This window comes from Anabrus simplex, chromosome X (assembly GCF_040414725.1).
Source record: "Anabrus simplex isolate iqAnaSimp1 chromosome X, ASM4041472v1, whole genome shotgun sequence".
Lineage (NCBI taxonomy): Eukaryota > Metazoa > Arthropoda > Insecta > Orthoptera > Tettigoniidae > Anabrus > Anabrus simplex.
In genome coordinates this window covers 159407039-159695396 of record NC_090279.1, presented here as the reverse complement: position 1 = coordinate 159695396, position 288358 = coordinate 159407039, and the positions used below count along the sequence as shown (strand labels likewise).

The 288358-nt window shown below is 39.0% G+C and overlaps 3 protein-coding genes across 5 annotated transcripts; 2 read left to right on the top strand and 1 right to left on the bottom strand.

The window, feature by feature from the left end:
• The first annotated feature begins 33427 nt into the window (after window positions 1–33427).
• Window positions 33428–62606, top strand: LOC136886062 (zinc finger protein 728). 2 transcript variants are annotated; one of them, XM_067158790.2, is made up of 4 exons: window positions 33428–33558; window positions 35360–35464; window positions 54240–54301; window positions 60358–62606. In XM_067158790.2, exons 1-4 carry the CDS (start codon window positions 33487–33489, stop codon window positions 61385–61387), a joined length of 1269 nt encoding a protein of 422 aa, XP_067014891.2. In that variant the 5' UTR covers window positions 33428–33486; the 3' UTR covers window positions 61388–62606. The 2 variants fall into 2 exon arrangements, with proteins under 2 accessions (XP_067014891.2, XP_067014892.2); XM_067158791.2 differs by lacking the exons at window positions 33428–33558; window positions 35360–35464 and adding an exon at window positions 39776–39904.
• Window positions 62607–83189: 20583 nt separating this feature from the next.
• LOC136886061 (zinc finger protein 83) lies at window positions 83190–114467 on the top strand. The gene is made up of 5 exons (XM_067158789.2): window positions 83190–83449; window positions 99119–99198; window positions 100056–100160; window positions 111388–111449; window positions 113051–114467. Exons 2-5 carry the CDS (start codon window positions 99133–99135, stop codon window positions 114315–114317), a joined length of 1500 nt encoding a protein of 499 aa, XP_067014890.2. The 5' UTR covers window positions 83190–83449; window positions 99119–99132; the 3' UTR covers window positions 114318–114467.
• LOC136886738 (uncharacterized) lies at window positions 99194–243260 on the bottom strand. 2 transcript variants are annotated; one of them, XM_068230470.1, is made up of 9 exons: window positions 242876–243260; window positions 233399–233484; window positions 218755–218859; window positions 215037–215138; window positions 210387–210454; window positions 140878–140982; window positions 138046–138095; window positions 125768–125846; window positions 99194–99697 (listed from the first exon to the last, which is right to left on the bottom strand). In XM_068230470.1, exons 2-6 carry the CDS (start codon window positions 233468–233470, stop codon window positions 140913–140915), a joined length of 417 nt encoding a protein of 138 aa, XP_068086571.1. In that variant the 5' UTR covers window positions 233471–233484; window positions 242876–243260; the 3' UTR covers window positions 99194–99697; window positions 125768–125846; window positions 138046–138095; window positions 140878–140912. The 2 variants fall into 2 exon arrangements, with proteins under 2 accessions (XP_068086571.1, XP_068086572.1); XM_068230471.1 differs by lacking the exons at window positions 99194–99697; window positions 125768–125846 and adding an exon at window positions 135304–136403.
• Window positions 243261–288358: the final 45098 nt, after the last annotated feature.

The following is a 288358-nucleotide window of genomic DNA, read 5'->3' as shown; positions in this document are numbered from 1 at the left end:
CCAGCGACCTGGATTTTTTTGCCGGTGTGAAAGAGAGCTACTCCAGCACTTGAAGTCTCCTTGTCCTGGGGATGGGTGTGGTCTGTGGGCCACCCTTGAGATTCACAGCGTCTTACAGCGACAGGCCAGCTAGCTTGGGTAAGGTATGTTAGTTGTATTAATTAACACTCGAAGTATTCAGTCCCACACATCAGAAGCTACAAGAAAAATATTATTTTGTCAATAGTATAGCCACTTTGGACATCATCTTGCTGATAAAATTAGAGCTATATTATGAAATCAATTGTAATTAAGGAATATATATATATTACTTTTGAACTTTCAAATTTATAAAGTTTTTGAGATTATTCATTGATGAGGATATAGAGGATTTTTTTAAATACACTCAGGAAAATATTTAGGTTTTCCTGCACGAACACAGAGCCAAGTGCAAAGTACAAGAATTTTGTTGCTGTGCACCCATGGGTTTGCCTGTAATGGTGGTAGGGACTGTACATTTTTGTAGAGTTCTTGTACTATGGGTGAAGTTTTCGTGAGTTCTGTGGCATTCTTCGTGAATATAACAGTATTAGTCGTCATGAGGAATACTTTCCCACGTTTGTCGTCACTGTACCTACACTCAGTAAGCGAGTGAAACTGTAAAAATAGTTTGCTCACTAAGTTTAGGTTAGGATTTTTTAAGTTTTACAAAAGTTCCAGTACATTTCTGTGAAAATCATGACTACAATTATGATGCATCACCGGGTAAAACTGTAAGTACATTGTCTAAAATCTGCTGTAGCTCATGTTATGATGCTGGCGTGAATGCCAGGTTGGAAATGGTAATGTGGCGGGGCTGTAATTGATTTTCTTTTTCAGCTGGGGGTAACAAACGTGTTCACAGCACGCCACTGAATTTAAGAACCACATTTGAAACAGTGTCTACAGCCTGGTGTAAAATAAACAAAAACTCATAGAGTACTAGAATTTCACCAGTCACCATGGCTGAAACCATACATTGAACACAACAATGACTTGAGTATATAGATACCATACCTAACAAGTTTGAGAAAGATTTTTTTATTGTGTTAAGACTATGGAAGATTTTGACAAACGAGACTGTATGAAACAGATTACGAAGCAGGGAAAATGTTGGTAAAAGATAAGTTAAGAAGTAAGCCTGATTTCCATAGTTGTACAATTATACATGAAATTTTAATATGGCTCATGTTAAAGTTGATTACGACAAACCTAACCATGTTGGTTGTGTTGTACTTGAGCTGGCTAATTCTCTGATGTATGAACTCCATTATGATTATATGAAGGGGGGGGGGAAAAAAAACAACATGCCAGTAATGTGAAGTTACTTTACATCGACAAAATTTCATTTGTATGTTCAGTCCTCAGCCCAAAGGCTGGTTGGATCCTTAACAGCTCCACCATTAGCTGTCATAGGTGGCCTAGACATAACTGAAAATGCATACCAGAGAAATGTGGAGTGAGGTAGTTTCCTGTTGCTTTCCTCACTGAGCTAGACGTTGCTGTTACATATCAGTCTGGCAAGCCCACTGAAATGCATGCACCAACTGACCATATGAGCAACATTTTCATACCAATTACCAATCATAGCAGAGACTGGTTGCATAAGGAATGGCATTACTAACATACTCATACCTCAGTCACTTTTCTATTGTCAAAGAGAGAGACAGATCAACAAAATTGCTCTAGCCAATACCAGAAGACATAGTGCACTGTAAACGCTAGGCCTCACCAGCAAAAACATAGAAATTTACCAGATTAAGAGCACTGACTTTAAAATGATAATGTAAAATGAAATTTAGATAGGTTTGATACAAGTGACTACCGACAGGATAATGTTAATAATCTTTTATGAGTTAACAACAAAGTTCTTGGTATTTTATTTTATTATGCTAGTTTCCTGAAAATGATTAGGGCTGCTGCGGCCACCAGGCCAAAGCATAACAAAGCAAATAGGATGGTTATACAATTGCTGATAAAAGATAGGAAAATAGTACAGTAGAATTCCGCTGTAACGAACACCAGTATAACGAAATTTTCAGAATAACGAATAATTTTTTTGGTCCCTTCCTTTTTCCCTATTTGTTGTATGTTAAAATATTTCATTTTAACGAATTTCGTAGTTTCAGTTTAACGAATTAAAATTGAGTTCTTTTATTTACCAGTTTGACCATATTTTCTCATATTAAAACCAAAATTCATCCTGTTTTATGACCAACATTTTTCTTGTTACATTATTTCGTTATTCAGACGATATGATCGCCATTTTCCATACATGCACCGTACGCGATCGAGAAGGCAATCGCTTTTGTGTAACCAATACGCTTCGCCCAGTTCTCACATATGGTATGGAACTTATTTGGGAAAGACTAACGGTGTCCGACCTTCGAACTATTGAAAATGTAAAGGCCAGATTTCTGAAACGAATACTGGGCATCTCCACGATGTCACCATCACGACTTGCGTATGAATCATCCAAAGAAACTTTTTTTTACGGGAAGATTTGAAAATAAGAATGCAGCTTTCACATACGCAGCGAGTAGTTCTCCAAGAGATAAAGAGATAACAAGCAGAAATCAGCCTGGATTTTTATTCAGCTGATGCTATGATTGACCGCAGCTGGACCGGTCCAAATAATGACGTGAGAAGTGCTTTGAATAGGCGGGCGGTACATGAGTTTCACCATAGTCTATGCCGGCGATCAGACTTTTATGAACCGTCCCTACATTGTGTGATAAACATTGCGATCGCAATCATTTCAGCAAGTGCAACAAGAGAACGAAATCTTCACTAGAATATGCGAAAGATTAATGTATTTTTTTCTTTTAATGCACATTTGTACGCTATTAAATAAATAAATATGGTTCGCCCGTCATCCAATGTAAGACGTCACTCTATTAGCTGAGTACGAGCGCCAAGTTTGCAATCCACCAATGAACGTTACGCTTTGCGCAACCAATAGGCTTGGCCCATCAACGAATGTAAGACGTCACACTATTGGCTGAGTAGGATCGCGATGTTTGTAATCCACCAATGAACGCGACGGATGCATTGCATGTTTCTTCTTCGTATTTAATTCGCAAAGCCTATCCAAAGCACTTCTCATGTCATTATTTGGACCGGTCCAGCTGCGGTCAATCAGATGAATAAAAATCCAGGCTGATTTCTGCTTGTTTTCTCTTTCTCTCTTGGAGAACTACTACTTCTTGCTGTTAAGGTTATATCATTAAACTTGCAAATTTCGTGTGCATTTCGTTAAATAAATAAGTACCGTAGGCCTACATATCATCGCAAATGGATAGGCAGAAGCGACAGCAGTTTTCGTTGACTGAAAAACGTAAAATACTTGCGGAAGTAGAGAAAGGCGGAAAGAAAGGAGATGTAGCGAAGTAGTATGGCATTAGCCGTCAACACTTTCTGCGTTTTTAAAACAGAAAAGCAAGATAGAGGAAAACATTGATGCTGATGCCCTAGGTCCACAGCGTAAGAAGATCAGGACAGCCGACTACAAGGAGGTGGACCAAGCCGTCTATACGTGGTTTGTGGAAATGCGGAGTAAAAACATTCCAATAAATGGCCCACTGCTATGTGAGCGTGCGCGATCTTTCGCACGTTCGCTTGGATCACCTGAGTTTATGGGTACCGGTAGTGCTGGTTGGCTTCATAGGTTCCGGGAGAGATATGGCATATCCCACAAAATTATAAATGGTGAAGCTAACGATGCCCCGAAGGAAGTTGCGTCTTCATGGCGGCTGCAGACTCTAAAGGATGCCTTGAAAGAATATTCGCCGGCAGACATTTATAATGCAGACGAAACTGCTTTATTTTATAAACTAATGCCGAACAAAACCCTTGATTTTAAGGGAAATAAGTGTTTTGGGGGCAAACGTTCAAAAGAACGTATCACGGCTCTTTTGTGAACCAATTCCACAGGGACGGACAAACTGAAACCTCTCATAATTGGGAAATTTGGGAAGCCAAGGTGTTTCAAAGGAGTGCAACATCTGCCCTGTGAATACAGGCACAATTCTAAGGCATAGATGACATCTGTGCTATTCAAAGAGTGGTTGTTGGACTTGGAACGTCGGATGAAGGCCGAAAAGAGGAGAATTCTTCTATTATTGGACAATTGCTCTTCTCATAATTGTGTGCCTCGCCATTTGGAGCATGTAAAAGTTTTATTTTTGCCTCCAAATACAACTTCAATTCTGCAGCCGCTGGATCAGGGTATAATTCATGCAGTAAAGCGGCATTACCGAGCTCGTGTGGTCCGTCGAATGCTGTGCAACGTTGCCACGAATAGAGCCATTAACATCAATATATTGGGAGCAATGCAGATGTTTAATGCTGCATGGAAATCCCTGAATGCAGACATCATCACAAACTGCTTTAGAAAAGCTGGAGTGGTTTTTACAGAAGACGTCGCAGAAAGTGAAGTGTTGGATGATGTGGAAACCGAGGAGAATTGGAAGCGTTTGTGTACAACGTTGGATGTGCCATCTACGGTAAGTCTTACCGACTACCTCAATGTATATAGTGATGTAATAGTCCACAAAGAAATCACAAATGAGGAAATTGTGGAGGACATTATGAATGATAGAGATCCATGCGATGAGGAGGAAGAGGAAGACAACCCCCAAAATGATTGTGATCGACAGAGCTTGACTCTTCAGCAGGCAACGAACATGGCACGTAGCCTTCAAGATTTTCTTGTGTCACGAAGTGATGTGCCAGAATCTGTTTTAACTTCATGTGCAGTGGTTGGTGACTATTTGGAACGAGCTTTTGTGTCTGGATCTGTTCAGAAGAAAATCAGAGACTTTTTCAAAAAATGATGTTCTGGAACATTGCTGGTACAATGTAAAAATAGATTTTGTAACTCTTATAATTATAATGGTATTTTGAAGTTATACAGATCCTGCAGCTGATATAACAGGGCAGATGACCTCGTAGTTCCGCCCCTAAAAACAACAATAACTAACGGATATAATACTAGGTGAGTTCTTACGAATTGACTTATTTCAGTATAACAAAATTTCAGTATAACAAATTAATTTCAGAGGTCCCCAAAATTTTGTTATACTGGTATTTTACTGTAGAAGAGATTAAGTACAGTAAGACATCGTTACATAGCATATTAGTGATTTCTTAAAATCTTGACAGATCCCTTAACTGCTGAGATTGCAATTTCTTTTACAGTATTATTTGGGATTCCTAGCATTTTTCAGGTTTTTACAAATAGGCTTGGTGTTGTTCCACGAGCACCCACCATTAATCCAATCACCTCAATACGTTCAAGGTTGTGCTTATTTTCATAGGAGGCCACGGTATGTTCATAGATAGTCTTCTTCTGACTGTCAGCCTCCTGTGGGATGGACTGAACTCGGTTTCAACCTCACGGTTGTAGTAGTATATAGCCAGTGTTTGAGAGTCAGCTTTAAGGGTTATGATGTCTGTTCGCTTCATGCTCCCTTGTATAGCAAGTCCAGTAACTTCCTTATGAGTAGTACAGTATATCCTCTCCTTTGTAAATAGTCAGCTAGCATTTGATGGACGGTATGATAATGGGCATTGCAGAGTGTTTCACCGTACGGGCAAAAGCCAAGGACAGGTGGAAGGGAAATACTATAGACTTATTTGTAGTAACTAATTCTCTGTCATACACTGATGTGACTGTTAATGATTTCTTCATTATTATTATTATTATTATTATTATTATTATTATTATTATTATTATTATTATTATTTTTATCGTATGGCATTTACAAGCCAAAATATAGAGGTAATTAAACTAGAATGTCCAGCTTCGACAACCAGTCCACTGCACTTGGTGTCAATTCATGCAGAGTCCGTAAACCGTCCTTAAATGCTGGCAGTGGACAGCTCTCAACTACATGAAGCAATGTCTGCTGCTCAGCCCCACACTCACTCGCAGCACTTTCACAATATCCCCACTTTTTCATCATATATCGGCACCTGCCGTGGCCTGTTCTGAAACGGTTGAGTTTTGACCACTCATATCGAGGAAGATCGAAACCTGGGACTTTCTTCATTGGGTCTTTAATCAGAAAGGCGTTGGTGGGTGGACATTGTTCCCATCGCTGTCTCCATTTTGCTATTATACTGAATTTTTCATAGGAGTAGAGATCAGTCCAGAGTGAATTCCTGGATTTTAATCTCATCAAAGGTGGATCTCGTAAGGCATTGAACAAACGTGAGTTCCTGTGTGCAAAGGTCTTCTTAAGCAACTGTACTTTCGCTGCTTTTCTCCTCAGATCTGGAGGAGCAATGTTTGCTATAACATTTCTTAATAAAGAAGCTGGAAGGGATGTGAGAGAATATAGTTCAGGAGGAGCCGAGTATGGTACATTACAAGAATCGGACACCTTATAATCCTCACATTTTATGAAAGCAAATGATGGATTTTAGGAGTAAGAAGCATCAATTGTATACACATCATTAATAAGTACCTTTTAAAAATGAAGATTGTAAATGGTGTGTTATATCTATAACTCGAAAGGTACCCTTGCATGGGGTAATAGTTACATTGATGAGTACTATTTTATATAAGCATAGAGATATATCTTACATCTGACTGCTTTACCTTCCTCATGCTTCCAAACGCCCAGATCTTTTGGACAACGCCATAATCCTACACGATAACACAACAGCTCACACAGCAGCCATTGTTCAGCGTCGCTTACAGTGGTGGGGAATGGGAGGTTCTTCCACACCCACCTTATTTGCCTGATTGAGCCCATGTGACTATCATCTAATCCTCAAAGTCAGGAAGCCATTACGTGGACGACTAACAAAGAGGACATCGTAACAGCATTTCGGAGAGAGGTGTCATACTTTAGTGATACACATGCAGCGAGTGGTATTCAGCGCCTGCCCCACTGCTGGTAACACACAGTGGAAACCTTGGGTGATTATTTCGAAGTTCTGTAACCAGTGGAGACCTATCCTTTGTACGTAGTCTTGTGTATTTGCTGTCTATACCATAATAAAGCAATGTTTACCAATGGCCTGTGTTCTGTCACTTTCCTACGAGAAACTCCTGAAGTCAGAATTTGTCTTCAGGCACTGTGCATAAGTACATGCCCTATATTTCCAAATGCATATCTTAGATATTCCATGTTGTCTCCTGTTTGTGAGAAAAAAAATAGTTGCCATAACTTATGACTCGACCATCGTACAGTGATCATTAGACTGTAGGCCTATGCTGCAATCATCTGATGGCAGAAAGTAAGCCAAGGAAAAGTCATTAGTAGATTGGATAGCCTACAGAGAATGACATGCATAGCCATGACTGGGGCTATGAGAACTATGCAGACAGAAGCCTTGAATACTTTACTAGACCTCCCATCACTATGCGATTTCATAAAAGGACAAGCTAGAATGAGTTTGTATAGATTGGCACAATCAGAGTGCCAATCTAGGACACTGTAAAATTAACAGAGTAATAACAGAGGAAGTTCTACACATGCCTTCTGATCATATGATACCGAAGTACAGCTTTGAAAAACCGTTTGATACCCAGATAATACAAAAGGTAGGATATCAACAAATGGAATACTGAAAAAGAAGATATAGTGTGGTGAACTGATAGTTTAAAGACTGGGGATGGCACAGGAGGAGGGATCAACCGAGGAAGACCTGAGAGATCAATCCAGATGAGCCTGGGCAAACACACTACAGTCTATCAAGCGGAAATTATGGCTATCACAACATGTCTTGAAGAAAATCTGAAAACTGAACTATAGGAATAAGAACATTTTTATTTTTACGGACAGCCAAGCAGCCATTAAGGCATTAGAAGCAGTCGGGGTAATATCCAGAATTGTCTGGTATTGCCATTCACTTCTCCTAAAGCTCTCAAAGTACAACATTGTCAAAATAATATGGGTACTAGGGCATGCAGGTATAGAAGGAAATGAAAAGGCAGATGAACTGTCCAGGAGAAGAACAGAAACACATTTTGTAGGCCCAGAACCTGTATGCGGAATTTCCTGTGGACAAGCCCGATGACACTAGATAGGAAAATAGGTACAATCAATCAATAAATACTGATCTGCATTTAGGGCAGTCGCCCAGTGGCAGATTCCCTATCTGTTGTTTTCCTAGCCTTTTCCTAAATGATTTCAAAGAAATTGGAAATTTATTGAACATCTCCCTTGGTAAGTTATTCCAATCCCTAACTCCCCTTCCTATAAATGGATATTTGCCCCAGTTTGTCCACATGTGTGAAAAGCGGTAGTAAAAGAATAAGAAGATGACTCTGCCAGCGGTCGACAAGGCAATGCTCTGTTAAAAAAGCATGGAGGATTTCAACTTATTTGATTTGCTTTTACTCATTGTCAGAAGAGTTATAACGTAATGCGACTCATTTCAAAGACCCTACAGTCCAGCTGTGTGACCTACGAAGTTGTAAAATTAGTGAAGAACAGGACACTTGAAGTTTTATGATCTTTCAGAACTGAATAATTTTTTATTCAGCATTGTTCAATCACTGTGTGAAGGTAGCAGTGACGCCAAAAAAAAAGGCAAACGGCCGTTTTAGACGGGTTGAATCTTCCAGAAAGCTACATGGAAGATCAAGTGACTGTCACTGCGTGAAGGTAGCAGTGACGCCAAAAAAAAAAAGGCAAACGGCCGTTTTAGACGGGTTGAATCTTCCAGAAAGCTACATGGAAGATCAAGTGACTGTAAAGCCAATACCGCCTCCTGCTGAACTTCCGAGTGGCGAAAACCTCCAAAATACACCGAGGAGAAGGAAAAGAAAGCTGTCAAATTCCCCACGTCCTATCGCTAATAGTGAAGAAGATACCATGACAAAAAAACTGAGGCAGGAACTTCTCCGTGTGGAAATTTACCATAGGAAGTTGCAAACTCTGAAGTTGGAAAGTGAATTGGGGATACCACTTCAGAATTTACAAGTGGCATTGCAGCTTCTGTCTCGCAGGATTTTTTATATAGGTAGTACAGACGAATGCATATAATACATAGCCAACGAAAGTATTGAGTGATTCATTTGAACTAAAATTTCATAGCAACATGTTTATTATATGTAGATCACTAGAAATATAGCTTAGTAAATAAAAATGAATGTTATTAATATAGAAACAGATATTATTGTTCAGTTAGCGAAATATCTCGACAACGAATTGAGTTTAGCAACGGTGTCTAGATCGGGTGTCTCATCATTTCCAGGATTGGGGTCTTCATGTTCATCCATTAAGGTAAGTCTTTTTTTTTTCTCTTCCAACCTTATGTGCAATATTATGCAATGCAATACATGCTAAACATTTCCCGCTTTGGTTGGACATAATCGTAAGTGGTTTAAGCAGGGAAAACGTTCCTTTTAAAATTCCGATACTGTTCTCAACAATGCGCCTTGTTGGTTTATGTGCCTTGTTAAATCGTTGTTCAACAGCATTGTCAGGATTTCTATTAAGCGGGGATATTAGCCACTCTTTTAATCCATAGGCACTATCACCGAATATAACTGCTCCTGGGAACGGCCTCCAACCTGAGTCTAAACGTCTGCATACGGCAGTGTTTCTTAGGACCATGGAATCGTGTACACTACCCGGCCAACTAGCATTAGCACTGTAGAAAGTCAGCTCTGCACCACTAATCACCATAATATTGAGAGAATGATGCCCATGTCTAAAACCTCCTCGTGCTCAGCAGAATCACATTATTAACGAGAGTACCGTCAACACATCCACACACAGAAGGAAAGCCATCCTTCATTAGATATTCCGTCGCTATATTATGTGGATTATCAGGCCAACGTAATATGTTAGGAAATATTACATTTAGTATAGTATCTACGGTTTAAGTAACAGTTCTGCAAATAGTTGATTTTGATGTCCCATGCATTGCTGTTACACCGTGCAGCTGGGCACCATTTCGTAACCAATGTAAGTATATGAGAATTTGTTCTTTTTCTGAAACGGATTGACTTCTTTTTGTTGCAGGTTTCAATAAACGACCAATAATTTCAATAATATAGTCAGCCTGTATTGGGGAAGCACGAAAACACTCGCGACATTCCTTCGAAGTGAGGTTATGAAAACTAATCCTGTCTTTGTACGTGAACCTTTTCTTGAGCCCTGAGCTCCATAGTGCTGAATGGGAACTAGGGGTCAAGAAAACGTTTGCGTACTATACGTTCTCTTGTTTGATTCTTCATCACTGTCCTAACTTTATGATAACAAAAGCTCTCGTCATAACATGTTTATATCACTAAACAAAATTCTAGGCCGAGAAACTAGTGTACATACTTGTTAATTAACAGCTGAAAAGGGAAATAATCTCTTTGCAAAATTTCTGAAAACTTTTCACTTCATTTCTTTGCACTTTACAATTCTGTACCAATGGAGGAACATCAGGCTTGAAAAGTGAAAAGATTCCTCACTTTTCACTTTGCAAGCTAAATCTGAAAAGTGATGGCGGGACAAAATCTGAACTGAAAAAGTGCAAAGTGCAAAGCGGTAAAGTTCGTTTGTGGAACAGGCCCCAGGTTCGATTCCCAGCTCTGCCACGAAATTTAAAAAGTTGTACGAGGACTGGAACTTGGTCCACTCAGCCTCGGGAGGTCAACTGAGTAGAGGGGGTTAGATTCCTATCTTTGCAATCCTCGAAGTGGTTTTCTGTGGTTTCTCACTTGTTCTCCAGGCAAATGTCAGGATGGAATCTAGCTTAAGGCTTTGGCCGCTCTCTCCCTCTTCCTTGACTATTCCTTCCAATCTTCCCAATCCCCACAAGGCCTCTGTTCAGCATAGCAGGTGAGGCCGCCTGGCAAAATACTGGTCCTCGTCCCCACTTGTATCCCCTACCACATGTTCCACGCTCCAGGTGGTAGAGGTGGGATCCCTTGCTGAGCCTGGAGGAATAACAACCCAGGTGGGTAAACGGATTTAAAAAAAGTTAAATATGTGCCAGTTTGCGATGTTTATTATGACGTTTTAAGTCAAAATGTTATCTTAATGTAGAAACATTTTTCAGATTTGGCTAACACTATTAATTTACTTGTAAATAAATGGTTATTTAGTATTTGCCACATACTTTGAAGCCACTCCGTGAGGCCTTCGGTTCAGAGGGACCCGGGGATTGGGTGTTTGTGTTTGTTCCAACACTTTCCTCTTTGTATTCAGACCACACTACACTACCAACCACCACAGAAGCACACAATAGTGGCTACATCCCTCTATATAGGGTTGGCGTCAGGAAGGGCATCCGGTAGTAAAACAAGGCCCTATCCACATAAGCGACAGTTCGCATCCGCGACCGCACACGTGTGAAAAGCGGTAGTAGAAGAATAAGAAGATGACTCTGCCAGCGGTTGACAAGGCAATGCTCTGTTAAAAGCATGGAGAATTTCAACTTATTTGATTTGCTTTTACTCATGGTCAGAAGAGTTATAACGTAATGCGACTCATTTCAAAGACCCTACAGTCCAGCTGTGTGACCTACGAAGTTGTAAAATTAGTGAAGAACAGAAGGACACTTGGAAGTTTTACGATCTTTCAGAACTGAATAATTTTTTATTCAGAATTGTTCATCCACTGCATGAAGATAGCAGTGATGCAAAAAAAAAAAAAAAAAAAAAAAAAATTGTAAACGGCCGCGCGGTTTTGGGTCGTAGTTCGAACTCCACTGTCGGCAGTCCTGAAGATGTTTTACTGTGGCTTCCTTCCTTCCCACTCTTATCCCTAGTCTACACTCTCGTCGCCATATGACGTATCTGCGTCGGTGCTACCTAAAGCGATAGCAAAGTCATCTTCGTATAGGCCACGAAGGCCCTTGAAGGGGTGGAATATAAAGGCTTCTATTATCCGTAAGCTCGGTGTAGAGTGGTTAGCTCTACGCCCGGCCGCGTTTGCCCCCAGGAATTAACCTGGTACTCATTTTTGGTGTAAGCTAAGTGAACCTCAGGACCATATGCTCCGACGGAAGTGGAAGTCTCGTTTCTTAAATTTTTCGACTTCCTGACGGGGAATCGGACCCACGTCCTTCCAGGTGAACCGAGCACGTCTTTACCGCCTCGGCCAGGCAGCCCTTCACTACGTAAAAAAAAAAAAAGCCAGACTCGTTCGGGAATCGAACCCAGGACACTGTGGACCGAAGGACGCTGTGTTGAGCATGCAACCAAACGAGTCGAACAGCAAAATCTCAATTATGTTGAACATTTAATAAAAGCTATGTTGCTTATTTTTGTAATGCTTTAATTTCAAAGCTCGTTTCTTTCCTGGGATGTTCTTTCTTTAAAATCGCTGAAAAACTGTCGTTATCAATCAATCACCCCAGTAGCGGCGATTAGGGAGGGGGGCAGTTGATCCCCACTCTTTGGAGAATATATTACATTTTTATTCGCTTTTTAGTTCACCTCCCTAGCGTAACGGTTAGTGTAATTAGCTGCCGTCCTCGGGGGCCCGGGTTCGAGTCTCGGCACTTCCAGAAATTTAAAAATGTTAGAAGTGCTGGTCTTTGGTTGAAATGGTACATTCATTGGGGGTGTGCCTGAAAAGAGCTGCACCGCCTCAGGATGAAGACACGAGTTAATTACTTATTCGCATTTTTGCCGGCTGAAACTAGGAATTAATAAAAAAAAGATAATTTACAAGCCCTGTTGTCTTATCAGCTAATTCTTTCCTTGATTTTCTTAAATTATTAATAAGATTAATAGCGAAAATACGGACAAAATGTAGTTCGTCTCGGCTAACCGATTTGTATAGTGCCCCAGCAAGTAGAGACTTTGCATGTGCTGTGAGGAAGGGTAACAGGGGTGTGTTTATTTATTTAATAATTAATGCCAAGGTCGTGGACGCTGAGGTATGATTCACCCGCTTGCCGTGCACATTCCTCAGTCTGACATTCTCTTCAGTGTCTGTTAGTTTCTTATTAGTGTGTAGTCTAATACTAAATTATTTGAATTGTATAATCACCTCGTACTTCTGTTTAATTGTAATAAATGCGTAATATTTGAAAGTTTTATTGTGTAGTATTGGATCAAAATCTTTATTTAAAAAAAAAACCCTTATTACCGCACTTAAATTGGTAAACTCTCATCCTTTACCTTTCTGTCGAAATTCGCTCAGAGAGCATAAAAAATTTACCATTTTGTAGCTTGTTTCTTCAGTTTTGATGGATATAATCCCCCACCCCCATCAGCTATATACCACAAACTCGGCTACTGCTTGTTGTCTATATATTTTTTGTTCCCGCAATTTTAATCCCCAATCGCCGCTACTGATCAACTAATCAATACTGATCTGCATTTAGGACAGTCGCCCTGCTGGCAGATTTCCTATCTGTTCTTTTCCTAGCCTTTTCTTAAACGATTTCAAAGAAATTGGAAATTTATTGAACACCTCCTTTGGTAAGTAATTCCAATCCCTAATTGCCCTTCCTATAAATGAATATTTGCTCCAGTTTGTCCTCTTGAATTCCAACTGATAGATAGATATTTATTTCAATAATTAATTCCAATGAGCCAAAGTCTCATACAGAGGAACTGTACAATATATTCAATGGCGGATCTACCAATTCTGATACTTACAATGATATAATCAGGTGACTTAAACAGTAAAAGTAGATACATCAATACAGAAAGTGTTAAAAATAAAATACCATTATAAAGCTCCCTTAATTATACTAAGATACTTAAACTATTTAGTACTAAAAGTGAGTAACAATGCAACACGATGATTGACAAAGCGGGGCGGGTGGTTGTTTTAAACATTACCTATTTATAAACAATGACCTTGATGTATCTATTCCATAGATTTTCCTTTGTCTTTTGTTTGAAAGTTATTAAAGTAAGGGCTATTTTTACGTCATCGGGAATTTTGTTATATGCTCGAATTGCTGAGAATTTACAACTATTCTTCCCGTATCTTGAAGAGTGGATGTGAAACAAGGCCAAATCATCTGCACGTCTTTATCTTCATATTGTGATCTTTCCTACTTTTAAAGACGCCATTCAAACTTATTCGTCTACTAATATCATTCCATGCCATCTCTCCGCTGACAGCTCGGAACATACCACTAATCGAGCAACTCGTCTTCTTTCTCCCAATTCTTCCCAGCCCAAACTTTGCAACTTTTTTTTTTTTTTTTTTTTTTTTTTTTTTTTTTTTTTTGTAACGCTATTGTCGGAAATCACCCAGAACAAATCGAGCTGCTTTTCTTTGGATTGTTTTCGAGTTCTTGAATCAAGTAATACTGGTGAGGGTCCCATACACTGGAACCATAGCCTAGTTGGGGTCTTACCAGAGACTTATATGCCTTCTCCTTTACATCCTTACTACAACCACTAAATACCCTCATAACCATGTGCAGAGAACGGTACCCTTTATTTACAATATAATTTATGTGATTACCCCAATGAAGATCACTCCTTATATTAACACCTAGATACTTACAATGATCCCCAAAAGGAACTTTCACCCCATCAACGCAGTAATTAAAACTGACCGAGCTCGATAGCTGCAGTCGCTTAAGTGCGGCCAGTATCCAGTATTCGGGAGATAGTGGGTCGAACCCCACTGTTGGCAGCCCTGAAGATGGTTTTCCGTGGTTTCCTATTTTCACACCAGGTAAATGTTGGGGCTGTACCTTAATTAAGGCCACGGCCGCTTCCTTCCCACTCCTAGCCCTTCCCTGTCCCATCGTCGCCGTAAGACCTATCTGTGTCGATGCGACGAAAAGCAACTAGCAAAAAAATAAATTAAAAAAATAAAAACTGAGAGGACTTTTCCTATTTGTAAAACTCACAACCTGACTTATAACCCCGCCGTTTATCATCATACAATTGCTTGCTGTTCATCTCGTAATATTATCGAGGTCATGTTGCAGTTGCTAACAATTTTAATTTATTTTTTATTCTATACAGAATAACATCATCCGCAGAAAGCAGTGGCGTATACTGAGGGCTACCAAGGCTATCAGTGAAGCCTAAACCTCAATTGAGAATGATGGAAGTCTAAAGCAAATTATAATGTAAGCATCTGACACATTGTTCCATTTACAAAACTTGAAAGCAATGAGAAAAAACGTCGCACGTATTTCTGAGATCAAGGCATCGGATATTGATATTGCAGTCCAGACTCTAGTCCCTCTCCCCCCGACTCATCCCGCGTGGCTTGCTGCTGTATATCGGTTAGGAGCGCGGCCCGTTGGGGGGGGGGATAGGTGTGCTAGGCTTCGGTCCATCAGATCGCCACTCTTTGGCCACTGCTATCAACCATGCGTTCCTCATCGTATATACACTTCCTCACCTCATCCTTCTGACTTAATTATATAGATAACAGAGTGCTAGTATTTCACTCCCGTTTACTTCTACATCCTTGTAGGAAGACACTGCAGGGCTGCTGTTACAGGAGGAATATAGTTTTATTTTTATTGGTAGATCTGCTAAAATGAAATTCAATCTTTCAGGTTTAGTGTTCTCTTTTGTTGGTTGGAATCGAACCCGTGATCATGGGTCGGACACCACCACTGATCTCCCGAGGAAGGTAATTAACCTGTGAACGACGGGTACGACCGTTGTAAAATTCAACATTTTTGTACAATAATAATAATAATGGTGCATGGCGTCTGTATAAGCTTGGTGGTGACGTAATGAGGATAAAACGAATGACGAAGGCGTCACGAACACCCAGTCCCCAAGCCAGAAGAATGAAGAGTATGACGGGGTTGATTCTGAAAGTTGAACCGAGGCCAACGGACCAAATGCAAGCAGTCTGTCTATTTAGCCACAAAGCCGGACTTTAATTTGTTAAACCTTACACTACCATCTCCACTGATCAGGGGTTGAGTATTAGAGTAGCAGAGGCCAGGGCATAGCCTTGTCAACACAGCAGGCTTCTCCGTTGGCTGCTGGTTGCAGCTCAAAACGTTGGAGGTTGACGTTCACTAAACCAACCATTGATAAGGGGTAACCTATATATAGTGGTAGCCCACGTCTTGATCCCAGTATAGAGCCTACGCCACTTGATTCCACTTCTTTACTTATATCATTTATATATAAGAAAACATAAAATTCCAATAATACTGCCTTGAGGAATTCCCCTCTTAATTATTACAGGGTCAGATAAAGCTCCCCCTACTCTAATTTTCTGAGATATATTTTCTAGAAATATAGTAACCCATTCAGTCCTTCTTTTGTCTAGTCCAAGTGCCCTCATTTTTGCAATACTATGCATTTCTCTTCTCAACTTCACTCGTCACAATTTAAGTTCCGGATGGACACTGCACAGTTACATATAAATTATAAACATAAAAGTTTTCCACCTATTCAATATATAGTTTTATTTACACTGCGTGTATTTACATTACATGGGACTAGTTTCAACCCTACTCGGAGTCATCAGCAGCCATATTTAAACTATACACAATATTTGACGAAATCCTAAAACATGTTTCTAATGAGCAGTAAGAACAGTATGGAACAAATATATAATATAACATTATATAACATATATAATGTGTGGTTCAATTAGGCGAAGTGTGGTGCTAAAAATGTTGCATATGAAAGTGAAATATTACGTGTGACAATAGGTGAGCAATATATAATACAAGTACACAAATACCTACGTTAAAAAGTCTGGGTATAGAAGTACAAATGAGATGTTGTGAATCAACTTGAGTCGAATTGTTTAGATGGTATTTCAGATAACTAAGTCATTCATACCGAATGTAATATGTTTATTTAGTAGTTTATAATATTTTGAAACGGAATACGTAACGAGAAGGAACTTGAAATGACACTGACGGGGTGTTCTAAATGGAACGCAAACAGAACGACTAGCTGGGCTACAGAGTAGCCTAGTGTGAAGACTGATTCACTAGCTGTCGCCAGCACAGAACACCAACGCCAGCCGGGGTTGCGTAATCTGCCTTGGCGACCACTAGGGGGGGAGTGAGGAAGGCCAACTAGATAAGACAGGCCATATCCACTTCGGGCGCTACGTCACGCAAGTGGCCGGCCGCTTCTCTTCTCACCAGTGGCTTGTAGGTTGATCTGTACTTCGCAGCAGTGAGGCTATCAATGGTGTTGAATGATTATTAAACGTGTGTGAACATTGTTAATTATGCCCACGTCGTGTTGCGTACCTGGCTGTAAAAGCAACTATAGTTCAAAACAGCCTAATATTTCAGTGTTTAAATTTCCTACTGACTTGGTTCAGAAACAAAAGTGGATCTTAGCCATCCATCGAGCCGAATTTGTCCCTTCAGCAAGCTCAGTTGTGTGCATAAAACACTTCGACGAACGTTTCATAATTAGGGAGGATTGTGTTAAAAGACCTGATGGGTCTTTTTTAACTATAAAACGTAAGCATTTAAAACTCTCAAACGATGCTATTCCTACTAAGTTTGAAAATCTTCTAACACCGAGGAAAACTTTTATTCAAAGACAAGAGGAAATTGTGAAACGGGAAGAAGATAGAATGGAAGCTGAGGAAGAAGATGACAGGATCAAGGACTTCGATGACGTTAAGGGTAATTTCTGTATTAAATGCAAGTTAGATTTTGACAAAGTTTCTGTATTTTCAAAATTTATATGACTGAGGAAAATATTCCGAAAATTGGTACTTCTTTAACATTAAACGAGGCTCTTGATTTTAAAGCCATAAAACATGATATTTTCATGAATGAAAACCCTGATATACGTGCATTAGGTGACGGGGGGAAAGATATTAAAACGAACAAATTTGAAAAGTATCTGTAACTTCTTGTATAGTACTGCTTCTGACCCAAAGTGACTGTCCACGACAAAATAGAAACTGTGAACAAAATAATCGATGAAATTGGAAGTGCGGCCTTGGAGTGAGTTACTGCAAGGTCGGTCGCTGGGTTTCTTTCTGTAGCTCGGCTACTGATTAGCCCAGTGGGAAGGGCTCCATTCAAATCAATGTTTCACAAGCATGGGCGGCTCGTCGCCGATTCCAGTCGCCTAGTGTGAAGCGGCCCTAAGTTTTACACTTTGGACATGAAACTTTTTTTTGTATGAGCTACTGTGTTTTTTATTTACAAAATGGAACAATTAAAAACAAATATATCCAAGAAAGACCTGTCGTTTCGTTGGAGAAGTATTTGAAGAGTGTATTCACTGTCATTTTAAAAATGGTTCCATTATTTAAAAACATTTCCAATGAATTCAGCAATCTGTGAGAGGTGCTCTTTATGCTTGCTGGCGTTTAAATTCATACTGCATAAATACGATTGCCGAAGAGAGTTCTTGACTTTTTTGCTAACAAAAGTAGTACCGGTACTGAGTAATTAATGACTAATTCAAATCGAAATAGAAGACTTCATTTACACTCTTGAAGTATATCGAGTTTCGTTTTCTCTAGGAACATTTTCTGAACATTTCTAAAGTATTCGTAGCAATAGGAATTATTGTAAAACATAATATACATTTACCGAGTTTTTCGTCATAGTGAGTGATTTGTAGTTATTGTTTATGCCGTAACTAACAAAACAAGAATGATGCTTCGAGGGACATTCTAATGACAGGGCTCTTAGCTGCTATAATACTCGCAGCTTGTTGCAGAAATGCTTTGCTATTCATCATTGCTTTTGCTGAAAAAATGTACTTCAGCTATCTCTCCTTTCTTGGTCACTTCCAATATACGAACCTTTTCGTGATACCTGAGCTCTAGTAATGGATATATTCAAATAAAGTAGAGACAATATGCAACACTTCCTTTCTTTTTTTACCGGGGGCCCCCGTAGCCCGCTCCCCCGGGGTGGCAATCGACTTAATTTACATTGCCTCCAACATGCTATTAGTTTCTAAGTAGAAAGAGTTAGCAGGGAAGAGTGGGAAGTGAAGCATGGAGTATCTGCCGGTTTCCGAGTTAGACTCGCTACCACGGCAAGAGTTTGTGTTGGTAAGGTGGTGTTGCGGTGTGGTATTGAAGAGTCAGGGAAAACCACATAGGCAGAAAAGAGAAAGAGCCTACATGTAAAACTTGACAAATTTTGATAGCACATGCAAGGATGTGGGCTGGAAAAGTACAGAGGTTGGGTTAGTTAGGAATATGTGTCATGCAATCATAACCATTTCCTTGCCATTGTCTGTTATTATGGGGATCAGTCCTTGTCACTGCCGTGTCGGCTCGGGTCCACTACCGTCTAGGCTCTGGGCCACAGGTTCATTCCATTGCCCAGCAGCCAGTGGTCCCTGGTGCCAAGTCTCCGTTGTGAGAGGAAGCGTTACTTGGTGCAAGGGGCTGTCTTCTTTTGCCTGACGATGTCCCTCTGTGTGATGTTGTTGGAACACACTTGTCACTGCAGATCTGCAACTGAGCTAGGGTTATTAGTAACAGTTAATATATATATATACCGAGATCGATAGCTGCAGTCGCTTAAGTGCGGCCAGTATCCAGTATTCGGGAGATAGTAGGTTCGAATCCCACTGTCGGCAGCCCTGAAGATGGTTTTCCGTGGTTTCCCATTTTCACACCAGGCAAATGCTGTGGCTGTACCTTAATTAAGGCCACGGCCGCTTCGTTCCCAGTCCTAGCCCTTTCCTGTCTCATCGTCGCCATAAGACATATCTGTGTCGGTGCGACGTAAAGCCAATAGCAAAAAAAAAAAAAAATATATATATATATATATATATACACAGGTGCTCGTTGGAGTGCTGGCTTGCTTGTCTGCTCTCATGTCCAGTGATTTACCTAAATAAGAGTGAAATAACACAAATAACTATATTAGTACTGCTTTGTTCCGCTCCTGTGTCTCTTTTGGGGGGCGGAGGTGGATTGATTCGTCCTTGGCCGTCTGGCTGTGGTGTCGTCTTCTCGTGTTGTGTTTCTTACCAATCTTTCCTCGCCTGGTCCCTGGGATAATGGCAGCTGTAACCAAAGGAGCATATTTACATAGATACATGTTGTCTGCAGTGTGTGGGTTTATGTGATATCTAGGTGTCAACTTGGGGAGGGGGCTGGCTAACAGCCCCTCATCCCCCCCAACCCTGTGGCTGAACAGAATGTGTTTCGGTGTGGGGTACTTCGTGTAAAGATCAACGTTGTAGCATCCTATCCCACTTACTAGTGGGTTGATCTTGTTACCCCATGACTTTGTGTACATTCTTAATGTTTGTTTACGTATGTGGTGCCTTATTGAGCTGACTTTCGCAATAGCGCGTATGTGGCGTATTGGTGTTTCGAAGGGGAGTCTGGCCACTGCTCGAATGCATTTATTTTATTAGTTCCAGCTTATCCAAGTTCGTCATTGCAGTGAACTCCCATGCTGGGGCTGCGTACATGATTATTGGTCTAATTAAGGCCTTATACATGTTTATAGCTACGTTCGTGTTTATACTGGACTTTTGTTCAATATGGGGTATAGCTGGCTGAGTCTTATGTGTGCTTTTCTTTGAATATCTTTGAATATCTTCGATGTGGTGTAGCATGGTGAGCTTTCTGTCTAGGACTACCCCTAGGTATTTGGCTTTGTCATGCCATGCGATATCTTGATTGAAAAGCTTCAGTGGTTTTATGTTGACTGGTCTGTGAGTGCATCTGTTCTTCCTAGTGAACAGCACGGCTTGGCACTTGTCAACAGTGACCTTGATGCGCCATTTCGTTAGCCATGGCTCGAGAGTTCGCAACACTTCCGGATTTAGCCTTGTTAAAATGGAAAACAATTCGCTAGTGGCTTGTCCTGAAAATTCGCGCTAAATTCAAACATCAATGGAAATATATATACGGAAATGGATAAATAAATTACATCTAGAAAGAAAGTGTTGCTAAAATATTAACTTCAAAGTTGCTAAAGCAATTCTGGATACATGAATGAAGAATTATTTAACAGGTTATTATTTAAAAGACTGAAATTAGACATATAATCAAGATGTGAAATGGACTGCTGTGAAAGGGCTTGATCTTTCATTTATGCATTACTTTTTTAGCTTTAGCATACCTGCCTGAACTTTCATGGCTAGATTTGTCTTCTTTTTTTTTTCTCATTTAAAAGCATTGTACATCACATTAGCACACTTGTCAATAAAAATATCAGCACATTCCTTACACACATCATTCAATGAATTTACATTCAAGAGCTGGACATTTTTCTTTTAACTTGAAGCTGAAAATCTATAAATTTAGCAGCAAAAACATTCAAAATTTCTATTGCCATTACATTAAGGTAAAGCAAATTTGCACCATCATCACATTTCTTAAATCACCCATATTTTCTCAGTGCTTGACAATGCATTACGGCATTCCCAATGGGGTAACTTGGAACACAATCAGCCACACACATATGCATATGCATTTTTCTGAATTAAATCAAAACCCACAACTCACATCTACAACAACACATTGGTATTGAAGGTTAACAGCTGCACTAATACAATAAAATAAGCTTATTATATTTTAAGCAGGTTAAAATGTGGGTTGCACAGATCAGAAGTTTAGGAAGTAGGCCTTCTATAAAAATATCTTTGTAACTGGAAGAATATATATGCAAACACAGTATTTACTTACATTTTATTATTTTGAGGGAAATGGAGGAAAGACCGCGAATCCTTCTACACTTCAAACTTATTGCAGCCAAATGCAGCACATATCTTTCCACTCATATTGACAGGAGAAATAAAGGAATGACACATGCTACTATTTACTTATGTCAACTTAATGCAAACGCAGAAATAACCCCAAAAACTTCACAAGAAATATACGTGCTCGTATGACAGAATCAGTAACTCTCAGGTCACTCCGCTAGACAGAGCTCTAATTGTTGTCCCTCATTATCTCGCAGAGTGTCGCATTTTGTCTCTACTGTATTTGATATCTCGTGGGCAACGGATGGGCGAATGATACTCAAGTTCGAGCAGGCTCGAGCTGGCCTGATACCATACGTAGGCTCGATACGGTATCAAACCTGTTCAAACTCTCAGGTGACCCCACACATAGACTATGCGGAGCGCTGATGGAGCAGTCATGGTATTAGATTACTACACTCAGTATATTTATTACATTTTGTTCACTCTTCAGAAATGCTTTTCTTTATTACTTTGTTGTGTTTTGCAGGCTTAATGTTGTTAATCATCACTTTCAAGTACCGATAGTCAACATGTTTTCCGTATACTACTAGTTATTATTTTCTAATTAATAATACCGGCATGCGAACTTGTTATTACTTCAGATAGAGCAGACAATGACTGGCAGAAAAAGGTCAAGGACTTGGGACTACTTTGGAAAGCTTCCAGGCAAATGAGTAAAATGTACATGATGTGATAAAATATTTAAAAAACAACAGTAAAAATATATCAACGATGATAAGGCACTTAAAAATTCATTATGTTCGTCCTTCGTCGAATGAAACCATTCCAAATGAGGGAGAGACATCTCCACCTGAAACGACGTCGACATTTGCAGGTAAAATATCCTTAACAGGGTCCCTTTTTTTTCTTCATGAATATCACAGTTGATGGCCGCTTGCATTAAAATGGTGAAGGGCTCAGAATGTCTGCCTGGACTGGATCTGCAAAGTTACACTACTGTTGAGGTATACTGTTTACACCGATTTTACTTACATAAGTATTACGTCATGAAACAATAAATTTATTCATTGATTGACAATTAAAGAAAACTTCTCTGAAAACTGAAAAAGTACTTAGTGGGATGTAAATCCAATAACATTATTATTAAAGAAAATGAAAAATGGAGTTCTTCTACTGCTATGGCCATAGCCGCAAACAGGAAATAAACACTACTTACATCCTCGCTTTAAAAAAGCTGGGGATATCGGGCTGGAAAAAAACAATAGGGCCAAGAAAGAATAATATTCGCTTTACGTCCCACTAACTACTTTTACGGTTTTCAGAGACGCTGTCGCCGTAAGATATAACTGTGATACCTACGCAGATAGGTCTTATGGCGATGATGGGATAGGAAAGGGCTAGGAGTGGGAAGGAAGCGGCTGTGATCTTTTGAGGTACAGCACCAGCATTTGCCTGGTGTGAAAATGGGAAACCATGGAAAACCATCTTCAGGGCTGCCGACAGTGGGGTTCGAACCCACTATCTCCCGGATACAAGCTCACAGCTGCGCGCCCCTCTACGCATGGCCAACTCGCCCAGTTCAGAGGATCCAAACTAGGTTTGCTTTAGTAGAGGATATAAAACACATGGCGCTTGCAATGCTATTAGACTCACATTTCAAGAACTTAGAATTCAAGAGCAAAGATAAAAAAGGGGAAGAGCACGTAGGGCTTCTCAAAAAGAAACTTTGCACAACAATTTTGAAAGAAGAACACAGTCCTCAAATTGGCCTCTCATTTCGGCCACTGGAAGATCATCAGCGACCATCTACTAGTGTAAGTCCCGCACTCACTACTACGTCGTCCCTCTGGAAGTCATTCGATTGTGAATTCCATCAGCACAATGACAAGCATACTGCAACTTCTGATGCAATTATAGAGGTTCAGTGGTATATGGGTGAGGTACTTCTGCCGCATTTTGCGAACCCTCTGGACTATTGGAAGAAGAAGAATGAAGAAAGATACCCAAGCCTGGTGCTACTGGCAAAATGGTATCTCAGTGTGGCTATGTCTGTACCAGCAGATATAATATTTCCTAAGACGGGACTGACTATACAAACAAAGGAATAGACTGTCTGGGAGTATGGTAGACAAAATCACAAATTATTTGTATGATTGTATGATTTTGTTGCCTTATTTCACTAATTTTCTTATATATCTAATATATCTAATATCTAATCTTACTGTTACCATGGCTGCTTCTATTTCTTTTCTTTCATCCTGAAAGCTCAGCCTCACACTCCACTGTGCGTAGGATTGAGATCTTTAACACGCTTTTGGCAGTTCTTAGAGCTATGGTGTTCTAAATCAGGTCTATCACCCACCTGGCTGTGCGATAAGCAGATAACATATTAAATAAAAATTAGAAGTGTTTAGACAATAATAATAATAATAATAATAATACCCAGCTCAGTAGCTCCAATTGCTTAAGTGCGGCCAGAATCGAGTGTTCGAGAGATTTTGCGTTTAAACCCCACTGTTGGCAGCCCTGAAGATGGGTTCCCTAGTTTCCCATCTTCCTGCAATGTTACAAATTAATCGCATATATACAAATAATGTTGCCGCAGCATTGCATGAAGAACTTGTTGTGACCCATCGTCTTTGTACTGTGCATTCAAATGAAGTTCTGGGGGCAGTTTGTATATTCTGGGGAGGCATTTGCAATGAATCATCGCACATACACAGATTTTGGCTGTCTCCAAATTACAGATACATTTTATACACTCAAAGTATACAGAAGTGCACAGCAAACATAGGACGAGGCGATACCACCTACCTCAATAATCTAACACAGCCTTGTTGTGGTTTCTGGGAGATAACACAGGTTGACGCATGCACAAAAGCTCGAGCAAAGCTTGAACTTGTTTGAACTCTGACGTCATCTGTTCGAGCAGCTCGAGCCGTGCTCAAGCACATCATTACTGAGCTTCCTTGTGCTGCATCGGTAGACCTCGGTTATTTTTCGCATAGAGAAATGTTACATAATGTGTGTGTGACACAGTTGTTGGCTTAAGATAATAGAGGTTTAGAAACTTCCTGTCGATCGATCATACTATTGATTCAATTCAGATTTCATTTCCATTCAGTTGGCAGTATAATCGGAACCAGGAGAGCTCCCTCCTTACTCCTCACCCCCGTAAACCTGGTATCAAGGAAAGGTCCGTGTACTGTACTTGTTCTCTTTTGCCTCCCTGTTGGTGTTACGTTTGAGGTGCCTTGGGGATCCTTTATTTTCACGCCCTTAGTGACTCATTCCTCTCTTTTGCTGATCCTGAATTCTTCCATTTTCTTCTGTGGTTATAGTGAAAATGGGATGGCATTCTACTTGTACTTCCGCTTGAAAAAAGAGTTGCCAGACATTCTCTGTTTAATAGAAATATCCTCTTTTAGTTCACAGAACTACTGGTTGTCTATACTACTACTACCACCACTCACTTTCCTGCCATATCCCCATTGCATTTAATAATATATAACCTACTAAACACACCTTACCTCTTCATATTCATTTACTTAATTAAGATGGATTTACTTGTTTATCATATGGCTTTTTGTGCCCGGAGTGTCCAAGAAATATTCGCTCGCCTGGTGCAGGTCTTTCTCTTTGACGCCCAGGGGCAACCTGTACGTCTGGATGTGGGATGATGATAATGAAATTGGTAGAGGGTGAAACTGGTGTTGGCACGTAGCCTAACACCAAGGGTTCTGCTCAAAGCTTTATGTCGCCGTCCGACAGACGAATCACCGTCAGCAGCGTCATATGCCCTCACTCCATACCACCATCTTTCTTACCCTGCCGGCCAACATTCTGAAAGTGATTTTGGACTCGAACTGACTAACCACAGTGTCAGATCATTATAGACTTAATGGCTATCAGGTGGTCAGTACGTCATCGTATTTATCTTGAATGGGCTAATTTCATAAACAATTGTATTCTTTTTCTATAATATTCAGAAATAAGCAGTGGTAAACTGGGAAATTAACCCTTTGAAACTCACTAAAACTCCAGAGCTTTTACTGAATGCATACATACCTTCTCAAGATACAGTGGAACATTACTTAGCAAAACCAAACCCCATGGTGCAACAGCCCCAAGGGGCCATAGACTACCAAGTGATCACTGCTCATTCCAGAGGCCTACAGATTATGTGGTCATCACGATGAATCTTCTCAGCTGTTATTTTTCACTTTCTAGATTGGGGCCGGTAGCTCACTGTCAGATAGCTCCGCAGTTGTAATCATGTAGGCTGAGTAGACCTCGAACCAGTGCCCAGATCCAGCTAAAATTCCCTGACCTGACCAGGATTTGAACCTGGGGCCTCTGGGTAGGAGGCAGGCATGCTACCCCTACACCATGGGACCAGCCATTAATTAGCAAATGGTTGGAATATGGTTTCAAATGATGGATAACAATCTTAACTGGATATAAATTATGCTACATGGGAAGTCTTCTGTGTTGAACATCATAAAAGCAATGAACTGATCACACAGTGTGCTCACATGGTTTCAAAAGTGAAGTGAAATTGTCCTGTACTGATCCAGACCTCCCATAAATTTAATAATAATGTTATTGGCTTGATGTCCCACTAACTACTTTTTTTTTTTTACAGTTTTTGGAGCTGCCGAGGTGCCGGAATTTAGTCCTGCAGGATCTCGTTTACGTGCCAGTAAATTACTGACATAAGGCTGACTTATTTGAGCACCTTCAAATACCACCAGACTGAGCCAGGATTGAACCTGCCAAGTTGGTGTCACAGTCTGAGCCATTCAGCCCGGTCCCATAAATTTGAAAGTAAGAAATATATCCAATGGCACTTCCACACAACAACCGAACCATAATACCATATCTAGTTAGTTTGCCTGGCCAGTGTATTGAGATACGTAGTTATGGCTCGTTTAAGTTCTTCATCGCTGTCAAATCTTTTTCTTGCTGGAAAGTCTTTAAGCTTCGTAAAGAAATGAAAATCCGAAGGGACCAGGTCCGGGCTATACGGGGGATGGTCAAAGGTTTCCCACTTGAATTGCTGCAAAAGTAGTTGTGTTATCGCAGCTGCATGAGGCCTGGCATTGTCATGAAGGAGAATGACGCCTGTAGACAATAGACCTCGCCGTCGATTTTGTATTGCCCGCCGTAATTTCTTTAATGTTTCACAATACCATTAGCATTAATTGTGTCTCCACGGGCCATAAAATCAATGAGCAGTACACCTCAGCGATCCCAGAAAATGGTTGCCATGAGTTTCTTGGTGGACAGAACTGTCTCGAAGTTTTTTGGTTTGGTTGGTGAATGAGCATGATGCCACTCCATTGACTGTCGTTTACTCTCAGGTGATGTATAACAAACCCAAGTTTCATCCCCAGTAATGATGCGAGTAAGGAAAGAGTCTTCTTCATCGGAATAACATCCCAGAAACATCAGTGCTGCAGCCGTACACTTTGTTTTGTGCTCCTCTGTAAGCATGCGAGGGACCCACCTTGCAGAGATTTTTGAATAATGCAAATGGTCTTTGACAATTTCATGAACAATTGTTCGAGACACATTAGGAAAATGTTCACAGAGTTCATCAATTGTGGCGCGGCGATCGTTCCTCACACATTCATCTACTGCGCTCAGCAGTTGGTCTGTAATGACAGATGGTCTCCCTGAACGCTCCTCGTCGTGTGTATTCCCCCTCCCCAGGTTGAAGTTGCGACTCCAGCGCTCAACAAATGACTCGTCCATCACATTGTCTCCATACACCACCATTAATTGGCAATGAATATCACAAGGTCGAACGTTTTGTGCATTAAGAAATTCAATCACAGCCCGCACTTCACAACTGGCAGGGTTCTCAATTTGTTTAAAACTTTTTAGATGATCATAAACACAACACAGGCAATGCTAGCGCCACGTAACCTCGCACAGAACAGGCAGACAAGCCACTGATGAGGTCTGACCTTGCCCAGCGGCTACCTGAGTCGTCAGCGCTTCATGCGGCGCTAACGGGTACTACTTTCCGGATGGCCCTCGTAGATAATTGCAGGGGTTTTTTTTTTTTTTTACAATACCAGTGAGCGTCTACAGTCCTCTAAAACATTATTAATTTTGTCAGGTACTAATGGTTTCCATCGTAGACATCGTACATGTTTTATCATTTGCGTAGAAATGTTGCTTTCGTCACCATAAGACCTATCTGTGTCGGTGCAACGTAAAGCCACTTGCAGAAAAAATGTTGCTTAGGAATTGACCAGCATACAAGTTCATTTGTACACAAAGCATTGAAATAAAGTCATCTGTAATGAACGCCTTGAAATTTTCCATGCATGAGGATGTGTTTGAAAATGAGTATTTTATCCCACTATTTGCTGTCAGTTGTACATAGTTGGGCCTACCGTCAACATCTGAGCACTCACATTGTATTCCAGCTACTCTGATATTGTCAAAATAACTAACAGAGTTGTTGTTCCTTACAACACTGAACACATTTCCATCGGTTAACTCATTATCACTTGCTAATTTGTCTTATTCTGAATCACTTGCGATGTAAATTTCACGAAAAATATTTCTCTTGAACTTTTTACACGGAAAGCTGCCATTGAAGCATACTTCATGACAACTCCAATTCAGACATAAAATACTTTCAATCATCATCATCATCATCATCATCCTAAACCATCTCCAGTTTCCCGGGTGTGGTATATGAGCCTCCTCCATCTCATCCTGTCCTTGTACCATTCTTCCTCCACCAACTTGTCCCAATCATGACCTCTCAGCATTACATCGCTCTTAACTAAATCTATCCATTTCCTTCGTGGCCTTCCCATGGGTCGTCTTCCTTCTACCTTTCTGTCAAATTCCTTCCTTGCAGTTCTGTTTACTGGCATCCTCTTCATGTGACCAAACCACTTCAGTCTTGATATCTGAATCTTATTTAGGAGAGAATTGTCTATTCCTACTTCTTCTCTAATTTTCTCATTCCTAATCTTGTCTTTCCTGGTTTTCTGGATCATAGTGCGTAGGAATTTCATTTCAGCTGCCTGAAGTTTGGAATTATCTCTATTGGTCAGTGTTGTGGTTTCGAGACTGTATGTAAGAATTGGTGTATAATAGGACTTGTACAATGTCATTTTTGTTTTCATGGATATTTGCTCATCCCACAGCAGGTGTCTTACCTGGTGGTAGAATTGTGTTGCCTTATTGATTCGATTGTTCACCTCATGTTTTGCTAGGTTGTCATTTGATATAACGCTACCCAAGTATTTGAAAACTGGAACGCTGTCCAGTTGAGCTTCATTTAACATGACTATTGGTTCTGCTCCTTCCCCATACACTTTCATCACCACCGTCTTGGTCTTGCTGATGTTTAAACCATATTTCTTAAACTCCTCATTCCAGCTTTGTATTCTCTCTCCCAATTCATCTTCTGAGTCACTCCAGATCGCAACATCATCTGCAAATGTGAAGGCTTTGATATCTCCATGTTCTTTCCTTTTAATAGATTTCATTACTACATCCATTACAATAATAAATAGAAGTGGTGGCAATGAGCTGCCCTGCTGCACTCCTCTCTTTGTTTCAAACCAGTCCGACAAACCACATCCTACTTGAATACAGCTTCTGTTCCCACTATACAACATTTTCACTTTGTCTATGAGGCTATCTCGCACTTGAAGTTCTTTCATGCATTGCCAAATTCTTTCCCTTGGTACACTATCGTATGCTTTCTCAATGTCCAAAAATATTAGGAATAAAGGCTTGTTCTTCTCCCAGTATTTTTCCATTAGCATCCTAATTGCAAATATAAGGTCTGTAGTTGACCTTCCTGGTCTGAAACCATACTGCTCTTCTTCCAAAATTGGTTCAACAATATCTCTGATTCTGGTCTCTATTATTTTTTCCAATATTTTCAGGACATGAGACAGTAGTGTGATACCATGGTAATTAGTACATTTTCGTCGGCTTCCTTTCTTGAACAGAGGTACAATGATGCCCATCTTCCAGTCCTCAGGAATCGTATTTTCCTCCCATATCTTGTTGAGCAGTCTATAGAGCCATTGGATTCCTGGAACTCCCGCTGCTTTCAGCATATCTGCACTTAGTTCATCTACGCCCACTGCCTTTCCTTTCTTCATGCTCTTGAGCGCATTTTCAACCTCAAGCCATGTAATTGGTGGTTCAGTTGTGGTTCCTCGACTTGGCTCTCCTCTATCCGTTGTTACGTTTTCTGTATCTCCATTCAGCAGCTTTTCGAAATAGATCTTGAGTTCTTGTTTAATTTCTCCCTCTTCTTGTGCCAGAGTTCCATCATCACGTTCTATTGCTTTTATGGTCTCTTGATCCCTTCGCTTGTTTTTCACTACTCTGTATAGCAATTTCATATTTCCTCTACTGTCCTCTTCCAATTTGTCTGCAAACTCATTCCATTTCTTCTCTTTTTCTTCCCTTACAATGTTCTTTACAGCAAGTTTCTTGTTCCTGTATACTCCTTGAAGTCTTTGTATTTCTTGTTCATTTCGTTCTTGTCCCTGTTTTTGTTTCTCCTTGTCCAGTGCCTTCTTTATTTGGTTTCTTTCTTTCACCTCTGTTTTCACTCTATCATTCCACCATGGTGTCTCCTTTTTTCTTTTGATAGAACTTGTAACTCCACATAGGTTTTTGGCTTCTCCCACAAAGGTGTCTTTGAAGGCCTTCCATTCTTCATTAACGCTGGTTACTTCACACTTCGGCAAACTCTGTTGAATCCTTAGTTTGTATTCTTCCTTTATTTGGACTTCTTGCAACTTCCAAGTTTTAATCCTTGGTTTTTTCGTAATAAGTTTCTGCGTTTCATTTGTCTTATGTTTGAAGTCTACTACCAACAATCTGTGGTCACTGTCCATGCTTTCACTAGGGATGACCTTTACATCTGTGATGTACCTGCCACCATCTTTATTTGTGATTACGTAGTCAATCAATGTTCTATACTGGCCATCCCAACTGTACCTTGTTATTCTGTGACTGTCTCTTTTTTTGAAGAATGTATTTTTGATTATAAGATCATTTCTTCTGCACAGATCTAATAGTTGTTCTCCTTCTGGGTTCCTTTGTCCAAATCCATGTGGACCAATGATGTTCTCGTACCCAAGTCTGTCTACCCCAACTTGCGCATTTAGATCTCCAGTAATAATAACATTTTCCTCATTAACTGTATCTTCCAGGTCTTGCCGAAATTTCTCTTTGTCTTCCTCACTGCAGCCTGTCTGTGGGGCATACACTTTTATGATGGTGTACTTAGTGTTCTCCAGTTTCATGGACATTTTAATGATTCTATCACTTTTGCAGATAACTTCAGCTGTAGCATCAGTCCTTTCGTTAATTAAGAATCCAACACCATTTTTTGCTACCTTCTCCTGTCCACTCCAGTATAATTTATAACCTCCACGAAGTGTCGTACTTCCAATCCCTTTCCATTTGGTCTCACTTAATCCCAATATTGATATTTTTCTTCTATCCATCATGTCTAGGAGTTCTTCTAACTTTCCAGTTAATGATAGAATGTTCATAGTTCCAATTCGGTATTTGGGTCTCTTTTTTATTTGGGGTTTCCTTTCAGAACATTGTATATCATCAGCCTTACGGTCATCATACTTTACAATTGTCTGAGAGGACGTGTCAGTCCGGTCTATAATATTCTTTCTGAGGCTCATTTTCTTATTGAAAGCAACTATACTCAATACTCTCCTGCTGACTTGCTAGGCCTAACGCATAAGAGGATTTTCTTTCAGGGTTTACTCCCTTAGCCTTTGAGGATGCCTTCCTCGTCCTACAAGGCAGTAGGTTCCATCTGTACACCCCAGAAGGATGGGTTGCCTCTTCCGCCATCTCCGCCGTACCGAAGTCCATCTTCTCCGCCGTAGATGCCGTTGAGGTCTTCACCCTTAACCCAGGGCAAGGGCCCTCCATATTTATGACCCCTGGAGAGAGGGTGTCCCAGTATTTTAAAACCCCCAGGAATTGGGCTACCTGTTGGTCCGCGGGTTGTATTGGTTATTTCAACCAGCCCTACATACTGTAGGGGCCCCCTATCCGCCACCTGGGGACGCGCTCTGTAGGGGTCAGGTTCCCCTGGTTACTTATTGGAAGTTAACCCCACCCACAAGGAGTAAGGTTATTTGCACTTTCAATATCCTGAATATATTGCAACAAACAGACAGAAATTGTTTCCCCAAAGAATAGCTAACAGCTCGCGAATAGCAATTAGCCAGTGAGTGAGAAGGTATGTGTGCATTCAAACTTTAATGAATAACTCTGTAGAGGTTCTGTTTAACACTGTCCTACATGGCAAGCTGGAAGGGTTACAAGATGATGATGATGATGATGATGGAGTGACCTTTATGTCCTCTTCAACCCAATGATATCTAATTTTACAGTGATTTGCATGCTCAGAAGTGGTTTTTTTTGTTAGTGGCTTTGCGTCGCACTGACACAGATAGGTCTTATGGTGACAATGGGATAGGAAAGGCCTGGGAGTTGGAAGGAAGCAGCAGTGGCCTTAAGGCACAGCCCCAACATTTGCCTGGTGTGAAAATGGGAAATCATGGAAAACCATTTTCAGGGCTGCTGACAGTGGGATTCGAACCCACTATCTCCCGGATGCAAGCTCACAGCAGCGTGCCTCTAACAGCATGACCATCTTGCCCGGTAGTGGTATTTTTTACATGTGTCACTGCTATGTAGGTTCTCAGGTGAACGTCGTTAGTTACAGTTGTTCATGGGTTCTGATGTAAACTGTAATTTATGATATGGAAAAGAAAATATAATTTTATCTTTAGATTTTGGTATTTAAGTAGATTTTCATGATGTTGAATATATTCTGAGCAGTCAGGGATGTGCAAAGCCAGGAGACATTTCCCCCCATTTAATCTGCTAAATAAGGAGCTTTTATGGGCCATGGAGTTGTGAGAGTAATATTGAGCTATACCTCTAGTCCCAAAAAGTGAAGATCTTGTGGTTTTCTGCCTGAATCACCCTGCATTTCTGTTGCTGGATTTTTCATTTTTTTTAAATTTGAACCTAGCCATGTGACATTGCACCTGTCACTTCCAGAATTTTTTGATTTACTCGGAGTCACTGTTATTACTATCACTAAACAATTCTTCACAATGATATGCCCGACTTGCTTTCACTTGTGTTTCTGTACAGAATTTCAGAAATGTCACTGTTTCTTAACAGTTGTGTTCTACACGATGTTACTACTACTGACCTTGGGTTGGATGTAGAAAGACCTGATGGGGATTCACATCCAGTATTGAAATAGAATTTGACTTAGTGAGATAATCAAACCTTATGAGAAAGACCAGTTCTTTCTCTTTTGAATGGTACATACCATGTCATTTTTTTTTTTTTGCAGAACACCTGGAATACATGCTGAGATCTGAGGAAGGTGATGTGGATCTCTCACACAGTGAGATTCTTGCATGTACATTGTGTCTTGAACACTATGGCATAGCTAGGAGCTATGGGTATTGACTGATGAGTAATTACTTTCTTTACAGTTTGCTTTACGTCGCACCAGCTCAGGTAGGTCTTATGGCAACGATGGGAATAGGGAAGGGCTGGAAATTGGAGGGAAGGAAGTGACTGTGGCCTTAATTAAGGTACAGCCTGAGCATTTGCCTGAGGTGAAAGTGGGAAATCACAAAAAGACCATCTTCAAAGCTGCTGACGGTGGGGTTTGATCGCACTATCTCCCAAGGTGGAAGCTTTGTGACCCAAATTGCGAAGCCACTTGCTTGGTTCCAATGAGTTAACGTGTTATGTTACCTATGTTAACCAGTAATTGTTTACCTATAGTTAGTTAATATGTGTGGTGATTCATGTACTTTGATTTGAGAGTTCTTACACTTGATGCTTATTGTCTCTTTTCAGATTTCTTACCAGCCATGGAGCAACTACATGGACCAATCAAAATCGAATCAGTTTTCTTGAACGAAAATGAAGAATGTCCTCTTCAGGTAACTAATTTGTGAATATTATATATGTATTTAGAATCTCTGGATCTTTTTCAGTCATGAAATTATCGGCAATTTTCCTCATTTTACATCAGGCTCATCAGTTGCGTTGCCGTATCTCTCCAGTGAGTTCCGGACTTTGGATAGATAGACTAGGGTTCAGCCTAAGGTTGTACATCTCAAACAATAAAATGGTGTTATCTGGGTCATCAGTCCATAGACTGGTTTTATGCAGCACTCAATGGCAACCTATCCTGTGTTAAACTTTTAATTTCTATGTAACTACTACGTCTTACATCTACTCTAATTTTTTTTCTTATTCATACGTTGGTCTATCTCTGCCATTCTTAATACCGACACTTCCCTCACACTTGGGTGTCTTAAGATGTTTTTTGGGACCAAGCTCGATAGCTGCAGTCGCTTAAGTGCGGCCAGTGTCCAGTATTCGGGAGATAGTGGGTTTGAACCCCACTGTCGGCAGCCCTGAAGGTGGTTTTCTGTGGTTTCCCATTTTTACACCTGGCAAATGCTGGGGCTGTACCTTAATTAAGGCCACGGACACTTCCTTCCCACTTCTAGCCCTTTCCTGTCCCATCGTCGCCATAAGACCCCTCTGTGTCGGTGCGACGTAAAGCAACTTTAAAAAAAATATGTTTCTTCTCATTCTATCTCTTCTGGTCAAATTTTACTTAATTGTTCTCCCTTCACCAAATCAATTCAATATCTTTTCATTCATGATTTGATCTACTTAACTCACCTTCAGCATTTTTCTGTAACACAACATTTCAAGAGCTTCTAGTTTCTTTCTTTCTTTCTTTCTGAGCTAGTTATTGTTCCATGTTTCACTTTTATACAGTGCCATGCTCCAGACAAAAGTCTTCTAAAACATCTTTCTAATTCGTATATATATGTTCTCAGTGAGCAAATTTCTTTTCTTAAGAAAGACCTTCTGTGCTTGTACTAGTCTGTATTTTATGTCCTTACTTCTGCTACCCTTTATTTTTCTACTACCCAAGTAACAATATTCATCTACTTCCTCTAGGACTTCATTTCCTAATCTAATATTTCTGCTGGGCTTAGTGGCTCAGATGGTTGAGGGACTGACCTTCTGGCTCCAACTTGGCAGGTTTGATCATGGCTCAGTCCGGTGATATTTGAAGATGCTCAGATACACCAGCCTTGTGCGAGTATCTTTACTGGCATGTGGTAGAACTGCAAGACACAGTTTTGGCAACTCTGTGTCTCTGAAAACCTACAAAAGTAGTTAGTGAGACATAGAAACAATAACATTATTATCTAATATTTCCTGCTCACCTGAAAACATTCAGAGCTTAACGTACTGAAACTTATTAATGTTGAATATTGCGAATGTTGACCATCGACCTGGAACTTGTTGGGTTATCTTTGAGTGAAGCAGAATCCCCTGCAAAAAACCAACAGCAATGGAGAGATACCCTTGCTCAGTATGCACATTCTATGCATGCACCAAAACTGCATACCTCATGTGGCCATGCTCTGGGTTTTCCTGTAAGCTAGTGGAACACCTGGCGACAATATTAACCAATGACCTTAACCTTGCTGGCTTATCTTTAAATGAAGCAGAAACCCATACAAAAGACTGACAGTGGTTGAGAGATATTGTTGGCCAAAGTGCATGACTGCAAGGGAGGAATTGAGATAGAGATTGAGACCACTGATAATATCTACTTAGTAATTTCAAATCTTAGTGTTGTAACCCTTCATTATTTCCTTTAGTTACCATATATCTGTTAATTAAAATCAGTTATTATTCTGTTTATCATAGGTGGATCAGAAAGGTACCTTCATATCAGAAAGCAGGGAGTCGGAGCATGCACTTGAAGATCCACTCACAATCATCATGAAGACTGAGCCTTTATCGGGGGAAGAGGTAGGATAAGTGGACAGTCATCTTGAAAAATAGGGAGATTAACTTGTTCCTTATTAACAGTATCATATGTTTCACATGCAGGGTGTCTAAAACAGTTTGTCTAGCTTACACCATAGGTCATCGTCTCATCGCTGTAGGGAGCAGGCACTACTTGCTCTGCTTCTGATGAGTTTCTACTGAGGGAGAATGGAGCAGCAAAATTGCATTTGTTTGTACATGATATTATTATTATTATTATTATTATTATTATTATTATTATTATTATTATTATTTGAAGTATGAAAAATGAATAGGATAGAGATTATAGAACATATAATAGGATAGATTAATTAAATATTGGACAGAAGAAAAATATAATTTTGTACAGTATTTCCTGAATTATATTTAATTTACTTACAATGAAAAATTGAGGGGGCTTGATTCATTCTATTCCTGAACCGGATGAATGACTGGAAATAGGCTGTGGATTTTCCTTTCACATTTAAAAATTGAGATTTTGGATATTGGTCATGTACAGGGTGTCTGAAAATAAGTTACAGATAATTTATGAGCATAATGAACTCAATAATATAAGAGAGGATCCGTGATCCATTTTATCCTAAACCCTTGATTTGCAGCAGAATGTTAGTGGTAAAGAAAATATTAGTGTTCAAAATTCCCAATGAAGATGCATGAGGTGTGCAGAAATGATCAGAATCTCTTCTAGTGAACAGAGTACAGACATGAGCGCGCGACTAAGGAACACACGGTATTAGCTATTTACATGTGCTGTGCAGTTGGCAAGCAATACAGTGGTGTGCATTGTGTGACTCAACACATGTAGGGGAAGGGAATGGTCAAGTGGGGCATCTGGAAAGATAAATTTAAAGCATAATTTCCTGTATAAGTTTTCATGTTTGTGTCCTGCACCGCATAAAACACACTACAAAAATGAAATTAAAATATATTAATGTTCACAGTATATATGATACATAAACAGGTAACATAATTCAGTTATCACTAAACATATCTCCTCAATAGCAATAACATAAAGAAGAAATTTGGCCTTAATAGTGGTGTACATTTCTGATTAACACCTATTAAAACACAATAATAATGTACGGATCTACCTTGGGCTTAGTTTTATTAGCCTATATCCTAGGATACTCTGTGCTAAACAGACTTTAATACTTGTCAGTACCACAGGACATGCTTGCAATGTTTACTTTTATTACATAAGTTATGTTTCAGTAATTATTTTGTAGAGCAGAGCACTTTGACATGCACGAAGTGTACTGTGCTTGTCGATATGCTTTATAAAACCAATGCACTGTGCTCGCGTGAAACCGGCAAGACGTTTACTGCTAGTATTTCAGTTTTGTATGCGAGTCGGTTCAGGATATCTTGATGATATGTATGTTGATTCCCATAGGGAACCTGAAATATTTGTTCCAAATGAGTAAATTTATAATACCAATATAAATGGTCCGTTATTGGACATGATACATTTTCCAGCTAACTCATTCTTGGTTGCCAGCATTTCTCCCCAGTGTGCTAAGTTCGGCTCATCAGTTGTTAAGTAGCACACCCACCAAAACGCATGGCTAGTGCATATCGTGGAGGCCACTGTGTAGGCTACTTGGAGCCACCGGCAGTGACAGTGCACTATGAGAGACTTTGCCTCATTACCAAAAATTGATGCCTGCCTGGCCATCAGATGATATGGATGTTGATTCCCATAGGGAACCTGAAATATTTGTCCCGAATGAGTTAATTTATAATACCAAAAATGGTCCGTTATTGGACATTATAAATTTTCCAGCTAACTCATTCCTGATTGCCAGGAAAATTTATAATGTCCAATAATGGATCATTTGTGTTTGTATAATAAATGTACTTATTCGGGACAAATATTTCAGGTTCCCTATGGGAATCAACATCCATATCACCTGATGGCCAGGTAGGCATCAATTTTTGGTAATGAGACAAAGTCTCTCATAGTGCATTGGCACTGCCGGTGGCTCCAAGTAGCCTACGCAGTGGCCTCCATGGCAGGTCGTAGGAGTGGGACTTACACACACAACAGGGTGAACCTCTCTGTCAGCGGGCATCACTGATTTTTGCCGAAGAACCTCACCATTTTTGCTCGGCCAGGTGGCTCCACATCTCTACATTTGTTACCTCTTCGACCTCTACTAACAAGCGGCCGATACCAAAGTTCGAAGTCAGCCTCCCGTCATGCTTACCTGTGTACTTGTTGGCGTTGATACTGCCCTCTCCATATGAGACATCCTCACCCAACTCCACCTAGAAGGCGTCCCAGCTCGCACTGCATTAAGGATACATAACGAAGACGAGCCATCACCACTGATCCTTCTTCAACTACTCACTGAAGACTACGTAATTCACCTCCTCATCAACACCGCATATTTCTACCGACAATTCCACCACGTGGAAACTACTCCTGAGCACCTACTATCTCAGCTATCTGATGACACACTTGCCACGCCAGCAGCAGCTGCACCACCGCCCTGGACATCACAGCAAACGTCTTCGTCCTCTTTTTGCACTAACCTCACCAACACCATTACTTCTACTGCGACCACCATGACATCTGCCCATACCCTTTCCCATGTTCCTGTCACCACTGTTGCAACGTGTCATCCTTCCTCAATCATGACCTCCCTCCCTCTCTTTCCTGCCGGGCTGAGTGGCTCAGATGGTTGAGGCGCTGGCCTTCTGACCTCAACCTGGCAGGTTCGATCCTGGCTCAGTCCGGTGTTATTTGAAGGTGCTCAAATATGTCAGCCTCGTGTCGGTAGATTTACTGGCACTAAAAGAACTCCTAGGGGACAAAATTCTGGCACCTCGGCATCTCCAAAAACCAAAAAAGTAGTTAGTGGGACGTAAAGCCAAAAGCATTATTATTATTACCTCTCTTTCCAACCCCAGTACAACTTAGCCCCCAGTTCCTACCTGGCAATGCATCGGACTCTACAGCAGCAGCACCGCCATCACTACACCATTTTCTCAAGCCAATGACGCAACAGCCGCCGCATCCACGTCGATCACGCAGCCACCACCAACTGCCCATGCTATGTATAGCTGTGTAATCCGCAGCGTTAACCCTACTCTCTCGGAGCGAACCATCCTCAATGAACACTCCAAGCAGAAAGCGCCCCAGCCCATCGTGCTTTTACTATCAAGAACGCATCAGGTCCAACGTATATGGTTCGCATCCATCTCCCAACCGCCAAAGATGTACAGCGTTTCATTATCAACGGAGCCTATATCTACCGTCACCGATATAAAGTGGAGCCCTCTCATTCCCCACCCCACCCTATTTGCCATTCCCCTACCAACACCTATCTTTGCAGCCAGCCCCTCCTCCTTTTCAACCTTGCCAACCTGTTTGTCTACCCCTTCCCCCAACTAGTTTCTTCCTTGAACCACCTCTGATGCTCGATATCATCGGACTCCTCACCACTTCCCTCTGCAACATCACTGTAACTCTGCACCTCCTAACCCTTCATTTTCACCCTGGTACTCTCATCTAACCTTCCCTCCTCGCACACATTCCCTATCATTTTTCACTTTGTTTACCCACCTTCCTTCTCCATTACATCTCTTTGACCTGCCAGCATCTCTTGGCCAGAGAGAGGGCGTAACCCTGTAGGTGGCCCGCCCCTTCCCTTCAGGGTGGGGAATGAAAACTTAAAAAAAAAAAAAAAAAAAAACTCCATGGTATGCACTAGCCATGCGTCTTGGTAGGTGTGCTATTTTACCAACTGATGAGCCCAACTTAGTGCACTGGGGTGAAATGCTGGCAACCAGGAATTAGTTAGCTGGAAAATTTATAATGTCCAATAACGGACCATTTATATTGGTAACAGGATATCTTAGCGCATAATAAAAATAATGAGAATAAAAGACACTACATTATCTGGGCTTATCTGGGCATGATGACGAGATGTCTCTCAGTGGTACGCCACCAGTACTAGGAGCGAGTGACACGTCAGTATACTATGGTAGCGTACCACCCAATGTTATCAAGCAAGAAAGCTTGGCCGGCTACATGTTGCAAAGGCTGACACAGAAGTTGCTCATGATTGAACGTACATTTCGTTGTTGATTTTCCGGTGAGCTTTCACTAGGAGGAAATAAACACCACGGATCGATTTTTGTTCCAGAACACTATGTCCTCTTACAATTTCCGTAACTTATTTTCAGACACCCTTTTATATTTCTGTAATTATTCTTATTTTTCTTTACAGAAACTACATTTCAGGATATTTTTGGTGTTGAGGTCTATAAAAGCCAGCAGATGAACAAGCAAACTAAAATACGTCATTCATTTACATCTGCTCCACGAGACTTTTGGATTCTTTCAGATTGTATCTTATTAATATTTGATACCAATTTTCACATGTTGATTAGTCACGAAGCAAATTTTGGGTTAAGGTTGGTGAACCTACTCTACTTCTGTGCCTAGATTAACTAATGAAATCAGCCTTTTATACTAATAGTGCTGAGCATGCTTAACATATTTTAATTATGTTTATGCAATGCAAAGCTGGCCCCGTGGTGTAGGGGTAGCATGCTTGCCTCTTACCCGGAAGCCCCGGGTTCGATTTCTGGTCAGGTCCTGGACCTGAGTGCTGGTTCGAAGTCCACTCAGCCTACGTGATTAGAACTGAGGAGGTATCTGACAGTGAGATAGCAGCTCCGGTCTAGAATGCCAAGAATAACGGCCGAGAGGATTCATCATGCTGACCACATGACAACTCGTAATCTGCAGGCTTTCGGGCTGAGCAGCGGTTGCTTGCTAGGCTAAGGCCCTTCAAGGGCTGTAGTGTCATGGGGTTTGGTTTGTTTTGGTTTTTTATGCAGTGCAAGGAATCTCTCGTGGAAAAAGGAACATAAAACTCAATCAAACTATTTTGTCTGTTTCATTTTATATTTAATTTCAGTATCGTTCTATAACTTCAACAGGTCTAGATTTGGTAGACATGATTTCACTCACTTCCCCTTTGTTCCTCACTCGGCTCCTCCCGCCCTTCTATAGCACTGAGCTGGCTGGCTCCAAAGGCATTTCACTCTGAATTGATAATGCCTGGCTTACATTATGTAAATTTTGGCCAATTTTGAAAATGAAATGTGAATGCATACATGCATCTTCATTATAGACTATTATACCTATTTATGTTTAGTCTGCAAGACATTGTGGACCGATCACGTAGATGTTAGGCCCTTTTAAACAACTATGAAGCAAGACTTTGTGAATGAAGTAGGCATGTTTGCAATTGTTAGTTTGCAACTAGCTCTGTGACTTGTTGCAGTTTTACATTTCTTACATTTGAAGTAACAAACACTAGCTGTCTCCTTTTGCTTGTTTTACCCTCATGATTGAGTGTGTTATTCTTTCTCCCCTTCCATTGGACTAAGTTGACCCCACCACTGATGTTGGTTTACATGAATAGCTTGATCCATTACATTAATTCCTTATTTAGTCTCTGTCCTTTCATTCTAAGTACCCTCCTGCCATTATCCCACCTTTTGCCACCATCAGTCATTCTTAATAATTGCATGTCTGTTACTTTGAATTTATGAACAGATTCTCCTGAATCCATCCTAGTTGCTTGCTGTTACAGCAAAGTTGGTCTGGAAACAAACCTATTGAAAGATACGAGGGTTGGAACTTTCATAGTGGCAACTATTTAATTACAACTGATACAGAAGAGATACTTTACATGTTACCAAGTTTTAATGTCACTCAAAGTAGTCACCAACATTGTGTACAACCTGTTGCCAGCAATGTGGAAGTCATAGGATACCTTTTGCAGTGCCTGTTGTACTGATAGTTCAAATGGAACAGTTTTGAAGTGAATGCCACAAAGTGGTTCCTTCGTGTTAGGAATCAAGTCACAAGGCCTTAAATCCGGTGAGTATGGTGGATGGTACGGCAATTCCCAGCCCCATTTATTGAACAAATCAGCCACAGCTTGTGCTGTATGCAGCCAAGCATTATCGTACAAAATGATGGGTGGGTTCTTTAGAAAGTGTTGCTGCTTCTTTCTGAAAGCTTGTCGCAGGTTGTGTTTTAAAAAAAATGAACAGTAATACTGTGCATTGACGGTCTGCTGTGGAGGAACATGATGCGTTAGGATAACACAATTACAGTCGTTCATAACAATAACCATAACTTTCACATTGCTGAAGTTCTGATAAACTTTCAATCTTCTTTGTAACCTGTAATGACACCATTTGTTCAATTGCCATTGCAATTCTAGTTCATATGATTTGACCCATGTCTTATCCACCATAGTGATACAGTGTCAGAAAGCCTCTCTGTTGCGCTCATATCGCTCCAAGTTGTAGCGTCATAGTGTAACCATTTCTGAATTTCCATTAAATCATGCGGAACCTATCGTGATGCAATTTTTCTCATGCCCAGAATGTAAAGCACAGTTGTATTCAGAAATTCGGTGTCTCGGGCCAGCTCTCAAATCATACGGTGTCAGTCAGTTGCACTTCTTCACTGGCACCAGGACGACCTGGACAATGCACGTCTGCCACATTTTAACATTCCTTGTTAGAGGCTTTTGCTTACCGTGCTGCTATTCTGTCAGTCTCATTTGATATTAATTTCTATCTCCATATTGATGAGTCTACAATTCATGAGATATAAGTATGGGATGTTACCATTGTTTGCATTAGCTTTGCTAGATGTTGATTCTATTAGAATCTTGGCAGAATATACATGCTAAGTACTTGAAATGATCCAGCTACTCCAGTTTTTTTCTTCCTTTCCTCTCATTGAATGCTCTTACAATATTTTTTCCCTAATTGACATCATTTTAATCTTGGTAATGTTAATTTTCACTGCACATCTTGTCATGATCTGTGTGCTGGGTATTCAGCCCAAAGGCTGGTTAGATACTCCACAGCTCTGCCAACAGCTGTCATAGATAGCCTACACATCTCTGAAGAGGCATGCCAAGGAAATGAGGAGCGAGGCAGTTTCCCATTGCTTTCCTCACCGAACCAGGATCCGCTGTTACACATCAGTTTGCCAAGCCCAATGAAATGCGAGCACCAACCGACCCTATAAGCAATATTTTCACACCATTCATAACAAGAACTGGCTGTATAAGGAATAGTATTACTAGCATTGCTCATACCTCTTTCATATTGTCAAAGCCGAGTATAAGATTGAGACAGGTCAATGAAAGTAATAAATTTATTCCAGCTCATACCAGAAGATATGTGGGAGGTGGGCAACAGCATGAAGTAAGGGATTGCCTGCAGGGATGATGTACAGCGGGGACTGTGTGTGCCCCATGACCGCTACGGTAGCTGTGAAGGCCCTTCAGGAACCCTGAAAAGTGGCGGCTAACAGGGCTCTGGTAAAGTCCTCAATGGCAGATGCGGCGGAAAAAGAGACTTTTGGAACGGCAAATCTGACAGGCAACCCTCTTCCCATGGGGTTTAAAGAAACAAGGGGAACCACTGCCTTGTCGTGAAGAGGGATCTCCAAAGGCTAAGGAAGACAACCCCTACAGAAAACTACTTTTGGCATGAAACGGAAAATGAGAATATGTTTTTGGAATGGCAGAACCCTGAGAGAGAGCAGTAAATTGAAGCAGGTGGCTAAAGTGATGGAGGAATACAGACTGGATATCCTTGGATTAAGTGAAGTATGGTGGCCAGACTTCGGTGAAATACAGACTCTTAATAAGTGCATATTCCTGTATTCTGGGCAAATGGGGGAGGATGCAGAACATAGAGAAGGTGTAGGATTGCTATTGAATGAAACTGCAAAGAGGAGCCTTCTTGATTGGAAACCCATCTCAGAAAGACTGATGACAGCTCGATTCAAGACCCGGGTTCACAATGTGACTGTGATCCAGTGTTATGCTCCCACAGAAATGTCAGAGATTGGAAAAAAGGAAGAATTCTACTGCCAGTTAAATTGAGACTATTAAGAAAGTGGGAAAGAGAGATATTATTGTGATGGGGGATTTAAATGCAAAGGTTGGTTCTAACAATGAGGGACTGGAACAAATTATGGGAGTGCATGAAGTTGGTGACTGTAACGAAAATGGGGAGCTTTTCATTGATTTCTGTGCTAACCATGATTTGGTAGTAGGTGGCACTTTATTCCCTCATAAATGATGCCATAAGATTACATGGGTATCGCCAGATCAGGTTACAGAAAACCAGATAGACCACATCGCCATAAGTACAAAGTTTAGATGAACAAACATGAATGGCAGAAGAGGCATCAGCAAGGGGAGATGCTAAGGAATTGTATAGTATCACAAAGAAACTGTCAAGGAGTGGATTTATCAGGAATAAACCCGTTAAAAAACAAGAGAGGTGAACTACTGACCACCCGGTAAGAACAGCTACAGAGATGGAAGGAACATTTCTCAGAGTTGCTAAATAGAGATACAGAACAGAATGGTAACCAACAAATGGAACCAGTAGATAGTGACCCAAGAATAAATTTAAATCCTCCAACCTGTTCAGAAATAGAGAAGGCCTTGAAACAGATAAGAACGAGAAAAACACCCGGTATGGATAATATCGCGCCAGAAATACTTAAAGCAGATATTGAGACCTCGGTAAAATTATTGCACCCCCTGTTGGAAAGGATCTGGAATGAAGAAAAGCTACCAGCTGAATGGAAGAAAGGCCTGACTGTTAAGATACCAAGTGTGATAATTGGAGGGGAATTACATTGTTGTCGGTACCAAGTAAGGTGCTTTCAAGGATCATTTTAGAGCAGGTGAAGGATGTTGTGCCTTAGAAGGTAACAGGCTGGTTTTTGTAAACACCGTAGCTGTGTTGATCTCATAAACACTCTGAGAATCATCTTGGAACAAAGTGCAGAATGGCAGAATACCCTCTACTTGACTTTCATTGATTTTGAGAAGGCCTTCGACTCTGTAAATAGAAGAGTTATGTGGCAAACACTTGAAGAATATGGTATACCACAAAATACCACTGAACCAATAGATGTTACCTCAGGAGTTCGACAGGGCTGTATTCTTTCTCCGACGCTTTTCCTACTTGTATTGGATAGTGTGCTCAGGAGAGTGTATCGAGGTTGGAAAAGGGGGATCTAGTGGGGCTTACAAGATAGTTTAGAAGACCTTGTTTTTGCAGATGACATCCGCCTACTGGCTCAATGGTTCAGAGATATGGAAGAGAAGATTAAGCGATTGAAGAAGGAGGCAGAGGGTGCTGGACTTAAAATAAATATTAATAAGACCAAGGAGATGAGGATCAATTCCAAAATTGATGATAAACTGTCTATAGATGATAAAGAGGTAGAACAAGTAGACTCCTTCATATATATATTGGGAGTATGGTTACTACGACTGGAGGAACAGAAGAAGACATTAAGAGTTGTATCAGGAAAGCAAATGGTGCTTTTGTTCAATTGTATCCTATATGGAGAAACAAGAACATTTCTAGAAAAACAAAGTTATGACTTTATAACACAAATGTTAAGTCCGTTCTGCTTTACAGCTGTGAACTGCAAGTCTTCGTGAATCGCTGTCTAAGACGTATCATCAACAAAAGATGGCCGGATGTTATTTCAAACGAAGATCTATGGGAAGAAACTAACCAGCAGCCAATTGAAATGCAGATAAGGGAGAGAAAATGGCGTTGGATAGGACATACTTTAAAGAAGCCTGCTGGAGCCATTGAAAAGACAGCGCTCGACTGGAACCCCCAAGGTGCTAGAAAGCGCGGACGTCCGAAGAAGACCTGGAAAAAGACAATCGAAGAGGAATGTCTAACAGTGGGAAAAACTTGGAATGAAGTGAAGAGGTTAGCCAACAATAGGAACAGATGGAAGTGTTTCACGGAAGCCCTATGCTCCAGGAGGAGCAACAGGAAATAAGTAAGTCAAGTCGTACTAGAAGCTATACCAAAAAAAGGCAAACCCCACGGCACTAACCACCCTTGAAAGGGCTTTTGCCTGCCCAGCGACTGCTGCTCAGCCTGAAGGCCTGCAGATTATGAGGGGCTGTGTGGTCAGCACGATGCATCCTCTCAGCCGTTATTTTGGGCTTTTGAGACCGGGGCGACCATCTCACCATCAGATAGCTGCTCAATTCTAATCACCTATGAATTTGAGACTTTCACATCAGTCCTCCAATAAGAATAACATAGACCAAACTGCTTACTGTATCTCTATGCAATTAACCTTTTAAGTGCTGAGTTACCAGTTGACTGTTTGGTACCTCAGTGCTGAGTTTTTAAATTCGTATGTAAATATCTTTGTAGAAGCCTCAATTTTTAAATTATCAGTGGGGTGATTAGCTTAAAATGTTTATAAAAGTTGGTTGTTTATAAATCTAAATGCAAATTGGAAATCCTACACTTATATTCAATATTATTTTTAGAGAAAACAAAATTACGCTTTTGTGCCCAGGCATGCATTATCTGTATACAAAGTAAAGAGCCCAAAATAATAATATTTCCTAAAATCTGTAGGCAACTAATACATGTAACTTCTTAGAAGTATGTAAGTTGATATTTTAAAATACTTTCCAAACTGGAATGTGGTGATAGTTAAATGTTTTCTACTGGTTTTTGTGATGCCGATATGTTCAACTACCTGCACCAACTCCACTGGCACATAAGTCTCTAAAACATCAATGATTTTCGGGTTGTCATCAAACACTACTTGGCCCTCAGAGCCTGTCACAGTTGCTTGAAACCCTGGTGAAGAAAAGTGATCCGTCCAGCATGAAAATAGTGATATAATAGTCTTTGTACTCACCGTGTTTTTCTTCTTTTGTTTAGAAGGAGGCTCTGTTTCTCTCTCTCATACAATATTTTTGGCAATCTGTCTATCATTCTCACTTTCAAAATCGCTTAACAATTCATTAAAATGATCATCTCCATCATCAATTTCTGCTGTGGTTAATAATTGAAAGTTTCTGTGAATTGAAATAACATCGCTGCAAGAGCAAATAGATTGTTGTTCTGCCTGTTTGTTTACATCACAGTTGAACTCCACAGATGTGTACAGAAAGCTCTGTAAGTTACTTCCGGAAGCTATAATCTCTGATCAGTTAGTTTTACGTAATGCCCAACAGATGGCAGAATATGTTAGAGATCAAATTTGCACTCGAAAGTGAACCGGGAAACTCAAAAAATTAAAATTCTCGCGCACCGTCTATAGACGGTCATAGCAGTGGTGGACCGGCCGCATCAGCCCGTCTATAGGCAGGCGTAGCATTCATCTGGTTAAATCATAATAGTGTTTTGACCATGAGATCATGAGGATTGTTTGGCAGCCTGTATGCAGAATTTCAGTTCAGTGCTGAAAATTCTATTAAAATTGCCAATGCAGGATAAAAGTGTAGATAAATAGAAAATCATAATTAATATGGTGAGCAGTACTGTCATTTATTTACATTCTCAATGTTTGTGCCTATATAGTACTGGCGTTTCATGTTGAATGTTTGAAATTGTAGCCTGACTTCTCATTGGCAGCCAGTTCGAGCCATGTTGGAAGATGTTTGTTGTGTTCAACAAATTCTGTTCTTTGTTTTATGATAGCCCATATGGTCTGAGATAATGTTTTCTCCCAGTATCTTCAGTCATGTAACAGAACTTTGTACAGGATTGTTTCTGAATTTTTGCAGCACCCAAGAACTATTATTCTATTTTTGTTTCCTGTGAGTACACTGTGCAACTATTCCTTGACAATACATGTTATAGTAGAACCCCTTTTTAATGAATCTCAGGGTGTTTTGATATTTCTTTCTGTTAAAGAGGGTTTCCTTAAAAGGGTGTTCAAAGAAAATAGGCTATATATCACAAGAAACAATAATACATTTATGTCTTTAATTAATGTAATGTCAAGAAATAATAAATTAACATATTAATACTGAAAACTCAAATTAACACAAGAATAACAGAAAATATTTACAAAACTGCAGATGGAACAAATTCCTTAGTGGACCATAGGGAGCACACAACCTGCAGCAAGAAAAAGAGAAATAGGTATTACTGACTTGCAATTTTTAATTGAAGGAACCGAGGCCTAACATGATTTTAAAGAGATTTATGAAAAAATAGACTATGAGAACGAGCATTTTAACCTACACTTTTTGAAATAGCCCAGTACAGTAGTTTGCTTCCTCTTGCCCAGATGTCTCAGGGAAAGAAGTTTTCTCTCAATTTGGATGAGACTGTTGACGAGGTTTTAATCAATGTTGAAGGAGGAGAAGTACCGGCGGAGAGTATCCAGTCCCTCAACTGCTGCCCCAAAAGTTGGTTCTGCTGGACTCTCTACTTCTTCTTCCTCTTCAGTACTTTGTCTTTTTGCATCGTCACAAAGGTCTCCAACATCCATCAGTGGTGCTGAGGTTAGGATATTATCGTTACAAGTAACAAATTCTTCGAATGTTGTGGCACTCGAGAACCCCCGAATCTTCCCAGATGTCATCAGTAGTGTCATCTTCATTAAAAACTTCTGAAATTGCACCAAAACCTGCATGGCCAAAGCAGTTTTTAATAGTGTCTGTTGTGACTAGTTGCCATGCTGCTACAAACATGTAGGATATGAAATTTCATTCCCTCATTTCTTTCGAAGAAATAAAAGCTCTTTGAACCAGGGCCTTCCTGTATTTCACTTTCACAGAATAAATAATGCCAAGGTCCAAAGTTTGCAGGTGACTGGTGCAATTAGGAGAAACAAAAAACCACTTTGATATTCTGCAGGAAAGATATATCTGAAGGATGAGCTAGACATCTATCACCAGCACTATCTTCCTTCCTGCCGATCCCATCCAAGCTACATAAAATTTTATGAAATATCCCCGATGTCATCCATGCACTTTTGTTAAAATCATATTTACACGGGAGTGTACGGGTGTTCTTGAAGCATCTTGGATCCTTAAATTTTCCAATTGTTAGTGGCGATAATTTTTCACTTCCGTCGCTGTTAACAAGGCTGTCAGTCTTTCTTTACTTTTTTGCCTCTGTGGCTTTTTTCTCCATGAACAGCATACGTCTTGGATGGGAGCAAATTGTTAAACACTCCCATTTCATTGGCGCTAAAAATATCCTTCAAGAAGTTGAGGTAACATAATCTTCTTCCAGTACACAACTGTATCATCAAAAACTTCTGCTCTCTCCCTTCAAATGTTTTGGAATGAAAGATTGTGCTATTTTTTAAAACGATCAAATCAGCCATTTGAGGTATGGAATTTGACCAAACCCAGCTTAAGTGCGACTTCTTGAACTTTTTGTTTAAGTATGTTCCCATCATTCGGAGCGTTCTCACTCCTTTTTCCCCTCAGACCATTTCATTAAAATGTTTTCAAGTTCCTCATATGGAGAAGAACAAATATTCTTCTATATTTTTGCTCCAGAGCCGCACTTCACTTCAGCGGTCAGATTTGCTTCCTTCTGTTTCATGATGCCAAACAGTGTAGAGGGTACCAAGTCATATTATTTTGCCATCTGTAACAAAGGTATTTGGTTATCCCTTTCAACATCATTAATGATGTCGATCTTTTATTGAAGAGTCAGCTTCTTACATTTAGCAGCCATAATGAATGTAGTCCACCGTAACTTGCAGTACAACTCTCTTCACAGACACAAATGTAACTTGTAGAACAACTTGCAACACAGGAACAAAAACAGCAAATGAACTGGAGATATTCTTTGGTCTGCTCCCTCTGCATGATTCCTAAGCAGCGATTGGTGCCGTGACGTAGAAATACCTAGACAGTGTAACAGCATTGTGGCTATCATTAGTGAGGATTCTCCTTTTTCAGATAATTACTGGACATAGGATATTTAATTTCATTATGGGATTATTTATACATTTTAAAATTTATTATTGTTGATTGCCATTATTATGGATGCTGTAAAATATGATGGTAGAAATGTCACAGGCTTGATGTACGATTATAGACAATGTATCTCATGTTGATGTACGATATGAAACTAATCATTTTTATGGATATTTTGAGGTTTACTAGCAACCCACCCCGACTAAAATGGTCCTAACTCCTGAACTGTTCATGAAAATTATATATTTTAAAGATTATTTTAATCCTTAATGAGTCCTAGAGAAGGTTAAACACTTTATTTGGATGTAAACTTTGGGGAAAATCTCTATTTATTTATTTATTTATTTATTTATTTATTTATTTGAAAAGTTATTTTCTTACCACTGACTTATGAACTAAAATTGCTCTAAAGGGCAAATAATTGGAGATAAGTATATGCCCTTGCAGATTTTTTTTTGTAGAGCTTGAACAGCTCTGTATTTCATACGCTTACACTTGGGGTCTATCGATGACAGTTCAGGCCGTGCAAGCTGTGGAAGGCATGACTTTGTACTTATTTTGTAATTTTTTATAAAATACATTTTCATTTTGTTCAATATCCTTACCCTTTTCAGTTTCTAATTGGCTTTAATCTTCTGAAAAATATCTTTCACTGTAAATCACTTGATGTTTGCAAGAGACCTTCCACCTAATCATTTATATTTTGTGAAGTTACTTGTGTCTTGCAGCATATACACACGTCAGTCATGCCTGTAGGCCGTACAGCTAGTCTCACCGGAAGCCGCACTTTGCTCCCATACAGCCATCATTCCAGTACTACCTACAGTTCAATGGACATAACTAACCAACAGCATCTAGCATGTCAGTGACTGCTGCTTGCTGGTAACCATGATTTCCAGAGGCCGTGCCAATTTATCACAGTTGTGCACATCGCTAAAGGAGCACTTCCATTTAACACGTTAACTTCGGAGTGAGATTTTGTGAAAACAGAAGTTAATCATCATTTAAAACAAGTTTTGAAAGAAGTATGTTATCGCAAATTTTCATTACAACGGGATGTGTGATCGTAATTTATATGAAATATATTCCTTAAAAGCGGACCTTTCCTTGTGTCGGGGTTCATTAGAAGGGGGTTTAAATAACATTGTTCGTATGGCGATTTGGCTGGGCCTTACAAGAATCTTCGTTAAAAGTGGGAATTCCTTAAAAGCGGGCACGTTAAAACAAGGTTGTACTGTATTTTTCTTTTCTCTCATCTGTGGTTTCCACGGAAACAAAAACTTTCCCATAATCAATGAATACACTAGCTGCCTCTGTGGATCCGTGGTAGAGTGTCGGCCTCCGGATCCCAAGTTAGCGGGTTCAAACCCGGCAGAAGTAGTCGGATTTTTGAAGGGCGGAAAAAAGTCCAATCGACACTCCATGTCGTACGATGTCGGCATGTAAAAGATCTCTGGTGATACATTTGGTATTTACCCGACAAAATTAAATCTCAGCCATAGACGCCCAAGAGAGATCTGGTTTACTCTAGGTCCGCTAGATCGCAGACAGAGTAAACCGGAACGTCGAAATTGACGAGCAGACAGCCAGATGGCGTCAAATCGAAATGTCTGCGAACGGTAGCTGAGGCCATACGATTATTATTATTTTAATGAATACACTCTATAGATGAGGGGATCATATTAATAGTATGCGTGTTTGCTTTGCAAGATATATGTAATAATTTGGTTAAAGAGGTGTCTGACAATGAAACTGATATTTATCATGGTGATAGTGATTGTGTCCAGTGAGTGTGAAATTTATTTTTCTTTCTAAGACAATGGCTGAGAAGTTGAGGATGAAGTGTGGCCTGCTGTTACAAAGAAGGCTTAGCGGTCTGTTGGTCAAACTGAAAGGAAAAAGAGGGCTATAGCCAGGTTTCTTACTATGCTTTCTTCTCATTTTGATTCATCAAATTCTGGTGTCAGTGGCGATTTTCATTTGAATGAGGATGATGATTCAAAACTTGAAGTAACATTTTTCAAGGAAGTTGTTGATCATAATTTTATAAACTTGATTGTGTCAGAAATGAAGGTCTACTTATTGGTTGTGGATGTAAAAGGAAAGTTGAGGTTACATAAGTGACAAGGTGTAACCATGTGGGCTCTTTATATTTTCCTAGCAACTGTTTTATTAATGTGCGATGTGAAGGAAAACAGGTTGAACATTCAAAATGATTGAAACACGCATGTTTGGTAAAGTGATATATATATATATGGACAACTTTTCCCTCATTCTAAGATTGCTTCGCTCTTCTCCGAATAACCTACAACACGTCAAAGTGATAAACTTTACAAATTTAGGCCTATAGTAAAATATTTCAGAGAATGATTTTGGTATACATTCTTCACCTCCATGATATGTGCACTGATAAGAGTCTAGTGGCTTGGACAAATGGTCAATAAATGAAACAGTATATCTCATAAAAAAAAATGGAGGTTTGTTTAAACTGGAAAAGATACAGAAATACAGCACAGTGAAAAACTTGGAGTGTCCAGGTCAGTTTCAGAACACTAGTAGGACAATTGGTACACATGCTCAGATCTTTTCTTTTGACGATCTACACAGAGAAAGTTTTTTGTTGTGCTTGCTTGTTGTTTTAAGGGGCCTAACATCGAAGGTCATCCGCCCGAGAAAGTTTTTTTAGGTGTGGTACAGTCAAGAAAAATGATTGCTAGACTTCTTAAAGAAAATGTAAAAGGGAAAAATGTCTGATAGCACACCAGTGATATGCAGGTGCAAGATGGCTTGGCAAAAGGGAAGTTACTATGCTTACTACCATTCACGAGATGTGATGCCTTAAATTGTTAAGAAGAATCACACCACAGGGCAGAATAAAAAGAAATCCTTTTGTGTGATAGAATACAGTGAAAACATGGGTGCAGTTGACAGAGCTTAAATGCAAGTAAACTTACTGCCAGTGTCAGAGGAAGACTGAAATTACACGTGAAGTTTTTCTTTTAGCTGATTGCCATAGCAGTGCTCAATTCTTATATCATTTGCAGACTGAGGCTGCTAGACTGAATGTTGAAAGGTATACCAGTTTATAATGAAGGTGTATGCATGTATGTTTCATACCTTAAATCATACATACATACATACATACATACATACATACATACATAATCATTATAGACTGTTATACCTTTCAGCATTCAGTCTGCAAGCCTCTGTGAATTTACTAAACGCCACCACAATCCTCGATTTGCAACTAGTGTTGCGGCCTTGTTTAGTTCTATAACTCTTATCTTTAAATCATTAGAAACCAAGACTAACTATAGTCGTCTTGGTCTACCTCTACTTCTCTTACCCTCCATAACAGAGTCCATTATTCTCCTAGGTAACCTATCCTCCTCCATTCGCCTCACATGACCCCACCACCGAAGCCGGTTTATGCGTACAGCTTCATCCATCGAGTTCATTCCTAAATTATCCTTTATCTCCTCATTTTGAGTACCCTCCTGCCATTATTCCCACCTGTTTGTACCAGCAATCATTATTGCTACTTTCATGTCTGTTACTTCTAACTTATGAATAAGATATCCTGAGTCCACCCAGCTTTCACTCCCGTAAAGCAAAGTTGGTCTGAAAACAGACCGATGTAAAGATAGTTTCGTCTGGGAGCTGACTTCCTTCTTACAGAATACTGTTGATTGCAACTGCGAGCTCACTGCATTAGCTTTATGACACCTTGATTCAATCTCACTTACTATATTACCATCCTGGGAGAATACACAGCCTAAATACTTGAAATTATCGACCTGTCCTAGCTTTGTGTCACCATCTGACATTCAATTCTGTTGAATTTCTTACCTACTGACATCAATTTAGTCTTTGAGGGGCTAATTTTCATACCATACTTATTGCACCTCTTTTGAAGTTCCATGATATTAGACTGAAGGCTTTCGGCACAATCTGCACATTAAGACCAAGTTGTCAGCATAGGCCAGACTGCTTACTACATTTCCACCTAACTGAATCCCTCCCTGCCACTTTATACCTTTCAGCAGATGATCCTTGTAAACTATGAACAACAAAGGTGAAAGATTGCAGCCTTGTCTAATCCCTGTAAGTACCCTGAACCAAGAACTCATTCTACCATCAATTCTCACTGAAGCCCAATTGTGAACATAAATGCCTTTGATTGCTTTTAATAATCTACCTTTAATTCCATGATTCCCCAGTATAGCAAACATCTTTTCCCTTGATACCCTGTCATATGCTTTCTCTAGATCTATGAAACAAACACAACTGCCTATTCCTTTTGTAGCATTTTTCAATTACCTGGCGCATACTGAAATCTGATCCTGACAGCCTCTCTGTGGTCTGAAACCACACTGGTTTTCAGCCAACTTCCTCTCAACGACTGATCGCACCCTCCCTTCCAAGATGCCAGTGAATACTTTGCCTGGTATACTAATCAATGAGATACCTCAATAGTTGTTGCAATACTTCCTGTTCCCTTGCTTATAGATAGGTGCAGTTACGGTACTGCTTTTGTCCAATCTGAAGGTACCTTCCTAACACTCATGCTAATTTTACTACTCTGTGAAGCCATTTCATCCCTACCTTCCCACTATACTTCACCATTTCAGGTCTAATTTCATCTATTCCTTCTGCTTTATGACAATGGAGTTTATTTACCATCCTTTCCACTTCCTCAAGCATAATTTTACCAACATCGTTTTCCTCCTCGCCATGAGCTTGGCTGTTTGCAACACCACCAGGATGATTTCCTTTTACATCATGTTAATCATTAATCATTAAGTCATATTAATAGAAAATTTGGAATAATTTTAAACTCCAGAACTAACGACGTTCCCTACTTAGTCTTGGAAATGATTTATGTATAATGTGCAGCACAGTTGGTATGATTGAGAATATTATAGTTGTTTCAACCATGTGAATTTGTTGCTTACTTGCAGGCTCTGGACCTGGTAAAGGAGGAGGTTATTGATCCTATGGAGTGCTCTGCAGAAGAAGAATGGTATGTATTATCAGTCAGTATCATGGGTTTGAGAACTTGTGTTTTACTTTATGAGGTAATATTAACAAGAAATTGTTTTTGAATATTATTTTCACATCTCATAATTAACTTCTTGAATGGACTTAATGCCCAAAGGTGTCAACTGCGCTTACACACAAACTATTGTACCATTTCATTGCCCAGTTTGCGTCATGAACGGCAGTTACATCGCTGACAGTTGCCATGCATCGCGATGGAATGATGAAAATTGTATGATAAAAGAATATATTACTAGGGAAATACACCGACATAAAGAATCAAATAAGGCACGGAATACAGTTGTGACTATCGCACTTCAAAAGTCCATGCGGCCGTGAACACGTCGAGAAGAACTGTAGACATGTCAAGTCGAGTAGGCCGTGAATAAATCTTGAGACGGACAGACCTAACGAATCCATGTGGCCGTGAAAAAAATTGTATTGTTATCCCGAGCTAAGAAAAACAATCACTTAAAAAAACTTAAAGAAGTCAATTTTGGAACGAAGTATCGAAGGAGATTCTATACAAGAAGAGAAGGGATTGAAGCTGGAGAAGAGAATTGTTAGTAATACAGTTACGACCATATGCGAAACGTAAAGAAAATTTCACCAAAATTTCAAATACTAATTAGTAATATCTGGCGTGGAAGAAGAGTAAGGAAGGAAGATTTGATCTCGTAGAAGAAGTCGCCAAGTTAAACTCAAAGCAGATAATTGGAAGCCCTTATATATATAAAAGTTAGAAGTCGCCAGTTTACATTTTAAAGTCAGCGTCAAGCAGAAAACATTTTGACTACCATATAAAATATTACACCTTCAAAATTGTTTGCTAAAAAGATAGAGAATATACCCAGGATTGATCAGTTCATAATTGAAATATGCATCTAATGACGACCTTCAATATGTTTTTCTTATTGCATGTAATCGACGGAGATATCATGGCTGACTAATTCAAGGATATGGGGTCACAATCAGGAGGAACCCTAGCCAACCGTTCTGTATGCCCGAAGCCCGAGTCCAGTTACCGGCAATGACGAGCACATGAACGCAAGATGCTGTCCAAAGAAGACCCAGGATGAAATCCAGCCCAGCGGAATAGCGGAAGCAAGATAAGTGGAGTTCCTTGTAGTAATTTTACGTAGTTAAATTATTAGACTTGTGTGAATAATAGTGTGTGTTTAAGTTGAAATATTTGTACAGCAAGGTTAATATCTGGTTCATCGAGATATAAACTCCATGAGTAGTGTCTTTGAAAAATAATCCATGTAATCGTTTGAGAACTCGGATCTAGGTAGTCTTTGACAAACCAAAAATTTATACTCCATGTATAGGAATGTTTGTTTACTTGAGGAAAGCTTTGAAAATCAGTATTACAACATTGTGACAGGATTATACGTCTTTCATAATGCAAATCAAGCTTAATACAATGTTGAACGAAATGAGATCATATTCTAAGACAGAAGGAAATGACATAATGTTTAATCGTCACAAAAATGTGAGTAACATAGCCTGAATTATTAACACATGCCTTTAATTGCAGGAGGAATGTAGTTACTTGTGTTATTTAATATCGTAAACTTATGACATGTTATGATATTGTGTTTAGTGGAATATACGTACATCGTGACACTCGTAGAGCAACAAATGATGTAATTGAATGAGATTGTTGTTATGTACAATGAAATGAGGATATTGTGCGCAAGAATATAGGTTGGATTTATGGTAGAATGTATGATTTATGAGGAATTATGATACGTAAGCTGCGTACATGGCGAAAATACGAGCATATATTAATAATTGGTGATATTTATGCAGCGTAACGCCGATATTAGGTTAATGTTGTTGTTATTGTCATGTGATATATACGGTAGCATGTCATATGGGGTTAAATGGAATATGAATACGACCATATGAGGTTTTTAAACTTACAGGCTGTTTATGGCGTACGATCATCGAGAGTATATCCTAGAAATAACGTATTTACGAGAGAAACTTAGTATTTTTCTAGAAATATTTCACATGCTAGGCTATCTTCAAGTTGATTGATTTCCTGTCAAAGACATGATTGGAACTAGGAAATGTTTTCATGATCTATAAAACTATCATCCGTGAATAGATGACCTTCATTTACGATTGTATTCGAAATCTTTCACAGATAGATGATTTTTTTTTTTGAATCATGGTATGACACTATCAGTTGAATAACTTGCTTGTTGACACATGAATGTTGTATCAGGTTACTCCTACACACTTTTCAAGAAAAATTATGGATTTTTAAGTTTATTTAATAGACATAATATTTATTTTTGAGGTGATTTACGACAGTATGATAATGAATGGCAATTTTTAAGCCATGATTTCTGGAACTCGCTTATGTTGCTTACGCTATGTCAGAAACTCTTGAGGAAAGATATTTAATTCATTTGAGAAAATTGAGGACACTTAATTGGGATTTAAATAATATTTTGAAAATATTTTAGTTTTTTTTCTCAATGTGTTATAATGATTCTAAAGGGCAATTGAACGATATGTAAACATCATTCTTGATATTTAACCTAAATTTGAATAATACTTAGATGTTATTTCTACAGTAATACAAGATGTTACAGCATCAATAATTGATATTTGAAAGATATTAAAATGGTAATTAATATTATTAACCCTTTCAAGGTCGGGTTTTCTAAATGCTCACATACCCCACAATTTAGGTTTTTACAGGCACATAAATAAATCTCTCTATAAATAGCAAAACACACTCATTGGACATTATATTCACAAAAATGGATAAAATACAGATGAATGAAATGAAAAACAACAATATCACACAATTTATCTGCTTAAAAGTTTTTTTGTATGATATTCCTCAAAGCACTGGGCTGAGCACAAACCAATATTCTTCCAAGGTATGTTTGTTTACATGACCCATTAATACTTATTGCTAAAACAAATACTTTTCTTCGACAGTAACATCAGTCCATTTTGACGCTCGGGATGTGGGAGAAATGACCTAATTATTCTCTACATATTGCGAGTGATACAAGTTCATTCCTATGACTATTTTTTCCACTAAGGTATGCGGAAAAATTATTTTTAAAATGTCTAGTTCTGGAGAGTTTTCATTCAAAGATTGATCCTGGATTCCGGCAAGATCAGGCTTATAGCCGAAATCAGTAGGTAAAAATTTATTTATACCCGTTTCTTTTTCCCAGACCCGATGATCAGTTGATACATTTCGTTTCTGCCTCTTTGCGGTAGCTGGTTATAATTCTTCATCATTGTCACTTACACCTTCATCGTCACCAGTTGAAACTTCGGGCACAATATCGTCAACACTTTCTAAGTCAATTTCACACAAATCTGAACCCTCACTTTCATCATTCATTAATATTTCAAACACTTTTTCATCACCTTTCAAAAACTTCCACTTGCCTGCGAGCAGCCATGTTTATCAGATCGCATTGACTCGCAAGTGTGGTAAACATTCACATAAAAAATTTAAGTTAACAGCGTTCCCAAAGAGAATACAAATTAGCGTAAGCTTCCATAATATTGCCGATAGATGGCAGATACGACAAATTCTTCAATCATTGCTGAAATTCAAAGAGAAGCGAAGATATGATGCTTGGAAGTTCGACACGCAATATATTGCGCCGTAACTGCTGGGGCACTTCCCGCGAGGCGCAATATATTGCGCCGTGACCTGGAAAGGGTTAATGATATTCAGATAATATTTTAAAGGAATATTTACAGTATTTTGTTTAGGGATCAGAATTCAGTGAATACAAATGAGCCTGTAGATGATTTTCTTTACTAATTTCCAAGTACTATCATTTTATTTTTCAATAAACTAGGTGATAAGAACTTTGATTGGAATTCTTACTATTTATTTATTTATTTATTTATTTATTTATTTCATAATTTGAAGAGGTATTTGGAGGTATATGAACTAGTTGATTGGTAAATGAAACTAGGGTTTTTCTTAGTTATGGATTACAATTGAGCTGTGATGGTTTACGAATGAACTTAAGAGTGAGGCTGTGCATTACCTTCAGTTGAGTCCACGTAAAAAAATGGAAATATGTATATATATTTTTATCACAATTTTTATCCCTGAGAGGTATCGTGCAGCGAATATATATATGTAATTGATATCATAATATGAAAAGTAAGTGATATTTCAAAGAATAAGTAAAAATTGATGGAGGCGAAGGAGTATTTATATTGGACGGGATGAAATATTCAAATATTAGGACAAGACTGGATACTTACATTCATATAAGGTCACAGAGTTAGGATGATATACTCATGTCTCATTCCCTTCCGCATGATAACTTGATGTGTGCGGGAATTCATTATATTTATTTGGCCGCCTAACATTAGATATTGGATTGTTGGCAGGAGTTTATGATAAAGTATTGGAAAAAGGCACGATACGAATAATGTACCCCCGTTAGGAGCATTAATTGTCACCCATGCGTGTGGCAAATAGAGAAAGTCATCACGGGAAATGTCGGTCGACAAGGTGCACTATGTTTGATGCCATAAGAATATTTTGAAATTCAAAATATATTTGTAAGTTTGCTTAGCTGCCTAGAAGTGTCTGGTTATTTTAAATATCTGTTGCTATCAATTGGTCTGTTTTTGAAACTCCTTCCTGAATATTACAGTATATTTGAGTATTGCTTGTAATTTTGTTGACTCTGACTCATATCAGGTGAGTATTGTGTATCAAAGCGATAACCATTTGTTGCATATTACAGTGACTTGTTAGATGTTTTGATATGTTTTGTTCACTCTCAGTGTATCTTGTTTGTGAAATTGGTCATTTCTTGTACCATATTTTCTTCTCTCTTGTAAGCTATTTATTATAGTATAATAAGGAGAATGAAAACCATAACATAGAAAGAACAAATGTTATTCTGCTACAGTTTCAATATGAAGATCTACATAAGTATTTATAAAAATGAAACTGATATCTTAGGAATTGAAGGTACATACCAGGTGCATATTAGAATATTTAACCTTAAAAAGAGTTTAAACAAATCATCCAACATGTACAGAATTCAAAAGAATATCATGAAGACGAAAGACAGAATCAACAATTCTTTGGACATTCTCGTAATAAGAAATATTCTGGGCTGATTTTGAAACTGTAGTAACTATATTTTCTGTACAACACTCTTAATAACAAATTATTCTGAATTACAAGCCACTTCCACATCACCCATATGGGAAGTGCAGAGGTACTTACTGCTTTTATAATCCCAACAGACACTCGGAAAGAGAACTTATACACCAGTGCTAGTGGCTCAGCAACCACGGGTTCAAAGAGAACACGTAACCCGCTGAAAAGCAAATTAGATTTACAATAACAGAATGATAACCACAAGCCGGATGAAGCCAGACAGAAGAACTCTGTTTAAGAAGGAACAGTAATAAATGGGTGAGGTAAGGACCAATAGGAATACAGATGTCATAAAAAGCATTTAAATGACAAATTATTTGTCTTTGATTCACACAAGCAGTCTTAGTCGCAATAGTATCTTGCATCGAGATGTTGATTTCTTTAAATGATTCTGTATTCATCATAAGTCTTAAAATGAATCTGAAAAAAATATTCATCTGTGACACTGCATCCAGTTTTGCATCAATGGATGCTGAAAAACTTTTGAGGGTACCACAAACATGGTTTAATTTGAAGTACAGTAAATTCTATCATTGAAAATGAAAAGGTAAAACTTTTAATAGAATATACGTGACAGTGTTTTGTAGGTGAGTCTGGAATGGTCGAACACATGAAAAGATATTCCTAGGAGACCACATACTGTGAATTTTGCCTTGTTTTGTTTGTTTGTTTGTTTGTTTGTTTGTTTGTTTGTTTGTTTGTTTGTGGATTGGTGTTTTTTTTTCAGTCGTATCCCTCTAATATCTCAGTAGTTTGTCGATATTTTACATGTACATTTTACTAAATTAATCATGCTATAATTTCATCACAATGCCACTTATTAAAATGCTTATATATATTATTTAATTTTTCAGTGAGGAAGTAACTGAAGTGGAAGAAAGCAAGACTGCATGTGTTATATGTGGTAGTGCTGGGCACGGCCCTGTTTGTGAACAGTGCCAGCTACCTACTCCTGAAGATCTGCATATTCCTCAGGAAAAATTGATGGAGGAAGTGCACAAATGCACCCTGTGTGAAAGGACATACCAGACTGCTAAATCCCTTGAAAGACACACTAGCAATGCACATTCTGGGCAGAAGAAATTTGAATGCAACAGTTGCAAGAAGTGCTTTCCACTGGAGAGTAATTTGAAATTACATGTGCTTGCTCATGTGAATGATTATCCATTTTTATGTAAGATTTGTGGTCAAGGTTTTCGCTTGGAAAGAATGCTACTAAAACACAAAATTTTGCATGAAGAGGGAGGGGAACATACTTGCGAAGTGTGCGGAATCTCGTTTTTAAAGCGAAACCTACTTAGTAAACATTTACGATTACATACTAAGGATAATCCTTTCAAGTGCCATATATGTATGAAAGAGCTTACCAGGAAGTCTTCATTGATTAAACATCTTTGTATACACTCGGGAGAACGACGTTTTAAATGTAACTTATGTGAAAAGGCATTTATCGAGAAAGCAAAGCTAAAGATCCATATCAGGACTCATACAGGAGATCGGCAGTTTAAGTGTGAAACATGCGGCAAGGAATTTGTTGACCCTAGTTCGCTTAGGACTCATCTTAATATCCACACTGGTATTAAAAGTTACAAATGTACAATTTGTGAAAAGGTGTTTGGCAGGAGATATAATTACAATGTTCATATGTTAAGTCATACACGTCAACGAAACTTTCAGTGTGAAGTATGTTCCATGTCCTTCACGGATAGGAGTCGACTTTCAAAGCATATGCGGACGCATTCAAACATAACGTTTGATTGCGATATTTGTGGAGAGACATATCGCAGTAAAAAGTCGCTAGACGGTCATTTGCTCATCCATAAGAATATGGCTTCCACTTCATCTCGTTTATACACTGGCATACAAAAAAGTGGATCAAATTAATTTAAAAAACAAAAAGTATTTATCTTAAGCCTTGCTCTTTGTTCATTTTTACAACATATCCTTATAAAATGAAGTTTACCAGGGCTCTGCATATTTCATATTGATTTTTGAAGTTCTTTTTTTTTAAGTTTATTCAAATGTTTTTAAATGCTGTTATTTATGAAACTATCAATACCATAAATTAACATTCCATTACACTGAGGTAACTTATGAACATACTACTGAGTATTTTGCTGATGACACACTTATTCATTTTGGCAATCAATGATTTACTACAAAATATGTCACAGCTCATGCTCTTATATCATATACGGATGATACAACGTTAATTACAAACACTGGGACATATCAGGTTTGCATCAGATGTTGGAGGAAGCTTTTGCAACTGCAAGGTATTGGTTTTCATCTAATAGGCTGTTGTGCAATCAGGAGAAAACTCAATTTCTCACACTAGGTTTATCCAAATATATTGAAAATCAGTCAGTCAAACTTTGGGTTTTTTATATTGATGCCAAATTGAACTGGAAACACACATTGATCATGTTTGTAAAAAAATATCACGAGTGGCCTATTTGATATGGATATTGAGGGATTTAGTTAGCAGCGACTACCTAAGGATGGCATATTTTTTTCTCTTCCGGTCACACATTACTTATGGACTGATATTATGGGGCATTCTTCTTAGGTATGTGATATTCTTCTAATACAGAGAAAGATTGACCACACAATGTGTAGGGTTGGTGTAATTGACCATTCTTGACCTCTCTTCATTAAGCTTAAAATACTGACAATTTTAAATTTGTATATTTATATATTTTTGACATATGTTAAAAACAACATAAATGAATTCAGTACTAGGGAAAACATTCACCTTCATGATACTCGGGGCAAAGCAGACATTGACATCCCAATTTACAGGCTGTCAAAGGTGCTCACTCACATCAAATCAGTTGTTTAAGATTATTTAATAAATTACCACATTCTGCACGGTCCACTCCTTTAGGTAATTTTAAAAGGAAAATGTGTGACTGGTTAATAGAAAGTCCATTTTATAATACCTCTGAATTCTTAGAAATGCATAATGGTATTAAGTTTTAATAAAAGATGTATGTTCATTTAGCCTTAGTAATATTAAGTACTGAATTATTATCAGTTGACAAAACTTATTTCATTGTATATGGTCAATGACAAATAAAGATTCTTGATTCACTTGCCTTAATATTGTGTTAGCACCTCTGGCGATGATTATGGCCTCCATCCTTCGCCGCATGCTAGCTAGAAGGTTGTGGATTGTTTCATGATGGATGAGCGCCCACTTTTCCAGTAGTATTAGCTGCATTTTTTGAGGGTTTTGAAATGGCAAAACTGGACATTTAGGCCAAGTATATCCCACATGTTCTGTGGTACTGGTCTGAACTGCAAGCTGGCCAATCAAGGGTTCGTATCCTGACATCGCGTAGATATTTTGTCGGGCTGCGAGCAACATGGGGGTGTGCACTGTTATGCATCAGGATGAAATTTTCACCAACTAAAGTACCATCTCTACGATCTATCACTGTGCATTGGAGCACTTCCATCGTTGAAAAGAATTTTCGTTCATGCCTCAAAGCTGATACTGGCTCATACCATGATGGAGCCACCTCAAAATGGTGACCTCTCCGAGATGTAAGGTGAATATTGCTCCCCACGTCTTCATACTCCCTCTACCATTAAGTGACCATTAGCATAATCATGATTCATCTTTGAACTGTACCACTAACTACTGCTCCAGAATCCAATTCCAATTTTGACATGCTAACTGTAATTTAGCTGCCCTATGCTGAGTGTTAAGTTGTGGGCCAGTTTCGGATTTTCTTGAGGTCAAATTGGCTTGGAGTTTTCATCTGACGGGCCTAACATTCTCAATTGCATTTATTACTGCCTTGAGTCAATATATGTCTCAGGCGGCTGTAATTTGGTGTTTGCTCATGACTTTGATGACCAGAAACTGTCCTTAGCAGATGTAGATCTCCAAAGGCCTGATCCAGGTGGTCTTTTATAGATACCGAGATCGCAAAGTCATCTTTGAACAAGCTGGATGCTTCCATATGATACAACAATGGCATTAGTCGCATAATGAATGCTGCATCCATCATCCACCGTCATTGCTCTTACGTGTTCTGGGCTAAGAGGCACTTTAACTTGTCAAGTGTCAATGAAAACTGAAGGAAAATGTTCATCTGTGACAAATATTGTGTCACACACTGATAATCCATCAATGGCATCCATCCCAGAATCGTAAAACTAAATGTGTTATTGCCAGTCAATGCAATAAAATTGAGCACTTAGGGGTAAAAAAGTGGCTTCTTAAGTTAATTTATGATCTCTAAACATCATATTCCTCTTCAAAACTGCAGAATACACATTATAAAGTGCCTTAATATAAACTTCAATATAATTAATGGAACAATTCCCTCTCTATATTTGGTATTTAGCAATTATGATTTTGTTTTTACAAAGTGATCCTTTTTTTCTGCCAGTGTATATTAGGTGGGGTACATTTGCTCAGGCTTTCCTTTACAATTAGTGTAATTTTAATAATATAGGTGTATATATAGTAAGAATCTTTAGAATAGCGGGATATAATTTAATATAATGTACCCAGTTCGATGATAGCTAGTGCTTTGAGAGGATAAGGTTATAATGTCTATGAAGAAGGAATCAACTGACCCCTTGACATTATTGCTTTTAAGCCATATTGTTCTCAAGGTTTCATTATTGACCCAACAATTAGATTTGAGACCAACAAAAACCAGCCAGAAGGGGTTGATGCGGAAAAAAGAATTTGTGAAGAAATAGTGTACTTCTATAAGCAAAAGTATAAGCTCCTCTATCTCGGCAATCAACTTGATGTTAGGTGCTCGAGGAACCATATCTAACTATTTTGTCTACCTTTGGGCTGAATAGAAATTTCATCTACAATGCCGCCATTACCACACTCAAGAAATTCATTGTGGTCTTCAAGAACCATGCTTGTGGACCTGAAATAAATGTTTGACATGCCTCACTCGTTTGCCTACACTTAACCTCGTACGATCTCATTATCTACTGTATCTATATCCATTATTTTTGTTAAGATACTCTTTGTCCTTGGGCAACCTGCAGCTATTGCAGGAATATTGTATAATAAATAATATGTAACATTTATTAAATGAAGGCCAGTTTTGAGTCTCTTGGAATCATCAGTTCCAAATAAATAAATCAAAACGCTATTAACACACATTCAACAAGAAATCTGCCTTAAAACACACTTAAAATGGTAATAATAATTTTGTGTGGCTATTTCTAGCCAAGTGCAGACTTTGTAAGACAGGCCCTCCAATGTGGGTTGGCGGCATCTGTCATGTGTAGGTAACTGCGTGTTATTGCGGTGGAAGATAGTGTTATATGTGAGTTGCAGAGATGTTTGGAACAGCACAAACACCAGCCACAGGGCCATTGGAATTAACCAATGAAGGTTAAAAATCTCTGACCCGGCGGGGAATTGAACCCAGGACCCTCTGAACCGAAGGCCTGTACGTTGACCATTCAGCCAATGAGTTGGACATTTAAAATGGGTGACATGGGTTATATATCATAAAACACATTCAAATTTAAAGAATTAAAACTTTACTGAATATTGTGCAAATGCACTCCAGTTATTTGTGACCTCGACCCTAGGAAGTTCTTTAAATTTTAACATGTTTTTGTGACATATAACCCTTGTCAACCATTTTAAGTGTGTTTTAAGGCAGATTTCATATTGAGTGTGTGTTAATATCCTTTTGATTTATTTATTTGCTTTGAACTGATGATGATCCCAAGAGAATCTAAATTGGTCTTCATTTAAAAAATAAGAGGAAGAAACACATCAACTGTCTGGGAATGATAAACATTAATTCCCTCCTAGAAACAGGAAAACTGAAATACACATTCAATGTCCCAACAAAAGAAAACATCCTTATAACGGCTTCACAGGAGACAAGATTTACTGACAAAGAACCTTTTGAGTCACAAGGCTTCAGGATCTACAAGGGACAGCCAGGTCAGAGAGTGATGAAGTATATGCCTCACCTGGGTACAGGCTTCATAGTCAACAACAAAATGATCAACTCCATTATCTCCTCATCATCAAATGGGTGAACGTCCACTACAGCCTTCAGAAGTCTCAACAAAGTCTACATGATTGTTAACTTCCATTCACCTACTAATGATACTAATAAGAGTGATATTGAATGTTTTGAATACTTTTGGGAAGAACTGGAAGAGAATCGATAAGATTCCAGAACATCACGTGATCATCTTGATGGGGGACTTCAGTGCCCAGATTGGTAGGGAGTGCAGGTTCAAGAACACAGTCTGAGAATACCTCGCCCACAAGAGAAACAATTGTAATGGTGAGAGGCTGATCAATCTGTGAAAGAATCACAACCTTGTTCGTAAATCTACAGCATTCAGACACCTCCCCCATAAAGCCAAGAACTGGAGGTGTCCCAATCCCTTGCTAGAAGAATACTAGCTAGATCATGTTGCCATCAATAAAGGAATAGCACAGAAATAATGAATGACAAGGTACTGAGAAGTGCCAATATCGTTTCAGACCACTACTTATCTTTGGTCAAAGCAAATTTCATTCCACTCATGAAGTGTAGGTCCAGAATCCCAAAATTTAATACAGCCCAGTTGAAAGACAACAACAATTTTACTAAAGTCCTAAGCAATAATCCAAATAAAAAGAATTGGCCTAATCTTCAGAAGGCACTGGTAGATGCAGCAGCAGAAACCTTCCTTGCAACCAGAAGGGGTAAGCACCCATGGTGGATGCCAACATGTGATAAGGCAATAGAGGAGAGACGACAGACATGGGTGAAATGGAACAGCAACACAAGCATCGAAAATCATACAGCCTTCCTAACAATCAGAAAGAACATGGCCAAAACCATCAGAAATGCTAAGAGGCAATATAACGATGACCCCATACATCAGGCAGAGAAAGACTTTCAATGGAATAACATGAGTAACTTATACAAAACTCTAAAAAGTCAGACAAATGCTTACACAGCCACAATACTTCACCTTCAAGGACCAGACAGAGAATTGAAAAAGACCAATGAAGATTGTACTACAGCCCTTGCAAAATATTTTGTTGACCCCCTCAATGCAGAAGAACCTGAAGAAAACCTACAATTTCATCCCAAGAATGTTATTAACCCTGACTCCCTTCCTGTTACCAAAGAAGAAATCAAACAGATCATCTCTGAACTGAAATCTAACAGGGCAGCAGGCAAAGACGGCATCATTGCAGAATTATGGAAACATGCAGATGAAGAGTCAACTGACAGTATCCACAGGATCATAACTGACATCTAGACAATGGAAACACTACCAAGGGACTGGACTTCAGCTGTCATCCATCCGCTGCACAAGAAAGGAGACAAGCTAGAACCTAATAACTATAGAGGGATCTCTCTCCTATCACTTACAAAATCTTCTCCAAAGCATTGCTTAAAAAAGTGGAGGCACAATTAGACTCCTGCGTAGGAGAGTACCAAGCTGGATTTAGGAAGTCAAGGTCATGCACAGAGCAGAAACTGCACCTCAAAACAATCTTTACCTACAAAAACCTCAGCACCTCACCCTATGTAGCAATTTTCATTGACTTCCAGAAGGCCTACAACTCGGTAGACAGACAGTTCCTCTTTGAGACGTTAACTGAAATGGGACTGGATAAGAAGACTTTGAATCTTGTGAAGGCTACACTAATGAACACCAAGTCCAAAGTCAAATTCAGTGGGGTATTATCCAAAGGATTCGAGATTAAAACAGGTGTTAGACAAGGAAATGGTTTATCCCCCATCCTGTTTAACTGTCTGCTGGAGAAAGTCATTCAGGAATGGACGAATACACTAGCTGACAACTCTGGATTTAAAATCCGCTGAAAAAGACAAGGATCGCTTTTTGAGATCCTCAGTAAATGTGTGTTTTCTTGACTGTTATGTCATCTATTGGTGAAACATTCATACTACATCAACCTGAATGTCTCTTGTTCACACTTATCACCACTATTGTTGCTTTTGGTAATATATGTTGGAGTTTCATGTTTATACAAATCTCGTATCTAGTAGTTGCCATGTGACTGTAGTGAAAAAAAAACATGGCAGCGTCAAAATAAACATTGCTACCTGAATCAGGTATTTTACAAGCTTCTGATGAGGGTAGTGACAGTAGTGAAATTGACAGGGAAAATTATTCTGAGGACATTGAAAATCCAGGCAAGGCTGGAGGAAGTTTGGATAATTTGTCAGATGATGATATACCATTGCAGACGACTGAAGATCCAGGCATTGGTATCCAGGATGTAATGCAGGAGTTCACGAAACATGCTAGAATCAATTAGAGCACTTCTTCATCAGAGCAAGGGGACACAAAAGGAAGAAAGCCCGGAAGAGGAAGTAGAATCAGGATAAGCTGCAAGGAAAAGGTGAATGTTTTCTTTTCCCCTATTGCCATATATAGTGTTCTAGGAGTGTTAATTATGTACAGATTTTCTTGAAACTTTCAGCATTGTATGGGGAATTGTTTTTATATTTCTGTTTTCTAATATGATGACTTTTTTTTGCAATTTCACTTTGTGTTTTCAAGATAATAAAAATTCAAATCTGCAAAAAGTTTGCTTTCTATAAAGGATGTTTAGTCCCAATATTTTCATTTTTTATATGTCTTCTTATCCTGAAACATCTCTTTCTGATCAAAATGGTGTGTATTTTGTTGGTTTCTGATAATATTTACGAATTTTATAAAAAAAAAATTAAACCACTCCAGTTTCAGCATTAACACATGGCACTACAGAATGTAGCAATGGCACTTGTAGGTTTAAAATAGAATGAAATGTTTTGTTCTTGAAAAAACATCACCAGATTCTATCAAATAACACTCAAATGTATTTAGAAACATATAAAGATTTATGTTCAATTCTATTTAAAACCTTAAAAACTTGAATTTTGGAACTTAATGGTGTCCTCACTGCTCTCCAGTCTAGCATAGAATGTAAGCTGTTGGAATGCCTTTACTGTATTGTTGGCATGATTCCAGTTGGCTAGTCATTTTGCTGACCATCTGCTATACAATGTCCTCTTCCCTGGATGGGTCAATGGCATACTGTAGTTCACTTTTAGGTGTTTTATTTTTAGTGTCTTCTGGACATACCATGTGAGGTACAGATTTTAAATCTTACTAGCGGAAAGGAAGGTTGTGCCAAACAAGTTGGCCATGTAGTTAGGGGCACTCAACTGTGAGCTTGCATTTGGAGGATTCTGGGTTGGGGCCTCACTGTCTGTGGCCCTGAAGATGGTTTCCTGTGGTTTCCCATTTTCACACCAGGCAAATGCTCAGCCGGCACATTAAGACCATGGCTGCTTCCTTCCTACTCCCTGTCTTTTCCTATGCCATCATTGCCATAAAGCCTATCTGTGTTGGTGAGATTTAAAAGAACTTGTAAAAACAGAAAGAAGAGGCGGTTGTATAGTAACCGAGTTTAGACATGAGGATCACTATTCAGCAGTACCAGGCAGCAATATCACTGGCATGGGAAATGGAAGCTCAACAGGTATGCTATGGAATACAGTACTGGACAGCATACAGAGCTTACCTCAGTGTTGATGACAGCTTTGGTAGTATTACCGCCATAGGTAATGAACCTTGGATCCCGTCCTGCTTGTGCCGTTGTGCAGGAAGAGAAGTTAAAGAAAAAAAAAGAAACTGTCAAGGAGGCTTGCCAAGCAAAAGAGGCAACAGAAATTCAACGGAAACAAGGCAGTGAATTAAGAAAATTAAAGGATTGCATGAAAGAGGAGCTGAAAAAAGGTTACAGAAATAGTGGTCTAGAACAACAAGGAAATAGCAAGTTTAAGAGATAAGGTGAAGAAAATTGAAGCAGAGGTAGAGGAATTGGTGTGGTAAGAAAATAAAAGCTCCAGCAGAAAACCCATTTTAAAAATCTTTATGTACAGATTACCAGATAAAGCCAAAGAAGATCTGGTAGGTAAAGTGCTAGATCTAATGAATTAATGTTGAAAATCAGCTGCAGAGGAGCTGTTATTGACAATATTCTGTGAATGGGGAAAGCATTACCACGTGTATCATAAGTTTTGCCAGTTTTTGTGGTAAAACACCACGTAATTTTCAAGGGATTTTTTTTTTTTGTTTATTCAAAATATTGGCCATCGGATTCTACACACTTTGCCCATCCTTCAGGTAAATTAAGGATACCGTGCCAGAAAAACTGCTAGTCTTTTGCGGCAAGCCATTCATCGAGCCATTTTCCATCTTCCTCGAAATTGCTGAAGTTCTGCTTTGCAAGCGCATGCCCCATTGAATGCTAAGAGGTGATAGTCAGATAGCTCCAGGTCAAGGGATACTGCGGGTGCATAAGGATGTCCCATCCCAAGCAATTTCAAGGTGTCTTTCACTAGTTTTTCTGTGTGAGACGGTGCATTGATGTGTAACAAAATCACTCTGCCATGTCTTCTGGCCCATTCCAGTTGTCTTTCGATCAATGCGTGATTTAAATTAAAAATTTGTTGGCAATAGCGTTGTGCATTATCAGTTTTGCCGGGCTTCAACAGTTCATAATACACAGTACCATACCAGAGTGCACTGTCTTTCACTTTGAAATCACCACATTTAATTTGTCGAAACCATGTCTCACATGTTCTAATTGATGGAGCGTGTTCAAATGTTTCTACCAGCAAACAATAACTTTCCACAGTTTTTTCCTTTTGATTAAATAAGAAAAGCAATGCATGCCGCAAATGTTTTTTTTTTTTTTCAGACACAAATGTCGACATGATCACTGAATGATACAACACGGATGCCAGTGTTTGGCAGACTCAACTTGTGTGTATTGGTCGGTGAATGTCAGACGAACAAAGTGACGTATGTGTCAAATGCAAGAGTGCAGTAGAAGTGGGACTTATTTCAAACATAATGGCAAAGAAGATTTTGGACAGTACATGCCACTTGAAAGATTGAAATGTATGGATTAAACAGGAGATGGAGAGAATCCATAGAAACTACAAAATGCTTCCATTCGATCATGGAATGTCTAGGTGATCCAGAATCATTGCCTACATCAGGGGTGGAGACCAGTTACTGGTGTTCTAAGAGAAGTGTATACAAACATGGTCAGTGGGTCAACTGAAGGAGATGGGCAGTGCAGAGAAGACTTTGGCTGAAGACGAATGTGGGCAGATGGGCCAGGCCGGTTGAGCTCAGCAATGAATTAGCTGGAAGCACGAGTTACGAGGAAGTTTGTAAGGTGCGGGACTGAGAATCGTGCTGACTCAGAGGCTGCCAGTACGGAGAGCATCCATCGTGACCATCAGGTAGAGATGAGTATTGATTGTATACTCCCAGATTTATGCGCTTGAGCTTGAAGGCCTTCTGGCAGAAGAAAGGTAATTCAAGAGAGGATGTTTGTGATGGGGAAGTTTTTTTAGTGCGCTAGATGAGATCTCTATTGAACTGGGAGTAACTAGGATTACGTGAAGTGAGACCGGCAGTCAGTGTGAAATGCAGGCTGAAAAAACAAATAACTACAGATGGCAATCATATTTATCAATATTGATTCACGGTTTTATAAGCAAATTAACGAATGAATCAATGAAATAGTTGATGGGAAGCTTGCATGCTGTTGCTTGTTTAGAGAGCTGAATTGGACCGGGAAGTAAGTGTATTCCAAGGAAAAAGAAAGGATAGTGCATAGAGGAAAATATCCAGTTTGAGTGTGTATGACGAGGGAGGAGATGCATGATAAAGTAGAACACACTGAATTGGAAATATAGTAAATGGTTTTGTTAAAAATAATGTTTTATAAGGATAGTGAGGAAGGTTTATATATTGGTTTTGTCTACAATCCTTCTGAGGCCCTTCCACAAAAAAAAAAAAAAAAAAAAAAAAAAAAAAAACTTTCAGTGAGTTAGCGCTAGAAATTAATTGGATCCGAAACCTTTTTGAGAGGGAGACTTCAGTGTTATTGTTATTGTTGTGTTACTGTACGACAAAGATGTAGAAAAAGTATACAAATGAGAGTAAGTCGAGATAAGGGATATAATTAAAGTGGTAAAAAATTATAAAGAGTTTTGTGGTACCACAGTTTAACATATACAGTCGTGAAGCTCTGATGATATTTTTCATTCGATGCGACTACAGCGCCCCAAACGGCGGGGTAGAGGCAACTTGCTAGCAGACAACAGGAAACGAATTACCACTACAGTCTAAAATTGTCATAACTTCTGAACCATTCATGTAAATAATGGTTATTGTAATTCTTATGAAATAGTGGAGGAGGTCAAACAATTTATTTTGATGAGGAGTTCGAGGATAATATCAAAATATTTATGTAATCTTAAGGAGTTATTTTTCTTTACCGTGGACTATAACATAAAATTGCTTCTAGAGGGCAACCGGTTCGAAATAGGTATATACCATTGCGGACTTTTTTGTAGAGGTTTCTATGCTCTTCAATTCTTATGCTTACACTTGGGGTCTATCGTTGATGGTTCACGCAACGTAAGCCAAGAAGCAAGCGACCAACCAAACAACATCGAACCTGCCAAGTTGGGCTAAGAAGGCCAGCGCTCTACCATGGTCGGTCGTTTGCTTTCTTGGCTTACGCTGTCTGAACTGTCAACGACAGACCCCAAGTGTAATACGAATTGTAGAGCATAGAAACTTCTACAAAAAAGTCCGGGATGGTATATACCTATTTTGAACCGACTGCCCTCTAGAAGCGATTTTATGTTCTAGCCCGTGGTAAAAAAAACATAACTCCTTAAGATTAAATAAATATTTTGATATTATCCTAGAATTCCTCATCGAAATAAATTATTTGACGTCCTCCACTATTTCATAAGGATTACAATAACCTTGTCAGGACATTATTTGCATGAATGGTTCAGAAGTTATGACCATTTTAGACTGTAGTGGTAATTCGGTCCTGTTGTCTGCTAGCAAGTTGCCTCTACCTCACCGCTAGAGGTGCTAGTGTCACTCCAGCTATCAAGTGGATGAACCTTCCTCTTATTAGAGTTTCGCGACTGTATATATTAGACTGTGGTGGTACTAAAGAACTATATATTATGGATATGTGATGGTATGGAGATGGAATTTGGAGCCTGATGTACATAATTATATAATGAAGACAGGGGTTAAGTTATAGATTTGGTGCTTTGTTCAAGGAAGTGCCTGAACAAACCACACAATGAAATTGAAAGAAAGGTTAGTTGATAAATACAGTTGATAGAGAAATTAAGGAAAGAATTTATGAGATATTATGAAGGAGAAACATATTAAATAGTGAAAATTGAAATAGACTCAATGATTGAGAATAACCAAAGAGGTGGGACAATAAAACTAAGTAAAAGTAAAACTGTCAGAAAACACTATCAAGTTAGTGGCAGAGAAGGAATGATATAATGATGAATGCAGACAAAAAAGTTACAAAGTAATGAAAGCGTTAAAGAGGTACAGGAAACATGGAAGAGAAAATCAAATAATAGAATTCTGGATTAGAAGTAAAGAATATATAGAACTTTTGTATTGAACAAAATTTGAATGGCAAGGGAAAAGGGTTGTTTAGCTCAATAGAAATTCTTAATGAAAGTAGTACAGTGTTGAGTACAATTAAGTGGTGTAATGAATTACATCATTTTTGCCAAACTACGTTCAAACTTTGTAAATTCTACATAGTATTTGGTGTGCGGTTCCGTGCATCCAAACTTCCTGGGTGTTACATCTTTACAGCTGTCAGATACATTCAGTGGGGGATGATGTTATTCACCGCAACACTTCAGAATATTCCAGAAAGTTCTGATCCTCTCTATCCATGTGATTGTGTGTTACTTCCCGTCTTCTCCTGCCCTCTCTCTCCACATGGGTATATAATCGGCCTTAGGCTGTTTGATCATTGAGGCACTATTCAACCCATGCAGAGAGAGGATTAGCTCCCTGATAACAGTCTCCCTAACACTGTATTTTCTTTGTGCATCAGATAGGAAATTCTCAACTGGAAACTTGAGGCGTGAAGTCATACATTAATATTTTTTTCCACCTACCTATCCAACAATCAGTCAATGTTCTCATTCGCCACCTTGAAGGGGTGGGGCGTGGTAACTCAAGAGTGTAACACTCTCTCAAGCCAAGAGGTGCAGGGGGGTTGATTTAGAGGTGGATGATCGAGGGAAGGGTAAAGGATGTGAAGAAAAAATGAGAAGGAGATGGTTGGCTTTTTATTTTTGGCCAATGGCTTTATTGCCTCAATTTGCTTAAATGCAGGTGCATACTTGATGTGTACAATAAGTATATTACATGCAAGAAATGATCGTGCCTTTTGATAACAAGATAACAAAAACTGAGTTAAAGCTTACATCTTCTTCCTATGAGTTAATAAACCTAATGGATCTCGCTATTGGTTACAGTTGCATATAACTAAATTTCTATTTTTGTCCGTTTGTATTAAAAATGAGAGTAGTGAGTGGTGAATTTAACATGATTATTGTGTGTACATAGAGCTGTGATGTTTTCCCCACCATTGACATTTTCATTTCCCCTTGTCCAGCACCTGCCAGGTTGGGGTGTTGATGGTACTTGTCCACCACTGCCTCTCCTTCCACCACTCCTCTTCATTAATAAAGAGGTTATGTTGGATATCTATAATGGCTCCATAAAGTTAAGAATATATTATGACCAGAACTGACTTCGTAATGCAGTGTGTTGCCTTGTCCTATGTACCATCTGCGGGCACATCCACTCAGGGCCTACCTTTCCTCAATACCATTGATTCTCCTCATCTAGGTTATAATTATATTTATTGAATGCTTCCACTTTGCACTAGTATCATACTCGGTGATATTATGCCATCATGTATCAATTGGTTTTATTTAACTTTTATATACATGCTTCCGTTACAGCAGATATTTGGGGAGGAGAAATATGCTCAGCAAGCTGAAATAAATCATGCTGTCTGGGTGGAGTACTATAAGAAATTATTGGGTAGTGACGGCAGGCGGTAATCGAAAATGGAAGTGAAATGCCTTTATTAGATAAGGAAATATCAACAGAAGTAAGAGAGCTCTCAGAGAAACCTAGGAAAGGGAAAGCAGGACCTGTTTCAGGCATCACTAGCAAATTTTGGAAGCAAATGGCAAAGACTTGCAGTATTCTAGAAAGCATAGTTAAATTTTGTAATAACATATTTGAGGGGGGGGGGGGGGTAATCTCCAAAATATTGTCAAGAGGGAATTCTTTTTCCCAGTCTACAAGAAGAAAGGAGAAAAATGCAAATAGTTACAGAGGAATACATTTGCTAGATACTCTAAGTAAAATATAAACTTGTTTGCTCACAAAAAGTGTTATGAAGTGGGTAGAGGGAGGCTCAATTCCTGAGACCCCCCTATCAGGCTTCAGAGAAAGGATGAGAACAACTGACAATATATCTGTGGTGAGAGAAATAATCGATAAACATGTGAAAAATAAAGGAGGAAATTATTGTAAATCACTGATAGTGACTTGGAAAAATCATTTGATTCTTTGAGTAGAGGAACTGACATGATAAGAATGAAAATATTGAGTTAAATTTAAAAGTTAAGGAGGCCATAATAATGCAAAATATTCTCCAAAGTATAGTTGAAACAGGGGTGTAAGTTATTTCCTATACTGTTTTTACTATTAATATATTATATTTTTCAATCAAAAGTTTTGAGTCTGGGGTTTACCCAAGTTTTGAGAATCAGGATATTCCAAATTTCATTTTTGCAGATGATATCCTCCTGTTCACATCGACACCTATCAGCATGCAAGGTAGTATAAATGATGTAGTCAATTACTGTAAAGGTAGTAATTTAAAAATTAATGTACAAAAAACAAGGTAATAGTATGTAGGAAAGAATACAAATTATCAAAGAATGAAAAATGGTTGATGGGTGAAACAAAATTAGGAGCTGTCAAGAAAGTACAGTGTTTGGGAATGACTTTAAGTGGAAATGGAAACTGGACAGAACAAATAAAAAGAGCAAAACTAAAGGATACAAGTACTCTGACGACAGAATCTATTAAAATGTTTTTAGTGCATTAATTAAATCTAAGGTATTACATGGAGCAGAGATCTGGGGAGCTGAAGAAAAAATTTCCACACTTGATGCAATCATAAGTAAATTTGCTAAAGTAATCATGAGGTTACCCAGTTATACAGCAAACTGTGTAGAGTGAGAATGATGTGCAGTGATATAAGTCTACAGGGAGATATTGGTAAGAAGATAATAAAATATTGGCTTAGACTGAATTTGGTATCAGGTGGCAAAATGTTAAAGACAGATTTCCAACAACAAATGAAATATCAGAATCAAGTCGAATGGTTGGTCCAATGTTTCTTGTTAGGGAGCTCTTAAGAGAGCTGTTGTGACATGTTTGATATTTCATTGTATGTAATTGCCAGGAGATCGCAGTGATCGACTGGCTGCCATATATATTGTTGCTCGCTTAGCACCACCCAAGCGACACCTGTAGGGTATTTTGAGATTAAACCTACAGACGTGAGCAACATCAATCCCCAGCAACATCAAATTATTAACAATATGCTGAGTGACAGGAGGCTTCAGGTCATTATTGGGAACAATGTGAGCAAGGAGAGGAAGCTTAAAAATGGTTTGCCTCAAGGTTCAGACCTATTGCCATTCCTATTCAGCTTATATATATCTGATCTTCCTGAAGTTACATCATGGAAATTCTGCTACGCTGATGATATAGCATTAGATGTACAACACAAAGAACTGGAGAAAACTGAAGAGTTGTTAACATGGTATTTATCCATTTCGGAAACTTACTACAGGAACTGGAGACTTAAGCCCAGCACCAATAAAACGGAGGTGTCTTGTTTCCATTTAAACAATCACTTAGCAAATATTAAATTGAACTTGAGTTTGTGACAAGATACTTCACCACAAGTGGAACCCAAAATATCTTGGAGTAACCTTGGATCAAACACTATCCTACAAGCAACATCTGCTGAACTTCACAGAAACTGAAAACTCATAACATCATCATTCATAAGCTTTGTGGAACTCCCTGGGGTTCTTCGGCAAGTGTTTTACGGTCTTCAGCTTTAGGCTTGGTGTATTCAAGTGCTGAGTACTGTGCGCCAATATGGATCAGTCATCATACAAGAATTATTGATACTGAATTGAATTCCACTATGCGCATAATAACTGGCACAATTTGATCTATGCCAACTCATTGGCTCCCGCTTTTATCTGGAAAAATGTCACCTGATTTACGCAGATCCACCACACTCATCAAGGAATTCAATAAAATCTTAAGGAACCTCGATCCACCTGTACATGAAGATCTACAAACTATCAACCAAAACAGATTACGTTCACGCCATCCAACTTTACGTAACACCTTAGCCATGGTTGCTAGAAGCTACAACCCAACTACAGAGTGGAAAAGATGGTGGGAAGCAGCAGTGGAGATGCTCCTGCACAGTATGTTCTCGAATGCCAAACTACCAAATGGATTCCTGCTACCACGTAAAATATGGACTGCTCTGAACAGAATAAGAACAGGCCATGGCAGATGCAGAGGCATGTTGTTTAAATAGAATAAGTTACTGACACCGATGTGTAACTGTGGAGGTACACGACAAACAATACACCATATTGTCAGAGAGTCTGAAACGTGTGCATAGACAGGCAGCAAAGTGGATTTTCTGATGGCAACTCCAGAAGCAATACAGTGGATCAATGATCTTGACATTCAGTTGTAAGGATTCTTTTCTTGTTCATTGTTTTTCCATTATGTAAATATGTATATAATTTATTTCTGTATTCAACTTGATTGTATGGGTCATATGCTAAATGAATAAAAATGAATAAAATCAGAATGAAGGGTATGGTGTGGATGGCATATGAACATACTTGAAATTAATTAACTACCAAATGGATTCCTGCTACCATGTAAAATATGGACTGCTCTGAACAGAATAAGAACAGGCCATGGCAGATGCAGAGGCATGTTGTTTAAATAGAATAAGTTACTGACACCCACGTGTAACTGTGGAGCTACACGACAAACAATACACCATATTGTCAGAGAGTCTGAAACGTGTGCATACACAGGCAGCAAAGTGGATTTTCTGATGGCAACTCCAGAAGCAATACAGTTGATCAATGATCTTGATATTCAGTTGTAAGAATTCTTTTCTTGTTCATTGTTTTTCTATTATGTAAATATGTATATAATTTATTTCTGTATTCAACTTGATTGTATGGGTCATACGCTAAATGAATAAAATCAGAATGAAGGGTATGGTGTGGATGGCATATGAACATTCTTGAAATTAATTAATTCATTTATTTAGTTCAAAGTTAAGACTCATGGTCTTCTCTTACACTCCTATTGTAGTTCCTGTTACAATAAATGAGCAATTATAGGCAGCTGACCTGGTAAAGGGAATGGCAAGAGGAGTAACAGAGCATGCTGCTGAAAAGAGGAAAGGTTTGCAAATTTTTAGGACAGGTATTGGGGAGTTCCCTCAGTTAGTGATTTGAACAGTAATATGGCTACAAAAAGATTTCTGAGTTCTTCAAATTTCAGGAGGGAGAGCTGCTTGTAATAAGGTGTGATATGTGTGTCATAGAATGAGGAAAACATAAATTTGATGGAGGAATTTATGGCCCTTTATATCCCAATCCAAATAACAGGATGTCTGAAAGATCTGGAGTTGGTGAATGATTGTATATATCTGGGTTCCATAATCAGTAAGACGGGAAATTGTGATAAAGAAATAAAACAACGGATTGTCCTAGGTTGTGCCGCAGAACCAGGCATTATCCAAAACAGTGAAAATAAGATTGGTGGAATCGCTGGTGTTCTCTGTTTTCCTATACGGTTGTGAGACCTGGTCTGTGAAGGCTAGTGACAAGAACCGAATAGATGCCTTTGAGATGTGGTATTGGTGGAGAATGCTCCATATACCATGGACAGAAAGAAGAACAAATGCCTCCATTATAGAAGAAATGAGCATCACAAAACGTTTATCTTCCCGCGTTAGTGAAAGTTACCTCCAGTTCCTGGGACACATTTTGAGGGGAGGAGGAGACAATTTAGAAAAGACCATTCTGCAAGGCAAAATTGAAGGCACCAGACCAAGAGGCAGAACAACAAGTAGATGGTTAGACCAAGCAAAGAAGATCACCGGTCTACCTCTTCACAATATCTTAAGAAGTGCTGAAGACCACTCAGCATGGAAAAATCTCGTTAAGGATGCAGTTACTAACGAAGTGAAGAAATGAGGTCACGACGCTCAGCAATGAGTAAACCGACTGATGATGATGATGATATCTTTCTAATTTGTTCTTTTGTTTCATCTGTGAATATAGAATCACAGTAATAGATTATTGGTAGAACTAATGTTTTATAAGCCTGAGCCAGGCTGAGTGGCTCAGACGGTTGAGGCGCTAGCCTTCTGACCCCAACTTGGCAGGTTTGATCCTGGCTCAGTCTGGTGGTATGTGAAGGTGCTTAAATACGTCACCCTCATGTCGGTAGATTTACTGACATGTAAAAGAACTCCTGCAGGACTAAATTCCAGCACCTCGGCATCTCTAAAAACCATAAAAGTAGTTAAGTAGTTAGTGTTGATGTAAAGCAAATAACATTATTATAAGCCTGACTTTCATAGTTAATGGTAATATATTTTGGTGGTATTTCAGAGGATGAAATACAGATCTGTTACAGATACAAGTGACATGTTTATTCATATTTAGATTTTCATTTATAACAACACCTAGATTATTTACTGAACTTCCATAAGTAATTTTGGTATCAGATAGAGTGAGTGAAGGGTTGCCTAAAGTCTTTGTCATGTTGATTGTCCAACTATAATGGCTTTTGTCTTGGAGGGATTTATTAATATAGAGTTTTCACAAGCATATGATGATATATTTTGTAAGTCAGCATTAATTCTGTCAGTTGCTATGTGGATATCTTCCAGTTTATTGTGATAGTATATTTGGAGGTCATCAGCATATATATGGTAATTGCAATATTTCCATTGAGATGCTATGCCATTTATGTACACAATGAACGAATACAGATATGCGTAGTGACGATGAGGTAGGTACATGTCAGAGGTGAATTGTCTACTAACAAGATGTAGCAAAGAAGTTGAAAAGAGATCATGTTGCTTGTGAGGACTGTGCATGTAAGAGACTACAATGTTTTCAAAATGTGAATCTTGAAGAAAGAAATTATATTGTGAAACAGTTTTATGAAATTAAGACATGGAATGAACAAAATGCGTGTATATTTAAACCTGTATAGCACCCACGACCTAGAGAGCCAGATGATGAGGCCAGGTATTCTGATTTTTCGTATCATACAAGGTCTATGTTATAAAGGATGGTTCCGCTGCAGAAATCCAAGTGGGTTATAAAGATTTTCCACCTATGTTTGGAATTTCACCTTGATGTGTCCAAACCATAAAAGCTTTATTAGCAAAGAAAATATCTCTTGTTAACCATTGTGGTAAGTATTAAAACAGACCACAGGCACTTAAAGGAAAAACAACCGGTTTCATTCACTCACTCATAGGCTCTTTGGAAGAGAAGAATGGCCTACTAAAGTGTGAATGAATTCAAGAGAGTATATTTGCCCGAAGAACTTAGTGTTAGGAAACTGCATAATATTTATTTGGAGGAATATCCAGTAAACAGTGTTTCCAATGAAAAATTAAGGGAAACTTTTGTTACAGAATTCAGAATATCATTGAGGTATCAAGGTACTGATATTTGTGGTGCATGTGACTGTAATGCTAGTGCAAAGAAAATTGAAACTTTCATCACTTTCTGCTTGAAAAATGCAAAAGCTGCTAAAGGAAGAGAAGGCCATTTTGAAGAATATGAAGCTGCACAAACTGAGAGCTGATAATTTTTATTGGAGGAAAAGGTAAGCCAGGAAGGAAGTGTAAAAGTCAGATCAATATGAGGCAGTTGCAATTGGATTTTGGAAAAACCTTCCTCTTACTAAGTTAAGTACCACGATGTTTATTATCACAACCAATTGTCCTGCCATGCATTTTATATACACATTCACTGAAATGGAAAAAGTGTATTTTACACTTTTGATCTAACTGTAACAAAGAATAGAGCTGATGATGTCAGCTCGATGTTCTATTTCTGTAGTGAAATTCTAGATTCTTCTGAGTGCTTATTGCACATATTCTTCAACTCTTGTGCTGGACAGAATAAGAACAAGAACTACACACTAATAAGGCTGCTGTACTACATGACTCATCATCATCATCATCATCATTGGTTTCTTCCAGACAAAGCACATAGGGCAGCAAGGTTCCGCCGAATCCTATTCCAAGTGGCGTTCTTGGTATCATCCCTTTTGATGTTAACTATTCGTACGTATTCTTTGAATGTTTGATGCCATGATTTGTGAGGTCTGCCTGGGTTCCACCTGCCTCCTGGTGGCTCCCATCGCATAGCGTTCTTCGAGTATCAGCTGTCTGGTAAGCAAAGAATATGGCTGGCTAGATGCATTCAGCTCTCTGTTGTAAAATTTCCTCAATGACTCAGTCATGCCAAGTGACACCTAAAATTTTGCATAAACACTGGTGAAATACGTTGAATTTCCATTCAGTCTACACAGTAATTCTCCATGCTTCACTAGCACAGATCGCTGTTGGCATGACGAGTGTTTTGTGAAGTTCGAGTTTTGTCGCTTTGTCAACCACTGAAGCGGGCCAGATGTGTTGCAAGTGCTGAAAGACTGGTGAGGCTTTGCGAATTCTGGAGCGGACATCTACAGTGCAGTCTTCCGATTAGATGCTACCGAGGTAAGTGAATTGTTTCACTTGTTCGACTGGCTGCTGCCCAATCAATTACAGTACATAAATGCTTCTACCCTGTTATTGTGGCATTTCCCATGTGAGGTCATTCATATCTGGAATGTGACAAAAATATGGGTCTCATAAATCAACACATTTCAGTAAAAGTTCCTGAGGTTTGGAGGGATATCTTCAGAAGTACTAGGGTAAATATGCCACCTTTTCAAATTGTGAAATGCACATAAAATATGTTCCATAAATGGGGAGAATTTTTGGGACAAAGATACAAGAAGAAATTGCAGTGCCCAAATTGACCCACCCTACAACTACATTTCATTCAATCGAAAGCAACAATATTTGGTCAGAAGGAAGCTCACAACAGGATGTATACCTATACTGTGACCAATGATAAAATAAGGAAAACCTCAATTGAAGATATGGATGAAACTAAACCAGCCAAATCATATGCACGTGCTCTCCTCATATCGAAGGAAAAATATGACGATATCCAGCATCTGAAGGAGTTTTGTTGTCCAGGTGCTCAGCAGTTTTTCAGCTCACTCGCAACTACTCTAGATGCTGATGATGTTGATATTTAGATGGTAGGTAATAATTTACAATACGGTAATTTATTAAGCAATACCGGTACTAGAAACAGTACCAATAGTAATCTTTCTTGCCTTTATGTTTGAGATATCAGTGCATTCAGCCATGAAAATCCAGGTGTTTTGAAAGTGGTTTCCATTAAACCAGTATAAATGAAAATGTGTATGCATTGTTAAATAATATTTTGCAGCACTCAGGGAACATAATAGCTTGAAGTGTTGTTAGTTTCGAATTACACAAAACAAGTAAACATTATTATTATTATTATTATTATTATTATTATTATTATTATTATTATTATTATACACACTATCTTATCTTCTGTGTTTAATTCCAGGTAAAAATGATCAGGGTCCTTTGTGTGATGTAATTGTGAAGCTCTAAGTCATTTCTGAGAGCAATAATTATCACTTTTTTTCCTGCAGCTTTTCCCACTCTTGTGGGGTTGCAGGTGTGAACTGCATAACACATGTGGATTTGGCCCTGTTTTACGGCCGGGTGCTCATCCTGACGCCAAACCCAGTGGAGGGATGTAATCACTGTTGCATGTTTCTGTGGTGGTTGGTAGTGTGGTGTGTTGTCTGAATATGAAGAGGAGAATGTCGGGACAAACACAAAAACCAGAAGAATACATCAGAAGAGATTGAAAACCTCGACCCGGCCGGGAATCGAACCCGGGACCCTCTGAACCGGTGGGCAGTATGATGACTATTCGTTCAACTAGTCGGACAACTGTAACAATTACTCCGTTTGCTTCGAACATGGTTCTTTGATATTGTCAAAACAGAAATTCTTTAGTTCTGAAATTCTGTTCGATGTGCTCTCCTGAAATGAAATTACTTTATTTGACATTGATTTTTTTTCCTATACCCTTCATTTATGTCTTTATCCTTCCGTAACAATACTATGATTCATGAAACGGTGTATGGCTTTTAGTGCCGTGTCCGAGGAATTCAGCTCTCTAGGTGTAGGTCTTTTGATCTGACATCCGTAGGTGACCTGCGCGGCGTGATGAGGATGAAATGATGATGAAGACACATACACCCAGCCATCGTGCCAGCGGAATTAACCAATGATGGTTAAAATTCCCGACCCTGCCGGGAATCGAACCCGGCATCCCTGTGACCAAAGACCAGCACTCTAACCATTTATCCATGATACCATCGGATTCATAATAAACGTTAACAACATCACCATTTAGACGAGAAAGTCGTACGATGTTAAATAATAGCAGAAACTCTGTTTATTCTATTTGCAATATGTGATGGTTACAATTATATACTCTTCGGAAATGCATTTTCATCTAGAATTAAGAAGAATATGGACAAATAGCTAATTGACGTGGATAATAGCTCTCTCTTCTGTTTTTTCAAATGTAGGCCATTCGAAAATGTAATGGCATCTACGTGTAATATAGCTTCGTATCTCGTCGACTGCAAATCAATTTGTTTTCGTTTCCTTTCCTATACCTTATTCTTATAAGACTGTGAAATATTACACTGAATTAAAACACAATATAATTGAGAAGTCTGGAAACTAACTAAACCGTAAGTATACATAAAATCTTATAAATTTGCATGGTTGATTGCTACACACAATAGTTTAATGGTAGATATACGTTCCCTATAAGGTTTAGTGAATATTTCTAAAACATTCGTAGCAGTTGGTATTATTGTAAAACATAATTTGGTTTTTCCGAGTTTTGCACCTGTAATGACTGATTTACGGAGTTTTGTGTTGTAGTGAGTGATTTGTAATTGTTGATGCTATAACCAACAAAACGTAAATAATGCTTAGTAAATGTGGTTAGTGTGCTTAGGTGCCACCCCCCGTAGGCCCGGGTTCGATTCCGACTCTGCCACGAAATTCGAAAAGTGGTACAAGGGCTGGAACGGCGTCCATTCAGTCTCGGGAGGTCAACTGAGTAGAGGGTGGGTTCGATTCTCACTTCAGCAATCCTGGAAGTGGCTTTCCAGGGTTTCCCACTTCTCCAGGCAAATGCCGAGATGGTATCTAACTTAAGGCCACGCCCGCTTCCTTCCCCTTAGAAGTCTCCTGGGTTCAACTAAATTAACCTGTGATTACTAGCATGGCGAGCACGGCACACAGCTCCATAGTATATTGCTTTTTATTAGAAAGTTACAAGACCTCTACTTTCAAAACTCCCTGTTAGGAAAGGGATGTGTCAGTAATTTCCATTGTTTTGAAAACTGAGACTCTCAGTCCATTATTAGGCATGACAGTGCATGTTAGGTGAGCTGTGCGCTCTGTAGTGAGTAACAGTGCTACTCACATTTTGCACAATTTAATAAGTTAAGGTTTGTCTCATGCTCATGTTTAATGTGAAATCATGACAAATATAAGAACCAAGTGTGAAGACTCAGCCATTATAACATGATAGTTTGTGGTCCCACCACTGCAAGCGATTCTGTCCAACACGTGTTCCAGTAGTTCCAGCAAGCCAGGTATAGGAAAGTGCGGGAGACGTTACTGTGCAAGATATTTCAGTCAATAAGTTGAATTTTCTTTGCTTTCAGTTCCTAAACTCAGTTCATTGTGTGTTATGTACTTAAATCACGTACCGAGCTCGATAGCTGCAGTTGCTTAAGTGCGGCCAGTATACAGTAATCGGGAGATAGTGGGTTCGACCCCACTGTCGGCAGCCCTGAAGATGGTTTTCCATGGTTTTCCATTTCACACCAGGCAAATGCTGGGGCTGTACCTTAATTAAGGCCACGGCCGCTTCCTTCCCATTCCTAAGCCTTTCCTCTCCCATCGTCACCATAAGACATATCTGTGTCAGTGCGATGTGAAGCAAATAGAAAAAAAAAATTAAATCACGTAACTTATGTGGCTTGATTAAGGTAATAGTTCAACATGCCGTACTGTTTTGTGCCGGGCTGTAAGTCAGGCTATGGTGGAGTAGTTAATGGTATAAGATTCCTTTCACCACCGAAGGATAGAAATAAATTTGAAAAATGGATCAGAGCTATTCCATGAAAGGATACTGAAATCAGATAATTTTATAGTGAATGGTGATGGAAATTTCATCCAGGAGCAGTCCCTCACATGATCCCTAATTTGCTGAAATACCTTTCAAGTGAGATTAAGTCCCATGAAACTCCTAACAGGAAAATTAACCTAGACACCATCAGGAAAAGAAGAAAGATGATTGAAGACGGAAGTGTAGCAGCGAATGGAGAATTAAAAGGTCAGTCTGATGTTGATCAAACTTTGGGTTATTCTAGAGTACTTTCTGATGCCGAAAAGACAATATTATCGCTCAAAAGACACCTAAAAAATGCTAATCAAAATTTAATTCGAGCTAGATCTAGTCTCAACTCAGCAAAAATGAGAATTAATTTGCTGGAGAAGCAGATTAGAAATACACAGGAATTTAATTATAGAGATAACAAACACGTTAGCAAGAAGGAAAAGATGCTTAAGAAATGCCAGGTGAAATCTTGTAATGGAATGAGGTACGGCAATGAATTCATTTTAGAGAGTTTATTGTTGAGAATACAATCACTGAAAGGATTCCGTCATTGTTGGTGACATAACCTCTTGCCTCTGCCCTCAGTAAGTCACTTGAGAAAAATTTGTAAAGGGCTTAAGTGCCCTTATGGAGTTAATACGCATAGCATAAATGCTATTTCAGATTTTTTTTAAGAATGAAAAGAGTGATAATTCATGTTATGGTGTTGTTATTTTGGATGAAGTTAAACTAAGAGGCGAAATCCAGTTCAGTAGTTTTTCCCATAAAGTAGATGGATTAGTTGAAATGAAATGGCAAATGGCTTTTAGTGCCAGGGGTGTCCGAGGACATGTTCGGCTCGCCAGGTGCAGGTCTTTTGATTTGATACCCGTAGGCCACCTGCGTGTCGTGATGAGGATGAAATGATGATGAAGACAACGCATACACCCAGCCCCCCATGTAAGCAAAATTGACCAATGATGGTTAAAATTCTCGACCCTGCCGGGAATCGAACCTGGGAACCCTCTGACCAAAGGCCAGCATGCTAACAATTTAGCCATGGAGCCAGATGATGTATTAGTTGATTTAGATGAACACACACGAGACCTCCAGAAGAACTTGCTTGCATATCACGCACTGGTGTTCATGTTCATACCTTTTATTCGTAATTGGGTGCAACCAGTTGCTGTTTATGCAAGCAGAAATGCTACTCAAGGGGACATTCTTGCAAAAATTGTAATACAGTTGATTTTGCAGTTAGAAGAGGGTGGGGCAAGGGTGGTTGGGTTTACTTGTGATGGTAGTCTGACAAAAAGGCCTGGAAATCGTTAAGAATCAGTGGCAAGACAAGTGCTCTACAACCTCACATCCTTAATCCTGCAGATGTTAACAGAGAGATCTGGGCTTTCTCAGACTTTGTGTATGTATTGAAATGCATAAGAAACCACTTTCATGACAAAATCATTAATTTCAATTTTTATAGGGAACTGTTTGAAGAAGATCTCTCAGGATATACTGAGCTTAGAGCCCACTCCAAGCTGACAGTTGCTCATCGAGACCCAGCATTGTTCCAGAGAATGAATGTTAGGCTTGCCTTCCAAATTTTTAGTGACAGTGTTGCCAAAGGTATGAAATTTTATTGAGAAATGGGACTGGCAGGATTACAAGGTAGTGATGACACTGAAACATTTACCAGTGATACAAATATTGTTGCTGATGCACTAAATGCATTCATCCCTTCTCAGGCTCTTTGTAGAGATTCACCTTCTCATACAGTTCTTAATAATTTTCTTCAAACTGTGGACCCTGCAGAGTAGCCTACTTTGGAAATGTGTGAATGGCTTTGGGAAAGAGGTATTAAGTATGTTTTAACAGGAAAGCTCACCCAGGATCCCTTGGAATGGCACTTCAAAATTGTGCATTCTTTCAGTTCAGATGATCATCCGTCGACAATAGATTTCCTTCATTTGCATCTACTTCAGTGTATCTACATCCCTATAAAGCAGGCTTTAAATGTAGGAGGAAATTGTGAACCTAAACAGGAGATGATCTTGACCTCATATATTTATCAGATGCGTATGTTAGTGTGGAATGTGGAAATGCATCACAAGACAGTGAACCAATCAGTGGAAACTTCCATTAAGCAAAAAATTGTGGTTCAAGATGCAGTAAATATCGAAGACTGGGAAAGCTCTCTACCTAAATTTGATAGTGCAGTTCAAAACTCTTTGATTGAGAAGAGTTTAGTGTACCATTTGGCTGGGTACGTTGTAAAGCTCTCTTCTAAATTTATTAAGTGTTCGGCCTGAGCCCATTCTCTACCTGACAATAATCAAAGTACATTTTCAGTTCTCACCGAAATAAAAGACTCTGGTTCAAGCAATAATGAAGAATTTTAACACGCCCTTCAAAAAGTATATGTGACATTCTTTTCCAGACTGAGAAAGTAAAATTAACTGAACTCAAAATCGATGTGGGGCAAAATATTTTTTGATTGTATCGATTCCATAGATAAAATTTCAGTTGATCCTTCAGGAGTTGGCTGTTGTCTTCAACATGTTATGGATATAAACCCCAGGCTTGTTTATCATTATCTGAAGTGCCAATTTTTCTTCAGAATGAAAGAAATCTGGCGAGATTTACAATCTCAAACATCCGCCAAATCTTCACGCAAACTTTCGAAAGTCCAGTAACCGACAAACTGAGTTGGTAAGTAGAGTATACCTTTAAATAGTTTATGTGTGTTTGTTTTAATATGCTGGGAGTGATGTGTTATTTATCTGTATGTGTGCACTCGAGTAACATGTGTTTTTTGCAATGTGTGGTGAAGGTCGTAGCTCTTATTTCCGTGTATGATTTTTTCCATTGTACTCTGCCATGGTATTGCAATTGTAATCTCTCATTGTTTTTAAAAGGCAGTGTATATACTTAGCAGTTATGGAGTAATCCATTTCCTCTGGCACCATTCCTAAGACCAGCTGATCGGAACTGTGGACATAGCCCACTCTAGCACTGCCAGGTGGGGCACGCTTGAACTCGGTGAGTCCTCACACTTGTTCTTATATTCGTCATGGTGAAATGTTTATACTGTGACTGTTGTTTGTGAAATGGTGGGGGAAGTGGACTTAACAACAAACGTGATGGTAATGAAAGAGATGAGGTTTACAAAAGTGATCATAATTCTGAAACAGAGTGTCTGCAAGTTCTGAGGAAGAAGAGGCACTTTCATTGATTGGAGGCTGTATTCCATATGTTTTAGGAGAGGATGGAATCACCAGCTCTCCAAGGCCTCTGCTATATAGATGTTTGAACCTGGAAACAAAATTTGCAAACAGTGTTCTAGGAATGACGCTGAAAGCAACAGAAGTGATGAATGGCTGTAAAATTTATTTTTCCTATTACTGTATGCTGGATTATATATTTACATTATTTAGTTCATACTAAGCATATTCCTGTACTCCTATCTCTAATTTGTTTAATTTATGTTCCTAAATAAATTCTTTGTCTACCCCTTAGTCCTGTTTCTTGATACGGGGTCGGTAATGAGATGAGATGAATTTATATTGCTTGTTTTACAGCCTGATGTCCTTCCTGATGCCAACCTCATTTGAGGAGCTAATGAAGATGAAATGAATGGTAGTGAATGAAATTGGTTAAGTAGGTGTGGCCTATGGAGAGAAACTATTCTGGTATTTGCCTGGAAGCATAAACCAGAAACCATAGAAAACCATTCTGAGGACAGCCAATGGTGGGGTTCAGACTCACAAATGCAGAGCTTGGCTCTATAGCCACTCCACTCGGCCATGTTAAATAAATAAATAAATAAATCTCAGAAAGTTAATCAAGGCATGTGACTCTCTCCAGTCACTAACAGCTAAATCACTGTGTCCAGGAATAGGAGTGAAATGGGCTCAAGAAAGAAGAGACATCCATAGCGCTAGAATGAAGGGATACTGGGCTAAGAGGAAGAAAAAAGCTCACCAGAATTAAGATCTATGTGGTCCATTATAGGCCTAAACAAGGAAGAAGAATCTCTAATTGACATATTGAAAATACCTCAATCTTTACATGGAAATATTATGACCTTTAAACATAGAGGCAAGCGCTTCGCTCGCTAGCAAGTATTGGTGCATGTAAAGACCTAGCGAGTAATGCTGGGTTAATGAACTGGTCGTACAGTGTGCTCGCAGTAAGAGAGGAAGTACTAGTTGTTACCAAAAACAGGAAGATAGTCTACATTGGACATATAGGCCCTGCTTGTGGCAAAAATTCAAGGTCCCACATCCAAATTGAGTGGGGTGAGACCGAGCAAGTTAACTGCAAAGTTTGGTCACAGAGCTGTTTGCTTACATTTGTGTATTAGTGGATTTGATTCTCACCTTTGGCAGCCCTGGAAATGCTTTTTCCATGGTTTCCCATTTTCATGCTAGCACTTTTATGATAGGAGAATGTTAGAACTGTACCTTATTTACTCGGTCTAGGAAACCAAGAATAATGGCCAAGAGGATTCATTGTGCCAACCACATGCCACCTTGTATTCTGCAAGCCATCAGGTTTAGCAGCTGTCCCTTGGTATCTCATTGCCCTTCAGGGCTATAGCACCATGGGTTTTATTGTGGTTTGGTTTTGTACCTTATTTAAGGCCACAGTTGCTTCCTTGCTATTCCTAGCCCTTTCTACCCCATCATCGCTGTAAGACCTGTCTGTGTTGCTGCAATGCAAAACAAATAGAAACAATGGAGTGAGTAAATTCTGTCAACTTTACTTCCACTAGAGGCTGTCCATGCCCAGACTTTTACAACAAAAAATGTGGGAGAAGATGGTGTTCGTAAGGACCTAAATGAGTTTGTAAATGTTTTACCTTATTCCTGTTCTCATGCACAATTTAGAAACATGCTCTTAGTGAATAAGAGACCTTTGCCAAGTACAGGCTTGTAAATTGAAATCCCTGAAAAGTGAAATACAGAAGATATGGCAGGATAATGTGAGGAGTAATAATATTGGAAAGGAACTGGGAGTTGAAAAATCTCTGGAGAAGAGTTAGAGTTCAGCACGAGTTCAATGGATTGGGCATATTAGAAAAAGGTATAGCGTAAGAAACCCTCGAGCATACACGGACAGGGCCATATCGGAAAGAAGAAGTGGGAAGACCTAGGAAGAGATAATGTGAAGCACAGAGCTGGAGAATCACAGTGAAAACTGAATCATACTTTAGTAGATAATGGTGTAGAGGTCCTTTAAGCCATGAACAGACGAGGACATTTATTGTACAACAGATGGCGCCACGCGATGGTGCAATTTTTTGCTCCACTGCCTTGTATGCAATCTTGTACGGGAGCATGTACACATGCTTACCATTTCCGTGGCAAGTTATTGCTAGAAAATGGCTGACGTCGAAGATACGAGGACGATAGCCGCTGCAGCTGCAGTTATTATTGCCGTGATTTCTCTACGTCGAAGGAGAAGAAAGTTACGATGGTACAATGGAAGGTGGTGGATTCGACCATGGATTCAGAGGCGTGATCAAGGTAGAGAATTGCACAGCTTATTAAATAACGAGCTACGGCTTGAAGACTCAGAATCCTACAAAAATTTCTTGAGAATGGATGAAGTACAGTTTACAAAGCTTTTAAATCTGGTAGAACCCAGAATCATAAAGATGAACACCAACATGTGAGAAAGCATTTCAGCATCAAGGAGGTACGTATATGAATGTTACATGGTTCCTTAAAACACACTACCGGTACATCTTATAGGCCTATGTAACTTAAAACCGAAATACAAACACTGTTTTCCCTTTCAACAGATTAGTGCTGACCTTGAGGTTCCTGAAAACTGGAGAAATTGCCTTGGTGCTCTTGATGGAAAACATGTTGAATTTAGGCCACCAAGGTGCATAGGTTCATACTATTTTAATTACAAAGGAGGAAATAGCATAGTGTTACTTGCTCTAGTTGATGCAGGATATAAATTTCTGTATGTAGATGTAGGATGCAATGGACGAATAAGTGATGGGGGTGTGTTGAGAAATAGTACATTACATACAATAATGGACAAAAATTTAGCCAACTTCCCTTTGTCAAAAGAATTACCAGGGAGCACTGTCAAAGTTCCCTATGTGATAGTTGCAGATGATGCTTTCCCTCTACAAGAAAACATCATGAAGCCTTATAAGGGGAATCTCACTCAGCAGCAGAAAATATTTAATTATTGCTTGAGCAGGGCTAGGTGCACATCAGGAAATGCATTTGGCATACTGTGCAACAGATTTAGGATTTTGTTGAAAAAAATTGAGCTTCCTGTGGAGACAGTGGAAATGATAGCATTATCTGCCTGTGCACTGCATTATTTTTTATTAACTACAGGTAATAAAAGATATGTAGGGCATCTAGAAGAGAGGGAAGATACAGAACAGTGTGTAGTTGTTCCTGGTGGATGGAGGAAGGAGAATCTTGTAGGATTACAGAGGGTAGGGAGGTAGAGGTCTGCAGAGGATGCTAGGAAAATAAGAGATAGCCTACTTACCAAGAATATTTTAATACTACTGGTTTTGTGCCATGGCAGTGGGAGTTGATAAAGAATTGTAATTATTGACATTTCAGAAGTATATTTTGAAATATAACTAACTTACAATAAATGTGAATAAAATAAATTAAATTTAAACTATGTGGAATGTGGTGTTCCTAGAAATTTGACTAAAGTTCATAATGTTTAATTTATTGCATTAATTAAGCTGTAAATGTAAAATGTATCATAATTCATATTTTAATCTAAGTTATGCTTCTGTCATTCCATATGTAAGTGCTAGTATTTTATTTTATAAGTTAGCTTTTACTATGTTATGCTGTATGTGAAAAAAAATACCAGTGTGAATGACAAAAATTAACATAATAAATAGGAAAGAAAACAAGGCAAAAATGTACTATAATTCAGTCTATGCTCCTGTCATTCCACATGTATGTGATAGTATTTTAATTTGACGGTGTTATATCTGAAAAATCATATCAGTGTGAAATTACAAGAAAGTACAGTAAGAAAGAAAAAAAACTTGCAGTATTCAATTAAGAACATCTAAACCAGTCTTCCTTCATTACTTACTCAGCCTGTGGTCTTCTTCTTGCAGATTCAATATAACATCAAATATTTCTCTCTTCCCTTGAAAGACAAGGGCTTTTTTTTTTTTAGTTGTTTTAAAGCACTAGAAACAAACACACCAAATGCATCCAGATCAAACAGCTGCTGTTTTTCCTTTGTCACAGAGTCCAGAACTGAAGTGGCTTGTTGAAGGAGTTTGTCTTCCTCTTGCACGATTAGTTTCCTTTTCTGGCCTCTTGATATGCTCCTTTCATGTGGTGATGGTTGATTTGGTGATGATGGTGACAGTGAAGCAATTAACTGTGGTGGTAGATCACTAGATGTTGATGGAACTGGCGTCATCACTTCCCAGTCTCCAACTACAGGGACTTCATCAAGGGTTGGAACAGCTTTGCATGTAAATTCAACCTGAAATGAAGAATAACTGTTAAATGTTTGATTCATGTTTCAGTTTCCATAATATATCATAATATAATACTAGGACATAGACAATAGAATGTTAGTATTAATTTTATGAACATTATAATGGTTTCTAGTTCAGTTCAAATGTTACTAGGCCTACTGTATTGTAAAATGTTAGCATAGATACTGGTATAGTCTATATATTTAAAAAAAAAAAAATAAAAAAAAAAATAATAATAATAATAATAATGGTCAACGGCCTCGACGGCAGAAGAGGACATATCCCAATGGCAGAGAGAGCGGAAGAACTGAATCAAATCCACTTCGCGTCTGACTTGTAGCAAGCGGCAAGTGGTCAGCGTCTGATCACCAGAGGTGCGGCTGTAAATATGCTCCAGGAACTAACAATCCCTGGTTCTACACCAGTAGCGAAAGCTAGAAGATTGCTTACAAGCAGACATGACTCGTACAAGTAAAGACAAAATTACCCCAGGTGGACAATCCACCCACTCTAAAGTGGCAACCAAGCATTCGGATTCTGGGGAGCTTGGGCAAATACGAGAGAGCAAGTCGGAGTGCTCTGATAAACTTCCACGAAAGACTCACACTTTCATTGGCACATTCAACATTCAGACACTGATTCAAACAGGAAAACTGCACAATCTCACAACAGAACTTACAAAGCAGAAAATCCAAATTCTGGCCCTACAAGAAACACTCTTCACCGATTCAGAAATGATGGATTACAATAATTACAGGATCTTCAAAAGTGGAACAAACAAGAAAATTGGTAAAGGAGCAGCATTGTTAGGAATGGCCTTCTGTGTAGACAAAAAAGTTTTGGATTCAGTAATAGAGGTGAAACCCATCAACAATAGGCTTATGACCTTAAGAATCAGGCATACAAACAAAAAATACACCTTTATTAATGTGCATGCACCAACAAATGGAGACAATAAAAAGGAGCCTGAAAAAACAGAAAGATTCTGGGAAGAACTTGAAACAGAAATGGCCAAAATCCCTAAAAATGATGTGAAAATTCTACTCGGTGATTTCAATGCACAGCTTGGCAGGGAATACAAATACAGGAGGACAGTGGGAGACTATTCAGCCCACAGATTCACCAATAAAAATGGTACACGCCTCATTGAGTTATGCCAACAAAATAACCTCAAAATTATGTCAACATCACTCCGGAAGAATCCCAAAAAGCAAAAAACTTGGCGATCACCCATCCATCATTTAGGAGAATTTCAGATTGATCATGTGGCAATATCATATGATTACCAAAAGGAAATTCATGATGTGCAAGTGCACAGAGGTGCTAACATCGATTCGGATCATTATTTAAGCAGAATCAAAATTAAATTCACACCCAAGGGGAAATTCAACAGGAAAACATCGGTGATTCCAAAATTTGATCTACACAAAATCAAGGACTCCATAATTTCAGAAGAATGGGAAAAACGACCTGCAGAGAGCTGGGAGAATTTCCAGACTAAAATCATCGAAACGGCGAAGGACCTAATCCCTCTTCACAAGAAACCAAAACATCCTTGGTGGAATCAAGAATGTGAGACCGCACTAGGAGAAAGGAAAAAGGCATTTCAAAACTACAATTGTAACAAATCAGAAGATACACAGAAGAAATTCTTCGAAGTTCGCAAGCATGTATCCAAGATTTTAAGACAAAATAAACGGAAATACGTCAATGTCCAAATGAAGTCAATTGAAGACAACTTCAAAAATTATAACACACACGATTTCTACAAGACCTTTGCGAACCAAATTAAAGGATATTCCCCACAGAACCTTTGCTTTCGGAAGCAAGATGGTAAACTAGCCTTGACAAATAAGGAAAACTGCCAAGAATTAGCTACATATTTTTCACAGCTTTTAAATTGTCCAGAACCTAAAAAGAGATTCCCGAAAGTACAGCCAGAAATCATACCGGAAAATTCATCACCACCAACTCAAGAAGAAATTTATTCACATATCAAGAAACTTAAAGACAATAAAGCATCAGGGGAAGACGGAATTGTAGCTGAACTTCTGAAAAATTTAGGCCCAAATTCACTCAGAGAAATTACACAAATAATCCAAAACATTTGGCAAACCGAAAAGCTACCGGATGACTGGAAGATTGCTCTAATCCATCCACTACATAAAAAAGGCAGCAAGTTAGACGTAAACAATTACAGAGGAATCTCACTTGTATCAGTCACATACAAAATACTATCAGCCTGTCTCTTGCATAGAACACAACTACAATTAGAACCCAAATTATCAGAATTTCAAGCAGGATTCAGACCAAACAGGTCATGCCCAGAACAAATTTTCAACCTCAAAACCATACTTAAACTACGAGCCCTCAGACAAAAGCCTACAGTATGCACATTTGTAGATTTCAAAAAGGCATATGATTCGATAGACAGACCCTCACTATTCCAAATTCTAGAAGAGAGAGGACTAGATCCCAAAACCCTAGAACTCATAAAACAAACACTAACGGGCACAAAATCTAAAGTGAAATTTATGGGAGAAATTTCAGAACCCTTCGACATTCAAACAGGTGTGAGACAAGGTGATGGACTCTCTCCTATTCTGTTCAACGTCGTCCTAGACAAGGTTATGGAAGAATGGGAGAAGGAACTCAAGAAACGTGAATCTTGGAAACCGATCCGATTGGGCTTTCCCAAAAACAACCTCTACGTACCATACCTCGCATTTGCGGACGATCTGGCGATTTTAACAGAGGATGAGGAGACTGCCATCAAGCAGCTTGAGATACTTAAGGAATCTGCAGAAAAAGTGGGAGTACAGATTTCATTTGAGAAAACCAAATTCTTCTGTTCAAAGACAGATATCACGAGCCTGAGAACAATATACGGTAAAATCGACCGGGTCTTGTACTTTAAATACCTCGGAGAATTCATCGAACCGACAGGCCTTGAGAAGATCTCACAGCAAAACCGTCTCCAAAAAGTCAAGAAGGCATTAGGGTTAGTTCAAGACATCTACAACAAAAAATGCATGTCAAGACAGACAAAAATTCGGCATTACAACACAGTCATAAAACCAACAGTCCTTTACGCAAGTGAAACATTGTCACTTAACAGTAAACAAGAATTAGAAGAAATAAAAAAGCAAGAGAGGAAGATCATCAGGAAAATCCTAGGAGCAAGATATACCCAAGATGGTTACAGGCTACAATCAATCAAAACAACAGAAAAAGTTTCAAACATTGAAATTGACATTAAGGAAAGACGAATGAAATTCTTTGGACACCTCACAAGATTACCAGAAAATCGACTGTCAAAAAGAATATTAAATTATGTTAGCTCACTTAAGAATTCAACACCTTGGCTGGACGAACTTCAAAAGGACCTCAAAAACGCAAACATATGTGCAACAGACATTTTAGAGAGAGACACCTTCAGACACAAAGTCAACAAGTGGGAAGTTACATCAGAGCAACCAAAGCAAAAACAGTGCAGACCGAAATGGTCGGAAGAGCGTAAACAAGCCTTCTCAGAGAGAATGAAAGCCTATTGGAAGAACAAGAAGAAACCAAAGAAAGCTTGATTGAGTTGTTTGCTTAACGTCTTCCATTATTGGGAGAATACGCTAATAATAATAATAATAATAATAATAATAATAATAATAATAACCAATTCTTATGCAATTCTTACAAATTTCCGTACTTACTCTATTGGCTGTTCCTTGGGAAACATCGTGTGTTCTGGAGAGAGCTGCATTGCTGGTCCCTTTTCTGGGCTGGACATAGTCCTTCAAAAACATAAGTTTTTCGAAGTACCAAATTGAAGATTTGTATACTTCGTCCATCCCAGCACCACTTTTCTTAGAATTATTAACTTTATTTAGTTCTGCCACGAACGTGGTACGTAAACTTTTCATTTTATTAATTATGTCACCATTTGTTATCGATGTTCTAATTTCTTTTAAAGCCTCGCGCACATTTTCCATAGCCACGTGTCTCGCATGTTTATTGTGGTACAAGGGTGACTTGTTGTTGTAGAGGCACGATTCTTTGCTGTAGGCCTCAATCAGGACATCTATCGTGACTTTAGACCACTCCATAACAATTAAAAAGGAATAAAAATAGTAACAACTACAATTTATAGTTAATTTAATAGTTAACGATAAAAATACAGCAGAGTTACACGGTAATGTACCACACACTTCTCACGTCCGCTCTTGCTTGAAATGGCTACCAGGATGGTAAGGAATATAGCATGCTCCAATGGCATGCCATTTACAAGCAATTCCCTGGTATGCCAGTAGATGGCATGCAAGGTGAACGTACACACGGAGACATCTCGAGGTGGCGCCATCTATTGTATAATAAATGTCCTTGTCTGTTCATGGCTTTAGACACCATCCTACCTGGCAAGCTGGAAGGTTTACATGATGATGATGATGATGATGATGATGATGATGATAGAGGGGAATCCCTTATGTCCTCTACAACCCACTGACATACTAATTTTATAGGTTTATGCATTTTATTTATGAGAGTCACAGCTATTCATAGTTTCTAATGGAAACTTGATATTATTAAATGAAAAAATGATAGATCTTTGGATTTTGATTTTCAACAGATGTTCATAGTATGGAAAATATTCTGAGCAGTCAGGGATATGCAAAGCCATGAGACATATTTTGCATTCAAATCAGCTAAATAAAGAGCTTTTATGGGCCTTGGAGTTTCTTGTCCTAAAAAGTGAAAATCTTGTGGTTTGTCACATTGCCTCTATCTACTCCTGCTATTCACTTTGCAGTTCTTTTACACAAATCTGGCCATGTAATGTCACATTTGTCACTTCCAGAATTTTCTGTTTCACTGTTGTTTTTCTTGGAGTCATTGTCATCACTGTCACTAAACATTTCTTCACAATTACTTGTCTAACTCACTTTCACTGATGCTTCTATTCAGAATTTCAGAAATGTCTCCACTTGCTAACAGCTATCTTCTACACAACATAACCACTACTTCTGACCTTTGGTTGGATGGGGATTGAATGACTGATTGATTTGAATGATGGGGATTCACACTCAGTATCAAAATAGAACATGAATTGCTGCGGTTACTAAACACATTATTTTCTCGTGAGAAAGACCTGTTCTTCCTCTTTTGAATTGTATGTAACATGTGCCATTTCTTGTCAGAACACTTCAAATGCCTGGTCAAATCTAGTGAAGATGGAATGGCTGACTTGCACAGGTGTTCATTGTGCCCTACACTCTATAGCATGGCTAGGAACCTATGGTATCGCCAATGGGTTAATGTGTTATAAGAAGCAATGATTGTTTACCTATAGTTAATTAATATGTATGGTGATATGTGTACAGTAAAGCCCCGATTATCCATAGAATTGGGTGCAAGTGCACCGTGGATAGCAAAAATCACAGGTAACCTCCAAAAAATAGACTAAAAATGAGGTGTAAACACAAAAAATTATTTCAGGCTAAGAAGTATGTTTCATTGTACAAAAAACATAATATGTAAAACTTTTAAAATATGTACTGTACAATAAAAACCTTTGCTCTGTCTCTAAATCACTAAAATAAAGAATAGTACACAGTAAAAATACTGTACTGTTAACAAAAAGAAAAATCAGTCACTGATTTTTGCTTCTTGTTTTGCGAACAAATTTTCTTTATTCTAGATTGTACTTTCCTTAACATGAGTTTTTCTGCCAGATGTGCATCTTCATCTTGTTCCTCTAAATATTGAAACAATCCATGTACGTGCTGCAAAGCAATTTTGTGTGTCATCTGCACGGAAGTAAGTCTTCTTCACTTTTGCTTTGTTGTTCTTCTTTCTCATTCACTGCCATTGTTTTGTTCATTATCTATATGTCATTCAGTCATAAAACCCTGGATTACTTGCGTCGCATTCCAGCCACACTTCTATGTTCTCTTCATCAAAATTCTGACCTCCCAGAATGGATGTCACTAGATGAACAAGTGTAGCAGTCTGCATGACATTTGTTTTGATACTCAGAAAGAGTTTTCCTGTATGATTTAACAAAAGTTGAGAGTTTGATGTAATCCCATGCAGACGCAATATCACAAATGCTATCCAAAATTGTATAATTCTTTGAGATCACAGTCGTCTTCAATTTTTGGCAGTAACAACTTTGTTCTTTATATTCTCTTCATGGTTACAATGACTCCCTGGTCCAGTAACATTTGGGGGCAAAAATTTTATGAAGATTTTCCCATCACAAAATTTAAGGGCACTTGTAGATTGGTGTAAAGGTACTTTGTCAATTAATAGAACAGTCTTCTTTGGCAAATTACATACTTGTAGCACAAAAATCTTTTCAAACCATTCTTGAAAAATCTGCTGGTTCATCCAACTTTTTTGGATTGAAATATTCAACTGGTAAATTTTCTGCCCTTGTCTCCTTAAAAGATCTCGGTTTCTTAAATTTTCTGACTACAAGAAGCCTAAGTTTGTGACTACCCACAGTGCTGCTGCATGGCAAGAACAAGATCCTGCCACTTATCCGTAAATTCCGAGATGACCTACAGGATTACAATGCACAGTAAACCTGTCAGTAAATTTTGACCTTTGCTCTGTTGGCCTGTTGTATTTATCCTGTTGTTTGCTTGGATTAACATTTTTTAAAGATTTTTAATTTTAAAAAAATATTGAGGTAATCACTGTACTTCAATTTGAGAGTTCTCTTATTTAATTTTTATTGTCTTGTTTCAGATTTCTTATCAGCCATGGAGCAGCTACATGGACCAATCAAAATTGAATCAGTTTTTGTGAAAGAAGAATGTCCTCTACAGGTGATTAATTTTTTTTCTCATTTAAAAATATACTTTTACACTGAACATAAAATATTTCTTCCTATACCTTTAACTTACTGCCTATTCAAGCTCTTTGGCACTGTCAGTAATGAATGCCCCTGTATGGCACCAGGCTCGTCAGTTGGATTGCTGTATTTCTCCAGTTAGTAACAGAGTTTGGGATAGACTAGTCTGCCACACTCTCCAAGATGCTGGCGGCTAGTGTGCTGCTGAGACACCACTTCAAGCTTCCTTTGAAGCACATGCACCTCCAATTCTTTTACATCAAAATTTAATGTTCTCAGAAGGGAACACCTGTTTAATTTAACTGTTTGTTAATATTATATATACATTCAAAATCTTTAGACCTTTTTCAGTCATAAAATTATCAGCATTTTGCCTAGTTTGAATATCAGGCTCATCATTTGGAATGCTTTATCTCTCCAGTCTGTAACATACTTCGGGGTGGAGGGACTTGGCTATAGCCTAGGGTTGTGATCTAAAAAAAAGAAAGAAATTCACAACTTAGCATATTGAAGCTTAATAATAATAATAATAATAGACATTTTCATTCAATCATTAAATATACAGTATTACCTACAATAGACATTGTCAAGAAATAAAATTCCAATATACATACCTAGAATAATACCAATATGTAATTTCAATATATAACAAACTCATCAATTTCGAAGTATTCCCGCACTGAGTAAAAGAGATAAATGTATAACCACTTCTTCAGCTTACTATTGAGTGTATTAAATGATTGTCCTTTCAGATTTGATAACAGTTTTGTGAACTTCTTCAACTGAACAATGTCTGTTAATTAAAAATTATTATAATTCTGTTTGTGATAGGTGGATCAGGAAAATACCCTCATGTCAGAAAGCAAGGAGTTGGAGCATGAAGTTGAAGAACCACTCACAATCATCATGAAGACCGACCCTTTATTAGGTGAACAGGTAGGAAAAGAGGACATTCACCACATAAAAACAGAGAGATTGACTTGTTCTTTATTGCCAGTATCTTATCTTTCACATGCAGGGTGTCTAAGGCAATTGCCTAGTTTACACCATAGGTCATCAACTCATTGCACAGGGGATTAGGAACTACTTGCTCTGCTTGTGACTACCAACAGGGAATGGAACAGCAAACATACATTTGTTTTTTTTCTTCTGAACTGACACTAAGAACACAACAAAGACCCAGTGCGGTGGATTTGGTCAAAACTAGCAAAAAACTGCCAGCAACTGGACCAGGGCCTCTTACAGACAACAAACATATAAGAGACATAAAGAATTAAAAATATAACAGTAATAAGGGCAAGAACTTAAATTTATTATGGAGAGGAAAAAAAAAAAAAAAGGTTGCATAGGTAAAACAAGGGGGCCAAAAATCAAATAGCTAATATAAATAATATGTGGCCCATAATCAAAATACACCAGACTCATTGATTACAGCACCTTCACACATGCTTACCTTCATAAAAGACGTGACAAAAAGTTTGGAATAAGGACTTGGCATCTATATTAATTAATTGAAGGATATGAATTCAGGTGGGTACAAAACATTTCTCTGTAGCACATTGGGTCTAAACAGTCATAAGTTTAGGGAGTAACAGCACCTTATCATAACATTCTCCCTTTTAATTCCCCAGATAAGACATAAAACTCTCAACAATAAAAATCACGTCCCCCAAGAATACAATATCATTAAGTAAAAGAGCTTAAAATGGGAGAAAAGGGAAGGGTGCACCGAGCTCATAAAATTCAAGCAGAGAGAAAAAGGGAAAAGGGGCGGTTACCATGGTTTCACACAAAACAACTAAAACAACACAGAAGGCGCCCAGCAAAGAATAAAACAAATTAAAGTAGAAAACAGGTAAAGAAAGCCAATAACGGCAACGGCAATGTGAAATGAACAATAAATAAGTAAATTACACACAAAAGGTTTCACGGACAGAAACGTCAGAACCACCCACGCTCACACATAGACCGAGAGGTGTACAGACATCTTGAATCTATTAAAATATCTTTTATATGCTATGAAGGCGACTTGGAAATCCAATCCTTCCATCTTCTCAAGTCAAAAAACTCCCCACAGTCCCCACCGGAAAGATAACCCAACAAGACCGGAGCAGAAAAGAAATGCTTTGACCTATGCTAATGTATGAGATGCCATCTACTGGAATAACAAAAGATTACATAGTGGTAACAACACATGATGGGAAAGATTAATAGTTCATACATACAAGAGTTCGCTAGGAACGTGAAGACATCAGAAAAGGCAAACGTACCATAAGATGATATGGTGCGGTTGACTTCTCCTCCTTATTTGGAGTATGAATCATGTGAATTGAGTATTATGCTGTATATAACAGGACAAGGAAATAATTTATGTACAAAAGAAAAAGATAGTATTGTATATTATTTTCTGAATATATTTATAAACCATGGTTTGGGGATATTTATCATATTTAATTCTTAAATCCAATTTATGTATTTTGTTAACATACTCTTCTTTAAGGAACATACTCTACATTTCACTATATTTTTGGTATTGATGACACTAATATGTAGCAAATAAACAAACAAACAAACTTAAGTACCTCTTTCAAGAACATCTGCTCCACGAGACCTTAGGGTTCTTTCAGATTGTATATTATTAATGTTTGCATGCTGATTATTTCAAAGCAAATTTTAGATTGCCAGGCTGAGTGACTCAGACGTTTCAGGCGCTGGCCTTCTGATCCTAAATTGGCAGGTTCGATCTTAGCTCAGTCTGGTGGGTTTTGAAGGTGCTCATTATGGTCGTGCAGTGTAAGGAATCTCTCATGTGGAGAAGGAAACAAGAAATTTAGGCAATCTGTTTTTTCTGTTTAACTTTATCTTTGATTTTTGAATCATACTGTAACTGAATCGGCTCTAGATTTGATACACATGACATCACGAACTTCCCTTATATTCCTCAATCAGCTTGTCCTGTCCCTCTATAGCACTGAGCTGGCTGGCTCCTAAGGCACTTTGCTCTGAATTAATAATGCTTATACCATGTAAGTTTTGGCCAATTTTGAAAGTGAAATATGCAACTGTAAAATATATTTTAATGAATTGTTAAAATTCATACATGCAACTTCATTATAGACTGTTATACCATTTTTTGTAAAAATTAAAAACCAGAAAATATTCAGGCATCTAGCATTAATGCAGTATATTCATTTAAAACCTTGAATATAAACATATTGTTCATATAGTTACTTAACTAGCCACAAGTGCATAGGTAAGAAAGCTATCCTGTAACATCTGTTTACTTTTCAAATTCTCAAATAAATTCCTACATAGTGCAAAGGAGAAGATGAGAAGGGGAGACTCAAGATATATGTGTGTGAAGACTATGATGTAGCTTTGTGTAATGTTCCTTGCCTTAGGGCATATCATACAAAATACACAGTTGAAATTTAATTTATGCTTAATCTTGACAGGAAAAGTCTTCTCTTTCTTGCATATAAATTTTTCTCTGTGGTTTTATAACCTAGTCACTGAAAATTTAAATGGAAAATGTTCACAAAATATCATTCACTGTTGAATAATTTCAGCTGCAGGCTCAGATACCTCCATTTTTTATTATAATGTTATTGTTTTTACCTCCCATTAACCACTTCTAAAGGTTTTCGGAGATGCCAAGGTGCCAGAATTTTGTTCGGCAGGAGTTCTTTTACATGCCAGTAAATCTACCAACACATCCAAATACTACCGGATTGAGCCAGGATTGAACCTGCCAAGTTGGGGCCAGAAGGCCAGCACCTCAACCATACATCTATTTTTGGAGAATTATCCAGCAAGTTTGTTTATTGAGAATCAGTCAAATGATAGCTTAGTCTGCATTACCTCAAAAGATATTCGAGTGGAGTTATACAAAGAATATACACCTGTCATCAGCTAGATAAATCATCAAGAAGGCCTTTTCTGCAGTGAATGGCATAAAGCTATTAAAATAACAACGAAGGTTATTGCAGTCAGAACTGTTCTGGGCAGATCTCTGGACAGTAGCCTCTGCCCGCGATGCCACAGGGAAAAAGAAACACTGGCTCACGTCCTTGGATCTTGTCCGTTCAGTGATGTACTGAGGAACTCCTGCCACCATAAAAAGTCCTTTCAGTGCTGAAGATCTTTGTAGGAAAGTTTTCAATGTGCATGAAGAGATCCACAGCATATCATGTAATGGCTATTCCAGGCGATTTGGCATGATTGCTTGCAAGAACAAGGAAGGCTACATAATAGACCTGATTATCAGGTTTGAACATAATCTAGGCCAGCCTGGAGAAGTTAACACTGAGAGAGGCGATATAAATAATCCAACCATACTATATAGAAAATACCATCTTGATGAGATCGAGGTAATAGGGCTAATTTCTGGATATGGATGGAGGTCAATGATTTGCATATCCTTATTTGTGGTGTCCTTCCTCATCTTCTTTGGTTGCCAATATGATCACTGGGTTCCAATTTTGAGGTGGTAAGTGGATTTGGCAAAAGTGGAGTGTACTGTCCTGAGGATATGCCTATACCAACAAAGCTGGTTTTCTCATCTTTCCTGAATTCATGGCTTACTAAATTGCTTGTAAATGGTGTTGTTGGTTTCATGGTCACAAAAAGAGATATCTAATATTCGTCAGAGGATTCGCATCTCCAATGCATGGAGACAGCTCTTGGCCCAACACTTGTTGCCACGTACAGCGGATGACCTCCCTGTAGATCACTGATCTGAGACGAACTAACACTTGTGTATCATATAGAACACAGCTGAATTCCCACCAATATATTTAAGCTACATTAACTCTTACTTGCACATCATTAGTAATACTATGACAGTGATAGGAGCTAGGGTACGGGAAAATGTCCACCTTTCCTAAGTTTTGTCCATGCTTGTGTTTTAAAATGGCCTAACATCTGAAACATGCTCATTTAGCATGTTCATAACATGGAAGTTTTCCTGTGATTGCTAAGAGTTTTAATCAACTCTTGTTTGACTTCACTTGACTATTTCCCAAACTGTACCGCAGAGGGCAGCACCCCTGCTTTGAAAACGGATGGTCCTTCTTTCCGCGATTCTTTGACTTCATCTCCTTGAGTTGATGTGTTTGTTGTGGTTGTGACCAGAGGAAAAAGAAAGATGGAGTTGCCTCTGATCGGGGAAGCTTTTCTTAATTACCACTGGGCGTTTATGAGGTTTAAACTCTGCCTGTACTCATATTCCCTCTTTTAATTTATCAGCTTTAACTGCAGGTAATGTGAGCTGTGTTTTCGTTCTTTTATGCTTATCTTGTGGCTATTTCAAGTCCCTTGTAACCGCGACTGATTGGTATACGTCTTTGCCCCTTGAAATGAATGGGATGTGTGCTTGAGGGCATTATTATGGTGATGGTGATGAGGTAACTGGGTCTCTGCGAGAATTCTGACTATGTGCACGGTTTTGTGTTATTATTATTGCCACCAAAAGTAACTATGCTCTGGGTGTTGGCACAGGGATGGGTTCGAGCCGTACCCAGTGCTTGAGTTGGTGGACTCGTACGTGGGCCATGAGTCCATATCGTCCTGTTTATGATATATTTGCATTGTGCACAACACTACGTCATGTCTGGGAGCTTACTTATGGCCAGGTGAGTCATACACCGTGTATTTGGAATGTGTTTTGAAATGAGGTAATTGACCCTATTGTTACCAGATAACGACAATGCCTGAATGTTTGTATGTGTGGGAGCGAGCGAGGGGCTTAAAGATGTCGTATCAGTCAGTTAATTTACATTCCTTTTCTTTAATCCCTGCATACTTGGTTTTGACTTCGAGTATGGGGTTTATTATTTTATCTTGGTCTATGTTATGACCGTTTTGCTTGTTCATGTGGCTGCCATTATTGTTTAATTTTAATTCGGGTGATGCGCACGCCCACTTTTTTCTTTGTCTTTCGTGTTACTCTTTGGTACGAAGATGTTCCATCCCCGGCCATCCCAATACCTGCATAGCTACATATCTAACTTTTATTTTGCTCTGCTCTGCGATGTTTTGTGATCTTTTGTCCTCGTAATGGTCATTGTTGTTGTGGCTGTAATGATGGTGGAGCCTTGATTAATGCTCCATAAATATTAAGTGAATTACTTCGCGGAAAGAAAAGACCAAAATAAATCCGTGAGGATTGTTTTCCTTTTAAGATGTTTCAGTGTGTTGTGAAAGAATTCATTCAAGTGGTGAGACCGTCGTAATGTATTGTTTCTGAGGTGTGTCGTGCTCGAAGACTTAAGATTCTAGCTTCCATTAAGCTGAAGGACAAATGTATGTATCCTTTTAATGTTTCATTATTTAATTTTCATTGGTGGCTTTCATGTTTTTTTTTCTGATATGTTTATATAAATAAACCCTAATTTCAATTTTATTGGAATTTCATTGCTATTAGTTAGTTACTTCCTTGTCATGCATAATTAATGAGGAACATCTCTAGTTCAGGGCCGTTATCTGCCTTTCCTGATCGGGATCCACGCCCTCGAATCTCGCGCCATGTATTATGTATTCCATCATATATCTTTAGCGAGGGATGGGTTTGGTGCACATCTAGGTCATCGGCCCCTGTCCATTGATTTAGAGTGCTCAAGGAGTTATAACATTCTTTCCAGAAATGCCACATATAAGAGTGGTCTTTCGCCTTCTTTTCCTTCAGTACTATCTCTTTTCATTTTCCATTTTTGTATATGTGGAAAGAATAAAGAATCCTCGATAGTAAAACTGAGAACAAGTTGGAAATTTATGTCAATGCTAAAGCTAACAAATGTTTTTCTTGAAGAAAACTTTACCTATGGAAAGTGTATGTTAATGTTGGAGGAACAGGATACTCAAATGGATTTTCTTTCACATTAAATTCTTTAGTGTTTATTTGCCAAAGTTTTCCCAACTGATGTGTACATTTCAGCATTCTTCAGATTTTGAGACTCGCAGGTCTCTGATGAACCATACTACTGCAAATATGGCCTTCTTGCATACCAAGCAAAAGTAAGAAAGCTGAGACAGCCAATTGCTATGAGTAAGCTTACTGGACAAAAAATTAGCACCCTAGTGCAGGCGCACGGAGGGATTTTAAGCCTGTATAGATGGCACAGCAAACAAGTCCCATGCTCAACTGCATGCACACTGCCTCTACGTGAGGACAATGCAGTAGCGATCACTGAGACATTGATGTTTCAAGCGGACAGTGTAAGCCAACATGGGTAGATGTAAGGATGTGACCGAGTGACAAAAAGGGGCAATCGTATTTGGTCGTGCCCTTGGACATACAGTGCATGAAGTTGTTGGATTTGTTGGTGTTTTGCAGCAGACTGCTCAATGTGTCTACCTCTTAACAAACAGTTGTGTACCACACGTGGCCATGAAACATGTCAGAAAATGATCCTGATCGAGAGGGACTAGAGATGCATTTCATGGCTTGTGAATCAAAATCGCTTCCAAACCCGATAGGAATTGTTGCAGTTCCTGAATGAAGGGTCCATCCCGATCTGTTAGTGAGAGAACATAGCGACAGGAACTGTATGGAATGAACATTTGGATTCGGCCACCTCGGAAGAGGCCATTGTTCACACAGGCACATAAAGCTGCGTGTCTTCAATAGAAATCATTGAACGTGGACAGTACCTGACTTCTTTCCTCCTTTCTTGTCTTTCTCTTTTCTAGTACCCTTTCCAATACAGTTGCTATCTGAAATGTTAATGCGATTCCTCAATAATTATCATATATCTACTTGTTCATCATAAATATAGGTTTTCTTATACCTTCAGTGATTTTCTGTCAATTTTACTTTCCAAATACATCTAAATAGCCTGTACAGCCATTGTAGACCAACAGATCCTACAGCTTTTTCCATTTTCATTCCTTTGACAGCAGTTTTCACCTCATATATTGTGATTTCACTCTCGGATTCTGTCTCCTCACACTCTGCCTCTATCAGTTTGTTTACACTCATCTCACATTCAGAATTTCATCAAGGTAATCGTATATTGAGCTTATCTGCTATGGTTGAATTATTGTATCTCCTTCCCCCCTCCCCATTTTCAGCAGCTTTGTGTAGACTCTTTCGGTTTTCTTCCATCTTACTTCTATACTCACCCTCTCCATACTTATGTAAAGAATTTATTTTTTTCTTTCCAATACATCTAAATAGCCTGTACAGTCTTTGTCAATGAGCAAGTCCTGCTGTTCTCTGACTTTCATTCCTCTGACAGCAGTTTTCACCTCTTACACTGTAATTTCATTTTTGTTAAATCCCATTTTTCACACAAAATTTTGCCAACATCTCCAACTCTTCATTCCTCTTTGCATATACAAAATGTCCAATTACTTCTTCCATTCCTTTTCTGTTGCATCCCACCATTGTAAAGTCTCCCCCAACGGTCACTTCTATGTCCTTTATTTCTCTCTCCATTATGTCCAAAAATTGCCCATATCTTCCTTTTTGCATCCAGTCTGGAGTGCATACTCAATTGAAATCTTTATTATTAAATCACTTTTGTAGTCCACTTTATCTACATACTCATTAACCTTTTCCAGTCCAACATCAAGGTGACCTCAACATCATGATTTCTTGTAACTGGTCCAACGTCGAGGGTCACCTCAACATTATGTTTCATTCTATTTAAGAAGTTATTTATTGATGTTCTTTGACCTGATGGAGGTCGATCGATATTCCTGATGTTTCTAGAGCAAATTTTTGTGCACAAAGGAAGCCGTTCTTTTATCTCCATGAAAATAATACAAGATATATGTAGCTGTGTATCGTCATGGTTACCCGCGGCCTGTCAGCTGTGTTTTGTTTACATTCAGTAGTGTGCACACGTGTTGTACTAGGCATGTTTATCTGTGAATGCGAATTGTCTGACTTGAATTTGCGATATAAAAGCGGCAAATATGAATGAAGGAGAAATATGTGTGCACATTTATTTAGACAGCAGTGACGATTTATTTATTTGAATTAGACAAAGAGTTTAGAGAACTGTCAAGAGAAGATGAAGGTGTAGTAAAATCTAGCATTGCAAGTGAAACTTCAGCGACCGGACTTGTGCGTAAAAAAACACGGAATGATCCCGGGCCATCATATGCTGTTTCTGAAGATTCAGAAGAGGAAGTTCCAGTGCTTGCCACAAAAGCAAGAAGACACATGAAGGTAATGCGCCGGGTTGGAGGAGGGGATACGGCACACGACAATGATGACGCTTCACAGGTCAGTGTTGATCATTTGAGTAACAGTGATGCTTAAAATACTTTTCCACATACAAATGGGAATGCAAACAACAATAGTGTTTACCAGAATGCAACATTTCATGATAGTGAGCCTCTTAGACTAAGTTATTCATCAGGTCATAAAACTAGAGGACCATAGGTTCCTCCTAGCTGCACCACTCCACTTCAGTTTTTTTATGTTATTTCTCACCCCTGCACTGATTACTTTTGTGTGAACCTGTAACGAACTCACTAGACTCATGTTTATGTAATATAATAATCATAATATATTATAATTATAGTTACTAATAAAAGTTCTGAGTTTAATCTGACTAGGTAAAAATGTGCAAAATTAATTTGGACCAGACTGTTGTAACATGTGACAGAAAATTGGACTGCAAAGGGTTGAGATCTTGTTGGTAATTGTCCCTACTCCATTCTTATACTGCAGTAGAGTGTGTATACCTTCCTCAACATCATCTTTTCCTCTCCACTTAACATCACTTAATCCCATCATAACCGGGCGAGTTGGCCATGCGGTTAGGGGCACGCAGCTGTAAGCTTGCATCCGGGAGATAGTGGGTTAGAACCCCACTGTCGGCAGCCCTAAAGATGGTTTTCCAGGGCTGTACCTTAATCAAGGCCACAGCTGCTTCCTTCCCATTCCTATACCTTTCCTGTCCCATCCTCGCCATAAGACCTATCTGTGTCGGTGCAACGTAAAGCAAATAGCAAAATAAAAACCCATCATAGCAATATTATCCTTCTCCAATCTATCACCTCTTCTGACTTCTCAGTCGATGACATGAGGTTGATAGCTGCCACCTTCGTAATGTTCTCTACTGGTTACACACTTCTCAGTTTCCCCGGCGTAAGAACTGGGCGTCACTTACAGGGAATGCCTAAGCCTTTTCTGAGACTGATTTAAAAGTGCTATATTAATTTTAGGTTATTATTATTATGATAGGGCCGTTACTTCCAAAGGCATTTTAAAGCTACTGTCAGCAGGGGATCAGGACACTCTTAACATGAAGTAAAGACACCTTTTTCAGCTTCTTCTAAACTAGGGTTAGGCTCTACTCAGTGTGTTCCAGTGTCATTTCCTTCACTGAGAGGACCATCACACCACCTAAGGAAACTTATCCACCCCAAAGCCGTTAGTCACCTTGGGGCGACTGGCTGTGCAGTCTACTCATTACCATAGCAGGGTAACTGGCCAGACAGGACTTTCCTATATGGGAGTGAGAGTTGGTTTGACTCAGGATATCATATTTATATTTTATAAATAATGGATAAGAAAATAACAAGAATGATTGCTGTACAAACATGCAGGAGGGTACTCAGAAGTAGGAGATAAAGGCTAAGTAAGAAATGAACTCAGTGGTGCATAGGGGAGGATAGGTTACTTAGAAGAATAATAGATTTGATAATTGAATATATGGGATTTAGAGCGAAACCAAAATGATATTAGAATGGGTTTTAATTATTTATTGGCAAAAAATAAGGCCACAGAACTGGTTGCATATTTGGGTTTCTACATACCCATACTTAACTGACAGCTGCTGGCAGACTGAATGCTGAAACGCATAACAGTTTATAATAAAGATAGAGATGTGTGTATGTTCCATTTCTTAAGGCATATTTTTATTAATGTAATGCTGGGCTGAGATGCTCAGATGGTTAAGTCACTGGCTTTCCAAGCCCAAGCTGGTAGGTTCAATCCTGGCACCGTCTGGTGGTATTCCAATGTGGTCAAATATAAAAATTTCAAGTACAGTGCCCTTTTCAATACAAATTCAAGTAAAGTGGGTTACTTTACAAGAGAAACATTTTGACCCATCATCAGGGTCATCATCAGCCAAAAGCATGAGTTGCACAATGAATCAAATAGTCCATAGAAATTGTAAAAAGTCACAGAAACATAGTGTATTTGACACTATAAATATGATGAAGAAATAGTTACAATAGTGATGAAAGTTTCAGATAATGCATAAAATGCATAAATTAATGCACTTAGCTGTCGTTGAGGGAAGAACTCAAGATGATCAATTTGGATGTTGAAGAAACTTGAGACTTATAATTCTTTCGTTAAGAAGTTCTGACACCTTGCACTGCAATGTGTTGGTTGTATTCATAACTTATGGATACCAAAGAACCTTTAGAGTTGTGTATCACTTGTTATGAATTTCTAAAAGCTGTATTTCATCATGGTGTTAAGAAAACAAACATGTGCATAAATTGTTTCCTTAATGCCACTACTACCTTTGATGATATAACAAAAGAATTACAAGTCTCAAGTTTCTTTGACATCCAAAATGATCATCTTGAGTTCTTCCCTCAACGACAGCCAAGTGCATTAATTTATGCATTTTATGCATTATCTGAAACTTTTATCAGTATTATGACTATTTGTTCTTCATCTTTATAGTGTCAAATCCACTATGTTTTTGCAACTCGTTTACAATTTCTATGGACTATTTGATACATTGTGCAACTCGTGCTTTTGGCTGATGATGACCCTGATAATGGGTTGAAACTAGTACCTAATAAATGTTCCTTCTGTAAAGTAACCCACTTAATTTGTATTGAAAAGGTGGAACTATTGTACTTTTAATTTTAATTGTAACCACAGTTCAATATGGACCATTTCACAATGAAATTTATATCTCTTAATGTGGTCAAATATGTCAGTCCCAAGTCAGCAGATTTACTGTAAGTCCAGCGGAACAAAATTCTGGCACCTCTACGTCACCGGAAACCGTAAAAGTAGTTAGTGTGATGTAAAAGCATTTATTATTATTGTTGTAATTTGAAATAATTTTTGACTTCCAAGGCCAGAAACTTGATCTTAGAAATAGTTTATCTACAATGTGCAACACAATTAAGAAATTTATAGTCATTTCAAACGTGTGAATTTTTTGCTTACTTTCAGCCTCCAGGCAAGGTAAAGGAGGAGGTTGTCGATCCTACAGAGTGCTCCACAGAAGTAGAATGGTATGTATTATCAGCCCGTATCATGTTTTTAGAAGCCATGATTATGTTAAAAGATAATATTAATAGTAAATAGTTTTGAAATATTATTTTGTAGAGACTGAAAGCATTTTCTTATCTCATGATGATTAACTCTTTGACTGAGCTTGATGCCTAAAGGTATCACCAGCATTTGTGCATGTATATTGTTTGAAGTCATTAAGAAATTTCTTTTTGAAAGTCAAAATGTATTTGTAAGTTGGGTTAGCTGCCTGTAAGCATCTGATTATTTTAAATTATTATTATATTTGTGTATTGGTCATGATTTTGTTGCTTCCTTGACTTGCATCAGGTGAGTAGTGTGTAACAATGCAACAAATTACCTGCACTTGTTGGATGCTTTCTGTTGCTTTGTGCACAACTAGAGTATTTCATTTGTGAAATTGATCACTTCTTGTGTGATATTTTCTTCTCTGTTATAGCAATGAATAACATGCTACCACTTGTTATAGTTGAAAAGGGAAAACAAACATAACATGGATAGATAAAGGAAAGAACAAGCACTATTTAGAAATAAAGGATGTTTACAAACTATAATATTGATGTAAAAATTATTACAAACTTAAAATACAAACGTAACTGAACACTTAGGAACTTAAAGTGCATACTGCATGTGTTTTAAAATAACTCACCTTGAAAGGAGTATAAATATATCATATAACTTGTATAACATGCCAAAGAATATAATGAGAACAAAAGATAGAATCATCAGTTCAGGCTAACTACTAGATTGTTATAACTGAATCTTTTGTTTGAAAACTTTCCTGGTAATAAAATATTTTGGGCCACAAGCTATATCCACCTCACTCATACAGGAATTGCAGAGGTACTTATCACGATCATACAATTGCTGCCACAGGCACTAATGTTTCACCTAGCAGACAGGAAGAGAACTTACATACCAGTACTTGTGGCCCAGCAGCTGTGAATACAAAAGGAACCTCTTAACAGCTGAACAGCAGATCCAAAATACAATGAAAGAATGAGAATGCCAAGCTACAACACCTATGTTTGAGAAGGGAAGCGTAGTAAATGGTTGAGGGAAGAATCGATAGGTATACAGATGTCATACGAAGAATTTAATAACAAAATATTTCTCTACGATCTGCATAAGTGGTCTTTAGTCTCTGTAGTGTCTTCTGTCCAGATTTCTGTAGATGATTCAGTGATCATCATAAGTCTTAAAATGAATTGTAACAGAATATTCATCTATGATACTGCATCCTGTTTTATATGGGAGGGTTCTGAGGAACTTTTGAGGTTAACACAAACGTGGTTTGAGTTGAAGACGCACTTGAGTTCTATCATTAAACATGTATGGGAAAGTAGTGACAGTGACATGCAGGTGAATCTGAAAGAGTCAACTGGATGAAAAAATATTTAATGAAACTAGACACACTAGAGATATGCCTTGTTTGTTGATAGGTCTTTTGGTGTCGCATCTGTGTAATATCACAGTAGTTTGTAGATATTTTACATGCACTGTTTAATAAATTAATTATAATGTAATAATACCATCACAATGCAGTGTATTATTAAAATGCTTAATAATATTCATTTTTCAGCAAGGAAGTGACTGAAATAGAAGAAAGCAAGACTTCATGTGCGGTATGTGGTAGTGCTGGGCATGGTCCTGTTTGTGAACAATGCCAGCTACCTACTCCTGAAGATCCTCATATTCCACAGGAAAAGTTGAAGGATGTAGTGCACAAATGCAGTGTGTGTGACAGGACATACCAGGCTGCTAGATCCCTTAGAAGGCACACTCTCAGTGCACATTCTGGGGTAAAGAAATTTCAGTGCAGAATGTGCAAGAAATGCTTTCTACTGGAGTGTGATTTGAAATTACATCTACTCACACATTTGGATGATAAACCATACTTGTGCAAGTGTTGTGGTCAAGATTTTCCTGTTGAAAGTATGCTGCTACAGCACAAAATGTTGCATGAAGACTGTAAGAAATATTATCCATGTGAGAGTTGTTGTCAAGTTTTTCTTTTGGAGAGTATGCTACTACAACACAAAATTTTACATGAACATGGCAAGGTATGTATTTGTAAGGTCTGTGGAATTGCCTTTCTAGAGGAAGCCCTACTTAGTGAACATTTACAGCTACACACTAAAGACAATGCTTTTCAGTGTCATATTTGTGAGAAAAAATTCACAAGAAAGTGGACACTGACTAATCATCTTTGTATACACTCAGGTGAACGGCGTTTTAAATGCAATTTATGTGATAAGGCCTTCATTCTGAGACGAAGATTGCAGATTCATATCAGGGCCCAGCATTTACGGTTACCTACTGAAGATAACATTTTTCAATGCCATATTTGTAAGAAAGAATTCACAAGAAAATCAACGTTGATTAATCATCTTTGCATACATTCGGGTGAACGACGGTATAAATGTAATTTTTGTGATAAAGCCTTCATTCAGAGTTCGAGGTTGGAGGTGCATATTAGGACACATACAGGTAATCGGCCGTTTAAGTGTGACACTTGTGGTAAGGGATTCTTTGACTCCAATTCACTTAAGATTCATCTTAACACCCATACAGGTTATAAATGTTGTAAATGTAAAATCTGTGGGAAGGTGTTCACCAGGAAATATGGTTATAAGATTCATATGCTAAATCATACAAGTCAGCACAACTTTCGGTGTGAAGTGTGTTCTATGTCCTTTACTGAAAAGTTGAGACTGTCAAAGCATATGATGAAGCATTCAAACCGAAAAACATTTGATTGCAGTATTTGTGGAGAGTCCTATCGCCGTAAAAACTCGTTGGAGAGACATTTGCTCATCCATAAAATTACGGATTCCCGTCCAACGTGAGTGTGTGTATTAGGTAGAATAATTGGATCATGCTTTTAATTATTGTCAGGGTGATTTTAATCATATAAGTGTTTATAAAGTAAGAATAACTGGAAAAGCAAAATTTGATATATTTAGATTCAACTGAAAATCTTAGTTGAGAAAACGATATGGTGCCTTTGAGTTACTAGATATCATTTATTTATTGTAAAAATGATTTCTAATCCTTCCTTAAAATACAGAAACTTCATGTGGTTTTGGGCATTTCATAATTTCTCTACCCTGTTCTCTGAATATTTTGGAAGTATTGATATTAAGTACAGTTCTTGATCAGTCTATCTCCCATCTCGGTATCAGCAGTGTTCTCCCCAGAAATTTTCATCAGCCAGGTGGCAGGATTGTGTCGCCAGGCTGAGAATACTACGTAAAAATGAATATGGTAAAATTTCAATTTATTCCTGTCAAGACATCAACAATAATATCAGACAGGTAAACTAACTTTGAAATTTAATTATCTTAGTGTTATCACAAAAGAGGACATAACAGAGTATTTTGAACTCAACGGCTCATTCATAATCATATAAAACTGAGGCATACCACTTGGTTGCTAAGGAGTGCCATACAGATTTGAGACATCATGAGTAATAGTGTGCTCGCATGCAGTTCCACGCTAATTCAGACATTGCTTGCTCACAAGACTACATGATAGTCAAGCTCTTATATAATTGATGCAATTATGTTGATAATAATGAAGGTTTATCATTTAAATAAACACATTTACAATATTTACATTTTAATTTGGAGCACCCAATGACTCAGATATGTATTAATATTATGAAATTAGTACATATCTAGGCTATGTTAGCTGGATGGTCCATAAAAGTGGCACGGCAGTGCGCCCATTAAAAATGTTCTAGTCAGAACACTGAGTAAGTTAATTTGAGTTAATTTCAGTATAGTAATTGGTTTCGTCGCCATAAGACCTCTCTGTGTCGGTGCTACGTGAAGCAAAATAGCAAAAAGAAATTGCCAAAGCATTCTTAATTTCAACATAATATCACATTTCTTCACTTGTCCTCAAGTGCACTCTAACGTGTGATAGTGCAGTGCTTGTTATCTTTCCCATAATCACATACCAGCAATGAAACTGTGACATGACAAAGTATAACTGCTTTAATTCTACTTTATCTGCTAGTAAGCTTATATTATGACAAAGAGAAATATTGTTTCCCAAATTACATCTATTCTGTGTCTATGTAATAAACTTCTCAATGTACTATTTACCTGAATTAATTTTATGCCTTTCACATATTGATTATCAGAACTCTTATATAAAATATAGTCTAGTGGCGAAGACTATGTGCTATCCATATTGAGAGCGAGTCTTGTATCAAGAGTTGACAGTTGGTTACTGACACAGCAAACATATTGGTCTGCAAAGAAAATTTCTTGCTTATTATGACTTTCATGGTTTATAGACCATTGCCTTGAACATAATGAAGTCTGCGTGATGTAATGGAGCTCTCTTTTGGAGACTGTTTATGGTCAATTTATTTCTTTTAAACCTAAAAATGTAGTTTGTGATGCTATGTGAGTTACTCTTCAAGTGTGGGATTATTCTTCAAAGCACCAGACAATATCCTGTGTTTATTTTCATGTAAGGTGTTCACAGCATGCTAATTTCTCATCATGCAATTGCCTAGTAATGAACATTTTCAAAACCATTGGTAATACTGATGTAAGTCATCTCAACAAGTAAGTAAATAATTTCAGTACAGATGCAAAACAGATGTAAACAAACGTGGATTAAGACTGTAATAGTTTCAAACCTGTTTTCTTTTGGAATGTGTTCATGATAATTTCTTATCAAGGGCAACTATTTGACATGAATTAATAGAAATCAAACTCTTTAACTGGAATATCAAACCTTTATAATTGTAATATCCACCTAATATTCTAAATTATTTCTTTCTGATTGAAATGTGTTTTCTCGAAAGCATTTATTACATGATGTGAGACACCTTATATAAATATTATTATATGTCTTAAAATATATAAACTAATATATTTTGATTGTTGAGCAACCATTATTTAAAATCATTTTAAGTTTTTCTGATTGATGACATAGATGTTGATTCTCATAGGGAACCTGAAATATTTGTCCCGAATGAGTAAATATATAATACCAATAAAAATGGTCCGTTATTGACAATTATAAATTTTCCAGCTAACTCATTCCTGGTTGCCAGCGTTTTGCCCCCATGTGCTAGGTTGGGCTCATCAGTTGGTACCTAGCACACCTACCAAGACGCATGGCTAGTGCATACTATGGAGGTCACTGCGTAGCCCACTTGAAGCCACCGGCAGTGCCAATGCACTATGAGAGACTTTGTCTCATTACCAAAAATTGATGCCTGCTTGGCCATCAGATAATATAATATAGATGTTGATTCCCATACAGAACCTGAATTCAGGTTCCCTATGGCTTCAAGTACCCTTTCACTCCCACTGGGACTTATGTGTCCCGCAAGGTCATCAAGCAATACTAGCACAGGACCGTGTCCTACTGGTTATGTGTATATTTGTTAGCTTTAGCATTACCATAAATTTCCAACAGATGGCACTTGTTCTCAGTTTTATTCATAGAATGGGATAATTTGGTACAGGTCACTGTTTTTGCACCATTTCACAGAGGATGCATTATTGTGTTCATCGTGTAACACATGCAGTTGCTTGTAGCAATAATAAATACCATTTTCATGCATCTTACATATTATTATATCAGATTAGTGAAATGTTATGGACACATACAAGCTATGGGTAGTCTTTGTTGGGACATAGAGTCCCAGTGGAATTTTATAACCTGGTTTACAAAATAGCTTTTGTTTATTGTAGCTGAGATGACTTCAAAAATATGGCATCATGAGGATGTCTTTTTGAGTGATGACCAACTGGCAGAGATTTTAGAGCACAATGGAGAAGTTTCAGTATCAGATTTGGACTTTAGCTCGGATAATGATGTTCCGGATGTAAATTACGTGCCTAATGACAGTGATTCGGTAGGTTTGGATGATGATACAGCCTAAAAGCAGATGAAAATGACAATTGCAGTGGAAATAATATAAGACCTAGATGCTTTTGATAATAATGAGGATGGAAATGTGAACTCGACAAATGACAGTTTTTTGTTTACCTCCAAGATAAAAAATTTCACACCAGACTGACATTCTCAGAGATGAGAAGAAAATAAATGTAGCAGACACTGACCACGGCAAAATATTGCTTATGACAATATTATTCCAGTAATACTAAACAGAAACATGACTATGTCATCAGACTATTTTGATGTCTGGTTACAGATTTTTCCTTGCAGTCTGCTTGTCTACATTGCTCAGTGTATAAATGTAAGATTAGACATTCTCAGACATGAGAAGAAAATAAATGTAGCAGACACTGATCAAGGCAAAATATTGCTTGTATTAGGAGTAATGCAACACCCCCTAAGAATTACAGTAAATAACGTTAGGCCAGTTAACGCCACAGGGTAGTGTGCACACAAGGATAAAGAAAAATAAACCAAACAGAGCGGGACAGCAGGCAACAAATTATCAAACATACCAGGAAGCTAGGAAGAGTGCTGAAAACCCAAACCATATAAAAAATTACAAGAAGCACGGATCCCAAGGAAATGTTAAGGCATTCACCAAAAAACTATACCGAATTTTCAAAAAATGAAAATTAGGCTATAATTTGGTAGTAGTCATGTGAGAATAGTGCCACATGGCCGGTGGTCTTCAGTAGCAGCAGTGTTTGTTGTGTTTGGCTTTTCTTTGCTTCAATATGGTAGGCTGTTGGAGATGTTTGACCTTCATGATATAATTAAAGCCACAGCCACTTCCTTCCCACTCCTAGCCCTTTCCTATCCCATTGTCGCCATAAGACATATCTGTGTCGGTGCGATGTAAAGCCACTAGAAAAAATCTAATGGTTGTCTTGTGAGTCTATAATTACTAGTAGAGTCAACAGAGGTCAGGGGCTACCAGTTAGAAAGTAAGGGTTTGAGTAACCTTCGCGCTCATCATTTGCCACATAATTACTATTAACTGCCAACATTTTAACTCTTATATAGGTAGTTTCTTTGCATTGTGGTGCCATACTTCATAACACATGAGAAATTGTAAACCATGGATGAACACTTTAAAAGGTGTAGAACAAACACAGGAAACTATTTATTAAAAGACCATGTAAGGAAACAAGTGGAACACTATCTGAGGGAAAGTGGCAGTGAAATTTGTAGATTCTCATATAAGACAGTGACCTTGAAGAAAATGAAGACAGGAAAAATTTTATCCTCCCAGTGCTCTGTCCAAAGCCAGCTTAAAAAAGGATGGGAAGCTTTGTATGAATGAAAATGACTAATTCATGTGGAAATATATTTGACTGAACTATATATATCTTTTAAAAGAGTCCACCTGTGTTGTAGTAACACTGTAAAAAAATCCACGTAAGATAGTGGAGGGCGAGAAGTATCCCATACAATGGGCATGTTAATCAAGACAAAAAGTTAAATATAGACTTACTACTATGAATGTACACTCTAAAAACATAGGAATTGTGGACTGGTACTAATTATAAACAGGATAGTACAATAAGCATATAGGCCACAGTTCATATGTAGTACTACTGATGGGCCCTTGTTAAAAAAAATGTATCAGAATGAGTGAAATTACCAATGGCATTGGAAGCCCTGTTGGCATTAAACAGTTCCTTGCAGTTTATTCTCCAATTTCTCAAGACCGTACAATGACCTACTCTGAGATTTGTGGGGAAACTACATGATGGAGGAAAGGGAACCAGGGTGGAGTATTTTCTAGGAATTAAGTTTAGGGAAATGTTGAGAAAAGGTGGTAGTTTTTCATGTTACCTGCAACAACATAAGGCAAGCTGGAATATGTACAAACATAAATGGGCATGTGTAGGATCTGCTTATGACAGTGCATAAGCAGTTTAGGGGCAACGGTGAAATATTGACTGGAGTGTGATCACAGATTTAAACATAACTATCGAGTGGGTTCATGGCAAAATGGCAGTGATATTTGTAAATCCTAATGGGAGAGTAGAAGATAGGGATTTATGCTGTGATGGTCTGGACTTGAACTGCAGGGGTACATGTATGTTAGGAGGTTTGTTTAGAAGGATTATAGGGAAGTACCTTCAGGGAAACAGACAGGACTAGGGAGCAGCAATGATAATACAGAAAACTGTTACTGTTAAACTGTACAAGTATTGTATCGAAAGGAATATAATTAAGTAAGTTGAAGGGTCGGGGGACAAAACCAGGTAAGTCACTTTTTTCTTGAAATTGAGATATTGTTACAGTCCGCTTCAGAGTGATCATGCGCATCTATTGAGAGGTCGGAAATGGAAAAAAAGCAGGCGAGTTAGGAGAAATAAGCGCTCAAAGTTTCGCTGTAAGGGGAAAGAACTAGGGGAGTCAACTGCAAAGAGGAAAGAAGCAGGCAAGTCAATGATGCCTCAGCTGGCCACGAGAGGGCAGAGCAAATATCGCGGCGCTATCTGTCTTGACTTTGTTCTCTGTGCTTCCCTCCATTTACTTGATGTGTTGTTTTTGTTCATCCACGAGGTTATGGTTTTATTGTGAGCTGTGTGTCGCGAGTGTGTGTTAGTGGTTATGGCTTCCAGTGCTGATGAACTTGTAAAACATGAAGCAAAAAAACGAAAGATTACTGGACGGATGTCAGAGGTGAACAAGAAACTGAAACTTTCTACCCATGAACCTGGCCCCCCTTGTCATTGTAAACAATTTGACTGTTACAACATCACGAGTGAAGCGGACAGGAAAGAAATATTACGCCAGTTCAACAGTCTACAGTCTCACAATGAACAAAATAGGTATTTGGGAGGGTTGATTACGGTTATGCCCGTGGTGCAAAGAAGGCCGCGGAAGGATGAAGAAGTTGCTCAGTTTCGCGAAGCTAGCTATGCTTACAGACTGTGTATTGGTCGAGAGGCGTTGGCAGTTCAGGACGTTCAGGTATGTGCGAAAGCATTTTGTGCAATTCATGGCATAAGCAAAAATAAGCTCCACTATCTGCAGAAAGGTCTGAAATCACATGGATGTGCACCAGTGGATAAAAGGGGTAAGCATTCTACAAAACACAGACAACTAGGTAAGGCAATTGCGACTATGATTGAGAATCACATTAAAAGTTTCAGAGGCCGTCAGAGTCACTTCAGACTCAAGGACTCCACGAAAACATACTTCCTGGAAGATTTAAACATTAAGAAAATGTTCAATCTTTTTAAAGAACTTCATCCTACCACGGCTGTGTCTTATGACACATATCGAATGATTTTCAACAGGAAATTTAATACTTCGTTTGGCCATCCTCGAACAGACACTTGTGCAGAGTGCGATGAATTCACTGCAAAAGTCAAAACTCTGAAGACAGCAAATGATCAAACACAGATTGATCGTTGAACGAAGATGAACATTCTTCATAAGAAAAAGGCTCAAGCATTTTATGACCACAAAAGGAAAAGTAAGCTCTCGGCAAGGAAAAATAAAAAGAAGGTGGCTATCTGCATAGACTTTGCTAAAAATGTATCCCTGCCACATATAGCAACCAATGACGTTTATTATAAACGACAACTGTCTATGTATTCGTTCAATATCCATGTTCTTGCAACAGGCCAATCAATTTTTTTTATCTATCCAGAATGTATTGCAAAAAAAGGCCCGAATGAAGTGACCTCATTCTTGTTTCACTTCATCACACATATCATGGATGAAGGCACTGAAGAACTCTCAATTTTCTGCGATTCCGTTGTCAGAATAAAAACTATACTGTCTTCCGCTTCATTCATTATGTAAAACACAATCAAATTGCTGGCCTGAAGGACATCAAACTTACATTCCCCGTGTGTGGCCCTTCGTACTTGGAGTGCGATAAAAATGTCGGCTTATGGAATCTAAAAGCGTTGATGGAAACACCTGAGGATTTCAAAGAAATGGTGAAAGCGTCCAGATGTAAACCATCCCCTTTCACTGTGGTCAGCGTTACCCAACACATGGTGCTAGACTGGAAGACGATGTTGGACTCAAAATATGCTACAAAATGCCCTTTCAAAATTCAGCCTATTAAGGTAATAGCTTCTGCATCCAGCCACAGCCGTATGCTGCAGTATCGCACGACTTACTATGGAGGGATGCAAACGGGGATTATAAGGGCACCACGACAAGGTCTACCATTGAAGGATGGGCTGTTTGAACTTCCCACTCCAGCTTATAATGGTAAGTTTAACTTTTAAAAAATCACTTGTCTCCTAAAACATCAATTTGTCGCAGTCTACCGAGATATTTCCATTCTTTATTCTAGGTCTTCTCCCGATTTCCAAAGAAAAATTCAAAGATATACAAAGTCTGATGAAGTTTTGCAGTCCTCATGCTTGCAAGTTCTTCAGTCAGCTTCCTCACAACTAGATGATGCGAGTCTGTTCCACTTGACTTACCTGTTTTTTTCCACTTCAAACGTGTACTTTGATAGGGTTTTGTGGAATTACACCATTGTGGGGACAAACACAATGCCTAGAGCTCTGATTCCATATTTTCTGAACCCTAGTTTTTTTTTTCTGGAAATTAAAATAACTTAATGTGCTGATACACTGATGTCACAACAATTTGAACATTAAAATTGCTTTTTCTCAAGTTTAAAAAATTTTGACTCCCCTGCTTTTTTTCCTGACCCTTCAGTTAATAGATATAAACCAGTGTTCCAGATATTGTATTAGGAGTGGAATCATGGCTAAGAAGTGATATTATGGATGTAGAAATTTCCCCCAGAAACTGTAGTGGTCTCTGTGTCTTCAAGGGCCTCATGAGGTAATGGCAGTGATATTTGTAGATCGTAATGGGTGGGTAGGAGGTAGGTATTTACACTCAGAAGTTCTTGACTTGAACTGCGCAAGTACATGTAAGTTAGGAGGTTTGTTTAGAAGGGTTATAGTGAAGTATCTTCAAGGAAAGTTATGAAAATTAAAATTCCCAACCCAGCTGGGAATCAAACCCAGGACTTCTTTGACCAAAGGTCAGCATACTAACCATTTAGCCATGGAGATGGACATATGGTTGATGAGAGAGGCATGAAGGAGTTTCCAATGGTGATTATAACTGTTAAAAACTGTTAAATTAAAAAGTGAATTAACTATAGAATGTAAAGCAATGGTTGATGACATGCAAACAGGCATGTATTTTTAAAGGTGATAAGGAATGGAAAAGAGACATTCTATTGGACATCTGCACCTTAGTTACATTTCATAATATGGCATTGGGGATGAGGTGAGATGAATTTACGTGGCATGTTTTTACAGATGGATGCCCTTCTTGATGCCAACCTCTGTTAAAGTGTTAATGAAGACGCCATTAATTATGGTGAAAGAAGTTGGGTAAGGAGGTGGAACAAATTGTCTTTGCCCTATGAAGAGGAACCGTCCTGGCATTTGCAAAGAAGTGAAAATGGGAAAACAATCCTTAGGACAGCCTATGGTGGTGTTCGAAACCATACATCACTCCTCGAATGCAGAGCGTGACCCCGTAGTCCTAATGCATTCTAATTGAAGTTGTTTATTTATCAGGTGAAATCTGTTATTATGTTTCCTATTTAAAGTATTTTCTAAATTTTATAAATTGATTTCAATAGAATGAAGAACTTAACAGTTCTAAATTAACCGAGTCAAAACGGAAAAGAAAATGGCTTCCATTATAGCAAACAGAGAAATAAAGAGATTAAGGACGTGCAGATTAGAGAGTTAGTAATATTTGTGGCAGTAAGGAGTGATTAAAGGAACTTTGAATGCAACCAGTTTCAAAGAAGAGATTATAATTCAACTTCACTACCTACAAAGGCATAATAAATATCATCATTATAAACAGAAATATCATTAGCATAAGACGTACTATGCATAAACTGTGCATTGGAAAGTAGTACAAGGAAGGCAATAGTTTTTTTATTAGTTGGTGGCTCAGAAAGAAGCTGGCCCCGTGGTGTAGGGGTATCGTGTCTGCCTCTTACCCGGAGGCCCCGGGTTCGATTCTCGGCCAGGAGAGGGATTTTTACCTGGACCTGAGGGCTGGTTCAAGGTCTACCCAGCCTACGTGATTAGAATTGAGGAGCTATCTAATGGTGACATGGTGGCCCCGGTCTAGAAAGCCAAGAATAACGGCCAAGAGGATTCATCGTGCTGATCACATGACAGTTCGTAATCTGCAGGCCTTCGGGCTGAGTAGCAGTTGCTTAGCAGGCCAAGGCCCTTCAAGGGCTGTAGTGCCATGGGGTTTGGGTTCTGGCCCAGGAAGAAAGGGCAATATTCTAGGATTTTATAGAATTAGTCATTTATAAAAATGAAGTTCATTTGAACATGGGGTATATATAAATTGTTATCGAAATAACCCCGATGGAATGTAAACATGAATGTGTTAAATTAAATTAATTGATTTTTTCTCTTTGTACTTGTGGTAGTACCATTCTCTGGCCACCCAGGTCTCCCAACCTCAACCCCTTAGATTAATTATTGTTTGTGGGATAGGGTGAAAAGAGGAATCTATAGAAGATTAATACACAAGACAAAATGCTTGCTTGCATAATGGATGCTTTTGCTGATGTACAGGATCGTCACGATGATCTGCGATGGGCAGCATGTCATATACTTCAGCGAGATGACAAATGCATTGAGGTCAATAGTGGGATCTTTGAGAACTTGTAAAATCATTGTCACTGGATTAGAAAATGATATGACCTGAAAAAAAAAATGGTCTGGTATTGTAATCTTCTTATTACTGTTATGGATAAAAGCAATTAAATCAATTATCAATGTTTATATTCAAATGGGGCTATCTCCAAAGTTGTCTCATTTAGATACCCTGTCCATATGAACTTTTAAAATAACAATGACCAGTACTAACCCATCCTAGAATATTGCCCTTTCCTCCCAGGTCACCCTTTATTTATGCAGTATTTAGAACATTTTAAATACTTTTAGAGTAGTTATTTGTTACATATTTTGAAATATCCATCTTCTGTAAGCTGAAGATTTCTGCAAGAGGGGTGAAATACATACTTTTTAAACAAGTTACTGTAGTTGAAAAATAGATTTATTTTCACGATAATACAATATCTGGTATTGAAAAGGGTAGACTCCCCTCAATTACTGACTTAAAGAAACTTTATTCACGCAATGTCATAAAATAGAATACACACAGAAAGCTTTTTTCAAATGAAGTCTCATAAAATTTTATGTAGTACTAGCTGTTGTGCAGCCATTAAATTTTGTAATTGCAGCAGTAATACCATCATGCACAGATGAATAAGTAGCTGCTGAAAAGATGGAACAGACATCAGCTAACATCAGTCTATCACTGTCATATCAGTGTTAATCTGTTTTAGGGGCTTAGGATATTAAGGACCATCAAATTTTGTTTGAGCCTGGCATTACCAGAGTATTCAAAGCCTAGGTCTTCTGTGTTCCGCACCTCACAATTCCTTCACCCCCATTTGAGTGAATTCCTTTACATTTTATTTTAATACTTGCCTTCATTATCCTCCCAATCATTATGATATAAAAGCCACAGACTTGGAACTTACAGAAACAATCATAAGTACCACAACCAACTTCAGTTAATTTGTTACCATGACTACTAAACAATAGCAGTGCTGCTGACAGACTTACCTTGGTGCTCTAGAACATAAGCAATTTTTAACAATTTTTACATTGTAATTATGTGGAGAACTGTATGAATTATGGAAGAAATGCATATTGTATGATATTTCGTACAGAAAATTGAATTATATGTGTAAATGCTGGGCCTTATTTTGTAATAGGACTAACTATTTTTAGGCCCCCCAGATGACCATTGCTGCTAAAGTGTGAAGTCTATATGGTCTGACACCATGGTCAGTAGGTTCAAGTCCTGTTTGTTGAAAAAATTCACTATTAAAACGTTGGCTGTTATGGTAAGAAGAGGTGGGGGTAAATTTGTAATCACAAAATTGCATTCCAAAACCTTGGATTCAAATCGAAACCTCTTCACATTGTTCATAAGATGTGAGGGCATATGATTCTGTTGAGTGTGATTTATCTGTTGGATGGAGACATCAAACGTTGAGCATACCCCTTGGTCGTATTCAACAGGAACAAGCTATGTGCTTGAACTGGGTTTCACCCTCTCTCTTCCTCCTATCACATACGCCATTAGTTTCATTTTATTATCTCCACTCATAAGGTTGACATCAGGTTGTAAAAATATGCTACAAAGACTCATCTCATCTCACTTCATACCTGACCCTATAGAAAAACAGGTCCGGGATAGGTCTTATGTACTAACTATTCATAATTAATTTTGGTTCTTATCATATAAAACAAATAAGTTTTGGAAATACCTACATAATACTGACCATTATTCTTGAAAAGAGAATGCGCCTTTGTTTGAACAGGGTACCTACTCCAAACTTCAGCTGAACTGGTCCTGAAGTTCTGGCATAAGAAAGGAAACATTTTAAATTCTTCCATGATTTTTTTTTTTTTTTGCACATAATGTCTTTTGAAGTCAATATTTAACACTAGAAAATCAAATGAGAAGAAAAGTGCAAGGACAATATGGCTTTTGAAATGGAAGATCAATACTGGACCCCAGCTTCAGTACGAAGCAATTAAGGGGAAAAAGAAATTAAGAATACATAAAGGGTATGATAATGACATTCCTCGATTCAGAAAAGGCTTACAATTGTGTACCAAGAGCAAAGGAATGGAAAATAATACTACAAAGGGGATTTGGAAAACAAATATGTGAAACCAAATCAATAAAATTTGTAGCAGCATTTTCTGGATATATGTGGGGAGAAGAGTGTAGTTCTGGAATGAAACTGGACTAGGACAAGGAAGCATACTGTAGCCACTGTTACTCATAATGGTTATGTATAAAATTGTGAAGGGGGCAAAGGTATATTACTGGGACAGGGAGCTGAATGTAATGGTGTTTGCAGATGATATTTTGGTATGGGAAGCAAACAGAGAGGGAATAAAATGGCAACTAGACATGTTGAGTGAAAAATTATCGCAAAATCATGGCATCAAAATCAGTGTGGAAATGAGTGGTCAGTTATGTTCACTAGTGGAGAAAGGGAAAGTAAAAGAAATAAAAAAAACCTTGAAATTGTGGAGAGCTTCGCATGCCTGGGTAGAAAATTGTTTCAAGATGCAGCTTCAAGTACTTGGGAAGCAAACTCATGCAGAATGCAGAGCTGGACATGGAGATTCGGAAATGGATTTAACAGACAAGTGCATTCTACTAGTGTGTGACAAACCTGGTGTGGAGGAAGAAAGTACCAATAATGTGTAAAGAGGTGATATGTAAGATAGAATTGGCAGATGTGTGTATGCGTTGAAACACTGAGCCGGCACAGTCAACTGTCTGGATGCCTCAACACATCACTGTTTGGAAGCAGTGAGATTGCTTTGTGTGAACAGAACTCCTTGATTTGACTTCACTGATGAAGGAAATGCATATTGTTCCTTAAACATGTATGATAGCATAAATAATTTTCAATCATTAAAAGTGTATTGACAAGGTGGACCCAACATAAACTATATTAAATAGTTTCTTTAATAGATTTAAACAGAACTCCAATCACTTCAAAACAGTGACAGTGTTTTCTTTTTCTCCTTGCCTCAATGCAAACACTTCGGGTGATATTGTCCTTACGATAAGCCGATACTCATTAATAGACTTTTATTATTCTACATTATGAGTCAAGTTACTAAAAGAAGAATGTACTCTGCAATGTAAGGTCTTTGTTTTACACAAAGAAAGAACATTATTGTTCTCAAAGCAGGCTTATACAACAGAAGGATGTTCCTGCCTGTCAAGTGCAAAAAGTTTTTAAACTTCAATTTGAAGTAGATTTTAAAACTGGATTAGGTTGAGTCTGTTACTGTACATATAATGTCAATCTTGGAATCATCTTAGATTTAATTACTTATTTTATAATAATTCAAATTCGTTTATTTAATCAGTTAACCATTTCCTAACTAGTTCAGGTTGTTTGTTTAGGTATGTAAAATTCAGATTTTGGACTCTTCTTTGATTTCATTACTCATTTTATAATTATTCAAGTTAGTTCACGTACTTAGACTACTATTTTACTAGATGTTTTTTAATAACTGAATTAAGTTAAGGTTGTTATTGTACACAGAATACCTACTGTGAACTCTTCTTAAATTTAATTAATCATTTTATAAGTATTCAAATTAGTCACTGTTTTAGTGTGCTTTTAATGCAAAAACTCATTCATTTTTAGTATCATTATAAGCGCCTAGTGAAGAAGCAAACACAGTTTATTGCAATATACTATTACTGTTACATCGAACCCAAAAATCTACCTGATAAAACGGAATTCGTCTGATACACAGGTGATAACTTTTATTACTTTCCACAAACTTAAAAATTTATTTACATCGTTCTTTCTTGTTCAAAACAAACTGTTCTCACAACCAAAGACTACAAAATCTGGTGGGTGCATTCCATTTAGTCTCTGGATGTAACATACCTCCCACCTTTTGGTTTTCTTTATTCCCCTGTTAAGAAAACCAAAATGAACCAATAAAAGAATCTGCCAATCATTTCGCCTACACAGTTTAACAAGACAAGAACTTATCATAAAACTGAAGTCCTCTTATCATGCAGGGAGTTTCACCAAACGTCCACTTTTCGTTTTAACTTCGTCTTTTACAGCAGAAATAACGCTTCCTTGCTCATTATCTCCATCATCTTCCACTTGTAAGGTATCCTGCGATGAAGTCATCTCCAGTGGGTACAAACGTTGAATGGGTGTGATCATGTCCCGTCCAGCAGTCTGCACTCGAACTACTTTTGCGTTACCATCTCTACCAGGAAACATCTCAATCACTTTACCCAAAGGCCAATCGAGTCTTTTCCTTTGATCAGAGCCTACTAACACAATGTCACCAACCTTTAGCATCATTCGACACTTTTCTTTAACTTGCGGCTGTACTAAAAGGCTCAGGTAATCATCACAGAATCTTTTCCTCAATTCCTCCCGTAAACACTGCAGGTACTTGGCCCATCTTCTGAGATCAGTCTTGTCAAGGCAATCCAGATCAGGGACTCCAATGGACCGGTTGTCCTGCAGGAACATTGCAGGAGTCAATGGCACTCAGTCGCTTGGATCCTCAGACACGGACGTCAAAGGCCTAGAATTTACCACAGACACCACATCGCATAGGACAGTCAAAGCCTCCTCGTAGGTGAGAGAGGCTCTTCCCAATGTCCTCTTCAACAACTTCTTGACCATTTGAATGATCCTCTCCCACCATCCACCCCATCAAGCAGCTGTGGGTGGAATGGATTTCCACTGGATCCTCCTTGAAGACGTTTCCTCTTCTATCTTATGCCAGTCCAAAGAGTCAAAGGAATTCACAGCTCCTGTGAAGTTGGTCCCATTGTCACTGTATATAACTCTGAGTCGTCCCCACCTTGCAATAAATCTCTTAAGACCTTGAAGAAATGCTTCTGTGGAAAGGTTTAACACCAGATCAATATGTACAGCTTGATGCACAGCACAAGTAAACAACAAAATCCAAGCTTTCTCTCCGCCCCTTGAAATCAGTGGCCCAGCAAGATCAACCCCACTGACCTCGAAAACTGACGGTTCTTTCACTCTATCTTCTAGCAATCGTGCAAGATTTATATTAATTTTCTTTGACTCCAATTGTCGACCTTTGACACATTTTGTGATCACCCTCCGCACAGTCTTCCGACCCCTTAAGATCATTACATAAAATAAATTTCAAATAATCTTCCCTTAACATTCTAAGTAACACCTCAACACCCGCATGAGAATATTGTATGTGGTAGTCTCGGATTAGAATCTCAATATTTTTGACTGGAAGGCAGAAGAATGGGATATCTAAAATTTTCCTCATCTACTCTTAGAACAATTTTAGTCTTCAGCCTCAGAAGACCATCTTGGTCCACAAAAGTGCAAAGGGATTTCAGTCGTCATCTTTCAGTTTCTTCCAGAACTGCTGTCTGGACAAGACGCAGAAGCCTTCTCTCTGCCTGCGCGAGTTCTGAAGCAGAGAGATCACCCCCACTTTCACAACTGCTACGTTTCAATGATTTTCCAACAAATTGCAGTATCCATCCTATGAGCCTCACAATTTGAGAAAACTTGGAAAATCTTCTTAGGTACCAGGCATCACCATTGTCCACTGAGGAATTGATCAGTGATGGAGACTTTTTCTTCTCTCTTGTTTGATGATGTCATCATCCACGTTGACCTCTTATGTCGGCCATTCCCCTTCTGCCAACTTCAACCAGTGAGGACCCTCCCACCATTTAGAGTCTATAAGGACTTCTACGGAACAGCCTCGAGATGGAAGGTCAGCTGGATTCTGCTCCCCAGTAACATGCCTCCAGTCTTCTTGTCTCGTCAAAGATCTAATCTCCTTCACTCGATTGTAGACAAATACTCCCCATGACTCATCTCTCTTGATCCAATACAATGCCGCTGAAGAGTCCATCCAATAAAACTTGGAGATATTCAAGTTCAGACTTTCTCTGACCAAGTTTGCTAGTCGACTACCAATACAATATGCCAGGAGTTCCAATTGCGGCATTGAAATTTCCTTCAGTGGTGAAACTCTTGTCTTTGCCATGATCAGCTGAACAGAAACAATCTCTTCAGTACCGGTACAGCTTCGTACAACTGCAGTATAAGCACTCCGGCTGGTATCACAAAATGTATGTAAACTCCAGGTTTGTTCAGACCTGCTTACTAAGAAATGTCTCAATATTTTCACTTTAGAAAGGTGCCAAACATCAGCTTCCCATTTTCTGAACTTCTTCTGTACATTATATGGCAATGGATCATCCCACCCCATCTTCGAATTCCAGCTATCCTGAATGAGACGTTTAGGGAATAAGGTCAGAGGACATGAGAAACCAATGGGATAAAAAATCCCCTGAGCAGATGACAAGGCTTTTCTTCGTGTAACACATCCAGTCTCATTTTGAGGCCTCACGTCACAGTACAATACATCTTCTTCCTTGTCCCATAATAATTCAAGAACAGGAGAAATCTTTTCAAACATATTCTCTGTTCCCCTTGAGGTGCATTCCCAGCCATGTTAGTTCAACTCTGGCTCCTGAAAGTAGTTTAATAGATTTCTCAACAAAGTGGGTCCTTTACTCCTCTGAATCAAGGGATGTTATGCAGTTGTCGACATAGAATGAGCTTTTTAATAGTTGTGCTGTTTCTTGCAGTTCAGGAGGACTGTTTTCTAAATGGAGATCAAGAACAGCACCCAACAAGAATGGACTACACTTGAGCCCAAATTCAACTTGTCGATGTCGGAATATATTGATTTTCTTCATGGAGGAATCCTCCCACCATAGGAATCTCAAGAAATCTCTGTCTGAAGGAGCAATAGAAATTTGCAGAAAGGCCCTTTTTATGTCCAAAATTACTCCAATTTCATGGCGGTGAAACCTGATCAGAATAGGTGGAATTTGTTCCAGCAGATTTGGTCCTTTCTCCACGCACTCATTCAGAGATGAACTTTCCTTCCCCCTGCAAGAAGCATCAAATATGGGTCTTAATGGTGTGGTTGAATTTTCTTTGAATACACCTCTGTGAGGTAAATAGTGACATTTATTTTCAAGGTCTTGAAAGGGCACCTCTTCAATCACCCCTGAAACACAACATTGTATTCCTGATACTTGTTGCCACTCAACAGTTTGTTAGTTGTCGTCCTGCACCTCTTCTCAGCCATTTCCAAATTGTCGTGGAGCTCCTCAGATACCTCATTCCATGGTAGATGGACTTCGTAACGGCCATCCTCGTTGATTGAGACAGTCTTCTTAAAATGATCCAAGGTAGCTATTTCTATTTCTTTCTTCGATGTCTTCTCAGCAGGATCCCTAATTCCCAGGGTGTCCAACTTCCATAAATCAGTGATTGCAGTGTTAAAGTCAACATCGACGATACCACCATACTGGATGAGTCTGAGAGACTGTTCAGAGATAGCCTCCCCATAACAACCCACCCAAGTCGAGTCTCAACAGCCACTGGTCCAAATCCCATGTTATTATTCTTCCAGTGAGAAGTATTCTGTAGGTGTCTGCTCCTAAAAGAATTTCAATTTCAGGCGTCCCTTCTCCAGAATCAGAGAGAAAGATTATATTTTTTTCGAGTTCTTTCATCCAAGGACCACTTTGGATTCTAGGGACAGTACCACAAATAATCGGTTGATCCAATACAGGGATCTTACATGTGTACCTGCCATCTAAACTGCTCAACTGTATTTGATAATTAAAATGTGGATACTCTTTTGATTCAGTTCCTCCAAACAGAGCATGAATCATGTTTTCAGATCCTGACTGTTCCAGTCCGATAGTATCTACCAGTTTCTTTAATATATATGATCATTGTGATCCACTATCTATGAATGCTCTTACTACCTAATCCCCTTTCCTTCCTATGATCTTCACCAACAAGGTCTGCAGAAGAACATCCTGACTACAGTTTTGGTTACCCAAGATAGCACTTGCACCTTCCTTTTCGTCTTCTGTTTCTTCCACATTTTCCTTGGAAATATTTGAAGGTAATGTTGGGCACATTAGAATAACATGTTTCTTTCGACAGAAGTGACAAAGTACATTACCCTTACAGATCTTGGCAACATGACCAGGTCTCAAGCACTGAAAACAATACCCTGCTTTCATCAAAATATTCCTTCTTTCCACTAGAATCATTTTCTGCACCTTGAAGCACTCTTTGCCCTCATGAGATTTTCTGCAGAATACACACATTGTCTCCTGTGGACAGACTACTAGCAGTGGCCATGTTTTTCACTTCGTTTAACCTAGGTTTCTGCTTTGTAGGCTTCTGATTTGCTGTATTAAATCATCCTTGGGCAAATGTTACCCTCTGTTCAACTTCCACTTCATTCTTGAGGAATAAAATCAATCGCGAGAGTTTGTCACAATATAAATCCTCGGTAGAGTCACTAACAGGGTGATGGACAGAATTTCTAAGCCATATTCTCAGCAAGTCGTCTGGTAGAGATGACTCAACTAACGGCAACAAGAATGCTGCATACTTGTCAGCAGTCATGCCCAGAGATTCAAGGGATCGAAGGTGGGATTCGCGGCATCATAGAGCTTTAGGAGAGTTAGTCTTTGTGTTGAAGAAATATTTTGAATTACAAGTCCAAGTAGTTCACAAAAATAAAATTCTACGAGTAATTCTTCTTTTCCGAATCAACTTTTAAGACAGTAAACTGCACTATCATAATTTTTAGCTGTTGGAGGGAAACTAGTTACCACCCCCCTAGCTCTACTTCCTTCAACAGCACATTGGATCAAATATTGAAATTTATATTCTTTTTCTATGTCTGAACCGTCATGAATTCGACGAAACTTACTCCAAAACCCTAACCAGTCCCTAGCCTCTCTGGAAAATTTTCGAAGTTCGATTTTTGGCAGTTTGAGTTTTTCTGCGAGAAACCTATGAAACCATCACTCGATATTTGATTTCCTTCATTTGTACATTGTGTTAATACAACACACTCCATTCTCTGACGAGCTTCATCTACTTTATCATGATATTCATTCACTTTATCGTATTCATTTGTGTATCGTTCATCACTATTGTCGAGAAGCACTTCTAATATTTTCTCATCCGCATTCTTCAGTTCACTTTCCAGTCGTTCTAGTTTAGTAAAATGCAATCTCACCATGTTGCGGTCTGTTTCCACCATCACCGCATCGTATGTTTTCGTGAACATCGCACGTATTGGTTTTCACAATTTAGTCAACTTATCCATTTCAAATTAATGCTTTGTTCACATCCAGTCGCGGTCGCCACTACTGTACCTTGAACCCGAAAATCTACCCGATAAAATGGAATTCGTCTGATAGTTACACAGGTGATGACTTTTATTACTTTCCACAAACTTAAAACTTTATTTAAATCGTCTTTCTTGTTCAAAACAAACTGTTCTCAAAACCAAAGAGGACAAAATCTGGTGGGTGCATTCCATTTAGTCTCTGGATGTAGCAATTACCATACCTGCCAACATTCAAAAAGTGAAATCCGGAAGATCCTCAAGCGGAAATTAACATGCGTGAGCATAACAGTCTTGAGACATAATGAAAAAGGGAGGCTGGAGAGATTATAAACAATACTAACAGAAGTCAAATACAGTAGAACCTCGATACATCATTCCCGGAACTGTAGTTATCCCGTATTCATCGTTGAATTTATTCGGTCCCAAAAATGTTCCATATAAACCAATGATAATTTCCCCGCATCTATCGTTTCTCAAACTATTGTTTTATCGCATGGATCATCAAAAAATTGTTTGTCCTCGGTCACAATTTTTTCGCATTGATTGATTTTACGTAAGAAAAATATGTGCAGAAGTTTTTTTAAATTTAGAGGGACTGCTCAATACTCTCAGCATATAATAGTGGCAACCTGTTATGCAAGAATGTACGAGCAATTTGGAGTTGCTAATCTTGAACAAGGATCTTCTAGGCAGGAGTGCTGTGTGCATGTTATTCACAGGGAACCTCACTACGAGCCTCCTGGTACCAACAGTTCCCCACAGGCAACTAACCGACCCCTAGAAGTATTCTTATTTACAAGAATTAAAATGTAGACAGCATGAAACTCAAATTTGCCACCATTTTCTGTGTTTGTATAGGCTGGCTAGGACTGCTAACTTAATTGAAAAACGAGAAAATCACGCAGTGAGCCAGATACGTTTTAATTCATCACAGGGTGATTAATCGAGTCGAACCTTGTGGAGTGTGTGGGAGGGTAGAGGCCTGTTCACCACTTTGTTGCCTCTGCCCAATAGTCTTGTTACAAGCCGGACCTAACCAAGCCAGACCAATAATCTTTCCCCATAGCCTACTCTTGTAACTAGTTCCAAAATTGGCAGCTACACACAAGCCACTGTGACATCGTTCGAGACACGGCGCGTTGAATTTCTAACCTCTGTGACATCATCTGAGCTGAGCTGCGGGAGCCGCGCCGTGTTAGGTATCTAACCTATCGTTTGCAAAGGGTCTACAGAATCTTTTCCTAAATACAGGTTATCGCCATAATATCCACGTATATCTTTAATTTGCAATAAGAGAACTGCATTTAAAAGTTTTCAATTATTACAAAATGTAAAACGAAACAGCGTAGAAGTCACGCTTTTTATTTTCAACTTGGAGGCCTGTATCATGGATGCAATATTTTGATACTGGTATGTATAGTATGAGCTAAATGGTTAGCATGTGTTGGCCGTTGGTTCAAGGGGTCTCGATTGGGTCAAGGATTTCAACTTTCCTTGGTTAACTCCAAGGGTTCGGGGGCTGTAGGTTTGCTGAATTAAACATTAGAATTCATCTTAAGTAGGGCTCCTCTTCCAGTCAAAGACGGAAGTGCGCCATGTATCAACACACTGCTTCAAAGCAATTCGCTGTCCCTTATGAAATATTACAAAACAGGAAGCAGTCTCACTTTACATGTCTCCAATGTAAGATGTACTACAGCCCAATGCTGACATATGTAATGCGCACCTGGACAATGCCTCTGAAATGAAATTTTTTACATAGTATGATAGGAAAGACAAGAAAGACAGAGTAAGAAATGAGAGAGGAAATCAGAGTGGAAAGGCTTTTCTATAGAATGGAGAAGGATGAACCTGAATTGATTGAATACGTTAAGAGGACGGATGCCTAAGTGGATAACTGAGTTCCCTGAAAGGAGAGGGGAGAAGAAGAAGGACACCCAAACCAAAGTGTTTGAAAACGATCAGGAATAGTATAATTAGAAGAAGCAAAGATAGTAGTTCATGAGGAATAATTGTGGTTGAATAGAGGAAGATGGAAACATCCCAATCTGGCAGGAGCTACATGAGCAAAATGTAAGATGATGAATTAGAAAGATCACTTCAGAAATTACACATTAAACAACACCATAATTGTCCAATAAAACAATACACAGGCAGTTCACTTCTGACTGATGGTAGATTAGTTTCACTGGGATGTACATAATTGTGCACAACGAAATGTTTCTCTAACGACATTTTGAGGTGGTAATTCTCTTCCCAAAAGTTTTACCCGAATGCTTCTTCATGTGCTTCAAGAGCCTACATTCCTCTGTGAAAGACATGGAACACACTTCACAATGAAAAGTTTGGCCAACTGTATGGGTATACATATGCATAGTTAACAAGTACATCCTGCTAAACACTTCCTTACAGAAAGAACAGGTATAACTAGGTACAGAGGTGTGAATACGAATATGATTCCTCAGCGCTTTAGGGTCAAGAAATTCTTTACCACAAGTTTCACATTGTACGTGTTTGTCTCCTGTGTGAGTCGTATTATGAATTATTAACTTAGACTTTTCGGCAAAAGATCTACCACATAAATTGCACCTAAAAGGGCGCTCTGCAGCATGAACACTAAGATGTTCCTGAAGTAAGCTTTTTGAGGAGAACTCCTTAGGACAAAGATTACATTGAAAAACGCCGTCCTTTGAATGGATCACCATATGCTTATTAAGATGACCTTGTTCATAGAATGAACTCCCACAGAACTCACATTTGAATACTCTCTCTTCAGCATGTTTGTTGCTATGTCTCTTTAAAAATCTTTTAAAACTAAACCGTTTGTCACAAATAGTGCATTGAAATGGCTTTAATTTTGAATGTGTGGCCATGTGGATCTTCAAATTACACTTAAGAGCAAACCTCTTCGAACAAATTTTGCACTCATGGTTCCTCTCTCCAGAGTGTGCTGCTATGACGTGCTTCCTAAGGGAATCTGACCGCTTATATATTTTTTTGCATAGTTTACAAGAGTGACTCTTCTTTTTTCTGATTTTTCCAGTAAAATTATGATCCTCAGGAAGATGTAACACACACTGATCACACACAGGACCTTGTCCATCAACGCCACATATAGCACATGCCATTTTACTTTCTTCTACTTCAGTCTCATCCCCACTGAAAAGTAGATATATTAAGTTTTATATTCATTTAAATATGCAATTAATTTAAATGTAAGAGGAAAAGAACCATACATGAGTTGGTAAGTGACTGACATTGGGATTTTAATACTACAATAACAAAAAAACTACAACAGACAAGTTCTCTCAAAGTTGTGGACAGTCAACAAGACAAGACTATTTCACAAAGAAATCATTACTTTCAGGAACAGGCCATGCAAAACCAGAAAACTTCCGTAATGCTAGAAAATTATGCTATGCTCCAAGAAATGCAAAATTTGAAGTCTTTTTTTTTTGGGAATTTACAGGTATTAGTAGTATTTTCAAAAGACTTCATTTCACAAATTGTGAATGACCACAAGGATCCTGAATTTTTACAATTTAGTTCAGGGCCTCTCAAACAACCAAAATCTCATGCGTGCAGACTGAGGCGCAGAGTTCCTGTGCACAATACATCAGTCCCACCAGGCTCGGCTCAACACTTCGTCTCTGGGCTACTCGGCTAAGCTCAGCTTAGGAGCGCTACAGAGCAAGTGAGGAAGAGGGAGACAGGCGGAGCGAGCAAGACAGGTGTGGGGAAAGAGAGAGACAGCGCTATTGCTGAACTCTGGTCAACCAAGTGAAGTCGTCTTTTGCACCGTGCACATTGCATGCACCTGGTGCATGCAACCTGTAAGGCCCTGATTTAATCAATTTTTTTAAATATTGTAAACATTAAACAATATGTCATTTCGGAGCAGTATAAGTGATGTTTCGAAAAGGCCTCTGAATCTTTTAAGCTCTCCACTATGCAGTTGATTTCAACAAATTTATTCTCATGTTTGTATTCTTCATTTTAGTGATCAAGACTATAAAGCAAATGTTAATACATGCCATCCTAATACGCAATTTGTATACGACACAATATAATGCCATACACTTTGAAATGACCGCTACATGGATTTCATGATTAGAAATTTCCTTTGTCAAAAGATAGCAGGAAAAGTCAGCTTTTGGCTACATTCAGAGCTTATTATTTTTGCTGAGAGGTGTTGCATATCTTCACACTTATTTGCACATATGCTTCAAGGATATTTGCAAACATGGCATGTCCTAGCAGAGTTATTGGTGATGCAGATATAGCTAGTTACTTGTTAATAGAGGCAGTGAAAAAAATTCAAGGTGTGACAGTGCCATAGAGGATGGGTTTACTATGAATTCCAGTGAAAGTAGTGATGCTAACAATGTCAATCATGATAATATGCCAAAAAATGCAAATGCTTGCAGGAGGACTATTACACAAAGTCCCAGTATGGATGTGCAGCTGTCCACAGATAACAACTTTAGCATGTTTACAATATGTTTTTCGCCATAAGACCTATCTGAGTTGGTGCGATGTAAAGCAACATGTAAAAGAAAAAAAAACCAGTATGTTTTATAATCTGATATAATATGTTATTGCTACTGTGTTTTTGATAATTTTATGCCTGTTCATTTAGAAATTATAGTGAAGTACATACGGTACTGCAGTCAGTATTGGGAGTAGGCTAAACATAAAGCATGCTGTGGGTGCAACCCGGGGTATTGCAATGTCACGCTTGAGGGGCTAATATGAAGTTATTTAAAACCCTATGAAAAACATGATACAGAAGCATACATACCATTCTTCTTCTATTTGGGTGGTAATCTCCTCCTTTATCTTGTTTGGAGCCTAAGAGCAAACAAGAAATTATTCATATGAATCTATCAATACTAACAAAAATATGTTTCTGAAATAATCCTGCAAATTATTATCGTATGTATACAGGGTGTCCTTGAAAACGGTGCAGTATTAACAGAGGAGGCACCAAGCAACAAAGGAATGAAAAGGGAGTATCCTTGAAAAAGATTCCAGTATTAACAGAGGTGGGAGCATGCTAGAAACAAAGGAAAAATGCCCTATAAATATTGGTCACAAATCCCATGAGTAGATGTTGATTCCCATAGGGAATCTGAAATATTTGTCCTGAATGAGTAAATTTATAATACCAATATAAATGGTCCGTTATTGGACATTATAAATTTTCCTGCTAACTCATTCTTGGTTGCCAGCGTTTCGCCCTCGTGTGCTAGGGTGGGCTCATCAGTTGGTACCTAGCACACCTACCAATACGCTGGCTAGTGCATACCGTGGAGGCCACTGCGTAAGCTAACTGGAGCCACCGGCAGTGCCAATGCACTAAGAGACTTTGTCTCATCAGCAAAAATTGATGCCTGCTTGGCCATCAGATGATATAGATGTTGATTCCCATAGGGAATCTGAAATATTTGTCCTGAATGAGTAAATTTATAATACCAATATAAATGGTCCGTTATTGGACAGGAAAATTTATAATGTCCAATAACGGACCATTTATATTGGTATTATAAATTTACTCATTCAGGACAAATATTTCAGATTCCCTATGGGAATCAACATCTATATCATCTGATGGCCAAGCAGGCATCAATTTTTGCTGATGAGACAAAGTCTCTTAGTGCATTGGCACTGCCGGTGGCTCCAGTTAGCCTACGCAGTGGCCTCCACGGTATGCACTAGCCAGCGTATTGGTAGGTGTGCTAGGTACCAACTGATGAGCCCACCCTAGCACACGAGGGCGAAACGCTGGCAACCAAGAATGAGTTAGCAGGAAAATTTATAATGTCCAATAACGGACCATTTATATTGGTATTATAACCCCATGAGTAATCGCCCCCTGCCATTACCATCAATCATCACCATGTTTTCTTATCTACTCTTCACAACATGTGCTCGATGTGACCAGCATCCATTACAATGCAGCCTTCCACGCCACGCTGTATGGAATTACACATTTGTTGGAACAGCCCTGGCCATCTGGATTGTATCACAGACAGTGAATACATGTTGTCGTAGTGTATCGGCATCATTTATGGGGACCACATACACCAGGGCCTTTAAATGTCTCTAATGTCAAAAATCTAAAAGGTTAAGGTCAGATGAATGGGCAGACCAAGGTACTGGCCCTCCCTGACCAATTTATCACTCTTGGAAAAACCATCGTAGGAGTCGCCAAACCCCATGATAAAACTGGGCCGTAACACAACACGTTAGAAGGTTTACAAACATTGTTTCGGTAGGAATGTATTTCCATTTTGCATTGCATATGACCCTCTGTAAATTATTAAAACATTGTGATCACTGATAGTAGTGGTAGAGGACCATAACTATGAAGATATTGGATTTGCTACCAATGTGCATAGCACCTTCAATTATTCATGTTGCGAGCTCCTTCCTCTGTAAATACTGGAACATTTTTCAAGAACCCTCTGTATACAAGTAATTTTTAGAAAGTACTATCCAATACTAAAAGCCTGCCCTATTACCAGAAGGCCACAGATTCAATTTCCAGCCAGGTTAGGAATTTTTATCTAAATCTGTGGGCCAGTTCAAGGTTTACTAATCCTTTGTGAGAACAAGAATAATAGGGGAGAGGATTTGTTGTGCTGACTACATGTAATCACGTAACCTGCAGTCCCTTGATCTGAGCAGAAGTTTCTTGGCAGGCCATTAGGAGACTATGTTGAAATATTGAGACACCACTCCTTTGTGCTGTAGTATTTTCAGTGCCTGTTGGGTTAATCCTCCTAGTGGCCATGATCTTTAAGGTGCCAAGTCTGTGTGGGGTAAAACCATGGTTAGCTGGTTCGAGTCCTGCAGGTGGAGAAAACTGTTCACTATTTGGCTGGAAGGGTGGCAGAGATTGTGGTATTCAATTTCTAATCACTAGATAGTGACTAGATACCATGGATTCAGTTCCAAACTTCTCCACACTGTTCATATTGAGTAAGGGCATATGATGTTGTTGATAGTAATTCATCTGTCGGATGGCGACGTTAAGTCTGGATCAGACCCCTTTGTGTTATTCAACCCATGTAGGCTATGTGCAGGCACCAGGTTTCACTCTTACCCTAACTCACGATCATCATAACCATCTCACAACCAGATGCAGAGATCACCTAAGAGAAGAGTATCAAACAGAAAGATCTGCAGCGGGCAAGCTGAACATATCCTTGGACACTTCTGCCACTAAAAGCCATATACCAAATGAAAAAAACAAAAAAAAAAAAAGCACCTGCATGGTTTGCCAAATTTTGCCCTGTTTCATTGTTGCCAGCTCCAGCTCCTGCCAGTTTATGATGTTACTGGCACCTTTTGACCTCCCTCTATCCAACAAACATGGCTGCTTCTCTACTGTGTTTCAATCCATGCTGTTCTCTATAAAGTCTAAACTTTAAGTCTGCATCTACTTCTTGTTCTTTCTTTAATCTTAGCCTATATCACTGGCCTTTGGATACTTAACAGTTTGTAAATAATATTTTACAGAACTAAATTTCATTCTAGATTTTTTATTTTTATTTGTGCACAATGTAAGGTTGTTACTTATAAGTTTGGTGTTATGAAACTCCACAACTCCAAGTCTATTTTATATTACCTGTTCATCTGCTAACGGTTCAGTCTTCACAAATATTACAAGGGAATCTTCAACTTTATGAGCTGACTGTATGTTCTGCGACCTGAGTGTATCCTCCTGATGTGCCTGTAGTAAACAGCGTAACAAAAGTAAACCACATTAGATTAACAGGTCTGAGATGCTTACATGGGAAAAGAAAAGAGTTGTAGTGGTGGTTGTTTTGTTTTACGGAAAGTAAATCATAAGACTCATGTCCCAAAGATCTGCATATTTTAAGCTGCAACTCAGAAACAAAACAAATAAAAAACTCAATACTATAAACACATATTTTCTTGGAAACTTGCTCTGTAGTTCTCAGGCAATAGGTTTCGGTCAACTCTGTATGCGAAGCTCACTGAAATTCGGAATGCACTTTGAACCCCTTGACATTTTGTGACTTTACTAGAAAACTTACTCTCATCATATTTGCACTGATCAATTCAAATCCCTGTGGGGAAAGATGTAACTTAGGGAATAAACAGCGTTCATGCTCTTTTAATCCACATTCATCTTGGTATTGGGATGACTATGATTTCCTGAAACTTTATTGTAACTCTATTTTTGGAACTTAATATTTTTCGACATCTAGGCACCCTCCGTAACTTTGGGCCATGACCCCACATAGGCTTTTAAGTGTTTTTCATAGTGTATTTCAAAAGGAGTGCAAGTGTTTTGCCTCCTAGCATTTTGTTTATGGCCGATTTCCTAAACCTTTCCATTTGACCGCTAAGGCCATTTAGAATGGACTCTTATTCCCTCTGTTTAAAGTGTAATTAATTATGGATGAGTGAGTAACATAATGAATCATAATTACTTGCCTTGCTCTCACTTTGAGATATGATGTACGGAAGTCTGGCAAAGTGCAGTTAAAATAATAGTGAAGAAATTAATTTGAATAAATCAGATATGACAGCACTAACAAGACTGATTAACTATGATGATGTTTATCCGCACTCAGCAAAATGAGAGCGGACGCACATCATGGAATGGCAGTGCATGTGGGCAAGACTAAGTAATGCATGACAATATACATGCCAAAGTACAGGCCCTCTTTCTCATGAACTAATCAACCCATTAACCTGAAAATCATGCTAAGTTAATCTTTCAACTGATGTTTCCAATTCCTTCTGCTCAAAGTTTCCAAGGCAGCGATTACACTAGTTTTCATTGCACTGTGAAATAACCCATGCAGATATGAGAATGACACTGTCATTTCATCTAAATTATGACAGGGCTCTTCATTAGTACAAGGGAAAAATACTATAGAGTCGATGAATGTAAATTACATTCTTATGAGTGTCGAATGTAAAAGCTTGAAATTAATTTGAACAGAATTGTTGTAACAGCGAATTTCTAATGAGAACACTACATTTTCTTTTTGCTCACACCTGAATCACATCTGTCCACTGGTTAATGCGGCACTCAAATGTTCCGCATCATTGAGGGTTTAAGTGCACATTATAGGCTTCAGTTTATGTTAGGACTAACCATTTGCCACTTATTGTAGTGTCTAAGTGATAAAACATGCTAAACTGAACAAATATGTACATGTTAATGCCCATATTTTAGGGAACAATTACAGTAGAGACTCAATGAATGGAAGGTTAAGTTCCAGGAGTTCAATCTCAAGATGAGAAAACTCAAAATCATAGTGATGGCAATAAACAGAGAGGGACAACCGGCAAACATCATGCTAGGAAACCATCCACTAAAACTGTGGAAAGCTTTACATACCTCGGCAGTGTAATATCTCGAGATACACTAGCCACAGAGGAGGAGGCAAAAAGAGTGCAGAAGAGCTCTCACTTTTACCAGTAAGTACAAACACTCCTCTGGGATACCAAATTACTAAAAAAATCAAAGCTGGTGATGTTCAATCAGTACTTGATACAATCTTAACCTATGGTATTAAAAACCTGCACCCTCACTAAGAAAGACTCATCAAGGTTGCAGGCATTTGAGATTAAGTTCCTTAGGTCCACAATTCAAAAACCAAACTGGACAAGTTAAGGAATGATGTGGTTAGGAAGGATGCTGGGATTGTTACATCATTGTTAGAAAAGGTCAGCATGCCCAGACTGAGGTGGTTTGGGTATGTAATAAGGATGGAGCCGACAAGGACAGCATATGTTAACTTGGAGAGACATGTGGCAGGGAAACAGATAGTGGGAAGACCAAGAACCCACTGGATGGATGTCATAATGATGGACATTGCAGATTGGGGAAGGACACTGGAGGACACCATTAACATCAGAATGTATGTCAATAAGACAGAATGGAAGAGGCTCGCCAACAGCACCTGGAAAAATGGAAACGTAAAATGATGATGATGAATGATTAAAAAGTCAATATGCCTATGTTTAGATGGAATAATCAAGATACAACCACATAAAAATTTCAGCTCTATTGGTTTAATAGTTGTTGGGTGATTGGGCAAGAAAGAAACAGACACCACCTCATTTCAAGCTATTGGATGATCTTTTGTAAATTATATGTTTTCAGGTCAATATTTTAAAATAAAGCAATGTTTGTGCAAAATTTCATTAAATTCTGCCTCACAGTTTAAACATCAATGTTGTTACAGAAGGCAAACAGACAGATTTAGTTTCATTTTTATATAGAGAGAAACTGTCTATACCAGAGGTTCTACAAGACACTCATGGCTGAAAGTTCAATGTATCCCCACAAAAAATGCTTAAGTGATAGGTTTAATAAAAAGAGTTCCTGGCTTATTATTAAGGCATTTTAATTGATTATTAACCATTCTTTTAAATATGCATCATAAATAAGACAAGATTGTAAGATAAAATACAGTTTTACCAGACGAGTTGGCCATACAGTTAGGGGCGCATCATCCGGGATATAGTGGCTTCGAACCCCACTGTTAGCAGTCATGAACATGGTTTTCTGTGGTTTCCCATTTACACACCAGGCAAATGTTGGGGCTGTACCTTAATTAAGGCAACAGCCGCTTCCTTCCCACTCCTAGGCCTTTCCTATCCCATCGTTGCAATAAGACCTATCTGTGTCAGTGCAACATGAAGCAAATTAAAAAAGAAAAAGAGTTTTATAACAGATCACAAGAAATTCAATTGTTTGTGCCTGTATTAAGTATAATACAATGATGATAAAGTAACACAGGATACCCTGTTTGTATGAAAGTTTCACAAAATGCTAGATTTTAGCCTCAACATCAAATTAATACATACGGGTAAAAAATCCTTGATTTTAATTCTGGAATTCAGACAATGCAAAATGCCAAAATTTCATCGGGATGGGTGTGCCTGCATGGCGTTACAGTTTTCTGATGTGTCATAATCCAGGTGAAACTTTCAAGCACAGCGTAGCTCTATACATATTTAACCTTCTTCTGGTCTTCCACTGGTCTAGATGCTGAAGATGTCAAATAGAAAACTAAGGGTCAATCTCAGTGATGAAGGACTGATAAACTACGCCAGAACTGTCCAGACTTTGCACAGAAAGCCAACAAGCACTCCAGCGTGCTGAGCCCGCATGACTCGACTTTCAGAGTCCCTTATGGTCACCAGAGACCACAAGTAAAACAAAAACAACTAAGAGGACAAAGACCTCGCAGAGTGGCATTCAAACACATTTTTAGAAATCTCATAATTATACATTTCTTTCCTTCTCTCCTGCTTTGAAATACATGTAAAGTATATAGTGATGGGAATATTATGATACAAATAAAATTGTAGCAAAAGTCTTCACTTTGTGTTTGTTTATATGTACAGTAGAACCTCGATAATTCGAAATCGGTTAATTCAAAATCCCGCCTAATTCGAAGAAGCTCTCGTACCTGGAAACATGAGATACAGTTTTGCATGTTATTTAAATTGTTTAATTCGAAATACGGATAATTCGTAATTCGAAGTACAATGTCGGCCCCATTACCGAAATTCAGACTTTTAATTCGAATCTGCCTTTACATTTTAAAACAATAGTATGTTACAGAGTAATTTCTACTCGAAATTTATCCGCTCCGCGTCATAATAGAACGCGCGTTCCTTAACGTGGAAGGGTAGCTTTCCGCACTTACACTCACTTCGGTGGGTCTAAATTGCTAAATTGAATGAAATCGGAATTCTTTTGTATTCAACCTTTTAATGAACGCCGTAATATCACTCAACAGGCAGTGTGTGGAAAAACAGAATCCGCGAACACTGGCGATGCCGACAGTTGACGAAAAAGCGTAGGCACCGAACAATATTGTCATTGCCGGTGAAACTGCACTGCTTTATTTTAATGCAAGCCCAAACGGTCTTATGGTTTTAAATGGGGCATAGTAGTACGTTGCAATGCTCATGGGATGGAAGCGAGAAACGTTATCCCCTCGTCATAGGAAAGTTCGATAAACCACAATGTTTCAAGGGCGTTGGGCACTTTCCATGCTAGTACAAAGCATATAAAAATGCGAACAGTACAGAAATCCAAAAAAATAATGCATTTGCACAGGGGGACCGGCATAATTTATCCTCGTCTTTGATTGTGCGATTTTTTTTTCTTTCGTTGCGTGAGGTTATGTTTGTCAGTGATTTATCCAAGTGCATTATTTGAACATTGTAAATGCACCTTGTTGGATATATGTCGGAAATAGTTTTTTCCATGGCATTTGAAAGGTTTAAACTGTGAATCGAGGTGATTGCATGTATTAATGGGTCTTAGAATACTTCGTGACGCGGCAAGTGTTTACATTTCTGAAGTACGAAAGAAGTTGGCGGGAAATCGTACAAGAATAGAGTCATAGAAAAGTTCGATTTTAAGGGCATCGGGTACTAATACAAGGCATCTAAAAAGCATTAAGTATAGTAATCCAATTAATAAAGCACGTGCAGATGGGAGCCAGCATAGATTTCTCCTCGTCTTTGAATCGTGCTTTTTTTTTTTTTTTTCGTTGCGTGAGGTTATGTTTGCCAGTGAGATATCCGAGTGAATTACTTGAATACTGTAAATGCACCTTCTTGGATACATTTTGGGAATAGTTCTTTTTTCATGGCATTTGAAGGGTATAAACTGTGAATCAAGGTTAACTGCATGCAGTAACAGGCCATAGAATATTTTGTAATGCGGCAAGGGTTGGTACTTCTGAATTGCGAATTGGCAGTTAATTCGAAATCACGTAATTCGAAGTCCGATTTTTTAGTCCCAACGACTTCGAATTAACGAGGTTTTACTGTATATGTATACACAAGTGTGTTTCATTCAGTAATACTCTGACATTGATTTTTATTTACAAACCTTTTCAAAATTAGTGTCTGTGAAACCACCAGTAATACACAGTGGCAGAGGTTGTTGTTCTGATGAGCTTCAGAGCCAAAAGATGTAGAATTCAAAATGGAGAACATGTTTGCAACCTTCACATATAGTTTCAGAGACTCTTGTTAAAGAATATGCCATAAAGTTGCTGAGGACCTGTATCACTGTTTGATGAGAGAGCCTAATGATCAACAAATTCTCCAAAGTTTGACAGGTACAGAAGTTCTGCTGTCTTGATTTTAAAAAATCTTTCCTTCACAAAATATCTGTCCAAAAATGGCTTGACTGACTTGGTGATTATTAAAATATTTAGTGTTCCTGCTGTGCAGAAATAGGCCACTTTCCACAATACTCACAACTCTCTGTTTCTCAGTTTCTTTTCAAGACCAAACATAATTGGAATGCTACCATCAAATGTACACATTATCACATCACCAATGTCGAGAAACTGTGCGGTAGGGACAGGCGAGAGAAAGTGTGTTTGATTGACGGATGCAACTAATTTTTTATATGTCCCATCAATACAGATATGATTTATGGTATCCATGTAACTCCTGCACACCAGATGACTGCCATGCTAGGAACATGGTTTGGACAGCTATACTTAACACAATGACATGAAGAGTAAATCTACTCCCAAACATGGCCCATGATAAAATAAAATGGAGACAAACACTGATAAACACAATGTAATTAATCATTACTACGAGGAATAAAAACAGACCACTGTAAATAGAATTATACAGCTCCTTGAGATGAGTCAATGAAAATCCGCAAATAGTGGTCTTAAAAAAGAGTGGAAGGCGAGAATGCTCAATAACAATACAATACTTCTGTTAAAAGGTCTCTTCAGACATGAACATATGGCGTTACAGCTCTGTCAAAGGGAATGAATGGATTTTAAAAATAAATTGTAACAGCCTTATCCTGAAATTCTGAAGAAAAGATGGAAAATACATTTTACCACCTTGACTAGAGTTAACTAAACTAGCATACAGGATAGGAAACATAATAAACATAACTGATTACCTGTGGAGGACATACTTCGGTGTCTTTCATGAAAACTGATTCTATTTTGACTGGTACATATGGTTCCATTTATGTTGTGAAATCTGAAACAAATTAAGAAACAATAAGAAATTTAATTTAATATTGAACTTTTATGCTATATTGTACTTTAAATAGTCTTTCAGCTTCTTAGAGTAGTTTATGTTGATTATATATGATATAAGGTGTAAAGATGTTGAATACAGGACAAAAAATGGTCAACTGGTCTCTGGCAGAAATTGAAACAATCACTTGACATGAGCACGCTGGGCTCACCTGGGAGGTAATAATAATGTTACTGATTCTACGTCTCAAACCAAATCCCATGGTGAAGGGTATATTAGCAGCCTAATAATGCAATATACTTTCATTTAAGTGATAAAATGCTGCACAAAACGGTTAAAGTTCATCTTGATCCTTTATCCAGTTATGTAAAGATAATAATAATAATAATAATAATAATAATAATAATAATAATAATAATAAAGTTATAGTTTTTATGTACTGATAACTAATTTTATGGTTTTCAGAGATGGCAAGGAGCCGGAATTTTGTTCTGCAGGACTTCTTGAATTTGCGAGTAAATCTACCGAATCAACACTGACATATTTGAGCACCGTCAAATACCATTGGTCTAAGCCGCAATCAAACCTGCCAACCTTAGCTCGGAACGCCACTATTCTACCAGCTGAGCTACTCAACCCAGCAGCGTCTCACCCTTGGCTCGGTGATATGAATGTGACTGAGGTATGAACGATACTAGCAATGTCATTCCTTATGCAGTCAGTTCCTGTGATGAATGGTGCAAAAGTGTTCATCATAGGGTTGGTTATTGTATGCATTTCAGTGAGCTTGGCAGACTGACAGCACCTTCTGGTCCGGTGAGGAAAGCAACAGAAACCTATCTCACTCCTCTTCAGTGACACCTAGGCTACTTATGACAGCTGATGGTGGATATGTTGAGGTTCCAAGCAGGCTCGGGATGGGGACTCAACGTACATACATACGGACTCTCTTCATGCAGTGAGAGTCTGTACATATTATATTTTACTGTACTGTTATTCCCTGTGTTACAGCTGTGATCAGTCTGGATGGCAGCATAGCTATCACGATTGTCATAGACATAAGCCTACATAATTACAGCATGATGATACAGAAACAGAAAAGTTAATATTTCTAGATTCTTAAACAGTTTTCTGTGTGATGCTCTTGAATGTGTACGTGTCATTATATGTTAAATCTTCCTCTGGATTTTAAAAACAGATTCTTACCCTGCAGTATCATCCCAGATAGCTATGCTACGATTAAATGGAAAGAGCTGCAACCTACTCTGCTCGGATGGTTGGAATACAGTGCTGTTGAGCCATAGGTTGTTGGTTAAACTATACCTCATCATACATTTCAAATGAATTGCCTACCTACGGGAGGCTGTCGGATAAACTTTCTCCCCAGAATCATCTCAAAATGATAATTCATATCCTCTGATCACAGTCTTTTCTGAGCTGAGCTAGTGAACAAACGTGCAGGGTAATGATCCGGAAGTGCAGGGAAAGCAGTATGGGCATAACAGTGCAGCAGTATAGGAATGTGATAGGGCGATGGCACAGCCGGGTCAAGTGGATCAAGACTGAATGCAAATTAGGAATTAATAAAGGAATAGGACTGACAGAATTGTTGATGGCAGCAGCTATAGTGGCTACTCTATTAGTCATCAGAGGTGTCGAGATGAACCCAGGCCCATTGACATGGGAGGACATGGAGAAAATCAAGGAAGATATGCGCGATGCTTCTCAGGCTGACCAGACCAAAGAAATGTTTGAGGTGCAGTATCAACAAATCAACAATATGAAGGAGAGCATTACCAAAAAAAGAACTAACAGAAATAAAGGTGAAGATAAGACAAGGAAGAAAGAGCGATACTAAATCAATCAATCAATCAATCAATACTGATCTGCATTTAGGGCAGTCACCCAGGTGGCAGATTCCCTATCTGTTGTTTTCCTAGACTTTTTGTAAACAGAGGATAAAGGCACTAGAAGAACAAGTTCAGGTACTTCAATAGCAAGATAGTAGAAGAATGGAGGAGGAGAAGAGAAGAAATATTATTTACGGCCTGGAGGAAACGGAAGGAGAGTCTACGATGAAATTGATGAACTCAGTCTTAAAGCCAAAGAGAGAGAATTTAGGCACTGAATGTACTGAAAGGGATATAGATTTGTATAGAATGGGAAAGAAGACCTGTTAGAATTAAGTTTGTTTCTTTATTAATGGCAAGCCGAATTTTGAATAGTACAAGGAAATTGAGGGCTGTAAGGTGTGGATAAGAAGGGATATGGACAGAAAAAACCTCCACGAGCAAAGAGTTCTACAATTCCATTTACGACAAGCAAGAAAGTCTAATCTATGGGCATTAATAAGAGGAATCCATTTGCGTATGATAGGAGATACCTGGGTGAGGACATAGACTGTCAGTGATCTAGGTAATATCTTCAAAGAACGAAGTAAGCAGTTTGGGTCATCAGCGGAAGCGCATGGTGTAGGAGTGATGACAAAAGGAATTCCAGAGTCTACGTGCAGTGCTGGTGTTGATAAGCCTGGAAAGGTAATTCAACGGTCTACGTCAGATCTTCCAGTGGAGTTAAATAACAGTGGGAGGAACAATGAGGCAAGCTGGATGTCAACAGCTGCACTGCATGGAGGAACCGAGGATACTTCCAGGCGTAGGTCAGTGAGACTATAAGACTTTTTTCAGAAGGGGATGGGTTCATGCAGTAGAGTAAAAATCACAGAAGAATTATCTGAGAAGGATTTGCTCTCCAGAGGGGAGTATAATGGAAGCGGAAAGATCTCGAATGACTAGAAGTCAGAAAGTTTAGTAGAGCATAGAAGTAAACTACAGTTAAAGGTATTATGTTAATATTGAAGGAATATGGAACAAAATAGGTAATGAAGACGTTAAAGAGCTACTGGAAGAAATGTACATCCTTGGGCTTGTAGAAACTTGGTCTGATTACAAGAAAGGCTTAAAGATAGAAGGGTGTATTGTATGGAGTCAATATGGATCAAGGGGATCCAATAAAGGAAAGATATCGGGCAGAATTTTGGTGGTATTCAAAGACAACTTAAAAGATAGGATACAGCTCTTAGAATTGGAGTTTAATGAATTAATCTGGATAAGAATATTAGATAGGATCAATTGGAGGAATGAAATATGTATAGCTTTTATATTTAATCCCCCTTGGAACTCCCCATTTGCGCAGAATAATTTTTTTGAGAATTTAGCAACAGAAATTAGATGAATGAGAAGTATGTATGATCAGGCAAGCATTATAATTATGGGTGATCTTAACAGAAGGATAGGGGACAAGAAGCCAGTTTACAGTCAACATGAGGATGAGGTATTAGTAGTTAATAGAAATAGCCAGGATAAAGAATGTAACAGAAACGGAGAAAAACTACTAGAATTATGTGCGGTAGAGGAGCTTTATATATTGAATGGATGGTGGTTTGGAGGCTGAGAGTGGAAAACTAACCTATATGGTAGAAAATGGGTGCAGTACAATTGACCTAGTTGTATGCTGTAGGGATAGTCTGCAAGTTATCAACAAGATACGCATTAGGGATTGGGAGGAGGCAAACCATATGCCAGTATCACTAAAATTAACGATTCAAGATATACGAGTGCAGGAGATTGTTTACAATAGGTAGCATACAGGAGAGGAAAATACTTAGGTATAATTGGAGAGAAGAATTAGGAAATGAATTCAAAGAGTACCTACTTGAAATGGAGAGAATTTTGAGATTTGGAAAATACATATTGTAAAATTGATAGAAGAGAATAGAGTTGAAGAAGCCCTAACCAGGATAGAAAATATAATAGGAATGGCAAGAAAATGAAGAAAAAGAAAAAGAAAAAGTCACTAGTTATGAAGGTACTTAGGAGATACTGGGTGGATGGTGGTCAAGTAGTTAGAAACAAATTTTGTAAAAAAGAAAGAATACAGGGGGAATTGTTAAGAAAGATGAAGTTGGAATGGCAACAAAAGCTGGTTACAGACATAAATAAAAAGTGTGAGGACAATGACAGCAGGAGAGTATGGGATAAAATAAATCAGATAACCAAGAAGAAGTCAGGTTCTGGGAGGGAGGGGGGCAATATAAATACATGGGTCCAGTATTTTGATAAATTATTGAATAAAGAAAACAAATGGAGAGTTCATCATGAGGGTATTATTGTTTCAGGGGGTTTGAGTGTCAGTCTGCCTGAATTAGATGAGGATATTTCGACTCTGGAAATAAGAAACCTGTTACAAGGAGCGAAAAAGGGAAAATCAGGAGCTATTTTGACTATCACATATGAATTTTGGAAAGAGGTGGAAGAGCGAAACGGCATGTTGGAAATTAGGACAAGGATATTCAATAAAAATCTTCAAGAAAGGGGTATTCCTGAAAGCTTGGAAAGAGGGGATAATATGTCCTATATACAAAAATAAAGGGGATAAATTACATCCAGAAACTATAGGGAAATTACCTTATTAGATACATTTGGGAAAGTATATACTGGTATACTAGCAAATAGACTAAGGAACTGGGCAGAGAGACATCCAATCCTGTCGAGATTTCAAAGTGGTTTCAGAAGAGGGAGAAGAAAACCAGATGTTTTTATTGTGAGAACTCTTATTGACAAATATGTAAAGAAAAAAGGAGGTAAGCTCTATATTACATCAACAGATTTAGAAAGCAACGCATTTGTTACTGTGAACAGGGGGTGGGGTGGGGGGGCAGTCGTTACTAGAATGAGACAAGTTGGAGTGTCATGTAAAATGATAAGAGCTATAGAAAAGATGTATGCTGAAGTAAAGTGTACTGTGAGAGTGAAAAAAGGAGTAGTAGAAGGAGAGATTATCTCTAAAATGGGATTGAAACAGGGGTGTAAATTGTCACCAATTTTATTTCTGTTGTTCATAAACGATATACTAGAATTTGAAGAGGAGGAGAAATTTGCAATGCCGTGTTTAGATAATCAGGATATTCCTGGTCTTGTCTTTGCTGATAACATACTCCTGTTCACACTAACGCCAGCTGCAATGCAAAAATGTATTGATGGTATCGAGAAGTACTGTAAAGAATGGAATATGAAAATTAATGCACAGAAAACTAGAGTAATGGTATGCAAAAAAGGGAACAAATTAGCAAAAAAGGAAAAATGGTATCTGAAGGAGTAAATCTGGAAGTAGTTAACAAGTTAGAATATTTAGGAATTATAATATCAGGAAACGGAAAATTGTCTGAACACATCAAGAGGGCAAAAATTATTGGTGCAGCAGCCATAGCTATATACGAATATTACATAACAGGATGCCTAATATTGATTTTAGGGTACAAAGAAGTGTATTCAATGCTGTGATAAAATCTAAAATATTATATGGTTCAGAAGTATGGGGCACAGAAAATGAATTTGCAATGCTTGATTCAGTCACTAGTAGATTTGTTAAAATAATTACAGGCTTACCAATATGTATAGCGAATACTGGAGCAAGATTACTGTGTACAGGCATTAATATAAAGGTGGATATAATTAAGAGAGCAATAAAATATAGGTTTAGGTTAAAAAGGGGAGGAGGGGGAGAAATTCTAGGTATAGCTTACCGGCACCAAATGAGGTACGAGGATGGGTACTGGGCAGGCAACTTACAGAAAGTACTAGAAGGAATTGGGATGGGGAACTACTGGGACAAAGATTTAGAAGAAAGAAAAGTCAGTAGGGAAGTGGCACAGAGAGTAGCAGATATAGAAATACAAATGCTAAGAGCTGAGGGTATAATAGGAGAACTCTGGAGGAATTCATGAATATATATCCAGGTATGAAAATAATACATGATAAATTAACTCAAACAGAATACAGGGGAGTGATATGGTGGCTGATGGGAGTTTATAAAAAAAATAAGGCATTTACAGAAGTTGCAAATACATGTTTACTGTGTGAGAAGGAGTTAGGAAATGCACATTTCTTGAGACAGTGTGAAAGTACAAGAGCATTACGTATTAAATACTTGGAAGCAGAAGAGATAAATAAAATAGAAAGAGAATCTGAATATTATACTCTTGTCAGATTAATGAACAGGGAATAGAGAACAGCAGGGAAACTATCAAAATTATTGATAGGCCTAATTGTAAAAAGGTTGTGGGAGAAAAAATGAAAGTGGTGAATGAGGGAAGGGTCCATGCTGATGAGGTGCAGAAAAAAAAAGAGAAAATGGTGAAAGAGGGAATGGTACATGCTGTCAAAGAAACTGGAAACAGTGAAATCAGCACGAGTACACATGGTTAAAATGACATTAGAGGACATTTAAACTACACATACAGGAATGCATGCTAATAATTCAGGATGAACCAAGTCTCAGCTCCCCTCCCTTGGACAACCAAAGTTGGAAGAGGGAGACTCCAAAATTGATCATTTACTTGTACACTAAATAAGCAGTTTAAAATTGATTATATTGAGTAGAAGAAAATTATTAATCTCTGAAGTATCATCTCTGTATGGGGTAATAATAACAAAGTTTTGTACCAATGTATGTACATAACACAACTTTTGACACACATATATGGAACATTATAGAGTTCAAATCAGTAATAAGTAAGGGCGACAATAATTAATTTTAGTATTATGTTCCGTTTTTATATTTGTTCAGTTTTGTTCCTTTGTTCCTTATGTATTGTATATTAGTAGTATTTCAGTTCATTGATATGTAAGCCGTACTGTATTCCTTCTAATTAGGTTGTTTATCTGCCTGTTTGTTCATTTGTTAGTTAGTTTTGACTGGTGACGTAGAGCTGGGAGAGGGTGAGATAGGCCTGACCTATCTCAAGCTAAAGTGTTGAATCAGTACAGCTACACGTGTAGAGTAGAAGTTAAGTTGTCAATGAGACAGTGAGAGATGAGTCGAGTTATGGCATCCGTCTCAGCAGAAGAATGCAGATATCACCCTCTAAGCATAACTGATTATGTTATTCACTTATTTCAGTTTCTCTTCAGACCGCAAATTGCTGAAGAAATGGGTCATGAATATAAAGAGAGAGGGTTTTCAGCCATCAAAATATAGTAAACTTTGTTCAAAGCAAAGAGAGATTTGGCCATCCATTTCTTCTAAAAGGATCAGTTCCGACTATTTTTGAATTTCCAGAATACCTGAATAAAAAATCCACGCATCGAAAGCCACCTAAAAGTCGAAACACTTCTTGCACTTCATCTTCACTTCCAGTAAGTGAAAGTAATGATAACTCAACTGAGCAGCAGACTCCATCCACCGAAAACATTCGCAGTACTAGCTCTAACATTCTAGGCAAGTCTAGAAAAAGAAACCATTACATTGGTGATTTTGAAGAAAGTGACATGAATTCCCCCAAAAAGGCAGAGAGATGTCTCTTCAATGCACGCAGCACAATTTGTTCTGAAAGGAAAAGACTGAAAAACCTACTTAAACAAAATACAAGAATTAAGAAAAAAATTAATTCTTTAAATTCATTGGTGGCTCATTTACAGAAGGAATTAATGATAAATGAAAATGCTGCAGCAGTGTTAAAGGTCAGTAAAACTTTTTTATACTCACTACATTTGTTGGTTTAAGAGAAATTTGTAATCTTAAAATACTTGATTGATTATTGTCCTATAACCAACAACTAGGTTCTTTTTATGTTAGGAACTTTCTATAGCCATGCATAAGTTATTTATCCTACTTACAATCTTTATTACCTTTACAGGCTTCCTTCTCAGGTCCTGCTGAAAACTGTTCCAGAAAATGTTGGGGAACAAACAGCAACAGTATTCTGAAGGCATGCGATGCTTTGCCCTTACATTGCACTTCTACTCCAGTAAGGCTTACGACTATGTAAGAAAGGTGTTCAATGTATGCTTGCCTCATCCACGCACTTTTAGGAAATGGTACCAACATGTTGATGGCTCTCCTGGCTTCACAAAAGAAGCTCTAACAGCTCTAAAGCTTAAAGTGGAAGAGGGTAATGCCACAGGTAAACCTGTTCTTTGTAGCCTCATCATTGATGAAATGTCCATCAGGAACAAGATAGAATGGGATGGAAAGGTCACATGTGGTTATGTGGACATGGGGACTGATGTTGATGATGATTCACTCCCAGAAGCAAAGGAGGCCCTTGTGTTTCTGGTAAATGCCATCAATGACCATTGGAAGGTTCCCATAGCTTATTTTTTAATTGATAGTTTGTCAGGAGAAGATAAGGCAAATTTAGTAACCACTGCTCTGACCATATTGCATGACACTGGTATTCATGTAGTCAGTTTAACGTTTGATGGGGCAGCCAGCAACTTGTCAATGGTAAAATTTCTGGGCCTAGATATTCACCATGCCAATGAGAAAACCTCATTTGAGCACCCAGTGACAAAAGAGCCAGTGTTTATTTTCCTAGATGTGTGCCACATGCTGAAATTAGTGAGGAATTCTTTGGCTTCTTTGGGCACAATTTTTAACAGTGAAGGTAAGGCCATAAAATGGACATACATAGAAAAACTAGTGGAAATACAACTAGAAGAGGGATTAACGCTTGCTATTAAGATTCGTAAGCGCCACATTAATTGGGAATCAGAAAAGATGAAAGTCAAATTAGCAGCCCAAACTTTGAGTAACAGTGTGGCTCAGGCACTCAGGTATTTGAAAAATTCAGGGTATGATTTATTTGAAGACTGTGAAGCTACAGCTGAATTCGTAGAAATTTTTAATAACATATTTGACATTTTGAACAGCAGGAATATATTACAAAAGGGATTTAAGTGTGCTTTCTCTCCCAAAACAGAGGTTTTTATAAAGGATTTCCTCAGCAAGGCAGAATCATACATCATGCGGCTATCAACATCAAGTTCATCAGACTCTTCTCTTCTTCACTCAAGAAAAAAGACTGGATTTCTTGGATTTTTGGTGTGCATAAAAAGTTGCCTTGGCCTCTATAAGTATTTAGTCCTCAGTGAGCAGCCTAAACTGAAATACTTGTTACTCTACAAATTCAGTCAGGACTACTTGGAGGTATTGTTCTCTGCCATTAGAAGGAGAGGTGGTGATAACAATAACCCTACTGCTGCTCAGTTTAAAGCTGCATACAAAAGATTGCTGCTTCACCATGAGGTAAAAGGAGCAGATTCAAGCAACTGCATTGCCTTGGATCAAATGAATATATTAAGTATATCTAGCTCCGAGCCCAGTTCAGATTTACAGTGTCATGCAATTCTCACAGTATCACAGGATAGGGTTGCAGATAACCCACTCATTCCAGATTCTGATCATGACTACTGTACTCATCCAGCATTTGAACAGTTGTCCCCATATGTGAGTGATGTTGTGGCATATATTGCTGGATTTGTGGTGAGGAAGGTGGAATGCCTTATCAAATGTGCAGTATGCTTGAGTGCTCTGAGAGTGCCAGAGAGAACTACACAGATTATGCTTTAATCAAGGAGAAGATGTACTCTAGCGGTGAGGGATTAATTGTGCCCTCCAAAGATGTGATAGTGTTGTGTAAGTTGACTGAAAGTTCACTTAGAAATATCAATGTACTAAGGAGCAAAGAAGTTCATCAGAAGGTCCTCTGTAGGGTGCTGAGGTCAGTGAATGGAACCTTGTTTTATTGTATAAAGGATCATTTACTTGAGCAAGAATTTGCACAGAGCCATGAAATGGACTTGGTTAAGTTGTCAATTCCAGAATGCGACATGAATGTGCCAAGGAAGAGGAGAAAAGAGATAGAAAGAAAGTAAGAAGTGTATTGAACAAGTACATATTGTTCAATCATCAGTGATTTAGGGCAATATTGTGAAGACATGCAGTTCTCTGGTTTTCAAAACATTCCTGATCTTCAGCCAGGAGAAGAATGGTGAATAACTTACATGTAAATATTTGTTTCCTGCGTTCTATCATACATTTGTGTATTGATTGGCTGCAGCTGTTCTGGTGAGTTATAGCCTACATGGCTTCCTGTCTTTCATCATATTGTAAATTATGTTATTGTACATTTTTTAAGGATAGTTTTGTGAATGTTACATCTTATTAGGCTTAACTATCTCAGTTATAGTTTTGTGTTCTATCATACATTCGTGTATTAACTGGTTGCAGCTGTTTGGGTGACTTGTAGCCTACATGGCTTCCTGTCTTTCATCATATTGTAAATTATGATATTGTACAATTTTAAGGATAGTTTTTTGAATGTTATATCTCATTAGGCTTAACTAACTCGGTTATAGTTTCGTGTTCTATCATACATTTGTGTATTAACTGGCTGCAGCCTGTTTTGGTGACTTGTAGCCTACATAGCTTTCTGTCTTTCATCATAGTGTACATTTTTAAGGATAGTTCTGTGAATGTTACATCTCATCAGGCTTAACTAATTCAGTTATAGTTTTGTGTTCTATCATAAATTCGTGTATTAACTGGCTGTAGCTGTTTTGGCAACTTGTAGCCTACATGACTTCCTGTCTCTCATCATAATGTACATTTTTAAGGATAGTTTTGTGAATGTTACATCTCATTAGGCTTAACTAACTCGGTTATATTAGTTTGATATAGCCTGAGCATTTAGAACAGTTGAACAACTTTTGGTGTGTGTGGGTGCTTAATCATATCTGATAGTGGCTGGTAACCTACATGTTAGGCCCTGTAAAACAATAATTATCATCATGCCTAAATGTACATCTATAAACTAAATGTGAAGGTCTGTGAATAAGTGTGATGATGGTGATAGCTGTTTTTTTTAATGACAGAACCTTGAGGTTATCAGCTGCATTAAGTATTGGTAATTTCAAAGTTTCTTTGACCATAAATATTATAGGTGCAACGGGGACGATTGCGCTATTATCGGTCACGTTTCTTGATTTATAAGGCTTAACCAGCATAAAATTGGCATTATTAGAAATGCAGGCTATTGGTATGTTTTGTTGAGTTTATTATTTGCAGCACTGTGAAAATATTTTGAGAATAACTATTTTGGACAAATATTACGGAGAAAAATTAAACTTGTGAAATTAGAAGACAAGTAACTAAAATAGGTTAACAACACGAGACCTATTCACGTCACCGTATCGATGAACTGAAACACATCAGAATATCACACATATAAAATGATACGTAACAATTTTCATACAAACAGGAACGGAAATATTCATATGGAATTGCGTTTATCACCATCTTCAATAGTTTTAATCAATTAATAATAAGGAGCACGCTTAAATCGGGATTTAAAAACACACTGCAATGCTCTTCTTGTGGGAGACCGCTTTGTTTTGCCCTACATCAGCTGATCGCTCAGAGCTTGATGTTGGTGCCACGCTTGGCCGGTAGAAACATACGGAGCGCCCTCTCTATCTATTTCAATGCTCGAAGACTAGCCAGCAGCCACTAGAACACATGACAACTGTATTTATGTTTGGACTGCGCCATTGAGCATAACTGCAACCAATCTGTGAACCACTTACCTCAGCCGTAGTTATTTAAAAGTCAACTGATAAGCTATACTAGTTCCCACGAGAGTTTGAGAATCGCAACTTATCCTCCTCAGATGCCGTGTCTCGTCGCAAATTTCAGCATGTTTGTGTAGCTATCCAACCGTTGTATCGCCAGATACACAAATCGTTTGAGTTCATATGGGTGCCAGTACTGCTACCGGTTTCAAGGCTGAACGGTACGATTTGCGAATGACGAGTTGCAGCCATAATCGACTATGCTCGGGACTGCTCGAGGAATCTCGGCGTTAGGGATGGGACCAGTCAGTTTATTTGCTTGAACTAGTTCATTCGATACCGTTCATCGTCTTGAGTCGTTCAATTGAACGAGGTAGTTCATGGGCAGATATGGAAACAGCCCTCGCGGCAACGAAGTCGTTCAAATGAACGAGGTAACTCGGCGTTCTGTCCTTCCTACCAAGCGATTTCCCGCCATGTACCGAGAAAGCGTCTCAGTATTACTTTGTTTTGTTTTCTGAAAGTTAACTTTACAAGTCTTTATGCCGAGTTTGCCGTATAATTTCAAGGGGAATGAGTACTTTTTTTAATTTTTTTTAAAAATCGTGGTTGATTTGCCGTTTAATTTCACGGGTAATGAGATTTATTTTAAATCGTGGTGCTGTGAAGTACAGCAGTATCAATGGACTTCTACAGAGTTTTGGGTGTCCAGGCCATGAAATGGTGAATTAGTTAGGCCTATATGCATAAAGTGCTTTATTGCGCATATAAGTGAAATTTTGTGCTTGCACGATGGACAATTTCGTATGTAATGAGTGTAATGAATTCTTCAACTGCAGGAAAAATTTAAGTCATCACGTAAGAACAAAGCACAAGAACAAAAATGGTACTTTTCTCCCTTGATTTGGTTAGTTGTAACTCTAACACAAAATACAGGCTAGAACGGCATAAAAATTCACAGCATGTGCCTACGAAATGTGAACAACCTCAAGTGAAATGTCCACTTTGTGTAGAGGAATGTCCTACAACATCTGATATGGTGGCACTTTTTATCAATTTTCATGAGATTCGTATCGCGAACGAAACTTTAACGTATGCGAATGAAGAGGATTTCCTTAAGTGGAAAAGAAAATGAGCAAGTGTGTGAATTCGTCGCATTTCGTTCCAAGTACGAATGTAGGCTAATCTAAAATGAAATACAGGTGGCACAGGGATGGGACTTTTAAGTCAAGGGGTGAGCATGAGCGTCACCAGAAAGTACTTGAAAGCAGAAAGATAAGTGGTCATTGTCTAGCAAAATTTGATGTTACATTTCAGTCTGGAGAAGTGTATGTTTCATTTTGTGCAACACACGTAGACCACCAAGAAGAGTTAGGTTGCATGAGATTATCGCTGTCGGAAAGAAATGACTTGGCGAGGAATATTCCTTTCGATAGAATCCTTGATGAGGTTAGAAATTCTATTGGTGAAACTGACATTGTGCATATTCATCTTCTGACCTGAAAGGATCTGTTTAACATTGAGCAAGAGTGCAATAAAATCTGAAGCTGTGCGACAAGAGAATGATTGTACAAGTGTCGAATCATGGATTCATGAAATGGAAGACTGGAGGCATAGTACACTTTTAAAAGGGTCAAAACATGTCTTCTATGACATACCCTCAATTAAAACCAGAGGACTTTGTTATAATTATAATGAATGAGGCGCAGCAAGAAATGTTACGATGATATGGCAAGAAGTTCATTTGTATTGACAGCACACATGGTTTAAAAAAAGTATATATTTGAACCTACTACCCTCCTAGTCATAGATGACAAGTGCCATGCATTTCCATGTGTGTTTTTGCTATCAAATAGGATGGATGCATATGTGATAGAAGTGTTATACAGAGTTATTAAAGAGGCTGTGGAGGTGACACTACAGCAAGAAGTGTTCATGTCAGACAAGGCAGAAACATTTTACAGTGCCTGGCTATGCTGTATGATGCCGCAAAATTCCACCTGTTCTATTTGTGGCATGTTGAACGTGCATGGAGACAAACTCCTTTCTAAAATCAAAGCCCGAGAAAGACAGGTGAAAGTGTACAAGGAGCTGAGAGCATTGTTGGAGGAAAGCCTAGGAGACTGTACATCGCAATCCATATCCTCATGCGATTTGTGAAAGCTAAACGGCCGGCTTATTTACATTAATAAAGGCAAACTTACAAATAAACTGTCACAAATAAGACTAATGCATGCCAGTTCATTATTATTACAACCTCAAGAAATTATTTGCAGCGAGGATGTATGGACTGCTCCATCCGCGAAGAAAAATGAACTGTATGAGGTCAGAAGGACGGGTGAAATGAATTGCGACTCTGACCTGAAGTGTACAGAGTGCAATACCTTCATTCATTCATATGTTTGTACATGCCACGACTCTTCCATTAAATTTAATATGTGCAAACATATACACCTAGTGGCTAAATATATTGGTGGTAGTAACAAACAAAATTTAGAATCAGGCACAAATTTAGTCATTCAGAAAGCACCTTCAAACGAAGAAGGAGTTGCATAATCCCCTGAAAAGAAGACTAAGTGAGAACATAGAAGAGAGCAAGGCCAAACTTAGAGAAAAATTTGAAAGCATTCTCACAACAACAGAATCACCAGAACATGTAGATATAATTGAGAAACACCTCCAACCAATAATCCCAACTATACAAGCCTATAGCACAAAAGCAATGATCAGCACAACACCTTCAACTTCAAATGGGATAAAGTTTGAAACACAGCAACAATTATTTTCCATGAAAAAGTCCCATAAGAAAACTTCTTCGTCCTTGTCAAGGCCTACTGAGAGAGAACAACAGGTAATTGCTGCAAATTTGCTAAGCAAAATATATGATAGGCCCTGCTTCAGTACAATAAACTGTTTTATAGGAGCAATCCTAAAGACCACAGTTATGCCAACTACTGTATGGGTGAATTGTGTAAATATTTTGTGAGTTGTGGCAAAAGTATACAGTATTCGTGAAAACTTTGAAACTGATGAGCTATGTTCAACTGAAAGGACTCAGAATTGTGTTCAGGTAAGTTTCATACTATTACATTCATTCCATTTGGTCTACTGTATACTATGTGCATATATAATATGATTTCCTATTTAAGTTAACAACAGCAGCGTTTTGTCAAGTGAAATAGAATGTACTCTCTCACTTGTGTCTAGGTAATGACGAGACCAACATAGGAATAACTGAAATATACGTATATAAATTACTCTATCAAAACAGAATCTGTGGCTATTAAACTGATTACCTAATTTTAAAAAGTAACAGGTGTTACTCATGCTTCTGGTCATTGAATAAGTGCTGCTAACTTCACGAAAAGCCGCATCGTCTGTACCTCGCGGAAATGCTTGTTGAGAAGGACTAAATGCAAAGATTCCTTGAGCAGTCCTGAGCATAGCCAATTATGGCTGCACGTCATCATTCCCTAGATACAAGTTGATTTGTAGGCCCAGTGCAGTAATTCCTGAGCATTTGCAGTAGGACGACGATACAAAAAGCACAATCTTGTAAGTACATATTTTTGCTTGTATTTCTTACTTACATGCCTAATACTCTTATAGACTATGAGTTTAAGTTTTAATGAAGGGGATGTAAGCATTTCGATCAACTTGGGGTAATTGAACTGTTAGATCTACGGCATCCATTTTGTATGTGTCATATATGACACAGTTCGTCTTGCTGCAAAAATCATAACTGTTATTTACAAGTGATGAATTGAATTTTATTATTCATATTTCTCTCTTTCTTTAACAATTTTATTTGCCACTTGCTGTCGATTACTGAAAATCATACAAGTTACAATAAGTAAACTATTTTGAATTGGACGGTGACAAATCCCAAGTTGAAATATGGAGATTGAATTTACCATAGCTCAAATGAAACACTTTCAGTTCAGTGACATTTTATTTCCCATCTTGCTAAATATATCTTCTTCTTCTTCTTTTCATGCCGCTTTTCCCACACCTGTGGGGTCGCGGGTGCGAACTGAGTCGCACATGTGGATTTGGCCCTGTTTTACGGCCGGATGCCCTTCCTGACGCCAACCCTCTATGGAGGGATGTAAGCACTATTGCGTGTTTCTGTGGTGGTTGGTAGTGTAGTATGTTGTCTGAATATGATGAGGAGAGTGTTGGGACGGACATATACACCCAGTCCCCGAGCCAGAAGAATTAATCAGAAGCGATTAAAATCCCTGACCCGGCTGGGAATCGAACCCGGGACCCTCTGAACCGAAGGCCAGTACACTGACCATTCAGCCAACGAGTCGGACATCTTGCTAAATATATATATATATTTCTTTGGATTTGAATACAATGTCTGTGACGACCCTGCCCTTCTAACCCCTATACGTTATTTTCCTGAAATACATTTATGATGTTTGTACATAAAAGTAAAGTGCTATTATATTTATTTTCATTTTAGTGACATCAGCTGAAATACTCGCACACCTTGAGGTGAATGCCATTGACTTCGATGAGAACATATCTGAAATTGAAGGGCTATCTAGTGACGAGGATGACGAAAGCTTCGATCCTATGCCAAAAGAGGAGTAAGAAGATGATGAACGCCTCTCATCGGATGGTCAGCCCGGTATCGTAGACGAACGGAACAATGGTGCACAAAATAGGAATCAACCCCCCAATGGCGTCATGAAGATGACTTTCAATCATTACTGCCTGCACCAGCCTTTGAAGAGGGAGTTTGGCAGGGTAAAGAACAGGATTCTCATGAGTATTTTTTACGTTATACTCCCACAGAATGTTTTGATTCTGTTTTTGTACAAACCAGAACTGTTTTGCATGGAATGGGACATCACTGAATACCACAGCTCAAGAAATTCAAGCATTTTTTGGGATATTCATTACAATATCTTACCTTCAATTCCTGAGAATTTTTTTTTTTTCATCTTGGAAGCAAGTTTTTTGTTATATATTCCTCTTTATTTATGATAACTGTTGTGTTTCCTTTGTCTGCTTTAGTTACTATTAAGTTGTTTTCTTTGATTTTGTTTTTAAGTCTTTGATTTGTTTGTGGTTTTAAGGTGTCTTGTTGGTTGATTTTTTGATTGATTTTGTTAATATATTGTCGTAGTGTTTTTTTGATTTCAAATCTGATGAAACTTTCCAAATCAAGGCCAAATGTAATGACTGCAGAGCCAGCTATGTAGGACTTACCGGGAGAAGTTTTTCAATACGATACAATGAACACGTAAATGCTGTCAAGCATAGACACTTTTCAGCAATGGGACAACACATTAATGATCAAGAACATAAATTTACAAGTATCAATAATGACATGCAAATTCTCAACACCAACCCAAAAAGCCCCTTGCTCAGTATACTAGAAGAATTCTACATAAACCTAGACCAATACACAAACCCAAACTTCAACTTAAATGAAAATACTGACAAAAATAATGTTCTTTTCAATACAGTCATTCCCCTCCTAAAAGATTATTATTTAAAAAGAATCAACAAACAACAACCTACACATACAAATGAACCGCTCAAAGATCTCCCCTCCTCCAACCCCGCTTCCGTCACAAACGCTCCACCCATCCCTCCAAACCTCCCCTCCGCCGCCACTAACTACAGTCCCAGGATAACACGCAATAGATCTCGACAGGCAGCTATGCAAAGCATACGGTCTCAACATTCAACGTAAGTAACACAACATATAACTTACCTTTTACACCTTTATTATACACCAACTTACACACCTATTATTTCTGCTTGCAGATAATCTACAGCACACAGAAGCCTCCATGCCATTATCATAAAAAGTGCAAATTTAAATTCCATCAAGACGCACGGCACCTTGAACGAACTTCATTTTGCAACAGTCACCATTCAACCAGCAACGACACACTAACAATTTCCTAATGACATCCATAGACTAAGATACTTCACCAAAAGCAGCAGTTTACTAATTGCAACAAACTCAACAATAATATAGATCTAACACAATATGCATATGTCATGCAGTCCACCAGTTGAAAGTGAAAAACAAAAAGTACAAAAGAAGGAATTGGTCCCATTCCATTAGATTATACTTTAAACATTTTCAGTTGGCTGCTATGTCAGATCGTAATATTACATATGTAATATAAATGGTAACAACCTACAGTACTACTGTTAAGAATGTAAACCCCATTGTATACATGATAAAAAGAACACATGAGGTATCACATATCCATTTTAATAAAGTATCACATACTAGTGTTTTTAGTAATGAAGGATCTATTTTTAATTAACTCTTTAATTAAGCTTTTCCTATGTTTACTCCAATGGACTTTTTAAAAAAGTGAAATACCCCAAACATTAATACAAAGTGAAATTATGTCTCATTGACATCACAATAACTAATAAGCTGTGATATACCTCAAACGACAAAATACTTTTAAGACTCTATAATGGACTCATTATCACTAATGTGTATGACTGAAAAATTTTATTCCACGTTTTGTAATATAAGTGTAGTATGATCAAAAAGACTTAAACAACAAGCACTTTTTAAACAAATGAAGGTGAAGAAGGAATCACGGATAAATCAATCATATTGAATATAATATTATCAATACCAGATGTGAATACTGTACTTTAATGACATAACTTTTAACACTTGATTTAATTGAAATAGCCACCAAATGTAACCTTTCATATGTGATGTTTTTATAAATTCTATTTTGTGTGTCAACTGAAGATGATCCCCGAGGGATTGAAACCGGTATTGACCAATTTACTGATTTAGAGTAAATAAACTAATGTATTGATAAGGTGGAGAATTTAGACTTTCTTTATATCAGTGTATCAATCAATACAGAAATGAAGCTGATAGACTATGATTAATAAGGAAGACGAAGTATATTTCTAACAGCTCTATTCTTACAGCACATCCAGTTACCATTCTAATATTGTAGGTGACTATGAACTAAAGAGTAGTAGATTTGTTTTAGAAGATGGTGTGGAATAAGATACCCAAGTTTCTTTAAAATTTCTGCAACATGTGTGATCTTTTTAGTTCATATTCAACATGGTCTGTCCAGTTCAAGTTTCTGTCAATTACCAATCCACGACATGATAGTATTCACTAGTTTTACTTCAGTATTGTGCATAAATATTTTACTGTGTGAGCTTTCTTTCTGACTCTGTTTTGTCATTATCATATAGATAGTCTTTTGCACATTAATTGTTAATTTCTTTGCTTGAAATCAAAACCAAAGAGTACTGAGATTTTCCTGCATATCTTTAATAATTGAGTCTATATTTCAACCACCACAGAACACGTTTGTGACATCAGGATAGTGCGATATGTCCCTTCAAACGGCAAGTTGCAATGTCATTGACGTAGACTAGAAAAAGTATCCGCCCTAATAAAGGCCCCGGTGGAATACCCTGTGTTACCCTAATTACTGAGCTCTTACAGTTATTCAGAACTACATACTGTTTTCTATCAGAAAGATAGTTTTCAAACCATTTCAAAGTAACACCACAAACCCCTGCGCTCTCTAATTTAGTTAACAGTCTTTCATGGTTCACTATATCGAAGGCCTTCTTTAGGTCTATAAACAATCCACCAGCAATATTATTGCAATCTATTGACCTTTGCAGCAGATTTATGAGATCTACAGTTGCTATTTTAGTGTTAGAGTTCTCACAAAAGCCATACTGTGCATTGTAAAAGAAATTATTTTTGTTTAAAACAGTAAGTAATTCGTCTTTATTCATGGCGAAGTTAGGTCCTCTCTTACACTTAACCACAATATTTAAAATAATTAACATACATATAATATTTAAATACAACAAATCTTTTTAAAATAATAAATTACTAATAGAAAATATGGAGATTGTAATAAAAAACAATTATAGAATGTACAACATGACAATCTAAATATACATGATAATAAATATAAAACTAACGCTAGTGATAATAAGAGACGGAAACACAGTAAAAACCTATAACTAGCAAATATATTTCTAATTTTTGTGAAAATATGCTCATTCACACTACACACATCGAAAAATCAGCTAGAAGTATTCAGAAAGTGATTTCGGCAATCCATCTTAAATCTCCTACGAGAACGCAAATCCCTAATGGTAGCAGGTAGGGTATTCCACAGCCTCGCGGCAGTGACTGCAAATGAGCGGTTGTAGGTCCTGGAGTGACTGAGAGATATTGTTAAACAGGAGCCAGATCGTGTATCGTGGTTATGATAGGAGGAGAGGTAATTAAATTTTGATGAGAGATAATTCGGTACACCTGTGTTTAGGACTCCATGCAGAAGGGACAACATGTGGAGACTGCGACGCTTATGAACACGAAGCCATGACAACTCCCTGTAATAAGGTGAAATGTGAGAACCATATCACAGCTTAAATATGAATCAAATACAGGTGTTTAAACTTTGTTATTAATTCTCTTATCAACAATGGGTTCTAATATCATAGAAAGAATACAGATATGTCTATAATTACTAGGATTTCTCCCATCCCCATCCTTGAAGACAGGAACTACTTATGCTACTTTTAACTCACTAGTTAATGAACCGGATGCCAAGGATTTTTTTAATAGTCTCCATTAACATCCTGCTTAAAGAATCAGATGCCAAGGATTTTTTAATAGTCTCCATTAACATCCTGCTTAAAGAATCCTGGAATTCTTCTAGAAAGTTGGCAGGTATACCATCCTGGCCACGGCTACTCTTGTTTTTCATATTATAGATTTTACTTCTGTTTCATCTATTGGATATACACTGACTGACAGAGCAAATGCAACACCAAGAAGGAGTGGTCAGAACTTTATGCCAATTGCAGGGTAGACTGACGTCACTGAGGTATGCTTGTGATGTGAAATACGCCGCTGTGCTGCGCACGTAGCGAACGATAAATGGGACACGGCGTTGGCGAATGGCCCACTTCGTACCGTGATTTCTCAGCCAACAGTCATTGTAGAACGTGTTGTCGTGTGCCACAGGACACGTGTATAGCTAAGAATGCCAGGCCGCCGTCGACGGAGGCATTTCCAGCAGACAGACGACTTTACGAGGGGTATGGTGATCGGGCTGAGAAGGGCAGGTTGGTTGCTTCGTCAAATCGCAGCCGATACCCATAGGGATGTGTCCACGGTGCTGCGCCTGTGGCGAAGATGGTTGGCGCAGGGACATGTGGCACGTGCGAGGGGTCCAGGCGCAGCCCGAGTGACGTCAGCACGCGAGGATCGGCGCATCCGCCGCCAAGCGGTGGCAGCCCCGCACACCACGTCAACCGCCATTCTTCAGCATGTGCAAGACACCCTGGCTGTTCCAATATCGACCAGAACAATTTCCCGTCGATTGGTTGAAGGAGGCCTGCACTCCCGACGTCCGCTCAGAAGACTACCATTGACTCCACAGCATAGACGTGCACGCCTGGCATGGTGCCGGGCTAGAGCGACTTGGATGAGGGAATGGCGGAACGTCGTGTTCTCCGATGAGTCACGCTTCTGTTCTGTCAGTGATAGTCACCGCAGACGAGTGTGGCGTTGGCGTGGAGAAAGGTCAAATCCGGCAGTAACTGTGGAGCGCCCTACCGCTAGACAACGCAGCATCATGGTTTGGAGCGCTATTGCGTATGATTCCACGTCACCTCTAGTGCGTTTTCAAGGCACGTTAAATGCCCACCGCTACGTGCAGCATGTGCTGCGGCCGGTGGCACTCCCGTACCTTCAGGGGCTGCCCAATGCTCTGTTTCAGCAGGATAATGCCCGCCCACACATTGCTCGCATCTCCCAACAGGCTCTACGAGGTGTACAGATGCTTCCGTGGCCAGCGTACTCTCCGGATCTCTCACCAATCGAACACGTGTGGGATCTCATTGGACGCCGTTTGCAAACTCTGCCCCAGCCTCGTACGGACGACCAACTGTGGCAAATGGTTGACAGAGAATGGAGAACCATCCCTCAGGACACCATCCGCACTCTTATTGACTCTGTACCTCAACGTGTTTCTGCGTGCATCACCGCTCGCGGTGGTCCTACATCCTACTGAGTCGATGCCATGCGCATTGTGTAACCTGCATATCGGTTTGAAATAAACATCAATTATTCGTCCGTGCCGTCTCTGTTTTTTCCCTAACTTTCATCCCTTTCGAACCACTCCTCCTTGGTGTTGCATTTGCTTTGTCAGTCAGTGTAAGTAAAATGAGTTCAAGTAATTAGGAACCACAAGTGTTTCACTGTTACAGTGGCTGTGCGGTTTGGCTCACACAGTTGTCAGCTTGCATTCTGGAGATAGCGGGTTCCAACCCGACTGTCCACAGCTCTGAAAATGATTTTCTGTGGTCTCCCATTTTCACACTATAAAATGCTGGGGCTGTACTTTAATCAAGATCACAGTCGCTTCCTTTCAACTCATTCTAGCCCTTTCCCATCCCGTCGTTACCACAAGATCTATCTGTGTCGGTGTGACGTAAAGCAAATTATAAAAAAAACTAATAGAGTGGTGAATGTTTCACTTCTGCGTGTATGCTCCGCAGTCTAAGACGGAAGAATCGTAACTGAATCAAGTTCTAGTGTGGTCGGGAAAGGAGAAGTCGTTGCCTAGAATATTAGAGATCATCCTGCTCTTCCCTCTCGGTATCATATTTACAGTATCTACGGTACATTTTTTTCTGTTGCTGTCCCAATCACAGGTTCACAGGTGACGACCTAGGCAACTTAGGGATCTACTGTTCAATTGAGAAACTTCCAATTAACGCTCTATAAAACAGGACCATGAAAAAATAATATTTTATTACAACATCCCTCATAAGGAAAGAGTATAATGAACAAACGATCATGTATTAAAAGAGGGATATAATATATTTTTTTAAATACCAAAAGAAAAAGAACTACACTTGAAGAAGAGAGCACACATACACTATTGTGACAAACTATAATAATAATAATAATAGTGTTTTTGAGTTGACATTTCATTAACTACTTTTTAATGGTTTCTGGAGATGCCGAGGTGCCAGAATTTTGTCCTAAAGGAGTTCTGTAAAGTGCCAGTAAATCTACCGACACAAGTCTGACACATTTAAGAACCTTCAAATACCACAAGGCTGAGCCAGGATCAATTCTACCAGTTGGACTCAGAAGGCTATACGTCCCCGCACAAACTATACAGATGATGCTGGAGTGTGGTCAATAACCCTCTGATGGTAGTGATGGCAATGTCATACAAGCAGGTCCATTTGAGCTTCAGACAATCCACAAGGAGTTAGGGAATCCTTTCCCAAGTACTAAACATGTTTCTGTGCACACAGAGGTCACCCAGATGATACTTGTTTTTGTAGTAGGGTAGATAGCTCTCTTTATAGCATTAGCTTCATCTGGCTGACTGATGTGGGACTCAAAACATATTCCTGGAACTAAAATTAACCATGCTTGCCGTCAGGTTGAAAGACTATCATAGGGATACGCCTGGCACTACCACCGGTGGCCACACTAGAAACTTCCTCATGGACTACTAAACCAGTTTTTCTGAGGCAGTTGGCAGTCCTATATTGATTCATGATGGGGTCAAACACCCAGGACATATGCAAGTGTTTCGTGCTCTCAGAGAGCACGAAGGTGTTTGCCATCATCTTGATGTCCCTCTTCCATTTTGCACAGGATAAACCTCTGATCCATCATTCATATGTTGGCTGGTGTCTGCTTCAGAAAGAGCCAAACGCCCTTCCTTTGCGTAGCAGTCTCACCATCAATAACACTTGCTTCTTTCTGTAGAATCTGCCAGATCTTGCCTACATTGGGAAGGTTGCTATTCCTGGAAGTGATTTGATCACCTATGTCTACAGCTGGGTTTCATAAGCACATGACACGTTCTTCATCCAAGTTCCATGTGACAATAATGTAGCTATTATTTGCCAATATCAATGTAATGCATATGTTGATATGCTGAGCGTTGGCTGCCCATGTGGCCCTAAACATGCCTATCCCTTTATAGTTTTCTTGGTATAAATCATCTGATCTGGAACATCCATTGAAAGAGGTAATATCACCTTAGCACTGCTCTTTAAGATGTTATGAGCATCAGTCTGGAAGTTGAGAGACATTATATTCAGAGGCGTGACTTGGAATGTAAAAATGAGAGTAGCTGCTATGCTACTACTCAACAGTTAATATTTCTTATGGGTCTGCAGCATGGCTGAGCTAATGAGAGTCTCACTCTTATTTTGCAACTTATTTTTGAGCACAATAAGTGTATCAGACTTCATTGTGTTAAGAAATTTCACTCCTACGTAGTGAACTACTCTACCATTACACTGAGATTTTATTGAATCAGTCACTCACCAATGATCTGCATATAAGGCAGTCACCCAGGTGGCAGATTCCCTAATGTTTGTTTACCTTCACTCTTTTTAAATGATTTTGAAGAATTTGGAAATTTATCGAACATCTCCCTTGGTAAATTACTCCAGTCCCTAACGCCTGATTGATGATTGTTGTTTAAAGGTGCCTAACATAGAGGTCATCTGCCCCTAATGGCATGGAATGAAATGACAAATTAAAAGTCCAAAATCCTCCACTGACCAGAATTCAAAGCGTGAGGACGAAGAATGAATGGATGGATATGAATTTAAAACGATCAGTGGATCTGACCCACAGTGCCTCACATGCACAGAAGCTGGCACAAAACAATAGCATTATGGACCACGGGACAGCTTCTATAGCACGATGCTGAATCGATTATGCTGATAATCGAAACGGGTCAAAAATCCAGGTCATCGGCCCCTCATAATGGTATTTATCGCTAGGAAAGTAGAACCATGCTATTTGTCATGTTGCGGTACTAATCAAAAGTAGCGTAGACTCGTGGTATTCCACACATTATGGTACTATTCACAGGTAGTGTAATGCACACATGTAACACAGACCTATGGTGTTTTGCACATTGCGGCGCTATTTACAGGCAACGCAAACCTATAAAGGCAACACAAACCTACGGCACTCCTCACATAAGTGGGCTCACAACAGGGACTCGTACTATCCCGTAGTATTCCTCACATAGTGGGAACTGAGCATAGGTAAGGCAGAACTATGGTGTTGCTTATATAGGGGTACGAATCGTAGGTACTGTAAGACCCACATCCTGATTCACACACTGTAGCTACTAATCACAAACCTATTGCGTACCTAACATAGTGGTACTACACACAAGTAAATGTGACCCATGGTGTTCCCTGCGTGATGGTACTAATTACAAGTAGTCTCATGGTTCTAATTTGATCATCTCTTGGTCGCCCCTTTTAGTCGCCTCTTACGACATGCAGGGGATACCGTGGGTGTATTCTTCGTCTGTATCCCCCACCCACAGGGGGCCCTAACTCCTCTTCCTATAAATGAATATTTGCCAACATTTATCCTCATGAATTCCAACTTTATCTTCTCGTTGTGATCTTTCCTACTAAAAAAAAACATCAACTTTAATTGTCTACTAATGTCATTCCATACTATCTTTCCACCAACAGCTCAGAATATAATGTTTAGTGGAGCAGCTCATCAACTTTCTCACAAGGCTTTCCAGCCCAAAGTTTGCAACACTTGCATAACACTACTTTTTTGGGGAAGAAATTACCCAGAACAATTTGCGTTGCTTTCCTCTGCAATTTTTTCCAGTTCTCAATTCAAGTAATCTTAGTGAGGATCCCATACGTTGGAACCATAATGTAATTGTGGTGTTAGCAGAGACTTATATGCTCTCTCTTTTATATCCGTTTTACAATTCGTAAATACCTACATGATCATATGAAGAGATCAGTAACCTTTATTAACAATCCTGTTTATGCAATTACCTCAATGAAGATCTTTCTTTATATCAATTCCTAGGTACTTACAGTGATCCCCATGAGGTGCTTTCGTCCTATGAATGCAGTAATTAAAATTGAAAGGACTATTGGTAAAGGTCACAACCTGAATTTCACCTTCTTTATCATCACACTATTGCTTGCCGTCCACCTCATAATACTTTTGAGGTCTTTTTGCAGTCGTTCACAATCCTACAACTTGTTTGTTACTCTATACAATATAATATCATCTACAAAATGCCTTTTCTCTGATTCCAGTTTTTTAACTCAAATTTTATATATATAAGAAAACATAAAAGTACAATGATACTGCCTTAAAGAACTTCTTTCTTAATGATTACAGGATTGGATAATGCTTCACCTATTCTAATTCTCAGAGTTCTATTTCCTACAAATATAGTCACCCATTTAGTCACTCTTTTGTCTAGTCCAATTGGACTCATTTTTATCAATACTCTCCCATGATCTACCCTACCAAAAGCCTTGGATATGTCAATTGCCATATGAATGGGTGAAAACCATAACGGTATAAGTAACATTTTGGTCATTCAGAGAAAAAGACATTTAAACATCTTCAACACTCATATAAAGCATGGTATTTGTAGTTATACCACCCATCACTAGAGCACAGAATATTACCGCTATCACTTGTATCCCCTGGTTGGTGAAAGGATACATCCTCCTGGAGTTACATCCTGCACTTAACTCATTTTTTAAAGAAATGTCACTTATACCGTTATGGTTTTCACCCATTCATATATTCCACTGGACCTCCTATATCTGAAATTATGCCTATACTTTGCTGGAATCCTACAATTTGAGTTTCAGTGGAGTAATGTTGCCTTGATACCAAACTGCCTTCTATCAAACCAGAAACATGAACAAAAGGAATGTATTGTGAGGAGTCGGCCATGTGGTTAGGGGCGTGCAGCTGTGAACTTGCACCTGGGAGATAGTGCGTTTGAACCACACTGTCGACAGCCGTGAAGATGGTTTTCCGTGGTTTCCCATTTTCACACCAGGCAAATGCTGAGCCTGTACTTTAATTAAGGCCAAGGCCGATTCCTTCCCACTCCTAGCTCTTTCCTATCCTATCTTTGCCATAATCTGTGTCGTGCAACATAAAACAAATTTAAAAAATTAATTTTGGGTTTCAAGGATAATATCGATAAAATCAGAAAGTATGTTTTCCTAAAGCTTACATGTAAAACATGTCAGGCTGATTGGCCTGAAATTATTTACTTTTTCCAGGCGAGTTGGCCATGTGGTTAGGTGCGCACAGTTGTGAGCTTTCATCCAGGAGATAGTGGGTTCAAACCACACTCTCAACAGCCATTAAGATGCTTTTCCATGGTTTCCCATTTTCATACAGGCAAATCCTCGGACTGTACCTTAACTAAGGCCACGGCCGCTTCCTTCTCTCTCCTAGCCCTTTCCTATACCATCGTCGCCATAAGACCTATCTGTGGTGATGCAACGTAAAGCAAATTTAAAAAAAAAAGAAATATTTGCTTTGTGTATCACCCTTTCCTTTGTACACAGGGCCTACTAGAGCAACTCTCCGTTTACTTGGTATAGCCCTTTCATGCAAACTGTAATCAGATAAGTACTTCAGAAATGGTACTGTATTACAACTCATTGCCTTTGGTATATCGCCATAAATCTAAACAATTCCTGCTTTTCTAGCTTTCAACTTTTGTATCATACTGTAAATGTCCTTGTTATCATACGTAAATTTCAATACTTCATTGGTATTGGCACCTCCTTTACCGGGACATTATCCTAGTAACCAACAATCTTTACGTACTGTTGACTGCTATAAATCCTCATATATACTTTCTTCTTGTTTATTAATGGTTCTTGGAATCTGTTTCTGCCTTAAAGTACCTATACATACCCTTCAATTTCTCACTAAAATTCTTGAAAATAAAAACCTACAACCTGTTGACCAGTCAATGACCAGCTCAGGGATGGAATGAATGAAGCCCCATCTTGCGGTGAGGATAGGAATTGTGCCGGCTGCCGAAGCCTGTCGCACTCCTCTGGGGCAATGATTAATGACTGACACATGAAATGAAATGATAGTGGAGAGTGTTGCTGGAATGAAAGATGGCAGGGAAAACTGGAGTACGCAGAGATAAAACCTGTCCCACCTCCGCTTTGTCCAGCACAAATCCCACATGAAGTGAACGGGATTGGAACCACAGAACCCAGAGATGGCGTAGACGCGCTGACATCTGAGTCACGGAGATTACACTAAAATAATTATAACTGCTGTTTATGCGCTTGCCATAATGTTATGCTTAGCTGACTTCTTTTCTAGATTCAATTTCCTAGTGAGTTCTTTCGATGTTTCCTTACTTCCACAACCATTCCTACATTTATTTCCAACCTGCACCTCCTTCTTAGTCTCTTTATTTCTCTGTCCAGTATAGTCTGTCTTTACTATTCCTTACCACTTTTAAAAGTACATATCTCTTTTCACATTAACCCACGTCTTAGACTGTTTATATTTTTATTTACCATTTTCCACCAATAGTAAATACTGTCTAAAAACTTTCTCATGCCTTTCTTAGAAACACATTTTTATTTACCATTTTCCACCAATAGTAATTACTGTGTAAAAATGTCATGGCTCTCTTAGAAACCATACGGTACTCCCTAATAATCCTAAATTTTCAACCTTCCTTTCTATCGCATTTATTTTTAACTATGACAAAAACAGCTTTGTGATCACCTGTACCATTTATCAATTCCGTTTCTCTGTGGAGCTCCTCTGGTTTTACGAGCACCACTAGTTTGTTTCATCACTTTCTGATTCAGCTGTCCTTTCCAGTTTAACTTATATACCATTTGTTGTTCATGCTTTCTGTCATTCACATTACCTTCCCAGTTTACATTTGGTAAATTAAGATCACCCGCTACAATCACGTTCCCTTCTCTTATCATTTCCAGGTTGCAGATTATCTTTTCAGATAATTCTGTTTCTGCATCACTGATACACTTTCCAAGTTTCTGCACCCAAAAAAAAAAAACCCCCATCAAATTGCCTATTATCTCTAGAGATGAGCCTTACACCTTTTCTTTAGAATACTTCTACAGTTTAACACTAACATTTTTATGTCATTCTGCTTAACTTCCATCTCCCTGTAATCTTTCTTTTGGGAATAACCAGATTATATATATAATCGATTTCAACACATTTACTCTCAAAAAACATTGGTGAGTACTACTGTCTTATATAATTATTTTGACCAGAGAGAGTGCCAGAAAAATCATGCAGTATGACACTATCAATGAATGAGTAGGCTATTTTACTGTTATCATCTATTGTGAATTTCTCATATGAAGATTTACCTTTTCTAACAGACAAACAAACAAACTCAGTTACAGGTATTAATAACCAGACCAATTTCTTGAAACCTACTGATGGCAATTCTGCCTAGTTCCGTGGGAGATTCCAATTATTACTGTGTCAATGGCAATATACATTATGGTGAGGTTAGGCTGATTTTGTACAAGCACATAGCCACAATTTTCTGCTAGAGAATATTCAGACTATTCCTCAAAAATGGGGTTGATAGCAACAATAAATAGTGCTGGAGATAGAGGGGACCCTTGCAATATGCCACTGTTAATTTCATTTGGCTTCTGGTTTAATTTCTCTGTGTTATGTGGGCATGTTGTATGAGTAATATTAGGCGCACGAGCCTTTCACGAAATCCAGCAGTGCCTAAGTATTTCTTCATATATTCATGGGCCATATTATCAACTGTCTTCTGGATATTCCGAAACATAATGTGTATATCGTCCTTATCTTTTGTTTATCATGTTTTAAAATGACTTCTAAAATGGATGTGTTAATGCGTATACCAAGTGAATGCATGAAACATCTCGGATTATAGTTGCTTAGCTGTTTGTCAAGAGCTGCCTCAGTAACTCACCTAATAATAGAGCAAATAGTAATTTGATGCCAGCTGTTAGGGAAATTTACATCAACACATTGAACTTTCTTGAATGTTGATGAAACTAACCTAGTTGTTAACATGCTGTAATGAAAATTGCAATTATTTATAAAATTTTAGCATTTATGACAGCCCAGACCACAGGTGTTGTCTATCAAGATCTTCTGAGTTGCCTGAATCACACCATGTTTGCAAATAACTGGAATATAGATATTTGATTTCAGCATATTCAGTCTCAGCAAACTTTGATAGGTACTCCTGACTTATATAAACATTTGTACGTGAGAAAATATCACAAAATTAAGCATGCAGTACATCATCTGTATGTGGACAAGTGGTTGCTCACTTGCAAAACACCTTAGGAATATATTTTCTTCACTGATTGTAAGAATAAAATTGAGTTAACTCATAGGTATATTTACTTCTTCTGTTCCCCTGTCTCTCTTCACTGATTTTTCAGAGTTTGAAGAAGTCTTGTATACTGAATATGCAGTGTTTGTGACGCCATTCCATCTTCGTTTGTAGTATTTCTGAGATGGATGTTTTGGCTATGAAATTGATGAATTAATTGTTTATGGTATTAAATTCATCTCGATGTTCAAGTCTTGAGAATACCTGATTTTCCACTTGGCTAGTTCATTGTAGATTTCGCCAGTTTTAATTGGAACATCAATTATGTGTAACAAATACTCTTTTTCACCATCCTATTCGAAGGTTATACACATGGCGTTCACCTGGTGATCTTTCTTCTTCTTCTTCTTCTTCTTCTTTTATGACCACATAGGATCACTTTAGTCAGTCCGTCGTTCAGGTCTCTTTGAAGGGATTGTTCGGGCTTTGCGGTCCTCCCAGTACTTCTTCAGACGCTCCGATCTTCGTGCCCTTTCCTCAGTTGAAAATGTGCGTGTTGTTGGTTTGTTTTGTGTAAGGGTAAAGCGGAGGTTTGTATTCTTGAGTTTTGTATTCAATTTTATCTTATTTTTGGTGTCTTCTGTTGTAAGGCCTATTTCCTTCAGATCCTCTCTTACTTCTCTGATCCATTTACATCCTGTTGTGGTATTTTTTGAGACGAGATTGTGTTGTACTAGTTGTTTCAGAAGTCTCGAGTCCTGCATCCTCATGATATGTCCAAAGAATCCTAGTCTCCTCTTACGCATAGTATCTGTAATGGGTTCTAGCTCTTTGTACACGACTTTGTTAGGTATTAACCGCCACTGTCCATCTTTCTGATATTTTTTGTTGATACAGGTTCTTCCAATCCTCCTTTCAATTTTCTGAAGTCTGTCAGTCTTTGATTGTTTATTCAGGTAAAAGAGTGTTTCTGCTGCATATGTAGCTTCCGGTTTTATAACTGTGTTGTAGTGTTTTATTTTTGTATTTATTGATAGACATTTCTTTTTGTAGATATCCCATGTTAATTTTTGTGCTTTAGCTAATCTATTTGTTCTTACTTGGATTGAGATTTTTTCATTTAAGTTATGTGTTATTACTTCTCCAAGATATTTAAACTGAGTTACTATTTTGATTTTATTACCATTTATGGTGACTTCTTTTAGCTGTGTTGGTTTTTGGGGCATAATTTCTGTTTTTTCAAATGATATTTTGAGGCCAATTTTATTTGCAATGTTTTGAAGTTCTGATATCTGAGTTTTTGCTTCTTTTATGTCCACTGCTAGTAATGCTAAATCGTCAGCAAAACCCAGGCAATTTGTTTTGATTTTTCGGCCAATCTTTATTTTGGGGGGACATTTTCTAAACCATTCCCTCATTACCATTTCTAGAGCACAGTTAAATAATAGTGGTGAGAGCCCATCTCCCTGCCGTAGTCCAGTTTTAATTTCAAATGTCTCTGATGTTTCACCTCTAAACTTCACTTTTGACTTGGTATTGCTGAGAGTCAATTTTATCATGTTTATTAATTTGGGGTGTAGTCCAAGGTGTCTTAAGATTTTAAACAGAGATTCTCTATGGATGCAATCATAAGCTTTCTTGAAATCTACAAATGTTATCACCATATCTCTGTTTCTTCTCCTGTTATAGTCCATTATCAACTTAAGACTCATGATCTGATCAGGACAGCTCCTCCAGGGTCTGAAACCTCCTTGATATTCTCCTAGTTCTTTCTCAAGTTGTAAACTTATCCTATTAAGGATGATTATTGAAAATATTTTGTATGTTATGTCTAGGAGCGAGATTCCCCTGTAGTTATTAGGTTCGGTTTTGTCCCCTTTTTTGTGCAGAGGATGAATGAGGGCTGTTGTCCAGTGTTCTGGTAGTTCTTCTTTAATCCAGATAGAGACAAGTTGTTGATGGAGGGCAACTTTTGCTGAGGTTCCTGCATATTTCCAGATTTCCGCAAAGGTCTGATCTTCTCCTGGCGCTTTGTAGTTTTTTAATTTATTCAGAGCTTGGTAGACTTCCTTTATTGTGGGGGGATTGATGTTTTCTGGTGATGTTTTTATCGGGGTGTTGGTGTCCAAATGAAGGAGTTCTGTAGGTTCCTCACAATTTAAAAGCTTGTTGAAATGTTTAGCCAGAATTTCTGCATTGTCTTTATTGTTATGGGCCAGCTTACCATCTTCATCCTTCATCAGTAGGGTCGGGGGTTCATATTTTTGGAGCTGCTTTCTGAAGGTTTTGTAGTAGTCCCTTGATTTAGTTTTATTGAACTGTTCTTCAATTAACTGCAGGGTGTCCTTATGATGTTGTCTTTTTATTCTTCTTAAGACTTGGGTAGTTTCTTTTCTCTGTTTTACTAGCTTTTGATAGGATATTTCTGTCTTTTGGGACTGATGTAATAGCCATGCCTGATGTCTTTTCTCCACTGTTTCATCACATTCATTGTTCCACCATTGGTGTTTTTTACGTGGTTTAATTGGAGCTAGGTCTTCTGCAATTTGTTTAAGGTTGTGTACTAAGTCTTCAAGTTTGTCTGTGATTTTTATTTTTTCAGTTGCTTTCTGGTAATTTTTGTTGTTGATTAGCTGGGTAGGATCTATTTTTCTTTTAGTTTTAAGGGCTTGCTTTTGTTGTCTCCTCTGGGGAGTGAGTTTAATTTTAATTTTAACTACGTAGTGATCTGAACCTGTGTCTATTCCTCGGAGGACTTTGACGTTATAGATCTCTTTGTGGTGGTATTTGTCCATGCAGACGTGGTCCAGTTGCCATTCTCCTTTAGTGTAGTCAGGGTGTTTCCATGTTTTGAGTTTTTGAGGTTTCCTCTTAAAACATGTAGATTTTGAGATTAAATTATGGTTTCTACACAGGTCAACTAGTCTCTCTCCATTTTTATTTGTTTTCTTGTGTGCTGGCCATTTTCCGATGATGTCACGGTATTTTCTTTCTCTGCCTAGTTGAGCGTTGAAGTCACCTATTAATAATTTTATATGGTGTTTGGGGATGTTATCTATGGTCTGGTCCAATAGGTCTTTATAGGAATCAAATAACTTCATTTTGGTCAAAACCTGCTGAAGATTCTGTCATTAAAGCTAAAACCTATCCAGGAGCTGACTCTGGAACAGATTATCAACTGTTATTCATGTCTTTTAGACTATTATTCAGGAAAATTTATCGTGTGAAGCACCAGAAAAAGATGCTGAGGGAAGGCGATCTTAAGATATTTTTTTGTAATATCCAAAGCCATTTCTTTTCAGTTTTGATTCAGTTAATTTATAACTGTTAGGTTCTTCAGTCGTATATAATAAACAATATTGCAAGGGTCTGAAACAATATATGCACCACCAAACAGCTGCATGATAAATCTAGTGGAAGATTTAAACACAGTCATGTATGACTGCTCATTACCATTTTCTGAAGCACCTTTGAAATATGGCACTGGATTTACCAGACATTCATCATGCAGAAGATGAGGCATATACTCTAATATTTATTAATTTCAGGCTTATAAAATTATGAGCCGGCTCAATGGATAAAGCATACCATACACATCTTAACAATTTGAACATTCAACTATACATTATATGATAAGAATTTCTCAGTTGAGGTCAAGAAGACAAAAGCAGACTTATGAAGAAATCCACAGCCTGTTTCCAGTCATTCAACCAGGTCAGGAACAGAATGAATGAAGCCCCATCTAGTGGCAAGGATAGGAACTGTGCCAGCTGCCAAAGTCTGTCACACTCTTCTGGGGCAATGATTAATTACTGACAGATGAAATTAAATTATATTGGAGAGTGCTGCTGGAATGAAAAGATGACAGGGAAAACCACAGTACCCGGAGAAAAATCTGTCCCACCTCTGCTTTGTCCAGCACAAACCTCACATGGAGTGACCGGGATTTGAACCATAGAACCCTGCAGTGAGAGGCCGGCGCTCTGCTGACAGTAGCAATGATATAAAGGAGAAAAGAGAAATCTGATATAAATTTGTGATGAGACAACAAAAATAAAATCACCAGTGTGTGTCCACTGGGTGATGCCTTGTACCAAGGAGAATAGAGGTAAAGTCTCAGTATTCTTACAGCAGAGATATCAATAGAATTAAGCACAATTCCAGGGTTTTTATAATACCATATTTTAAAAATACTTCTAACAATTCAATTCAGAATCTAACCATACAAATGTGCAGAGTTTTTGTAGATCAATAATCAACAACATTTAATCCTTAAATATAAAGTTTTATTACTATCCTGTAGACTTCATTATACAAGAGGAGGCACTGAAATAATCATTACTGAAGGTGCTAAGTAAGCTAAATCCACACCTATACAGACAAGGTATGTTAGGGCTACCTTTTTTAACCATTTTGTTTTCAAGAAATTCCACATTGTGGAGCTAGTTTTTATGTGTATACAAACATGTGTCAGCTTAAATTCTAGCTAAACATTACAAGAACATGTATAATTCCATTAACTTATAATATGTACAGAGTCTTGAATTTTAAAACTCTAGCAACTGGGAGAAACTCCTTAAAACCAAAACCTTAGCTGATTATAATTCCTGATTAAAAATATATAGATGTTGGTGGGAGTCTCTCAGCTGGCCCCACTATATTCCACCTTCCCTTATGCTGTCAGCATAATTTTCAATTTTTGGTTTTACAAACATGTTTTTAAGGCTGGCAAAAGCAGTAGTATAGCTGCCATGATCACTAAAAGAAAAATCTTTAAGAGATGTGACAAGCATTATATCCTTGATGAATTAATCTCCTGAATTAGCTACCAAGGAATTAGTAACAGTTTTCTTCCAGTATGTCCATTCCCATGAAGAGGATTCCAATGCTGAATTGAAATCTAATCTTTCTGGACACAAAAACTTCTCCATATCCCTTTCTTTAATCTGACAAGCCTTATCTCGAGACACTTTTGCTTTGCTAAGTCACTAGTTAGGAAAGACCAAATGCTAGTTTTATTAAACACTAGCTGATGTACCCGCGCTTCGCTACGGAATTCTACATTGTATACAGAATTCTTGGTTAGGTAGTGTACACGGTGTGAGTTGTATTAAATTGCATAGCTCTTAACGTTACCTAGAAACGCAATGGGGAGGTCGCCAAATGTCTTTTCTTATGTGAAGACTGAGTTAGGCAATTTTCATTGTAATGGTAGGCGCTCTTGCCTATAATCAGTCACAGTCAAGTTGGAGAGTTTTATTATAATGGCAGACACTCTCCACCTGCCTTTTTACATCCTCAGAAAGACTGTCTTAGTGGTTTTCCCAACTGAAAGCAACATAGGTCATTACAATGTCGCAATTAAAAGAAATGCTATAATATGAAATAAATTATCAAATAAAACACCACACATTTCCTTACTTTTAATGAACAGTACTACACTGCCGATCTAACAGTCCAACGTTCAAGAGCTGGAATGACCAGGCCGCAGAAAGCTGTGAGCGCTCGTTAATTTCAGTGGGAAAAGTTTTGAATAGTGTAGAGTCCCAGGGCAAATGCTATGCCCTTTAACTCATCTGTTTAATAGGAGTACCCAATGAGTCGTAAAATCTCAATTCTCTACAATGGCGGGGGGGGGGAGAACTATCTGACTTGGAGGGAAATTTTTCCTCCAAGCCAGAGGAGAAACCCCCTGTGTGCTGCTAATTTGGAATAAAGTGAATGTAGAATTTAATAAAAGTGAAGAGGAAGAAGCTTTTCTTAAGAAATGGCTCTTTTCAGGGTTGAATTTAGAGTTATTTAGTGAACTGTGGTGCTATATTTTGGAATAGGCCAAAATTGTAATTCTAGACCACGTCATAAGTAAGCCTCTGCCAATAGCAAGAATACTATGACGACTCAATGTTACATACCAGCAGTATCAGAAAATGTATGAAAGAGAGGAATGGCATGCTAAAGAAGGAAGTTACCTAACTCCCCATCTATTTCCCACCAATATTCAGGCAGACTGTTATACTTGGTATGCAGCAATATTCCCATCTGTCGGAGATGAGTGGCAGCTTAAGGGACAAAAATTATCACAATAAACAATGGCAATAATGTTATTGTTGATCAATTTTATGAGCTCTCGATATTGCAGGCCTTCACATTTAGGTTTCTTCCACCTCTGAAATACCACTCTTATCATAGTTGGTACGGTAAAACTGAATAAAACATAAATTATCAGAAATTGTATTCCCTATAACTTTTGTTATGTAGTACTTTTCGATAGGACCAATAACATAGGTATTTAAAAAGTAAATTTTAGGCAACTTCCACTAAACTACCATTTCAGACAGGGTGAATACAATTGTTTATAGCTTAGACTGTAGTTTCTTATTCCCTGACTCTATATACTGATTTTCATTAAACCCAGTTTACCCGTTTTCTCGTGATTGGCATTGATATGGACTTAGCTACAAAAATACAAATTCATGAATATCTGTTATCATAACCGTTATGGTAAAAATGTATAAGACAGAAATGACATACATACATACATTATCATTATAGACTGTTGTGCCTTTCAGCATTCAGTCTGCAAGCCTCTGTGATTTACTAAGCGTCGCCACAATCCTCGATTTGCAACTAGTGTTGTGGCCTCACTTAGTTCTATACCTAATAATAATAATGTTATTTGTTTTACATCCCACTAACTACTCTTTTACGGTTTTCGGAGACGCCGAGGTGCCAGAATTTAGTCCCGCAGGAGTTCTTTTACGTGCCAGTAAATCTACCGACACGAGGCAGACGTATTTGAGCACCTTCAAATACCACCGGACTGAGCCAGGATCGAACCTGCCAAGTTGGGGCCAGAAGGCCAGCGCCTTAACTGTCTGAGCCACTCAGCCCGGCAGTTCTATACCTCTTATCTTTAAATCGTTAGGAACCGAGTCTAACCATCGTCGCCTTGGTCAACCTCTACTTCTCTTAACCTCCATAACAGAGTCCATTATTCTCCTAGGTAACCTATCCTCCTCCATTCGCCTCACATGACCCCACCACCGGAGCTGGTTTATGCGTACAGCTTCATCCATCGACTTCATTCCTAAATTAGAATTTATCTCCTCATTCCAAGTACCCTCCTGCCATTGTTCCCACCTGATTGTACCAGCAATCATTCTTGCTATTTTCATGTCTGTTACTTCTAATTTATGAATAAGATATCCTGAGTCCACCCAGTTTTTGCTCCCGTAAAGCAAAGTTGGTCTGAAAACGGACCGATGTAAAGATAGTTTCATCTCGGAGCTGACTTCCTTCTTACAGAATACTGTTGATCGCAAGTGCAAGCTCACTGCATTAGCTTTACGACACCTTGATTCAATCTCACTATATTACCATCCTGGGAGAACACACAACCTAAATACTTGAAATTATCGACCTGTTCTAGCTTTGTGTTACCAGTCTGACATTCAATTCTGTTTAATTTCTTACCTACTGACATCAATTTAGTCTTCGAGAGGCTAATTTCCATACCATACTCATTGCACCTATTTTCAAGTTCCAAGATATTAGACTGCAGGCTTCCGGCACAATCTGCCGTTAAGACCAAGTCGTCAGCATAGGCCAGACTGCTTACTACATTTCCACCTAACTGAATCCCTCCCTGCCATTTTATACCTTTCAGCAGATGATCCATGTTAAACTACGAACAGCAAAGGTGAAGGATTACAGCCTTGTCTAACCCCTGTAAGTACCCTGAACCAAGAACTCATTCTACCATCAATTCTCACTGAAGCCCAATTGTCACCATAAATGCCTTTGATTGATTTTAATAATCTACCTTTAATTCCATAGTCCCCCAGTATAGTGAACATCTTTTCCCTCGGTACCCTGTCGTATGCTTTCTCTAGATCTACGAAACATAAACACAACTGCCTATTCCTCTCATAGCATTTTTCAATTATCTGGTGCATACTGAAAATCTGATCCTGACAGCCTCTCTGTGATCTGAAACCACTCTGGTTTTCATCCAACTTCCTCTCAACGACTGATCGCACCCTCCCTTCCATGATGCCAGTGAATACTTTGCCTGGTATACTAATCAATGAGGTACCTCGATAGTTGTTGCAATTCTTCCTGTTCTCTTGCTTATAGATAGGTGCAATTACTGCTTTTGTCCAATCTGAAGGAACCTTACCAACACTCCATGCTAATCTTACTACTCCATGAAGCCATTTCATCCCTGCCTTCCCAGTATACTTCACCATTTCAGGTCTAATTTCATCTATTCCTGCTGCTTTATGACAATGGAGTTTATTTCCCATCCTTTCCAATTCCTCAAGCTTAATTTCACCAACATCATTTTCCTCCTCCCCATGAGCTTGGCTGTTCGCAACACCACCAGGATTATTTCCTTTTACATTGAGAAGATGTTCAAAATATTCCCTCCACCTCTCCAGTGATTCCCTGGGATCTATTATGAGTTCACCTGAATTACTGAAAACACCGTTCATTTCCTTTCTCCCTCCCTTCCTAAGATTCTTTATTACTGTCCAGAAAGGTTTCCCTGCTGCTTGACCTAGCCTTTCCAGGTTATTACCAAAATCTTCCCACGACTTCTTTTTGGATTCAACAACTATTTGTTTCGCTCTGTTTCTTTCATCTTCGTACAAATCCCTGTCAGCCTCGGCCCTTGTTTGGAGCCATTTCTGATAAGCCTTCTTTTTACGTTTACAAGCTGCTCTCACTTCATCATTCCACCACGATTTTTGCCTTTTCCCACCTTTACACACAGTTGTTCCCAGGCATTCCCTTGCTGTTTCTACTACAGCATTCCTGTATGCCACCTATTCTCTTTCTATATCCTGAACCTGTTTACTGTCTACTGTTCGAAACTTCTCACTAATCACATCCATGTACTTCTGTCTAATTTCCTTGTCCTGGAGAAGATTTTGTACCCTTATTCGTTAGCAGACAGATTTCACTTTCTCTTCCCTAGGCCTAGAGATACTTAGTTCACTACAGATCAGATAGTGGTCTGTATTATCGAAAAATCCCCAGAAAACTTGTACATTCCTAACAGATTTCCTGAATTCGAATTCGGTTAAGATATAGTCTATTATGGATCTGGTACCCCTAGCCTCCCATGTGTAGTGGTGAATAGCATTATGTTTGAAGAATGTATCCATAACTGCTAAACCCATACTAGCACAGAAGTCCAGCAAATGCTTCCCATTTCCATTACCTTCCATATCTTCCCCACATTTACCAATCACCCTTTCGTATCCTCCAGTTCTGTTCCCAACTCTCGCAATGAAATCGCCCATTAGCACTATTCTATCCTTGCTGTTGATCCCGACCACGATGTCACTCAATGCTTCATAAAACTTGTCAACTTCATCCTCATCTGCACCCTCACATGGCACGGAGACAATTCTAGTCCTAATTCCTCCAACTGACAAATCTACCCACATCATTCACTCATTTACGTGCCTAACAGAAACTATGTTGCGTGCAATGGTATTTCTGATAAGGAGTCCTACCCCAGACTTTGCCCTTCCCTTTCTAACACCCTTCAAGTACACTTCATACTCTCCTATCTCTTCGTTATCTCCCCTTACCTGAATGTCACTTACTCCTAGCACATCCAGATGCATCCTCTTTGCTGACTCAGCCAGTTCTACTTTCTTTCTTCCAAAAGCCCCATTGATATTGATAGCTCCCCATCCCTCGCCTGTAAATGGGAGTGGGACTCCGTTACTCCCATAGGTCCGAGGGGTTGCTTAAAATGTTCTGAGCTCGGTAAATTCTTGAAACAGGATGCTACCCTACTTGCACATAGGCCAAGTGAGGATCTCTCCTCTAACCGGTTATGGACCACTGGTGAATTGTATAGTCCTAGCCGCCTGAGCACAAGGAGGGCCATGACTCAGAATATGTCCGAGATGCCCACTCCCATTCCATAGCAACTGGTATCCGGACTCTCAGGACCACTTACTAGGCCACTCAGCCGTTGCCCATGGTTTACGAACTAGGACGTGACTACAGTAACCCACACCATGAACCATAGACAGAAATAATTGGAAGTTTAATTCTATATAACGTAAGTATGTGGTATTTATCAATAGGACCACCAATAATATAAATATTTGAGAATTAAATTTTAGGCCTTCCCTTAACTACCATTTCACTCAGCGTGAGTAAAATTATTTATAGCCTAGATTGTAGTGGCTCATTCCCCGACTTTACATACCAATTTTCATGAAATTCTCTTCAGCCGTTTTCTCGTGATGCGCGTACAGACAGGCAGAAAGTACAGAAAAGTAAAAAGTGCATTTCCTTGTTACCATAACGTCGACAAGACCAATACATAAATACCATTTTTTTAAAATTCTGAGCAATGTACGGACAAAACTCTACATGCTACTGAAGAATCAATTCAGGGTAGATGTTCACATAGACTCAATTGTATTAATAATAAACCTATTTTACTATTACACACATTACAGACCTGTATGACTGAACATGTGATTATTATAAAGGTGTCTGCTGCTGAAAACCTTCTTGCAAGTTGTACATTTGTAACATTTATCATCAGTCTGAATATTATGATGAGTCCTAAAATCATTACTAGAGTGTAAACGAAGATGCCTCTTCAATGATGCTTTTCTTGTAAATTCCTTGTCACATACACTACATGGGAATGCTGTCTTTTTAGAAACATATCTCGTTCCTTGTTCATGCAAAATTTTGTTTTCTTGTAACATACTTTCCAAGTGAAATTCTTGCAAATGTCCAAGAAGATGTGTTTTCAAATTACTCTCTTGTGGAAAGCATTTCCTGCACACAGTGCATTCATATTTCTTTTTCCCAGAATGTGCTCTGATAATATGCCTTTTCAAACTGCTCTCTAGTGGAAAGCATTTCTTGCAAATGCTGCATTCATATTTCTTCTCCACTGAATGTGCTCTGATAGTGTGCCTATTAAGGGATTTAGCAGTCTTGTAAATCCCTTTACACAACTTGCATTTGTGCACTTCTTCCTTCATTTTTGGTTGGGGTATGTGGGGATCTTCAGCAATAGGTAGCTGGCACTGTTCACAAACAGAACCTTGCCCAGCAGTACCACAAACAACACATGATGTCTTGCTTTCTTCCACTTCCGTTCCTCCATTGCTGGAAAATTAATATCAATAACAATTTTAATAACAAGTGGCATTGCAATGATTTTATTATAATATGATTAATTTAGTAAAATCTATATCTCAAATAACTAATGTGATATTACAGGAACATGACAGAAAAACAACTGTCCATAAACAAATAGGATAAAAATACAGCATATCTACAGTAGGTCTCCTCAAATATATTTTCTGTTTTACAAGTTGCTTTATGCCACACTGACACATACACTCATGTTCATAAAAACCAGAACACATCTAAAGACTAGAGATAAGAAGTTCATATTCACAGGACTAGTCCAATAGTGTGCTCTGAAGATTATTAACATTTGAACCATGTCAGCCCTCAGGTACAAGGCCCACACTGATATCTCGGTGCACCACCACCAAATACCAACTGGTAAAATGTGCCTGCGACTCTTGTTGTCGCTATAAACCAAAGGTAATGGATCAGTGTGACTTGAGCAGACGTGCAGGATGTCTTGCAGACGTATGCAAGAACTGTACTGTCAAATGAGTGAGTTTGAAAGAGGGCACATTATTGGATCACATCAGATGAAGTAATTAAAGTTAGCTTAAAATGATCAAAATCTAAGAGTATGGATTGTTATTGGTTATCTAATTACATCATCAAAAGAATAATACATTTGATTTCTGAACCTCTAGCTTTTATTTTTTAATAAGTGTTTACAGTTTGGAGTTTTTCGCGATTTACTTAAAATTTCTGAAGTTATTCCAGTATTTAAAAGTGGGGAAAAAGAATTTCTTCAGAACTATCGTGCAGTCTCAACTGTTCCAATAACTTCTAAAAAATTTGAATAACTTTTGTACAATCAACTTAGCAACTATTTTGAAACTTACAATCTCCTATCTAAGAGTCAGTTTGGGTTTCGACAAGGTTAATGTACTACTACTACTACTGCTGCTGTTCTTGAAATTGTTAATCAGATATTAACAGCTTTTGAAAACAAGCAGGCCATCTCTTTGGTGTTATGTTATCTAAGTAAAGCTTTCGATTGTATTAATCATGAAATTTTACTTGCAAAGCTTGAGATGTATGGTGTCGAGAATCCCTCACTGAACATAATTAAGTCATAATTAAATAACAGATAACTGAGCTGGATAGCTGCAGTCGTTTCAGTGTGGCCAGTATCCAGTAATCGGGAGATAGTGGGTTCGAGCCCCACTGTCGGCAGCTCTGAAGATGGTTTTCTGTGGTTTCCTATTTTCACACCAGGCAAATGCCGGGGCTGTACCTTAATTAAGACCACGGCCGCTTCCTTCCGCTTCCTAGGCCTTTCCTATACCTTCGTTGCCATAAGATCTATCTGTGTCGGTGTGACGTAAAGCAAAGACCAAAAAATTTAACAGATATCAGTTTGTCTCAATTAAAAATAGGTAATCCACTTTGAATAAAGTTACAACTGGTGTGCCACAAGACTCTGTCCTCGGTCCATTTTTATTCATTCTGGCAGTCAATGATTTACCGCAAAATGTTACAGCTCATGCTCTTATATCCTATGCGGACGATACAACGTTAATTACAAAACACCAGAGCATCTCAGGTTTGCATCAGATGTTGCAGGAAGCTCCTGCATCTGCAATGCATAGGTTTTCATCCAATAAGCTGTTGTGCAATCACGATAAAACTCAATTTCCCACACTAGGATTATCCAACTATATTGAAAGTCAGTAAGTCAAACTTTTGGGTTTTCATATTGATGCCAAATTGAACTGGGAAACACACATTGATCATGTTTATAAAACAATATCACGAGTGGCCTATTTGATATGGGAATTGAGGGATTTAGTTAGCAGTGACTACCTAAGGATGGCATATTTTGGTCTCTTCCAGTCACACATTACTTATGGACTGTTAATATGGGAGCATTTTTCTTATGTATATAATATTCTTCTAATACAGAAAAAGGTTGTCCAAACAATGCGTAGGGCTGGTGAAACGGATCATTGTCAACCTCTCTTCATTAAGCTTAAAATACTGACAATTATAAATTGTATTTTTATATATCTTTTGCAATATGTTAAGAACAACATAAATGAATTCAGTACTAGGGAAAACATTCACCTTCATGATACTTGGGGCAAAACAGACATTGACATCCCAATTCACAGGCTGTCAAAAACTGTATGATTGGTTAATAGAAAATCAATTTTATAATACCTCTGAATTTTTAGAAATGCATAATGTTAGTATTAAGTTTTAATAAAAGGCGAATGTTCATTTAGCCTTAGTAATATTAATTATTTAATGAGTTGACAAAGCCTATTTCATTTTATATGGTCAATGGCAAATAAAGATTCTTGATTCTTGGCATGAGAGAATGTGATGCATCCATCCGAGAAATTGCTGCTCATGTGGGACGAAGTGTGTCAACAGTGCAATGGGTGTGTATAGAATCGTTCACAGAAGGCTGTAGAACACGACGAGATGGGTCTGGTTGCAGCACCCAGACCACCCCCTGAGAAGATCAACACCTCATTACAGGACGAATTTACATCCTCCTTGGCTATGGCAAAACAGTGTAACACAACGTTTACTATCAGGAATGACAGTCTGTAGCCGTTTATTACAGTTTGAGTTACCAGCGTGTCGTCCACTGCTCCCCCCCACCTTTGGTTAATGTGCATAAACATGCTAGATAAGGGTGTATGGAACGACGTCACACGGGACAGGAACGGCAGCAGATAGTGTTTACAGATGAATCCAGGTTCTGTTTGTTTGAAAACGATGGCCACATTTTGGTTTCCTGCAGACAGGGGATAGAGGCATCACATTGACTGCATTCGTACAAGACATACAGTGCCAACTCAAGGCCGTATGGTGTGGGATGCTATTAGGTACAACCACAAATCTCAGTTGGGGTGTGTGTCCGGGACACTGTGACCAGTTTGACCTACGTAAATGACATCCTGCGATCCATAGCCACAACACCCCAGATGCCATATTTCAGCAGGACAATGTGTGGCCACATGTTGCTGCACAAACACGTGCATTCTTGTTGTCACAGGATATCAGACTGTTGCCCTGGCCCGCCCGACCACCGGACTTGTCGCCAATCGAAAATATGTGGGATATGGTGAAACAATGGGTGCGGCGTGGTTTTCTGACCCAATGCCAACCCCCAAAGACGAACTGTGGAACCAGGTGAATGCAGCATGGATGGCTATAGCCCAGCACGCCATTCAAACTTTATACGCATCGATGCCATCATGCCTGGAACAAGTTGTCAGTGCCCATGGATGATTATGTGCCTAATAGGCAACAGGACACATGCTGAAACTAGGTGACTGAAATGCGAATCATTTCTGCAGAACATACTAATGAATATGTCCTGTGCATATGAACTTCCTATCTCTAGTCTTTCAAGGTGTTCTGTTTTTTATGAACGTTGGTGTACATCTTATGACGACAATGGGATAGGAAAAATTTAGGAGAGGGAAAGAAGCGGCCCTGGCCTTAAATACAGTACAGCCCCAGCATGTCAGGCGTGGAAATGGGAAACCATCGAAACCGTCTCCAGAGCTGCCGACAGTGGGGTTAGAACTTACTCTCACCTGAATGCAAGCTCATAATTGTGTGCCCCTAAATGCACAGCCAACTCACCAGGTAAGATGTCTGTTCATCTGGTTGACCATTCCAGATTCACTGTTACTATTTTCTTTTGGCTTTTTCTTTTCCAATGGTAGAATTTAAAGTATTTCCAATCCAAAATATGTTTGCAATACCGTCAAAACTATCTTAGCACAAATGAAAATAATTCAGAAGCATATATGAACAGTGTCATGGAGGAATATCCTAGTCCGGTTCATTTTAAGACTTATGATGATTACTGAATCATTTAAAATATATATATCTTGACGGAAGACAGTATAGACTTAGACTGCTTGTGTGAACTGCAGAGAAATAATATGATATTTAAATAAGTAATAATTCTCAAATGAAACGGTTCATCTGTGTTTGGTCTCGTGTTTGAGTTTATCACCCATGTCGAACGAGGCCTAGCTCTTCCCGCAGTTCACAAAATGTATTTCATTGTCATCATTACGTGTAAATTATGTAATTAATTTATTCACTACACCAATTGCACTGTACAAAATACATACACATATGATGCTGTAGTCCATGTTGTAGCACACCAATCTCAACACATCTACCCACGGTAGTCGAAGTCTTGTGACTCACTGCCCCAGCGAGTCGCGTTACCTAGTCTCCCCTTCTACGGGGGATGTAGCCATCTGATTTGTGCTGCCCTCTGACGGATAAATATACACATGGCGTTCAACATACCGCCCACGCAATTTATATATAAATTACAAACATAAATATTATTAACAACAATAAAATTAGAATTCACACTGAAAATGTCAAATGTAAAAAGAAAGGTTTAGCACATGAAAGATTACACTTTTTCATTATGTACAGTTTCATCCTCTTCTGGGAAGAGAAAAACTTTGCTGCTGGGCGCTTGAAGGTCCTCTTAGGAGTGCGAATAATAACGGCAACTCGCACCAAGCCGTCAGCCCCTGCTTGCGTATCTACCACGATCCCTGTCTGCCACACGAGAGGTGGCAAGTTGTCTTCCTTGAGAAGAACCAGAATTCCAGGTTGCAGGTTGAATCTTCCTGCTGACCACTTAGTACACTGCTGGAGTTGACACAGATAGTCCCTTGACCACCGCATGCAGATGTACTGCCTGCAGCGCAGAAGTGGGTGCAACCTGGACAGACGAGAACCTGAAACTGCAAGTAAATCAGGCTCTAGGATTGTTGTGAGAGGTTCTCCAATCAGGAAGTGGCCGGTAGTCAGGAATGTATAATCAGGACTATCAGACAGTTTGGTTATTGTCTCGAATTCAGGTATGCCTCAATCTGGACATTTCTTCAAAAGTCAGTACAACATTTTTCCTGCAACCTTCTTCAAATGGGACTTAGCAGACTTTATACTGACCTCCCACAGCCCACCAAAATGAGGGGCATCGGGTGGAATAAAATACCACTGAATTCCATATTACGATGTGAAGTCATCCACTTTCATCTGAAGTACTTGAGATCTGAAGAGGGTATGAAGCTCCCGTAGCTTGTTTCTTGCTCCCATGAATGTACTTCCATTGTCACTGTAGATATTCCGGCAGATACACTGACATGATGTAAATCTACGCAAAGCACCTAGGAACGCATTAGTAGACAGGACAGAGACTAGTTCAAGATGGATTGTCTTGGTCGCCATACAGACAAATAAAGCAATATAACATTTTACCTTTGTTTTGCTTAATGTAGAGTGGACTTCCATAGTTATCTCCACAGTTCAAAAATGATCTGTTGGGTTCTACCCTGTGAACCGTTGATTGCATAGAAATGGCTTATAAAGTTCAAAAGGCACAGAGTTCTTTGTCAAATATAAATACTACACTCGGAAAAAATGTCTAATGTTCCGTCTTGTGAAGAGAACACATAGAAAATATTGGAACACTTGTGTAAGAATGATTTACTTGCCACATCCAGAGCATCAATTGCACTTTACTCTAACACCACGTCCAGGGTGTTGCATTTATCGGTCTGACTGATAGCACTGTTTTTCCTAGCTATCGAGCCTCACGCTCTTGGGGACCACATTTACCTAATCCTCTCTGTACCAGTAAATCATAACCATTTTCTTCACGTCGCTGACAGGCCAGGCAGACAGTGACTGGTAGAACCAGGATGGTCCTACCCACCATAACTGGTTGTCTTGAAGATGTGGTTCAATCTCCCTCGAAATGTTGTTAGCTGGATTGTCCTGTGACATCACATCGTTCCATTGTTCCACAGATGACAGTTGTTACATCTCAGACACTCAGTTACCAACAAATACTTTTCACGATGCAGGCTCTCCTGCAAGCCAAGCTAGTACCATTGTAGAATCTGTCCAATAGTAGTTTTGTTCAATTTTTAGGTTAAGTGCAGTTCTAACCTTATACATTAATTTTACAAGGTGTAATGCACCACATAGTTCAAGCCTAGGGACGGAAATCTGCTTCAGTGGTGTTATTCTGGATTTGGAGCTTAACAACATTACTGTTACATTATCCTTGACATCTATACTCTGTAGGTAGACAGATGCTCCAAAGGCCCTTTCTGAAGCATCAGAGAATCCATGTAACTCATATCATTTAATTTCTCCGCCTCCTGTCATACTTCGAGAGATGCGAATGTTGTGGAGTGATGGCAAATGTACCTGAAACTGTTCCCGAGTAGTCAATAGCTCAGGAGGCAACCTCTGATCCCAGTCCAGTTTCGCTTGCCACAAGTGTTGAAAGAAAATTTTACACTTTATTATTACTGGGCAAGTTGGCTGTGCGGTTAGGGGCGCACAGCTGTGAGTTCCATTCCAGGAGATAGTGGGTTCGAACCCCACTGTCGGCAGCCCTGAAGATGGATTTCCGTGGTTTCCTGTTTACACTCCAGGCAAATGCTGGGGCTGTACCTTAATTAAGGCCATGGCCGCTTCCTTTCCATTCTCAGGCCTTTACTATCCCATCGTTGCCATAAGACCTATCTGTGTTGGTGCAACGAAAAACAAATAGCAAATAAAAATATAAAAAATATATACTGGGCCAGGAGTCCCACAGGATCGAAAATGGGTGAAATGCAGGATAATACACTATGTTCTGTCCAGCATGTGGTCTTCTGGGTGTGACTGGTAGCTATAAACCGGAATATGTCCTTTAGAGGATGCCACAGTAGTCCCAAAGCCTTGGTGGTACCCTCTTCCTTGTCATCCAGACTCCATGGCAGGTGTGATTCTTGGTACTCAAGAGGTATGTGCTCTAAGAGTGGGGTGGTTAGCACACCATTTACAAAAAGGGAAGCCTGCGCTACTGATTAGTTCAATCAGCTCTTGTTGGAGACTGAGTCCATCTCCAATGATATCTGCTCCACTCAGAACATCATCAACACAGAAGTCTCTTCGTAATGTCTCCGGCGCTCTTCGATATTGCAGTGCACCATTGCTGGCAAGTTGTACTAGGCATCTTGTGGCTATGAAAGGTGCTGCTGAGGTACTTTAAGTGACAGTAAAAAGTCGATAAATCTGGATTGGTTCATTCGGAGATGAACGCCATACAATGCGTTGCAGATCCTGGTCATCAGGATGAACTAGAATTTGCCTGTACATTTTTGTAACATCTGCAGTGAAGGCATACTTGTGTGTTCTAAATCTCAAAATGATAGAATACAAGTTTTCTTGCACCGCAGATCCAACCATCAAGATATCGTTCAGTGAGTAGTAGGTAGTAAGTTTAGCAGAGGTGTTGAAGACGACTCTAACCTTAGTGGTGGTGCTGGACTGCTTAATTACAGCATGATGAGGCAGATAGTATGTTCGCTTATTGGTTTGCTTTGCCACAAGTTCCATGTGATGATCAGCATATCCTCTCCTGAACTTGACACAGTCCTTCTTCAAGTCGGGTTGGCAATGTAACTGCTGTTCAATTTGATTGAGACGAGTGGCGTATTTAAATGAATCCCCAAGTTCCTCATGATGTGGTTTAATAGGCAGGCTTGCAACATCTTCCGGTGCTATCCCTAGTAGTGTTGTTCACAAAGTGTTCTTTGCACTGACTTAACTCTTTAGAACGTGGGGAGGACATATTTACTCCCTCTTGTTTCCAGAACCATTTGACCTGTGAGTGTAGTTTATTGGTGCGAACAAGATATCTTGTGAAAGATAGGACATTAATTTCTTGCTTTAGATTTCAAGAGAATGTGGTGGTATCTTGCCTGATAAGATCCAGCCAAATTCAGTGTCCTGTAGTATGGAATGATTTCCTCTATTAAACTGACTACAACTTAGTATGTCAAAAAATAAAGAAGTCCCCAGTAGTAAATCAACTTCACCTGGTGTACTAAACTGAGGGCCCGCTAAGGGAATGTCCCGTGGGAGCTGCCAGTCAGAAGTGTCAAGCTGTGCTCTACAAAGCTGACCAGTTATGCGAGGAAGTAGAGCACAAACAATATAGGTAGTGTAGTTTGTGACCCTGGATGTAAATTGAATTTGAAAAATATGTGATGATTCAGTAGCCTTAACAGCACTAATTCCCCTTATAGGCACTGAGTGCCAATTCAATTCAATCACCATGTGATTGGTGAAATGCCTGGACATGAAATTCACTTGAGAGCTTGACATTGACACACATTCCAATGTTTTTTATTTATTTATTCACGAAGCACAAGATACAGCTACACTGAGCAAATTTCACTTGCACTGTCAACAGACTATTTAACAAACGTAAACTTTCATAATAAAATATAACAAACATAACAAAATATAACAAGATCAGGTACACATCCTACTAATAACTGTCTAAATCGAAAACCATGAGAATGTCCATGTTCATAGCCAAGTCGTCGTGGGTCAAGATGGCGGTATAATCCCTTCACATCAACTTTTCTTTAATATACTATTTACATACCTCTCGAATACACTTTTATTTGATGCTATATCAAGCTCTTGTCTCCTATTAATATTGTTAAAGAGTGTTGGGAGGCGGATTAGGAAAGATCGTTGAAGTATTGAGTGCTGAGTGTGGGGAATGTGGAGAAGGTCTTTGGTTCTGGTGGAGCGGGAAGGAACGCGGAGAGAGAAGAGAGAAACAAGATGTTCCGAGCGGTAATGTCCATTTAAGATCTCGTGGAGGAAACTCAGGTCAGCTACCTGTCGCCTGATGTGCAGCGGTGACACATTAATTGTCATTAATATCTGCTGCGTAGACAGATTTCTGAGCTTGGGGTTTCTGTTCCTTACAATTGCAGCAAAGAAGGACACTGCTCTGTCTAACTGCTTGATATTGGAGGGGGCGGCTGTTGACCAAATCGGAGAGCAGTAGTTTAAGAGAGGTTGAACGATCGTGAGGAAGAAGTGGCGAAGAGCAACGGGGTCAGAAATTTCTGTGAAGCGATAGAGAATGCCAAGTAATTTCATAGCCTTGGTTGTATATGTTTCTATATGGGTCTTAAATTGTAATTTTGTATCGAATATTACACCTAGGTCACGCTGTTGTGTAACCACGGTGATGGGCTTGTCGAGTAGGTAATATGATGTCGGTAGAGCAGATTTACGCAGTGTTATGGTCATGTGGCTGCATTTTTGTGGATTGGGGATAAGTTTCCAAGTACGGCACCAGTTCGAGAGGGCATTAAGCGATGACTGTAGCAGAGCTGCATCTGCTGGATTCCTGATCTCCCTAAATATCTTGCAGTCATCAGCAAAGAGTAGGGTATTCGCTGTTTCGTTGAGTTCGGACGGCAGATCGTCCATAAACAAAGAAAACAGCAAGGGGCCAAGAGTACTGCCTTGTGGGACACCGGAGGTGACTGGTAACCATGAGGATGAAGTGCCTGATATTACCACTCTCTGCCAACGGTTATGTAGGAAGCCAGCAAGAAGGGTCAGTAGACTGCCATGTATATTAAATCGTTCGGAGAGTTTATGGAGCAACAGAGTATGGTCAACAGAATCGAAAGCTTTCGAAATGTCCACGTAGCAGATATCCAGCTGTGATTTAGCTGCAATGGCGTGTGATGCAAAGCTATGCAGAGCGGCCAGGTTTGTTAGACAAGAGCCACCTGGTAGAAAACCATGCTGCTTGGTTGAGATATACGGCAAAGTGAATGCTAGGAGACGCTGGTGTATAATTTTTTCAAAGATAAAGGATAGTGTGGGGAGAATAGAGATTGGTCGGTAAGATGAAACATTAAATTTGTTGCCTGATTTGAGAAGTGGAACAATATTTGCCTGTTTCCAGGTAATAGGAAAATAGCCCGTGGCAAAACATCTGTTAAATAATTTAGAGAGAGGGACGCAAAGAGTTTGTCTGTAACCACCACGAGAGCTGTTGACAATAGAACTTCTACATGAGTATAGTTGCTCTTCACAGTACAGCAGATATGCTGCTAAGTCTGGTTGGTTTCTGATGTAGTAGAAGCATTGTAGGAAGTACTCTGCTCCTTGTGTATCAGACTATGATGTCTACTATTGCAGATTCGACAATTTCCTGAACTCACTCCTTCAAAGTATGATTAGCATCCAGACAGTTAAAGCAAAGTTGACACTTCTTGGCAAAACCTGTTCTATTTCCAAAGCTGGCTTTGTGAAACACAGGGCATTTTGTTAGGGTATGAGAAGCTTTACAAAATTCACAATGAGTTGCTGTTGTGACAAAGGACTTCTTGCTACCCTTATCACCACCATGTTTGGGTACGACCTATTGCTTGTCGCTTTGGTGTTTTTCAGGGTTGATTAACTCCAGAGTTTGACAATTATTCTCCAAGAATGCTACTAAATCCTTCAAGCGAGGGAACATCTTGTCCAAGGATTTAACTTCCCACTGTTTTCTAAAATTGAAGCTAATTCGATCTAGCACTAAGCGAGATAACAAACCTCACACAGAGGCACGTCTATCTCCATTACAAGTAACAATTCTCATTATTGTTCCGTATTGAAGATGACGTTAGGCATAGATATCAAGGATAATTAAATAAAAAACCACTTATTCAATACTTTCCATAATTTTTTTAAAAAATCTGGTATCATTTTGTGTTTCTAAAGGGAGTTTAGAAATGTTAGCCTCGATCTCAGCTACTGTGTTGATAATATCCGTTTCTTTTTTCTTGCTAGGCCAGTTATGTTTTAAGCCTTTATTCAAGATCCCCATTTCTTCTTCAGAGAACTGTACGTCTGTCAAATTAACTACTGTGGGTGTATTGTTCTGTGAGGGAGCCGCTTTTTGCGTGTCTGAACTACGTTTTGGTGATCGTGATTGGGATGCTTTTAATTGAGATAGTTTCTTGTCGAGAGTAACTTGCTTCCTATCCAATAAAGCAATCAGTTTATTGTCCACATGTCGTTGGAAAGAGTTCCATTTTAACGGATGTAAAGCCTGAGCTAACGCTAAATGAACTCTATATAACTGCAGATTTAAAAGCGACTTCTTTTTATATGACGCTATAATTTCATTTCTTAACCAAATGTCGTTGACCTTGTTTTGAACTCTAATCAAACTTTGGTTAGATAAGTTTTTTCGCTGTGGACAATAAACTGATTGCTTTATTGGATAGGAAGCAAGTTACTCTCGACAAGAAACTATCTCAATTAAAAGCATCCCAATCACGATCACCAAAACGTAGTTCAGACACGCAAAAAGCGGCTCCCTCACAGAACAATACACCCATAGTAGTTAATTTGACAGACGTACAGTTCTCTGAAGAAGAAATGGGGATCTTGAATAAAGGCTTAAAACATAACTGGCCTAGCAAGAAAAAAGAAACGGATATTATCAACACAGTAGCTGAGATCGAGGCTAACATTTCTAAACTCCCTTTAGAAACACAAAATGATACCAGATTTTAAAAAAAATTTGGAAAGTATTGAACAGGTGGTTTTTTATTTAATTATCCTTGATAGCTATGCCTAACGTCATCTTCAAAACGGAACAATAATGAGAATTGTTACTTGTAATTTGGTAGCCAACCAGGCAAAATACCGTTTAAATAGGTACTTCAAACTTAAGGTCAAGATTTGTAAACTAACTAAAGACATAGCCTTTCTAAAACAGTGTCTAGAACTAAAATTGATCCCAAAATTTTTGAAACCTACACAGCGAAAAAACTTATCTAACCAAAGTTTGATTAGAGTTCAAAACAAGGTCAACGACATTTGGTTAAGAAATGAAATTAAAGCGTCATATAAAAAGAAGTCGCTTTTAAATCTGCAGTTATATAGAGTTCATTTAGCGTTAGCTCAGGCTTTACATCCGTTAGAATGGAACTCTTTCCAACGACATGTGGACAATAAACTGATTGCTTTATTGGATAGGAAGCAAGTTACTCTCGACAAGAAACTATCTCAATTAAAAGCATCCCAATCACGATCACCAAAACGTAGTTCAGACACGCAAAAAGCGGCTCCCTCACAGAACAATACACCCACAGTAGTTAATTTGACAGACGTACAGTTCTCTGAAGAAGAAATAGGGATCTTGAATAAAGGCTTAAAACATAACTGGCCTAGCAAGAAAAAAGAAACGGATATTATCAACACAGTAGCTGAGATCGAGGCTAACATTTCTAAACTCCCTTTAGAAACACAAAATGATACCAGATTTTAAAAAAATTATGGAAAGTATTGAATAGGTGGTTTTTTATTTAATTATCCTTGATATCTATGCCTATCTCCATTACTCCGATAGAGCTCAGGTTGCTCAGCAGTTGATTTAACAATACTCTTAAATCCTTAGCTGATTCTGTTTTCACTGCTGGAAGATCTAGCAGTTGCTTAACATGTAGGTCTACAATCAATTTGGTGTTATTATGTCTCTAAAAGATTAGTTCCCAAGCTACCTTGAAATTGCTTTTAGTGACAGGCAAGCTTTCAATTAATTTGTGAGGTACCGGGCTGAGTGGCTCAGACGGTTGAGGCGCTGGCCTTCTGACCCCAACGTGGCAGGTTCGATCCTGGCTCAGTCCGGTGGTATTTGAAGGTGCTCAAATACGCCAGCCTCGTGTCGGTAGATTTACTGGCATGTAAAAGAACTCCTGCGGGACGAAATTCTGGCACTTCGGCGTCTCCGAAAACCGTAAAAGAGTAGTTAGTGGGACGTAAAGCAAATAGCATTATTATTATTATTATTATTAATTTGTGTGGTTTTCCCGATAAGAATGATAGTAGGTAATAGTACCTTTGTATGTCCGTTAAATCATGATTATTAATTACCAGGCTCTGGAAAGTATCTTGAAAGTGAATGAATTCAGAAATAATTCCCATAAATTTTGGCAGTGAAATTGTAGGGAGTCTTATTTCATGCATGCTACTAGTATTTGAAGAACTAGACATTGCGGGGGAAGTTGCACTCGAATTTGCATCCAACAGAGTTTCCATCTTAGATTCTATTCCTAGGATACGTTCTTCAATGGATTCCCAATCTGCATCATGAACTTCTTCGGTACCATTAATTTCTAACTGGGTTTGAACATCGTTGTATTCCTCCTTACTTGAACATAGCAGCCTGTGCCTAACTCGAATACCATTCAGATTAGATCCTTCATTAAATGCACTGACTAAACAAGCTATACACTTTATTTGAGCCTTAATAACTGCCCTCTTCTTTATAAGACCTTTTCGCTGGACAGGATCCATGGTGAAGGATAACAAGTAATAATGGATATAAGATTAGGACTGGGAATGCCAGACAACTTACAGATCAGGAGGATGTATCCTTCCACAGCAGGGCTGAAAACCAAAGAGCTCTGAGCAGCTGGGCTGTACTCCAGTGGTCACGCCTGGAACTATTGCTACGGAACTGGACTACTCCTTGGAATCGCTACTAATTGCTCGACTACTCCTTGGAACCTCCACCAATTGTGTTGGCAAGAATGTATTCGTCCGCGCTGTAGTTAAGATGGCGGCAACACACGCTTCAATCTTGAAGTTCAAAATTACTGATAACTGTAGTAGAACTCAATCATATCACAAGCCACAGTGTTTCATACAGAAAATGGTTGTGAATTACAGATACGGCACATTAGTTGAATTCTCTCCTTTGTACTTTACTGTGTAGTACCTAACACGTGGGTAGTTATAGACTTGCCGGCAAAATGAACACATTTTTATTTTACACAAATATAAGCACATGTAAATGAACTGTAATCACTAATAAATGCAGAGATTATATGATATAATATCATCACTGAATCACATCAGGCACCGGAGGACCAAAACATTCGGTCTCGTGTTCGAGTTGTTTGCTCATGTCGAACGAGGCCTAGCTCTTCCCACAGTTCACAAGATGTACTTCATTATCATTAAGTGCAAAGGGAAGGCCAACATATGTATATTACATAACTAATTTATTCACTAAACAAATTACTGTATAAAATATATACACATAGGGTGCTGTGGTCCATGTTGTAGCACACCAGTCTCAACCAGAGGTGTACAAACTCCGCATTTAACTTGCCCATGTTTGCCTGGAGAGCAGGCAAGCAAGCTAGCCGCACGTAAACAACAGTACAGGCAGCCTGCTGCACTCCTGGCCAGGTCAAGCTCAGCCCAACTTGGGCAGGCTATAGGTTAGCTTGCTTGCTTGCTTGCTTTCTTTTTCCTGCTGCGTTAATCGATGTTTGCTCGTTCATTGTGCTGATATGAAACTTGCGCGAATGCAGACAGGAAAGGGGTTGCTACATGAATTTATATACGATTTGTCAACGCAAATATTCTTTTATATGGTTATTTAGTATTATGTTACTCATTTCAAATTTATGTTTCAATTTATTTCGTAATTAAGACGTCTTATGTAACTAATTAACTATTTCTCTCTCTCAAAAATAGTTAATAAAAAGTAGGTTATCTGAACAACATATCTGAATATTTAAATAAACATAATGACAGTCGATATAAATATAATGTACATATGGATTATTCGAGAAAATTAGAAGCAAAGATATGCATGATGTAGGTACAGGCCCAAAATATTTTTAAAAAAGGTATATTTTATAGATAACTTTTTGAAATACATTTGATAATTTTGGAACCCCTTCCCCACAAAACCAAAAGAAATAATTATAAACCTAATCAGTTTAGAAATGTAATTTTGCCACTTGCTCTCTTTGTTTGTGGTCGCCTCACACTGTACATATTGCACACCAATATTTAATGCATGGACACATTATCATGTGTGGGTATTACTATGAGGTTATTAAGTCTTTGCGCATCAAGACGGAAACATTTTTCACCGATTAAATTTCCCGAGCAGCTGAAGACCCTCCTTTTGGGGGCACTCGTAGCGGGTATGTTAAGCACTTTTTACGCTTCACAGGCAAGTCGGGGCAGTCTGTGCAAATTATTTTTCCACCACCGCAGTATATTTTCGTCACTAGTAGACCCTTCTTGCAAGTATCTACTGACCTCACCATGTATCATTGGCAAATTTTCTGCCCAATCGTCAAATTTCACTTTCTCACGTTGCACTGAATTTTCTTCAATTGAAGAAGGGACTTCTTGTCTATTTTGATTGGACCGGGTGAGTTGGCCATGCGGTTAGGGGCGCACAGCTGTGAGCTTGCACCCAGGAGATAGTGGGTTCGAACCCCACTGTCGGCAGCCCTGAAGATAGTTTTCCATGGTTTCCCATTTCACTCCAGGCAAAAGCTGGGGCTGTACCTTAATTAACCCTTAGCACTCACGCAGCGGGCCATGCCCGCCAACGGGAATATCCAGCATAGATCCTATGTCAGGCAATGCCCGACATGATTTTCTTTCCTATATAACTCCTTTGTCGGGTTACGTGTGCATGAATTACAGGTACAGTAAGCTACAGCAATCCTTCGGTGACAATTTGAAGCCATATATAGCTATAATCTCTTTGAAATCAGGCTTTGTGCGCATTCTTTGAAGACCATGTGAGTTTGTAAACAAACCTTGCTTAGCAACATGGCGTCGTTCGAGCAGCGTGAGAAAGAAATAGCCAGACTTTTAGGTGAAAGTGACATTGATTTCAGCGATAGTGAGAGTATTTTCAATTAAGTGGCGAGGAAGATACTGCAGAATGAGATGGTCTTGGTGAGTTGAGTGATGAAAATCCAGGTAATGAGAAAGTTATGCTAAATGGCAATGCTGGTCCTCTTCTGATGGATGGAGGAAATACCGTGACACTAACTTGGACTTCAAAAGCCCATTCACGGGTGCGTCAGGTTATAAACAATCGCAAGGTTGAAAGAACTTGAATTTTTCCAATTATTATTCTTGACTGACGAGTTATTGTCGGAAATTGTGCACGAGACTAACCGATATGCTAGTGTAAACATTCAAAAGGTTACGTCCTTCATATGTGAGTCTATTAGGAGGTCATGGATAGATGTTACTCTTCCTGAATTCAAAGCATTTCCAGGCGTAATCCTAAATATGGCAATGAACAGTAGCCTAAATTACACCGCGAGACCGTGTTTTTCAGCAATACTTGCAGAAAAAAGCCTGGATTACATCCCGGCGAGTGTCTTGGGAAGTTCCACACAATGCACTATTACAGACAAAAAGTGACTGACTGAGATAATTTCAGGTTTGAAAAATGCTGAACATTGCACCTGAATACTGTATTGTACTTGTATTATACTTATTTTGTGTTTACTGTAGTTGATTTTTATAAATATGCTGTCAAAATGTTTGTGCTATCTGTTATCACTCTGCAAGCAGATTCTTAAATGGAGCTGGAGAGGCAGGAGTGTTCAGAAGAAAAGGAGGGCTAAGGGTTAAAGCCATGGCCACTTCCTTCCCACTCCTAGGCATTTCCTGCCCCATCATTGCCGTAAGCCCTATCTGTGTCGGTGCGACTTAGAGCAAATTGAAAAAAAAAAAAAAAATTATTGGGTAGCTGCTCTGAAAATACATATACCCAAATTATTATTTTATGCTAATGTTATAATATTAAAATATCTAATTTGCATAGGTATAATAAATAATAAGGGAGCCTACGTGGTTCAGGTAGCGCACCGGCCTCTCACCACTGGGTTCTGTGCTTCAAATCCCGGTCATTTCATGTGAGATTTGTGCTGGACAAAGTGGAGGCGGGACAGGTTTATCTCTGGGTACTCTGGTTTTCCCTGTCATCTTTCATTCCAGCAACACTCTCCCATATCATTTCATCAGTCATTCATTAATCATTGCCCCAGACGAGTGCGACAGGCTTCGGCAGCCGGCGCAATTCCTATCCTCGCCGCTACTGACCTGGTCGGATGACTGGAAACAGGCTGTGGATTTTTCATAATAAATTATAATAATAATGAAGAAATAACCACAGAATTTTACCTTCAGCACACATTTGTCAAGCTGCCTCAAAAACAGACAACTTGTTCTCCTGCATTTAGTCTTTTTAATGTGCGATATTTAGGCACAAAAAATGTTGCAATTTTGTGTAACATCGTGACTTCTATTTTCTGCTCCAGAAAGACACCACCAGTTTGTTTCAAATGCTTCAGGTACTGAAAATTCATTTAGTATGAAAACATCTTTTTACATTATATGAGAAGAATTGCATTAATACTTAAAAGAAATTAAATATTACCTGTTCATCGTCATCCTGTAGAGTAAATTGGGCTTTTAAGGCATAAAACCACGGAAGAGCCAGATGTAAAGTCGGCTCGTCATCACCTTTAAGACCAATTGGGACTTCCTTAAATGCCTTAAGAAATGTTATAAGCAAGCCAGTAACATTCTGATCATAACCGAGCATTTTATCAGAGGCACCCTTCTCTAAAATAGTTCTCACAGCATCTATCTGGGAGTGAACTGATTGCAGCATGTCAAAATAACTGTTCGAACAGTGGAAACATACAGTTTCAAAGAAGATTGTAACCTCACACATAGGCTTCTTCTCTTGAAGTACGAAATCAGAGATTTCACTGAATGTATAACAGATAACATTTTTTTTTTTTTTGCTAGGGCCTTTACGTCGCACCGACACAGATAGGTCTTATGGCGACGATGGGATAGGAAAGGCTTAGGAGTTGGAAGGAAGCGGCCGTGGCCTTAATTAAGGTACAGCCCCAGCATTTGCCTGGTGTGAAAATGGGAAACCACGGAAAACCATTTTCAGGGCTGCCGATAGTGGGATTCGAACCTACTATCTCCCGGATGCAAGCTCACAGCCACGCGCCTCTACGAGCGCAGACAACTCGCCCGGTAGATAACATATTATATAACATATTAGGAACACTTCCTTTCATAAAGGGTTCCCTCAGAACGTGCTTTAAGATCGTATTAATAATATGAGCCATGCATGAAAGACGCTTGTATATGCTGAGGGCCTTAAGAATTTTTAATTTTTTTTCCCTGGTCTGTTACAAATGTAATTTTGCAAATATCTTTATGAGAAAATGCCAAGTCCTTTCAAGCGATCTTCCAATTCCCTATGGGAATCAACATCTATATCATCTGATAGCCAAGAAGGCATCAATTTTTTGTAAAGAGACAAAGTCTCTCAAAGTGCATTGGCACTGGCGGTGGCTCCACATAACCTACGTAGTGGCCTCCACGGTATGCACTGGCCAACGTCTTCGTAAGTGTGCTAGGTACCAACTGATGAGCCCAACCTAGCACACGAGGACAAAACGCCGGCAACCAGGAATGAGTTAGCTGGAAAATTTATGTCCAATAACGGACCATTTATATTGGTATTATAAATTTACTCATTCGGGACATATATTTCAGATTCCCTATGGGAATCAACATCTATATCATCTGATTGCCAAGCAGGCATCAATTTTTGGTAAGGAGACAAAGTCTCTCAAAGTGCTCTGGCACTGCCGGTGGCTCCAAGCAGCCTACGCAGTGGCCTCCACGGTATGCACTGGTTAGCATCTTGGTAGGTGTGCTAGGTACCAACTGATGAGTCCAACCTAGCACACAAGGGCAAAACGCTGGCAACCAGGAATGAATTGGCTGCAAAATTTATGATGTCCAATAATGGACCATTTATATTGGTATTATAAATTTACTCATTTGGGACAAATATTTCAGACTCCCTATGGGAATCAACATCTATTTCATCTTTCCAATCCACTGTGAATATTTTCACCAGTTTTTGAACAGCCAGGAACACATTAATACATACTTAATTTATACAGTGCATTGAGACAGACATATAGTGCGCACCCTTGTAGTTATTTGGCCACAGGTCAGTGGTACTCGCACAGATACCAGATTGAATAGCATGCACTAAATCGGGAAGCATTGTACTGCGCACATGATTCTCTGTAGATGGCACTATCCTTGGCACGGGGAGTTGCTTTTTTTTGATATGCCCAGCCACTCCTTCCACTTCTTTCATGTTGATATACATGCACCATTTCTCGTCACCAGTGACAGCGTTCGAAAGGAATGCTTCGTGCCTATCACAAGCCAACCGGTGCCAGGCAAGCAGTGACGAACAGATGTTCACTCGTTGACTTTTGTTACTGTCACTTAACACATATGGTACCCACATACCCTATTTCTGTACCTTACCAATCGAATGCAATAGTTGACTGATTACATTCAAAAACTTGCGCCATTTCCCACGTTGTTTGACGAGGATTCTGATGAAGCAACTCATTCAAGCGATTTTCGTCAAAATCGGAACGTCTTCCATAACATGGATCATCAGACAAGCCAAACCATCCTGCTCGAGAGCGGGAAAACCATTTTTGTACTGTTCTTTCATCAACTGCTTCATTTCCGTACAATTCACAAATTGTTCTTGCAGCTCCCGTTGCACTGGACCTTCGGTTAACTCAAAGAGTTAAAGGTGTCGGAAATGCTCACTTTTGACATTCCATATCCGTTTGTCTGAAATATACACAAATAATACCTTCACAATTAAGAAAACCTGTGTCTCACAACACAAAAACTCCGAACTCAGTTAAAACTACGGAATAACGATAAGCAATCCACCCACGCCGCATTGTTGCCAACCCAAAAGAATACTACATGAACTTATGCATCGACCCTATACATACATTATGTTATTTTTCAACTAGTCACCATATCGATTTAGACACTTGTCGCTTCGTGGGATGAGGTTGAATATTACCTCCTGGTAAAACTCCTGTCATTACCACGCTGTCGCAAAGTGTTTCATCTCTGCATCATATCCCATAATGTGATCCTCCTGTTGTTCTGAATCAACTCCTAGATATGAGCTGAGTACAGATCTGCTGATGCCGTGCTGGGTCGGCCACTGCAATCATCTTCGGTGACCTTATCTCTGCAGGACAACAAATAGTTCTCAAGAGGCTAGGAGTAACACAAACAATTACACAGCAGAAAGGAAAATACACCAACGAGCCATTATGGAACGTTCGAGAACATTTTAAATCCAATATCACATCAAAAAGTGTTTCATCAACAAGTTTGTTCACGAACAATTTTACCCCATTGATAATATAAATTAATGCCAATACATTTTATAAATGTTATTCCAGCAACGACAACAAGTCTATCGACCATAATGACAATTATCAACTGCAGAAAATATTCAATACTGTTATGAAGTTTTAATAACAATTATACAAGTTACGCAACAGGAATCAACACAACTAGACAGATTTCAAAAGTTTTTTATTTTATTCTTATTTTTAAACAATTTTAAAAGATGTTCACCGGATGAGTTTCGACGATAAAATGTTGGACTGAAGAAGATTTTCGACAAAAAGTGTTAGCTTAAGACATAATTTTATTGTTGTGTGACTTTTAAAATGTTATAAGATTGTCAATTAGTTTTATAGGAGTAATCTTGAACCAAAAGAATTGTTTTATGATCTTATAGAATCTTAGATTAATGATAGTTTGGCTGATGATGCTCACGGAAAGGAGCGAAACATGTACCATGTAAACATCATAATAAATATGTAAGGTTGTAATATATTTTTATTGTATTGAAAAGGTGGCAATTGGCAAAACTAAAGGAACTGTATCATAAATGACCTTATCTCTACCGGCCGCAAACTCTCGACACCATTCTACGGCATGTTGAAGAGACATTACAGTCTCTCTGTAAACCTCTACCTGCTGCCAGTGAATTTCACCAGTGGTTATGCTTCACCAACGAAAATTGAATAACTGAGCATATTTCTTCGTGAGACCCATTTTCTAAATTTGTGTTTACCTACAAGTAGCACTGTACATGGCAGGTGGCTGAAACTCCGCACAGTTGCAAATAACATGCATTAGAACTTCTGCAAACTACTCATTTCTCTATCATAGACAACTCCAAGAATATGGATCTTGTAACATTAGTTTTTGATCATCCCTCTTGTTTGTATTCAAATTTGCATTAATGATCGTGTTAATTTTCATATTGAGGTTACAGATAGTTGTTGCATTGGTATTCACTATTTACTTAATGCAAGCCAGAGAATCAAAGAAATGGTGAGTAATATTCATATGTAATATTCAGGAAGGAGTTTTGAAAACAGATCAATAGATGGCAGTAACAATTAAAAATAACCAGACGCTTCGAGGAGGCTAAATTAACTTTCAAATGTTTTCTGAATTTCAAAACTGCCCAAAGGCACCACTTCGAATACATCCGGACTACTATTGAAGCCTTTCGGTGTTGAGTCCACTCAAGGAGTTAATACTCACAAGATATGAAAATAAAACCTTTAATTTCTACTAAATAAAATTTGAAAACCACGACCCTACTATGCTGGCGTAGCAGTGGAAGAAGTGATACTCCTACGGGGTGCATCTCAGGTGGCAGATAGGCGGGTCCTAACCGGCTTGCCGGTGGACTTGAGGGGAATAAAATACCTCTCATAGACCAGACACACAACCCCTTGTGGGTGGAGGATGCAGACGAAGAATACACCCACGGTATACCTTGCCTGTCATAAGAGGCAACCAAGGGATGATCGAACTAGAACCATGAGACTACTTGTAATTAGTATCACCATGCCGGGAACACCATGGTTCACTTTTACTTGCATGTAGTACCACCAAGTTATGTACCATGGGTTTGTGATTAGTAGCAAACAGGAGCACCATGCGGTCAGTCCCCCACTTACGAGTGCACTGTCAGCTTTTATAGTACCCGAGATTAGTACCAGTATATGACCGACACCATGGTTCTGGCTTGCCCATGATTAGTACCCATTATAGAGGAACACCATGGGATAGTACAAGTCTCTGTACTCAGTACACTTATGTGATGAACACCATAGGTTTGTGTTGCCTGTGAATGGTGCCGCAATGTGCGAAACATCATAGGTCTGAATTACATACGCGAATTTCATTACCAGTGAGTAGTACCATAATTTGTGAAATACCGCGAGTCTACGCTATTATTCATTAGTACTGCACCATGACAAATACCTAGTTCTACTTTCCTAGTGATAATTCCAATTATGAGGGGCCGATGACTTGGATTTTGGACATCTTTAGACTGCAAGCATAATCGATTCAGTACTGTGCTTTAGAAGCAGTCCCTTGGTCAGTAATATTATTGTTTTACGTCAGTTTCTGTGAACATAAGGCACTGTGGGTCGGATCCACTAATTGTTTTAAATTAATATCCATCCATTCATTCTTTGTCCTCACGTTTGGAATTCTGGTCAGTGGAGGATTTTGGACTTTTACTTTGTCATTATATTTCGTCTCTTCGTACCAGTAGGGGCCAATGACCTAGATGTTAGGCCCCTTTAAACAACAAGCATCATAATCATCATCATCAAAATTTGAAAAAAAGCTCTTGTTAATATTACCTCTTAACATAAACATGATTTCTAAAGAATATGATACTGACAGATAATACATACCATGCTCCCTCTGCGAAGTACTTCATAGAATCGATAACCTCCTCCTTTATCTTGTCTGAACCCTGGAACTGAGTAAGAAATTCATAAGTTTGAAACAAAAATATATTTCTTAATCATGCCAATTATGTTGCACATTATACATAAATAACTTCTAGGATCAAGTATGGAATGTCTTCATTTCTGTTGTTGGTAGACAAAAATTATTTCAAATGTCTACATTAATAAGAATATGCCTCAAGGAATGATACATACATACATACAGCCACATCATCCATCCATATTTTCATTATAAAATGTTACCCCTGTCGGCATTCAGTCTGCTAGCCTCTGCGAATTAACTATGAGCCTCAACAGTCTTCAATATACAACCAAATCTTTTGCCTTAAAAATAAAATCATTAAAAGCTGAGTCTATTATTGTCTGTTTGGTCTCACACTACTTCTCATACCCTCCATTCTACAGTCCATTATTCTTCTAGGTAACTACCTTTCCACATGTGCCTCAAACAGCTTCATCCATTGTGTTCAGGACCTCCTGTCTGTTTCTACCAGCAATTATTCTTGGCTAATTTCACATCCATTACTTCTAACATATGAATAAAATATCTTAACTCAACCCAGCTTACACTCCCATACTGTAGTCTTTAAAAAAACAGACCAATGTAAAGACAGTTTTGTTCAAGAGTTGACTATTTCCTTACAGAATAGCACTGATAGCCACTGTGAGTTTTCTGCATTAGCTATGGAGTCAACTTCACTTAGCATACTACCATATGATCTACCGGGCCATGTTTGTCTCCCCTACCCAACATTCAATCCTCTTTTATTTCTTCCAACTGACAACTACAGTATTGGAAATGATAATTTCTGTATCATACTTGCTACAACTCTAGACTGCAGGCTTCCAGCACACTCTGTCATTAACAGCAAGTCACTCACATAAACCAAACCACTTACTGCATTTTTACCCAATTAAATTCCTCCCAGACACTTTATATTTTTAAGCAAATGAAAGTATGAAAGAGAGAGACAATCTGCAAGTAATTCTGGATGACGGGATCTAATCTGGGGAGGAAAACAATTCTTTTTAACTCATTTGCATGTACCAAGTTACAATAGGAAACAAGTGTCTGCTACTCCATTCCTTTGGTAGCCAATCATCACAAGCAAAGCACGAAGTGCCTGCCCCCTGGAGTGATAAGCTGATGCCCTATGGTATAAGCTAGATGAGCTGGTTTGGACACCCTGAATGTGAAATGTAAGATACTGACAATGAAGTACATATAATCTATCAGTGATTGTCGACACTTATTACAATCTTTTATTAGCTGAACGCCGTACATGATTAGAGAACCCATATATTCTCTTCTTCAGTGGCTTATAATTTATCAAACATTCCCAGGACTTGTTAACATCACTATTTACTCTTGCTTTACAAATAAATTACAAATTATTTGTCATTCTAAATAAAACATAAGCTAAATAAAATAAACTGTAAGTTATGAGTTTCAATATGGTCCCTCTTGACAAATGATCACTATCAAAGGGTAGAGAAGGTTCCACCTATTCAATACCATAAGCTTGTATACTGTCTTATAAAACTGGGAGTAGTTTCGACACCATATATATTGGGTGATTTGGGGAAAGGGAGGAAAGGAAGTACAAAGGAGACTGGACATTTGGAATGAAAATCTGAACGAGTTTGGAATGGTAATTAGTAAAAAGAAAACTGTAGTCATGCACTGTGGAAAAGACAAAAAGAGAAGCCAAGTGAACATAGACGGAGAACGGTTAGAGAATGTAGAACAGTTTACATATCTGGGTAGCATTATTAATGGAAGTAATTAAATCAACCTTGAAATTAATAACAGACTAAGTAAAGGTACAACATTTTGTCATCAAGTCAGAGAGCTTTTATGGGATGACAAAGTACCCAAGATAACAAAATTAACATTATATAAACAGTATTTCATACCAATTGTAACCTATGGACTAGAAACGCTGGTAACTAATAACAGACAAGATAGTAAGATCCAAGCAGTAGAAATGAAAATTTTAAGAACATTGGTTAAAAAGACAAGACAAAGAATTCAAAATATTAAAATCAGAGAAGAGCTAAATATAGAACCGTTAGTACAGAACATACAGAAAGCAAGACTGAGACGGTTCGGACATGTACAAAGAATGGGAAAGGAATGGGTAGCAAGAAGATAATTATAAAGGGACATTAAGGGAAAGAGGCCAGTTGGAAGACCAAGAAGGTGGAGGGATCAGATTTGGAAGGACATTAGAGAAGCTGGATTGGATGTGGCGGAAGTAATGGGCAGGCAAGGTGGAAGGACAGAAAGGAGCGGAGGAGGCTTGTTAACCACACCCAGGTGACTGAAGAGGGACATTGATGATGATGATGATGATGATGATGATATATTGGGTATCTTCAGCCACGCTACAATTGGAGAACATACGTACACATATAACCAAAAATGAATTAAACACTTTGGTATGCCACAATTTACAATCTTAATTTAAAAGTGTTTAATTTATTATAGGTTATATGTGTGCATATGTCTTCCAATTGTAGCACGGCTAAAGATGATCCAATATATATGGGTCGAAACTAGTCCGTTTTACAAGACAATATACAAGCTTATAGTATTGAATAGGTGGACCCTTCTCTACCCTTTGATAGTAAATAAACTAAGTCTAAGAAATAAAATTATTCTACGTCAACTTAAATAAAAATTATTGGAAGTTATTTTGTAGTCTAGTATTCCAATATTCAGTCTCAATGAAATAACAAATATATCAAATATCTATTTATTCAAAATATTTTGTCTAAAAAGAAATGGTCTTATTAAATTGTAAATGTGTCTGTAAATATTTATATCTGCAACTCCTATTGCACATTCCCCTATTCCATTTCTTTGAGGACTTTTATAAACTTTCACTCTAAGACAAAAGGAAGAACACACTTATTATTTGATTCTAGATAACTGAAACTCAATGATGATGATACATTATGAATGGCTTACTGAGATGTTGTCTCCTATGTAAAACTATATTTGACCTTGATGTCTGATAGTAACTCATGGGAGTAATGAGAGTCAGTTGAACTTAAACCTTGTTATAGTTTATATTTTATTTAGAATGACAAATAATTTTTCATTCATTTGTAAGGCTAGAGAAAATAGTGATGTTAACAAGTCCTGGGACTGCTTGGTAGATTATAAAATGCTGAAGAAGAAAACATATGCAGAGGTGCCAACCTTTGAAGTGAGTTTCCTTTTTTTTTTCTATTGGCTTTATGTCGCACCGGCACAGATATGTCTTACAGCGACGATGGGACAGGAAAGGAAGCAGCCATGGCCTTAATTAAGGTACAGCCCCAGCATTTGCCTGGTGTGAAAATGGGAAACCACGGAAAACCCTCTATCTCCCGAAGGGTTCGAATCCCACTGTCGGCAGCCCTGAAGATGGTTTTCCGTGGTTTCCGATTTTCACACCAGGCAAATGCTGGGGCTGTACCTTAATTAAGGCCAAGGCCACTTCCTTCCATTTCCTAGCCCTTTCCTATCCCATCGTCGCCATAAGACCTATCTGTGTCGGTGCGACGTAAAGCCAATAGCAAAAAAAAAGGGAAACCACGGAAAACCATCTTCAGAGCTGCCGACAGTGGGGTTAGAACCCACTATCTCCCAAATACTGGATACTGGCCGCACTCTAGCGACTGCAGCTATCGAGCTCGGTAAAAGTGGGTTTTCAGTAATTCCCTCCACCTCAGAACATTTTCGAGTAAAATTCAATGTATACTCCTACCTTCTCGATAATGACACCCCTCTTTCCCTTACAACAGCAATACATTCTAAATTATTTCATATTACACAATAAAATTTTCACATTATTACCAGTTAGTTCTGTCATAAAATATTCTTTGTAGCTTGTTTTCCACCCAGCAGCTGCTTTGCAGTGTAGATTTTATTGAAGTATCCTTCGACCTGTGATGGCATTTTCACCTTCTGAACCATAAGTGATTCCACTGCAGATTTGCTAGGCCGGAATTCTCTGATTTTTGCTATCAACACTGAAAACTCTTTCTGTGGGAGAGGTACTGTCAGGTAGACTTAATACTGCAAATAAAATATTACTTAAGGTTTCATAGTGGAGAAAAGCAGAGTAGAGCGCCTTCATTCACAATTAATCTTATAACGTTCACGGGTAGCAAAAGGAAGTGGCAATTGACGTATTGTTTTCAACTTACAAGCGGTGAAACGAGGAGTGAAGCAGTAATCCTCGAAAGGATTCATTTCCCTGCTTTCCTTTTTTCCCCATAAAAATTATATTTTCATGATATTGTTGAGTTTTCATAATATTCCCCTTTGATCGTACTGCCGTAAACGTGGGGTGAAGTCTGTAATAATTATGGATAATTCATCATAGTTAGCACTTCTGCATATGGGTTCTTGAAACAAGTAAGATGTTTAGCTAATAAAAGATTGTAGTAGTATTGTCTAGGTGGATTTCAAGTTTGAAGTTATCGCTGATAGGTTAGTCTGAAGTCAATACGGATCCAAATAAATCAAACCATTATGGTTAGAATAATAAACAAGTCACTCTCCTCATTTTATGAGGTATGACTGTCCTTTTATCCTACCTGTTCATTTGATAAAGGCTCAGTCTTCACGATTGCGAGTGGATCCTCAAATTCATGATGTGACTCCTTACTTTCTAGCATGAGGGTATACTTCTCATCCACCTACCATAAACAGAATAATAAACATTTTTAATAAACAGATATCTGGTGGCTGAAAGAAAGGATGAAAGGTTGTAACACTAGTTTTACAATTGCTAAATAGATATTTCCAGTTGTCTCAATTTCTAACTCAATTCCTCCTTTGCAGTCATGCACAATGGACGATGGCATCTCTCATCTGCTGCCTGTCTTTTTCAAGTATTTCCGCTTCATTTAAGGATAAGCCAACAAGTTTAATCAATCTCAGCTCATGACCTCCAATTGCTATACACAAGTTCTATAGTTGTTTCATTTCACTGACAACAGTACCAACCTCAAGATGACAAAACTCCAAAGCACAAAATAGAACTGAGAATGTCTAACCAGGCAATTTGAGACAATATACCATCTGCCTGTACAGTATTTTATAATGCCATTTCTACATGTGTGTGCGAAAACCTAAATTGTGGGGCATGTCAGTGCTTCAAAAATCTGACTCTCAAAGGATTACAAGGTTACAGATTCAGACAAAAAAATATCTAATTATGAGAATTTCTTGATTTTAACTGCCCTATACAGTTCTTTTACTTTGCGCATCCTGTTTAATAACTCCTTTTTTGTGACAGAAAGTGAACGTCATTAATAAAACTTAATGAATCTAGGTGCAGTAATAGTTTTATCAATCTTAACCTAAAAATTGCCGTGCGACTAACCAGCATCAAGTAGTATCAAACATTAATAATTAAACTGTGCACTCAATTTTTGTGACAGAAAGTGAACATCAAGTCCAGGATTAGTCAATGACCACAGCAAAGGTTAGAGGTCTTGAAGTTGGAGAACTGTAGATGATAGGCAGTCTTCACCCATGCTTTACTCCAGAGAAGTCCATTTCCGGAAAGAAGCATCTGGAAGGACCAATGATAAAAATGTTAAGTGACAAGAACAGATCTATCCTGGTGCCAAAAATAGTTTGATTGTACAGTTCTGAATTTTCAATGCTTCTGCTGGGACAAGAAATTTTAAACTTAAAAAAAAATTATTTCCTCTTCTAGTGAGGCAACTAGCTTTGGACACTGCTGATCATTCCAGGTATCGTAGTCTCATTAGCTGCACAGAATAGAGACAGTCAATTGTACTAAAAACTGCCTCAAATTCTCATACCAAATACATGGAGTCTCCCAAGACCTCTCTTCCCTTCAACCTTTCCTGGTATAATGATTCGCCTCACGATATGACCAAAACAGGAGTTTCTTGATATTAACAGCACTACACAGTTCTTTTACTTTGCACATCTTGATCAATAACTGCTTGCTTAACATTCTGCCCACCCAACTGATACAAAACATGCAAAAGTGCACCCATATTTCAAATGCTTTTAGTCTCTGTATGGTGGTTTTCTTCAATGTCCTGGACTAGACTCTGTACAACATGATGGAGAATACATAGCACCTTGCAATTCCAACCTGAGCAGGTCCCCGAATGCAGGCTGAACATATTTGGGGAAAGACTATAGACATGCCTCACGCTTTGCTTGACTGGGACTTTATTTGTGAGTCAGTGTCCCATTGAAACAAAGGCCTTTTGTTACCAATAGGTTTATAATTATGTGGTTATTTTTGTAATCCGTACCTTGCTCTTTTAGCATGGTCATTATTTTCTCTTGTCAGACTCTGTCAAACACCTTTTCAAAGTCAACAAAGCAGGTCGAGAGTGCAATTTGTGTTGAAAAGTTAGAATGTAGGCTGAACAGATTTCGGGAAAGACTATAGTCATGTCTCACGATTTGCTCGATTGGGACTTCATTGGGATTGGGATACTGACACACAAATAAATTCCCATTTGAGCAAAGTGCAAGGCATGACTATAGTCTTTCCCCAAATCTGTTCAGCCTGCATTTGGAGACCTGCTCAGGTTCGAATTGCAAGATGCTATGTGTTTTCCATCATTTTGTACAGAGTCTAGTCCAGGACAATGAAGAAAACCACCATGCAGAGACTAACCTATAAGTGTGAATGGCTGTTTTAATTAATAAAAATTAATATATCTAGATGCAGTAGTAGCTTCACCGATCTTAACCTATAACTTGTCTTGCAACTAAATTAAATACTTTTAAAGAATTATTGTTATAAACTATCAATACAGAAATGAATATGAAATTTGGTATTTGTAATGAGATGCGTATTCCATTTTCCACACCAGAAATTTCTTACAGTGCACAAACATAATGCAAACATGTGAATAAGTGTAAATAGCTGTTTTAATTAATAAAAATTAATATATCTAGATGCAGTAATAGTTTCAACAATCTTAACCTAAAACTTGCCTTGCGACTAACCAGCATGCAAATAGTAGTATCAAACATTAATAAGGTACAATATGAAAGAGCCCAAAGATGTTGTAGAGTAGATGTATACGAATGATGTATTTCATTACATGCAATAAATTTTGCCTTCAGTTCCCTATTGACTTAAATACATGATGTATTTTAGTTTGTTTGTTTGTTTGCTGGCTTACACAGTCAATACCAAAAATCACAAGTGCCAAATTTACAAAGTCAATAATCAGGTCTTTTTGTGGCATACCCCAACGTGTTATGACACATCATTGATGGCATAAATTTGAAGAATTTTTAATATATTATACTACTCAATTATGAATTTCTCTTATTAAATATTTATTTATAAATACTGAAATACTGCACGTATCTGAGCTTTAGAACACTTGACTCTCCATTGTAACTGCCTTAGGCCTCTTCATAAATTTCTGAACTAGATTTATGCTCAAAGCACTGGCCTTGTTAAATGGGTTATAAGGTTTAATTTTTTCTGGAATTAGTTTTCTAGAAGTTTCGATCTGAATTGAGTTTTTGTCCTTGCAAATATGCTAAAAAATAGTCTCACAGTCGGCACTGATATGTGGAAATGATAAAATAAACAGCATGATGTTAGAGATTCTGTCATTTAAGAATACCACCAACTGATTGTGTTTGTTTTGCCAGTGCCCACTGAACATCAATTCTCTCCAGCTACTTAAAGAATGAGGAAAAATCTAGGATTTTCAACAAATACTGGAATACTAAATCCATTCTCAAAATTGGGAGATTTTCTCCGATCAAGAAAGAGGGAAGAAGGACAAAAATAGGAAGTCTCCTGTTTCAATCGGGGATGTTAACACGCCTCAAAAATATATTGAAACATATATTCCTTAATAAAGAATAAGAATAATATGTTAACATATAAACTGTATTTCCAAAAAGTAAATATGACAAACAGCCCAAAACCTTGGTTTGTAAGTGTAATAATAAATGTAATTCATGAAATATTGTACAACACTATATTTTTTCTTATAGCCATATTATAGTTTGTTCTGTTATATATTCCCTAATCTACATCATACTTATTTTGCATGATTCATGCTAATAATAATAATAATAATAATAGTATCATGCACAAACTAATTCATGTTTGCTGCTCTTCAGTAGAGCAAGTAGTACCTGCTCCCTACATCAATGAACCAATGACCCATGGTGTAAGCTAGACAAACTATTTAATCAGGCACCCTGAATGTGAAACATAAGATAGTGATAATAAAGAAAAAGTCAATCTCCCTACTTTATGAAATGACAGTCCTTTTATCCTACCTGTTCACCTGATAAAGGTTCTCTCTTGATGAGGACTGTGACTGGATCTTCAACTGCATGTCCTAACTCGTTGCTTGCTGACATGACACTGTCTTCCTGATCCCCCTAACATAAACAGAATAATAACCATTCTTAATTAAGAGAACATGGTGGCTGAAAGAAGGGATATAAGGATATAACACCAAGATTTCCAACTAACAACTAGACAATACCAGTCTCTCAATCTCTATCTCAATTCCTCCCTTGCAGTCATGCACATTGGGTGACAATATCTCTCAACTACTGTCGCTCTTTTGCAAAGGTTTCTGCTTCATTTAAAGGCAAGTTTAAGGTCATTGGTGAACATCGCCACCAGGTTTTCTGTGATCAGCCTCTGGTCCATCTGGCTTGCAGAGGAACTCAGAATATGACTACACAAGGTATGCGATGTTGGTGCACACATAAAACATGCACACTGAGTGAGGATACCTCTCCACTGCTGTTGTTTTTTTGCAAGGGTTTTTTCCCCATCCAGAGATTGGCCAACAAGTTTGACATCATTGGTGAACATTCTTCACAAGATTCACTATCTGCAAAAAGCAAAGGCAATGAAAAATATTTATCTTCCTGATGATACCTGCCAATGTCTTCCAAAGATTTGCTCACACAGATGGCAGTTGTAGGCAGGTGCAATTTAATGCTAAGAAAGAAGGAAATCACAATCTATGAAACACAGTTGCAGCCTTTGCAGTATAAGCATGAACTTTGTTCTTTGTCACTATCATCCATTACAATGCTGCCCAAGCAAGGGAATTGATGGTACATCCACAGCCAAGTAGTTCCAAAACTGATATTAATTTGTATGTCCCCAGCTTCAATCTTCATGAGTTTTGTTTTACCAGGGCTGAATCATACACTAGTCATTTTGGGAAAGGGCCTGTGGTGATCTTTCAGAGCCAGCTTTCAGAGCCATTTGTGAATTCCAGGAGACTGTCAATCAACCTTCCTTTGTCCAACTGATGCCCTCACTACCATATAATATGGTCTGCCCCATTACAAAGTATAAAGCGATGTTAAATAATACTGTGAGAGAATGCATCCAGGACAGCTGAGTCATAATTTTTAAAAAGGCTGTATGTCTAACATTAGTCTCATGCAACAGGAGGAATGATGATGTTCCTAATGATGGTGATTTAATTATTTTCTGTACTCCATCATGTATCACTCATACTGGTACTTAAAGGTAAACAGTGTAATGTATGGCACAAATTCATTTTTTAAAAAATATTTTCAAGTTCCCTTTTTTCATTCTGGATAATGCAATGCAAGATACTGATGGCAAGTTACTCCAGTATAAATATTTTCAATGATTTCTTATTTTAGCAAATTTATTGATCATTGCTACATTAACTCATTGTCAGATGTTGGCGTGTAAACATGCTCACCACTCTTCCTTGGTGTTCATGTGTTTCAGCACTCCCTTCTCACATATTAAAAACTAAAACTATTTAAAACAGTACGGTATGTGTTTGGTCCACCTTGCCAATACACTTTTTATAAATGAAAATTATTTATTCATACATGTTTCAGGAACATAGTACATTCCCTTCATTAGTGAAGTCCAATCAAAGAATTAAAACCATATAACACTATCTTTTGAAAATCAAAATCCACAGCCTGTTTCCAGTCATTTGACCAGGTCAGGTATGGAATGAACGAAGCCCCATCTAGTGGTGAGGATAGGAAATGTGCCAGCTGCAAAACCTGTTGCACTCCTCTGAAGCAATGATAAATCACTGACAAATAAAATGTTAATGGAGAATGTTGCTGGAGTGAAAGATGACAGGGAAAACTGGAGTACCTGGAGAAAAACCTGCCCTGCCTCCGCTTTGTCTGGCACAAATCTCATGTGGAGTGACCGGGATTTGAACTACAGTATCCAGAGTTGAGAAGCCAGCGCGCTGCCGCCTGAGCCAAAATTTAAAGAAGTATTATATCATAATTCACCATATCAATGAACAAACAAACATTAGTAAAATATTATGAAAATTTATGATTACATAAAATTTTAATATTTTGATGACGATGAATGAGAATTTCTACATAAATTTTTCAAGTTTTATCTTTTCTTCATTTTTTCTTTCTTTTCTTCCTTAAATGATTAAATGTTCCATCTGTACTTCTTTCATTTAAACTTGATTCAAAGTGATTTTTTGAGCAAGATAAATTTCTAAACTTTCTAAAACATTCATGAATTTTCCTTTTCGGCCAAATGTATTAATTCCATGTCATTAGTAATGTCTGTAAATTTATGATTCTTTTCAACCACATGCTCTCCTATTGCTGAATATCTTTTTATGTTTGACTGCATTAATATGTCCTTTGTATCTAAAAGCCAAACTTCTTCCAGACTGTCCTATGTATCGCTGCCTACATGTTTGGCATGTCAATTTGTAAATTCCTCACTTATTAAATATACATTTATACTAGCCAACAAGACACTCATTCACAATTTTAAATTTATTTTCTGTGAGGTGCCAACGTTCTAACCTTGACTGTACTTCTGTTAGAACCCTCAAACAAGGGACATTCCAATCAATATGTCACTTTCAGTTCAGTAACAATCTGTTTGGTAAACTTGAAAATGCATTTCAATGAAACTTGTGCAGATGATGAAAAACGCAATGAAATGATGATTTAATTAAATGAGCCTGACAATGTAGTGTAGTGAAGTGATACAAAGTGATTCACTGTGCATTATGTCAGCTTCAAGGACAGTCGGTGATATTCGATTAACAATAATCCCATTTACAGGTTATTCCCAAATAAAAATTGTTACGATTCACAAAACCAACCAATTTTTTACCTCAGAATTTTCCCGGATGATGATTTAGTGAATTCAAATATGAATTCAAATGTGAATGAAATGAACTGCTAACAACACCAGACCCTCTAAATACATAAGTTACCTCCTCATTTGCAAGATCGTACCTACAGGGATCTTACACTAGATAACCAAAATCAATCAAATCAAAATCTCTTTATTTGCAAATGAGGTGTCTACCTCGGTGGCAAATGGTACACTAAAATACATTATTGTCAAGCACTAAATATTAAGTTAACAAGAGAAGAAAATTTTTCCTATAATACAATATTATACAATTTACGCTAACAATGTTTTCTATTAAACACACAGCTCATCCTTAATAAATTTATATTGTTTGCAAAATTCTACTTATAATATATCCTGTCCTACTTACAAATATAGTCAACTGATATACAGTATGTGGAATTACTTCAAATGATACTATACAACTGGTATAACATTAATATTTACATTGCATTTATTTATTTACTTTTTTTTTTTTTTTACCCGTTCTGGATCCTAAGTAGCATAACGACCTGCTGCGTCTTAACCAGAGCCCCTTTTGCCACCACTTTTCAGAGTTCCTGAAGGGCCTTCACAGCTACCGTAGCGGTCCCAGGGCCCTCGAAGTCCCCACTGTACTTCACCCCTACAGGCAGTCCCCTACTTTGGCTGTCCAAACTCCTTAGACCAGGGGATGGAATTAATTTATTCACACACATTTTTTTATATACAATAACCTGCACTGGTCGAATGCCCTCTAACATTTCATTTATTTTCTCTGTTGCTGTTTATTCTCTTCTTGAATATCTGTACAGATTTTGGAAAAGGATCAAACACTACCCCTGGTAAACTGTTCCACTCCTTCACACCCTTCCCAATGAATGAAAATTTACCCCAATCGCTTCTGCTAAAATTCCTTCTAATTTTATATTTGTGGTCAGTCCTGCCGATATAATTATTTTCCAACTGAAGCCTCTCACGGATATCTCCCCATGCTTCTTCTCCAGTATAGGCTCTATATAATCCTGTAAGTCTAGTTTTCTCCCTTCTCTTAGTTAAAGTTTCCCACCCAAGTTCCTTTAACATTTCTGATACACTACTCTTTCTCCTGAAATCCCCTGTTACAAATCTTGCTGCTTTCCTCTGCACACTATCTATTTCTTTTATTAGGTATTCTTGGTGAGGATCCCAAACACTGTTTGCATATTCCAATAATGGATGAACCATACTCAAGTAACTTTTTTCTTTTAATTCTTTGTTGCATCCTTTAAGTAGCCTCATTATGACATGTAATGATCTGCATGCTTTCCCAACAATGTCATCAATATGACCCTTCCAGTGCAAATTACTTTCAAATCTCACACCTAAGTATTTGCACTTGCCATCTTTTGGGATAACTACCTCATCTAAAGTATATTCAAATTCAGTTTTAAAGCTCCTGTTTGTAAAAGTTGTAACAGTTGATTTGCCTCCATTAACCTTCATATTATTTTCTTCAACCCATTGTTGGATACTTTCAAGGTCCCTTTGTAATTCTGAACAATCCTCAATGTTGTTTATTTCTCTATAAACAATTATGTCATCTGCATACAATCTTATTTTTGATGTTATATTGTTCCCTAAATCATTTGCGTATATTAAGAAAAGTAACGGACCGATTATACTACCCTGTGCAATTCCCTTCCAAACTTTCTCTTCCTGAGATACATTATTTCCTACTTTGACTTTCTGAACCCTTGAATTTAGAAATGCTTTTATCCAACGTGTAACCCTTACGTCCAATCCTATTCCCTCCAATTTCTTTAATAATATTCCATGTTCCACTCTATCAAAGGCTTTGGAAAGATCTATGGCTATGCAATCTAACTGACCTCCTGAATCCAACTGATCTGATATGTCCTGCTGAAATCCCACCAGTTGTGCCTCACAAGAAAATTTCTTTCTAAATCCATACTGGCTCCTCATGAACCAATTTTTATCATCACATATCCCTCTGATGTACTTCGATATTAAACTCTCCAGAATTTTACAAACTATACTGGTCAGGCTGATTGGTCTGTAGTTCTCTGGTTTCCTTTTATCACCCTTTCCTTTATAAATTGGTATTATTATAGATTCCTTCCATTCCTATGGTATTACACTATTATTTATGACATAGTCAAAGAGAAATTTTAAATAAGGCACTATGTACCACCCCATTGTCTTTAATACCTCCCCAGTAATTTGATCACTCCCTGCTGCTTTTCCTTGCTGAAGCAGTTGGATTTCTCTGAAAATATCTTCGTTTGTGAATGAGAAGCTTCTTGTTTCCCTCTGTCTCTCTCCCTCTCTATCTTCTGTTTCGGTTTCCAACTCTTGACAATCATCTACTGAATCTCTAAATTCCCTACTAAATAGGTTTGCTTTCTCAGTATCTGTTAAATAGTGTTCACCCCCTTCTCCCACCATTGTAGGAATTTGGATTCCTTTTCCTTTTTGATTCCTGATATATGAATACAGCTTTTTCCATTTCCCTTTGTGGTCATTACCCTCTTGAAGTATGCCATTCATATAATTCTCTTTTGCTTCCTTTTTCACTCTATTCAGTTCCCTCATTAGCTGTTTTCTAGTTTCTCTACTCTCCCTACCCTCTTTGATTTTCCTGTTTACTATTCTACATTTTCTTTTTAATTTTCTTATTTCCCTTGTATAATAAACAGGGTCTGAGGTCATTTTACCCTTCTTAACAGGTACAAATCTCTTCTCTCCTTCCCAAATAATTCCTTTAAATTTAGCCCAAAGTGTATCCACGTTACTCCCTTCACTTATCCAACAACTGAATTGTGAGTTAAGGTAAGTCCCAAATTCATCAACTTTAGTTTTTCTGTACAATTTCTTGTCTTGTGTAACCCTCTTATTAAGCCTTTTTGGTATGAGTCCTACATCCATTATTACAGCCTTATGGTCTCCTATTCCTTCAATTACCTCAGTTTTATCAACAATTTCCCATGGTTTAACCAAGAATACATCTAGTAAGTTATTGAGACGAGTCGGTTCTTGTACTACTTGTGTAAATCCTCCCTCCCAAATTAACTTATTTGCCAGTTTCTGTTCATGGGCTTCACTTGCAGCTCCTTTCCATTCAACTTCAGGCAAATTTAGATCTCCCCCAATTATTACCATATCATTATTATTGTTTTTACAAGTATAATCTATTATTTTTTCAAAGATTTCCATGTCTCTTGCCTCTCTTCCAGGCCTGTATGTTCCTATAATTCCCACCTCCTTCATATTATCACAAACTAATTTTATCCCTAATATTTCATCCCTTTCATCGGTAAACCATTCATGTGAACAGTAAGTTTCCTTCACCAGAATAAACACCCCCTCTCCCTTTTTATCTCCTCGGTCTCTACGATAGACTGTGTACCCTTCTGGAAATACTTCTCTATTACCCACCCCTTCTTTCAACCACGATTCCACTCCTATCACCACATCAGTCTCATAAGATTCCATCAATGTACCGAATTTTAATTGTTTATTTACTACACTTTGACAGTTTACCAAGAGCAATCTCAGACCCCCTTCCTCCCTAAAACTTGACTGTTGCAATTGGGTAACTTGAAATTCCTTACTATCCTGAGTTTCTTTTTCTAGTTGACTGAGCCAGCTTAAAGTATAGCTGGCTCTTTCTACTAGTTTTCCTGGTCAGTATTATAACTCAAGGGAGTTGCCTGTTTTACAGTACATATCTTAAGATTAATAAAATCTAGAACAATATTTCCTATCTTTCGTTTACCTGAATTGTTTAGATGGAGGCCATGTTTTGTATAACAGTATCTCCCAAAGCTGCTGCATTCAATAACCTGAGTATTCCGAAAATGTTTACAAATTTTAACAATATCTGTATTGACCTTGTCCACTTCAATGTTCACACACGAATCTCTACTCAAATCATGCCTGTGGGGCACGTTCACTACAAAAACGTTAGTGTGGGTCAGCTTCCCTAGTGTATGTTTAAGTTGTGATCTTACATTCTTGGCGTCGTCGCGAGCTACGTCGTTCGTCCCACCGATGATAAGCACTGCATCGCCGCTCCCGAAGTTCCTAGTTGCTGCTTCTACGTTTTCCACAACACTGCTGATAGAAGCTCCTGGATATATTTCTCCGGTTGCTGCTATATTCTCGTCGTTAATCACTTCCGCAATTCCCCTTCCTTGGCTATCACCAAACACAGCTACCTTCGCTGATTTAGGCCTAACTGGGTCTTGAATCTGAATTCTAGGCCTAAATTTCAAACTCGGCACGGCAACGGATCGCGATGATTTGGTTTCACGCGCGCGATCACTTTCTTCCAGGATTAAATTATTTAGGGCAGAAAACCTATTTCTAATGTTTATTTCCGGAAATTCAGTTGTAGATTTCTTCTTAGCCGGCCATCCACGAACTACTTGACACCACGTGCTCGAGTTTGTTACTTGTACCGGTATATCACTCGAAGAATGGTCAGTCCCAAATTCTAGCGATCGCAGTCTTTCTTTTAATTCTTGATTTTCAACTTTAAGAGTCTCATTGTCCTTTTTTAGAATGTTTATAATTTCTAATGCACTTTTATATTCCTCATCGACTGTTTTCGGTGCTTCGTCAACGCCGTCCCCAACAACAACATTCCGAACACACTGCTCACAAATCCAGTCAACATTTTCATTAGTGTTTACGTCTCTAGGGCAATTTCCGCACTTATAATGCCACCATCGATCACATGAATCACACAACATTCCATTTTTCACTAATTTTCGACATTTTCCGCACTTTTCGTCACATTTTACGGTTAATTTACTCGGAGAATAAAATACTACGTCGTCATTACCGGGCGCCATTTTGAAAAAAAAAAAACCTGGTCATACACAGGCTGCATTTATGGGAAGAGTGGACAAATGCCTTGATGTTGAAGTATATTGGTTCAATATACCCCTCTCTCATACCCCAAGTGTATGGATAAAAAAGTCTTTAAAGCATTTCCAACAGAGAGAAATTCTTCATTTTGCAGGTAATCAAGCATGAACAGCTGAAAAAACTACTGATCACGTGTGATTATGTGTTTAATACATAAAGTACTATTTTTCAAAATTTGTTTTAAACTTTTCCCCAGCAATGATACACATGATGATACTCATAATCATTATAAATAATAGCATACAAGATGTCTTATCATCACAATGAAGAGGAACAACATTTCCTCTTACTCCTCTCGCAATGATGGGAATCCTATTCATAAGAAAATGAGAATTAAAGACATGGCTGTCATCGGAATTTGAACATGAACTGTGTTCCCTTACAATTGCCAATGGAGAGAAGTGTATCCTAGCAACTAATTCTTCAGTTTATGACATGAATCTGAAATAGAAAAATAAATTTTCTTACTTGTAACATTCATAATGTAATATGAAGAGATCATATTCAACAACACTTTTTCAAATAAAATAATGTTATTTGCTTTACGTCCCATTAACTACTTTTATGTGTTTCAGAGACGCCGAGGTGCCAGAATATAGTCTCGGAGGAGTTCTACAACACGAGGCTGACGTATTTAAGCACCTTCAAATACCACCAGACTGAGCCAGGATCGAACCTGCCAAGTTGGGGTCGTAAAGCCAGCACCTCAACCGTTTGAGTCACTCAGCCTGGCTATTCAAACAAAATAATCACATGTCAATGGGTTAAAAGAGGGTTTAGTCCTACAGTTGTTTAAAGGATAGTGTTTGTATGCAGCTTGAAGATTTAAGCTTTAAAGGGTCCACCAGGGTACAGATTCCCTACACCACCAATACCCAAAGCAGTGGTTGCTTCATTGAAAACCAGTAACTTCAAGACATTTGACCAAAAACTGATGCTAGACATTTAGAGAAATTTTAAAGATGCATTTGAACTCAGATTAGTCCCAAAATGACAAGTTTGACACTGAAATCTACTGTAAGCAACTGGAATGGGTTTAGGAAGTTTTCATGTGATATTACTGTAATTTAATCAAAAGAACTCAGTACTGCACCAAGATATACACACTGAGCAAGATAGATCCAAAAGAAAATCCTTGCAAATGTAATCTCATCCAATGTACCCTCCAGATATCGTACCTTATGGTTGGATTATTCCTGTTTGTGGCATCATTTCTCCCATCTCCTTGTGGAAGATAGGTTGATAATCAAAGACCTCAGAAACACCTGTGCAAAATTCATCATCTCTAAATTCAACAATGAAATTACTGACAGTTTCAGATGCTGTAACAGGAATGGGCTAAGCTCATTAAAAATGATGGCCTTTATTATTTTAAAATATTATTTTGACAAGACATCAAGAGTTTTACAACTTTGGTGTCCCAGCAAGGTTATAACGTCAGAGGTAAGTCGCACACTCATTTATTTACTCGCAGCTTATGTTACTGGTTGAGGTTTAGATAATCGTGAACTATTACTTCCTCAGTTTTCACACAGTCGATAATAGAACTGATGGAAACATGCGACTGCTAAATGTTTAAGGAAATTACAATCCCCTATTTGAATAAATAGATTAGTTGGCCATCAAAATCCGGTCGTAGAAACTTGCTATGAAGATTCACCATACTTCATACCTGATCCCGTAGAGAAACTGATTTTTTGTTAGTTGCTGTACGTCACACCAACACAGATAGGTCTTATGGCAACGAAGGTGTAGGAATGGGAAGGAACCTATGATGGCCTTAATTAAGGTATAGCCCCAGAGAGAGAGAGAGAGAGAGAGAGAGATAGAGAGAGAACAGCAGCATTTGCCTGGTGTAAAAACGGGAACCCACGGAAAAACATCTTCAGAGCTGCCGACAGTGGGGTTCGAACCCACTATCTCCCGAATGCAAGCTCACAGCTGTGCGCCCCTGACCGTACGGTCCCGTAGAGAAATGGGACAATGGTTGGAGACATAGTTGACCCTCAAAGTAATGAAAACGTGAGTGTAAAATGCAAACTTTGTTTGGGAGCAATCTCTCTGAAATTTTCAAGGAATCACGTTTAGTCTCACTTAGTGATGATAGCCACTTAATGTCTCTACGTTAAATAAATACCCACTCAGAAAGAAGTATTTATACTTTTCCCTGCAAACTTCAGTATCATTTCAGCCCCCTGTGAAACAAAATCATTGATTTCCTACGACTGGCGTTCTGTAAAATAATTGCGATGGTAACTATAATTTTACTGATTACTTGTTAAAAAAGTAATTTGTAATTGTAACTGAGTAAAATATTTCTCAGGTTACTGAAATTCAACTCTTTTACAATAATATAAACGTAATAAAAAGAATGAAAATTCATATCAGCAGACTAAAAATGTATGGAATAGGATAAATAAATATTTATACCGTATGATCTTGCATAATTAACACCCATGCATGATTTAAGCATCCCAATATTTTGGGGTCCAAAGTGGAGAAAAAGAAATGTTCACGTATTTGACACATCCACTTCTTCGAACATCCATCACACAGCTCCGGATGCGTTTTGAAACAAAGATGTCAACTACTCAAGTAGCAGCCTTCCTATTGCGAAAGCGGGCATTCCAAATACAGGGCAACGTGCTGTTATTAGCCGGCAGGAGATCCCACTACACTAGTTCAGTGAGAGAATCAGCCTAGAAGTGACTAGTGATGCTCTATTCCAGTCTGATACAAACGTATTTTACAATCGTTTTGGGTACGGGACATTCTGTCATCTCAAAATTGTTTGATAGTTCACAGTGAGCAAGTATTTGAGCAATACTGCATCATACAAACTTGCGGTGATCAGTTACGTCGAAACATACGGGAACAGGGCAGCGAGCCGCAAGTATTCAGTGTCCGAGTGCAACGTGCGCTACCGTGGTAACAAAGAAGTGCACTTCACGTGATCAACAAGTCTTGTAAAGCATTTTGCAGACCAAAAAATGGCAAGTTTCCACAAGTAGAGGAGGATCTGCTTAGATATATGATTTCGTTATGCAACATTGGATAAGCTGTTTCTCACAAAATGTTCTTATTTGAATAATGAGAAATAGCCACTGCACATGGAATCAGTATCTCGGATTTGAAGGTTAGCCGAGCTTGATTAATTTTATGGACTTTCCCTTCGACGAAGAACAACATTATGCCAAAAAATAACAAACGATTTCAACCATTTTCATAGCTTTGTGATTGGAATAGTACTCTATGATATTAGACAAACTCGACACAATAGACCCCCACATAAAATTGACCATAGAAACTGAAAACAATCCCACTCTGAACTATTTGGACATAACAATAACCATACATGAAGACCACATTTCTTACAAAATATTTAGAAAATCGATGCACACCTCAAACACAATTAAAATAGATTCCGTTCACCCCAGCACACAAAAAAGAACAGCTTACTACAGCATGATACACAGAGCATTTAATACACTGTTAACAAAAGATTTAAATAAAGAATTACAACTATTTCATGACATAGCTAAAGACAATGGATACAAGAAAGAAATGGATAACAAAATCATTCACAAAATGAAATCCCAACCCAAAATCAAATTAACAAAAATAGACAAACCCAAGACAGATTATGCACTATTCACCTTCAATAATATACATGTATACCCCAACTAACATTTTAAAAAAACATAACTTAAGAATAGCATTTAAAACTACACACAACAGTACCAATATCATACACATCAGGACAATCAACAGCAACAATAAATACAACCACTCAGGGGTATACCATATTAAATGCAATAACTGTGAGACATGCTACATCGGATGCACCGGCAGGAACTTTCTAACCCGATATAATGAACACATAAACACTGTAAAAAACACAATCATTTTTCCTCAATAGGCCAACATATTGAAGACTATAAACACACATTCACGAACATCGAGAACAACATGCAAATCCCAAACATAAACCCCAAAGAAACCCTCCTCAACATAACAGAAGAATTTTACATTTCTCTAGATCAGTATACCAATCCAAATTTCAACATAAATGATATTACAGAAAAAACTAACATCATCTTCCATACAGTCATCCCCGCTCTAAAAAATGGTTACCTTAAGATAATCAACAAACAAAACATGACACGTGACAGGGAAACATGAAATGACACACCTAGCTCCACCCTTACCCCACAACAGGAACTCTCCCTACCCCTCCTTCCCTTCCCCTCACAGCAGCTAGTAGGAGCCCAAAACGAACACGAAGAAGTACACAACGAGCTCACATATCAAACAGAACTCACCCACACCAATAACAGTAAGTACATATTCAAATTAGCATACACAATCATCAGACATTCCTCCAGCATAAAATATCACTCACAGCTCAATCTTATCTTCCACAGATAATAACATCACTGCACAGCTACAGATGGGAAAGGAGCCACCACTTTGAATCCAATGCCACTCAAATTTTACGAATGTCACAGGACAATATGATTCAATTTTAACATAAAACAACAAGATTCAACACACAGAAGAGCTGAATATACATATTTTATCCTAATTGTATCCATACGCCTGGCACTCTTTTTTTAAACTTGAAAGTGTTTTATCTATGTATATAGATGAAGACAAAATCTTTTATACATATAATGTGTTAATTTTACAAGCAAATCATATCATTCAAGCTCCAAAAACATTAACCAAGTGTATAACTATGAAAAGACTTGAACACAGAAGTCAACCGATGAACTGAATAACACGCAAGAAACGAACGTTCATATGCATGGTGTTCCTACATATATTGTTTTTATCCTATATACTTATAAATTAGTTTTAAGTGGAGATAGTGTTTTATAAACTAATTTTAAGACCTAAAGCATATTATTATAGACATATAAATACATTGTCACACATAGTGATATACAGGCCAGTTCCCGTTTTGACATGCCCCATTTGGAAGTGACCAAATATTTGTTATCATATATCATTCCCCAGGCAATGTAATCTCAATCATAGCTTCATGATCTATATGTGAATGTATTGTTCAGCGGAAGATGACACTATGTAGGGGGTCGAAACCAGCACTGTAGCATAATAAGTGCAATAAATAAGTATTGATAAGGTGGAAGTCCTTTCCTATTTCTAATTGTGATTAAAGCGTAAAGTGAAAGAATATTTGATCTTCTAAATAGGAACCGCAGGTCAGGCACCGATCAGTTTCCATATGCTACAAAGTTGAACAATCGATAAGAAGGGAACATCGAGTGTTATCATAGCGCTACCAGAAGTGAAAAAACACAATGTACTACAATGCCTGCTGTAACAGCTGATGGCAGAAAGCTTGCACCTTACGTTGTTCTAAAACTAGAAACAATGCCTAAAGCAAAATTTCCATGAGTGATCCACGTTCGTATTGAAGAAAAAGGGTGGATGGACACGTCACTTGTATAAGGTTGGATACGAATGGTTTGGGGAAATCTAGCAGGGTCCCTCCTTCGATGCCCAACCCTTCTTATGTTGGACAGTCTTGCTTTTTTGCTGGTATGTCATTGTTACGACATTACATGAACTGTACATTTACTAGTTCATGTTTATTTCACTTCAGATCGTATTGTCAGCTCGTAACGGGAAGAATATTTTTCAGTGTCAGTACTTCAAACCCAAGTGTCTAACTTACCTGATGTACCCTATTTGGCCTTTCAGAAAAATCTCATGCCGGAATTTTACACTAAATGACAATAACCGCAAATGAGTTGAACCAATTGTGTTTATATTATATTTGATGTATCTTTTAAATGTAAATGAATTGTAAATAATATTTAAATATTTGAATTCCTTGAATAATTTATGCACCTGAAGTTTTGCCTGTATATTTTGTCAAAAAAGTGCGTTAATTACCCGAGAAAATATGGTATTATAGTAAAAGTTAAGCCATCAATACAGAATATAACCTGCAATGTAATTCAGCCCAGTTACATTTTTTGTACTCTTCCTATCGCTGATTATCATTAACTTTCAATGTTAAGTTTGAATTTGCAAAGTTATGTATATATTATTTTTTATGATACACAACTCCTAAGTTCAGCAGAAGATGACATTATGTAGGGGGGATTGCTATATCTCTCTATTTGGTGTCAAACATTGGGGTGGGCTGATTTCTCCACATGAATGTGAGGATTTACATGAGACCAGTAGACACAATTGTGGTGGACAGCACCATTAAGTCTGAATTGCACCTTGTCAGACCACACAAATTTCCCTGCAAATTCCTTATCCTCGCGATGTGTTCAAACCATTCACATCATATGACATGTGCTGCCGTAATGCCAGATAAATGGACAGCTGTAATTCAGTCTGCAGTTTTGTGCCATCAGCGTTGTTTATAAGCTGCTGGTGGTCATTTCAAACATATAACATTAGTTTATGTCAGTGATAAAAATTGCACCTGCAAGTCAAATTTCTACCGAGATATGGATTCAAACAGTTGGTACATCTTTTGAACCCCACTGTATAATATACACAAGCAGTTAAATTAAATTAGGGTTCCCATCTGGGAATATAATTTCTGTGGAAAAAAAAAGCTTAAGCCAGACATTTATAGAAATGGACATGCATGTGATTCAAAGGAAGCTTTAAGTGGTGTCTCAGTGACACACTAGCAGCCAGCATATTGGCGAGTGTGGCATCCAGCTGATGAGCCTGGTGTCATGCAGGTGTGAAAAGATTCTAATTTCATGACTGAAAAGCTTCAACAGGCATTAAATTTATAGATATAGGAAAATACTTTTCATTCCCCAGTGAAAAATATTATTTTTAAGAATAAAACAAATTCTTCACCTGTAGAGGCCATTCTTCATTTTCTATCGAGAAAACTGATTCAATTTTAATTGGTCCATGTAGCTGCTCCATGGCTGTTACGAAATCTGGAACAAGACAATAAAAATTAAGTGTGAGAACTCCCAAATCAAAGTACGCCTATCACTATAGATATAAGTAAAAAATTATTGCTTAATGTAACATATGAACTCGTTGACAATGCCCACGGTTCCTAGCCATGCCATAGAATGTGGGGCACAATGAACATGCATGGCTCTACCCTGTGCAAGAGAGCCATATCAGCTTCATTAGATCTGAGCATGTACACTGACTGACAGAGCAAATGCAACACCAAGAAGGAGTGGTCAGAACTTTATGCCAATTGCAGGGTAGACTGACGTCACTGAGGTATGCTCATGATGTGAAATGCGCCGCTGTGCTGCGCACGTAGCGAACGATAAATGGGACACGGCGTTGGCGAATGGCCCACTTCGTACCGTGATTTCTCAGCCGACAGTCATTGTAGAATGTGTTGTCGTGTGCCACAGGACACGTGTATAGCTAAGAATGCCAGGCCGCCATCAACGGAGGCATTTCCAGCAGACAGACGACTTTACGAGGGGTATGGTGATCGGGCTGAGAAGGGCAGGTTGGTCGCTTCGTCAAATCGCAGCCGATACCCATAGGGATGTGTCCATGGTGCAGCGCCTGTGGCGAAGATGGTTGGCGCAGGGACATGTGGCACGTGCGAGGGGTCCAGGCGCAGCCCAAGTGACGTCAGCACGCGAGGATCGGTGCATCCGCCGCCAAGCGGTGGCAGCCCCGCACGCCACGTCAACCGCCATTCTTCAGCATGTGCAAGACACCCTGGCTGTTCCAATATCGACCAGAACAATTTCCTGTCGATTGGTTGAAGGAGGCCTGCACTCCCGGCGTCCGCTCAGAAGACTACCATTGACTCCACAGCATAGACGTGCACGCCTGGCATGGTGCCGGGCTAGAGCGACTTGGATGAGGGAATGGCGGAACGTCGTGTTCTCCAATGAGTCACGCTTCTGTTCTGTCAGTGATAGTCACCGCAGACGAGTGTGGCGTCGGCGTGGAGAAAGGTCAAATCCGGCAGTAACTGTGGAGCGCCCTACCGCTAGACAACGCGGCATCATGGTTTGGGGCGCTATTGCGTATGATTCCACGTCACCTCTAGTGCGTATTCAAGGCACGTTAAATGCCCACCGCTACGTGCAGCATGTGCTGCGGCCGGTGGCACTCCCGTACCTTCAGGGGCTGACCAATGCTCTGTTTCAGCAGGATAATGCCCGCCCACACACTGCTCGCATCTCCCAACAGGCTCTACGAGGTGTACAGATGCTTCCGTGGCCAGCGTACTCTCCGGATCTCTCACCAATCAAACACGTGTGGGATCTCATTGGACGCCGTTTGCAAACTCTGCCCCAGCCTCGTACGGACGACCAACTGTGGCAAATGGTTGACAGAGAATGGAGAACCATCCCTCAGGACACCGTCTGCACTCTTATTGACTCTGTACCTTGACGTGTTTCTGCGTGCATCGCCGCTCGCGGTGGTCCTACATCCTACTGAGTCGATGCTGTGCGCATTGTGTAACCTGCATATCGGTTTGAAATAAACATCAATTATTCATCCATGCCGTCTCTGTTTTTTCCCCAACTTTCATCCCTTTCGAACCACTCCTTCTTGGTGTTGCATTTGCTCTGTCAGTCAGTGTATTTTGAGTGTTCTGCCAAGAAATGGCATGATATACAGTATTGTACACCGCTCAGGTGGTTTTTCTCACAAAAGAAAAATGTGTTTGGTTATCTTGCTAATTCATGTCCTATTTTAACACAGTGTGAGACCCCATCAGGCCTTTCACCATCCAACCCAAGGCCAGTAGTAGCAATAGTAATGTCACATGGAAGACAGTTGTTAGAAAGTGGTGATATTTCTGGAATTCTGAACAGAAGCAAGTGTGAAAGCAAAGTTAGGGATATCAGTGTGAAGATCTGTTTAGTGACAGTGATGACAGTGGCTCCAAGAAAAGTAACAGTGGATCAGAAAATTCTGGAAGTGAAGGATCTGATGTTGCATGGCCAGGTTCAAGGAAATAAACTGAAAAGTGAACAGTGGAAATGCAGGGTGGGTGAAGTGGCAAGCCACAAGATTTTTGCTTATTTAACTGATTTGAATGTGAAAAATATCTCATCACTTTGCACATCTGTGATCAGTATTTTTCTACACCATGAAAATCTACTGAAATTTCAAAAAGTCCACAGCTAACATTTATAATTCTTTCATTTCAGAGTTCCCCCTGTGGGTGAGGGCAGTAGAATAACACCCACGGTACCCCCTGCCTGTCGTAAGAGGCGACTAAAAGGGGCCCCAGGGGCTCTGAACTTCGGAGCGTGGGTTGGCAACCATGGGGCCCTTAGCTGAGTCCTGGCATTGCTTCCACTTACTTGTGCCAGGCTCCTCACGTTCATCTATCCTATCCGACCTCCCTTGGTCAACTCTTGTTCTTTTCCGACCCCGACGCTATTAGGTTTGCGAGGGCTAGGGAGTCTTTCATTTTCACGCCCTTCGTGGCCCTTGTCTTCCTTTGGCCGATATCTTCATCTTTCGAAGTGTCGGATCCCTTCCATTTTTTCTCTCTGATTAGTGTTATATAGAGGATGGTTGCCTAGTTGTACTTCCTCTTAAAACAATGATCACTACCACCACCTTTCATTTCAGAAATTAAACTTTGTATGAGAACCTACAAATAGCTGTGACACATAAATTAAGTACTTATTCTGGGCATGTGAAATGTTATATAATTAGTATGCCACTGTGTTAAAGACAACATAAGGGATTCTACTTCATCTTCATGTAACCCTTCCAGCTTGCCAGGTAGGATGGTGTCAAACAGGACCTCTACAGAGTTATTTACTAAGGTATGTCTCAGTTTCCACTGTGATTCTCCACCTCTGTGCTTCAAATCATTCAACAGTGTACCCACTGGTCTCCTTTCTGATAGGGTCCTGTCGATGTATGCATGAGATTTTCTTATGCTAAATACATTTTTCTAATATGCCCAATCCACTGAAGTCGTGCTAATCTCTAACTCTTCGCCAGATATTTCTCAACTCCCCGTTCTCACCCAACATTTTCACTCCTCACATTATCCTGCCGTCTCTTCTACATTTCACTTTACAAGGATTTTATTACTCAAGCATGTACCGGTACTTTATAAAGGTTTCTAGATCATGTATGAGAACAAGAATAAGTTATAGAATGTCCCTATGTTTTCCCTACTATGTTATATCTTCCCCTATTTTGAATTTAGTAGTGGTTATTTTGTTTATGGGCATAAAATACTGGTTGTAAACTCTAAAATAACACCTTATCCTAATCTGAAATAACCTCACCCTAACATGTTAACATGGTTAAGATTAACTCTTCACAGATGGAAACATATATATGCTCTACATTTCGTTTTCTCCAGGCGGAAACATATATGTTCCCTTCGAATTTCGCGGCTTTACTTGACGAGCATGTACACAAATACACTCGTAGATGGCAGAATACAATACAATGTGGTGAATAGGTGGATTAATAATAAAACATACAAGTGTTATTTAATACAAATATTTTCTATACGGACCCAAAAATGAATTTTATCACATGTAATACTAGCGGTAGTAGTCAATAAGTATCATCCCGCATTCCTCTTATTTGAAACTAGTTCTCGGAAAGCCTGGAATAGCAAACAGGAGATTTATTCAATAACTCGTCTCCAACAAAGATATGGTCATGGCATTCCTACATGAAGCCAAACTCATTAAGGATAGCATGAAGTGCCTCAAGTGACAGTCCACCATGACCTTGGAGGACAAGAAAACAAACCGACGATGATGTATGACGGGCCTGTATTAAAGGACCAAGGCAATTACGGTGCAACACAACGGAGACAATACAACAACTATTGGTTTTACAAAAATAATTTAAGAATACCTGAAATCCTCCAGATCACCTATGAAACAGCGCACAATACCCACTTCGCCAGCATAATCTCTGAATACAGCTTTTCCAGAACCACGACCACAGACGGGACTAATTTCTACCAGGAAACCCTAATAAACAACGCTGAAAAGCCATCTGAATCCATCGACGGCCCCAATACATTTGTGGAGGTAGACGAAAGTAAATTTGCCCAAAGAAAATATTACAGGGGGCACTTCGTAGAGGGCCAGCAGGTTTTTGGTGGAGTCGAGAGGGGGTCAGAGTCAAAGACAGAACGGCCCAATCCCTCATCTCCACATTACAACAGTGGATCAAACCCGGCACCACAATAATAAAATCGTACAGCAGCCTGAAGAAACATGGATGTGAGCACCTTACAGTCAACCACTCAATATAATTTGTAGTCAAAGTAACGAGAGCTTACACGAACACTATAGAATCTACATGGCACCATATAAAGGCATACATTTCAAAGTACAACAGAAGAAAAAACCTGTACACCGGCTACCTCGCCACTTAAATGTTTAACAAAAATTGCAAAATAGTTCGAGTGGACAAATACAACAAATTTTTAGAAATAGTCGGGGACATTGAGTGGTGAGGCTGAACAAGGCAGCCAATATTCATCACTCCATTCAATATATCTTCCATGACCCTGATCTCTCAGTGAAGGTTTGTGCAACACGAAAAACACTGCTTGCTTCGTGACAGATGTGATACTGTCATCATGGTGTTGATTATTGTTTAAGAGAAAGTATAACTAGACGAAAACATTTCAATGTCCTCTCAAGCAGGTTGCCAGTGGTGGTGATAATTGTTTTAAGAGGAAGTAAAACTACATGAAAACAATTCAGCCATGTGTCCAGCGCTATGATGGTGGTAATTATTGTTTTAAGAGAAACTACAACTACAATATTTAAAAATTAAGAGGGTTCCTCCTATTCAATACAAAGATATTTATTAATGTGAAAGAATCACATATCATTCAAATGTGGTACTAGTTTCGGCACCAGATATGTGCCATCATCAGCCACAAAGTCAAATCGGGCAAACACAATAAAACCCTAAAACAACTTTATACACACTATAACATCTGCATGGATTAATATGAAATATGACTTTAAAACAACTTTAAAAACACACTATAACATTTGCACAGATGAATATAAAATAAAATATGGTAGATGAAGTTGCATTCCATTTTAAAATCCGTTAAAATGATGACTCCGTTGTTGTATACCCATGGTGGTTTGTCCAGCTTATATATAACTTTAGTTTTCTAAAACTGTTAAATTATGCTGTGAGGTTTATTGTCATATGAAGTTGACACTGTGTGTGTTCTATAGTTTGGTTCCGGAAAATAAACGTAAACATGAACTTGGTAAGATCCAAAGAATTAATTCTCACTTCAATATGGGTTGAGGAACCTGGGGAAGAAATTAGAAGTCGAATTAGGCAAAAGATCGGAAGGAAAGATCAAAAAGAAAAGTCTAGAAAAAACCAGAGAATACTAGAAACGAACTCACTTTGAGCAGCCTGAGTGATCAGCAGACAGAGCTGGACTGATGGATGCAATTATAAGGTTAAGGGGCGAGGCGTAAGGGAGGAGAGGGGAGGGGTAGAGGCGGAGCAACTGTCACAGAGCTAAGGTGGAGCGGAAGGATGTGGTAGTGGGGGTAAATGATGTGGATATGTACTGCGTATAGGCCAACACATTCACGACTCTAATCATAAGTTTACTGATATAGAACATGATTTTGAAATACTTCAAATAGAAAACAAAGGGCCAATTATGAACATCGTCGAAAATTGTTTCATTCATTGCGATCAATATTTCAACCCTAACTATAATTTAAATGAAATTCCCGTGAAAACTAATATTCTTTATGATCTCTTAATTAAATGGCTAAGAAATATTAGACCACCTAAAAACAATTCGATCTTTCAAACCATACGCAGTACATATCCACATCATTTACCCCCACTACCACATCCTTCCGCTCCACCTTAGCTCTGTGACAGTTGCTCCGCCTCTACCCCTCCCCTCTCCTCCCTTACGCCTCGCCCCTTAACCTTATAATTGCATCCATCAGTCCAGCTCTGTCTGCTGATCACTCAGGCTGCTCAAGGTGAGTTCGTTTCTAGTATTCTCTGTTTTTTTCTAGACTTTTCTTTTTGATCTTTCCTTCCGATCTTTTGCCTAATTCGACTTCTAATTTCTTCCCCAGGTTCCTCAACCCATATTGAAGTGAGAATTAATTCTTTGGATCTTACCAAGTTCATGTTTACGTTTATTTTCCGGAACCAAACTATAGAACACACACAGTGTCAACTTCATATGACAATAAACCTCACAGCATAATTTAACAGTTTTAGAAAACTAAAGTTATATATAAGCTGGACAAACCACCATGGGTATACAACAACGGAGTCATCATTTTAACGGATTTTAAAATGGAATGCAACTTCATCTACCATATTTTATTTTATATTCATCTGTGCAAATGTTATAATGTGTTTTTAAAGTTATTTTAAAGTCATATTTCATATTAATCCATGCAGATGTTATAGTGTGTATAAAGTTGTTTTAGGGTTTTATTGTGTTTGCCCGATTTGACTTTGTGGCTGATGATGGCACATATCTGGTGCCGAAACTAGTACCACATTTGAACGATATGTGATTCTTTCACATTAATAAATATCTTTGTATTGAATAGGAGGAACCCTCTTAATTTCTAAATATTGTAATCCCACTTCAATACGGATCATGAAATTTCTAAATATTAATAAAACTACAACTAGACAAACACAATCCCGTCATGTGTCCAGCTCTGTGATGTTGGTCATTATTGTTTTAAGAGGAAGTACAACTAGAAAGAAACAATTCAATATTCTGCCCAGTCTTGGCCCATCGTACCGATTATTGTTTTAAGAGGAAGTACAACTAGCCAAAGCAATGCAATCTCCTGTTCGGTGCTGCACCCATATTAGCAATTATTGTTTTAAGAGGGAGTACAACTATCCAAACACAAAAATTCCAACTTCTGCCCACTCCTGTGCCAACAGATCCTGCCCTTATGGCGAGTACCCATAAATTCATATCATGCCTTAGTGATTGCAGTATACTCCGTATGTATAGTGTTGTTTTCCCATTCGCGACGTGCTCACAAAAAATGTATTTCCAACAACAGTTAGTCAATTAGCAATACTGTCATAACTAACCGAACCTAACCTGTCACTATCAGTAGTTTTTGGCCGATCACAACCCAACCTGTCACTATCAGTAGTTTTCAGTGGATCACAATCTAACCTGTCACTATCAGTGGTTTTCAGTGAATTACAACTGTTTTTGTAAGGGATGATAGAGGTCTGTTGGCTGTTTCGCAGTCCTAACCTGGTGGCTTACGCCCCCAGACCCGCTTTACTTGTCCCCAGACAAATGGTTTTACCACTAGCCGGACCTAACCAAACCAGACCAATGCTTTTCGTACTTGCCGGAAGTACCTCATACTCGTCAAGTTTTGGCCAAGTCACGTCAGTCGCATCATATCGGATCGTTAATGTCTCTTTTACGAACCCGCTAGAAAAGTCTTAAACCAATTTATTGCCTGTAGATCGTGTTACGTCGTCTCAAACAGCCAAATACATCAGACCATTAAATTATACATTTAGCTGTCGCTACACGTCCCTTCGAATTATCCGCCACGATTGGAAACATCAACTTTCTAAACACGTCATACATGACGTCATATAGACGGACGAACAGCAGCAGCGGAGCCCGTGCTCGCCCGTGCCGGCGGATCCTGGACTTACACCCTAAATTAAATGAACAGACAAAGAAGTGCACTCTTTCAACTCAACGAAATGAACTGTAAAACACCCAACTACAGTACTAGCAGTGGAAGATACTAGCAGCTAACAGCGGAACCGTGAAGTACCGAGTCAGCACCGCTGCTCAAACTCGGGATTTTCACACCCAGCGAATATGACATGACAATTTTTCCACATACTATCTAATCCATTTCCTACATACAGAAAATAAGTTTCAGTAAGTTGTTTAAAAACTGCATTAATGCTGAACGTTAGTAAATGTAGCCCTACCCATTTAAAAAAATGTTTTAATACGGAAAGTATCTAAGTTTTGAACATTTATTGTTGAAAATTCACGAGTAAAAGAGCCTCACGTAGGGAAAAATCCCTGCATCTGACACCACTGCTTGTAACTTAAGTTGTTCCTCGACGCATTGTTCATTTTGTTAGTCATAAACAAGCACTACATATCACTCACTACGAACGCAAACCTCGCTAAATAAGGCATTACAGGTGCAGAACTCCGCAAATCAGAATAATGTTTCACAATAAGGCAGAGCCCTAGCGCACTCACTACGCTCGCTGTACACCAAATGTACCACGGTAACTAGACTAGCACTAGTCTAGTTACCGTGGAATGTTCACAGAGGCTCAGCGGCGGATGGTTCATGGGATTGCCGATACGAGCGTCTTTGCGATCTGCGAATTGTCACGAACTGTTACGGAAATGTACAACGAAATGTGACGATAACCCCCCCCCCCCCCATGGCACTACAGCCCTTGAAGGGCCTTGGCCTACCAAGCGACCGCTGCTCAGCCTGAAGGTCTGCAGATTACGAGGTGTCGTGTGGTCAGCATGATGAATCCTCTCGGCCGTTATCTTGGCTTTCTAGACCGGGGCCGCTATCTTATTGTCAGATAGCTCCTCAATTCTAATCACGTAGGCTGAGTGGACCTCGAACGAGCCCTCAGGTGCAGGTAAAAATCCCTGACTTGGCCGGGAATCGAACCCGGGGCCTCCGAGTAAAAGGCAGGCACACTACCCCTACACCGCGAGGCCGGTCGAAATGTGACGATAGGTTACCACTAAATTATTTTTTTTCTGCCGTGCGGGCAGTATGCGCCGCGGCGATAGTTAAGAGCCTTTCGAAGGGAGTGTGGCCTCCGAAGGGGGCCACTGTTCTCATAACAGAGCTTAGCCTGGATTTGCAAAGATAGGTTACAGATACTAAATTATATTACTAAGAGAGCCTTTTGCCGTGTTTTTATTTTTCGCCGGTTCGTAAAGGAAGCCGTGAGTTAGAAATTCTGGGAACGATGTCATGTCAGCGAATGGCTGTGCTCGTAGCTGGCCGGTTATGGTCAATGGCGTGAAATGTTTCATTGAGTTATAAAAGTAAATGTAGGTTTTTGGGCGGGTTAGGTGGGTCCCTGGCATTGGAAATGAACAATCTCCTTCTACAAGGATTTTAAGGTATGATTCATATATATTTCTTCACGATGTAGTGTGTTATATGCTGGAGTGAATACACTAGGATTGCACCCACAATATGCAACTGTTACCACTAATTCAGAAATATTCACAAAATGTCCCAACATAGAACATAAATGTACCATAAAATGATTGTGTAGCAACAAACCATACACATTCAGTAGTTTTGATGTACTTACAGAGTTTACTTTCCGGATGCCTCAATCATAGTGTGTTATAATGCAGTATTCTGCCCATACTGCAAATAATAATAAATTCGCCATAAACCAAGACAAAACTATATATGGTTTTCCGAAAGGTAGGCAGAGTAGCAACTAACGATAAGCTAATCCTAGGAACAAAACAACTGCATGTGGTAAATTCATTTCAGTACCTACGATTAACTCTACAAATATCCGGAACGTCTTACAGAATACACATCTGATAAAAGATCAAATGCGATAAGAGCCATAAATGATTTGAAAAACATTTCGAATCTATCCCTCTGTTTAACGCTAAAATAGTACCTATCGACTAGTTATCACTAACGGTTTGGAATCGATCTGATCTATCACAGACTTTGAGATATAAACAATGTAATTGCGACAGTCAAGTGAGCTGGCTCCCCGCCAAGACAACATGGCCGCCAAGTGTGGATTAGTGATGGGTCGTTCATGAACGAACTGACTCTTTTGAACGATTCATTGGAGAGGGCTGGGTGTTCTTCTTCTTCATGAAATGTTGTGTTGGGCTAGGCGGCAGCGCGTTGGCCTCTCACCGCTAGATACCGTTGCTCAAAACCAGGTCACTCCATGTGAGATTTGTGCTGGACAAAGAAGAGGCGGGACAGGCGTTTCTCCGGGTACTCCGGTTTTCCCTGTCATCTTTCATTCCAGCAACACTCTCCATCCTCATTTCATAGCATTTATCAGTCATTGATATCGCCTTGGGAGAGGCGACCCCATTGTAATAATAGCCTGGTTCATTCATCACATCCCTGACCCGGTCAAAGACTGGAAAACAGGTTGTAGGTTTTCATATATAGATATCTGTATAAATATAAATATAAATATAAATATAAATATAAATATAAATAAATAAACAAATAGGAGCACTGTATTATACACACGACAGAAACACAGGGGGTTTGGATAGACTTGATTAACTCATAGAGCGGTAACGGTATAGTATGCAAGGGATAAGCTTCATAGAGAGGGTAGTAATCAGCTCCAGTAACAAAATAGAAGAAAAACTGAGAATGAAGAAAGAGTCACCACAAAAAAACCTAACCGATCAGGTTATGATACACAAAGGAAGCCAGGAGCATACCGACAAAAAAAATAAAAGAGTAATATGATATCAAGTTATAAAGTGAGATTGGAGTCATCAAGAAAAGTAGTAATTATTGAAATTGCAGTGGGTGTCAGATTATAGAGTAAACAAGAAATACTGGTAGGCAATGAAAATTTGTGCTGGATAAGGTGGTGTAAAAGACGTTGGCGAGCTGAACGATATAAAGGACTTGGAAAAAGATATGATTAGCATCTCCATCGGGGTAACCACATTCACAAAAGGGTTGAGTTGTCAGATGAAAACGATATTTATAAAGCGGAGTAAGGGCATGATTAAATCTTAGACGGATTATAGTAGTTATATATCGTCTAGAGTATTGGTCTGTTAGGAACCACGGTTGTAGGTGAATAAGAGGTTGCAGTTAGTAGTACGATCTGCCTTTGTACTTGGCAGTATCATGCCATTCAGAGTGAGCCTTGTTTTTGACATGTATAAAATAATCAGTGGGGGGAATGGCTATAGTAGAGGCGGGAAGCGGAAGACGTGCTGCTTGCTTTGCATAAGTATCGGCTCGTTTTTTTTTTTTTTTTTTCCAAAAATTCCAATATATGCGCTGGCACCCAGACGAAAGTGAGGTAGGCGTTTGAGTGATCGAGTGTATAAATAAGATGTTTTACGTTATATAGGTACCAATTGTATGAGAAGGAGGTGGAGGAGAGTGATTGTAATACACTCATAGAATCGGTGTAGATGGTTGCTTTTGCATAACTATGTTGTATAACATAAAGGAGAGCTTGGCGTACGGCAAAAAGTTCAGCAGAATACATGGAGAAGTGATTAGGTAATCTAAATTGTTGGGCTAACTGAGGTTGAACAGCAAAAAAGGCCGCTCCAACGCCAGACACTGACTTAGAGCCATCTGTGTATATATCGACAGTACTTGTAAAGGGGGAGACACGTAATTTTTTGTGAAGCTGTGCCTGTGTGCAGTTCTGTTTTATATCGCGGCAATAGTTAGAAGCAGTAGGGAGAATAAGGACGATGAATAAAACATTCATAAGAAAAAGAGTAATACGGCAGTGTAGGCATACGCTAAAGAGAATCTCGATATCCATGTAAAAAACTATATGCATGATATAGTGCCGGCATTTTTTGAAGACGGTGACGGGGAAGAGCGTATAGTTCAAACAATAGTTGTAATTTTGGTATGAGGGGAGTAGCGACGATAGCAAATTTCTTGAAGAAATATTTTGTTGTTAACATAAGTCGACGTATTTTTAGAGGGGGATCGCCAGCTTATACTAAGTAATGCGTTAGTAGGTGTTGTGTGAAGAGCACCGAGACAAATGCGGAGAGCACTGAATTGTAACGAATTTATATGTGCTAAAGTAGTATTAGAAGCCATATTTAGGACATGGGCACCATAGTCCATATAGGAACGGAGAGTGGCCTTATATAAAGAAAGAGCGGTGGTCGGGTCCGCTCTCCAATTTCTGCGTGTAACAATTGTTCAAAAGCGAGTCGACTCCAAAGGCTTTAATATTAGCCGACTTGATGCGTCGCTCTAGCTAGCCCTAGGAGCGCATCGAGGGATCCAGTCGGCCGTGATATTAGTCGATTCTTGTAAGAGCTAGCTCCCTCCTTGCCCGTTCATCTACGAGCCTTCACCATCAACAGCGACTGCACGAAAGAGCTAGCTCGTCACATCGACTCTCGTTCATTTCTAGCCAATACCATGCTTCAGATAATCACGTGACAGACAGATACCAAAGTATTTTTTTATAGACTACCCAGTATAGATGCCTTTGATGGCAGAACCTAGTGTTTACAGTGCACCATGTCTTCTGGTATGAGCTAGAGCAATGTTGTTACTTTCATTGATCTGTCTTTGTCTTATCCTTGGCTTTGACAATATGAAAATGACAGATATGAGCGATGCTAGTAATGCCATTCCTTCTGCAGCCAGTCCCTGCTATGAATGATGTGAAAATGTTGCTCATAGGGTCGGTTGGTGCATGCATTTCAGTGGGCTTTGCAGACTGATATGTAATACCAACTTCTGGCTCGGTGAGGACAGCAACGGGGAAATACCTGACACCTCATTTCCCTAGTACGCCTCTTCAGTGATGCTTAGACCATCTATGACAGCTGATGACAGAGCTGTTAAGGATCCACCCAGCCTTAGGGCTGTAGACTGAACATACATACCCAGTATAGCCCCTTTCTGCACTCAGAGCACCGGTGGTTGTGGTCTGTCTGCCATGTACATTATTTGTGCCATAGTTCTGGCAGCCTGCTGTCTAACGAAACAATAAAACGAAATAAACGACATGTTGCTGAGCAATATGTACCGGTACCAGTTCACTTTCTGTATGCACTCATAATCTATTAAGGTTGTACTGTAGATCCAGTAGGTTAAGAGCAAATAAACCACACCAAATTCGGGTTAACTATCCTAAACTAAGCACGAACAACAGTCACTATCCAGAATACTGAGTATACCACCCGGCAAATAGAAACGGCGTAGTTTTATTCTGTCTGAAATAATTAGAAATACTCTGACAAATTCTCACCTATTTCTTAAATGCGGTCATAGTTATGTATCAACATATTGACAACATAATTTTGTTTTACGGCACCAGTGGATAAAATTACCGTAGTTTTAAATCGAATTAAGAAAAATATAAAATAACTAGTTTTGGCTTTAAAATATAGGCTAAATAACTCATGCCAAAGTTTATACCGCAGTATATATTCAAATAATTATTTATTAACGTATAGTCGTGTAAGGAGTCCGACTCCTTAGCTGAATGGTCAGCGTTGAGGCCTTCGGTGCAGACGGTCCAGGATTCGATTCCCGGCAGAGTCGGGGATTTTAATCTCCTCCGATGAATTCTTCTGGCTTGAGATCTGGATGTTTTTGTTTGTCCGAACACACTCCTCTTCAGATTCAGACAACACTCCACACTGCCAGTCACTACAGAAACACACACAATAGTGATTACATCCCTCCACATAGGTTTAGCGTCAGGAAGGTCATCCGGCCGTAAAACAACGCCAGTCCACATGTGCTAAACTGCTCGCACCCGCGACCCTACAAGTGTGGGAAAAGCGGTAGTAGAAGAAGATTAAGTAGGTAGTGTAATCGTGTAAGGGGTGCCAATATGTCGAACATATACGTCTCCCACGAAGTAATCGTAAAGTAAAAAATTAGAAGAGTGTGTGACACACTGAACGCAAAAAAAGAAAAAATACATTACGTAGTAAGAGATGCTATACATGGTTATATGTACATTTGTGCTGATGGTATTTTCCGTTATTTTCGTTAAAGAACACATTTAATTAGTTATGCTTCCTACGCTGCATTATTGAATGAAAGAATCTGTTGTTCCAGCGCGAAGAGAGGAGCGAGAAACTTTCTGTATCTCCAGTCGAAACAGAACATTCTGATGACACCTGTTGACTGCAATGTACACTGGGGCCGATGACCTTAGATGTTAGACTCCTTTAAACAACAAGCAGCAGATGTAAACTACCTGAACAGGAATGTAGAATCGTCTCATGCTCATCTGGAAAAAAATTCCAGTAGACTTCCGCGACTGAACGAAAGTAATGCAAATATCTCGAAATTATGTCTCGTACGGTGCATTCAATCTTGAAAGACATGCTTGTAAGAAGAATGGAACTTAGGCAAAGTAATATTACCTGTCATCCATTAATAATGTATATTGGTAATACGTTTATACTGATCAATCAATCAATACTGATCTGCATTTAGGGCAGTCGCCCAGGTGGCAGATTCCCTATCTGTTGATTTCCTAGCCTTTTCGAAATGATTTCAAAGAAATTGGAAATTTATTGAACATCTCCCTTGGTAAGTTATTCCAGTCCCTAACTCCCCTTCCTATAAATGAATATTTGCCCCAGTTTGTCCTCTTGAATTCCAACTTTATCTTCATATCGTGATCTTTCTTACTTTTATAAACGCCATTCAAACTTATTCGTCTACTAATGTCATTCCACGCCATCTCTCCGCTGACAGCTCGGAACATACCACTTAGTCGAGCAGCTCTTCTTCTTTCTCTCAATTCTTCCCAACCCAAACATTGCAACATTTTTGTAACGCTACTCTTTTGTCGGAAATCACCCAGAACAAATCGAGCTGCTTTTCTTTGGATTTTTTCCAGTTCTTGAATCAAATAATCCTGGTGAGGGTCCCATACACTGGAACCATACTCTAGTTGGGGTCTTACCAGAGACTTATATGCACTCTCCTTTACATCCTTACTACAACCCCTAATCACCCTCATAACCATGTGTAGAGATCGGTACCCTTTATTTACAATCCCATTTATGTGTTTACCCCAGTGAAGATCTTTCCTTATATTAACACCTAGATACTTACAATGATCCCCAAAAGGAACTTTCACCCCATCAACGCAGTAATTAAACCGGAGAGGACTTTTCCCATTCGTGAAACTCACAGCCTGACTTTTAGCCCCGTTTATCAACATACCATTGCCTGCTGTCCATCTCACAACATTTTCGAGGTCACGTTGCAGTTGCTCACAATCTTGTAACTTATTTATCACTCTATAGAGAATAACATCATCCGCAAAAAGCCTTACCTCCGATTCCACTCCTTTACTCATATCATTTATATATATAAGAAAACATAAAGGTCCGATAACACTGCCCTGAGGAACTCCCCTCTCAACTATTACAGGGTCAGACAAAGCTTCACCTACTCTAACTCTCTGAGATCTATTTTCTAGAAATATAGCAACCCATTCAGTCACTCTTTTGTCTAGTCCAATTGCACTCATTTTTGCCAGTAGTCTCCCATGATCCACCCAATCAAATGCTTTAGACATCTCAATCGCGATACAGTCCATTTGACCTCCAGAATCCAAGATATCTGCTATATCTTGCTGGAATCCTACAAGTTGAGCTTCAGTGGAATAACCTTTCCTAAAACCGAATTGCCTTCTATCGAACCAGTTATTAATTTCACAAACATGTCTAATATAATCAGAAAGAATGCCTTCCCAAAGCTTACATACAATGCATGTCAAACTTACTGGCCTGTATTTTTCAGCTTTATGTCTATCACCCTTTCCTTTATACACAGGGACTACTATAGCAACTCTCCATTCATCTGGTATAGCTCCTTCGACCAAACAATAATCAAATAAGTACTTCAGATATGGTACTACATTCCAACCCATTGTCTTTAGTATATCCCCAGAAATCTGATCAATTCCAGCCGCTTTTTTGTTTTCAACTTTTGTATCTTATTGTAAATGTCATTGTTATCATATGTAAATTTTATTACTTCTTTGGCCTTAGTGTCTTCCTCTATCTCGACATTATCCTTGTAACCAACAATCTTTACATACTGCTGACTGAATACTTCTGCCTTTTGAAGATCCTCACATACACACTCCCCTTGTTCATTAATTATTCCTGGAATGTCCTTCTTGGAACCTGTTTCTGCCTTAAAATACCTATACATACCCTTCCACTTTTCACTAAAATTTGTATGACTGCCAATTATGCTTGCCATCATGTTATCCTTAGCTGCCTTCTTTGCTAGATTCAATTTTCTAGTAAGTTCCTTCAATTTCTCCTTACTTCCACAGCCATTTCTAAATCTATTTCTTTCCAGTCTGCACCTCCTTCTTATTCTCTTTATTTCTCTATTATAATAAGGCGGGTCTTTACCATTCCTTACCACCCTTAAAGGTACAAACCTGTTTTCGCATTCCTCAACAATTTCTTTAAACCCATCCCAGAGTCTGTTTACATTTTTATTTACCGTTTTCCACCGATCATAGTTACTTTTTAGAATCTGCCTCATACCTGCTTTATCAGCCATATGGTACTGCCTAACAGTCCTACTTTTAAGACCTTCCTTTCTATCGCATTTATTTTTAACTACCACAAAAACAGCTTCATGATCACTAATACCATCTATTACTTCAGTTTCCCTATAGAGCTCATCTGGTTTTATCAGCACCACATCCAGGATATTTTTCCTCTTCGATACTGTATATACATTTTTATCATTGGATTATTTTCAAATGTTGCAAATAATATATTCATTGTTCATTTGTTTTATTCCAAGAGTAGCGTGCCAAACTGCACATTGTGTTGCCATCCGCTGTGAGAAACGTGAATTATTTCGCGCTACTTCGTTCCTTCAAATAAAAACGGGAGTCATGATTAGTCTGTAAAGTATAAAAGAACACTATTTTGGGCTTTAATGAATAAATAACTTATGCCTTAGTATCAAAGAGCTAGAACAACATAGAGGGGCTGTATGCCTGATATCAGCGCTCTCTGCGGAAGCAGATTGATAAGAGGCAGCCATGTTAACGATTGTAAAAACAAAGCGAGTTGGAGCAAGAACATATGTTGAGGTGACAGGGAGATTGTGCATGGTAATTTAATTTCGCAAGTTTTCATAAGTTTTAAGAAGTGAAAAGATAGATTCTCGCTTTCAAAAATGCCAGCCGTATGCTCAGCGTACAGTTGGTGTTGGTTTTACTAATCGAAGTAATAAAACCAAAGATATCTCGTATCACGGCCGACTGGATCCCTCACTGCGCTCCTTGTACCGAACTTTACAATCGCTTGTGAAGCCCAACATAAAGCTGTAATTGGAAAGTTTCACCATAATGCTGCTGGAATGCTCTCCACCTATGTCACTGACGGGAAGCTGTATTCCGCAAATGACCACATTTTCAGTTCCATTTGTATTGTTTTGCTGCCGTAAGTGTGCGTAATTCGGTGTTTGTTGGCTTGTTATTGAGAGTTGATAGTTATGCGCTATTTTTTAATTCTCTAGTGTGGTGATTTGATTTTTTAAATTGTGTTAGAAATGTTCTGCAAACAAGAACAAATGTAATGAATGGCTCAAAGTGATTTCTCGACCTAACGCCGTCCTAAACAAGAATTATAATGTACGGTATGTGCTAATTAGTTCTTAAATTGTGTAGTGTAGTGACTTGTTTTTATTTAACTGTGTTTGGAAATATTCGAACATGTATTCCTATGTGCCTTTTTTATACTTCGAACAGAAAACGGAGCGAAGGGGCACTGTCATTTCACGAATTCCTTGTGAACCAGGACAAAACAAAGGAGTAGCTCAAATCATTTTCTCGCGATAACTTTGCCCTAACACTAATTCATCTTCTTCTGTTGTCGGTAGCCTTCATTTCAGGAAATTACTTGAAAGATTTTGCATTTTTAACAAATCATTTATTGCCTCTCACTACAACTAACAAAGCTGAGAACACTGCGTTGAAATTTATGAAAACATAATCTGATGAATTCTGATATTGTTGAGATTTACTTACAAATTCATTTTCAAGTGTCAGTTTCACTGTAGAACAACTAGCATAAAGTGAAGATATGCCTGAAGCAGAAATGACGTTACAAGCACAAGGATAGCTGAAATACCGCACTTTATGTTATACCTCCGTACAACCACCCTTGCATCTTAGTTTTCCATACCGGGCAAGTTGGCCGTGCGGTTATAGGCGCGAGGCTGTGAGCTTGCATCCGGAAGATATGGTTTCCCACTTACACACCAGGCAAATGCGGGGGCTGTACCTTAAGTAAGGCCACGGCCGCTTCCTTCCAACTCCTAGGCCTCTCCTATCCCATCGTCGCCATCAAGCCTATCTGTGTCGGTGTGACGCAAAGCCACTAGCAAAAGTTTTCTATTTTCGGGTATTTGTTACTCCTAAATTTTCTATTTCAATAATGCTTTTCGTCAATTACTCCTAAAAACATCACACACAATTGAACGTTTTAAACACACCTCTATAATTATTAAAACTCGCCTTAAAGATTTAAAACCTATCAAAAATACAATCATACACAGACTCAGTGAGGAGCACAAAGGCACATCGATATCTAACATCGCTGTTAGCTATACATTGTGGTAGCCCCATTAGTATTTTTCAGAACTTACTATCTATTACCGCTAGTTCCTTACTACATTCTTCAATGCCCCAGATTTCTGCCCCGTACAATGCTTTAGTTTTACAAGTGAATTTAGAACATTTATCTGTAGTTTATATATTAAATAGTTGGCATCCCTCTAGAGATAGGTGGCACCAAAGACAATTTGTAAGATAGAGATAATAAGAAATAGAGATAGCGCAACATTGCATTCAATACTAGCATACGATTTATTTACTTGAGGACTTGAAATGTAGTCACTTCGTGTTGCTGTCTACTGACCAAATGGTTAAACTACTGGCCCTCCGACGAGACAAGAGAAAGGAAATAGAAGAAAATTTCCCTCTACGGATGCTATGTTGACATGGGACTAACAAAAGAAAGCTACGAAATGCGATCTGCATTGATAAGACTAACGAGACATGGATTACACCAGAGAATATGCAAAAACTCGAAATACAATGACTCAGCAGAAACTGTATGGCATTTTGTGTGATCAGCTCTGTGTCAAATATCACAACTCTATGGTGCAAGAAGAGCCTCCGCGGCTTAGGCGGCAGCACGCCGGCCTCTTACCGCTGGGTTCTGTGGTTCAAATCCCGGTTACTCCATGTGAGGTTTGTGTTGGACAAAGCAGAAGCAGGACTGGATTTTCCTTGGTTTTCCCTGTCACCTTTCATTCCAGTAAAATTCTCTAATATAATTTTATTTCGTCTGCCAGTCTCTAAACATTGCCGCCGAGGAGTGCGACAGGCTTCGGCAACCGGCACGATTCCTATCGTTGCCGCTAGATGGGGGCTTCATCCATCCCATTCCTGACCCGGTCGCATGACTGGAAACAGGTTATGGATTTTCATTTTTTGTGGTGCAAGAATCATTTGAGATCCCTAATGGACTACAGTAGAGACTAATGTGCATAATTCTCTATGTACATTTGTATTATTATTATTACTATTATTATTATTATTATTATTATTATTATTATTATTATTATTATTATTATTATTATTATTATTATTATTATTATTATTATTATTATTATTATTTAGAAGAGAATTCGTTCTTACAAGAAAGGAAAACGGTGTGTTCGGTAAAGAAGCGGACCTTCGCCAATCCTTTAGGCGGAGTCATATTTGTCACATGCCCCCTCCCACTTTTTGCAGATTATATTATATTTTTATTGCATTTTAGCCGGCTGAAATGAGGAATTGTAGGAATTATTTTAAAAATGAAATTTGTACAAGCCCTGTTGTTTTATCAGCTAATTCTTACCTTTATTTTCTTTAATTATTAACAAAATTATTGGCGGAAATACCGTTCGTCCCGGCTAACCGATTTGCATAGCGCCACAGCAAGAAATGGACACTGCTTGTGCTGTGAGAAGGGGTAGCCTCCATGGTCATTGACACTGCGGTATGGTTCACCCGCTTGCCGCGCGCATTCGTCAGTCTGGCTGGCAGTCTCTTTAGTGTCTGTTAATCAAATACGGTACCCATTAAATGATTTTAATTGTATAATCACACCGTACTTCTTTTCAATTGTAATAAATGTGTAATATTGTTCCTTTGGTGAAAGTTTCATTGTATAGTATTGAATCAATATCTCAAAAAACTATTATTGCCGCACTTAAAATGGTAGACTGTCAACCTTTACCTCTGTATCGAAATTCGCTCAGAGAACATAAAAACTTTACCATTTTGAAGCTTTTCTTTTCCAGTTTTGATTGATATAAACCCCCCTATCCACTACATCCCACAAACCCGGTACTATTTGTTGTCTGTATATTCTTTTGCCGCCCGCACTTTTAATTTTCAATCGCTGCTACTGCCACGCTTGACGTCACGCACAGCTGAACATAACGGCCTCCGCTGCGACCCACCGCCGTCTCAATCTCTATATACTTCCACTGAACCTTAGCCTACAGGGAATACAAGGCCTGCCCAATAGCCACTCATAGCTGTCCGCCCTGTGGATGCTATATTTGCCGCTAGAGGCGCTGCAATTCAACCTCACATGAACACGTCGGTTGGCGGTATTTCTACACACTGTATGCTTACTGGTGACGAAAGTTGAATGTTAATACCGATAGAAATAATGAAATTCAATAATGATTTTGTTTTGTCCGAATCCTTGGCTGAATGGTCAGCGTTGAGGCGTTCGGTTCAGAAGGTCCCAGATTCGATTGCCGGCCGGATGGGTGATTATAATCACGTCTAATTAATTCTTCCGGCTCGGGGACTGGTGTTTGTGTTTGTTGATATAGTGATTACTAGACCTCGGATTTTTAGGTGCTAAAATGTTATTTTAACTGCTTAAAACAGGCTCTCAAATAGGCTCTACAGTATTTTTAGGCAGCTGCAGTTTTACGTATCTTAATATGCATTATTTAAAACACCGTGTTGATTTTGGTACAGTGATAATAATTCGTTATGGGGAAATATAAAACAAGTTTCACTCACCTCTTGCTGCAAACGTCGCAGAATATAATTTTACCATCCGATGTGAAACGGGTAAACTCTTGTAAATTGAGGATGAATTGGAACCTGACACCTGCTTAATTCCCACACTGGCCAAATGGGTAAAGGATATGGTTAAAATACGTCAATCATATTACGCTGGTGTACTGCTGCGTTTCGTTTTGTAAACAAGGCTCTAGAAATAAAGTTCCTGGAACTAGTTTCCATGAATTTCCTTGCTAAGAGCCAACTAGGGAATTATGGATTAAAGTAATAAACAGACCAGGTATGGTACAGTAAATACGCAGACCATGAGACGGCAAAAATTAGGTTACTTATTATTATTGCTCCTATTCTGATGATAATAATTTCCTTATTCTGTTGTGTAGGTGGTACCAAGAATAAGTTATGGAACCTTAGTGACCGCTCCGTCGAGCGCTGCAGTGACATATATTGGAGGGTATTTGGTAAGAATTGTCGCAGACCACTGTGCCGCACCAAGTTTCCCTTGGTGGCGCACTTCTCTGTATGTAATACATTCTTTGACCGCTATCGACCTTTCGGTCGATTTATTCCCTGGACGTGACGTATGACTCGTTTTCTCCTTGACAGAGTGCGTTTCCGGCCATCAGCCGAAGTGCCCTCTTAGTCAGTCTCGTGTCCGCCTTCTTTGAATTAAGTTCGCAGGACGGTTGTAGCCGACATGGCGGTCGAGACAACAATGTACTTTTTGAGATACGAGATCTTTGACCTGTGCCGTTTACTTTTCCTTCAGTATATTTATCTGCTTGAATGCTCGGCTCTTTATCTCGGTCGCTATTTGGTGGCTACCTAATGCTCTCAGCAACGCCCGACTATTAAGGTAACCCTTTTTTTTTTGGCTTGCTATGGTTGCGTGGGCTTATTAGTTATGTACATTTAACCGTTAATGCTGCATTTTGTCTTATTGATAGTTTTCTCTGATCTTGTGTGTTCTGTTTTTTGTGTGACTTAAACCCGTAAGGATGGAGGATGGTTTTAGTCAGTGGTGTGTTTGTTTGGCGTGTATGTGGTCTGAAGTTCGAGACCTATTGCCATTTATTTTTATTCGTCGATTCTCTCATGGCCGAGCTCTTGATGCGTGACGTTGTGTTTGACGCTATGACTGGTATTCATGTTCGTCCGTGGTGAGGCGATATGAATACGTTGCAAGCGTGATGGTTACGATGAAGCTACTGTGAATTATGTGAGGATGTGCTTTGCCTTCATGCGGCAATCCTTTGTTATATTACGCGTCTTGTATTGAGCTCATGAGTCCATGAAAGCACTTGTCTTGCTATGCGGACCTCTCTGTGTTCGTTATGTGTCTGGACAAAACTGATTATTCTACCCGTATACATTTCTTTTGGGTCTCTATGGTGTGTGTGTACGTGTGGTTGTGCTGTATGCCTGCCTGATTAACAGCATTCTCCTTTTCTTACAGTGTTAATTTTTTTAAAGTATTATTTACATTTTCTTATTTTCATTCCTCAGGCTATTTGCTGGCCTAATTATATATTTACGTTTGTTGCTTTCATTTGAATGAGTCTTCCTTCATTGTTAGCATTGTTTACTCGCCTCGTAACTATGGCAGCCATATTTATTCTTTATTTTTTTTTCTTTCTGGGATGCTGTGTTTTTCAAATGGGGGATTGTTGCGTGATGGATCTCTTCTCTGGGATGCTGGTCCATATACATGGAGATGTGTGAGATGTAACGTGTATGTTTTATTTGATGTGCGTGTAAGTTCTTTCGATGTATGTCCACTGATATTAATTCATTGCGAGGACGAATGTGTCATACGTCGCGTGTATGAAATTATGTGGAGGAAGTAAATCGTATGTTACAAGTTTGTGATTGAAAGAAGCTTGTGTGGCCATGTTTGATGTCTTTTCAATCTGCCTCTTGATATGATTGGATGAATAACCTATATGATAAGTTTCTACGCATATCTCCGTGAGTTATATTTCAAGCTTGATTTTATTATTTTGTTTGTTTGATCTCTTTCACTTTATTTTCATTAATAAACCCCGATGTATTTTCACCCCGTTCTTTCATTTATCGGGAAGGGTTCTGGGTTCTTTCCGTCTCCCGCTCCTCCCTTTAGTTTAATTTGGTTCGAGTCCAGCTCCAGACTGTTTTAGTCTGTTCCAGCCCGTCCACGGCCTCGTCTCGTGAGGTAAGTTGGTGAGTATTCACGGACCTGTTGGTGTGTGTATGCGTGCGTGTGTGCGTATGTATGTGTGTGCGTATGTGCGTGTGCGTGTCTACGGTAGCAGAGTGCGTGTAAGGTATGAGTGAGTGTGTGCGCCGGAGTGCGGAGTGAGTGCGGGTGTGTGGGCGGTAGACCACATGCCATATCAAGAGTGTGTTGATAAAATTAGTAGTATCCAGAGTCATTCATAAAAATCAAAGACAGAGGTGGTCTCAGGTATCCAAAGCCAAGTTTTGTTTCAATGCTGATGAAACTGGGGCGAGTAAGAGACGAAATGTTATCGGTAACGCTGGGCAGTCCAAAAATAGCACAAACATTAACCGAAATACTGTTGCCACGTGTTGCTAAAAATCCTATTCTACAGTGTGGGAAAAGTGATCATCCTGAGGAACAAAGCAGAATAATACTGCATAAGTTTCAGCACCTCTCTGTCACTAACTACGCTAATGTGACATAGATGTTGATTCCCACAGGGAATCTGAAATATTTGTCCTGAATGAGTAAATTTATAATACCAATATAAATGGTCCGTTATTGGACATTACAAATTTTCCAGCTAACTCATTCTTGGTTGCCAGCGTTTCGCCCTCATGTGCTAGGGTGGGCTCATCAGTTGGTACCTAGCACACCTACCAATACGCTGGCTAGTGCATACCGTGGAGGCCACTGCGTAGGCTAACTGGAGCCACCGGCAGTGCCAATGCACTAAGAGACTTTGTCTCATTATCAAAAATTGATGCCTGCTTGGCCATCAGATGACATAGATGTTGATTGCCACAGGGAATCTGAAATATTGGTCCTGAATGAGTAAATTTATAATACCAATATAAATGGTCCGTTATTGGACATTACAAATTTTCCAGCTAACTCATTCTTGGTTGCCAGCGTTCCGCCCTCATGTGCTAGGGTGGGCTCATCAGTTGGTACCTAGCACACCTACCAATACGCTGGCTAGTGCATACCGTGGAGGCCACTGCGTAGGCTAACTGGAGCCACCGGCAGTGCCAATGCACTAAGAGACTTTGTCTCATTATCAAAAATTGATGCCTGCTTGGCCATCAGATGACATAGATGTTGATTGCCACAGGGAATCTGAAATATTGGTCCTGAATGAGTAAATTTATAATACCAATATAAATGGTCCGTTATTGGACATTACAAATTTTCCAACTAACTCATTCTTGGTTGCCAGCGTTTCGCCCTCATGTGCTAGGGTGGGCTCATCAGTTGGTACCAAGCACACCTACCAATACGCTGGCTAGTGCATACCGTGGAGGCCACTGCGTAGGCTAACTGGAGCCACCGGCAGTGCCAATGCACTAAGAGACTTTGTCTCATTATCAAAAATTGATGCCTGCTTGGCCATCAGATGACATAGATGTTGATTGCCACAGGGAATCTGAAATATTGGTCCTGAATGAGTAAATTTATAATACCAATATAAATGATCCGTTATTGGACATTACAAATTTTCCAGCTAACTCATTCTTGGTTGCCAGCGTTTCGCCCTCATGTGCTAGGGTGGGCTCATCAGTTGGTACCTAGCACACCTACCAATACGCTGGCTAGTGCATACCGTGGAGGCCACTGCGTAGGCTAACTGGAGCCACCGGCAGTGCCAATGCACTAAGAGACTTTGTCTCATTATCAAAAATTGATGCCTGCTTGGCCATCAGATGACATAGATGTTGATTCCCACAGGGAATCTGAAATATTGGTCCTGAATGAGTAAATTTATAATACCAATATAAATGGTCCGTTATTGGACATTACAAATTTTCCAGCTAACTCATTCTTGGTTGCCAGCGTTTCACCCTCATGTGCTAGGGTGGGCTCATCAGTTGGTACCTAGCACACCTACCAATACGCTGGCTAGTGCATACCGTGGAGGCCACTGCGTAGGCTAACTGGAGCCACCGGCAGTGCCAATGCACTAAGAGACTTTGTCTCATTATCAAAAATTGATGCCTGCTTGGCCATCAGATGACATAGATGTTGATTCCCACAGGGAATCTGAAATATTTGTCCTGAATGAGTAAATTTATAATACCAATATAAATGGTCCGTTATTGAACATTACACATTTTCCAGCTGACTCATTCTTGGTTGCCAGCATTTCGCCCTCATGTGCTAGGGTGGGCTCATCAGTTGGTACCTAGCACACCTACCAATATGCTGGCTAGTGCATAGCGTGGAGGCCACTGCGTAGGCTAACTGGAGCCACCGGCAGTGCCAATGCAGTAAGAGACTTTGTCTCATTATCAAAAATTGATGCCTGCTTGGCCATCAGATGACATAGATGTTGATTCCCACAGGGAATCTGAAATATTGGTCCTGAATGAGTAAATTTATAATACCAATATAAATGGTCCGTTATTGGACATTACAAATTTTCCAGCTAACTCATTCTTGGTTGCCAGCATTTCGCCCTCATGTGCTAGGGTGGGCTCATCAGTTGGTACCTAGCACACCTACCAATACGCTGGCTAGTGCATACCGTGGAGGCCACTGCGTAGGCTAACTGGAGCCACCGGCAGTGCCAATGCACTAAGAGACTTTGTCTCATTATCAAAAATTGATGCCTGCTTGGCCATCAGATGACATAGATGTTGATTGCCACAGGGAATCTGAAATATCGGTCCTGAATGAGTAAATTTATAATACCAATATAAATGGTCCGTTATTGGACATTACAATTTTTCCAGCTATCTCATTCTTGGTTGCCAGCGTTTCGCCCTCATGTGCTAGGGTGGGCTCATCAGTTGGTACCTAGCACACCTACCAATACGCTGGCTAGTGCATACCGTGGAGGCCACTGCGTAGGCTAACTGGAGCCACCGGCAGTGCCAATGCACTAAGAGACTTTGTCTCATTATCAAAAATTGATGCCTGCTTGGCCATCAGATGACATAGATGTTGATTGCCACAGGGAATCTGAAATATTGGTCCTGAATGAGTAAATTTATAATACCAATATAAATGGTCCGTTATTGGACATTACAAATTTTCCAACTAACTCATTCTTGGTTGCCAGCGTTTCGCCCTCATGTGCTAGGGTGGGCTCATCAGTTGGTACCAAGCACACCTACCAATACGCTGGCTAGTGCATACCGTGGAGGCCACTGCGTAGGCTAACTGGAGCCACCGGCAGTGCCAATGCACTAAGAGACTTTGTCTCATTATCAAAAATTGATGCCTGCTTGGCCATCAGATGACATAGATGTTGATTGCCACAGGGAATCTGAAATATTGGTCCTGAATGAGTAAATTTATAATACCAATATAAATGATCCGTTATTGGACATTACAAATTTTCCAGCTAACTCATTCTTGGTTGCCAGCGTTTCGCCCTCATGTGCTAGGGTGGGCTCATCAGTTGGTACCTAGCACACCTACCAATACGCTGGCTAGTGCATACCGTGGAGGCCACTGCGTAGGCTAACTGGAGCCACCGGCAGTGCCAATGCACTAAGAGACTTTGTCTCATTATCAAAAATTGATGCCTGCTTGGCCATCAGATGACATAGATGTTGATTCCCACAGGGAATCTGAAATATTGGTCCTGAATGAGTAAATTTATAATACCAATATAAATGGTCCGTTATTGGACATTACAAATTTTCCAGCTAACTCATTCTTGGTTGCCAGCGTTTCACCCTCATGTGCTAGGGTGGGCTCATCAGTTGGTACCTAGCACACCTACCAATACGCTGGCTAGTGCATACCGTGGAGGCCACTGCGTAGGCTAACTGGAGCCACCGGCAGTGCCAATGCAGTAAGAGACTTTGTCTCATTATCAAAAATTGATGCCTGCTTGGCCATCAGATGACATAGATGTTGATTCCCACAGGGAATCTGAAATATTTGTCCTGAATGAGTAAATTTATAATACCAATATAAATGGTCCGTTATTGAACATTACACATTTTCCAGCTGACTCATTCTTGGTTGCCAGCATTTCGCCCTCATGTGCTAGGGTGGGCTCATCAGTTGGTACCTAGCACACCTACCAATATGCTGGCTAGTGCATAGCGTGGAGGCCACTGCGTAGGCTAACTGGAGCCACCGGCAGTGCCAATGCACTAAGAGACTTTGTCTCATTATCAAAAATTGATGCCTGCTTGGCCATCAGATGACATAGATGTTGATTCCCACAGGCAATCTGAAATATTGGTCCTGAATGAGTAAATTTATAATACCAATATAAATGGTCCGTTATTGGACATTACAAATTTTCCAGCTAACTCATTCTTGGTTGCCAGCATTTCGCCCTCATGTGCTAGGGTGGGCTCATCAGTTGGTACCTAGCACACCTACCAATACGCTGGCTAGTGCATACCGTGGAGGCCACTGCGTAGGCTAACTGGAGCCACCGGCAGTGCCAATGCACTAAGAGACTTTGTCTCATTATCAAAAATTGATGCCTGCTTGGCCATCAGATGACATAGATGTTGATTGCCACAGGGAATCTGAAATATTGGTCCTGAATGAGTAAATTTATAATACCAATATAAATGGTCCGTTATTGGACATTACAATTTTTCCAGCTATCTCATTCTTGGTTGCCAGCGTTTCGCCCTCATGTGCTAGGGTGGGCTCATCAGTTGGTACCTAGCACACCTACCAATACGCTGGCTAGTGCATACCGTGGAGGCCACTGCGTAGGCTAACTGGAGCCACCGGCAGTGCCAATGCACTAAGAGACTTTGTCTCATTATCAAAAATTGATGCCTGCTTGGCCATCAGATGACATAGATGTTGATTGCCACAGGGAATCTGAAATATTGGTCCTGAATGAGTAAATTTATAATACCAATATAAATGGTCCGTTATTGGACATTACAAATTTTCCAACTAACTCATTCTTGGTTGCCAGCGTTTCGCCCTCATGTGCTAGGGTGGGCTCATCAGTTGGTACCAAGCACACCTACCAATACGCTGGCTAGTGCATACCGTGGAGGCCACTGCGTAGGCTAACTGGAGCCACCGGCAGTGCCAATGCACTAAGAGACTTTGTCTCATTATCAAAAATTGATGCCTGCTTGGCCATCAGATGACATAGATGTTGATTGCCACAGGGAATCTGAAATATTGGTCCTGAATGAGTAAATTTATAATACCAATATAAATGATCCGTTATTGGACATTACAAATTTTCCAGCTAACTCATTCTTGGTTGCCAGCGTTTCGCCCTCATGTGCTAGGGTGGGCTCATCAGTTGGTACCTAGCACACCTACCAATACGCTGGCTAGTGCATACCGTGGAGGCCACTGCGTAGGCTAACTGGAGCCACCGGCAGTGCCAATGCACTAAGAGACTTTGTCTCATTATCAAAAATTGATGCCTGCTTGGCCATCAGATGACATAGATGTTGATTCCCACAGGGAATCTGAAATATTGGTCCTGAATGAGTAAATTTATAATACCAATATAAATGGTCCGTTATTGGACATTACAAATTTTCCAGCTAACTCATTCTTGGTTGCCAGCGTTTCACCCTCATGTGCTAGGGTGGGCTCATCAGTTGGTACCTAGCACACCTACCAATACGCTGGCTAGTGCATACCGTGGAGGCCACTGCGTAGGCTAACTGGAGCCACCGGCAGTGCCAATGCACTAAGAGACTTTGTCTCATTATCAAAAATTGATGCCTGCTTGGCCATCAGATGACATAGATGTTGATTCCCACAGGGAATCTGAAATATTTGTCCTGAATGAGTAAATTTATAATACCAATATAAATGGTCCGTTATTGAACATTACACATTTTCCAGCTGACTCATTCTTGGTTGCCAGCATTTCGCCCTCATGTGCTAGGGTGGGCTCATCAGTTGGTACCTAGCACACCTACCAATATGCTGGCTAGTGCATAGCGTGGAGGCCACTGCGTAGGCTAACTGGAGCCACCGGCAGTGCCAATGCAGTAAGAGACTTTGTCTCATTATCAAAAATTGATGCCTGCTTGGCCATCAGATGACATAGATGTTGATTCCCACAGGGAATCTGAAATATTGGTCCTGAATGAGTAAATTTATAATACCAATATAAATGGTCCGTTATTGGACATTACAAATTTTCCAGCTAACTCATTCTTGGTTGCCAGCATTTCGCCCTCATGTGCTAGGGTGGGCTCATCAGTTGGTACCTAGCACACCTACCAATACGCTGGCTAGTGCATACCGTGGAGGCCACTGCGTAGGCTAACTGGAGCCACCGGCAGTGCCAATGCACTAAGAGACTTTGTCTCATTATCAAAAATTGATGCCTGCTTGGCCATCAGATGACATAGATGTTGATTGCCACAGGGAATCTGAAATATCGGTCCTGAATGAGTAAATTTATAATACCAATATAAATGGTCCGTTATTGGACATTACAATTTTTCCAGCTATCTCATTCTTGGTTGCCAGCGTTTCGCCCTCATGTGCTAGGGTGGGCTCATCAGTTGGTACCTAGCACACCTACCAATACGCTGGCTAGTGCATACCGTGGAGGCCACTGCGTAGGCTAACTGGAGCCACCGGCAGTGCCAATGCACTAAGAGACTTTGTCTCATTATCAAAAATTGATGCCTGCTTGGCCATCAGATGACATAGATGTTGATTGCCACAGGGAATCTGAAATATTGGTCCTGAATGAGTAAATTTATAATACCAATATAAATGGTCCGTTATTGGACATTACAAATTTTCCAACTAACTCATTCTTGGTTGCCAGCGTTTCGCCCTCATGTGCTAGGGTGGGCTCATCAGTTGGTACCAAGCACACCTACCAATACGCTGGCTAGTGCATACCGTGGAGGCCACTGCGTAGGCTAACTGGAGCCACCGGCAGTGCCAATGCACTAAGAGACTTTGTCTCATTATCAAAAATTGATGCCTGCTTGGCCATCAGATGACATAGATGTTGATTGCCACAGGGAATCTGAAATATTGGTCCTGAATGAGTAAATTTATAATACCAATATAAATGATCCGTTATTGGACATTACAAATTTTCCAGCTAACTCATTCTTGGTTGCCAGCGTTTCGCCCTCATGTGCTAGGGTGGGCTCATCAGTTGGTACCTAGCACACCTACCAATACGCTGGCTAGTGCATACCGTGGAGGCCACTGCGTAGGCTAACTGGAGCCACCGGCAGTGCCAATGCACTAAGAGACTTTGTCTCATTATCAAAAATTGATGCCTGCTTGGCCATCAGATGACATAGATGTTGATTCCCACAGGGAATCTGAAATATTGGTCCTGAATGAGTAAATTTATAATACCAATATAAATGGTCCGTTATTGGACATTACAAATTTTCCAGCTAACTCATTCTTGGTTGCCAGCGTTTCACCCTCATGTGCTAGGGTGGGCTCATCAGTTGGTACCTAGCACACCTACCAATACGCTGGCTAGTGCATACCGTGGAGGCCACTGCGTAGGCTAACTGGAGCCACCGGCAGTGCCAATGCAGTAAGAGACTTTGTCTCATTATCAAAAATTGATGCCTGCTTGGCCATCAGATGACATAGATGTTGATTCCCACAGGGAATCTGAAATATTTGTCCTGAATGAGTAAATTTATAATACCAATATAAATGGTCCGTTATTGAACATTACACATTTTCCAGCTGACTCATTCTTGGTTGCCAGCATTTCGCCCTCATGTGCTAGGGTGGGCTCATCAGTTGGTACCTAGCACACCTACCAATATGCTGGCTAGTGCATAGCGTGGAGGCCACTGCGTAGGCTAACTGGAGCCACCGGCAGTGCCAATGCACTAAGAGACTTTGTCTCATTATCAAAAATTGATGCCTGCTTGGCCATCAGATGACATAGATGTTGATTCCCACAGGCAATCTGAAATATTGGTCCTGAATGAGTAAATTTATAATACCAATATAAATGGTCCGTTATTGGACATTACAAATTTTCCAGCTAACTCATTCTTGGTTGCCAGCATTTCGCCCTCATGTGCTAGGGTGGGCTCATCAGTTGGTACCTAGCACACCTACCAATACGCTGGCTAGTGCATACCGTGGAGGCCACTGCGTAGGCTAACTGGAGCCACCGGCAGTGCCAATGCACTAAGAGACTTTGTCTCATTATCAAAAATTGATGCCTGCTTGGCCATCAGATGACATAGATGTTGATTGCCACAGGGAATCTGAAATATTGGTCCTGAATGAGTAAATTTATAATACCAATATAAATGGTCCGTTATTGGACATTACAATTTTTCCAGCTATCTCATTCTTGGTTGCCAGCGTTTCGCCCTCATGTGCTAGGGTGGGCTCATCAGTTGGTACCTAGCACACCTACCAATACGCTGGCTAGTGCATACCGTGGAGGCCACTGCGTAGGCTAACTGGAGCCACCGGCAGTGCCAATGCACTAAGAGACTTTGTCTCATTATCAAAAATTGATGCCTGCTTGGCCATCAGATGACATAGATGTTGATTGCCACAGGGAATCTGAAATATTGGTCCTGAATGAGTAAATTTATAATACCAATATAAATGGTCCGTTATTGGACATTACAAATTTTCCAACTAACTCATTCTTGGTTGCCAGCGTTTCGCCCTCATGTGCTAGGGTGGGCTCATCAGTTGGTACCAAGCACACCTACCAATACGCTGGCTAGTGCATACCGTGGAGGCCACTGCGTAGGCTAACTGGAGCCACCGGCAGTGCCAATGCACTAAGAGACTTTGTCTCATTATCAAAAATTGATGCCTGCTTGGCCATCAGATGACATAGATGTTGATTGCCACAGGGAATCTGAAATATTGGTCCTGAATGAGTAAATTTATAATACCAATATAAATGATCCGTTATTGGACATTACAAATTTTCCAGCTAACTCATTCTTGGTTGCCAGCGTTTCGCCCTCATGTGCTAGGGTGGGCTCATCAGTTGGTACCTAGCACACCTACCAATACGCTGGCTAGTGCATACCGTGGAGGCCACTGCGTAGGCTAACTGGAGCCACCGGCAGTGCCAATGCACTAAGAGACTTTGTCTCATTATCAAAAATTGATGCCTGCTTGGCCATCAGATGACATAGATGTTGATTCCCACAGGGAATCTGAAATATTGGTCCTGAATGAGTAAATTTATAATACCAATATAAATGGTCCGTTATTGGACATTACAAATTTTCCAGCTAACTCATTCTTGGTTGCCAGCGTTTCACCCTCATGTGCTAGGGTGGGCTCATCAGTTGGTACCTAGCACACCTACCAATACGCTGGCTAGTGCATACCGTGGAGGCCACTGCGTAGGCTAACTGGAGCCACCGGCAGTGCCAATGCACTAAGAGACTTTGTCTCATTATCAAAAATTGATGCCTGCTTGGCCATCAGATGACATAGATGTTGATTCCCACAGGGAATCTGAAATATTTGTCCTGAATGAGTAAATTTATAATACCAATATAAATGGTCCGTTATTGAACATTACACATTTTCCAGCTGACTCATTCTTGGTTGCCAGCATTTCGCCCTCATGTGCTAGGGTGGGCTCATCAGTTGGTACCTAGCACACCTACCAATATGCTGGCTAGTGCATAGCGTGGAGGCCACTGCGTAGGCTAACTGGAGCCACCGGCAGTGCCAATGCAGTAAGAGACTTTGTCTCATTATCAAAAATTGATGCCTGCTTGGCCATCAGATGACATAGATGTTGATTCCCACAGGGAATCTGAAATATTGGTCCTGAATGAGTAAATTTATAATACCAATATAAATGGTCCGTTATTGGACATTACAAATTTTCCAGCTAACTCATTCTTGGTTGCCAGCATTTCGCCCTCATGTGCTAGGGTGGGCTCATCAGTTGGTACCTAGCACACCTACCAATACGCTGGCTAGTGCATACCGTGGAGGCCACTGCGTAGGCTAACTGGAGCCACCGGCAGTGCCAATGCACTAAGAGACTTTGTCTCATTATCAAAAATTGATGCCTGCTTGGCCATCAGATGACATAGATGTTGATTGCCACAGGGAATCTGAAATATTGGTCCTGAATGAGTAAATTTATAATACCAATATAAATGGTCCGTTATTGGACATTACAATTTTTCCAGCTATCTCATTCTTGGTTGCCAGCGTTTCGCCCTCATGTGCTAGGGTGGGCTCATCAGTTGGTACCTAGCACACCTACCAATACGCTGGCTAGTGCATACCGTGGAGGCCACTGCGTAGGCTAACTGGAGCCACCGGCAGTGCCAATGCACTAAGAGACTTTGTCTCATTATCAAAAATTGATGCCTGCTTGGCCATCAGATGACATAGACATAGACTCCATAGGCTCCAGTTAGGCTGAAATTTCGTTTCTTTCGAACATAGCAACTTTCGCCTAATCTCTATTGGTTGTTCTCTTTTCAGATGTTCCCCTGCTGTGAGGAATGCAATGTAACCTTTACAAGACGTGATAGCCTCACACGTCATATGAAATCAAAACACCCTAGCATAACATCCGCTTTATGTGATGTTTGCGGGCTGTACTTCGCTAATGTAGAGCAATACCAGGCTCACTTAGCAGAGGTACATCAAATATCTACTTGCCCTCAGGTAGTAGGGAAAAAGCGTGCAGCTACTAATGTAGCTGTAGAAAGTACTAGTAGTAAAAAACCTAACAAAAATGAACTTCAAACTATTTACTGCGAACACTGTAACACTGATGTACCATCTTCACATTTTCAGGGTCACTTACGGAGTAATGCGCATAAAAATAATGCTAGTAGAAGTGGCTGTAATGCAAACATCGAGGAAATTAATACTGCATTTAAAAGCAGGATTTTTAGTTGTAGAATTCGTGCCAGTCAAAAGTTTCAGAGCACTTCAAACTTTTTAAATTGTGTTCAACCGGATGTACAACAGCTTCTCGCTAAAACTAAGACCAATCAAAATTTATTTAAAGTTAATTTTGAACTTTTCGCCTTGTACATTAAAAGCACAGATGAATCCGAAATAACGGACATTAAATCATTTAATACGAAAAATTTCGTCATAAGTCAGTCAACTAATTTTGGTGATGTACTTAGGGATGTCTCGAACATATTTTCAACTAAGAGAGAGGAATTTCAGGAAAAGGAATCAGGGTGGGCTTTAGTTGAAATAATGTATCTAGAAGTTAACATCAATAAGTGCAGTACCATGCGAGGTTCATCGTACATCGAGCTGCCGACATGGATTCAGCGAAAAGAAGCTGTTGTAAACATCCAAAACAATGACGAGGCATGTTTTGCGTGGGCGGTGATGTCGGCTTTAAATCCTGCGAAATCAGACGTAGCTAAGAGAACATCATCCTATCCACACTATTCAACGCAACTAAATTTCGAATAGTATAGAATTTCCTGGGCAGTTAAAGGATATTAAGCGCTTTGAGGAACTAAATAACATTAGCATTAATGTGTATAGTGTAGAGAAAAAGTCTGTAGTAGTCCCTCTGTATTATACATGTCATAAGAAGAGTACTCATGTTAACTTACTCTATATCGAAAACAGTGAGAATAGCCACTTTTGCTGGATTAAAAATCTGAGTAGACTTGTTGGTAGTCAGTTGTCAAACAGGTGTAACAAAAAGTGGCTATGTGATGGATGCTTGCAGTATTTTAGAACTGAAGATCACTTAACGAAGCATTCCAAGAATGACTGCAATCATGTATATACAGAGATACCTACTACAGGCAATGGTGTTTTAAAATTTACAAATTATGACAAGCAGATGTGGGTACCTTTTGTGATTTATGCAGACTTTGAAGCCATCCTCACGCCATGTAGCACATGCTCACCTAATCCTGACAACTCTTTCACTAATACTACGCACATGAATGTCCCGTATAGCTTCGCGTATTACATCAAGTGTAGTTATGATAGTACGCTTAACACGTTAGAGCTAGATCGAGGACCTGATGCTGCTAAAGTATTTTTAGAAAGACTTGAAAGTGATGCAGTACGTCTTGGTCGTATTCTACATAGTAATATTCCTATGAAACCACTCACCGAAATTCAGTTAAATGATCATGAACGTGCTACAAAGTGTAGCATTTGTAATGGGGAATTTTCCGAAAATGGCCCTAAAGTTTTTGACCATGATCATTTAACTGGTTTCTACAGATGTGCCGCTCATTATAGCTGTAATCTTAAGTACAGAGTTCCAAAATTTATCCCTGTAATTTTTCATAACTTATCTGGTTACGACTCACATTTGATCATTTCACAATTTGGAGCTTCAGATGAAAAAGTAGATATAATCCCTCGGAATAAAGAGCGGTACATTGCGTTTACAAAGTCCGTAAAAGTAGATGCGGAGCATTCTATAAAACTGAGATTCCTTGACTCGTTTCGCTTAGCCTCGATAAATTTTCTAGTAATTTACAGCCAGAACAATTTACGGAAATTCGACGCGTTTTTCCTGAAGTAGCGCAGTTTAATTTACTTCGGCGTAAGGGTGTTTTTGTTATGAATATCTTGACTGCTTAGAACGCCTCGAAGAACGTGCCTTATCATCGAAACAATCCTTTTACAGCTCGCTGAATTCAGCAGATATTAGTGATGATGACTATTTACATGCACAACATATCTGGGAGCAATTCCACATTCAAACGCTGGGTGAATACTCCGACTTATATTTAAAGACGGATGTACTTTTGTTAGCTGATGTTTTTGAAAATTTTCGCTGTGTTTGCAAGAAAACCTACAGCCTTGACACATGTCAGTATTTTACAGCGCCTGGGTTAAGTTGGGATGCCATGTTAAAATACACGCAGGTGAATTTGGAACTGCTAATCGATATTGATATGGTGCACTTTATAAAATCGTCTATTCGAGGCGGTGTAAGTCAGTGCAGTGGGCGGTATTCTAAGGCAAATAATAAGTACATGCCGAGTTTCGATTCTAGTCAGGAATCTCAGTATATTGTTTATCTTGATGCTAATAATCAGTATGGGTGGGCGATGAGTCAGCATCTACCGGTAGGTGGTTTCCGCTGGCTAACGAAATTGATGCTTTACAGCTGCACGCCCTAGGCGATGAAGCTGATAAAGGCTATTTCCTCGAAGTTGACTTACAGTATCCTAAAGAGTTACACACTTCTCATAATGACTTACCGTTCTGCCCTGAAAATATGAAGTCCCCGTACATCGCATCAACGACGAAAATGCTAATTGCTAATTTGTGTGATAAATCTAAGTATATCATTCATTACCGAAATTTAAAACATTGTTTGCAGCATGGTTTGAAGTTATCCAAAATTCATCGCGTACTAGAATTTAATCAGTCATCCAAAATTCATCGCGTACTAGAATTTAATCAGTCACCGTGGCTAAAGCCGTATATCGATCTGAATAATAATTTAAGAACAAATGCAGTTAACGAGTTTGAGAAAGATTTCTACAAGCTCACGAATAACAGTGTGTTTGGTAAGACTATGGAAAATGTTGACAAACGTGTTGATGTAAAATTGATTACAAACTGGGAAAATATTAAGAAAAGGTATGGTGCTAACTATTTAATAAGTAAACCAAATTTCCACAGCTGTACCATCATACATGAGAATTTAGTTATTATACAGATGAATCGTGTTAAGGTTAAGTACGACAAACCTACCTACGTCGGCTTTGCAGTACTTGAATTGGCTATATTACTCATGTATGAATTCCATTACGGTTATATGATGAAGAAGTACGCGCATAATGCGCAATTGCTCTACACAGATACCGATTCGTTTATTTATCAAATCAAAACTGATGACTATTACAATGATATAAAGCCAGACTTGGGTAGGTTTGATACTAGTAACTATCCTGCAAATAATCAACATCATCTACCGCTAGTGAACAAAAAGGTTCTAGGTAAAATGAAAGATGAATGTGCTGGAAATATTATCGATTCATTTGTAGGTACAAAATCCAAGTCATATTGCATAAAACTCTTAAATGAACTACAAATAAAGAGATTGAAGGGGGTTAAAAAGAATGTCGTTCAGAATCAGCTGTTTTGAAAACTATAACAATTGCATTAAAAGTAATCCACCTATTTTGCATAAGCAAATGTCTGTCATTAGAAGAAGAAGCACCAGTTGTACACTCATTTAATTAGTAAGGTAGCCCTTAATAATGTTGATTGCAAACGGTTTGTCATTCCAAATTCTACCAACACTCTAGCCTGGGGGCATAGTAGTATTGATAGGTACTACTTTACATAAAGCAGATGCATGTGTGTGTGTGCGTGTGTGTGTGTGTGTGTGTGTGTGTGTGTGTGAAAAACATTATGCTAGAGGTGTGTACTTTGTAATATATACGTTAAGCTGTCTTACATCACAATTCACTGTACATATTGTATAAAGATAGGGAGTGTTACGCTGAGAGCGTAGTACGGCAAGTTTAAACTTGTACATTCAAGAATTGCGTCGAGTATAGAAGAAGTACGCAAACATCACTACGGTAAAATGATTCGAGATAAAACTTGTACATACAAGATGTAAATAAATAATGTAGAATTGGCATATTCTTTTATTTTAGATTAGGTATTACCTTCTTCCCGCTCCTTATTTGCAAGATAGAGTTTTGTTTATTACTCAAAGAAGAAAAGCAAGAAAAAAGGTGTTGAGCAGATTCGTAAATATGTTATTGTCTAGTTCGGTAAGTATGTTGAGAAGAGAATTTTTCTTTTTCTAAACAACAGTGTTTGATTCTAGTCTTACAATACCGTGTTCAATAACATCGAACTCTAGTATGTATATATGTTTTTTGAACGGTAGTATGTGTTCAAGTCTAAACTTGCAATACTCTTGCTTTTGCGATGCACGTTCGATAGAGATGTACCTTGATAGAGGAGGAAGAGCAGCTTAGTAAGTATGTTGAGAAGATAATTTTTTCTTTCTAAACAGTGTTTGATTCTAGTCATACAATGCAGTGTTCAACAACATCGAACTCTAGTATGCGGTTCAAGTTGTAATAAGTTTTGAAGAGTAGTATGTGAGTTCAAGTCTAAACATGCATCACTGCGGGTATGCGATATGTGTGTTGTCTTATGCATAAGATCGCGTTGTATGCTCGATAAAGCTATGTCGTGACAGAGCAGGGAAAAAGGAGGTTATAACAATCGCTAACTTACGCAAGCCGTTCAGAACTGTAGTCTTGTTTTCTTTTAGAACAGAGGTATTCCTTGACATGTTCTTTTTAAATTGTCCGCTACTACGATCAAGAGCGCAGCACGGTGCTCTCAGATGGCGGATGTGGAATTTGCCGCCACCATATGTCAAAGAATAAAGATGCCAACACGATGCTCTCTTGGCAGATTTTCAAATTGTCCGCCACCACACAGTGCAGCGCGGCGCTCCTTAGATTAAAGATGGCGAATGTAGAATTTGCTGCCACCACATTTCAACTAAAAAGTGCGGCACTGCGCTCTCTTGATTAAAGATGGTGGATGACAGCTGACGAAATTGCCCGCAAGAGTGCGGCTTCTCAAATTGTCTGCCACCACATTTCAACTAAAGAGTTTAGCACGGTGCTCTCTGGATTAAAGATGGCGGATGACAAAAAGCACGTGGATTTGTTTCCAAACAAGAGCACGTGGAATTTTTTACCACCACATAGAGTGCGGCACTGCGCTCTCTTGATTAAAGATGGTGGATGACAGCTGCCAGTAAAAAGCACGTGAGTTTGTAAAGCACGTGGAATTTACCGCCACCACAAAGAGGGCAGCACGTTGCTCTCTTGATTAAAGATGGCTGCTGTCAAGTGGAATTGCCTGCCACCAGAGTGCAGCACGGTGCTCTCTGGATTAAAGATGGCTGCTGTCAAAAAGCATTTTTCAAATTATCCGGCACCACATTTCAAAGGTATTTAGCTAAAGAGGGCAGTACGGTGCTCTCTTGATTAAAGATGGTGGATGACAGCTGTCAAAAAGCACGTGGATTTGTTTACCGATTCACATCTCGCGCTAGTGAGGTTAAGTTGGTACCATTAAGGTTTAGGCCCGTCAAGATGGCTGCACTGAGGTTAGCGATGCGTTGTTGTCTGTCAAAAACAACGTGGCTGTCAAAAAGCACGTGGCTTTGTTTACAAATTCAAATCTCGCGCTTGTGAGGTTAAGTTGGTACTACTGAGATTTAGGCCCGTCAAGATGGCAGTACTGAGGTTAACGATGCGTTGTTGTCTGTCAAAAAGCATGTGGCTGTCATAAAATGCACGTGGCTTTGTTTACCGATTCAAATTTCGCGCTAGTTGGGTTAAGTTGATAGCACTGAGGTTTAGCCTGTCAAGGTGGCAGCACTGAGGTTAGCGATGCGTTGTTGTCTGTCAAAAACAACGTGGCTGTCAAAAAGCACGTGGATTTGTTTACCGATTCAAATCTCGCGCTAGTGAGGTTAAGTTGGTACCATTAAGGTTTAGGCCCGTCAAGATGGCTGCACTGAGGTTAGCGATGCGTTGTTGTCTGTCAAAAACAACGTGGCTGTCAAAAAGCACGTGGCTTTGTTTACAAATTCAAATCTCGCGCTTGTGAGGTTAAGTTGGTACTACTGAGATTTAGGCCCGTCAAGATGGCAGTACTGAGGTTAGCGATGCGTTGTTGTCTGTCAAAAAGCATGTGGCTGTCATAAAATGCACGTGGCTTTGTTTACCGATTCAAATTTCGCGCTAGTTGGGTTAAGTTGATAGCACTGAGGTTTAGCCTGTCAAGGTGGCAGCACTGAGGTTAGCGATGCGTTGTTGTCTGTCAAAAAGCACGTGGCTGTCAAAAAGCACGTGGCTTTGTTTACAAATTCAAATTTCCCGCGGGAGGAGGAGCAGGCCCCTGGGACGGCCCCTCGGGAGGAGGAGGAGGAGGTGGCCCCTGGGAAAGCTTCCGGGAGGAGGAGGAGGAGTGGTCCCCTGGAAGGCCCCTCGGGAGGAGGAGGAGGAGGAGGCCCCTGGGAGCCCGGTGGCGGTGGCGGCCGCCGAACCATCCAATTATGCTACTGAAGGAAATACTGGACCCGAATAAAATGACGGATGTTCGATAGGTTTTCAACTTCATTGAAATCATGTCAAAAAAGACTAAGGAAACACCTGATAGGGAATTTGCCACCTCGGTTGATGCCCTAAATGCAGATCACTGGTGATTGATTATTTTGTAACGTGTATATATTTTGTTTATTAAGTGTATATTCCAATGTGAAGTTGTGCATTGTGTATGTATATATACACGCCCGTATGCTGCCTTTGTCCTGATAATAAATATGGTTCAAAACCTGTTTACAATGTATTTTCCATTGACTATAATTCGCAGATATTTCCCGTCTAAACTCATTAAGCTATAATTTTTATGCGTATGTTTCGTTTGTATGGCGTCTATTTTATTGCCTTTCTAGTGTAGGTATAGGTCTCAAAATCCAAGAATAACGGCTGAGAGGATTCGTCGTGCTGACCCCACGACACCTCCCAATCTGCAGGCCTTAGGGCTGAACAGCGGTCGCTTCCTAGGCTCTGGCCCTTCGAGGCTGTTAGCCAGGGGTTTGGTACGGTTTTTAGTGTAAGCGTTTACTGTCTTGTGATCTCCTGAAGAAAAAATGTTTGAGAATAATCAGGCCTAGAATATATTTTCATTTTATCCAATATGCCTAGCCATTTTCAGTTTCAAATTGCTATTCATCTTCTGAAATATATATTTCACCGTAAATCATGTGAAATCTGCAAGAGACATTCCGCCTAAATGTTTAAAATTCGCTAAGCTACCTGTGTCTCGTCGCATGTACGTATACGTCAGTCATGCCTCCATGCCGTACAGCTAGTCGCCCCGGAAGCCGCACTTCGCTCCCATACAGTCAGCGTTCCAGTATTACCTACAGTTCAATGTATACTTCCTGCTCTGTACCGCGAGAATTGCGTTTACAGCGACATTGCAGATGGTAGCACTTACTGCACCCAGAGCTTATGATGGTTAAATGAGACTTCGTCAGTAAAACCAATATAAAATGAAAAATAATCCTTAACATGTTAATAATAGAGAAGATAATGCACATACAAAAACTAACGTTTCACATTTGAGCTGGGCTTAAGTTATAGAAACATCAAATATATACAATTTTAACATTTACAGTTGATATATTAGGATCATCTCACTGCTGCATGCCACATAAAAATTTCAGAATTTCCTCGACATGAATAACGGGAGCACCTTCTCAGTCCTTTTCTTACTGTTATATACAGCAGTGGACGCACACATTTTTCTACCACTACTTCGCTGACCCTTTGTTCATGACCAGATATCAGGATACGTTTTATAGCACATATACTTCAGTGCGTGCGTCCGTAATGTCATTATATCCATCACCCAATCTCACTGCACTAAAAAGAGATTCTATTGCTTCTCCAGAAAATCATCCAATGACAACATAAAAGAACCCATTTTGCAGTAGATAAGACACACATTCCTCTATAGATTTCAGTTAGCGAGACAACATCTGCCGTCTCGTTAGTCAGAATCTTCAGTTTTGCACGTTTTGATTCCAATTGAATTATGTTGACGTACTCGATGAAATCAACATTCAGCCATTGTAGTATGTATCTGCTGATGAATAGAAATGCACACAGCCTGAATTGTTTTGCCGAATGTGCTGACTTCTGTAAATGACGTTGTGGAATGGGAAAAATTATTATAAACTGATTCCATGAAGCACACCGTCGGTTCCGCGTATGAAAAGACTAAACATGTGTTTATAAACGGGCATGGTTTTCTTTCATGAAGCGAATAGGAACCGTAAACGCTGGGGAAATATTTGTACAACAGAACATTCCTCTTTTCCAAATTCCTGTTTTTTCGTAATCCCAACAGGCTTGAATGTCAAGTCTCTCTGGAGGTGATAAACTTCTTTCACATATTTGGAGATGATGATGCCAATGCTTTCATTTCTCTATTTTGGAACTGGGATAGCACATTTTTTATCAGATGGTAATAGTCGAAACTGAAAACAAGTTTACGACTGGGATAACATGAATGAGTCGTACAGGTTCTCACTTTTCCCTCTCCAAAATGTTTATAGGCTATGGTTCTATGATTTCCAGTCAACGGCATTAATTATTTCTCTACTAAAAGGAATAGATCGGAATCTTCTAAACCTTTAACGAGGAAGTAGGCAGCAGGAATAGGGAACTTTTTTGAAAGTCCATTTGCAACAAAAGAAACAACAGTTTATTCACGAGAGCAGGAGATTTTCCAATATCTGTGGTGCATACACCTTCAACATTGACCACGCAAACGAACTTGTCACTGGTTCGTCGTACCTAATTAACCGTTTAATCGACAATCACTGTTACACTCCTCTCTGATAGTCTGAGCGTTTTACATTCAGCTCTAAGTCTTTACTTCACCAATTGCGAAATCCCGACATCACACTCAACATTTCCCCTTTATGCGACCTGTCCGGAGTACTTTGTGACGGAGCTGCAAGTTGCCGGAAGTGGATCGTGTGAAAGGAGCCTAATACTACTCTCGGTCGTTCAGAGATGGCGAATCGATTAGCCGGACATGTTGGAAATTGGGTTTGTTTTGGTTTGTTCTTATTGTACGTAGTCAGTGTAATTTCATGATAGTTGACGAAAGATGTTTTCTTTGCAGAATATAAGTGTGCGAGTGTATTTAAATGAGTCAGTGGACACTTTTGGATCTGTAATTATACGCAGTTATATGAGAGTATGTTTGTTTTGATCGTACTGTATTGTGAACGAGGATTAAGTCTAACTATGGTAGTGCCCCTCATACAACTACTCTTAAGTTTTCTACAGTATAAAACATTCAGTGAGAAATGGATTAGGAATATACATCGTGATTATTTTAAAGTCGATGACAAAACTATAATGTGCATACATCATTTTGAGAATAAGCATGGGGTTAGGGAAGACTTTTATCTACTTCCAAGCGGTGAACCTATTCGTGTTCCTCGAAACATATAAATTTAGATATAATATAATTGATATAGTGGTATTCCGTCAGTTTGGCCGGATCTTGGAGTATAACGAAAGTTATAATTGTGACAGATGGAGCAATCTGTACGCCGTTACGCAGAAGAAATATGGACTTGGAGGGATTAGTTGGGTTTGTAACGCAAGGTTTTACACTATCAACACTTTCCGATTCATGCTGTGGTTATCTGTTATCAAGCAGACTACATCAAACCGAAGCTCGTCCATGTAGGTTAAATATCAATTTTTAGAGTCAATAGGGTTTTTGCACTCATATTCTTTAATGAGTAAAAACCTATTAGGCCTACATTTTTAGTGTCTGTACATTTTATCACTAAGGTTACCATCATTGACTGAAGTGTTGCTATGCCATACGTCAACATTATGTTAGCATTGCCAAGGCCGTTCATAGGGTTAACATAGGGTTAACATAATCAATTCGGGTGTGCTTGGGCTGAGTGGCTCAGACGTTTAAGGCGCTGGCATTCTAACCCCAAGTTGGCAGGTTCGATTCTGTATCAGTCCGGTAGAATTTGAAGGTGCTCAAATACGTCAGCCTCGTGTTGGTAGATTTACTGGCACGTAAAAGAACTCCTGCGGGACTAAATTCTGGCACTTCGGCGTCTCCGAAAACTGTGAACAATTAGTTAGTGGGACGTAAAGCCAATAGCATTATTATTTCGGGTGTACTTCCCTTTCATTGGGTGCTGAATATAATAAATTGTCACTACTTCAAAACGAAGGCAACAAATTATGTTTCATAGTTCTCATGAGAGGGAATAAATTGAAGAATTTCGCATCTTCATTTATTCTGAAACATTCAAAATGATTACAAGTTTCAAATCTTACGTTATGGTCCATATTGAAATGTACTTAAAGCCAGAGAATAATACTAGATTATATTATTATAGTATTATTCTCTGATTCTATATGATGATGTAAATATCATTTTAAGAGATTTATAATGTATTTTCATCTATCGAGCGAAGTGAAATCTAAGAGAAAACGTTATTTTACTAATTGAAATGTCTGAATAATCAGTTTGTTCTCTTTTCTAGTAGAATATATGTGATTCCCTTTGATGTCGCATTTATCACGTTAAATTACCGCCCTTGGTGTAATATATACGTGATATTTTCGAGTTAGCTGATACCAGCAGTCCGGCTACTTCAATCGCCATGTTTTTTAAATATTACAGTCTGAGGATTGGAGTCGGTCATGGCTGAGCCAGCAGCCAAGCCCCGCCAAGCCAACCGACCAATCACCATGAACGTTATCGACCTGCCGACCAGTCAGAGCCTTCTGTATACCAGTAAACCAGTATATCAACCTAGCACCTAAACCACCACAAAAAGAAAAAACTCTACGCTACTACCACGCCAAGCCAAGTCAAGTCGTTGCCTATGTCATACTAGCGGCCGTGACAAGTTCAAGGTTTGGTACGTCAGTATGTGTGCGGGCCGAGCGTTTTCAGCTGCAGCCGCTAGAGCTGCTTATGAGCTGTGTCGCGATTAGTTTAGATTGCTTTGTGTGCAAATAGTGCACAGTGTAATAAGAGTTCAATCAGATAAGAGAAAGCATTTTAACCATCTGTGGGACGCTAACAGTAGGGAAGCAAAGAGAGTTCTAAATTGCTGAGTGAGCACTTGAAGTCTAGTAGTGTAGAAATGCAGGTTCATTGCAAGACCATTGACCCGTAGTATAGTAGGCTAGCAATGTCGATTTGCGGATTTTGAATAAGAGAGCGAGCCTAACCTCACAGTTGCTATCTTGAGGGCCTAACCTTTCTTTAACGGCTAGTTGCCCTTACCGACGTCTAAGAGAGCGAGCCTAACCTCACATACGCCATCTTGAAAGGATTATCCTTAGCTTTAACGACAATATGCCCTTCCCGACGCCAAATACAAAAGATGGCGGCTACACACAACTGTTTAAGAGATGACCTAGGAGCGTTTGCGCAAGATGGCGGCTATACACGGCTTCTTATGGTGAAGATGACGGCCATTTGCGCTTGCGCAAGATGGCGGCTACACATAGGCTCTTATCGAGAAAGGTGCTGGCCATGTGCGATTGCACAAGATGATGGCAATACATGGGCTCTTATGCAGAAAGATGACGCCATGGGCGCTTGGGCAAGATAGCGGCTACATATAGGCTCTTACGGAGAAAGATGCCGCCCGTGCGCGATTACACAACATGGTGGCTATACATGGGGTCGTATGGAGAAAGATGACGGCCATAGGCGCTTGTGCAAGATGACGGCTATACACAGGCATATATGGAGAAAGATAGCTTAGAGGTTACTGCGAAAGATGGCAGATATACACAGGCTTTTGAGAGGCGGCCTAAGGGAGCTTGCGCAAGACGGCGGCTGTACATAGGCTGTTATGAGACGGCCAAGGGGCGCTTGCGCAAGTTGGCGTCTACACATAGGCTTATATGGAGAAAGCTAGCTTAGAGGCTACTGCGCAAGATGGCGGCTATACATAGACTCTTATGAGACAGCTTAAGGGCGCTTGGGCAAGATGGTGGCTATACACGGCCTCTTATGGAGACAAACAAATTATCGGATAAACATATGCAATAAGTACAACATTTTGAATTCAGTTAAATGTTTATTGTATAATGATTTCAAAAATTAAAACAATCCAATACAACAGTCTTGGTTTTGCTGTCGACAAGGTTGCTATGCTCTTTAACAGCTTTCTGCGAAGAGGTAGCATGCTTCTGAAATTGTAATGCCTCCTGCAACATTCAAATTAAACAAAACATTTACTGTTTATGAAATATATTATACTATATATTTTATGCTTTACAAAGAAGATAATGCAGTTCTTACCTTGTTGTTATTCATGTATTTTGTTCATTTTCTGAATTATCTTGATCATGTACCGAAATGAATGGAGAAAGATTATCCATACACTGTGTACAGTGTTCATTCCTCGGTATTGGTCCATCACAATCATCATCACTATTTTTATCTCCATGCTTGTAATGGCGTCGACAGGTTCTGCATAAAGCTACATCGATTAACATCTTACTGTGGAGAGGAAAGATGTCCCAAAAATTATTTACGAAAGGAGCAGCATACGTAGATAATAATCCTGGTGGTAAACATTGAATCACGTGTTTCGGCATCTCAGATAAGGTTCCATGTTTATAGAACATTTTAATAGCCTTACTTGTGTGAGATAAATAAGATGTTGCGTATAAGCATGTGAACAGCATGCACATTGACAGTTTTGTTTGTTATTAAGACGATTTTCTATAACCGTGTAGACTTTTTCTTCTTTCTATTCCATGGCGTGCGATGTCGAAGCACACACTAATGTTGATGATAAAGGACTATTCCGTAGGAGGAGGTATTGAGTTAACCTTAGTAACTGTTTGAGGAGGAGGAGGAGGAGGAGGCGGAACGTAGCTGACCTCTGAGGCGGAAGGAAGGAACACGGCTATATCCGGTTGGAGGAAAAGGAGGAGGAGGAGGATGAGCTGGGGGAGGAGGAGGAGGAGGAAGCTGTTATCTTAACAGCTGTTACATTTAAAAACTAGTGTCCAAAATGATGTCGGGAAGGAACTATGTCGTTGACGTTTCTGTATCTAACAGCGTGACGATACGGAGGCTAGCACAATCCCTTCTCCTCCTCTTCCTTGTCTTTGTTACAGGTATAGAGGTCAGCTCAATCCCCTCCTCCTCCTCCTCCTACAGTTCTGTATCCGACATCGTAAACATGATAGTGAACAGCACAACCCCTCCTCCACAGCGATGACGTCAACACAGTTATGCTTGTTTAGTTATGTTCGTTAACAAGGTTACTCTCTAGTAATCTCATCCTTTTACGATAGGTGTAAAGGGAATGCAATAAGTAGAACATTTATTTACTGGTTTTTACCCTATTTCTACATGTAATGCCACAATAACATTATTGTTGTAACATGTGTTATCTTTACACTGTAATACGTCTACGGTGTAATTCGTCTTCTATTTCTTGAATCTCTAGTACATACACTGTGTGTCTAGCATCTTGATAAGCCCTTAGGAGTTGCAATCTTTCAACGAGTAAGTTAACAGTACTGCCATATTTAACCACGTGGGGCATAGTTCTTCCTCCTCCTCCACAATAGACGCATTTTTACAGATAGAAAGGCAGTTGTTATTTGCCGGTGTTGTTATTTGCCAGTTGCAGTGTAAAACTATACATCATGTCTACCTGTAAAACACCTATTATGTTTATGAGTGATCTTTGTAGTGTGAGTTTTTCAAGACTTGACAATCTTCAACGACATAAAGCTGTAAAGCATAGCTTCGAAATATATTCATGCAAACAATGTACTGCTATATTTAACAAACGTGATAATCTCACACAACATGTAAATTCTAAACACATTTGTTTAAATAATTTACCAGTAGAACGCATAGAAAGGTTAACTAATGTCGAAAGCGCGATAAAAAAAAGCGTAATCGAAACGATATAACATCGTCTCAGCTTACTAACCTCACACCACCAGATAAAGAAGAGATGCATAAGGAAGAAAAAAGAAGAACATAACGTTTCGTTTCCATCAGAGGCTTTTAATTCTACTTTTTCTAAGCCAACAACATCTTCTGTAGCTGTGCAAACATCTCAAGAAGAAAAGCAAGATGCAGCAGTAGAAGATAAATAAGAGGATTTGACCGCTTCTTTTTAATCAAACCGTGTTAAGTTTTTGTGTGTTGATTAAATTGCAGAAGTACATACCGCATCAAAACACGTTCTTACGTTTTCTACACATCAACTGTCTGCACGTATTAGCATAACTCTGTTACCCTGTGTAGATGTAAGATACTGTAAAGACGTTAACTTACTCGTTGAACGATTACAACTCCCAAGAGCTTATCAAGATGCTGATACACAGTGTATGTACGAGAGATTCACTAAATAAAAGACGAATTACGTCGTGAACGTATTATGGTGTAAAGACAACATAAGTCACAACAATAATGTTAATGTGACATTATATATAGAAATAGGATAAAAACCAGCAAATAAATGTTCTTCTATTGCATTCCCTTTACACCTATCGTAAAAGCATGCGATTGTTAATGAAAATAACTAAACAAGCATAACTATGTTCACGTCATCGCTGCGGAGGAGGGATTGTGCTGTTCTCTATCATGTTTACGCTGTCAGATACAGAACTGTAGGAGGAGGGGTATTGAGCTGATCTATATACATGTAACAAAGATAAGGAAGAGGAGGAGAAGGGATTGTGCTGGCCTCCATATCTCACGCTGTGAACTGACACTAAGAACACGACGAAGACCCAGTGCGGTGGATTTGGTCAAAACTAGGAAAAAACTGCTAGGAACTGGACCCGGGCCTCTTACAGATAACAAACATATAAGAGACGCAAAGAAATAAAAATATAACAGTAAACAGGGCAAGAAATGAAATTTTATTATGGAGAGAAAATCAAAAAAAAGGTAGCATAGGTTAAACAAGGGGGCCAAAAGTCAAATACGTAATATTAATAATATGTGGCCCATGATCAAAGTACACAAAATTATTTGATTATAGCTCCTTCACACACGCTTACCTTCATAAAAGACGTGATGAAAAGATTGGTATAAGGACTTGGCATCTATCATAAATTAATTGAAGAATGTGAATTCAGGTGGGTACAAAACATTTCTTTGTAGCACATCAGGTCTAAACAGTCATAATTTTAGGGAGTAACAGCACATAATCATAACATTCTCCCTTGTAATTCCTCAGATAAGACATAAAAGTCTCAACAATAAAAATCACGTCCCCCGAGAATACAATATCATTAAGTAAAAGAGCTTAAGACGGGAGAATAGGGAAGGGTGCACCGAGCTCATAACATACGGTAAATGCAAAGAGAAGAGGGGAAGTTACCATGGTTTCACGCCAAACAGCAAAAAATACGGAAATGCAACCCGCAAAGAATAAAACATATTAAACTAGAAAATAGGTAAAGAAAGCCAATGACGGTAATGTGAAACGAACAATAAATAAGTCAATTAGACACAAAAGGTATCACGGACCCAAGCGTCAGAACTAACCACGCTCACACAGAGACCAAGGGACGTATAATAACGTCAACGCACAGCACATAACAATATAAACAACCGCTCTCGAGCTCAGACAATATGAACCACAAAGTGGTCCATTTTAAAGAGACGGAGTGTCTCCAACACCAAAACGCACAGAAGCAGACCAATCACGTTGTCAGCTTGTATTCATACTAAGTCTATGAAGTGGACATGAATTATACAGAACACGCGATAAAATTACACAACATGAGCTCAAGCGGAATGTTAATGAAGCGACATGAGTGAAAGGTCTTGGTCGGCACACAGCAAGCAATCACACACACACACACACACACACACATGAATCCGTGTCACCTTCTATTCTCAAAATAAACATACCGGACCGGTAAATGAAAATACCGAAAGAAGCGTGTAAAAGTAAAGTTAAAGCACAAATAAATTAGAAACACGTGTAATGAGGGAAGCCTTTCTAACCCAACCATGGTGACCACAAAACGAAGCAGTAATAAAACCTAGAGAAGATTAAAGAAAACTAAATACCTCAATTACACAAGCAATTCACGTTCTGGAAAGGCCGAGATATGTACAAAGACACCTTGAATCTGTTAAAATATCTTTCATATGCCACAATGGCGACTTGGAAATCCAATCCTTCCATCTTCTCAAGTCAAAAATCTCCACACCACCTCCCAGAAAGATAACTCGACAAGACGGGGCAGAAAAGAAATGCTTTGACTTATGCTAACGTATGAGATGCCATCTACCGGAATAAGGAAAGATTACATAGTGGTAACAACACATGATGGGAAAGAGTAACAGTTCATAGATACAAGAGTTAGGTAGGAACGTGAAGACTTCAGAAAAGGCAAACGTAACATAAAGTGATATGGTGCGGTTGAGCTGTTAGATACAGAAATGTCAACGACATAGTTCCTTCCCGACATCATTTTGGAGAGAGGATTAAGCAAGCGGCCCTTTCTCGACATAATCCCTTCCCGACACTATTTTTTAATGCAACAGCTGTTAAGATAACAGCTTCTTCCTCCTCCGACCGGATATAGCCGTGTTCCTTCTTTCCGCCTCACAGGTCAGCTACGTTCCTCCTCCTCCCACAGTTACTAAGGTTAGCTCAATCCCTCCTCCTATGGAATAGTCCCTTATCATCAACATTAGTGTGTGCTTCGACATCGTACGCCATGGAATAGAAAGAAGAAAAAGTCTACACGGTTATAGAAAATCGTCTTAATAACAAACAAAACTGTCAATGTGCATGCTGTTCACATGCTTATACGCAACATCTTATTTATCTCACACAAGTAAGGCTATTAAAATGTTCTATAAACATGGAACCTTATCTGAGATGCCGAAACACGTGATTCATTGTTTACCACCAGGATTATTATCTACGTATGCTGCTCCTTTCGTAAATAATTTTTGGGACATCTTTCCTCTCCACAGTAAGATGTTAATCGATGTAGCTTTATGCAGAACCTGTCGACGTCATTACAAGCATCGAGATAAAACTAGTGATGATGATTGTGATGGACCAATACCGAGGAATGAACACTGTACACAGTGTATGGATGATCTTTCTCCATTCATTTCGGTACATGATCAAGATAATTCAGAAAATGAACAAAATACATGAATAACAACAAGGTAAGAACTGCATTATCTTCTTTGTAAAGCATAAAATACATAGTATAATATATTTCATAAACAGTAAATGTTTTGTTTAATTTGAATGTTGCAGGAGGCATTACAATTTCAGAAGCATGCTACCTTTTCGCAGAAAGCTGTTAAAGAGCATAGCAACCTTGTCGGCAGCAAAACCAAGATTGTGTCAGTAGAATGTTATAATTTTTTAAACCATTATACAATAAATATTTAATTGAATTCAAAATGTCGTACTTATTGCATATATTTATCCGATAATTTATTTGTCTGCCAGGGGCTTAAATGTAACCAATGTATTTTTTATGGCACTAGGCGTTCTGTTTAATTCGCTCCTGCATGAGCTACAAGCTCATAACCTATGCCAACAGATTGAAATAATGTGTTTCCGAACCGATATTTCATGTTACATGTTTATGCGATAATGTGTTAAAGTGCTAGGGGCTTAAATGTAAGCAATGTATTTCTTATAGCGCTACGCGAACTGTTTATTTCACTTTCCGCATGAGCTACATCCTCATAACCCATGCCAACAGATTCAAATAGTATATTTCCGAACAGAAATTTCAAGTTACATATTTATCCGATAATTTGTTCGACTGCTAGATGCTTAAATGTAACCAATGTATTTTTTATGCCAACAGATTGAAATAATATGTTTCCGAACCGATATTTCATGTTACATGTTTATGCGATAATTTGTTAAACTGCTAGGTGCTTAAATGTGAGCAATGTATTTCTTATAGCGCTACGCGAACTGTTTATTTCACTTTCCACATGAGCTACATGCTTATAACCCATGCCAACAGATTCAAATAGTATATTTTCGAGCCGAAATTAAAAGTTACAGGTTTATGCGATAAATTGTTCGACGAGCTAGAATAACATAGAGGGGCTGTATGCCTGATATCAGCGCTCCCTGCTGAAGCTAGTTGATGAGGGGAGCCATGTTAACGGTTGTCAAAACAAAGCGAATTGGCGTTAGAGCGTTTGTTGAGGTGACAGGGAGATCGTGCATGCCAATTTAATTTCCTAAGTTTTAAGAAATGAAAAGATAAATCCTGGCTTTCAAGAATGCCAACCGTAAGCTTAGCGTATGGTTGTATTAATCGCAGTAATTAAACCAAGGATATATCGTATTTTAAGTATTGCTGAATTTTAGCCGAGATTCCATTTTGTAATTTCTGTTTGTAATTAAATCCATTTTATTGTTTACACAGCGAAAGTACGGATAGCTATAGTAATTATTTGTCGGATTATGTTTCAGGTTTTCTTTCAAGAAAAAGGAAATAACGGAACAATGCGATGTGAGGACGAAAAGAGATACATGGTACCGTATCCCACTGAATTCAGTCGCTTATGCTCTTTACATTTCGAAAATATTACCAACGGCGTTTACTGGCAAATGCCGTCCCAGCCCTATTTAATTTTCATTCACATTTACAAACAAAGAAAATAGAGCGCCCACCACTAAGGAAACGTAACCACGAAAAGTCACCTATTTCGGTCAAACGTACACCAAGCATGGTAAATACAATATTTTAATGCTATTTGTGAAATTTATGCAGCCTTATTGTACATGGCCGGCCCCGTGGTGTAGGGGTAGCGTGCTTGCCTCTTACCCATTGGCCCGGGTTCGATTCCCAAAGAGGTCAGGGATTTTTACCTGGACCTGAGGGCTGGTTTCGAGGTCCACTCAGCCTGCGTGATTAGAATTGAGGAGCTATCTGACGGTGAGATAGAGGCCCCGGTCTCGAAAGCCAAGAATAACGGCCGAGAGTAATGACCCTCCTTCCCAGTCGTATGCCCCGACCCAAAGTCCCGTGCTCCAGAACACTGCACTTGAGGTGGTAGAGGTGGGATCCCTCGCTGAGTCCGTGGGATAAAACAACCCTGGAGGGTAAACAGATTAAGAAAGAAAGACAGTACTCATAAGGATGCAATAATTTTAAATATTAATGTCCACCGTTTTTATTGTAATTTACGCTTAACCACAACAGCCAAGCAGGGGAACGCTCTCGTTCCGATTTCGAGGCCTATTCGTATGTCACTGTGCGATGATTTCGAACTACCCTACAATGAACTGATCGTGATGTTGGCCTCGTTCTGCAATATGATGAAGTGGCGGTATTCGCAGTCTATGATTTTTTATGCTTTGAGCTTTCGGCAACAGTCTTTAATTCTCCCCCAGTGATTCTGAAATGCGTATTTTGTACACTTTTCGTCATTTAAAGGCCATGTCCCCTTGCTTGCTTGACCACAGGAAACAGGGCGGACGTTCCTTCTATTAGCTTCACCCAGGCAGCGCTTCCGCGTCTCTATGTTATTCTAACTCGTTGATATAAGCCTATGTATAGCCGCCATCTTGCGCAAGCGCCCCTAAGCTGTCTCATAAGATCAGCCGCCATCTTGGGCAAGCAGCTCATAAGCCGTCTTTGTCAACGACATTAAAGATATATAGACTGCTAAACATACTCGTTACAGCGCCCCTGTCTGAAGCTCAGTGAACTACGGCCGCCATGACAGTTGTAGGCAAGAGAACTTGACACTTTGAGACTGGCCGGCTAGTATATTACTCAGTGTGGTGCGAGTAGGTTCGGGTGTTCAGTGTTTCGTCTTACTTAGCTTCCTTGGGAGCGGTACGAGGTTTTGTATTATATGTCTTAAATTCTAACTCACTCCCCACATCATGGTGGAGTCGAGTGGGGGACAGAGTATGGAGGAGGAGTCTGTAGAAGTTGATATTCGTGAGTACTCTATGGAAAATACACTTGTGTTAAATGACCCAACCCCATCGGATCGTAACAGTGCTTCCTCTACTAAGGTTGATGTGTATGCTCTTAAACCTGAAACGCCGACATACGATGATACCCATAAAGGCCCCTATCTAGTATTTGTGGAGGCCATTTATGAAAGTAAGAAATTGGGCAGTATACATCCCATGGCTTTGGGAAAACTTTTTTATGACCGTAAATTTTCAGGTGTTACTCAAATTGCTCGGCGAAGTCGCCATAGGATTCAAATTGAGTTTGAGACAAGCACAAAAGCTAATAACTTTCTCACCAATCCTATCTTAAAGGGAAAAAATCTTAAAGCGTTTATTCCTTCCGCGTCACTATATAAGATAGGAGGTATTCGAGGGGTTGATAAAGATTTGTCCGTAGAGGAAATTTGTCAGGTTGCTGAATCGACCGCCCCTATCGTTGGAGCTCAGAGAATGAACCGCCGCTCCGTTCAGGATGGCCGGGTCAGTTATATTCCAACTGGCACCATTAAACTCACATTTCGTAGCCAGACTTTACCTGCCTTCGTCTCCATTTATCAGGTCCGTACCCAGGTCGACCCATTTGTCTTTCAACCGACTATCTGTCGGCGATGCCAACGATATGGCCATACCAGAAAAAACTGTAGGGCTCAACTCCCTCGATGTGCCAATTGCACACAAGATCATGAAACTACAGTATGTAAGAATCCTACCAGACTTTGTCTCAATTGTTCCGGGGAGCATTCCGTGGGATCTCTACAATGCCCAGAACATAAACGACAACAGGGTATGAAAAAACAGCAGGCTTTGGAAGTTTTTCCTTTATCCTCCGAGTCCTTTTTTACCCCAGTGTCCAATAGATTCAGCCCCCTTTTGACCCTACAACAATTTCCTCCACTCCAGAAATCTGCGCCGGTTCTACAGAATCAGCAGCCCAGAAAACGTAAATTCACGGCGGTTGTCTCATCCCCCACTCCGAGTCCGGATAGGTCACCAGGGTATGATGTCCAGGGATATCGTGAACTCCTCAAAATACCTCCCTCGGCTACGACTGCATTATCTTCCACTGCCTCTGTATCCGGGACGAACACTCCCTTTCCTTCCCAGCAGGCTGTGTCGCCTGCGACCGCAAAGCCAGAAACATCCCGGGCTTCGAACCCGGTTTCGAAATTAATTCCAGCTATTTCCGATAAACTTGGGGCGTATGCTAAGGCAGCTGAGCACGATGCCAAATGGTCAGAAAGGCTCCTTACTCTACAGGAGGAAGTTGTGGCTCTTTTACGCAACCTCGAAT

Coding starts and splice junctions, on each gene's coding strand:
- LOC136886062 (XM_067158790.2), top strand. CDS start 33,487: ATGGAGCAACTACATGGACCAATCAAAATCGAATCAGTTTTCTTGAAC. Junction 33,559..35,359: donor ATGAAGAATGTCCTCTTCAG/GTAACTAATTTG, acceptor TGTTTATCATAG/GTGGATCAGAAAGGTACCTT. Junction 54,302..60,357: donor TGCTCTGCAGAAGAAGAATG/GTATGTATTATC, acceptor TTAATTTTTCAG/TGAGGAAGTAACTGAAGTGG.
- LOC136886738 (XM_068230470.1), bottom strand. CDS start 233,470: ATGGAGCAGCTACATGGACCAATTAAAATTGAATCAGTTTTCTCGATA. Junction 210,455..215,036: donor AGCCTTTATCAAATGAACAG/GTAGGATAAAAG, acceptor TTTCTTACTCAG/TTCCAGGGTTCAGACAAGAT. Junction 140,983..210,386: donor TACTTCGCAGAGGGAGCATG/GTATGTATTATC, acceptor TGTTTACTACAG/GCACATCAGGAGGATACACT.
- LOC136886061 (XM_067158789.2), top strand. CDS start 99,133: ATGGAGCAGCTACATGGACCAATCAAAATTGAATCAGTTTTTGTGAAA. Junction 99,199..100,055: donor AAGAAGAATGTCCTCTACAG/GTGATTAATTTT, acceptor TGTTTGTGATAG/GTGGATCAGGAAAATACCCT. Junction 100,161..111,387: donor ACCCTTTATTAGGTGAACAG/GTAGGAAAAGAG, acceptor GCTTACTTTCAG/CCTCCAGGCAAGGTAAAGGA.